The following is a 288,358-nucleotide window of genomic DNA, read 5'->3' as shown; positions in this document are numbered from 1 at the left end:
CAGAGGTTAGAGAGCGGCGTGTTGGGAACGAACTTAAACATCAAAGAAGCTGGAGTAAATTTGTGTGATTCATGAACCGCCGAATTCAAAGCAAAAGCTAACCAATGCAGGGACGTGTCCCACCTAGAATGATCTTCATGATGATAGGCAATAAGTGCGGACCTGAGATTACGGTTAACCCGTTCAGCCAGAGATGGTTGAGGGTAATAAGCAGATGTAGTTACATGAGAGATGGACAAGTCAAAACAGAATTTACGAAACAGATTTGATGTAAAAGCTTTAGCATTATCAGATACAATGTATTGGCACGGACCAAAAGAAGCAAAAATAGAATTTAGGCAAGTAATGGTGGACTGAGCGGTAGCCAGCTTAGTCGGAAATAACCAAGAAAATCTAGTAAAGCCATCTACGCACACAAAGATGAACTTGTTAGCATTACCCTTTGACTGGGGGAAGGGTCCTACATAATCGATATACAGGCGTTCCATGGGGCGCGACGCTTGATGCGAAGACAAAAGGCCTACCTTGGTGGACATGGTGGGTTTACTAAGCAAACAAGATTTACAAGCTTTTACAAGTTCACGGATTTCACCGTCCATACCTTTCCAAATGAACATTTCACGAATTTTTTCACGGGTTTTAAAGATTCCAAGATGCCCTCCTAATGGGGTCTCATGATAATACTTGAAGATCATAGGCACAAGAACCGCTGGCACGACAACCTTCATCATCTTATCATGCCTCGATGGGCAACATAAAACACCATTCCTCAGAACATAAGGGACGACATGTTCCCCAGAAGAAAGGGTTTCCATTATCGGACCCAGCGTCGGATCTTCACGTTGGTATTTCTCGATATCCCTAAAGAGCATGGGAGCATCTGTTAGGATGGCATTAACCTCAGATAGTATGGACTCGGAAGGTGATGAACTGTCGACAGGTTCATGGGTCTCGACGTCGTTAGAAAACATACGGCTGAGTCCATCAGCAACAACATTTTCAGTACCTCTGATATGTCGTACATCGAATTGGAAGGCAGAAATACGGATGGCCCAACGGGCTATACGACCAGTACGACGCGGCCTACCTAAGACCCAGCTTAAGGCTTGATTATCTGTCTCCAAGTCGAATTTGACATGTTCCAGATAGAGACGGAACTTTTCTAAGGCAAATAAAACTGCCAAACCTTCAAGCTCATATATGGAGTACTTTGCTTCTTGAGCCGAGAGAGTCCTAGATGCATAGGCGATGGGGCGCCTCCCTAGTTCAGTCTCTTGAAGAAGGACTGCAGCTACCGCCGACGACGACGCGTCGGTTTGGACGATGAATTTCTTCGAGAAATCAGGCATAGCAAGTACAGGGGCATTACAGAGAGCTAATTTAAGGTCTTCAAAAGCGGCTTGTTGAGACGGTCCCCACTCGAATTTGATGCCTTTCCTACGGAGAAAGTTTAAGGGCGCCGCTCTATTAGCAAAATTAGGAATGAACTTCCTGAAGAAATTCACCATGCCAATGAACCTGGCGATACCTTTAATGTCCTTGGGAGGTTTAAAATCACGGATGGCCTGTGTTCTAGAATGATCGACTGCTACACCATCAGGTGACACAATATGCCCTAGGAATGACATAGAGGGCTTAGCAAAGGCAACCTTGGACAACTTAACAGTTAACCCAGCCTTACGAAGGCGATTGAGAACTTCTCGCAAATGATCTAGATGTTCTTCAAAGGTTTCGGAAAATACGACGACATCATCCAAGTAGTGATATAAGTACTCAAATTTGATGTCGGAAAAGACCCTATCTAGTAGCCTAGTGAGCACAGCTGCCCCCGTGGGGAGCCCGAAAGGCACGCGGTTGTATTCATATAAATTCCAGTCCGTGGCAAACGCTGTAAGATGTTTAGACTCTTCGGCAAGGGGAATTTGGTTGTAGGCCTGATTCAAATCCAAGATCGTGAAGAACTTGGCCTTACGAAACCATGAAAAACAAGAATGAAGGTCGGGAAGGGGCACAGATTGCAACACCACCTTCCGATTGAGAGCCCTGTAATCAATGACAGGCCTGAAGCCTCCTTGGGGTTTCGGGACTAGAAAAATAGGCGAAGAATACGCTGACTTAGAGGGCCTAATAATACCATCCTTCAACATCTGATCGATGATTTCTTTCAGAGCCTTCATTTTAGGTGGAGATAGCCTATACGGTGGAAAACGGACAGGAATCGAATCCGTGACCTCAATTTTGTATTCAATAAGGTCAGTAACACCAAGAGTATCAGAGAACACCTCGGGAAACGACTGACACAGTTTCCGAATACTATCAGCCTGCTCCTCAGGTAGATGTCTAAGGTCTAACAACATCTCATCCTGGGTAGGCGAAATAGATGAACATGATACAGAATTACACTTTAACAAGGGAATTCTACAATTGGACGCAAATTTGAATGTGCACGACCTACTCTGGAGATCGAGCACAAGACCAGTGTGAGAAATGAAGTCCATCCCAATATGATGGGGCAAGACAAACGCTTGGCCACAAACAATTTGATCTTCCATGTAAATTTAAAAACCCGAATTTTGACATGTAAGGAACCTAGAATTTCTAATGGAGATGAATTAGCCGAAACGTATTTAACAGGAGATGAGTCATAGTCAGGGAGTTTACAAACAGATTTCAATTTAGAATACCAATCAGCCGAAATAATGGAACAAACACTGCCTGAATCTAAGAGAGCTGTTATAGGCTCGTTATTTAACTCAATCTTAAGAAAAGGAACAGGTGCGGGGGTATCCGCCGCAATCCTAAGACACTCTTTAGGGCATTCAAAAGATGAATTTGAAGGCTGGTCGTTCTCTGCATTTACAACCTGTTTACTAGGGGCTAAGTCTCGGGAAGATGGATTAGTCGGCTCAGCCGACGCCACTAGTCACTTTTTATTATTGACATAGCTGGAATTTGCACCAGAAGTTGAGCAGGAGGGGGTGCTATTTGAGTTTGGGCAATTCTTGGCGATATGTGAGAAGGCCCCACACTTAAAACAGCCTTGTGATGACCCTGCTCCATTCCTTGTCCCACTTGACTTGATCAGAGGACACTTATTCCGCAGATGGTCAGGCGACCCGCAAGCATAACATTTACGGGGATTGACTGGTCGGCGAGGTGGAGGCCGAGTGTTACTAAAGGAAGGCGGGGGTTCTTTCGCGACACGCAAAGAATCGGCGTATCTAACTCCTTCCGCTGAGACGGCCAATGCTTCAAGTTCAGAGAAGGTTTGCGGACACGCCGCGAAACACAAATATGACCTGTAGGATGGCGAAATACCTTCTACAATAGCCTGCACAATCTGATCTTCAGGAAAGTGCAGAGCAAACACCCTAGTGTAGAATTTGATATCTTGAATGAAATCAGCCAAGTTTTCATCCAAGCGCTGTACACGGTAATAGTACTTCTGAATCAGGGAGGACCTGGCCCTAGCCGGGATGAAGTTAGCTAGCAAATGGGCATGGAAATCCTCAATAGATGATTGCTCGGCAATGGCTCTTACGATTTTATCAGAGAGAATACCAATAGCATACGGATAGATAATTTGCAAAATTTGACATGGCGAAAGAGAAAAAACAAGAGCATGATCCTGAAATTCCACTAGAAATCTTAAAAATGAAATTACATCACTGGTGGTGTTGACGGAAAACTTAGAGATACCTCTAAGCAACATTGCCAATGGATGAGGCAAGCTACTGAACCCAGGTGACATAGTCGTTAAAGGTTTCAATGGCAAAGAAGTTAATTCAGAGCGGATGTTACCCAATGACGCACGGCGTTCAGATTCGTTGTTCGATGGGGCAGAGATAGTTTGAGCAGCAACGGTTATCCTATTGACTTCTCCCTGAGGAGGCTCTTCCTCGTTACCTACATTCACCGTGGCGGGTTGATCAGTTTTGGGAGGAACTTCGCCGGTTAGCAATTGAGTGACCTTATTAGACAATTCAGAAATAGTTTCAAGGAGCGTATTAGCGTCCTTCCTCTGAACGTCATTCACCTTTAGAGACAACAGATCATTAACTCTATTTGCAAAGTGATACAGCCTGCCTTGCACACGCTTAATTTGATTAGGAGACGGATCGTTTTCATCAAAAAAGCTGACTACAGATGCTAGCCCAGTAATATTCTCGACGATCGTGGAAAGAGAGTCATCAATTTCTTTCTCTCCCAAATTGGGGATGGAAATGGGCAAATCAAGGGACTCTCTAAGCTTGTTGGTGTCGATTGCAACCGTGCCTCCAGATTGCACATTTCTGATAGTTAACTCGTATATCAACTCCTCTTTGCGCAAGTAGTTAAGGAGGAGAACATCGCGAGGGCCGGGCATGATGACAGAACAATTTTGAAAAACTCAAAAAATTCCAGCAACTGAGAAAATTGTTAGAGTTCGAATCAAAGCAATGTTTAGCCGTCAAAAGGGGCTAAATTGAGACCCATTCAACCACGCTCTGCTACCACTTGTTACGGAGATATCCGTGGTAGGTAGAGGTGAAAGAAGGTGCGGGTGTGAATGGGTTTCAAGCTACGAAATTAACGTGCAATGTAAAATTAATTTAAAATTTAACTAGGTTATATTTTCTTTTCAAAAACAAGAGATAACAATCATAACAGGTACAGAGTAGCAAAAAAGTAGGTACAATATTACTGGATTCGGGCTCAGTGCCCTTACTTCATAACTCTTGGGCAATCAGCCCCGCCTTACTCCAAAAAAAAATTAGCCAAGGGGCAAGAAACCCCATTCATGCCCAGGAGCACTGGCTCCAAACATTACACATAAAGCCTGCACGAGGCATACAGAAACAAATTTCAAAGAGCGATCCGCTCTCAAAATTGTAAGCCTATCACAAGGCCACACCAAACTCTACCTTCAAGCTGTCCTCTAAGGACGTATTCACAGGGGTAAAATACCCAACCTACGGAGGTCTATTACATGAAAATAACAATTTGAGAGGAGGCGATCTTGCACTCCTAATACACTTTGTTTTTAAAACCTAATCTGGCTCTGGGCCGCTAACGCAAGGGCTAATCCCATACTACAGAGGTGACTTAGAGAAGAACACTTTACATTACATAAACGAAGAATAGTTTCAGAAAATAAGTTCACCTCAAAACAAATGTGAGTGGGAGCTCGAGAGGGTTAGCACTCTCTATCCCAATATGTAGCTTTACAAGAAAAAGATGAAAAGAGTAATTACATTTTAGGAAAAGGTTACATGATGGAAATGCTTCGAACCCGCCGCGAGTGTTAAACTGCCGACCTAGCAAGAAAAGAAGTTATTAATAGGCCATTACCTGGTGTTGAACGGCTGAAGAAGAAAGAGGCGCTTCCCGCCTCCTGCTATGTACTTAATACACTGAAAGATGGAACAGAAGTGGCCCGGAGACCCCAAAATCAGCAGTTTATATACTCTCGCGGAAGTTTCTAGGCGTTAGGGGAATGAAAACACCCGCCCACAATGTTTTTATTGGATAGGACCCCGCAACAGATACAAGTTGGGGGAAGATACACCAGATTGGTCAGAAATTACTAAAAGAAATTCGGGATTGGATAAATCTAAAACAAGGGGAAAAAGAGGGGTATACAGCCAACTTAAACAATAACAGAAAGAAATTTAACAAGAAACAAACTTTTGAAATAAAAATTTCTCCAACAAAATAGTTCTTTGACTCCGCACTAGGGTGCGCTATTGTTGATCTTCAGTAGTGTCCTCTAGAAGAGAAAGTTCACACTTCTTACTTCAAGCGAAACAAAAACACATCAAAAGTGACACAGTTCAAAAACTCAAAATTTTCCACGTGGTGACATCTTCTGAGAAAGTAGAGAATTAATAGAATAGATAAAGTTCAACCTTCCTCCAGAAGAGGAGTTTCAACTGGCGCAACTTTTAAATAAACGGTGTAGAGGTGTACCGCCCGGTACAATTATTATCAGTATTTCATTTGTATATTTTGTCATTAATCTTTGTAAGATGGAAGGTAACCATATATGTAGTATGAGTAATTTTTTTGCATGAGTGGGAAAACATTGCTATCTTGGACTCTGGTAATTCGTATGACTTATGCGGGCATCCCAGTGTCTGATGAGATGTGTTTGTTGATGTTGTTGTACTAGGAAAGTTATATGAGTCATATAAATATCCCAGTCTGATGAGAGGAGCTTATTATTGTACTAGGAAAGTTCTATGTCTCATGTGATATACCCCATGTGTTTATGTCTTGGGAGCATGAAGAAGTTCAGGGCATGGTCTTCGCTAATGTATCACTCATGATTGGCTGGCAAGGACCAATCCAGACGTATTATGTGAGGGGAAGGGGGATACTGATGCCTATAAATGTTGATCAAACGGCGGGAACCAGACTCGGTACGGACAAGAAGGAGAACTGACACACTGCATTAGAAGGAAGTAGTGCGGACAGACTGTACGGGAAGGAAGTAGTGCTGATATACAGTACGGTAGTGACACGGTTGCAATATACTGGACTGGACTTCAAACTTTCGTGGAACGTAGTCTTGTTATGTTCGTGGAAAGTGGATGATCAACAAATTGCGGAGGGCGTACGCATTAAGTGTTGTAGTACTTGCAGAGGTCTGGTATTATATGTTGGTGAAAGGTATCTGAGACTTTCCATAATTTATGTTGAGGATCGACAGGCGTGTGTTGCTCAAATGTATATATCTTTACAAGTGTTAAAATATGTGAACACAGTATTACAAGGTGTAATGTGATAACTGCCGATTATGAGATTGGGTAAGTAGTATTGATACAGAGACAGCGAAGGGTATTTATCTACATATATGTACATTGTTTATCGGACTATCTAGAAATGGTACTTTAGTTCTCGCTTTCGTTTCCCCACTGTTTTCATTGTTGTTGTTGTAAATATGGAGTGTCCCAGCAATAATTTATGAATGTATTATATGTATAATATTGTGTGTTGATGAGGTGCTCATGCACGGATTTTGTTAAGAATATAGTTAGCTATTTTAGAATCAGTGGAGTTATTGATGAACCTGGGTGCAGTTCCTACCTAATTAGTCGTTTTCAGGAGGTTAGGTAAGGCCTGCAGCAGATGTATCAGTACGCACCATTATGTACACGCCCTGGGATTTAAAGTTTATCATGCTCTATCAAAATTCGAGGGATCCATTCTGGTGAACTCTGGCGCCCATACTACGGACATTTGATTAAATATTTTTATTAATTTAATTCATTTCGAGTATTTTATGAAGTTGTGCCCATTTACATCTCGTAGACAGCTTTCAAAATGGCGCCGAGTGAAGGTATGGCCCGTCTGACCTATAAGATGCAAGGAATAGATATCTATTGCGATATTGTATGAAGGCCATACAGGTCACGGAACGATCATATATTGAAGGCACTACGGACAGTGGACTGTCAAATGAATTTGTTTACGAAAAAAATAGAAGACAACGGATTGTTAAAAAAAACTCCATCTTAAAAATTTTCATCGGAGGGTGAAGACGCAATTGGCGAACGCACTAAGTAATTTGAAGTAGACGGAAAAATTTAGTAGAAGTACTTGAGAAAAAGGGATCGTCGTAGTAAAGAATCGACGTAATTCACCAGCCGACGAAAGAAAGCCGATAAAAAAATATAAAATAGGCAAGATACGACGAAATACGCGTGGGGGGATCTCGACAGCAACTGAGCTACATTCCACAAGGAAGAAGCAAGTGAAACCTAGGAGAAAGATTCTCATACGGGAAGAAGACTATCTGAATTTGGTTTCAAGGGAAGAAGAACAATGTTTTCGACATTTTCGGGAAGCAACCGATGTAGATATATATATATATACGCAGAACTTAAACTCGACGAAATTAAATTCACCTCTGAGAGCAGCAAAGGAAATAATAATTGAGGAATCATTATCGTCGAATGGAACATACCATGGCTATTTACTGCTCTGAAATATGCATTTTCGTTGCTAACAGAAGTAGCATGATGATAGCTTGCTAAATACGCATGATGGACCGAGCTGGGGGAGCAGTACATCCTTACCGGAAGACCAACCCACGATGAGGAAGGCAATGAGAAACCAAACCACCAGCCCATGATGAGGAAGGCAATGGGAAACCAGACCACCAACCCATGATGAGGAAGGCAATGGGAAACCAGTTACCAACCCATGATGAGGAGGCCGAGGACCTACCAGGTGACCAACCCATGACCTGACCGCAGAGCCAACTACATCCGAGTGGAGGCGGAACAGCTGGAGCAGATGTAACGATAAGCGAGCTAAGTCATTTACATTATTTAATTACATAGTTTTTGGTTCGCGTACACAGGTGCTTTTGACATGTGCAGATAAGTTGGTTATAGAAACCGTGGAATTTAAAGTGCAAGTGAATAATGAAAGTGATGTGTGAGATATTTAAGTCCATAGTAATACGATTAAGCAGTGTAAAATAAGATTCTTGTGTGTTATATATATCCATCACCGCATTTTGGTCAGAATAACTCGTGAGTAACTACAAGTGGAAAGAAGTGTCTTTAATAACAGCTGATAGTAATGACACATTGTGGAATTGCATTGAATTCATATTAGTTATGCTATATGTCTACGTCACGTTGGTATGCGCGGTGGCAATGAATGCATAGAATCACGTACTCTTTGCTTCGCAATAAGTGCATTGAACTCAGCTTTAGGGTTATGATAAATAGCGATATTGAAACGCGTTTATGAGAAAGGAATTGTGGCATTTTGACATGGTAAAGTGAAGATAATCGCGACATGTTGTTATGGAGGCTATGATAGTTAAGATGTAAGTGGATATGGAAATATGTTTACAATAGTGGTAACTCGACCAGGTATGTTGTTGTATATGAAATGCTAAGATTTATTAATGTATTACGTAGAGGCCAAGAAGTGCCTGCAGCTTAGGATATGCCATGCCACACTTATTATAGGGAAGGAATTATGTGAAAGGATACAGGTACGTGAAATTGACCACACCGCGGAGATGAGCTAAACTAAGGTATGGATGGAATTCATTGAAGTAGAATTGAATTTATGACGGGATTATATGTCAATTGTAGATGCTTTGTTCCAATTACGAGAATATTATCATATGTTTTATGACGATGATCTTGACCAAATGCATTCAGGATACCCATAAATGCGGTGATATATTCCCATGTACAAATACGTATTATTTACATTACGACTGCGCATAAGAATTCAGTAACTTGCCTAAACGAGAAGTGTTATGGAATATAACAGAGAATGGGCATATTGAGCCTCAAATACGTGTGTATGTCGACCAAAAACTTATGTTGAAGTTAGATAGATAGCTTATTTATCCTGAAACGGAGTTTGTTGGAATTTACATTCTTTCAATGAGTAATGGCTAGAGAAATGATAGGCTAGGAGCCAGATTTAACAGGCACTAGGGGGAAATGCCTTAGTCCGTAAATCGTTAGCCGAGCGCAACATTGAAGAAAGAACAAATAAATGAGTTCAGATTTATGATTTGCAACGTATAATTTAAATATTATTCATAATTCAAATATAATTGAGATATATAGTTCGAAGTTATAATTCAGAATTATTTTCAAGCTTTGATCTATTTGTTGATCTTACATTCACTTCAGATCAACTGTACGTCTACTCAGATCTATTTAGCTTAGGTTTATAATGAAACTGAGCAATCCTAACAACATAATGATATTGGTGTCGTCTCAAGGACTTGATTTCAAGGAGGACCGTAGGAATCCAGTGATTAATTGTAAATATTTGTATCCGATTTTGAATTCATGATGGAACTGATGTACATAACTTAACGTTATATTTATTTTCTTTTTCTATGAGCCAGCGCTGACTCTGAACTTTACTTGTAAATGATACCAGACAAAATACTATCCCAAATCAGATTACATTTTCATAGGGCATCTGTTTATTCAATAAATACTATTATTGTGCTTTTCTATAATTTGGTGTGTTATGAATTCTTTCATCTTGACATAGTTGATAAGTTAGTTGATAAGATATGCGAACTAACGAATGGGTATTTACCCAATTTGAATATATTGAGTTCTCGCGTCGTTGGTACCTTAGTTAGGAGAAACAATTAATTGATATTATGTCTATATCAAACGACCACAGATAAGTTTACCGTGGATCGCCATTCTCTTCGACCTCACGTAAAGCGAAACCTAGTGTAAAATCTCCAGATTTTACTTGACAATCGGATACCCTGAGAAGAAATTGAGCTGTTGGGAAAAATGTCCAGTCAACGACTGTGTCACAAAGTTTTATTTTATTATTTATATTTTTTCATGATTATATTTATTGGTAGTATTCATCAAATTGTTACAAAGTATTAAGTATTAGTATACAATGCCATATCTGAAGGATTTATTTGATTTCTGCTTATATGAAGCTATTTATAACAATGAATAATGTGTTGCTTTAGCGTTCCTAGTGTGCAAGGAATGGGTGACGAACATAAAGTCGATAATTACAGGCCAGTCAGCACGGTAAGGATTGAATGTAAGCTGCAGGAAAGCATTTTTTCTGATTATGTGAGACACATTTGCGAAATTACTGAATGGCTTGATGAGGACAGTTCAATTTTAGGATAGGCTATTTCAGTAAAGTTCAATCTGCAGAATTCCAGGTTGATACAGAAAATAATTCTGGATAGAGAAAGATCAAATTGACTGTATCGCCATTGACCTATCGCTTTTGATAAGTTGAATCCTTAGTCCTGGCGTATATAAGGGCTGTATGACTAGACATAACGGTGGTTCAATGGGTGCTAAATATCTAGAAAATGTAACTCAGAGTAAATGAGGCATATCTGATTTTGTAGTGATTTTGACAGACCAAGCATGCATTATCTCATGCCTTTACTTTTGTTGTATATGAATGTGTAAAGAACTAGAAGATAAGGCTCTTGCAGAACATGTTGTATTGTACATAGTAATGGATATGTTCAAAAACAGCTCTACAATGTTGTGAGATGTACAGCAGACGACAGTACGATGGTAAACCATTTGAAATTCCAGGTTATAAATTTCACTAAAAGAAAAAAATCCCTTATTTTTAATTACTGTGTTGAAGGGGATTATAGCACCCCGTACTGTCAGTACCTGGGTGTCGGTTTGTGGGAAAATATTCATTTGGATAATCACATTAACGAGGCTGTGAATAAAGGTTTGATATTTTCATAAGGTTATGAGTTTATTTAGGGAATGTAGTAAGGCTATAACGGGGACGGCAGGTAAATCGCTGGTAAGATTCCAATTAAATGGTTCCAGTTAATGGGACCCTTACTAAAATTGCTTTATTCAAGACCTGGAAAATATTCTAAGGAAATCAGCACTATCTGTTCTGTGTTTTCTGATAAAATTTTAGTGTTACGAAACTATTGCAAACATTGGGCTGGGAAAATTTGGGAGTATGGAGGCTCACTGCTCGACTAAGTGGTATGTTTCCAGCCGTCAGTGAAGAGAGGGCGTGGAATGATATTAGTAGACGAATAAGATTGAACTGAATTTTTAACTCAGAAAGAATGATATGATGATTAAGTTGATATTTAAGGGGAAAAATTGGGGAAAATATTCCTTTGTAGGAACAAGGATGAGGGATTGGAATAACTTACCTAAGGAGATATTCGATAAATGACCATCTTCCTTGAAATAATTTAATAGAAGGATAGGTAAACTATTGATACTACCTGGGTGACTGCCTTGAATGCAGATGAATTGCAATTAATTGATTGATTGATTGATTGATTGATTGATTGATTGATTGATTGATTGATTGATTGATTGATTGATTGATTGATTGATTGATTGGCTTTGCATTCTGAAAGTGCCTTTGACATTTGTAAAAATAGATTCGTTTCACTTCCGAAGTTCATATAAACTATAATTAAAGGTAATGGCCTGATTTAATTGATAGAAGCAGCGGTTACAATAGTTGGAAGTAATTTCAAAAAGGCCTCATTTTCATGCATATTCGATCTATTTAAGAAGGACAATATTTGTTTCCCCGTAGGATGTCATTATCTGGAATTTATATTCTCTTATCCAGTCACATTGCGAACAGTTTCTTCTTATCAAATAATTGAGGAAACGTTTTCTCCACTTAATGTGGCAGATGTGAATATAATTATGCGCTCAACTCTCGAAATCACTTATGCATGCATTTAGCAGGTGTCAAATGATCTTCTACATCCGTTGTTAACTTAGTTACCCTGTTTGTGAAAGTTGTCGACTTGTATGCTGGATATACTAGCCAATGTAAACAGTAGCAAGAACTTTGTGTAACTGTAAACTTCAATGGGACGAGAAGGTAATGACAGTTCTTTCTGAACATTCCTAGGCCAAGATGTGGAAAGTTTCTTAATTTGTATATTTAATTTTTGGTAGGCGTTACATGGTGCACGTGTTTCACTAAAGCCCATGACAAGTACGGATAAAGCGCAGGGAAAGCCACCGATAGATTTCAGACAGTAAGTAATATATCTTGTTCTTGCCCAATCCCACACTCGACCGTAAATAAATCCGCTGTCACACCACGACTCACGGCGGCCGCCCGCTTTTATTTAATTCGCTGACATACGTCGTCCGCCTAAAGTTCCTTTTCATGGCATCTTTGGAGATATCTTCGGAAATTGAGCCGAGTTTGTACATATGCACAAAGACCAGTAGTCGGGTCGTCTTGATTGTTCAGGATCTTTAATTTGAATTGATCGTTGTTGGATTGTGAACAGATATTCATATTACTAAATGCTTAACCATAACTAAATGTTCTTCCCAGCCCTAAACAATGGAAGAGTTTCTTTTCTAACGAAAAATACTGAACTAATAATATGTATTATAATATACTGTAAGTAACATAAATTTTTGTATATGAACTTGCCCCAACGAAAAGAATCACTCCTCTGTGGATAACTAGTCATGACATAAATCCCACTACTAATGGTGCTACAACTCTGATTAGCCATTTTCTGCCGAGCGACTGCTGCCCAGTCCGATGGCCTGAAAATTATGATGTGAAACGTGGCCAGCGTGATGAATCTCGGTCGTTATTCTTTGCTTACTTGACCGGGGTCACTATTTCACCGTCAGACACATCCTCAGATGTTCTCACGTACGCTGAGTAGACTTGGAACTAGCCCTCTGCCCTCAAAGCCGGTAATCGAAACTAGGGCCTCTGGGTAACAGGGGGCTTGCTACACTTTGACATTGGGTCTGACCATCAAGAAAGTATCAATGATTACTTACTTTCATTTGCGAGCACAAATATATTGAAACCTCGTTATCACGGTCCAGTAAACGTCAGAGCCTGATATTCCAACAAATAGGTCTACTATTCAAGGAAGTTAGAAAATAAAACAATATTAACCTACCGCAGGAAAAGTACCAAGAAGCGCACACAACACGAAACGCAAAAGCCCTTTATAATTCATAATTCATGTGCCATTTCCGATACATTTTAACGTAATTTCTACAAATGTTACTACTTTCCATGTGAAAACTCATAATCAGGCTATTTTAACCTGCACTCTCGTAACAATGAGATAGAACTCCCTCATTCCGAATGTGATGAAATAAAAGACCTGTTCATAGGACACAATATTTTACCGGTAGCATTGACAAGCTTTACCATTACTTTAGTCGTACAATTCAATGTATTTAAAGAGCTAGGCCAATCCTTTGGGTGGTTCTCACGAGAGTTATACTGGTCCGATTTCTATGAATGTAAATTAACTATCAGCCTTTTTCTTTCCCATTTTCTATTAATCTGATTTTAACTCAGTGTATACATTTCAACAGGTTTCTCTGCGATAGGAACGCCCGTTTAAGGAGCAATCTGGCAGCAGATGTGGGAATTAATTTCCCCTTTGTTTCCCACTATCCTGGCAGAACGAGTTCTATTTCTTGCCGTTTCCTATTGTTTATATGATACCGAAGTTCATCTTCGTACAACCCACTTATGGGCAGCCAAGAACGTTACAGTTGAGTGGACACATTGTGACAGTTCATACAGAGTGCATATTAGTAATGTGTTTGATAACGTAAGTTTAATATCAAGGGTTGGGGAGTGCGCAGGTCACGTTCAACTGTGCTAAATTGGTGACTGATATCTTGACTATTCATTCAAAGTTCGCTACAGAAGTACTGAATTTGGGACTGGAACTACCAATTTCAGTTTACTTCTTTCTGGCGATGCTGATGCAGGGCATTACGGTGTTACACAATACCGGGTGGTATCCAGTTTTCCTCAGATTTAAGTTACCTCCATTGTCACAGATATGTTCCAAAAAGGACGCGGAAATAAAACAACTAACAGATGGTACAGAAGGTGCAAATAAAGGTATATGACGAAAACAAAGCGATTAATGTAAGCATTTTGCTATTAGAATAGTACAAACGTAATACCATTTAACTTGGGTTTTTGAAACAAAATACATGTGGTTATTACTCTGCATTATTCCCCTTAGAGGAGAAAATATCTGCAGGTTAATTTGGCCCATGTCATGGAAATAAAATGTTCTTATGGAATAATTATTTACAGGGAACAATGGCAGATAAAATGTTAGAGTACACTTTCGTCAGTATAATAACGCAATGCCCTTTGCATCCTTTAGTAGAAATATGTAATTACCTCCTGAATATCGTTCCTTCTGTTTCAGAATTTTCGGTACAGTACATCATAGATAACTCCTATACAGTATAATGCATCATGCTTCTTGTCTATCTATCTATCTATCTATCTATCTATCTATCTATCTATCTATCTATCCATCTATCTATCTATATAGCTCTATATTTTGGACTTCATTGAATACATTAATATAAATTTGCAAAGGATGCTAACATTTCTTGATGATCTTGAGATAATGTACGGATTTTAAAATCCTTATATTTGGTGAACGAAACATACTCCGAGGTCACCGCTACTTTTCAGTCAGTTGAAGATTCTCCGCCGTCAAATCGTCACATTGACGTCTATGCAAACGGCGTTGGCTTTAAAACCATCTATTTTGATAGTATACGCAGTGATCCTATGACGCATGTGCTCACATGGCCATACGGTGAAACAGGTTGGCATATTTCAGTGTCAACAAGAGCAGAGCGAAAAACTAAAATATGCGATGATATATCTATGTCAGAGTATATTTCATAGAGACTAATAACTGGAGATAAAGGAGGGTTCAAACCTGTTACATAAGTCGGAAAATTGACACAACAGCTGACTGCTGAATGTTATTGTCTTATAGAAGAATGCAGAATAAAATATCCGCAAAGAACAAGTGATATATGGGGGGCTGAACAGGAGAAACTGCGAGTTGGCCATGTTGTCATTTTTCCTTAAATGTGGTGCAGAATTATCAGGACGGTAGTCTGAATCAGATATCAGTATGTATGGTATATGACAAATGTAGAAACCGAAAACATTTCACACCTGAAGATAAATATAATGTATAAGGTATTCCACTTTATGGGAGGAGAAATAATGGTAGTGGTAGAACTATTACTGTTCATATTAAGCGTGAAGACGTACTACATGATAACCGCTACACAGTTCCTTAAATCCCTTTTTATTAATTTATTTTAAGACCCAAATCAATATCAAATTTTGTTCCAGTGTTTCTCCGCTCAGCCTGAACGATATCATCTCCAACTACTGCAGCTGCAGATGGTTGAAGCCACCAGTTTCAAAATTTAAGAGTATGTAATAACGATACCTATTCTACCATTAAAATAGCAGCTATGCAACGTGGGTTGCATCAGTATGACAATGGACGGTTTCAGTGCTTACAAGAATCGTTCGTCTTCGAAATGCCGAGTCACCTGAGTGGGTTATTTGCTCTTATGTAAGAACTGTCCAATGCAATACAGTCTTGGAATATAGACTTCCTCAGCGAAGTTACGTCTACTTTTACGAGCAGAATATCGCTTTCCGGATGATTCTACAGGGCATCGAACAAACACTTAAATGACATGGAATAAGCTTTTCATTTTCCAGCTTGCCAATAACAAACGATTTACCAGCACCTGCAGTAACTTAATATTATAGTAATCTTAATTATGGTTACGATTCAGCTGTAAAATTTGCTAACGGTGAACATATTGCCATCATTAATACAATATCGCCTTTCCTACAGGAAAATAATACAAATAAGTGCAATGCATGGGGGTACCAGAAATACATATATCAATGAATCGTGCTAAAGTGCTTCAACTTCGGAAAGTAATATCAGTGGCACGTAAAGGCATTGCCGCCATGCTGTAAGCAGTACCTGTTGCCTTTATGTTACCCCTGAAGTCGCAGAAACTTCTCTTTCACATCTGGTCATATGAGGTCAGCAAGACTGATAATAAGGGATGAAGCATCGATGCCCACTGTTTTATGCAGGCATGTGATTTAATAGACTTCTCAAACAGTGGAATTATGCACAAGGACTTTCCTTTTGGAGGGTTCTGTTGAGAAATACTCCGCAGGACTTGATGGCAGTTACACATGCAAACAATAATCAAAACTGCATCAAGTTCTCTCTCCTTTGGAGAGAGCTTAAAGTATGCCAACTGATTTGAAACATGAGGGCGCTCACTGTGGGTTAACTCTCAGCTTCAATTACTATTATTTTCATTTTTGCAGGAATATCATCAGATTGACTGGTAATAATGCTGGTTCTAATAAATCATGTTATTTGCCATGCGTCCCACTAACCACTTTTACGGTTTTCGGAGACATCGAGGTACCGAATTTTAGTACCGCGGGAGTTATTTTACGTACCAGTAAATCTACTGACACGGGGCTGGCGTATTTGAGCACCTTCAAATACCAGCGTACTGAGCCAGAATCGAACCTGCCAAGTTGGAGTCAGAAGGCCAGCGCCTCAACTGTCTGAGAACTCAGCCCGGAAAATATTGGTTCTAGTATTAACTGACACCTCTGGGAAGACGGGTAAGGGAATGGAGGAGCGGAAAGGAGCTGGCCACCCTACCGCACGTAAACTCCGGCCCAGACACACCTCTGCGGAGGTTCGGACCTGCCTTCGGGAAGAACACACCCTTACCTTATCTTTCTGGGAAGACGGAATAATCACTCTAATCCCAAGAATAAATGGTCACCCTTTTCCAAATAACTGCTTTACCAGTTAAATTTTCATTTAGTTTTGAAGATGTTTTCCTATAAAGATAAACATATTATATAATGCAATGCATTTATTTAGAATGTTTTGTCAAAATGAATAATTCCAATCGACATTAATTATTATAAATGTGCCCTCTCTAGGAGGAGAAGTAATTAAATAATGATTGGATATCTTTATAATGTTTGTGTCACGGTAACTTTGCAGAATTTCGTCCTATATCCATTTTTCCATAAGTCTGCTTGTAATGTACGTCAACATTCGGAGCCAGACATATACCAACGTATGATACAAAATTGATTTAATTTAGGTTTGAAAATGATACCAGCTGCATGGGCATGTATTGCCACCATGCGGTTGTCAATATAACTTTTGTGGCTTATAATCAAGCCTACAGAAACTGCACAATCTTGAAGTTCCAATCACTTTTCATTACAACTTTTGTGGTTATATGATCAATATTTCCAAATAAAATCCCCTGATTTTCATGTATTTTCTGCAAAATGTCATTGTTTCAGAATTTTAGCCGAAGATTATTTTATACACATCCCACAATTCAACGGCTAAGGAAGTCACATTAATTTTTATTTGTAGTGACTGCAAAGATTAAAAAATGATCGCTTTATATTCTCGTGTTTGACAATCCCGATTTACTGCGGTAGATATTTTTACACTGTGAAGTATTTTGAAACCATAAATGTCACACTTGTAGAAATTCTCTATTTGCCGTGGTACGAATTGATTCTGCTTGTTGGGTTGCACTTCTGAGAACTGCCGTGTAATATCGAAGTTTTCGGTTACGATAACAGTTTACTTCTTGCTGTGTACTGAAACAATCACAATTAAGGACCATTGTGAGGACATTTCAGTCATGGAACGGCTTATTGTTGCCATTTTTGGTCAGCTAATGTTTTTATGTCAAGCTGTTTTCCATTCTTTATTCAATATCGACAGACATCATCGTGAAATTTGTTTGCAAACAGCCTAAAATTTACAAATGAATGCGAAAGATATGCGCATTTTATTGCTGTGACCGTTCTTATAGACTTCTTATTCATAACTCTATGGAATATTCAAACATTTCCTTTGTTCGTTCAGTATGGTAGTCAGGTTGAATCAGCTCCTAACCGTTTACTCCGAGTATACAGGAAGGGTAACGCAAGTTTGACTATGATACGGGAAATAAAATTTACAGTCCCTTTTCTGTGAGAATATTGATTTACGTCACAGAAACTTTAAAGAACTTCGTCCTAAATCCATTTTTCCATAAGTCTGCTTGTAATGTACGTCAGTATTCAGAGAAATGTATGAAACAAAATTGGTTTAATTTAGATTTGAAAATGAAACCAGTGGCATGGAGATGTATTGCCACCATGCAGTTGTCAAATGGTCACAGAGTGCATAGTAAATTAAAGTTTCCTTCAAAACTGCATGGAAATTCCGTGTCATTTTCCAATGTCAATGGCAAGAATTCATCTATCATCAAAGAGGCCACGGTCGCTACATTTCCGGTACTAAAAACTAAACCAAACCCCATAATGCAAGAGCCCCGGAGGGCCATGGCCTAACAAGCGACCGCTACCCAGCCTGAAGGCCTGGAGATTATGAGGGATCGTGTGGTCAGCACGAAGAAACCTCTCGGTTTTCTTGGCCGGGGCCTCCATTTCACCGTCAGATAGCTCATCAGTTTGATCACGTAGGCTCAGTGTACTAGCCCTCATATACAGGTATAAATACCTGACCTGGCCGTTAGTCGAATCCGGGACCTCCGGGAAAGAGTCAGGCACGCTACCCCTATCCCGTGGGACCAGCTCCTGGTACTAGGTTGTCACCGAAATCCTAATTGAGTTATAGTGATCATAAACACATAGCTATAATTAAGCAGATGCCCTACCTCACACGATAAATTGTCTGCTCTCCCATCGGACCGAAGGATAATTGGGTCCCGAAATAACACCACGAATGTTTATAGGGTTATAGAGAAACCGCAAAAAGAGAAGAAGCATACTAGGCAGGATGAGGAGTGAGGCAGTTTGCACTGCATTCCTCACTGGGCTAGATAGCATTATTGCAGCACGGCTGGCCGTATGAGTAGCCTCTTTCGTAACATCCAGACGCACTAATCGCACTTAATCATGCTCCGAATGTCCTACTCGGCACCACCATTCGTCAGTTGCTTCCATACTGTCTCAGCTAAACGAGACTGGAACTTTGGTGGGATCTTTATGGTTTGGTCCGTGTAAAGAGAAAGATTAAAAATACTACATCTATCAATAAATAAGACCGTGCTAGGCAATACACTATCCAGTAAATATAGTAATCCAGAATTCGAGCTTGGAGGCGTGGTCTATACGACTTCCTCTCTAACGTCTAATTTTTTGTTTCTAATCTTGTTCTCCAACACACTGCCCGTGTTTAAAATCCCACTCTCACCTCTTAAGTGTTCTCATGAGGAGCACTCCGCTATTCGAGTTGAGTACTCTTCGCGATGAGAGCACTGGTGTTACGTGTACACAAGCACAGAGGTCAGTGCGGTGAAGCTGAGCAGTCTAGCTCACCTCGTTGTTATTAAAGGAGATTATGTAATTACTCTCCTCAAATCACAGCTTAAAATGAGGAAGAGGAATCTAAAACAGGCTCCAGTAAAAGGAATATAAATGAACAGTGCATTAATGAAAGATGCGTGAAATTAAGAAAAAGGATTATTAAGCGGCAAGTCTACAAACTATCCCAATATTGAAATCTATCCGGAACTTGCTTTGTTCTTACAGTTTGTCAATAGTCTTACTTCAAATTGTATTATATACAATTCGCTTTGCGTCGCACCGACACACATAGGTCTCATGGCGACGACGGGATAGGAAAGGGCCAGGAGTGGGGAGGAAGGGAGCTTGGCCTTAATTAATGTACAGCCCCAGCATTTTTCTAGTGTGGAAATAGGAAACCACGAAAACACATCTTCAGCGCTGCCGACAGTAGGGTTCGAACCTACTATCTCCTGAATGCAAGCTCACAGCCACGTGATCCTAAACACACGGCCAAGTCGCTTGGTAATAATAATAGCACCGACGTGATCAGGTAGCTGAAATCATTCGCCTTAAACTTTCTGTAAAATGCGGATTTCTTCAGTCATCAACTGCATATTGGAAATACACACCTCCACCCGTTCTCGAAAACTCTTCATACAAAATACTATGGGACCGAGAATTCATAACCGATGTCACGCTCAGCAACAACAGGCCAAATATGATTGTAATCGATAAATCAAAAAAGATCCACATCCGTTACAGAAATTGCATGTCCAAACAACAAAAAAAATAAACAAACAAACCCCATAGCACTACAGTCCTTGAAGGGCCTTGGCCTACTAAGGGACAGCTGCTCCGCCCGAAGGCCTGGAGATTACGAGGTATCATGTGGTCAGCACGACGAATCCTCTCGGCCATTATTCTTGGCTTTCTAGACCGGGGCCGCTATATCACCGTCAGATAGCTCCTCAATTCTAATCACGTAGGCTGAGTGGACCTCTAACCTGCCCTCAGGTCCAGGTAAAAGTCCCTAACCTGACCGGGAATCGAACCCGGGGCCTCCGGGTAAGAGACAAGCACGCTACCCCTACACCACGAGGCCGGCCTAAACATCACTAGCCATAAAGATATCAAAGTACACAGAACTGACAATAAAAATACAACGCCTGTGGAAACTAGAATCAGTCACCACAGTTCCAATAGTAATATCATGTACCGGTGTTATTCAAAAAGCTTGCACAGCTCTCAGGCCACATTAAACCTGCATCACCACACATACGTTGAACTACAGAAAGCCACCCTCTTGAGCACTTGCCACATTGTGAGAAAGTTTCTAGGAACGACTTTTCCTCTGACTTACGCCAAGCAGCATGAAGTTCTAGACCACAGTTCCAGTAATACTGAAGAACAGATTCCCGAAACGGGGAGATAAGAAGGTTTTTAGCGACATAATCTGTGCATATTTATTGTATAAATGTATATGTTGTAATTATTTGTTGTAAATATTTGTAGATATAGGTATCTATAATTTCATAATCAAGAGGGTGACTCGTTGCTTAGGCCGAGTCAGCCCTTTGTGTTACTGGCACAAGCCGAGCCTTCCTAAATTAATGAAATAACTATAATAATAATAATAATAATAATAATAATAATAATAATAATAATAATAATAATAATAATAATAATAATAATAATATAGCCTCAGCTACCGTATGTATCGCTCCGTATCACTCTAAACCTACTAGGGCTAAACGACGGAGTAAACAGAATCTCCCTTGGGCGTCTGAAACTAAAACGATGCCTTATAGTTATTGTGTGATTAAAAGTTGTTGAAAATATGCCTACAATCTCACCATATATTTATATCTACATGCTATTGTTAATATTGAGTGTCTTACCTTGTCCCGTTTCTCGACAGGGTCGGGTGTGAAGGGATAAGAATTTTTATATCTTCCTTCTTATTTATTAATTTACTTAAAATCACAGTGACCACAAAGATTTAGATACTACAAGAAAGCTAAATTTAAAGCGTACAGTACTTTCCAACAAAGGAAGTGAAAAAAAATACGGTACCAAGATATAATTTGTGGCTCGAGTGTGTTACCATCAAGTTGAATGTAAATAGTATAACAATATCCAGATAAATCTCTTCAGTGCCGTTAAGACATGGACATACATGACATCTTTGCTGATTACAGGTATGTTTCTAAAATCAGCAAACGTCGACAAACATCTTCCACGCTTTCAAGGACCTTAAGGTAATATTGATTAACATAGTAAGGGATGCGAATGTCCTGTTACTCTAAAGACTTTCACAGATTATATCGTATCAATCTAAAGCCTAATATTAATTAAAGTAAATCGAAGTGCGGAGATCTAAGAAGGCAGGTATGAAACAGAAAATATGCATGAATAATGAGGAATTTACAAGTACCCTAGAAACTTAAAAAAACGACACTACATAAACTAATGCCCCACGATCCCTAGAAAGATATAAAAGTCCAAAAATTACCGAGAGCTTTGGGGGTTCGACATTTTGGGCTCAGAATCGAAAAATAAATGTAGGCTGTGCTCAGGACAGTCTCTTACTAGGAACTTAATTACAAATAATAATCAAGCTTAAATATTTACGTAGTTTTATTGATAATTTCAAAGTTTCATTTCCAAAATTTTTAACATTTGTCAAAATTTGATTGATTTCCATTGCCGTTTGTTTAATGGGAGGCCAGCTCAGCAGGTCAAGTCTGCAACACTCCAGTAGCCGCCTCATTTGCTGTGCAGATGTACTTTCGGTCTTCTTCGATCCATTATTGAGTCTAGTTACCTAACTCATACCTTTTCTATAGGCTTTTAGCCGCTTATTATTGATGTACCCCATTTGTACATTTTTGTAAGTATGCCGAAATTGGTCAATTGTCAGTAATAAAACTTCATTTTCATTATAGGCATGTTTTAGTTATTCTGGTGTTTTATGATAGAACCCGTTAAGAGCAAATACACCTTACTTGTTTCTGTGAAACATGCACACGACATGCTACGCCGCATGGTAACTGACTTGACACCGCCAAAATACACACTCGTAAATCAACTGGCTGGCCATGTTGTGATCGACGTCATGTGTATTACGAATATATAATACTATTTGAGCTACAATCACATTTCACGTTTAATGCAAAGCGCCGCATCAATTTTACGGAGGAGACTCCAACCCCAATTTGAAAGATGTTTCACCTCAAAAGAAGCAAAAGTGCGCTAGCGCAGCAATTTCTTCACCCGGTTAGAATTTTCTCCCATAGCAATAGGAGAAGATTCCTGGATGTCTAAAAACCATTTACCATCAAACTCCGAAAATATGTTGGGAGGTTATTTTTGATATTTTCAGGAAGTAAGGATAATGTAATTGATCAACAAAGGAACCTGTGTTGAAGTGATACATTTGCGGGTTACAGATGACGGCGCCTGTTAAAAATGCAGTATAACTTAGTGCAAAATGCTATAGATCTGAATTAACCCGCAATCGATGCTGTCCGGAATTTAAAATGTCAAGGTACATGGTATAAGATAAATTGAAATTACGTGCCTAGTGGGGAGACACATGTATTGACACTTGAAATAAATCTATTGGAAAGAAACAACGTGTATTCGTGTCTTACTGACGGTAATTAATTTGAAAAGTGCCATGGGCTTGGTTTATCAGTTTATTACAAGTAATGAAAATCATTTTTTCCGTGTTGAAAGAATCTTAATTTATAATAATAAACGAAATTTATTTTAACTCAACCTATTCAACACAGTACAAGATGTTAACGTATTAGTTAAACATCATTAAAAATCGTTGAGACATGTTTCGTCCCTTCTGTGGGGCATCATCAGTCATAGCAAATACCTCAAAATTCTACCAGACGTCTGGTTGGAAATTATAAAAATATGTTACCTGAGTGAATACATTAAAAACATTTACAAGATCTTATCATTAACAAAATATCATAATTAATCAAAGAAATGTTACACTAGTGAACATGTTGGTGAATTTTCACTCAAAACAAGGCCGTCCTATGTACAGTATTGACAATAATTGTAGTTAAAGTCTTATTTGGTGCTAAGTTCGAAGACAGTTTAAAATGTATGTACATATATTGAGAATGAATGCAGAATACATATAATTGCAATTTACTGTACGTGTATTTTACATTGTAAAATAAATTGGAAAAAACATTCAAAATTTGTATTAATTTTCATGGACATTTTTTCTACTCCGGACCTCAATATTACAGTCCTGGTGCAGTCTAATCAGGAATGGCTTCAAGATGTGAGATTTTGTATGTGATTTATGATCAGCTCATGTAAAAATGTAGCATTACGTCGTAATTCAACTTGGATGTTTATGTTGACTAATTATATTTTAGACTCAAACAAAATAGTTCGTCGAAGTATTCATGGGCTAATCACCTTAGTTGGACACTCTCTATGAAGACGGAGTGCCTAGTGCATGTAAACAACAGTTGATATTTTATTCAAAACGAACCACGTTGAAAACAGTAAAAATAATGGCTTGAATGTGGGCGGTTTAAATGTCGTTAAATCTTCCCAAATAACTAGTGTTTTTAAGTTTCTCCGTGTGTTTATGATGTTGAAGTATGGGGTTTAAGTTTTGTTGGTTGAATGGGCGACAGTCAAAACGATGTCCGATGTAATTAATGTTGAGCTCTCTTACGTATTTTAAAATCTTAAGTGTTGTTGGGCGGTTACCTTATTGCTAAGAGGTTTTTGAAGCACTGGCTGTCACTAATGTCTTGCGCAAATGGCAAATCGTAACACTGATGAATATAAAACCATTAATAAAGAGATCAGGAACAAAATAAGAGAAGCTAAAGAAAACGAAATGCAGGTAAAATGTGCTGAAATAGAAGCGTTACAACTAAACATGAGGGTTTCAACATTCATCGTAAAGTTAGGGAGCTAACAGGAAAACTCAAAACGAGGACAGAAAACAAGCTGGTAGACAGTGTAGGAAAAGTCATAGTCGACTTAGAAGAAATAGGAACATACATGGGAGAGATATAGAGAACAACTCCTTCTGGACAACCGAAGAGAACCTCCACAGCTAAACTGTGAAGCAGGACCAAGTATTCTAGTAGAGGAAATACGAGCAGCAATAAAAGTAATTAAAGGTTGCAAATCCTCAGGCCCAGAGAGGATCAATGCAGAATTTTCAAATTTTATAATGAGGACAATGTGAAGTAGATGACTGTAATGTTCAATGACATCTACGATTCTGGCAACATTCCTTATAGGCCTTCATGGCTAAAATCAGAATTTACAGCATTACCCAAAACAACCGGAGCTAAGTTATGTGGCGATTTCAGAATATAAGCCTAGTGAGAAATTCGTTTAAACTTTTTCTGAAGGTCATTCACAGACGAATACAAACTCTGCGACTATACAGTTTGATTTCCAAAGTGCAGTTGGCACACGGGAAGTTCTATTTAGCATTCAGATACTATTTTAGCTATGCAAAGACATAATTCATATATCAGTTTTATGCCTGTTTTATTGACTATCAGAAGGCATTCGATAGAGTGCAACATCACAAGATGATTGAAATATTAAGAAGTATTGGTCTAGATTATAAAAGTCTAAGAATCATTGTTAACTTGAACTGTTATCAGACTGCTTCTGTCAGACCGAGAGAGGAAAATACGCAAGACGTACATATCCAACGGAGTGTACGACAAGTTTTATATTGTATCCATTGATATTTAACATCTATTAAGAATAATTTGTCTTCAGGAAAGCACTGGATGATATACAAATGGGAGTGCTTTTAAATGGACAATGGACATTCGATATGCGGATGACACTATAATTAGAAATTTTACAATATCTCATTGAAAGAGTAGCATTCACTAGCCATGAATACGGTCTTGACATTAATATAAAGAAAACCAAAGTTATGGTCTAAGTAAAAACTTTATCCCTGTATGTCATCTAGTAATTGACCATAAACCTGTCGAACGAGTCCGGAAATACACTTACCTCGGCACTATCGTTAATGATCAATGGGATCATTCGGTTGAAGTGAAGTCCCGCATTGGAAAAGCCAGGAGTATGTTCAATAAAATGGAAAAACTGTTCAAAAGTCGTGACTTAACACTAGTTACAAAAATTAGTGTTGACCGTTGGCCGTTTGTTTTCAATTCCTATATGGTTTTGTTTGCTTAGGCTATTATGGATTTGAACTTTGTATTGGGCGAAGGCCTGTAAGGTTCAATAAATCTTCTGTACTCTGGTTTCAAAATAAAAGACTCCTTCGCTGCTATGTATTTTCTGTTCTCTATTACGGTGTTGAAACATGGACTTTAACGATGTCACTCAGTAAAATATTAGAGGCCTTGGAAATGTCGCTATACCGAAGGATGCTAAGAGTGTCATGGACAGATCATGTCACAAATGCAGAGATCCTTCGAATAATGAGAAAAGATGAGGAAATACTGACCACTGTATAAACGAGATAGTTACAATACCTTGATCACATAAAGAGAAACAGAAGCAGGTACCATTTACTGCAAGAAATTATGCAAGAGAGGTGTTGGGACGAGACGAAACTTCTGGCTAAAAAGCTCAGAGACTGGACTCTGAAGAAATTGGCAAAGTTACTCCCAGCAGCTCACGACATCGAGAACAGATATGGACTAGAAGAATAAGAAGAATACCACTCGCAACCTCATAACTAGATTAGGATTGCGGTTGCTGAGGCGATTCTTCATTCTGCTGAAGGTATCAAGGTGTTTCGCGCATGCTCAATCCTTGCCTTGAACTCTTGGCGGTGTTCCATTGCTGATTCGGATTACAACCATGGTACGTGTAGTGTCAAACACGCTCGATGTCCTCGTTTGCTAAACACAAGTTTCTCCTGGGTGGACCTCCACTTGCTCACCATCAAGAACTTGGTCTTTTCCGCGCTGATCTTAAAATCCTAATTGTTTGAAGTATTATTTGCTCTCTCCCGCAAGGCTTCGAGATTTTTGCGCTGTCTGCAAGCAGCACGGTAGCATCCCCGTAGCGGACGTTGTTGATGTGTACTCCTTCTGTTTTGGCTATCCCCAGTGCTTCGTCCAATATTGCCTGTGAGTAGATGTTAAAAAGCAAGGGAGATAAGACGCAACCCTGACGTATTCCTTTCTGGATTTCGATTTATTCAGACAGACTGTCATCCACACGGTGACTTTCTGGTTTCATTACAGATTTGTGATGATCCGGGTGTCTCTGCTCTCTAGACTTATTATCCTTAGAAATTTCAGCGGTCTACCGCGTTGTACTTTATCGGATGCCTTTTCGTAATTGAATATGCATCCATACACAACCTCATTCATGTAGTGGAAACGCAGTTCCATGCTGCATGATAGCACATCTCACTTTTCAAATGCATTCATGAACCAAAATTAAGTTTCTGAGAGTGTCTCATTACATCTAGAATAGATTTTGATTTTCGAAACATCTTCAGAATATATCTCGCCGAGCTGATCGTAAGATATTCCTCGCGTAGTTTTTCATTGGTCTTCTGTGGTTGCGTGACGAAGGTGGACTTAGTGAATCGCTTGGAATTATATTGGTACTGTACACCGGGTTGAGGATGTCTGTGAGGACGTCAGTCCCATCGTTATCCACCAGCTTGAGGATATCGGCGTACAACTGCTCCAGCCCTGCGCCCTCTTCAATTGTAGAAAAAGTCGCCGCATTTCGTCCTGCAAAATTTCTGGATCAGTGTCTACTTCAAACACGCCATGCTGCTCTGATCTGGCCTCCTAAAATAGTTGTTCAAAATACAACTTTCAGCTGTGCCCGTTGCCAGTCTGCGGTTATTGTACACCAGCCTTTTATTCATTTCCGTCGCAAAACAATCACGGCGACTCCTTGCCGATTATCCGGCTCGTTGTTCCTCACGTAATAAACCGTGTCGTCGTTGGACATGCGTTGTTCACATTCAGGCATTATCATTTCACTTACACCAAGAATCGCAATCCCAAGTCTCTTCATGTCTCGTGTGGCATTCCATGTTGCAGTCCTGGTGGCTAAACTGGTGATATTTATATCCCCCTGACCATCAAAGATCTACCAGAAACTGAGCGTCATATGTTTAGAGTTCTCAGCCCCGATTATTTTATAAGGAAATTATTACGCCGTTTCTTTCCCCAAATCCACTTTTATAGCACGATAGTGAGATGGTGGGTGTAATATGTCATATAATTGGTTGAGTTTTCCGATCAGATACAGTTCCTGATTCCAAACGGATGTATTACGTTCTGCCGTACTGCTTGGCATCGTGGAATAATGTGTGCAAATGAAGAGCGTTCTTTAAAAAAATGAACACCCACCTATCAAGCCGGAGGAATTATCTAAACCGGCCAAGACCGACAATTGATCCCAGCGCCTTCTGAGCTAAACGTCCAATACGTTCACCATTTATTCAAGGACCACTACTTATCACAAATTTACATGTGAACAATGATTGCATGAGCTTGAATGATTAACATTCTTTGCCGGTCGGTTGGTTCTAGTTAAAATCCTGAATTTGTCGCTAAAATAGTGGTACGAGGGACTGGAACGTGTTACCCTCAACCTCAGGTAACAGAAATGAGAAGAGGATGGGTTAATATCACATTCTCGGCGAACTTCTGATTGTCGCGCGAGGTGACTAAAATGAATGTCTGACCAGGAATAAACTCTCAGAAAACCTCAGTTTAAATAACTGAAGGGGCTTTAAAGATATTTTCGAATTTACACGTACAGTAGAATTTTACTCCATCAATTTCACAATATTTTTTGGTGTTAACAGAATTCATTTTTATGTAAACATTGTACCTGAGATGAATGATATATTTACCAAAATATCTTATAATATATACAGGAGAATCAATGGACCTGTTTTAATTCATAGTTCTTGTGAACTAGGTACCCTCACGTTATTCAAATTGAGTTCCAATAATCTGACGCATTAATTTGTCGTCATTTGTGACAACATACCGTACTTATAAATATTATCAGCAATGTTGATATAATTCAAAGTAAAAACTAAAAATGTTATTTAATAAATATACAAAGTTATTTAAATACTGAACTGAACCAGAACACACTTCATCTGTCGTGTCGTATTCTGTATGAGAGAAGTTCAATCTCATTGAAACACATAAATGTATAGATTTGAGTACAACTGCGGTGCAAAATGAAGTTTATAAAAATCACTATAGTGTTATAATCGACGCGGAAAGTAATTTTCACAAACATAGGACTATAAAGTAAATAAAAGTTTAATATTGTAGTGCAGAGCAATGGATTTAATGTGACCATGAAAAATTAAATATTCATATGATTAAATTTTAAATACTGTTACCATTTAATGAATCTGTAAATCGCCACATTAGATCGCAAATCTAACGAAATATTCGCTAAATATATTTAATCCCTCTCTCTTATCTCATTGACGTTCATTACTTAATCACGAAGTCATTACATGTGATAGCGCGTTTGAAAATTGTATCACAAAGTGGGATATTTCACAAGGGAAGCGTTTTAAAAATCACACTCCTATCAATGTTAATGCTTAAATGTACCTTACTCATTTTCAGCTGGGACAAACCATAGGATAATTGGTTTATTAAACATTCCTTTCTACACCAATGGTCTGTCATATGAAAGGGAAATTAACTAGGTGTGTGCTCACCTTCACATTTCATCCAGTGCAGTCTCTTAAGTGCAGCCAGTATCCAGTAATCGGGAGATAGTGGGTTCGAGCCCCACTGTCGGCAGCCCTGAAGATGGTTGTCCGTGGTTTCCCATTGTCACACCAGGCAAATGCCAGGGCGGTACCTTAATTAAGGCCATGGCCGCTTCCTTCCACTTCCTAGGCCTTTCTTATCCTATCGTCGCCTTAAGACCTATCTGTGTCGGTGCGACGTAAAACAAATAGCAGTTGTTATTTTATCCAGATATGACTAGATTTCACGTGATGCCATTTATTGTCCGATGTGTAACTTTACCATCTGTGTTCTTGGCACAGGCCAGGGAAAGTGCAGCTTCCACCGTTGTCCCAGTCTCATTCATGGATGTGACAATATAGAAGCTGCTAGGGTATGGGTCGTGCTGAATAATGATATGCGGAGCACGACCATTGCGTCTGAGTGTTGTGAAATATGTTGCCCAAAGTGTCGATCGTGCTACAATACCACTTTATGGTCCAGTGAGGAAAGCAATGGCAAACAATTTCACGCCTCATTCCAGCACTGCCATTGATTTTGCGGCCTTCCCTTTAACCAAATGGCACTTAGTGGTGCTATTTGAGGATCTAACCACCCTCCGGGCTGATAATCTAACAGGCAGAACTAGTGTCTCCCTGTTGAAATTTGACGGATAGATTTTTTCGAAGTTTGGTAAAAAACACAGCAAAATGTTAATGATGAAAATAATATACAGTAGTTTTCTCTAAAGAAAAAATAGCGAATCTCAAATTATTTATATTCAACTATCATTTTAAAGCACTTAAAGCACATTGAGAGCAATAGAGTTTCAGGTACTCTTTGCACTTCCAAATCATTGCAAGAACGCTACTCGAGACGTTGCAATGCACAACTGGCCGTGAGTTAATACTGGATGGGGTCGATACAGTACATACCAATACGATCTAACGTTCGCTCTTATACTTCCTTCATCGTCATACAAAAGTCAAGGCGAATAGTTGTATCTGATGGTGTTCGATAATTTCTTAGAATCAAAGTTCATTGACCTATCCTTCCACCAAGATAGATTCCAGTTCTAGATAGATGCCATACTCATATTCTGTGCACGTGATCATGTACTGCTCAACAGCCTAGAGGAAATATTTTCTAAGTAAAACCATATTAACATCGGGTCTTAATGTTTAAAAATCTACTTGAAATTAAAGTAGTCATTGTTCCGTTATTGCACTGTGTAAGCTTGTCCGACTCGTTGGCTGAACGGTCAGCGTACTGGCCTTCGTTTCAGAGGGTCCCGGGTTCGATTTCAGGCCGGGTCGTGGATTTTAACCTTAATTGGTTAATTCCAATGGCACGGGGGCAGGGTGTATGTGTTGTCTTCATCATCACTTCATCCTCATCACGACACTCAGGTCGCCTATGGACATCGAATCAAAAGACCTGCACCTGGCGAGCCGAACCCGTCCTGGGATATCCCGGCACTAAAAGCCATACGACATTTCATTTTACTGTTTACGCTGACGCATTTCCTTACGGATTATAACTTCAGTGTTTAATACATCATAGTATTAACTTTTTAGTGGGGGAGGAGGGGGACACGAATAACAAATATATTACAAATCAGTACATCATCTGAAGACTTAAATTCTTCTGATATAATTTCTGAAACAATGTCGTATTCAGCAATTACCATGGTAAGTAATGAATATTTCTGAATAATCATGCTTTAAGTCAGAGTAATTTCCTTTGTTAATATAGATTTTGTCCGTATGTTCTCAAACATCTGAAATACTATTAATTCTGATGAAAGTGGAGGAATTTCGTTTAAATTACTGTTTATTTTGAGGCATGTGGATATAGTAACATAATCGGACTGAAATCTCTTTCAAGTACAACTACCTTTTCTCCAAAAGGATTACTAGTAGTATACGTTTGAATGGTTTTGCCGCATCCGGAATCCGGTGGCTTCTGGACGAGACCTGATCCGGTGGGGGACGTCACAGCACAGTGCGAGTTGCTAGTTATGAGCGTGCTCTTAAACTCTCATAACTAGAGCCCGGAAGTTAGGCATTTATTTTTGGTTAAAATAGGCAGGCAAAAAGGCACTTGAAATACTGAAAATAGGCAGTACTGTAATTAAAATAGGCATTAATTAGGAGTGAAAGCAAAGAGGAATCTCACTCATTATTAATAAAAATATGTATTTTAAATACGCTTTCAATTCTTTGTTATCAATTTATCACATAATTAGCGTACTTACTCTTACTTTCCTTGGTTACAAGCAACAACAATGTGCTTTTTCAAAGTATCGACTGTTATAGACAGACGCTTATCAGAAGGAATGTTTTTCATCATGGAAAAGGAACGTTCTACTTCCACTGAAGTGGTTAGCGCAAATTTAAAACAAGCTATTTCGGAAGGACACATGCCAGTTAAGACAGAATTTTCACCTTTCAGAACATCACGAATGTTCTTCATTTTTTAATGTCCACATTACCACTCAGAACACGTTTTTTTCACTAACACTGCTTCCTTTTTTCTCCTGGTGATTGTAGCAGTTGATTTACTGCATCTTCGAAGATCGCCATAGATGATACCAGCGAATCATCTCTTTTCTCCAACTTCAAAATCGCTTCCGGTATCACAGTATAATGTGCTGTTATAAATGCCAGATCATTGCTGAGCTCTTCATGCTCCAACAACTATTTTTACCTCGCGAACTGAAGCAACTTCGTCTACTGATACGGCATGAAGTACCTCACGTAACTTGTCCAAATTGTTGCTGTAATATATGACTGCTAAGATCCAGGTTCCCCATATGATGAGAACTGGCCGTGGAGGTAAAGGGAGCTCTGGTGCCACGTCCTTGAAAACCCGGATTCGGGAGGGTGATTTTAGGAAGATTTTCTTGGTATTCGAAACTAACTTATCCACGTGAGGATACAAACTTCTTATCTCTTCAGCAATTCTGTGCAGTCATGCTAGACATGTGAGGTGGAGCATTTTAGGAAAGAGAACTTTGAAGGCTGTATCTGCTTTTTTCATGTAAGGTGCCGCATCTGTGACAAAAAGTAGGACATCATCATGCCGTATTACATCCTGCCAGAGTAACATTAATGAATTTGTGAACAAATGTGCCACTGTGGAACCATTTGCTCTCTCCATCTCTTCTGTCGTCAAAAGAAATACTGATGATAGGTCAGTTTGCTTTGCTTCCATAGTTCCAATGATGAGTTGGCCATGTAACGTCCTATTGCATCCGTAGTTTAATCAACGGAGATCCAGATCTTCTTTTCTGCAACTCTTCTTCGAATCCTCTGCAGGGTCTCTTCAAAGGAGATATTTAAATACGTTTTTCTTTATGTGGATTCTGGCGGAACTTCTTCTTTAGTGTACTTCTGCAAAAACGTCCAGAGGGATTGATTTTTCATTTTCCAAAACGGAATTCCGGAGTCCAAGAAAGCTTAGCATAGATCCAGGGAAAACTGAGATTGCCTGCTGGATGTTGTAACTGCTGTTGATATTAAATTGATCTTAGGACCAAGAATATTTAACCTAGACTTACGTTTCGTTGTTGCGAAATGTTGAGTTATGAATTACCTTTTTTCGTGATTAATAGATTTTTCCACAGATTTTGCAAAAGAGTATAGCTCCATCAGTAGAAAGTGTATCCGTACCGAATTCGCGAACATAGCCATGTAATTTACAACGCAACGATGAAAATTTCGGCATGATAAATAAGTCAGCGCGAACACCCGAGTTACCTTTAACAAGTTCAACAGTATACTAACAGCATTTATGTTTGACCTGTTAGACAGAAGTGATTTCCTCCCTTCCTCTGCATTATCTTATCATTTTGAAATCGGGAATACCAGGTAATTACGCATTGTCACAGCAAAAGGGGTGTGCGGAAGGAGAAGAGACGTATTCATTATGCTTGTGCATTAATTTCACTAATGAAAATTCTGCTATTTACTGAGGTTAAATGAATGGGTTGAGAAAATAAGCTTTCGAATGCCTGAAAACAAATAAACGATTTACAGGGAATATGTAATTTAATCTGTGCAACCTTTTTGTCTTCGATGTACGGAAATTTATTATGTGCTTTTTAAAATGTGTAAATCGTAGAAAAATGCATAACGATCAAAAAAGGCACAAAAAGGCTTTAAATATTAAAATAAGCAACGGAAGACAAAATAGGCAAAAAAAGGCAAAAAAAATTGTCTCTACACTTCCTAAATGCACGAAAACATATTTATCTCTATCTGATTCTTCAATATATCCAGTCAGATAAAAAAGGCATTTTGCCTAACTTCCGGGCTCTACTCATAACCTTACGCTGACTACGTGTTCAGACATAACCTCGCAGATCTCGGGCTCGACCCCAGGCCTAAGGGCGTTAAACGTACATAAACAAGTTCAATGCCCAAGAGTACAAGCTTAACCTAGAGACTCAAAGTTCAGCACCCGGGGTAACCGCATAAGAGTGGAAGCTTACAATAACAGACTTCAAGTTCAATACACGGACTAACTGCATAAAAATTTAGGTATAACGTTACGCTGACCACGTTTTAACCTAACCTAACCTCCCAGGCTAACAGAATACGAGTGTAAGTTTTATCTAACATACTTCAAGTTCGTTACCCAAGCTATCTGCATAAAACTGCAGGTCTAACGTTATGCTGACCACGCGTTAACCAAACCGACCATAACCTCCTAGGCTAGCAGCATAAAAGTGTAAGCTTCACTTAACAGACTTTACGTTCCATACTCGGACTAACTGCAGAAAGGTGCAGGTCTAACGTTACGCTGACCACGCTGTAATATTTACACTTGAGGAGACGAAAGTTAATAGCTGGAGACACATGACTGTAAATATAACTATATGTGGCTTGCCCGCAAATTGCCACGCGAATATAATATTAAATATCACTCCATGGTTTCCCATTTCTCTATGTATTGAATTGGCGCCAGCTTTACACTTTTAAACAAAACTGCACAGCAAAATAGCATAGAGACTTATACTTAAATCACAGGGGCAGGATTTTAAGTAATTAACCATTAAGTATCGCTTTGAGAAAGACAATTGACGCAATATCTGGTCAAATTAATTTATTAAACAAAAAATGAGATGAGTCGGAAAAGTACCTTTTAGCTTGGAGGGAATTGAGAATTTAACGTTACTGTAATTTACTGTTGCTTGCATTGTCTAATTGTGGCTCACAAATTGTAGCTTCCGTTGAGGTCATCTGTATTCCGTGGTTACTCGTTCCCCTTTTCTCGTTGCAGACTCGCTCCATGGACACCCTTCCTTCTGCGATATGGTTTGGACTATCTGGACTAGCACTCCCTAATTGCCTAGTCTTTAAATTAGACATTGGCCCCCTATGCTTGTGAAAACTGATCACCGTTGATCGTATGAGGAGAAAATTCAGTGTTGTGAATTTTTCCATATTATCGGAAATCTCAATCCAACTTTACTATTCTACTGATATAATGTACCCTACAGGGCACAACACACTGCAGGATCATACTTACCTGCTCACCTGTTCTTACATACGGGCACCAGCTCAGCTGCAGTCGGCAGAAATGGTCGGCAACTGGGTTCTTATGACGAGAGGATCATGGGGAACTCATACAATTACATTAAACTACGAAATGAGGAACACTTGCGCTGCGATCAGAATTTTTGAGCGTAAGTTTGTATTCACAACTCAAATTATTTACAATGATTGCACATGGAGTGCCCAAATAAATGCCCCAAAGGCTCACATCTACAGTTTAAAAAGAAAACAAAGAAAATGCAATCTGGATGATAACGTTATGCTGAAGTTTGTCGATCTGTGAACCAAGAAAGAACGGATGTCTCCCCCACATGGAAACAGCATCACTATGCCTACGGCATAAAATGACATGATGGTAGAATTAAGGATATCCGCAGAAATTAGCGCTATTATGAAAGTTTCCTCCCATATCGGGATATTTATATACACAAAAATAGCAGCACAATAAGTATAAGACTAATCTCAGGTAACCTACTCTACCGCCCTATATTACATATTTACATGGGCGTGAACCCACGTCCACCAAGCAGAACTTTGTGTGAAGAGATGGGCTCTCGTAACAACTACATCGTGCAGGATACCTTAAGTGTAATACGCAACCACAAGAAAGCAGAAACAACAAAAAAGAAAGGAAAGGAGGTAAACGTTCAAATGAATGAAGCAATAGTGTCTCCAAAAAGCTTTTCTGCCAAAGGAAAAGACGACCTTCCCCCGGGCGATACAAAGATGGCTGTGCCAACCCCCTCGCAGTGAGCAGACCGGACGTTAACCTCTACTGTCTCGGCAAGAGCCTTGCCCATACCACAAAAAAATGTAAACAAACTACTGCCAGACTTCGTACCTTACATCTTGCGCTCTCACAGCTCCCTTTACAAAGGGCTATTATGCTTCTTCGCATAGCGCAGCAAATGGCCACAAAATGAATTGAAAATAAATCTCCCTCTACGTATCAGGCTTTGTTAACAGGCCACACGAGCCGCAATTATATCATATGAAGTGTTCTACCATACTATCCCATAAAATCATTACCGTCAATACATACGACGGGTTCGCAGTAACCTTGGGGGTCAGAGGTTCAAGCCCATGTTTGGCAGAGTCGCACAGAGTCAAATAACATTAATGTCTCCACCTGCGTTACGGATCACGTTCATCTAAGTTACATAAATAGAGCCAAGCACCTGATCAAAATACAATCAGCATGCACACCTAACATCACGCAGATAAGTCTGCCCTTCCCCATAAGATGAAAGGAGGATTATTCAAGTACCCTAATCACACAAGAGAAAAGAAAACGTATCCAACGACCGACACATAGACATATCCCGTCTACCACTCTCAAGCAACTTATATCCGCATGGCACAATACATCTTGCCGTGTTATCAAGATTACATCATTGTCGGCTTTACATAAAGAGGAAAAACAAATCTATCTACCCTTACCCTTTAGATATATCGAAACAATCTTAATATGCAGCCTGATGGGCCACAATCAAATCCTATATTAATATTTACAAGTTTAATTCTACTATCTCTGCGTGACTCCCTAACTCTATTACATGTCTAGAAAATCATGGTCCACTTATCTCGTTATGATGACCTCCTCTTCTCCCCCTCCGGGTAGGCTATAGTGATTTAGCTCATCATGGTAGAGGTCTCGTCCAGGGTCGATTCTTGGAGTCCGGTCTCCCCGTCCCGCTGGTCCATGGTGCTGTCTTCTTCTTGAGGGATGCCTCGTTCAAGGTAGCGTCTTCGAAGCCACGTTCTGAAGTTCTTGCACCTCACTTCCCTCGGAATATGTCTCCACCTCTTACTACAATGAAATGTTCACTTTAAACAAAACGCATCATTCTGGACTTTCATTCAGTTAGCATACAGCTCTAACACTTTGCAATATCACAACTCCTTGTCCTCAATTTTGTATAACCGAATACTCACTAACTTGTGCACTATGCCATAAACTATTTTCAGCCCTAGGAAACTATCTACTCAGTTATTGTGTTTTCATGCCCGCTTAATTAGGATTCACAAGTCTATCCGAGGATGGATATAGACCTCCTTAGCCTATTGTCCACACTTCCTCGGCACCTCGGGAGCTTCGCCCCTACCGCTATTTATCGGAGTCTATAAGTACGGCGTTCCTTTGTTGCCGATACAATTAGCCACATGCGACCTCACTGATAGGTATCTGAACATTGTCACATCTATGAATCTACCACCTGTAACTCTGTAGATCACCGATTCACTGGATCAAAGTTACCGCACTGCCATAACTACTGACTGTCTTTGTTCTGAACAAAAGGTTTCTGGTGCAATCTAGGCAGACGCGCGACGCGTACTGGCAGCAATATGATCGTCGACTGGATGCCCCTTTCCATAACTCTCAGCTCTTATAGGAGGCAACATACCAAAGGACGCCCGGGAATCCACCGAGAAACATCTTCAGTCTGGAATGCGGTCACTCCAGATCTTCCCACGGTGGTTCTGCTTGCTGCGTGTTTATTGATCTAATTATATATTAATAAACCTTGAGGTATCTATAGCTTTGTAAAATTCTGGCAATCATTTCCTTCTTTTTTATTTTCCTGAGAAACCTTCAATTATACAAATTAGGGCTCGATTCCCGTAGTGTGGTGACCCAGTCTGCTCTCGCTTAAAATTCTGTTAGGTTGGCGCTGGGACTTCCCATAACAAAATCATATCTCTCTTTCTCTCTTCCACATATATTCCTTGTCACTCGTACACAACCACACTCTGCCTGGGGAATTACCTTCTCGATTCCCGCGCTCTGTATAGCATCACGCCCTCACAAGCGGCGTCCTACTTCGCAATATTTTTACTGCGTTAAATATCCATTCTCGCGATTAAATAGAAGGGTACATTAATATAGACTTGTACCAAGTTCCGTGTACTTGAACTAACGTAGTTCTTCGTCCACAATAAGTATAGAATATATCACATGCCGTATGCTTGTTTCGTCTCACCCTGATCCGACAACATCAGAGCAGCTAAGTACTGTGTCTTGAAGCGACAACTCACTGACCCGAAAAATGATTGTTTCTCTAAGCGAACACTTACTGTCTCAAAAATAAATTGTAGTTGTGTCTTGAGGATTGCTCCGCGCAACATTATATACCCGAGCTCTCCCCACTCTTGGTAACTGCTCCATACCCAGTCTCTTTACACCGTAGCATGGGATTCGTTGATCTCGTTTCATATCTTCCCTCTCTTCATTCTTCACAAGTGACCAGTAGGCGTGGCGACGAAGTAGTCGGTAGCTTGCGCTAGCCTTGCACGCGGTTCGCTGTATAATACAGTACTCATGAGTAAAACCCAATGACTCATTCCAAATTTCCAGCGTCAAGAATAACTCTTACGTATACACAAATATGAGATGAAATGACACAAACTATGTTTCAACGTATTAACCAAATCCAATACATAATAAATTCCTATCCTTCATAATATAATAATAAATGATGTTCTAACTATATACAATATGATTCCAAAAGCCTTATTTACAATTGATTGAAGTTAAATTAATATGTCTTTATAAATAACTGCCGATGGCGCATAATCTAGATATCGAGTGATATTACGTAATAGGACAGTACAATAAATTACTATGGCTAGAGAAGCCTGGACGGATACACGCTTAACCTAACCTAACTCACACCCTGGCAAACAGTGCAGGCTTACACTACGCTGACCAGGAGTTAACCTAACCGGTTTCCCTTCTCTACACCCTGGCTAAAAGTACAGGCTTAATTCACCACTGACCACGCTTTAATCTAAACTTAACCTCCACGGACTTGGACCTGAAATTGGAAGAAAATGGCGGCTTAACGGCTTAATTCGTATGCTTCATTCATGGGCGCGTAATATTGGAAAGCGACTAAAGGGAGCTGGAAGCAGAACTTGGAACAAGATGGCGGCTAAAAGGCTTAATACGTATGCTTCATTCATAGGCGCGTAATATTGGAAAGCGACTTAAGGGAACTTGAAGCAGAACTTGAAACCAATGGCTGCTAAAAGGCTTAATACGTATGCTTCATTCATAATCGCGTAACATTGGAAAGCGACTTAAGGGATTTTGAAGCAGAACTTGGAATAAGATTGTGGCTATAACGCTTAATACGTATCCTTTATACATAGGGGCGTGATGTCGGTAGGTGACTTCGGGGGTCATAGCTGAAGTGGGAACAACATGGTGACTGCATATTGTACTAATGGGACTAGGGAGATGGTGTAAAGCTTAATACATGTAATATTTGACCCAAAAAAGGATCGATTGTGGTACTCCCTTGAACAAGAGAAGAACTACTGCGGGACTAAATTCCGGCACTTCAGTGAATCTAAAAAGCATTTAGTAGGACATAAGGTCAATAATATTATTGAGACTCAAAACAGAGATCGAGTCGGGACGCCCTTGAACGAAAGAAACATTTAGTCAAAATATATAACCTACGTAGAGATCGAATCAAGAACTCCCTTGAACAAAAGAAGAACGGACATCGAACTTGGAATTCTCTTAGACTAAAGCTCAACATAAATAAGAAATCTAACACTAGATTCTTCTTGGACTGAAGACTAGTGTAACCTAACAGCTCAATACGCTACAGAAGAAAGGAATGGTTTTAAAGTATTATGAAGCGAACAATGTCACGTCTCAGCAGAATTGTTTCTGCAAGCAGCAAGGGTAACTAATCTAGCAAAAATTTGCGAATGTAGCTTTCTATGCATTTAGCCTTGTGCTGGTACATTACATCGCCCCTGTCTGCATGTGAAAAGATATGCACACGTTTGAACTTTGGCCAATTGTCCTTCCCTACACCACCTTGGACATAACGTTACTCCCAAGCTATTTGTGCAGGCTTTACTGCACGCTGACCATGTAAATTTAACCAGCTGCTCCTCTCTACACGAACTTAGCGGCTACACGTTCTAATAATAGGTCTAGGGAGATGGTATAAGACCTAATGGATATGCATTATTCATAGGGGCGAACTGTTGAAATGCAGCCTCCGGGGGGGGGGGGGGTGTTGCGCTTGGATGTGAACTTGGAATCTTGAACAAGATAGCGGCTACACACAAGATAGCGGCCGCACATATTGTACTGGGAGATGTACTAGATGTGCTGTGGAGATGGCGTAATGCATAATATATGTGCATTATTCATAGGGGCGTAACGTTGCAAGGCACCCTCAGGCGGACTGGTGCTGAACTTGGAATGAGGTGGAGGCTACACATATGGCTAGGGAATTTGTGTACGACTTAATACATGTGCATCATTCATAGGGGCATAACGTTGGCAGCAGAACTCGGAACAAGATGTCGGTTACACATGGTACTTGGGAGATGGTGTAAGGCTTAATATATGTGCTTTATTCGTAGCGGCATAATGTTGGAAGCTGAACTCGGAACGCATGTCATTCGAGAAATGGCGTAAGGTTTAATACATACTCGGAACAAGATTGTGGCTACACATAGGACTAGGGAGATGGTGAAATACTTAATACATATGCTTTACTCATGGGGGCACAACGCTGGAAGGCAACCTTACGTCTTGGAGCTGAGCGACCGCATTAATGGCAAAGGGGCAAAAAGAGCTAAATGTATAAAGGGCAAAAGGGCTAAATGGCTAATGTAAAAAGGGGGCAAAAGGGCTAACTGAAATAGGGCTAAAGTGTTAAGGGGAAAATTGGAAACACGGCAAAAGGGAAATAGGAAAAAAGGGAGAAATGTATACAGGACTAAAAGGCAAAAGGGCTAAGTAGCTAAATGGCATAGGGCTAAATGTCTAGAGAGATATAGGGCGTTTCAAAAGGACTAAATGGCTAAATGGCAAGATAACAAAAGGCCAAACGGCTATGGGGCAAAAGAGCTAATGTCTAAAGGGTTAAGTGGAAAAAGGGCAAAATGCTTAAATTGCCATAGGTCTAAAGGGCAGAAGAGCAAAAGGGAAAATGACTATATGGCAAAATGGAAAAGGGGCTAAATGGCTAAAGGTCAAAAGGACAGAACGGCCAAAGGGCAAGGGAAGAAGGGTAGAAGGGCAAAATGGCAAAATTGCTAAAGAGAATGAACTATTGTCTATGGCTTGGAGCTGAACTTGGAACAAGATGGTGGCACGGGACTAGGAACATGGTGTAAGGTTTAATACAGGTGTTTTATTCATAGAGAGATATTTTAGAAAGCAAAGATACATCAGTGTACTGAAGCTGAGCGGCTGCAGATTCAAAGACGCTAGCAACTGAGCTGATGCGTATCACGCTTTTGGTTTGTAGGGCTTGAAACACGGAATTTTTTATTTTAATATTTCGAGCGTATAGACTTGAACTGTAGAGACTTATAGTAGCTTACAATATTGTTTACATCACTTAGAGATTAAAGCTTTGTGTTCAGAAACGAAAAATGTATTCGCGCTATATATGAGAGGGAATGGAACCCAGAGTTCTTCCTTTTGGACTGCTGAGTATCATGCTAAGTAAATGACTGCGCATTGATTACTTAACATTATCCGCACGACGTGATTCTGCTCTATTTCAGAATTGTCTGCTCTATATACAGCATGTAACCAGCATCGTGATAGACTCATGGCAGTTGCAGATATTTTACGAGCAGGTTGTAGTCTTTACAGTTATCTTACATCTATATACGGGAAGACTTGTTTCTAAAATTACGTTTACATACAGACAGTCGATGTGTAGGAAACGGTAGAACTAGTTTTGATGTAGTACGTGTTCCTGCGATGGCGTTTGTTAGTAATAACTGAACATGGTTCGAAGGCAAAGATGCGTTGAAATATCCTTCTTTATTATTATCGTTATTATGATATCGCTTCTCCTCTTCTTCTGCTTCTAGATCATCATCCTTTTGTTAGTTTTGATACGTTTTCACGGCGAAAGAATGTGTAGCAGTCTTAGGGAATGAAGTAAAATTAAAAAAACTTTGATGGTATGGTACAGAAGAGTTGAGATCTTCTTGACCATCATCGTCATCATCATCACGGTAATCATCATTATCATCCTGATTATCTCGTAAATTAAATCGTAAAATTTGGCTATCACATGGCCACTGGTCATGTTAATGTGCGAGCCGAATGTTGTGATAGTACATATATCACACCCCCGAATTATATGTAGAAGTTAAAGATATTATTGTCAGTATTCGATTTATCATTATTATTATTATTATTATTATTATTATTATTAGTATTAGTATTTCATTTATATATTTTGCCATTTATATTGGTAAGCTGGAAGATATCCACATATGTAGGTATGAGTAATTTGTTTTGCATGAGTGGGAAAACATTGCTTTAATAACTCTGGTAATTTGAATGAGTCATATGGCTGCCGCAGTGTTTGTTGTGATGTACTTGTATCGGGAAATTCATGAGTCATGTATATATCCCAGCCTGATGAGATGAGCTTGTTGTTGTATTAGGAAAGTTTGGTGATTCATGGAATATACCCCAGAGTTTGTTATTGTCTTGGGAGGAAGACGTAGTTCAGGGCTTGGGCTTGAGAAGAGGACCACGCATGATTGGCTGGCAAGCACCAATCCAGACGTATCATCTGAGAGGAGGGGGATGTTGATGTCTATAAAGGTTGATCATACGGCGGCAACCAGGAACATTGAAAGGAACATTGTAAGGGGGATTGTAAAGGTGAAGGTAAAGGAACGAGAAGGAAGATAACTACAACTACAACTACAGCTGACGCACTGTACGGGAAGGAAGTGGTGCTGATACACGGTACTGGAGTGACACGGCTGCAATGGACTGGACTTCAAACGTTCGTGGAGCGTAGTCTTGTTATGTTCGTGGAAAGTGGATGATTGTGGTGAGTGCTTGCGCATTAAGTATGGTAGCACTTGTGGCGGCCTAGCATTATATGTTGGTGAAAGCTATCTCAGACTTTCCATAAATTTATGTTGAGGATCGACAGACGTGTGTATATATCTTTACAACAAGTGTTAAAATATGTGAACACAGTAGTACAAGGTACAGTATCTGTGTGATGTGATAACTGCCGATTATGAGAATCGGTAAGTCGAATTAATATAGTGTGTGTAGTGTATAGTGTGTATTTATTAGTGAACAAAACAGGCGTTCAGCCCCGAATACATGTTCACAATAATAATAATAAATAACTAATAAGATTAATAAGCATAGTCCAACCTGAGCCACCCCTCTCCACTATATACTAAATATCATAAAATGAAATGAACAATACCGTCCCGGTTTTATACCAGAACCAACTCCATCTACATCAATTCACAACAGCCTGGTCAATGTTTACATTCTACTGCTGGTGTTACAACTTCCTGCTTGTTATCACTCTCACGTACGCAACCTTCTTACTTCAGCATTTTCATCACCTCTATTGTTCCCTGACATACTCCAGCATAAGCTACAACAGCAGCATTACCAGGTTGCATTCCAAACCAGCCATATTCCGTCATTGCATTCCAATCCATCATACCACAGCTTTTACCAATCCGCATTAACATTGCTTCCTTTCAATTTATTCCGCCATAACCCTCCATAATAAAATTTACCTCTCCATCTCCCAACAGTTTCGGCAATGAATAACAAATACAATCATAAATCATATATTAATCATAAATTAATCATAAATTAATCATAAATTAATCATAAATACTAAGCCTTCAATACTTCCAACACCACACTTCAGCATACCAGCTCTACTCCTTCCACAAATACACTCACCTTCTGCCATCCACCATCTTATACCACCACTTCTCCAACACCACATTTCAACCCTATAACATATCATAACTTACTCAATTTACCATACACTCATACTCATCCTATTACCCGTCATAATTACCTACTGAAAACTCCATCTTCTACCAAACCAAAATTTACAAATAGCCAAGTTACATTATTACGTCTCCATACCTTTCCAACACCACATTTCAACATATACCACCTCTACTTCCAACACCACATTTCAGCCCTAACACATACTCGTCTGCCATCACTCAGCATTTATACCAGACACCAATACAATACAAAATGATAATAAACTCACCTCTTTCCAGCTCCAAAAATTAAATAGCCATACCAGACACCAATACAATAATACCACCTCCCAACTCCCACGAAATCAGCCGTAAATAAACCATCTCAATACCAAACCGTACATAATACCAAACCATACATCACCTAATCATAAATACTAGGCCTTCAATACCTCCAACACCACATCTCAGCAGTACAACACCAACTCCACATTATATACCACCTCTACTTACATCACCACTTCTCCCACACCACATTCCAACGATATAACACTTATCCAACACCACATTTACCACCACTCCTCCAGCTCCAAATATCAACAAACTGCCATCCACCATCTTATACCATCACTTCTCCAACACCACATTTCAACCCTATAACATATCCTAACTTATATACCACTTCTCCATCACAACATTTCAGCCTCCACGCCCTTAATTACTTACTTACTCGCTATATTATTGTTTTTTACTTCTTGTAACAAAACCCTCATTACTTTTCATAGCTCTCAACATGTCCGTATAGCTTCTATCTCTCCCTGCGCTCCTACTCAGATTCCGCACGAGGTACTCACGGGTTAACTCTGACCTTACTTTTATACCCTGATCTTGCCTAACTACACCACTACACTCAGCTCTCTCAGCTTCTTGTCGCTCACTCTCCTTTCCCCCATCACCCCTTTGTTCTTCAGCCTCTCTCCTGCACTGTCCGTCCACTGCTCTTTCCTTGTCGTTGTTCATACTTCCAATTAGCACCTCGCTCTGTCTCTCTTGACACTTTTCAGTAATACTTCCTATAATTACACTTCTACCCTCGTTATCTTTCACTTGCCTATTATCTTCCACTCGTTTGTCATCCCCGTTATTCACTACACTTCTCTTAGCCTCCTCATCTTGTTTCATCCTCCGTTCTAGGTCCATCAGTCTATTCACCGACCATATTCTCCTCCATCTGTTGCCTGTCACCACTAATTCCTGTCCTCTGATGACTGCATTCAACCCTTGCTGCCTAGCTCGTATCATGTGTTTTTTAAGGGTTCTTTCATTCCTCCACGCTTCAGCTCCCATGTCCCTCCTTATCCATATTTTTTCCCTTTGCACGTTACCTGCATTACGCACCACTGTATCAGCCATCAATGTAGAAAATAATTGCACTTTGATAGGCCTATTACCTCTAAATCTTCCCACTCTTGTCACATCATCAATGTCCACTTCACTGAAATTTATTTTCATTTTACCCTGAATTATGTCCACTACTTTATAAATTATACTCGTCTTATCTTCCTTCTTACCCTCTTGCACTCCATATATAAATAAGCATTTATTTCTGCGACTTCGGGTGTTAACAACTACGTCGGCTTTCAGTTTCGATATCTCCTCTTCCAATCTCCCTATCTCCTCTCTTAATGCTGAAACTTCTTCACCATTTCTTCTCACCTGTGAAGCTGTGTCTTCTACCTTTTCCTGAAACCACCCCTTCATTTTTTCAAACTCCCTCGTTTGTTCCTTGATCATGTTCTTGATTTGTTCGAAGGGACATATCTCTGCTACCACCTCTTTTACGATTTTTCTGATTGTTTCCATGTCCTCCCAGCTCATATTTCCTCTGGAAGTCGGACCTGGGTTCAGTTCTACTCCCCCGATCCAAAGCAATATCAAAATCACCGCTGCAGAAAGTATAAAGTATCCTATTTTATCCAGTTCTATTCTACATCTTCTTGTCTTCACTTCTTCTTTCTTCTTCCTTCCCTCCCAACCACCTATGCTCGCCCTGTACTGCTCTGTACCAATCATTGCCTGTAAGCACCTCGCTGACTTCCAACACTCCGCACTTACACTACATTCTCCCACTCCAGGGACCCTCCACTCCGTACGTCTGCACTCGCCGGTGGCTCTAGGTGAACTGTGTCGAATTAATATAGAGACAGTGAAGGGTATTTATCTTCATACATGTACATTGTTCATCGGACTATCTACAAATGGTAGCTTAGTTCTCACTTTCGTTTTCCCACGGTCTTCATTATTGTTGTTGTTGTAAATATGGAGTCTTCCAGCAATATTTTATGTGTGTATTATATGTATAATGTTGTATGTTGATGAGGTGCTCATGCACGGAATTTGTTCAGAATATAGTTAGCTATTTTAGAATCAGTGTTATTGATGAACCTAGGTGCAGTTCCTACCTAATTAGTCGTTTTCAGGAGGTTAGGTAAGGCCTGCAGCAGATGTACCAGTACGCAGCATTATGTACACGCCCTGGGATATAAAGTTTATCATGCTCTTATCTAAATTCGAGGGATCCATTCTGGTGAACTCTGGCGCCCATACTACGGACATTTCGGTTAATTATGCTTATTAATTTTATTAAGTTTTTGAGTAATTTTATTTATATATTTTTATTCATGATTTTATTTATTATTATCAAAAAAAATTACAATGTCATGATTCTATATTTCCTATAAATGTGCCTAATGATAACATATACGTGTAAAAGTACAAAATTAACTTGAAATCGAGAGATACAGCTCAATTTAACGTATAAGGGATATAAATACGACAAAAAGTCATAGGACCAAAGTTGTAGATCTCTCCAAAATGAAACGCGATTGTGCTTTCTGATTTGTGATATGACTTACCTATTAGCTACCAATTATCCCGAAACGCAGGTCTGCACCGTCGTTAAAATCGCAGGGATTCTTAGGTAAACAGATAAGGAGATGAGTAATGGTGTTACTACTTGAGCTATTCGAGGACGATTATAACTACCAACGATATTCCGCCAATATCCCGCAGAATGGCAGATTGATGCCTGTCTTGCCTTCAAACTAAGGAACAACCACGAATTTAAAGGCATGATGAGGAAGACGCCAATAAGTAACATCCCTGCTGGCATGCAGTCAGAGATGTTGCCATGGTAACCTGTAGGTTCGTTGTCGGTCGATCGGTCACTCAATACAGAACATGATACCCGCAGAAAATAGTAAATTTTTCCTTCATTTGAAGAGCAAGGTACTGTAAATTATGAACATAACGAAAGTTGTTTATAGTGAAGATGCGTTTCACACTCGGTCCACGGAGTTTACAGAAAATCGATAGTAGGAGAGAAAATGGAGGAAAACCGTTTTGGTTTTCCTATAAACCCCCGTCTATTCAAAGATGTTAAAATGATATGCATGTCGAAACCTTCCACGGGATGAGTATAATCTAAATATGAAATTTGGTTGAGATCTATCCAGCCGCTTCGCCGTGACGGTGGAACAAACACACAAACAGACACGAAAAATAAAAACCACGGATTCGGTCTTGAGTTGACCTAAAACGGATAAATATGCGAAAAATTGGCAAAACAAACGAAATTACAGACGGCGGACCCCCTACAACTTTATTTATATAGATAAGCAAGGACACGTCTAGCAGTGCAGACTTTTATTTCGAGAGTTACTCCCTTGAAACTGAACGACGTATCTACAAACGGACTTCTCCATCAGATGCCTCGTTCAGTGTTTTACATGGCTGGTCCCGTGACGTCTTCTCGTATCTCATATATTTATGGTTTGATTGAGTTAGAATCATTGAATGGGGTGAAATTTTGTACACTTTTCACAAACTACTTTATATTTTTGATTCTTATGTGACAGACAGAATCATAAAATTTGGCTATCACATGGCCACTGGTCATGTTAATGTGCGAGCCGAATGTCATGATTCTACCTTTCCTATAAGTGTGCCGAATGATAACATATACTTGTAAAAGTACAAAATTAACTTGAAATAGAGAAATACAGCTCTATGCAACTTATAAGGGATAGAAATACGACAAAAAGACATAGGACCAAAGTTGTAGATCTCTAGAAAATGAAACGCGATTGTGCTTTATGATTTGTGATATGACTTACCGATTAGCCACCAATTATCCCGAAACGAAGGTCTGCACCGTCGTTAAAATCGCAGGTTTCTTAGGTAAACAGATAAGTAGATGAGTAATGGTGTTATTACTTGAGCTATTCGAGGATGGTTATAACCTCCAACGATATTCCGCCAATATCCCGCAGAATGGCCGGTGGACGCCTGTCTTGCCTTCTAACCAAGGAACAACTACAAATTTAAAGGCATGATGAGGAAAACGGCAATAGCTTACTTCCCTGCTGGCATGCAGTCAGAGACGTTGCCATGGTAACCGGTAGGTTCGTTGTCGTTCTGTCGGTCACTCAATCCAGAGCATGATACCCGCAGAAACTAATAAATTTCTCCGTCATTTGAAGAGTAAGGTAGATTATGAACATAACGAAAGTTGTTTATAATGAAGGTGCGTTTCACATACGGTCCACGGAGTTTACAGAAAATTAATAGTAGACGAGGAAATGGAGGAAAACCGTTCTGCTTTTCCTATAAAAGTCCCGTCTGTTCAAGGATTTTTACATGATATGCATATCGAAACCTTCTACGGAATGAGTATAATCTATGTATGAAGTTTGGATGAGATCTATCCAGCAGTTTCGCCGTGATGGTGGAACAAACAGACAGACAAACAGACACGAAAGATAGAAACCACCGATTCGGGCTTGGGTTGATCTAAAACGGATAGATATATGAAAAATTGGCAAAACAAACGAAATTACAGGCAGCGGACCCCCTACAACTTTATTTATATAGATATCTCAAGTGTGGCGGTAATCTGTTTATGTGACACAATCGTCCGTTCTAAAAGACTTTTGCTTCAGCAGAAGCCGGACTTGAGCTTAACGTGCAAGTGGCACATATTTCGCAATAAGGTATCATTGCAATTCTCTTTTAATACAATTTCTTTCGTGTGTGGGAAATAACTGCCTTAATACACACCACTGACGTCAACCTCATTAGAGGAGTTATTGAAATGATACGAATGATGTGATAAATGATAATAGGAAGGGAGAGGGTGAAACCCAGTATCAGCACATAGCCTACTCCTGTCAAATAACACCAAGGGATTTCAAGGCTTAATGTCTCCATGCGGCGGACGAATCACCATCAACACCGTCATATGCACACTCTATATGCGCACTGCGGAAAAGTTTAGAGTTTAAGCCTTCTGGCCAATATTTTGACAGTGAAATTTTGTTTGACCAACGGGACTCGAACCGGCTATTCACGGTGTCATACCGTTTAGACTACAAATCCTTAACGATCCCCGGCCATCATGCGGCAAAGAACCTATTTACCTGTTGACATTTCAATTTCACAGGCTTGTGTTTTCGTTGAAAATTCTCTCATGCTTACATTAAATCTAATACCTGTTTACATGATATTGCTCACCTTTACGATCAAGCTCACTTTCGGAACGTACGAGGCCAATAAAAGGAAGAAAATTGTGGAGAACTGAATTGTAAATATCCACTTCAACCAACCAAATAGCAGTGAATGCTCACAAACTCCTCTGATTGACAGGCCGTGAGACTTGAGCGCGTATACAAAACCGCCGTTCAATACGTGATTGAAGCGCAAAGGCAAGAATGACAGCAGAGGAAAAGTTATAGGAGGGAAATCACAAGAACTAAACTTCGTTAAAGCACAAAAATATTGAAGGAAAAATAGCAGAGAAACACTGCAACAAACAGAGGAATAATGCTGCTTTATTTATATTAAATTGGTATAGCAATGTGTGTAACAAAAACATTTCAATTTTACACCTATTAAATTCCTTTCGTCTTAAATACTACAAGGTTGTTGGACAGGAAATTTGTCTTCGAGAATAGTTTATTCGAGTTTAGATCATTTAAAATGTTGTTGACCTAAATTAATAATATTTTTCTATTACTTCGAAATTTCCTTCGAAACCTAAGGTGCAGAAATCACAGAGTGAATATTTGAGTTTAAATAAATTTCATTTCGCAACATTTAAAGAGAGCGAATCTTCAGTCTATTTTCAGATAAGCTGAAGAAAGTAACTAAGAGGGAAATAATTTACATTTAAGAAAATGTTGCTAGTTTGTAATCTCGGTGGTTCAAACACGCTGATACAATATAACTCTGTTTTCATACGTCTGTGACTAGAAATTGAAGTATACACTTGTCATTCCTAGTGTAGATTTTGAGGCACTGTTATTGCCTGCTACCTTTCTAAACAACTGTCCAATGTTTCAACCCAAAAAGTAGTAAATTTTAGGCAATAAATGCAGCTCTAAGATAATAAAGATATAGAGCATGCACAACGATATACTGTACCGGGAACAGCGGTACGAAACTAAGTCCCCGTAATTAAAATTTAAAACTTCGCGCTACGCGCCGCCCCAGCAGTAGAAGACAGACAGGAACAGCGAGCAACCTGTGTGTGTGACGTAGAGCGGGTTGACGTCACAGCCTGACACAGAGAGAGCCTAGATCAGTATGGAATGTTCCTTGAGTTTCTTTGGCTAACTTTCCCCACAGTAATAGCTGGATAAAATGAACCACATCATCATGTAGTCCCATATTTTATCTCCATTCCTTCAAGGGTTAGTAAAAATCCGGCAAGAGACTACGAAGTTTTTGAACGAGATGTAAAGGTATATTTTGGCTTGGATCGGGTGTAAATAGAAAGCTGCTTCCCTTAGCAGAACAGTGTGTGTATCGCAGTGGAAAATGTGCGGCTAACAGCGGGCGGTCGGCTTGTGGGGACCGCGATGCTACGTGACAGTCTCACTTCGCTGAGCTAAAGACTTAAACTCCACAGTACTGAGTTTGGACTTTAAATAATTTCAACGATACGTAGTCTCATTTTGCCAAGTTCAGGACTTAAACTCCACATTTGGACTTTAAATAATACTTCAGCGAGTTCCAAGTGATAATTTTATTTCGCCGAATTTCCGTGATTCACGAACGATAGAATCCAACCTCATTTAAACTTTGATGGTGATTTATTTGGACAGATGTTTCAAACTTACACGTCTTACGAGTGTTTTTGATGAAACAATCCGAACAGTGATAAATTGTGAACGATACTCACCTTGCCAACTAATAGAAATACTTTGCTAATTTTTGTGTGTCGGATTCTAATCTCTTCAAACTGTGACAAGTGATTAATTATTGAATTAATTTCAATCTATGACTGTGTCTTCGGACTTATTGAAATCGTGAGGTTTTCCAAATATCTCGTGTAAACATTGGACTGTGATTAGTTCCAATCCGTGTTTAATCTGTGCAGACCTTGAACTATGAGCTTACGATACACTGTGAATTACATATTCGAACTTTGCTCAAGGTAGATATTTAACTGTGTTGAGAAGTGAACTACATTCATGGTAGACACTGGACTGTGTTTAGGGTGTACATTTACCACAAATTAAACTGTTTATTCAAGACTAGTAATGAACTGTGCATTTAAACTGTAAATTTTCAGTAACTATTTTTTAGTGTGATCAAACCACGGACTGTGGAGGAGTGAAACATATTTTCATTTCATTTCAAGTTGATGAACCAGATCGGTTCATATGTGGAACATTTTTCTTTTTCCGAGTGACTGAGTGAAGATTGCTCGTAACTCTAAACGAATATTTTGTGTGTGATAATTTCAACCTGTTTCAAGTGTCACATTTTTCTTTAATCACACTACGAGTGACTCTTTCGTTCAAATCTGTCATTCAAGAAGCTCTTTCCGTGTCCCAGGTGCTAATGTGTACAATCATAAGCCATTCTCCGTGCAACCAAATCTCACTGTTCACACTACTACGTTATTCCGATCTTTTGGACGTCGTATGGATATTCCAGAACTTCTATAATTTCCATCGCGGGAGAAATCGTGGTTCCATGGTGCTGAGATAGGACTGATAGCAGTACAAGGAGAGCAGCCGGATCTCGAGTACATTACCAGCCTGGATAAGGAAAGGATCATTTCCTGCATGTTTGCTGTATGAAGGTGATATAATTTTGAACTTTGTTGATAAATTCAGAATTTTGTTTCAAAAAACCCTTTCCATCTGTAAGCACTTCAATCAGAACGGTACGCGCCCTGCGTCTAACTCATGCTCATCAAAGTACCATATTTACTGTCACAATACAGAAATTACTATAAAAATAAGCAGCAATAATTGGTGTCATGCAGACTAGTATCTCCTTGACTTAACTGACTTAGGCCTATTTCACATTTAGCCAGGTGAAGAAACGCGACGGAAATTTAAGTATCACCGATTTAAGTAGTGTGTGAGTATGATACTTGTATATTACATGTAATTTCACACTCGGCAACTGTGAGGCTACATGGATCCCTTTGATGTCTCTTCACTCTACATTTACTGTAGCTCTGAAGGGAGGAAGGGTGGAAAGTTTTGCTGGTATTAAGATACCAAGTGAATATTTATCGAGCGATGAGGATGTAGTTGTTGTTCTAACTTACTACGATTGCTATCGAAAAAGCAGGAAAATAAGATTACGGCGTCGTAAGTACATAAAACAAAACGTTCAGTGCAGATTACATGTTGCTGATAATGAAGTGTCTGATAATGCAAAATTCTTTGCTTTCTACCGTATGACAAAATAATCATGCCTTGACTTCTCCTTCTTCCTTTATTCATGGAGTCTCTTTAGAAGTTCCTTCTTTCCCCGTTGATCCCTCGTCCTGCTCCCTTCTCAGTCATTGAATGTCCACCACACAATTTATTCCCTATCAGTTTTCCATCTGTTAATTTCCCAGTCTTCCTTTTTGGTTATCTGGGTCTCCAATGGTTTCTCAAAGATATACTTTGTTTGGAATCATACAATCAGCTAGCATACGTAACACTTCCCCTGTTATTACTCTGTTAATTTTACAGTGACCAAGATTGGGCCTTTGAACCTTCCAGCATCCATTTTGCTCCAATCGATATGAGCTCATTCTAGCATGTTCCTCTGTAAAATTACTTAATGGAGGGAGATTTAGTAGAGAGTTCAAGGCTTCTGTCGGCGTAGTTTTCATCGCCATAATTATAGCTATGCATGCCATTCTCTGAAGGCTATTTACTGTAGTTTGCTACTGGATTTTCCTTGACATGCTTTCATCCACCCAATGATTGCTGCATAGATCATCATTGGTCTATGTTCGTTATGTATATCCACATTACCATTGCCGGCTTTAGACCCCATGTTGTCGCGACTGCCCTCGTGCATGAATACAATTGGTTCCTAGTTCGGATTTTCTTTCTATGTGTGGATTCCAGGGTAAATTTTGCCTAATATTACACCTAAGTGTAACACCTGTTCTTCCGTATAGATTTCTTGCCAAAAGTGCTTCAGTATTCTCGTCCCCTCTAATTTCTTCCTTCTTGTGAAAGAGACAAATGTTATCTTGCTTGGATTGACTGTGAGTTGTTCTTTCCGACACCAGTTTTCCATAATGTAAAATAATCTTTGCATGAGGTCCTGGATGACACTCATCACCTTATCTCTTACCAAAGTATATAGATCATCTACATTTCCTTGCGTGTAAAAATCCCTATTCGTTGAGCATGGCTATGATTTTATTCACCACAAGGTTCCATAGGAAAGAAAAAAAAACCCTCCCTGTGCACAACCTCGAGTGTATCTAACAGATAACGCCTCTTCGAACAGAGTTGCCTTAATTTTTCTACCGCCTAACATGGATCTAATCTATTTTACAACATTCTAACTCACCCGACTCTCTTCAAAGCTTTAATCATTCAGTTGTAAGTTGTATTACTGAACGGCCCTTCTATGCCTAGAAATCCCGCCAGAGCAATTTCTTTGTATTCTAGGCATTCTCTAGGTCGCAACCCAATTGATGGAGTGTTTTCTCAGTGGATCTGCCAGGTCTTCCAGGCTTCAGTAGAAATATCGCTTTAGCTTTAGAGCATGAATTCGGCACGTACTCCAGAGCTATGCTTGCTCTAAAAAGGTCTGTCAGGGCAATAATGATTATCTTCCGTCCTTCCTGCAGGAGTATTGGGGTATCTCATCCGGCCCCTGAGTTTTAATGGGCTGAAACGTGTTGATTGCCCACCTCACATGGTTAGGCGTAATTAATCGGTTGGCACAGGTCCAATCCGTTCTTCGTGGTGTGGCCTCTGTTTCAAACATTTCTTCCCCTTCTACATCCTCAGATTCAGAAAAATTACAAGCTAGCAACACCTACAGCATGTCATTTCCCGATTGAGTGTATGTTCCATCGGGTTTTTACAGTGTTCCCACTTGATTTATATGAATTTTAAGAACCTTCTGGAACCTTGCTGCTTCAGTGTTTGATTCCATTTTCTCGCAGAACAGTCTCCAAGAGTTTATTTTCGCTCTCCGTATCCCTAGGTTATACTCGGTGAGTTTCGAACGATATACGTCACAAATACCATTTCTTGATGATACTTTGTACAACGCTCTATTTCTTTCATTTTGGCTAGATTGTTATTCCACCACCTAATATTTTTACGGTTTTCTTTTCTCTAAGGGGTCAGTTCTCATGGTATACGGCTATTATGGCCTCTTCTAATTGTTCGACTGCCTCATCCAATTCTCTCCGTTCACTTACATTCGTTTGGATCCTTTGTACAGTCTGCCCTAGAAAGTCTCTGTATCATCCCAGTTCGTTCTTTTAGGGTCTCTGTATATTTCAATACCATATTGCCTTGCATCTATCGCAAATTTGATATGCTGGTGGTCTGCCAAAGATGGCTCCTCCAGCACTTTCCAATATACCTCTCTGCAATATTTATATATGAATATAGGTTTATTTGTTAGGTTTAATATTATCAGTTCTGATCTAAGAATACACTCTAGTAAGGACTCACCATTTGCATTGCAGTTCGTACTGCCCCACGCTGTGCGATGTGCATTTTCATCTGCTCCGAATACTAGGTATTCACCTTTCCTCTTTGCTTTGCAAATTAGTTTTTCCACGTTTACCGATGGAGGCGGATCCATTGAGTCGTACGGAAGGTACGCAGAGCCTATTGTAATTTCTCTGTGACCTTCCCAATTTCAAAGTTTTACCTCGGCCGCTACTAGATCACTTGAACAATGTTCCTGTAGCAGAAGACAATTCACTGCCCTGATCACAAGTAAACATGTTCTGGGTATATCCGGTGTAATATCGTAAATTAGCTTACTTTCAGGTTCCTCCAGTCCTGCTACTGTGCCCTTAACTACCCATGCCTCTTGTATAAGAGCCACGCCAGTAGCCTCGTACTTGAACTTCCTGACGAATTGGCCACAGCTGTTTTTTTATGTTGATGATTGGCCTTAAGAATTTTTAGCACCATCCTTGACAACGCTAGGTTTTATTCTTCCCTTAATTACTTGAAATTCGATCTGCCTAAGTCCAAGATTGGCCTTAAGGCCTCTCTTCTTGAGCTCTTAAAAATCTCTTTCAATAAGGGCCTTCTTGTCCTTCTTTTATCTGGAAAGGGTTTAGTTATTATGGCTACCTTGATTGAAGTGAGTCTTTCCGAAAAGGACATGCCCATTTCTTCTTCCTGTTTCTTGGCGCGTGGTTTTGAAACCGATCTTGATGGCTTACTATTCCCCGACCTTAGCCTTTTGGGCGTTGTCGGACGGATAGCCTTTCGCCGATCCCTGTTCCTTGGCTTCTTCTCTGTCCAAGTTCCAGCCGCTGTTTTGGCTTTCTTCCTCGCTCTCTTCATTTCCTTATAGTATGCACTGTTGCAAGGTGGTCTGTCAATATGTAATCTGTAGATGTTTGAAGCAGAAATTTTCAGTTCTGTCTCTCCGGACATTCCAGATTTGCTTGTGGTAGCAGTCTGCTTTGCTGAAGCTTCTGTTGCCATTTCTTGTTTTATGTTTGCGACAGCCTGTCCTACTGGGACTTTTGTCTCCATTTTTTCATCTTGGGCTTGTTCCCGGATCTGCTCTGCTGGAGCTTCCAAGGATTCCCTTGATATCGGAGTTTTTGAAAATGGATCTTCTCGGGCTTCCATGTTTCAATCATCATTGGGATATTTCCCCTTCTAGGGTCCTGAGCGTCGTTCTCACCATCCGTGGTGAGGCATACAGCCAGACATTGTCCTCCCGCAATTCAGGCTCTCCGCAGCAGAAACCACGTCCCTCAGCCTTCCAACCAGAAGTCCGCCCCTGGCCCGAACCTAGCCAGGATTGTTCCCCCTTCAGTAGGCCTACTCACATGATTTCCACTTGGCGTTCCCATGACTGAGTTCACAGCCATGACTTTCCCCCTAGGTTGGGTTCGCCCCTTTTCCAACCCGTGGTTTGTCCAGGATACGTAGAGCAAAGTGATGTATTGGTTCCAGTACCCCGCAGTGAGTCTTCATCTAAATCACCAGTACCACTTCACCTGAACCACCATATCACCCATGTGGAGGAACCATGTTGCCTCTCTAGCATGTGTGGGCTAGGCTTCCACTTCCAAGCCTTGGCTTGGGCTAGTAGCAATCAAAATGCCTCAAGATGTTTTCTGGTAATACCCATTTTTGTTCCGCAAGAGGTATTTTATTTCCCTCAGACCCTCCAGACAATTCCGGCGAGTCCCCTAAGACGCGGCCGATAGGGGAACAGGTAAAGAAAATCCCCACGGTATATCTTGACTTAGTTCAAATAATTTATCCAACCATACGACAAAGGAACGCAGGAATAAGGGAATATTTGTGCGCGGAAAAAAGAATTATGATCAAGCTGAGGTAAGTAACCGTTCTATGTATTCAGTTAAAAAGGTTTTTTTTTCTATAACACAAATATTTTATTTTATTGTATTGTTGAGGCAGGTGAATCGTTTGTAGAATATTTCAGAGCAAAGAAACCAAAACACTTTACACCGAAAGATGGAAAATCTAAAGCACTCAGATCTTTTTTTCTCGGCCTATTGCCAGAAGCATTATCTGAAGATCAAGTAAACGAGTTCCGGAGAAATTATTTTCTGCTGTATTTACAATATAATGTGGGAACTACTTTTTATGTGGGTATTTCAATAGATTTTATTTTTAAATAGGAAGAACAAAATTATCAATACCAGAAACAGTTTACAGTATTATAAAGAAGTGTTGACATACATCGAACTGTGTTATTTACTATAAATATGGTAAGTTTATTAGAATTATATCAATCTCATCCTAATGTATTATGTTAATTCCGCAAACAAGTTTAAATAGTGACAATATGCAATCTGAAATTTACAAAACTGCCAGTTATATATTAGCGCATGTGAGTCCTCTGAAACTGCATCCGTAACTAGATGAAAATAGAAGCTGATGCAGCGGATATAGCAACGCTCTCCACTTTACAAGATACATTTAAGAGGATCTATTTAATTTTTTCCTTTGTAAAGTGAAAACTCTTTCCCCGGCATCGTAGTGTATCGGAGCTGCATCAGATGTCTGCAGTTGGTATAAATGTTGTGGATAACCCACTGAACCGCTGTGGCTTCTAGGGCTCTCGTAGGATAATTTGAAAGTTTTGGGGACGGTCATTTCCTCAATTAGTACAAAAATACATTTTCCGGGACTGCTCTACTTGATCTTCAAATACTGCTTCTAATTCTGGCAATAGGCTGAGAAGAAAAGATCTGAGTGCTTTAGACCTCTCATATTTCGGTGTAGAGTGTTTTGCTTTCTTTGATCTGAAATATTCGACATCTGCGTCAACATTACTACTCTCACGTTTATGTATGTGACACGAATTACGTCGCTGTGGACACACGCTGCTCAGTTTGGAATTGAGAATGCTGTGATGTCGATGGGGGTTGTGAAAGTGAAGGTTCATTCACGTAGAAAACAGGTTCTGTCGTGTCAGAGGTAATGGGGGTTATGGTTTTTGCGACATTGGTGGAGAAGGCGGTGTTATCTCATACGGGGTGACCTATCGCGATTGTTCTGGGCTTTCTTCTGCGTCATTGACCTCTTCTTCGGGATGTAAATTTGGTAACTGTCTTGGAATCGTGGGCACATTTCCATAGGCAACAGGTGTAGCTGTCTTCACAAACGGTAGGGCAGACTGCATGTTCTCCGTTAATTAGTAAGGTTTCGTTCCGTTCGTACCTGAAAAATAATGAGAGTTCTGTTTGTTGGATACATCGTGTATGAGACCACGAAGATATAGGAAGAATTCGAGAAATGTACATGCCAACACCAACTAGATAACAGCGGAAATATATTGCTGGAAGTTTGTATTCTTTGTGGAATCACCCCAAGAGAATTAGTACACTAAGTGAGAAATATTTCCACATTGAAAAATTCCCGAAATGTGGCTCAAGCCATTTTAATTACAAAGGTTATCATTCAGTAGTGTCAAGGACATGTTATGACGTGATGGTTTATTCACCATGATCAAATGTGGTTACGCAGGAAGCAACAGTGAAAGAGGAATAATCAAAGCCTCAGCAATAAAATAATGATTAACGCATAGTGAGATTGATATGCCGTCACCTTCTAGGCTTCCAAATGATGAGAATAACTGTTTTTTTAGGTACTACTTCTTATTGGATGAAGCGTTGCATTATGTTCCAATTTAATGAAACAATATTAAAAAGAAAACCTTGAAAATTTGAAAGGAGTGTTCGTTTATTTGTTAAGTCGGGGCCGATAATATCGAATGCACTTTCGGAATATTGAATGAACAATTCCAATATTAAACAGCCCAAATACGTTGCCAAAATTCGGACAAGGTTTAGGACGTATACAAGCTGTATATGTCATCGATAGTTGGGCCTACATCACAAAAAAGGTATACAGTATATTTCTGGATTGAACATCATGAAAATACTGCCAAGAGTGCCGTAACATTACCTGAAGAAATCGCTAGAATAAATGCCCATTCTTCTATCACCGTTAAAAATAATTATTTAGCGAATAAATATTTCACTCCTTGGGTATCCCTACGCTGGTAATTCAGCTACTGCCTTCTCAGAAAGCTCACACTTTGTATAAAGTTATGCAATATGCGACAAACGTTATAAACTTGGTGTACATCCCTACCCATCTGCTCGTGTATCTTTTTCAGTACAGTATATAGCCTACTAAATGTTAGCTACCAGCCCCGGATTCGTACGGGAGCAGTTAGACCTTTAGGCGATAGGCTACTTTTAACCGAGCACTTTCAAGATTTCCTTTTATAGGACGTTCATCGCTTTTCCTCTAGTTATGAACACGAAAAGATTTAGTTTTTATGTAACATGTAAAAGAAACGCGTAAAGTTGTCCGTGAGAAAATCATTTTCTACTGAGATCAACTTCAACCACGCTAAGTGTCTGACTCTTTGGTTTGTTTATTGTCAAGCCAAAGCGGGCTCTTACCGGGAATTGTACTCGATTGAAATAAAAAAGCATATCTGACGTAATAATAGGAATTGTCAGTATTAAGGCCGTTTTTTCTCCTGGTGCAACTAGTTAAATTATGGTATCAATCAATTACAACCGACCTGCATTTAAGGTAATCGCCCAGGTGGCAGATTTTCTGTCTATTGTTTACCTAGTCTTTATTTAAATAATTGCAAAGAATTTGTAAATTAATTGAACATCTCCCTTGATAAATTATACCAATCTCTAACTTATCTTCCTGCAAACGAATATTTGCCCCAATTGGTCCCCTTAAATTACAACTTTATCTTCATATTGTGGTCTTTCCCACCTCCAAAATCATCACTCAAACTTATTCGTCTACTAATGCCATTCCATGCCATCTCTCCACTGAGAGCTCGGAACATACCACATACAGTCAAGCAGATAGTCTCATTTCTCCCAAGTCCTCCCAGCACTAATTATAACATTTACGTAACGCTACTCTTTATTCGGAATGGAATGGTGTATGGCTCTTAGTGCTAGGAGTGTCCTAGATCTTTTGATTTAACGCTCGTAGGCAATCTGTGCGTCGTGATGAGGATGAAATGATGATAAAGAGATCACATACACCTTGTCCCTATATCAGAGGAATGAACCAATTATGGTTTTTTTTTTTTGCTAGGAGCTTTACGTCGCACCGACACAGATAGGTCTTATGGCGACGATGGGATAGGAAAGGCCTAGGAGTTGGAAGGAAGCGGCCGTGGCCTTAATTAAGGTACAGCCCCAGCATTTGCCTGGTGTGAAAATGGGAAACCACGGAAAACCATCTTCAGGGCTGCCGATAGTGGGATTCGAACCTACTATCTCCCGGATGCAAGCTCCAATTATGGTTTAACTTCCCGACATTGCGTGGAATCGAACCCGGCACCCCTGAGACCAAAGGACAGCACGCTGATCATTTAGCCACGGAGCCGGTCTCTTTAGCAGAAAATCACCCGGAACAAATCGAGGTGATTTTCTTTGAATTTTTCCGGTTCTCGAATCAAGTAATCCTGGTGAGGGTCTCATACTATGAACCATACTCTAGTTGGTTTTTTTCCAGGGTCATGTATGCCCTCTCGTTTACATCCTTCCTACAACCCCTAAATGCCCTCATAATCATGTGTAGAGAACTGTACTCTTTATTTACAATACCGATGTTCATACCCCAATGAAGTTCCTTATATTAACACCTAGGTATATACAGTGATCCCCATAATGAACTTTAAACCCATCAATGCAATAATTCAAACAGAGAGGACTTTTCCTATTAGTAAAACTCACAACCTGACTTTTAACCCCGTTTATAATCAGACCATTGCCTGCTGTCTATCTCACAATATTGTGGATGTATTTTTGCAGTTGCTCACAATCTTTTAACTTATTTATTACACTATAGAGTATAACATCATCCGCAAAAAGACTAGTGTCTGATTCCACTCCTTTACCGATTTCCTTTATATAAAGAAAACATAAAGTTCCAATAATACTGCCTTGAGTATTACCCCTCTTAATGCTTCACCTACTCCAATTCTCAGGATTTCTATTATCTAGAAACATAACCACCCATTCAGTCATTTTTGTCTAATCCTATTGCACTAATTTTTGTCAGTTGTCTCCCATGATTTACTCTGTCAAATGCCTTGGATAGGTCAATGGCGACACATTCTATTTGACCCCCCTAATCTAGGATATCTGCTATAACTTGCTGGAATTCTACAAGTTGAGTTTCAGGGGAATAACCTTTCCTAAACCCGAACTGCCTTCTATCGAACCAGTTATTAATATTGCAAACATATCCAATCTAATTACAAATAATGCTTTCCCAAAGCTTACAGATAGCGCATGTCAAACTGACTGGCCTGTAATTTTTCGCTTTATGTTTATCACCGTTTACTTTATACCCGGGGGCTACTATAGCAACTCCCCATTCATGTGGTATAGTTCCTTCATACAAACAGTAATCAAATAAGTACTTCAGATATGGTACTATTCTCAAATCCATTGTCTTTAGTATATCCCCAGAACTATTATCAATTTCAGCTGCTTTTCTAGCTTTCAAATTTTGTATCCTATTGTAAATGTTTTTGTATCGTAGTTTAATCTTAATATTTCGTTAATATTAGCCACCTCTTCTTGAACAGATTTTCCAAAATTGTCACTACCAATCCCATCCCATTGCGTAACTTTGGCGGGCGTAGATTACGTAAGAGTATAATCAGCATGTGTGGTGGCAAGCCTGAAGGATGTGAAGGATTTAGAAATTCTATAGGCTAATGAAAAGCTTATTCAAGGTCGACTGCTGTGTTACTGAGTAATATACTGTACTGTACTTGAGCCTGGGCAGTGAATTGTATTTGCGAAGTCATTCTTTTCCTATTCTGTCACATTCGAGAATTTCCTTGTTGGCCAATTTCATTGTTACGTGATAAAAGCACTTTCTTTGATGCAATATACTACGACCTATATTCGCTTTCCATCTTGGTATGATTGGTTATCATAGATTTTATACAAATAATGAAAAATCAGTGGAAAAACATTAGTTATTGTATCGTAGGTTGTTCAACGAATGCTGGCCGAAGTCGTTGATAGTCCACGCGCTAGCTCGCAGTCTACTCCGTCGCTCTCAAGGTGGTCAATAACATTTCCTCATTTCAGAAAGGAGATTGCGCGAAAAAAATGAAATCAACGGTTTCTCCGAAAGTATAAATGATAATATTCTTATCTTTTTAGCCAGCGCAAGCTAAAAAGCCGCACTAACGGCCCTTGAATCTTCGTCTTGATTCATTGAATTCATTATCGTTCGGCTTCCTTTGGTTATAGATGAATGTTCATATATATAAACCTTTCTAGAAAAATTTCTTAATAGAAAAGTGTAAACCTCATCAAAATATGTCCTGCGGTTCTTGAGATTAGCCTTCACAGACAGACAGACAGACAGACAGACAGACAGACAGACAGACAGACAGACAGACAGACAGACAGACAGACAGACAGACAGACAGACAGACAGACAGACAGACAGACAGACAGACAGACAGACAGACAGACAGACAGACAGACAGACAGGATCGAGGACTTTATTTTATATTAAGCAGAGTTGCATTACATATTATTTTAGACACACATTACCAAAATTATCAATTTGTTAAAATTCTTAAGTTGCTTTACATAAAATAATAACATGGTTACTGATCCAGTGTAAATAATATCATTGAAAACTCTCCAAGGCTCTGCGCACATAACTGGCATACTCATGGTCCTTCCAATTTCCGTCCATGTTTTCTCCACCAGGTATTTTCCGATGTATTTTGGTAGATTAAAATAATGGAGTTCGGGGTTGTTTTTCGCTCACCGCACGATTCTACTAGAGACGCGTGATTTGATATGCGATACGATCTTCTTGGCAGGTCACTTGAGACAGGTAGAATACGCATCGAATACGCATCACTTTAGAGTGGCGCAATTCGTGCCTTCCCACTCTCAAACATTGGAAGTGACTCGGAAGAGATTATGAATATACTTAAGTCCCCGTCGCGTCGCTTCTCAGTGGCTTGTCTACCACATTGATTGAAACGTCCACGTACTTAGACTTCAGTATGACTCACTGGCCGTTTACGGTACAATTATTACACAGTCTAAGTGTTACCTAATATTGTACTCTACATGATAAATATTGAGGGTGTGAAAACCCTGTCCGTAACGTCATCGAAATATTGAAATATTCGTTTGATTTCCAATGTATATACGTGGGACCTAGCCCAGGAATACTTGATACGAGAATTGGATAAAATCCAAAGGAAAGAAGAACGATTTGTTCTTGGTGATTTTTGAAAAAGTAGATGTAGTTTTACGAAAATGTTGCAAACTGTTTGTTGGGAAGACTTGCTAGTAAGGAGACGAGCTGTTCGTTTAAGTGGTATGTTTAAAGCTGTCAGTGGAGAGATGACGTGCAATGACATTAGTAAACGAATAAACGTAAGTGAAGTTTTTAAATGTAGGAAAGATCATAGTATCAAAACATGAAGATAAAATTGCAATTCATGAGGATAAAATGGGCAAATATTCATTTATAGGATGCTGAGCTGAGTAGCTCAGACGGTTAAGGCGTTGGTTTCCTGAGCTCTACTTGGCAGGTTCGATCCTGGCTGAGTACGGTGGTATTATAAGGTTTTCAATTACGTCAGCCTCATGTTGGTAGATTTACTGACACGTAAAAGAACTAGAGCGGGGAAAAATTCCTGCAACTTGGCGTCCCCGAAAAATGTAAAATAGTTAGTGAAACGTGAAACCAATAATATGATCATTTATGAGACGAGGAGTAAGGGATTGGAATAATTTATGAAGGGAAATGTTCGATAAATTTTCAAGTTCTCTGAAATCATTTAGGGAAAGGCTTGATAAGCGACTGCCGGCTCCGCGGTGTAGGTGTAGCGTGAATGCCTCTTATTCGGAGGACCACGTTTCGATTCCCGGCCAGGTCAGGGATTTTTACCTGCATCAGGTGGCTGGTTCGAGGTCCCCTCATCCTACGTGATTACAATTGAGGAGCTATCTGACGGTGAAAAAGCGACTCTGGTCTAGAAAGCCAAGAATAACGGTCGAGAGGATCCGTCGTGCTGACCACACGACACCTCGTAATCTGCAAGCCTTCAGTCTGAGCAGCGGTCGCTTGGTAGGCTATGGTCCTTCGGTGCTGTTGCGAAATGTGGATTTTGGTTTTCGTTTTAGGAAAGCGATTGATAGCGAATCTGATACCTGGACGACAGTCCTCAATCCAGAACATTGATGATTGATTGAAAATGATTGTAACTCATCAAGGAAAAAACTTACTCACTGTAGAGCAGTATGTTCGATGTTTTATCGAGTCAGTTAGTATTTGAATCTCCCAAAATGTTTATTGTTAAAAACAATGCATATTAAAGCATATTAGAAAGAAATGACAGTGACATAGATTCTTGATTGAAGACGTTCGAATGCATATGCCGTTTGATATATTTATCTTTGAAAGTGGCATCTTCATACGTTAGTGTTAACGTCATACGTTAGTGGTTTTAACACAAATTTAAGGGATTCAACTAACAATTGAGTAGTGCAGTTGATATCGCACTCTTCTAATATGACGAAGGCCACAGGATTGATTCCCGGTGGTGCAGTTGATTGGATATTTTAAGAGATCCATAATAATAGCTTCTTCAGCATGTTAAAGTATTCCGCGTAATTCAACCTCTGTATGGAACTGAAGGAACGTTATACATATAGCTTTAATAAGAAGATACCCACTGCAAGGGTATATCTGTATCACATAGTGTAATTGTCGACATCATCATCAACATCATCATCATCATCATCATCATCATAGGCACTCACTCTTGCTGACGAGTATAATGATATCCTCTGAGTGCAACAAAGTCAATTATTATGTCTACTTTGATGGAATGGTTCATTCCACCAACTCTTTACTCAAAAATTCGCTCCTCTGTCAAGCATTTTCCCCAAATACGTCTTAACCTGCATTGTTCTTAACAACACATGATACGGTAAACTTCCGCTAACGTTAGACCTAATCTCGGCCGTACTGCTGGCACATCAGAATTGACAAGGCTCGTTTTGTTTTGTTCTGTGTTAGAAACTGGTAATCATTACTTCTCTGCACTTCTTGCACTTTAGTAGATGTATTATCTGAGTAAGAACACTGCATCGTGATGTATCACCTAAACATAGCAACAATTGACGTTGTGCGTCCTTTGATAGAAGGTTTCGTGCATTTGACTGGGAAGTTCCAAACACAACGTTTCATCAAGTATCACTTGAAGTAATCTGGGACACTGTCAGAGAACCAACGTAAGAACTATAAGCCGGTTTCCTAAAATGAGAAGTATATTGAGATTTGAAATAGACTTACACTTCCCAGGTCTTGTTTAGTACGTACAGTACAGCCAAAGATATGTTAAGTACAGAACAAACGTGGCCCACCGGACACCAGTGCGATATGATACTCCACCGATTGAGCTATGTGGCCTAGGACAGTCTTGTACTGTACTGTTGAAAAGGACATCATGTTAGAGTGTACGCTTATATCGCGCTGTGAGCCTATTGAAGTATTTAATTTCAATCAATCAATCAATCAATCAATCAATCAATCAATCAATCAATCAATCAATCAATCAATCAATCAATCAATCAATCAATCAATCAATCAATTAATCAGTCCATCCATCCATCCATCCATCCATCCATCCATCCATCCATCCATCCATCCATCCATCCATCCATCCATCCATCCATCCATCCATCCATCCATCCATCCATCCATCAATCAATCAATCAATCAATCAATCAATCAATCAATCAATCAATCAATCAATCAATCAATCAATCAATCAATCAATCAATCAATCAATCAATCAATCCGCCCATCAATCAATCAATCAATCAATCCGCCCATCAATCAATCAATCAATCAATCAATCAATCAATCATTGATTTGCACTTTGAGCTTTCATCCAGGTAGCAAATTCCCTATCAATAGTTTACCCAGTCACTTGTTAAATGATGTAAAAGATCTTGAAAATGTATCCAACATTTCCCTTAACAAATTATTCCGAACCATAATTCATCTTCCTATAATTGAAATTTGACCCAAATCGCCCTCCTGAATTCCAAATTGATCTTCATCTCTCGAAGGTAAAGTTGTATTTCAAAAGGATAGTTTGGGGCAATCACAATGTGAGGAGAGCAAATCAGAACTAATAATAATGTTACAGTATTTGCTTTGCGTCCCACTAACTACTTTCACGGTTTACGAAGGCGCGAGGCGCAGGAATTTAGTCCCCTAGGAGTTCTTTTACGTGCCAGTAAATCTACCGACTTGAGGCTGACGTAATTGAGAACCTTCAAATACCACCGGACTGAGCCAGGATCGAATCTGCCAAGTTGGGTCAGAAGGCCAGTGCCTCAACCGTCTGACCCACTGAGCCCGGCGAAATCAAAATTCTGAGATTTTCCGAAGATAATGTTATCGTACCTGAATCTCTGAAATACGTGGAGATATTGCTGGATGGTATGTACACAGTCTTGGAGAAAGAGTACAAGATCTAAAAAATAAATAAATAAATAAATAAATAAATAAATAAATAAATAAATAAATAAATAAATAAATAAATAAATCCCGTGACTTTGATAACGGTATAACCATTTACGTAAGATTCGATGTCCAGCTGGTTTATTTTCCGGTATGAACTAAACTACTTTGATACATTCATGAGTATGCTTTAGTCTAGTCATTGATTTTGGCAATATGAAAGGGACTGAAGTATGAGTTATGCTGGTAATACAATACTTATGCAACCAGTCCCTATCGTAGGGTAAATTGGAGTATTCATTTCGGTGGGCTTAACAGAATAATATGTACTAGGATCTTGAGATTCTATGAAGCTATTTCATTCCTCTCCAGTAACGCCTCGACTAGCTATGACAACTGATGGTGAAAGTGTTGGTGACCAAATTAGCCTACGGGCTGTGGACTTGTAAAATGCTAACACTTTCCCTCTGGCTGATCAAGCGTTTGTATTTTCCTGCCATAGACAAAAAAACAGCATCCAAGGAGTGATATACGAAGCTGACTAAGGCGTTAATAGTTTTGTTTTCTTTCTTTCCTAAATTCCTTGACGTCGATTTGGAATTTAAAACAATGACACTCACTAAGTTAGTAATTTAATATATTTGTATTTATCTACGTTCTATTCACCATAGCCAATGTTGATATTCACTCATCTCCGTAATCAAGAATAAAATCACAAAAATATCTGTCAATATTTAACTTTCATTCGTGATGAAAGCAATGGAGAGATAAATTCTTTTAAAAATACATCACTGTTTTTATTTGCAGATCATGTTTACCGTACGAAATATCGTACACAGAGATATGATGGGTCAATGTTAAAGACCGAGCTAACATGTCATTCTCTTTGGAACGGATTACAAGGTTTATATTCTGTGGTCATATTTATAAAAAGTCTGTGGACGTGTACATTCGTAATTCTCTCACTGCTTCCGTTTATGAAAGCGCAGTATTGAAAGGAAGCATTTTTGAAAGAATTATATTTCATGTTTCAGTATTAATTAATGCGTGGTCTTTCCCGGTTTGTTTTTGCTACAATACTTAGAACTATCTGTAAGGAAGATCTATTTTTATTAACATGTTCATGAAAGATATATCGGGACGATGGAGTTGAGTGGCATCAGCTCCAGACCACAAACTTGTGAATCATAGTCAATATTCATGGGTCTTGTATGATAATTCACGTCCGTTTAATTCGAAACCAAGATAAAGAAGGAGGACCCAAGACTATGATCACGGTACGACCAGCTGCATGGAATAATCTTCCTAAAATTTGTTTTTGCATACCCTGCGAGCATTTTTTCTTGTGGGTGGTGACGGTGAAATATATCCAAGTTATGAAATCACGTTCGCAGTACAATATCTAGTCAAAATATTGGTAACTAATATATCTATACGTTTGGTGGTAGTGATTATTGTTTTAGGGGAAAGTACCTACAACAAGGTCAGTGCTTCTCAGATCTAATACAGTCGGTGTCGGGACAGAATAAGAATTGACCAGAAGAAGTCGGATATTAAAGATTAAAGCAAGAAAGTGGGCATACTTAAGTAGAAAAATGTCAGGCAAACCTAGCGGCGCCGTGATCATTAAACATAATACCATCGCCATCTAGAGAGTGAGGATCGAACAAAGAAGATCACGTAGAAAATATGAAATTCCGGGGTGTCTCACGAGTAAATGCAGTTCATGCCTAAATCAACTGGATTGCTATGAGCGGCACTCCATGCTCACAAGGTGTGAAAGGAGGGGATGTTTCTGGTCAACTGACTAAACGTCAAAATACTACAATGTGATTGATAATTATGAATTCCAAGAAATGAAGACTCCTAAAGTCAGTGTAAGAAGGAAGAACGGGTGATGCAGTCGATCGACCAACTTGTTTTCGCAAGGGTTAACGAGCAAATATTTGTGCTGCCCAGTTTGTGCGGAACCAAGTATCATGGGGAACTTGGCCCTCAATACCTGATGGAGTTCCAGCAATCTTTATCGATATTGGCATTATAATATAACTGGAAGGTGGTATCCTAGACAGACTTCATCTTCGTGCTAATTACGTTTGGCTGTTGTAAATTACCACCGATATGTAACAACATACTGTAGACTTATGAAAGTAACGCCTCGTATAAAAGATACACTATTTAAGAGAGATCATTCCTAGCTACAAAACACGGACTTTTGACATGGTCACTGCCATCCATGAACAAGTGCCTGTATGTGTAAATCAGGAAATTCCAAAGTCAGACTATGAAGTGCGTGAGGTAGGGCATCTCAACCAAGACTGGCAGTGTACTTCACGGTATTTAAACTCATGTCGGGTCTGGCGTTAAAACTGTCTTTCCTGATCTGATTCTAAAAAATTCAAACTTGAACTTATATCTGTGTCAGGACGTACCTCTCATAGTTTCTGAGTTCTGAAAAATTCAGAAGGATGTACCCATCCCTAAAAGGCAATTCAGTTTTCATTACTCACTAAGCACTGTGATTCCCTCTCTCCATCACGTTAATCCTCATACTGGTTCAATATGTCCTGTCAAACCTCCATACGACATTCTCTCTGTTCCTCGCAAGTTTTCAGAAGACCCATCTGGCACTCTTTGTGGTATTCTAATGTTGTCGACATCGTTTATAATGCAATTAAACTGACATTCTGCTCCTTACGCAGTTGTCAGGGTATAGTCCCGGTATTCCACAATGTCGCCTCATCAAGATTCTCTTCACTTTGTGGTGTGAGAACGGTGTACAGTAGTTTGAAGTACAGATTTGATTTCAGGTAGCTGTCAGCCATATTGACCGTGTCTACTCCCTCAGTGTTATAACACACTTTGCAGCAAGCACACAAATGTAAATGAGTTTGAAATTTTACACATGAAATAAATCGATTAAACGATTCTCTTTCAAACATGCCTCCCTGTGAACGGAAATCGCTCTCAACTGGCTCAGGTCGGTTTCTAGAGTATTTTATGTAAACCGGACAGCTGATCCACGTATGCTGATTTCGTCTAAGAACAGTTTCAAGTGGGCTGATGACCTAGATGTTAGGCCCCTTTAAACAACAAGCATCATCATCATCAAGTAGAGGACTGTATTTCGATGAAAAGTATTTGAAGATCTAATTTTATGGAATTTCTCATTAAAAGGACTTCTTCTTCTTAATCTGTTCACCCCTCCCCCAGGGTTGGGTTTTCCCTCGGAATCAGCGAGGGATCCCACCTCTACCGCCTCAAGGACAGTGTCATGGAGCGTGAGACATTGGGTTGGGGTATACAACTTGGGGAGAATGACCAGTGCCTCGCCCAGGATGCCCCAAATGCTACGCTGAACAGGGGCCTTGCGGGGGATGGGAAGATTGGAAGGGACAGACAAGGAAAAGGGAAGAAAGCGGCCGTGGCCTTAAGTGAGGTACCATCCCGGCATTTTCCTGGAGAAGAAGTGGAAAACCACGGAAAACCATTTCCAGGATGGCTGAGGTGGGAATCGAACCCACCTCTACTCATTTGACCTCCCGAGGCTGAGTGGACCCCGTTACAGCCCTCGTACCACTTTTAAAATTTCATGGCAGAGCCGGGAATCGAACTCGGGCCACCGGGGGTGGCAGCTAATCATACTAACCACTACACCACAGAGGCGATCGTACAATGGAAAAATATAGTACCACCTATTCTCACTGTCTTAAGATAAATAGAGTTAGTTTTATCAAACGGTAAATCTATCAATGGTACTGTTAAGTGATAACGTGACCATCCGCTTTCTGGAAGCCCCCTTCGGTACTTCCTGCAAGGGACGACTGAGTCAGACTGAGGAGTTCCTGACCGGCCTGGCAGGCATGCGACAGCCCCTGCTTCTGTTGTCCGTTTTGGCTCGTGTCTCCATGAATTTTCTGGAAGGCGAAAGTAGATCACTTGTACTCTGGCCGCACCCTGAAGATTCTAGAACTTCATTGCCAGTTACATAAAAGCAGGCTCGCCTCGACGAGGAATAGCTGGTTTTGTATTGTCCTTGAGTGCTGTGTGTTGAGTAGACAGTTACTTGTCGTGAACTGAGAGTTCATAGTGTGGAGCGGTCACGTGAGTTGATTGTGCGAGTTATCGGTCTCGTCTGGAGTCGAGCAAAGTGCACACCAGCCTTACGTTGTGTTAGCCAATGGACATACATTCGAGCCGTGGAGCTGCTGTGCGTAGTGACGTTAGTGTGTGCACAGCGAAGTGAATGTTGAAACCTGTCAATCAAGATTACGGTGGACATAATATCACTGAACCTGAATAAAATTATTATTATACATAAGAGCCATGGAAAGTGGTGATTTACCTTACGTTCGAGCCGCGGGAATTTCGAATGAATGAGGTGAATTTATCACTTCAGTAGCTGTTGCTTAAATAACTATTATTACACACTCTAGAGAATTTACTTATTTCAAAACCTATGATTTTTCTATAAATAATTTTGATTCGTCGACACCAAAATCATGCATGATCGAAGCATCATTGACTAACACAATCTATTTAAACTACTGATATTGATCGGCCAAATAATAAATAGGGAGGGAATTTCTGAAAATCAATACTCAAGAGGATATTTGAACCATCAGAAAAGTTGTTGGTAAGCGAACCTGATTTCAACCAATTACGGGCGCATTTTAAATAAAAGAGTACAGCAAGCAGGAGCTGAAGGGTAAAGTGTGATTTTAAGTGCACTTTTGAGCGAGGAAGGAATTCATATCCGTCATAGCATGGAATAACAAGCTATTAACTCCTACGTCTCAGGCTCCTAAATCTTACCTAAAATTTTACATCTAAAGGCAATTGTGGTTAGTTGAGGTATGCTTTCACTCTTGAGCTGTTCCTCATCTCCTCTAGATGCAGCAAGTACATGAACTAACCCGTCAAAGACGGTATACAACACTCAGTTCCAATACGCATTTACTATCTCATTCCTCTGATGAAATACGATTATTACTGAGAAGGATACCGCATGCTACAACACTAACATCAAATCATGTATCACGGTGCCTCTTCATAATGATGTTTTACCTTCAACAATATTGAAAATCAAATCATTCAAACGATATCTGGTTAAAATTTAAAGTGTTAACAACTACACAACGCAAAAATCTCTGCCAATTTTTATACAGCACAGCATATTTTGATTAAGTATTTTCTAGCGTATATAAGCTCTTTTTATATTCATTCCTGTCAGGCAAGATGAAAGACAGCTAGGCGGGCGTTCGGTTAGAAAAGAGTAAGCCAAACTGTCGACGTTCCGACGTTAAAGGCTGCATCTCCTTAAGTTTGAATATGGAATACGCCTGAATATCGTGGGAGTACAGGGATTTGCATTTATCGGAGCTCAGAAGGACCTTCTCCTTTAAAGCGACTAAATGAAATGCATTATTCAGCGCAGCCCTGTCTGTAGGACCACCAAGAATCCTCAGACGCTAGTTCGGTGACATGTCCTCCTGTCGCGAGATGACAGTAGCAACAGTGTGATCATCAGGCTCTGAACAAACACCGGCCAATTCTCGCTACGTGTCCTTTTGAAATGCAGCCTATGTCTTGTTTCAAAAATACGTAGAGGCCGTTGTGGGGAGGATTATCTCGTGGATCGGAACGAAATTGTAATAATTTGGATTACATGTATTTTATCTTGCAAAATTAGAATCATTGGACAAGTCATTCCCTCTAACTAGATAAACAGATATTATATGACTGTATCAAAAACTACACCAAAAGGAGTACCAGGTTAATTCCTGAGGAAAAACATGGCCGGGCGTAGAGAAAACCACTCTACCCCACCGAGTACCGAGGTTATGGATAGTGGAAGCCTTTACCTTCCACCCCTCCAAGGGCCTTCATAGCCTGTGTGGAAATAATATTTGTTTCAAGAGCACTTATCATTCCTACAACCGTCAATACAACATAATAATAATAATAATAATAATAATAATAATAATAATAATAATACCAAAGAAGTCAGCTACGCGGAACGGATCGTGTTTTGCTGTACCAAGTTTGTATTCCGGAGATAGTGGATTGTACCATCACCGTCGACGGTCCTAAAGACAATTTTTCATGATAAGCTTTTTTAAACTGAGGCATGTAAGGAATTTTTTCCTGAAAATTAAGGCCTTGGCTGGTACCTTCCCAGTCCCAGCCCTTTCCCATTCTATTGACTCTGAAAATTTATCAGTTTGTGTGACTTCATGCAAATAAGAAATACTACTCCTACTCCTCCTCCTTGTACTACTAATAACAATAATAATGGGATAGAAAATACCAAAACTATACACTGTATAGAAACTCGCCTTATCATTTACAATCTTAACTTGAATGTTTAAGTAGAACTAAGTTTTTTTACAATTACGTGTCTTTCTTTCCAACCATAGTTCAACACGATCGGTATCTGGTAATAAAGAGATTGAACAGCTACTATCCTCCTAAATCTATAACTAACTACCTACCACATCTACTCTGTAGAATCCCACACATGCGGGGGTAGCCAGCACCACATGCAAAATGCTACCACCACAACTGTCTACATTAACTACTTAACCACCTTATTCTAACTATAAGTAGAACTAAGCTTCAACCCATGCATTCACATTTTTTCCTTTACGTATTTTTTATATAAATAGGTTCAACTTAGCTCAAACAAAGACTGGAATTGGTGGTTAGCTAAGTTCTACTTAATGATTTCTCCATTAATCAATCAGTAGGAACGAATAAGTTGATGTATGCATATCAAATAGCAAAATATTGACAAATTGCTACACACCCGTGTTACTTGAAATTTGCATAGTGACAAAAAAGTTGCCACGGTTATGAAATAACACAAAGTAGTACACAATAGCATCGTTAACTGATATTTATTACAAATCAACTAATAAGTTTTACTAGTCAACAGTAGCCGCAAACCTGAGATGTCTGTACTTTGCATGGAAACCCTAGAACATTTCACATTCAGAGGGCACACATAAATTCAGACCCCGTTCACATTACACTGGGAAAACCTACATTGTCATTCTTTGAGTTGAACTTTGCAGGATACTTCGCCTTGTCTCACTAAATCCGATATTTTTAAGGGAATAATAATGAACCGATCATTGGCCTAAGTGAATTACGAAACGAAACCTGGGTAAATTAGCGGGATGGAGTGGGTTGACATCGGTTTCTTGTCCAACATATGAAGTGAATTATGAACTGCTACAAAGATTTCCACCAGTGATTAAACAAGTATTTTTTGCTGTGTTTACAGTGCTCCTAAATCGATGGGATCACCGAGGGAAACTTGATATAAAGAAAGTAGACTGAATCGTGAGATCATCTGCAGAGTTATCCGTAAATGAATACGCTCATTTTATACAAATTACCCCTAGAAGTGTGTGGAACGAGAAGGGAAAGAACACTTGTTTATGTTGTATACTGTACACAGTAAGCTATCAATGGTGAACAGAGCGTTCTTCCATGAAATACCACATAACAAACATGAAAAAATGTCGCTCAGCTGTTTACACTACCGACACTGTATTTAAAAAATAATATCCTCTTGCTATAAAACTGCCATGGAATACAAAAGTGACATTTAATCGTCAAAATAAATTAACCTGCATTTAAAGGCTAATTCTCGTTGATAAAGTGAATAAAGTAACTTTAAAGAAGCATTAATCAGGAAAAAAATGAGAGATGTACTGCATTCTTCTTTGCTAGATCCACTCTTTATTACTATACTATGCAATTAGATACTGAATTCACAGTATGAGTTTCTTCCACAGTTTACAGTGAAATCGGGTTTATTCACGCTATCACTGAGAAGAAGACCATGCAGCAGGCTGCGCGGTTTGGGTAACGTAGCTATTAACTTGCATTCAGGAGATAGTGGATTCGAACCCCACTGTCGATAGCCCTGAAGATTGTTTCCCATTTTTGCTCCAGGCAAATGCTGGGGATAAAACTTAATGAAGGGCATGGTTGCTTCCTTCCTACTCCTAGCCCTTACCTATCCTATCGTCATCAATATGTCTATCTGTGTCGGTGCGACGTAAAGCAAACTGTAAAAATATAAAAACACTGAGAAGAAGGGAAAGAACATTGCTCCACGAATCTTTTGTTTTCAGAATTCTCACCTCGCCCAAACCATGCATGTGGGTAGAAGAAGGGAGAGCCTTGCTATTGCAATCATTATCTTCGTATTCTTTTTCTTATCCTTTGTAGAACCCTTGTGAGAGACTAATAATTATCCTTAATTTTTACGTGGAAGGTATCTGAGCTTCAAGCCGCAAGGAAGGTGAAACTGTATGTTTCACTGCCTTGTGCCTGTGCATACAGCCAGCGCTACCTGGAGTATATCAACAAGGAAGATATGATGAACTTACGGTGTGAACTGTGAGGTACTGTTTATGCGCGGGATTTGTGCATTCCCACTGCATATTACCATAGTAATTCAAAGCTCTATAACGCGTAGCCCTCTCCAGTCATGCTCTGAATGGGCAAAACAACTTGAAATTCCTCCACACTGTAATTTCTGTGCTGGGAAGGTAGAAGCTAATAATGCATTCGGTTACACTTCTAGAAACTTAAGTCGACAGGGCATCGAAATTACAATTTTAACTTATTTCCACTTATGAAAATAAGTTATGACTTTATATTCTTAGCGCTCTGTAATAATGAAATCAAATTTGTAAACCAAATAATGTATCACATTGCATTTCGAATTTTAAGATAAACAATACCTTTGTTTCTAGAATTCAGTACAAGTGTTATCAATAATATTTATGATAGCGGTGACGCTGATATTATGCTCATGTCACTCTCAGGAGATGTGAGGAAGAGGCGACATATGAAAGATGGATGGGTAAGCTTGGAATAAGCTAAGGATAGCATTACAAGAACCAAAACTTGGAAGTCACATCAAAATTGAGGAAACATGAGGAGGCCACAAGTGACATATGCTAGTCAATCATTCCTAAATATATTTCTACACACTTCCCTCTGTAAGGATACATTTAAGCTATATTGGCAGATTAGATCAGTAAGGAATAGGTTGATCTGGCTTTCTATAACCATGAACTTGATTGTAGATCTGTGTTTAGTGAAAAAGGACTCCATTTTCGTAAACTGGAGAATATTGTCTCATTGTATTCGAGATTTGTGCCAGAATGAAGAACTCCCAGTCTATCACTTATACGTTACATTACGTTTCTTGGGGTAATATATCAGAGGAGAGAGCTATGTCATAAATCGTGCTTGGCCGTCCAGAGAGGTTAGATTCCCGCCGGACCTCTGCCACAAGCAATCTCCTGCCCACACCTCCCTCTGCATGAGAAAGAGATGACTGGCATCAGAAACAGGGCTCTTCATCTCTTTGGTCAGCCAAGAGTAAAGCAGAGCATTTCACCAGCTCCGCTGTGATCCAGGACGTTAGCAAGTTCATGAGGAAAGAGATGAAGCAGGATATATTTCTTCCTATTTGATAATATTTTATAAAGCATAAACTTTGCAGAAAATCGCATGGAAGCTAATAGGAGGAGGAAAAGTTTACTGTGCTATTAGCAGTCATAATGTTCTTTTCCTTATCTTAATATTTATTAAAGTGGAATAGCTTTTTCGAATTGCACTTGGTGAAAAGCGACACATGGACAAAGTTATCAACAGCCAAAAACCGAATGGATGATTTTAAATTGTGTAGAGTATTGACTAAGTTGCAGGATTGTCACCGACTGCAAAAAGATCTCGATGATGCTATGATATGGACTGCAGACAATGGTATGATGGTACACGAGGTGAAAAGTCAGTCAATTAATGTTATTAATTAATTCAGTTGGAATTCAAGAGAAAACGTTGGGGCAAATAATCGTTAATAGTAAAATAAATTAGGAATCGGAATAATTTCCTAGGAAGATATGCGATAAATTTGGAAATTTCCTTAAGATCATTTAAGGAAAGACTAAGAAAACAACAGCTGATGTGAACTCTGCCACCTAGGTGACAGCAATACATGCATACTTGCTTGACTGCTTTCTTGCTTCCTTGCTTGTTTGCTTGCTTGACTGATTGATTGATTGATTCATTGATTGATTGATTGATTGATTGATTGATTGATTGTGTGATTGATTGATTGATTGATTCTACCGTGGTTGTAGTTACCATTAAACATTGCTATGCATAACTTCAGAGTGTGGAAAGTAAGCCTACTTATACATTACATTTTTCCTTTATCTATTCCTGTACATTGAACACTGTTAGGGAAAATAAGAATTGCCTATTTGAATAAAATAGTAACAGCAGTAATACTGTAATTATTAAATCACTGTGAATAATTATGAAATATTAACAAAAATTTCCTGCTTAATCCCTTGGTAAATGACTGATTTAAGTAGCGTACTAAAATCTCTGTAGGCTGTGAAAAAGAAAACCCATCGACACACGGTCTGATCACTGTATTACCGGAATCCTTCATGTAGGAAGTCGGAATCTTGCAGAAATGTTATCCTCAGTCCCTAGGTGCCCGCTAAGAAATATCTTAGCCAAACGAGGTAAACTAATACGCTACAACCAAGGATAGGGTTTAACTGGCAAACTTCATCGCGAGTCTCGCTCAACAAGGAAAATAACGTGATAACTACCATGCCTATCACCAAGGGCATAGAACAAATTACTGACTGAAAAAAATTGGTGGAAAAAGGGTCTTTTTAAAACTTTATACCAACTATCTAGTAATAAATATTAATCAGCTGCAATGATTGCTTTTAGTATATGTACATAACTGTTTTCCATTATTCTATGCGTCCATAATGATGAAAATACAGTTTTTAAAACAGTTGCAATAAGCTTTTTGAGAGATAAAGCATCAACTTTTACAAAAGGAAGAGGGAGTACTTTTCCTAGAAATAATGCATAAAAATTTTAAGCAATATCTTAAACACACTATTTAAAAACGTAACAATTAATTACCTTTTACCAATCGATACTTGGGATCGATTTTTAAAATGAGAGTTTTATCTAATTTGATGAAAGCTAATCAATTTAGAAGGGCATATAGAATTCTTTTGTCTCTTAAGCAAGGTTATTACACTCAAAGTGAATGTGTTTGAATGTGGGGGAAATAATACAAATAGATCTTTCCCTATAGCTTCGCCTTCAAGAGTAATAACTGCTCGTTACAGTCACACCCCTTTTGGTATAGAAGTCTGCTGCCAAGAACTGTGACGTTAGGCCTACATGTGTAGTGTTAAGTTTATGTCGTTGCGTGAAATTCCTATACTACTGATGAGATAATTTTTATCATAATTTGACAAAGGAATGTAATAATACGCCTACGATCACATAAAATGAGGAAACGCTATCAAGAGTAATTACATACGAATACACAAATGCACCCATGGTATATTACATATTGTAAAATGTTTGGATGAAGACTACTCACCTGTAATGTACGATAGTTTACTCTCAAAACAATATCATTATTTTGCATTTGTTTGTGTACGTTCTCGTTTTGTTCATTATTTGAAGAGTACTATGATAGACGCTAAGCGAACTTTTGTCTCTCAAATGTCAGTATTTTATACTTAGTTGAGCACATGTTGTTGTTCTTGTTGTTAATTATTTTTTAATGACTCTTATTAAAGGTATTTCTCAAAATCTGACAGATTTTGGTCACAATACTTATTAAATCTATAAAACATACACAAATGAGGAAGGGGTTATCTCAATAATGCAGCACGCTTCTATAAACTGACAATGATTCGGAATGTTCTCTACAAGGCTTAATGAAGAGTCATATGAGGCCAAGCACAAGCACTTGGGAGATACACCCAAATTTGAAACTTACAGTACCCAACGGTCTCACTGCTAAGAGTAGTAGGTCTATGTATGTTCTAGATCACTGGCGTCAGCACCCCGAGGTCATTGACCACTGGCAAGGTCATTGACCCCTAATACCAAGTGTTCTTGTTTACAAACAAGACGTCGTGCTCTTTTTTACTAACTTAAGCACGTATGAGGCGCGCATTTTGAATAAAAGAGCAAGCCTAACCTCGACGCCATCTTGGAGGGGCGTAACCTCACTCCTCGTGCTCTTGTTCACAAACAAGACCACGTGCTTTTTTTTAATTAAACACGTGTGAGGCGTGGCTTTTGAATAAGAGAGCAAGCCTAACCTCACAGTCGCCATCTTTGAGGGTCTGGGTTATGTTAGGGAACCGAGGTTTTTGCTTTGTTTTTGGGGGGGAGTGTGGAGAGATGGTCCTCTCATCCCAGCCCCCTACCAAAATAGGGGATGGGTGAATGAGAGATTTGCTCTCTCTCTCTCTCTCCCTAGAGGTCCACCGCCTTTCCGATGAGTCCTCTGCCAAAAATATTGCCCGGCTAAGAGGGAGGCATGGTCACCTCTCTCTTGCGAGAGAGCGACAAAGTTTTTTCGCCTTATGCATCGCCTTGTATTGCATCGTTGAGCGGGTAGAGGAGCGCCGTGGAGTGCGAGATCCACGAGCAGAGGAGAGGTTGGTGCGCGCGCATCTTCGTCTGCAGATATCAGCGCAGCCATGCGGGTGAGATGTGAAACCATCCCGAAATTTGCGATTGTCATGTTGAAATGCAAAATATCGATCAAGGGATGTGTGCGCGCATCCATGCCAGCGGATAACAGCGCAGCTATGCGGGAGAGATGTGAAGTCATTTCGAATTGCGATAGTCATGTTGAATGCAAAAATATCGATCAGGGGTGGTGCGCGCGTATCCGTGCTTGCGAATAACAGCGCAGCCATGTGGGCGAGTTGTGAAGTTATCTCGAACTGCCAATGACATGTTGAATTGCAAAGTATCGATCAAGAAAGGTAGGCGCGCATCCATGCCAGTGGATAACAGCGCAGCTATGCGGAGGAGTTATGAAGACATCTCGAATTGTAATAGTCATGTTGAATGCTAAAATATCGAACAGGGATGGTGCGCGCGAAGTATGTGAAGTTACCCACACGGTTACTAGCGCAATCTTTTGGGAAACAAGCGAAGCCATATTGAAATTTGCAAAACTCACAAAATGCCTGATCAGTTCACCTAACTGCGCTGCCACGCGCATGTGCAAACCGTACGTGGTGATAACAGCGCTGTTATGTGAGAAGATTAGGAAGTAACTATTCACCGCCGTGCACGCACTGAGTGAGGTGCGTGCATTAACGATAACGTACTAGCCGCCATCTTAACATTTTCTTCTGCCTACATGTAACTATCTAACCTGATTTCTTTCTCCCCTTAGAGGAGGTTAGCTAGTGAGGTGTGGTTTTACCATATTGCGTTGGTGTAAGAAAGGACATCCACCCGTAAAACAGAGATAAATCTGCATGTCCCCTTAGATGTGCGAATAATAATAATAATAATAATAATATGGGTGTTCGTCAAGGTGACGGCATCTTAACTCCATCCCTCTACACAGACGTCATTTTGGAGGGGCCTAACCTTACACGACGCAACAACTATTTTTGCAGGTTGATCACACCTCATACACAACACTGTGATCGAAACGAAGGAACCTCCCGCTTGTTAAATAATATGGTAATAATTCAGTTGAAGAGCTATGTGATGTCGATCCCGGTCTAGATTGCAAAGAATAATCGCTGAGAGGATCTGACATGCTGACCATACGTCACCACGTAATCTGCAAGCCTTCAGGCTGAATAATTTAATAATTAACATTACATGATATTCATACTTCTATGACACCTATGACCCATAATTCAGCAGAATTAGGTGATGAGTATAAGAAAGAAACATTTAAACACACGGAAGGAAAGGAATTGCAATTTTTTTCATGACTGATATACGTTATTGTTATGTCATCAAACATGTGTAAAAGCAATATATTTATTGCAGCTAATTGCCATATACACAGAATAAACAAAATCGTTCAGTGCAGAACTTAATTAGAGGAATTTTCCTTCCTTCACACCTTAGCACGTGATAGCGATCACACTGCTTCCCGCACAAAGCACACATGCATCCCTCATTTGGCGAGTGATACTTCGTCGTGAAGCATAGTTTGAAGTGTAAACCATGCACAGCAAGCCTTGTTGATACATGCCGTAACTTGTAGTTGGCTTCCTTCCATCATCGCTTCCGTACTGTAGAAGTCCAACCATATTTCCGATTTCTTTCTCTGATGTTCGCGAACAAAACTTTGGTACGCTGGAGTTGATGGGAGAGAGAATTTATCCCGTTTTTCTTCCAAAAACATTATTTCCGTAGTTAGCTCATACACCAGCCTCGAAGAGGTGAATTTCGATAAAAGGGCTCTCCTTAAAAATGTTGCTTTTATCTTCTCCACATCCTTTAAGTTCCTTACCGACAGATGCTGCCAGATACTGAAGGTGCCGTAGGTTATTACAGGTGCTATTTTCACTCTGAATAACTTCAACGCTGTGTGAAGGGATATTTTATACAAATATTTGATGTCATTAATATCTACCACTGCTGCTGTTAATCCTTGTTTGATATGCGCTGTGATATTGGTTCCTTGTATATGCAATGTTATTCGAGGTATTTAAATTTTTTCACACTGGTTAATGGTTCTCCATCCAAATATATCACATCACTTGTTGCATGTCTGCCTCCTTTCCTAAAGGTCATAGTCATGGTTTTACTTCTGTTAACATGAAGGTCATTTGTTTTAGCCCACTCTACGAGTCGATCAAATGCCAACTGCAGAGCAGGTATTGATCTGGTCACTAAAACCATGTCATCTGCGTACATATGAATGTTCATGCCTTCTGCCTTCGTTGCCTGAATGACATCATGTGTTGCGACGTTACAAGGGAGAGGGCTTAAAGGATCACCCTGTAGTACACCTGTAGTCCGATCTATTGGATCGAATATTGTGATCGAATCGTCTATTTGCACGTCATTCTTTGCCAGTATGTTTTTTACTAATTGCAATAATGGATCATTTTTTCCTATGAGATCCTCAGTCTTTGATATGACATGTGTTCGACTAATTGCATCAAAGGCTTTCGAATAATCCACGAATATAACATGTAGCTTTCCCTTCTTTAATCTAAAGGCTTCATGAATATCATTCTGAAGGTATTCTATAGCCTGTATTGTGGACCGGTTTTTCCTAAATCCAAATTGCTCTTCTGAGAGATACTGATCTATTAAAGCATTTAGCTTTTGCGTTAACAGTTTAGTCAATATCTTCAGTAATGTGCATTCTAGTGCTACTCCTCGATATGAATTAGGGTCGCTTAAGTCTCCCTTCCCGTTATAAAGGGTCTTTATCGTTGAAGTCCGCCATCGATCTGGTATTCTTCCCTGTTTAACACATTCATTGAATAGGCTAGTAAGGGGTTCAAATAGAACAAGAGCCAAACTCTTCAAATGTTCATTATAGATCATGTTTGGCCCGTGAGCTTTATTATTTTTCAAATTTAAGAGTACCTACTCTATCTCCTGTGGTCCGTCAATTTCGGTGCTATCGTTGATTATGCGTGGTCTCGTGTCCTTAAATGTCAAAACCGGTGTGTAATGAGCAGTCACCGTGCTCATTGGAATATTACGAGGGAATGTTGGTCGTTTCGGCTTGATAACCATGTAAAGGGTTGTTTTCTGCCTCTTCTATCCGTTTTAGTGCTGTCTCTTCATAGTATTTCGCTTTAGTTTCCCTTATTAGCTTTTTGTATTCCTTTCTTTTCCAGACGTACATTGTTAGTGCTTCTTCTTCTAGCGTGTCTGCAGCAGTATGGAGGAGATTAATTGTTTCATATCTAGCCTGGTAACAGGACCCGTTGAACCATGGTTTTGCTCTCTTCTCGGTTTGACTATATTTTATAGCCGAATTTAGGATAATGTTTTGTAGTTTCGATACTGCACTATCAATATCACCATCTTGGACATGTAGGGACACCATATAATTTAGTACATTAGACTCTGATATTACCCGCATGTTGATTTTCCTTGATACTTCCGTAGTTTTAGTGACGGTTCTGGTTCTCTCTCACAGCATCAGTGTTGTTGCCACTGCGTAGAACTGTCAGGGAAATCATTTCGACGTCCTTCATATTGGAAAATAACAAATCTATAGTGCAACTTCCATTATGGCGTATACATGTCTTTTCACTTACTTCGTTAATAAGGCTTAACCCTTCTGTCTTGAGGTACTCCAGAAGTACCTTTTCTAGAGTTGCGAATATCTATCCTCCAATTCAGGTCTCCCGTGAGTATTACTAGATCCTGTGGTTGTAGTCTATGAAGCCCAGCACTAATAATATTCACAATGTCTTCTGCCTTGTATCGTGGTAGAAAGTATACGCCTATCACTGTGCATAGTTTTGTTTTGACTATTAACATCTCCGGTACTTCGTACAGCAATTTAAAGGGAGCCATTTTTGGTTTGAGGAGGCATGACATTCCTTCAACTGGTCTACCCGTTTGTCCTTGAATGGCAAAAACATGCATCGTATAAAAAGTAGGAATATTCCACTCTCTAGTTAGAAAAGTTTCTGTTAAAATGATCAAATCAAAGTCCGCTAAATCATCGTTTGGTGACATATCGAATGCATTTACTGCACCTTCAGCATTCCATGTCATCACTTTCAATGTGTTAATTTATTTCCTTTCTATAACTGTATGCTTTCTCTTTGGTGTCCTCGAAAAAGAAATCGCCTTACTAAGACACCTTTCTGCCAGAAGTGTGGTTGTTCTACTAACTCTCTCAGTTCGAACGGTATTCCTACTCTGAATGACTTGTTGTTACCGACTGCATTTAGCTGAGCACATTCAATCTTCCCGGCAATACCATTATCTTTTAAGTACGCTACAAGATCTGCATCTTTGACCTTTCGTGTATTCGGCCGACATTATAACCAAGTTGATTCATCTCGTGCTCTTAGTTGATTGTTTTCAGGTGTCGTGTTTCCAATGATAAATTGTGATTTCTTGTATTTCTTTTTATCTACTATTCTCCACTGAATGTGCTCTTCATCGCTGCCTGTACCCTGTCGTCCAACAGTATGTATATCGGGTAATATTTCGTGATCCTTCCGTTTTGGATCTGTTCTGTCTCTATGATCGGGTATGTTCTCCCGTGTGGACGATTCCTTTCCCCATTGGGGTATACCTTTGCTTCGAGTTGTGGTGCTGCCAGTGATGTTTTCCTTGACTAGCCACCTCTCTGAAGCTCTTCGTGGAATTGGTTGCGCCGGTCGGGCCTGTTGGTTCCTCGCTATGTTGTAGAGATGCCCTCGTGTCCTTTTCACCTTCTGATAAGATGTGTGCCATAAGTTCAACAGTGCCAACACACACACCAAATTTCGGAGCCCCTGGACTCCTTTTAGTTGCCCCTTGCGACAGGTTTTTGGTGTTTAGAACACTGAATTTTTTAATTGTATCGTTTCGAAATTATAGATTTCAACACTAGAGACTTTTAGTTGTCTACTGTGATGCTTTCATCACTTAGAGATTAAAAACTATGTGTTCAGAACCGGAAAACCTCAACGCCATAATCGTTTAGTCTTTCATTGGTAGAAAACAATCCTACAGAATGTATGTCAAAGATAAAAGGAGATAGTAGGTTCAAGGTGGTTACAGAGGTGCCGGGTCATTCTCATCATGACACGCAGGTCGCCTGCGGGAGGCAAATCAAAAGACCTGCACCAGGCCTCTCCGGAGGCTACATGCTATTGTTATTATAATCATTATTTAGAAATTGCTTTACTTCGCACCGTCACAGAGAGGTCTTATAGCGACGATGGGATAGGAAAGGCCCAGAAGTAGAAAGGAAGCGGCTGTGGTATTAATTAAGGTACAGCCTCAAAATATGTCGGATGTGAAAATGAGAAAACACGTAAAACTATATTCAGCGCTGCCGACAGTGGGGGTTCAAACCCACGATCTACCGGATGCAACCTTATAGCTGCGCGCCCCCTAAACACACGGCTAACTCACCTGGCCATGAGCCTAACCACACAATCACAATCTTGGGCCCAGTTTTATGGTTATATGGCCCTCCTGTCACCATTTTGGAGGGCCTAACTACACAGGCCCTAATGCAGAGAAGTTCATAGGACACACCATATCTCCTCGTCACTAGATTGGGGGGATTATGCATTCCATCCCTGACACAGTCGAATAACTGGAAACAGACTGTGTAATTTTCATTATAATAATAATAATAATAATAATAATAATAATAATAATAATAATAATAATAATAATAATAATAATAATACCTTCACATTCAGAGTACGATCCTAACACTGTTCCCAGTTGTTTGTACCAGTGATCATACTCACTACTTTTTCCTGCCTGTTACTTCTAACTTATCAATATGATATCCCGAGTCCACCCTACTTTCACACCCGTAAGGTAAAGTCGGTCTGAAAACTGACCCGTGTAAATATAATTTCGTCAGAGGGCTGATTTCTTTCTGAAAGAATACCGTTGATCATCACTGCGAGCTCACTGCATTAGCTTTGCTGAATATTAATTCAATTTGACTTGCTATATTAATATCCTGGGAATATACACACATTAAATAATTTCCAGTGCCGAGAAAATGGCCGTGCGGTTTAGGTCATGTAATTATGAGCTAGCATTCGGGAGATAGTGGGTTTAAACCCAACCGTCAGAAGATTACAAATGGTTTTCCGTGGTTTCCCATTTCCACACCAAGCAAATGCTTAGTCTGTACTTTGAAGAAGGCCACGGTAGCCTCCTTCCCACTCCAAACCCTTTCCCAACCCATCATCACCATACGACGTATGTGTGCCGGTAAGACGTAATGCAAATTTTAAACAGACAAAGAAATTTGTTCCAGTTTTATGTTTATGGCCTGATTTACAATCTTTTAGGTTTCTTCCCTACTGACATCACTTTAATCTTGAAAATGCTCATTTTCATAATAATAATAATAATAATAATAATAATAATAATAATAATAATAATGTGAGTGTGTGCGCCATTTTAATGCAAGACCTCGGGACACATAGGAACCTTTGTTCTGACTAGGGGAGGGGGTGCTTACCGTTCAAATGTGAATCGCTCTACTCACAACAGTTATAAACTCAGCTAGAAGAGGGAACAGTCACCTCCCTTCCATCGCTGTATGAGATTTTCTCTCACATTATTTTTTATCATGATATTCCTTCACATTTCCCCCGTGGTTGAGATAGTATGTTTGTACTCTAATATCAATTTGTGTTTGCCAAATAGAAACCGAACATCACGTAAGTTAATTTAAAACAATTGACATGTAGGCTCGCATAAATACCATTGAACTTAAGCTTTTGAACTTTGTTAATGTTAAAAAAATTCCTGGAGAAAATGAAATACTACGCTTCCCATACTAATGGTTGGGGAAGTGGTGGATTGGAATCCCACCGTCGGCAGCCCTGAATATGATTTTCCGAGGTTTCCCATTTTCACACCAGACAAATGCTAGGGATGTGCCTTAATTAAGGCCATGGCCGCTACATTCCCATTCCTAGCACTTTCCCATCCTTGCTTCCATTCGTTTATGTGATGTTAAACCACCAGCAAAAAAGTAAATTGTTCGGCGTTTTTGCGGCCGAGAATAATATAATAATTGTAGTAACACTCTGATCTTCTAACTTTTTATCGAGCTAGTAAGTTCGTCGCCATTCAATGAAACTTCTGGGTATAGTCCCTCGTGCACACAGAAGCAGTTCTATTACTCTGATGTTGGTGACATTCTAGGCTCCCTGGAAGTAGGGTATTGCTGGCAGGTATATATCCGGTTTTTATCTTTTTCCACGTAGTCAGGCCGGGAAAAATTAATCTTTATGGGAGGGACAATTATATTTGCTTCGTTTTTCTTACGATTTATTGCAACCGTATCGGTACGACAGTCACTTCCGTCTTGAGCTATACAGTGGATTTCTTCATGCACCTTAAGTATTATTCCTTTGAGGCTGCTCTCTTGTAAAGTGTTACGACGTTGAATGCGAAGTAACTCTCCACACGTAGATGGGTTTCATACTTACATCAATCCCTGATGAGGTCTGTGCTCGTGGAACATCTACGAACAATTGCTCTTCTTCTTCCTCGCCTTCTTCCCACAATCTTGGGGTCGGCACTTTGTATGGATTTAGCCCAGTATTACGGCTGTATGCCTATCCACATGCCAACATATCCACAATTGCGTGTTTCTCCGATGGTTTTGTAGTGCAGTGTGATGTATGTAAATTAATGTATTAAGATGAAGACGAACACGCAGCCCTGGACTGTCTTGGAATAACTGAATGCTGTGGCATTTTAGCTCTAGTATATTTTATGAATTTGCGACTTTTCAACAACCACTTACAATTATTTGTATATAGATTTTGATCAGGATTTTTAACTGTGTTATTTAAGTAACTGACAATGTTCAGGACCCTCTGTTTTGGGTTTCTTTGATGTGAATATAACAGCACAGTGTAATACGTTTTTCCTTTTGTTTATTTGTTTGGTTACATATTACGTTGCTCTTTTAGTCTTCATATTATTTTTCCATTTAGTAAAACGAATTATTAGTGAATGCTGATGTCAGTGGCAACATTTGAATATGTTCTGAATTATGCTTTTCGGTTGGGAAAGGAAGTTGATCATTCATTTGCATAACTTAGAGGTTATTAATGGGTATTTACTAATAATATATAACCTACTTACATAATTACACGTCTTATTTTGTTTCATTTTATATTTTCTTTCTTTGTGCGGTGTTGTTAATATATGCCATTTTACTTGTTAGTCATTTAGCACGCATAAGTCTACTGATGACGTGTCACATTATCCTGCATCACAAAAGGAGACAGATGTTCAGTTACGCATTATCAATGGTAAGTGATTCAAAGGAAAACGAGATCATAAGATTCGTGTCAGTCAATCACATTTAAGTAGATGCACCGACACTGTCAGTAGCCATAATTCATCAGCTGCTCACCAAGATATAGACAATAAGTACTCACAGACTGATCCAATTCCCTCAATATCAGCTGAGAAATCTGCCTATAGGCTACACCAAGCAATCGTGACCCTAGGTTTGCAAGGCCAGTGGAATATAATCCCAATGATAGTCATGATAGTGACAACATGACTATCCTTATCATAATATTGATAGTCAGATATTGCCAGTTATGCCAAAAAGCTCTATAGATCAGTTACATAATAGTGAAACAGAAATCATAGTCTCGAAAGACATCCACTCAACCAGTAAAGCTGGACAGCAATTTCAATTCTGTAGTAAGTACTTCACTGGTGTGGGCATTGAAATTAATAATGATCACCCAGACGAATTCAGAAATCAAATTGTATCCTCCTACTTACAGAGTAACTTATTGCTTCATTGATAGTCCTGAACGTATGCCTTTTAAAAGTCAGTTCGTACAAATACCCTATCACCTATTCAGCTGTGGGAAGACATGATTCAAGGTATTGTTAATGAAGCACCAGAACACCTTGATAATCTTTTGTTAGATATTTTAAAATGTATTCGTGTATCTAATCAGCAGCTCCCAGGACCTCAGCACCCTGCAGCCAAATACTACAACTAGAGCAGGAAAAAGAAGATTGCCTCTGAATAGGCATTTCCAAATTCCACCAAATCTCGGAGAAGGTCGAACAAGAGATAAGCAGAAAAAAAATACACATAAGGCCAGTGCAGCAGAATTACTACAATCAGAGGAGAATGGTAGTCAGGTACATCATGAGTGAATGGACACAAATTTCCTATCCTGTCCCTATCATTGATGTTGAGGAATATTTCAGGAACATATATGATCGAAACTGTAGCAGTAATTCAGAGACTCCGATCGTAAATGATCTTGAACTAATGTCATCACAGGAGACAATCCAATTTGACAATTCTCGAAAACAAGATTTACCATAACGAAGGATGGAGTAAATTCGGTAGGTCAAGAATGGAAACTGATACGACTCCTGGCCCTGATGGTGTTATTTCTCTTTTGGGTACAGCAATGCTCCCTTTTAAGATTTTTCCATCTGAATTTAAAAGAGCCAGAACCGTATTCATTTTCAAAAGAGGTAATGCAGATGACTTGATAAACTGGAGGTCCATTACCTTTTTATCTATTGTGCGAAGAATAATCGAACGAGTTATTGAATTTCATCTTCGGGATGTAATATCATTCTGCTGTCATCAAAGAGGTTTTGTATTAGTATCTGGTACGCACGTAAATACCTCCATTGTCAATGTTTGGCCGAAGGAGCTATACCTGATGAATGGAGAGTTGCTATAGTAGCCCCTGTGTATAAAGGAAAGGGTGATAGACATAAAGCTGAAAATTACAGGCCAGTAAGTTTGACATGCATTGTATGTAAGCTTTGGGAAGGCATTCTTTCTGATTATATTAGACATGTTTGTGAAATTAATAACTGGTTCGACAGAAGGCAATTCGGTTTTAGGAAAGGTTATTCCACTGAAGCTCAACTTGTAGGATTCCAGCAAGATATAGCAGATATCTTGGATTCTGGAGGTCAAATGGACTGTATCGCGATTGACATGTCTAAAGCATTTGATAGGGTGGATCATGGGAGACTACTGGCAAAAATGAGTGCAATTGGACTAGACAAAAGAGTGACTGAATGGGTTGCTATATTTCTAGAAAATAGATCTCAGAGAGTTAGAGTAGGTGAAGCTTTGTCTGAACCTGTAATAGTTGAGAGGGGAGTTCCTCAGGGCAGTGTTATCGGACCTTTATGTTTTCTTATATATATAAATGATATGAGTAAAGGAGTGGAATCGGAGGTAAGGCTTTTTGCGGATGATGTTATTCTCTATAGAGTGATAAATAAGTTACAAGACTGTGAGCAACTGCAACGTGACCTCGAAAACATTGTGAGATGGACAGCAGGCAATGGTATGTTGATAAACGGGGCTAAAAGTCAGGTTTTACAAATAGGAAAAGTCCTCTCAGTTTTAATTACTGCGTTGATGGGGTGAAAGTTCCTTTTGGGGATCATTGTAAGTATCTAGGTGTTAATATAAGGAAAGATCTTCACTGGGGTAATCACATAAATGGGATTGTAAATAAAGGGTACCGATCTCTGCACATGGTTATGAGGGTGTTTAGGGGTTGTAGTAAGGATGTAAAGGAGAGTGCATATAAGTCTCTGGTAAGACCCCAACTAGAGTATGGTTCCAGTGTATGGGACCCTCACCAGGATTACCTGATTCAAGAAGTGGAAAAAATCCAAAGAAAAGCAGCTCGATTTGTTCTGGGTGATTTCCGACAAAAGAGTAGCGTTACAAAAATATTGCAATGTTTGGGTTGGGAAGAATTGAGAGAAAGAAGAAGAGCTGCTCGACTAAGTGGTATGTTCCGAGCTGTCAGCGGAGAGATGGCGTGGAATGACATTAGTAGACGACTAGGTTTGAATGGCGTCTATAAAAGTAGGAAAGATCACAATATGAAGATAAAGTTGGAATTCAAGAGGACAAACTGGGGCAAATATTCATTTATAGGAAGGGGAGTTAGGGATTGGAATAACTTACCAAGGGAGATGTTCAATAAATTTCCAATTTCTTTGAAATCATTTCGGAAAAGGCTAGGAAAGCAACAGATAGGGAATCTGCCACCTGGGCGGCTGCCCTAAATGCAGATCAGTATTGATTGATTGATTGGCTGCCTTCAAAGAGAAAACCATATAAAAAGTGATCTCTGCATTGCTTTTCTGGATGTAAGTAAGGCTCCATCTGCCATAATCATATCAAGAGAGCACTATCTGAGTGTGATGTGCCTTAATTTATCAGCTAATTTCAGACTATGAAATCCAAATTTAAGTCCATCCTAATAAAACTAAGAAAATCACTGTGGCTAAAGGAGTCCACTTTCTTTAATTCAACAATCGATGTGGTATTGAAAGAAGTGGCCGATTCTGAAGAGGCAAGTAATTAAAGCTTCTCCTTGTACAGTGACTTGAATAACCTGTCTTCAGTTGCATTTGCCAATGATTTAGCCTTAATTGCAAGAGATGGAATTGGTATTAGAACTCTTATTGATTTAGTAGAAAATCAACTTACCTCGATAGGACTTAAGGTAAATTCATCTAAGTGTACAGTCCTTTTTGTGAAGAAATGGAGTCTTGCTTCTCTGGTTGTATCATATGCAAACAATTTGGTATATCATTCTCTCAGAGATCATTCAGCACCCATAAAATGGTGTAAGTTTCTGTGATGAAATTGTTCTCGACGAAACGTCAATCACTTTGGATATTCATTTATGCAATTTTACATTACTGAAACATGATCAGAAACTCCTATTAATTAATGAATACTTATGGCCTAGTTTATCCCCTGCAATGTGCTCCCCTGTCTAAAATCAGACAATGTTGATAAGATACTACGAGGAGCAGTCAAGGAAATTATTGGTTTAGCAGATGACTGCCCCAGTAGCATGTTGTACGCTCCCAAGAAATTTCGTGGACTTGGACTAATGAAAGCAAGGTGGGAAGCTTACATTCAACACTATAACATCTGTAGGATATTAGACCACATTGAAGACCAACACCTGTATGAAGTTTCTGATATTGAAGCAAAGAGAACCCGAGAGTTTGAGAATTGGTCTTCGCACAATCTTCGAGATAAATGTGTCGAAGTTTTCACTGAACATCCAAAACTGAATAGCTGGGTGAGCACAAGGAAAGGTCTGTCCTTTCAGAACGATCAAACTCTATAAAGATATCATGCAACATACCAGCCGTCTGAGCAGTTGTAGGTAGAAGCCTCAGTAAAAACCGCTGCCCCCATGAAGGTCGTAGTGAGAATGAAACCCTTGGTCTTGTACTGGGGTTCTGCTCCAATGGTGCACTTCTGAGGACTAGCAAACATCAGTCCTAGCATCCACACTGCACTCCAAAAGTGTGCGTGTCATCTTGTAGTTCCAACAGAAGAGACAATAAATCCAAAGTTGCGTATGGCCCATATATTAGAGGCAACTGCCTTGTTCGAGAACTCCACCCAATAGGCAAAGGAGTTTGGTAAAGAGAAATGAGGTATATGTGAGCCGTGTCTCCCGCGCCTAAGTGATCCTTAATTGAATATACATGAATTAATCTTCGGTGCCAGAGGCGGCTTAAAATATTTATATATGGCAGCCTGTCTAAACTGGCTTTCTCTGCACGCTTCCTGCGTGATGTCGTCATGTCTGTGGTAAGGGACACCCTACACATTTTGCTTTACCATTTTTACGTTTTACTTCCTTAGAATTAATTGGGCGGTGTTATATCACGTTTTTTTATTAAAATTTGTAATGAATTTGTAGCTATTATCGATCTTTGTTGTCAAATGTATTTACAGTCAGATGAATTCAATTATTTTACCTCTCTTTATAATAATAAAAACTATTAACAACGGCAACCTTTTATCAAGGAGGTCAAGGTTCTCAGAGGATCGTAGCGCAATGAAGTTTGTAAGTAAGTAAGTAAGTAAGTAAGTAAGTAAGTAAGTAAGTAAGTAAGTAAGTAAGTAATTAAGTAAGTAAGCTTCCGCATACATATATGCATTTTTGGCCATTCAGGCTGCCTGCGTATCAATGTTCTGCTTTATTCTTCCCGATGACAGAAAGATCGGAACTATTAATTACCGAGCGAGAGGCTACACGGTTTTTTAGTCACGCAGCTGTCGGTTTGCATTCGGGAGATAGCGGGTGCGAACTCCACTGATGACTGTTGTCCGTTGTTTCCAATTTTCACACCTTAATTAAGGTTATGGTCTCTTCCTTCCTCATCCTAGACGTATATCATCCCATAGTCGTCATAGGTCCTGTCCGAGCCAGTGCGACAAAATCCAATAGCAAAGAAGAAAAGCTTCTTCTTCTTCTTGTTGAGACTTGGTTACTGATAACGGACAGTGCGCAGCAGTAATTCGCTCTCTGTGTTCCAATTAAAGGCTCATACTGCCTACTGACCGCCACTCGCACGAGGAAGGTACGAGAGGGGACAGCAATCCATTAGTCCAGCTCCAAATTAACACATTCCTGTCGGTGGGTCGGCGCCAAGTAGACTCTGATTTGTGAAACGTGGCAGCCTGCGTTCCTGTTAAAGTGATCCCTCCATCGCATTGCTGGGGTCGGCTTAAGAAGGCAATTCCGTAATTAATTATTAGCTTCGTTGAGTTGAGTGTGTTAAATAATAATCCAGCTTTGGTTTGCTAATTGCCTGTTATTAGCAAATAGTAGAAACAATGGATGGTCCGCGATGAGTCAGGACCCCTTAGTAAAAACAAGAACCCACCCGTCGGTGATTACTGTTTTATTTCAAACCCACTCAATGCATGTGGTACTTTGAAATGTGAAGCCACGTGTCCGTGGTTTGAATCTCATGTAAAGCTGGAGGCCATGAGCACGATGTTAGACCGTATAACTATGATTGCTTTTCGTTGTAATAAGATGATGAAAACCTTTACACTTTAATTTGTGGAGAAAGAGTTTAAAGTCCTAGATAATGGAAGAACGTGTAAGTTAGCTATGTGATTCGCGCCATGCAGCTGAAAGCTAACAATGGGGAGATGTTAGGTTCGAACCCCTCCGTCAGCAGCCCTGAAGATGGTTTACCACATGTTTACATCAGGAAAATGCTGAGAGTGTACTTTAATATTAAGGCCATGACAACTACTATTTCAGCTTAAATCCTTTTCCTATCTTACCGTTGATAAAAATCACAACAAATTGAAGAATACTCAGGAGAAGATGGCAGGGATGTTGGACGAACATCGGTATCCTGGAAGAGGCCAAAGCAGTGCTGTAGTTGGAAAATGTTTTTAGGGTGTATTGTTAAAATCACTTAGTATTGTGTCAAAGGATGCTCCAGATGGACTCACACTGCGACTATTTTGTGGCGTTTATTACACGTATTGGACTCATGCCAACTAACAAACATTCTCAGACTAAAAGTCAAGAAATTTTAAATGGCTGAAGTTTATTTTATTAATGAGAATGAAATCTATTATTTTGTTAAAACACCTACTATACAGGAATAAAATGCATTTAATTGATGAATTTAGGAATCTACCAGGAGACGAGAGTTAAAAAAACAAACATTTTAGAATCTGTCTCTTGTCCCGCTCTGCCTGTGCAGTTTCACTTTAGTTTCAAAACTAACTTAATACACATATTTTTCTGTAGCAATAAAAGTATAATTTTATTTAAATAACTCAGACATACGAAACAAGGTTCCATATGTTCAAACATAGAAACTTTCATCCAGTGGAGTGATATTTGGAAACGAGCCCATACCTCTGCATTTTACACTTAGATAGCAATTAAATTCGCTACCTCAGGAATTTCGTTGTACAAGACTCTCTAGTAAGTCTAATTTTTTTTACCAACATCTGAAACGAGACGTTTTACCTATTTACACCATATCCCAACTTCTTTATGAATCCGGGGATACCGGCTTAAAATTATAGGTCATTGTATTCCAGTGATAGTTTGCGTCAGTCTTATGACATCTCTGAGAGAGTATAATGAGTGTGTTTCATCTCGTTGATAATTTCATGAGTGCACAGTGCGAGGGAAACTACTTAAACCGACTGAAATCGCGAGTTGTATTTGGTAAGACTATTTACTGAATGAAATATATGTGTATGTCTGTTCAGTCCTCAGCCCGTAGGCTGATTGGATCCTCAACAGCTCCACCATCAGCTGTCATAGGTGGCCTAGGCATCACTGAAGAGGCGTACGAGCGAAATGAGGAGTGAGGTAGTTTCCCGTTGCTTTCCTCACTGGGTCAGAAATTACCATTACATATCAGTCTGCCAAGCTCACTCAAATGCATGCACCAGTGGACCTTATGAGCAACATTTTCACATCGTCCATAGCATGCACTGGCAGCATAAGGAATGGCATTACTAGCATCGCTCATACTTCAAAGCCAATAACAAAAAATATTAATAAACTTAAATAACACAGGTAATTTTGTATAATATTACTTAATTAAATTTATTGTTTATCGATGTGATAAAGACGCTTCTACAAATCTCCTTGTAATTGCCACCATATTTGATGAATGCACTGTCTTGTAAATAGTACGCACTGGGATACCTTCGATAATTTTCAAACAGTTACCTGTAAGGTGCGATAATCTCATTTTGATAATATTTTAGTGATAGTCGACCATTATTGGTTAAAAATGGCATGATCCGTAAATCGGATTGGTCAATATTCAGTGCGTGGCGGATGAAGTAAAAAGTCACCGTAATCAGAGAGCAGTGATATGCTTAATTCGGATATTCCAAAGGGTCCCCTACCAGTACCACATCGGTAAAGCCCCAAGCTGCTGAGCGGATCCCAGGCGTCCTCAATCCGCGGCTAATAAAATTATTCCTAACTTAAATGACACCTCGTATATAAGTGATGGGGAGAATATATTGTTAACAGAATGGACAAGATAAGGACAATAATGTTATAAATGATGACAGGCAGACCCCAACATAGGATTGATTAAATATTAACTATGGCATGAAATGAAATGAAACAGAACAACAAAATTTACATAAATTAAATAGCCTACAAATCATCTCTTGATTAATATCCATTTTGAAACAAGCACTTTATATACAGACACACCCATGTAACATTTAATGTACTTGGCTTGAATTATCATCTTTACAACGGGCAAGTGTTTACATTAATTAGGCATTCAACTAACTACTCGTATTCCATATCTGCGCACAACAACGCAGTGGACACGCTAACTATCAAACTTACCTAATCGCTTCGGTAAAAAGCCTGAATGTAACAATACACAACAGCCTAAATGGAGTGTCGCGTACAAATATACATAAATCCCACTGGCGAAATCAAACAAATTATAAATCACTTGCGGATTAAACCACATACGAGAAATAACATATTGTAATGGTTATAGTGTCCGCCATGCCAACTTGCTACGGGCCCGCCTCGTCACCGTATTCGACCCACCCCCTTACTTCAGCAGCGCCAATCACGTGCAGCACTTTGGTGCTAGGCCAGCCACTCTCGCCTCCGCCCACGGTCCCACGGTAGAGGACTACGGAAACGACTGGAAGATTAATCTAGAGTCTTCTATCTCGCAAGGTTTTTGGATACATCTAGCATCCGGAATATTCTGGAAGGCCCAGAGCAGGTATATAAGGAGAGGGGTAACTTGGGGTCGGTCAGTCAGTCAGTGGGAGTTAGACGAAGTTAGTGAGTAGAAGTGAGTGAGAGCGAGATTGAGTTCGCTGGAGCACAGTCAGTGATGGCCTGGGAGAGTGCACCCTGATGGATTATCTGCCTGTTGGAGCCGAGGACTCGTTCCTGTTCCCCTGACGTCGTGTGTGTGTGTGCGTGTCCCTTGCGGCTGGCTGCTGGAGAAGAACCTTGGGTGTTCTGGAGCGGCGAAGAAAGGAACACTGGGTGACGACGTGTGTAGACTGCGAACGGGGTTCGACGGGTTAAGTGAACAGCGGATACTACCCCGACCTGCGAAACTGACGTGTAGGCTGTGGACCCTGACAGCGCTAACGAGTGTGACTGAGTGGCTGAGTGAGTGTAGTGTAAATAATCGGGGACTCTGTATGTGTGTATCATTGTAGATGGGACATAAGAAACTAAGAGAGAAAGCGCGAATGGTGTAAGCGTGTAACCGTGTACTTGTGTAACTTGTAATCTCGGCTATCGCCTGTGTGTGGGTAAATCTGTAATTGTAGTGCTAAGTCAATAAATCTTAGAAATAGGTTGCTACCAGGTTCTGTACTCATTTATTCATTTATTTACCCAGCCAACACGTTGCAACTGGTGTCAGAAGTGGGATGGACAAGTGTGATAAACTAGTGGATAAACTCTTACTAAAAACTGGTGTCCTAATCGAGTACATGGTAGCTTATTTTGTAGTAGACAGAAATTTTTACTAGTGAAATGAATTCCGAACAGCTCCACATTTTTCTAGGCAAGTTTAATGAACTTGAAAACAAAATTTTATCTGGTTATGGCGAACTCATTAGTGAAATGAGATCTGGGCGGAGATCAAACCCGGACCAATTGAAAACAGACTCATGTAAACGGAAGAGCGAGCAGCTAAAGTCACAAAAAGAAGTGCACTCTCTCGAAACCGAGGTCGACAATGACGATGTGCGGGACGACAACGAACTCGAAGAGAAGCTGTCCGAAGAGGTGCCCGCTGTTGTGGAGTCCGGAGTTCGAGGCCCAGACGTGGAAGTGTGTGACCTGCGTGCGGAAACGATGGCTGTGGAGAATGAATCCTGCGACGGCGGATCCACCATCGTGAAGTTGGAAACCCTACGGGACGACGGGATTATTTCCAAGAGAATATGCCGGACCCAGTTCGAGACCGGATTGACGTCCAAGAAGGGTGCCGAATATCTGATCGCCGGACTACGTGTACAGAAGATGTCAGTACAACGCAGCCCCAGCCAAGTTCGACCTACGATGAGGTTGTGGGAGTGCTCGACGTGCGCTGCGGTGTCCAGCAACCGAGAGCCACCTACCGAGTCCAGCTGCAGGAGAGGACTCAGCGCGCCGATATAACGGCGCGGGAATTCGACCCCGAGGTTGAGCGACCAGGAGACGTGATTGTGGAAGAGTTATCCCGAGGTGACTTCAAGTTCGAGGCGGCTGACGGCTGTGATAAACCACGTGGCGCTGAGACCCGTCCAGGGAGGACGACTGGCAGGAAACAGACCTACGAAGAGGCTCTGACTATGGCCCATGAGACAGAGGCACCGATTGCAACGGCACGGCTGGAGGGACCCCTAATAGGAGACGGAGCACTAATGGAAGACGAACCGATGACCAACGAACGAGGATGCCACCTGACTAGGACTCTTGTTCCGACACGAACATCAAATTCCGCATCCCGGAAGGAAAGGAAATTCAGCAGGGCTAAATCTGGGACGAGCAAACCAGTCCCCGGCATCGCACTGGAGGACTACGAAGGCGCTCAAGCCCTGAAAGTAGACGCGGGTTTGGACGAAAGGAAACCCACCGAGATCCGGCTGCCACGCGAGGACTTGCTGATCGTTATCAACGGGAACGAGGACACCGTCGACCCAGCGGATTCCCCATGGGAAGGTGACCTACCGAACAAACTGTATTGCAGCGCATCGTGGAGCCGCTCGGGACGAGCCTTAAAGAGGGGGCAATGTAATGGTTATAGTGCCCGCCATGCCAACTTGCTACGGGACCGCCTCGTCACCGTATTCGTTCCACCCCCTTACTTCAGCCGCGGCAATCACTTGTAGCACTTTAGTGCTAGGCCAGCCACTCTCGCCTTCGCCCGCGGTCCCGCAGCAGAGGACTCGTTCCTGTTCCTGTTCCCCTGACGTCGGGGACTCTGTGTGTGTGTGTGTGTGTCATTGTAGATAGGACATGAGAAACTAAGAGAGAGAGAGCGCGAATCGTGTAAGCGTGTAACCGTGTACTTGTGTAACTTGTAATCTCGGCTATCGTCTGTGTGTGTGTGTAAATCTGTAATTGTAGTGCTAAGTTAATAAATCTTAGAAATAGGTTGCTACCAGATTCTGTACTTATTTATTCATTTATTTACCCCGCCAACACATTACAATATTAATAAAGCATCACAAAAATAATCCCACATATGTCGTCAAATTTTTCTACACAATAAAGCATGCAAATTTTATACCAGCAAAGATCTCAAATATCCGTGGAAGGAAATATAGTTAACAAAAATCCCAGTCAACGTTGTTCCCTGTAATAAAATCACATAAAAGCTTGAAACAAATAAAATACTCTGGACTTCAATTCAACCATAATTTCAACGTTATTACCAGCGGTTGAACGAGGCCGTATAATAGGGCTATGTGCTCTACAATGTGCCAACATGTTGCCCCCGATCTGTCACTAATCGAGCACGTATGAGACATCATTGGACAATAACGCCAGCATCATCCACAACCGGCATTAACAATCCCTTTATCACTGATCAAGTACAAAAGACATTGAACTCCATCCCACAAGCTGGCAGCAGCAATATTCGAGCGGCTTTTATCACCGCAGTGAAGCAACACACTACACTCGAATTCTCACTGAATCGGGACGAAAAGAATACCATGAATCACCAAACACAACAGCTTCTATGAATGCGGGTGAAAGATAAAATCGGCCACATAACCAAACAAAACCCTACTTGGTAGTCAAATAGTATCCTCGCCGAATAAATCTACGGTGGAATAAGAGCTTGGAAATCCACGCTCCTCATGCAGCTATATAAATTTAGTATTCCCATTCCCCAATTATATGTAAGACGTAGTGGCCTTCAACGGGTCCGGGATGACACAAATATGCTGCAAGTTATAACTAACCAAAGCAAGTTTATCACAAATACACGGTTGGAAATAAATACCCAAACACCAAGAAGGGGTGTGCTAGATTAAGGAACGATAGTGAGAGCGTTTATACATCTGAAAGACGACGTTGATTCAAATTTCCCGCAGATCGTTTTACCGTGGCGATAGTAGCGCACCCACGACGTTGCACATCAGGTTTGCTTTAAATACGGGCTGTACGGTGTGGGAGCGTTAGTTATCTGTATGATTGGACGGAGTGACTGTGAGTACATCAAGAATGCATTTACGATGACGAACAGGCCAGTATAAATAAACAGCTCACTGCGGCTAAACGAGGCCATATTAACAGGGCTACGTTAAGGTGGATTTTCCTTCCGCGCTATTATGGCAGGAATGTCTCCACTGTGCATGCGTACTGGCAGCAATGGTCAATAGAAGGTGCGCTCGCAAGAAGACCGGGCTCCGGACGTCCCAGTGGCACCACCGGGAGGGAGGACCGCCGTATTCGGTGTATGGTTGTGGCGCAGCGGACTGCCTCAGCAGCAGCAATTGGAAATCGGTTACTTGAAGGACAGCTCCGAGCCAGACGTCCTGCGTCGTGCATTCCATTTTCCGCAAACCACCGCCGTCTGCGACTTCAGTGTTGTTAAGCGAGAGCTCATTGGGGGATGGAGTGGAGGTGCGTTGTGTTTTCTGATGAACGCCAGTTCTACCTTGGTGCCAGTGTGTTGGTTAGGAGAAGGCCAGGTGAGCGTCTGCATTCCACCTGCCTGCGGCGTCGACGCACTGGACCTACACCGGGAGTTCTGATCTGGGGAGCAATTTCTTATGACAGCAGGAGCACTCTCGTGGTTATCCCACGCGCCCTTACTACAGATGTGTACGTCCGTTTGGTGATTCGACCAGTTGTGCTGCCATTCATGAGCAGCATTCCCGGGGGGTGTTTTCCAGCAGGATAATGCACGCCCCCATGCGAACTTGTTCTACAGTGTGTCGACATGTTGCCTTGGCCTGCTCGATCCCCCGATCTGTCCCTAATCGATTATGTATGAGACATCATTGGACAACAACTCCAGCGTCATCCACAACCGGCATTAACCGTCCCTTTATTCACCGACCAAGTGCAAAAGGCATAGAACTCCATCCCACAAGATGAGATCCGGCATCTGTACGGCACAATGCATGCACGTTTGCCTGCCTGCATTCGACAGTCAGGCTATAACACCGCTTTTTAATGGACAAGTTGGCGCATTTGCTATGATTTTTATCGCGCGGATTAAATAAAATATTAAATATGTCACCTCGACAAATGTATTGCAAAATTTTCTTATATTACATTCCTTATTTCATGGAGTCTGTATATATTTTTCCGCCAATGTGTATACGCGCACATTACGCTGCCTTTTAAATGACGAACAGTCTTATCCTGAATAGAGAATCAAACACAAAAATTGAAAATACATACTTACACATAGGAATTCAGGCAAAGGCTCTATTAATTTGAGGATATGAACCTCCAAGAAATAAACTTGCACACTCATATAACATATTTATAGAAACCTCGATGGCCCTGGCCTGGCGTCGGACATAAGATCTCATGGATCTAGTACACTCATGCGCATGCATGGTAAAATCTGGCTGCATGTTTGCCTTTATTCCCTTCAGTAAATTGCAGAATTTTATATAAAATATATTTTTCAGATGATTTCCCACTTAACTTACCTTGCACCCGAGGTGTACAGTATCTATCCATAACAAACAGGATAAAATAGAAAGATAAGTAAAGATAATTAATCAAATGGAAATCGAGCTGACCCATTCGGCTTAAAATGAATTTACTACCAAATGACTCCATGGAATAGTAATTATTTATAATGAATTAGAAAATGACTCTACATTTTAATAAACATCTATGACATCGTACTATTAAATTAGTGTATTCCTTCAGTGATGAAGTAGGTGCACAAATCATAAAAATATATGAAATCGTGCATCATAAAAATGCATTAAATCGAGAACTCACCGTTGTTGCCTTTGCCGCATTACCTCCGGCCAGACTATGTCCTGGCTTTAGTTACTAGCCATCACAGTGGTGATATCTGTACGCAAGATGGATAAACCCTGCCCGACTTCCTGGCTTCCAGTTGAATCTCTAGTACTCGTTCATATTGCTTCCTTCTAATGACTCGTGCGCACTCTTAAGCACACACAGTTATTTCCGGAGCTGTTTAGACTACGTAGTAGTGATTGAAAATTGCCTGCGTTCCACAACCTGTATGACAAAATAACTTAATTCAATGGCTGCTACTCCTTATCTCTTTGCCTACTGACCAAGTTCCTTCTTTTCTCCCAAACAAGTTTGCTCAGTTACATAACATGAAATTCTGTTTCTTAGTTAACTCTATGAAAGGAATTTGACTACTTTCCATTGCGGGATTTACAACTGACCTTGTCACGGACTCTCACTGATTACAAAGATCAATTCTTGCAAAAATATCGATCTCCTTAATATATTTCCTCCGCAACAATGCATAAGCAAATTCGAAACTGTCCTTCCATAGCGGACTAACCGATCTGCCACTGATAAAGACTTTACAAGTGCTGTACTCCTCTGAACAAAACCATTAACTTTCCTCTGTCATTAAACTCTCCCACGTTCAATGTTCTAAAACTCCCATGATAATAAATATCTCTTAAAATGGAAGTTCCTACATCTGACTTAAGCTTACTAATTCAAAGACCAGTCTTTCTAACTCCACGTAAGGACTTACATACACACGTACACTGAAGATACAACGGGCTTTCAAACACATAAGACTTCTGGACACGTAAGACACAAAAGGACACTCATTTACCTTGCGTTCGAATTTTTATTAACTCACATTTTCTCACCATTTCATCCTTAATCGGGGCACCACGTCCCACCTGGTCTAATCATTTTTAAACATTAGCAAATGACGCTATCATTTTATTGGGCTGATTTAGCGCGTCGATGCTGTTTACTTCAAAATTAGACATTCACTGTCTGCAACAATCAATTTAGGTTCCTTCCACTACTAGCCTCACTCTAGACGTCAGGTACTTCGTCAAGTAGTGTTTCCGTTCTATTGTCCTGCCAGATATCTTCCTGGCTTCAAATATAACTTTGTTGGGGTCGTACTGGCTTGAAACCACGGCTGCCATTTCTTTCTCTCACAACATAATGACGCTTGCTTAATGCTGCACTGGAAATACTTAAGTTGTGTGCGAAATGTATATGATGATGATGCGGGATTTGGAATGTTAAACTAGTAGTACGGAATGTCTTATTTTATTTCCATGGAATTTCTTGTTGTACTATAGTTGTTGTAGTGGCGTTGTTGGGTTGTTAGTTTTTAACTTTACTTTATTACCACTTTTAATGCTAAGCTGGTAGTAAGCTAAACCTATTGTATTGTAAGCCGTAATGTTAAGTACTGGATATACTTAGGAGTGTTAAACTAGTAATATTTCTTGTAATATTTTCTTTCCATGGAATTGCTTGTTGTACTTTTGTTGTTTTAATTTTGTTTTTGTTGTTGTTCGGCAATTATGTTTTTACGTTATCCTATTATCACAATTCTCTAAGTGACCATTGCCACCGGAATATTTTCGAATTGTGATGTATTTGTTAATAATAATAATAAAAAAATAATGTTCCTTCCAGATGTCCAGAGCCATAGGTATCCAGTCAAGTTTCCAGAAATATCGCAGAATGAAATATAAAATTAAGAGGGATATTACTTCATTGTGTTCGTAATTTATCCATCAATTTTGCCGTATTAATCGGCCGGAGCACTGAATAAGGGTTCGGTAGACAGAAGCAAGAAGTACTGGAAGTACTGGAAGGGAAATATAGGTTGATCTACATTCCAAGGCTTCAAAATGTTTAGGTAAGCATGCCAGAGTGCAGTAAGTTTCCTTAAATGATAGCAAGTATTAAGTGGACACAATGTTTGGATTTTTATGCAAGAAGAAGGCTAACATCAGATTAGGTGACAAGTTGGAGCATGTAAAGTCTCTTGCTGAACTACGTGGACTCTTAACAGCAGATGGAAAAATATGACAGAAATAGAAACAAGAATAGAGCCAGGAAAACGAGTACTTAAGGGAAAGAAAATACTGCTAATATCTATACATATCCATAGCAACACGAAAAAAATTGTAAAATCGTATGTTTGAGGATCGCTACATACATCTTGGAAACGTGGACCAACAGAAAATATTGGAAACGGAAGACTATGACATTTTTTCAGAGATGTGGTACTGGAGACGTATACTGCGATTATATTGACAGGGTGGAAAAGTAATTATGAACTGTTCCATATAAACGTAGTGCATTCTCACTGATGCTACTGAGAAGGGAAAATCTCAACTTATCAGTACTTCATAAAACATACCAATTGGTGCACTACCCTACTAGAGGGACGAGTCAGAATACCCAAAGGAAGACAGAGCATCGTTCTTCGATATTGTCAGAAATGGGCACCTTACCAAGAAATCAAACAACTGACTAAAAGAAGCAGCTAAAATTCCATCATGCCAAACAGCCTTGGGGTTGAGGATTTGATGTTGTTTATGATTTTGATACAAGAAGAAAATAGATTTATTATGTGAAATGAATTATGTACTTTCTTGCACGAGCAGTTCAAGTATCAAGACAAAACAAGCAAAAATAACCATTGCGTTAAAGTTTCAGCATACCAAGCAACCGCTGTTTAGCTCAAAGTCCTGCAGACTATGGGATGACGCGTGGTCAAAGCGACGGATCCTCTCGGTCATTTCACTTAGTTTTATCGACCGGTTACAGTACCTCTTTATCAATAGCCCCTCAATGTTTCTGACAAAGGCAGATTGGGCATCGAATGAACCCTCAGAACGTGGTAAAATTCACTGACCTGGTCGGGAACAGAACCCGAGACCTCCGAATAAGTGGCAGACTCGCTACCTCTAGACCGCAGAGCTAGTTCAGGAGTTTATTTGCTTATGAGTCACCTCCTCAGGTACAAACTGAGAGTTGGTTACACTATAATTTAAGAATAACCCTTGCTACGTCGAGAACTTGTGTGCCATTTCAAGTTTTTCTTGCCATTTTACCAGAATAACGGCAGACGATTACGGCTCTAGTGGGAATTGTGAACGTGCGTTGCATCTTACTCACAGACGGAAGAAGGGAGCCCAGCTGACACATTGTTAACAGCAACAATGGGAAGACATGCAACACTGAGCACGCTAATCCGTGGGACAATGTTTGTGGCAATGAAATAGTGCTCTGTCACGGTCGCATTATCACACGGCACGCAAACTCACAATGGCCAGCTACAAAAGGTTTCTCTCACCTTGTTCATGATCTCCGTGAGTACCTGGTTTCATTTCAAGCTTCATGTAGAAGCAATTATCTTTCAAAGAATGAGTTATACAACTTATTGATATTTCATCAGATTAGTTTCCTTTACATTTGAAAAAGAGCCCGGGATGGTTAGCAAGCATCTTCATAATCACGTATTAAGAATATAATTTTTGAAGTATGAAGCATTCAAATTCACAAATTAATCCAATCACTAGGTATCGCATATACATATTGTTATTTATCCGAGAAATGTCGGCGAGTGTATTACATAATAAAAGGTGACCTTGGAGGTCCAGAATACAAAGGAAAATATTACGTATCACTTACGAAGTAATGTAAAAGACTTATCTGTTGTTACATAAATTATCGTTCAAGTTATGAATCTTTCAAGATTCCTCCTAAAATGTTCTTATTTTGCTGGTGAAGTTAAATCCATGGGGTTGGGTTTCCACCTAATATTCCTGGTACCGAGGTTAATTGTCACAGAACAAACAAACAAACATATAAACAAACAAACAAGCAAAACCATAACCTTGCTTTCCCCTCCTTCCCATTGAAAACAGTGATCCACATATTATCTTCAATGAAATGTCTTATTTTTGCAGGGATCTTTTGAAAAATTCTACACATATTCACTTTAAAATGCTTGAAAACTGAAACTAAATTAAATTTTCGGAGGTGGCACTAAATATAAAATCTGCTTTCCGAAAAATCAGCCGAACTCTTAGGTCATTTAAACCTAACGGTGAGTTATCTGAAACTATAAACATGTTAATTATTTGTGGAAAATGGGAATGGAATACAGATTATTTCTAGAAATTCTAGAAATTTTTACAAGGTGCTTTACATTGCAAGGACACAGATAGGTCTTATGGAGACGATGGGGCAGAATGGGGCTAGGAATGGGAAGGAAGCTGCCACGGCCTTAACGAAGGTACTGCTCCAGCATTTGGCTGGTGTGAAAATGGGAAGCCACGGATAACCAACTTCAGGGCTGCCAAGATTGGGGTTCGAATCCACTATCCCCCGAATACTGGACACTGGCCACACTTACGCGACTGCAGCTATCGAGCTCGGCAGAAGAAGAAGAAGAAGAAGAAGAAGAAGAAGAAGAAGAAGAATGGGGCTTCTCCTGCGCAGCTGATGTAATGAATTATTAATGGATAGTCATAGTGGGAGGACCGGATCAACATCGTTCCGAGTACAGAAATGTGAGAAATAAAAATGCGTGTGGTCTTTGAATTTCGCTTTCAAAGCACCTCGCATAATTGAAGAATTGCTCATGGACAATCACCATATCAATATTTCAATTTTATCAGTGCTAAAACTGAAGACAATATACGAGATTCGGGTTATGTAGGTAAGGTGCATTACAAGGTGTAAGCTTGCATTTGGAAAATGAGTTCGGATCTCAGAATAGTGTCGGTAGCGCAGGAACATGGTTTCTCAATTACGCTCTTACTGTTGCTTCAGGTCCGTACCGGTAGTTTTATAACTTAAGGCGCTCTACGGTTAATCCCCAGACAGTGATAAATAAGCTACGATACAATGAGACCAAACTCTCTGAAAAGTCGAAGAATGATGGGACCCTCAAATTCGTCAAATCGTACCATCTCTCCGTATCTGTCAGCTCAATATTGAAGACATAAGCTGGACGAGATTTTACTATCTATCTATCTATCTATCTATCTATCTATCTATCTATCTATCTACAATTCCAACAAAACATGCATTTGATGTCACTGTGCTACAAGAAACATGTACTACAGATGAATAGCTGATACAAAGTAGAGGATGAATACTAAAATTTGAAAAAAGTCACCCAAAGTATGGCTTTGTTAACAATCATCTAGAGAAATGAATCCACTTTTCCCTTTGCGAAAATCAAATGATCATAACTATGTCTCTCGGTCATGGCCATCCATCAAAGGCTGCTAATTTCAGATGACCATCAGCAATAAGACATAGCCTACACGGTTGCTAGGTAACATTATCTGGACATACATCACAGCCTGTACAGTTCCTAGGGTTCCACTTCCATCAAGCATTTTGTGATGCTAGCCTCCGTAATGCAAATTTTCAGATGATACCCAGCCATAAGCCATATTTGTGTTAACATTTCCATTAGTTATCAGTAAACTCTGAAAACAACATTTTTACTGTTGCATTCAAAATTGAAGAACTGACAATAGTTAACGTACACAAGCCCCAAAATCCAAGTGGATAAACTAATCTATAGCATCTATTCAACACATAAGCATAATCCTTGGTGACATAATAGCCATAATAATAATGGCGTACGGTCTGCTGTGAGGCCTGGTGCGGGTCTTTTTCACATAAACGACCTACTGGGCAACCTGCATATCTGTGAAGATCAGGGCCCTACATAGGATGGTTTCTAATACCGAATACTCCACACACATCCAGCCACCGAGCCATTGGAATTAACCAATTAAGATCCCATATCCGGCCGGCAATCGAACCAAGGACCCTCTCGATCAAAGGCCAGCACGCTAACCATTTAGCCACGGAGCGGGACAATTGCCATCATAATCTCAGACGATACAGGGACAACGAGTATAATGGTGCAGCATTCTACGACTTTATCTCTGAGGGTACAGTGAGAACGATCGTAATGGCGACGCTCTCTACGACTGGATGGAGACTAAAAACATATTAATTTACGATGCTAAAGTCCTAGGTACGTACCAGTTCGCTGATTTCGGAGGTAGACTCTAGACATGTGCTTTGTGACCTAACTTCCAAATTCTCACAGCGAGATTCGTCGTTCAGTACTGAACAGCTTCGCTCATTGTCAACACAGACCTGTTATCTCCGAGGAATGAATATGCATACCTTTAATTCAATCACATCCTAAATCAAGATGGAAATTTAAAAAAGCTAACTGGGCTGAATATGCAAAGCAAACAGGTGCCAACTTATGGAAACTATACTAGATTAATTGGGGTGAATAACGGTGAAGCGTCGGGCCCCGTGATGTAGGGATAGCATGCCTACCTCTTACGTGAAGGCGCCGGGTTCGAATCCTGGCCAGGTTAGGGATTTTTACTTGGATATGAGGGTAGTTCGAGCTTCACTTAGCCTACGTGATTGCCGTTGAGGAGATACCTGTCGGTGAGATGGCAGCCCCGGTGTAGAAAGCCGAGAATAACGACCGTGAGGATTTGTTGTGCTGACTACACGACACCTCGTAACCTGCAGGCCTTCGGGCTGAGCAGCGGTCGCTTGGTAGGTCATGGTCAATCGGGGCTTTTGAGCCATGGGGATTTGTGCTTTTCTTAAAAAGGTGAAGTAAGACGATATATTCCCAGATCCTATCGAAAATAATACCTTTCTGTATGCAGCGAAGAGGAAAAGTAATAAAATCCCACTTCTGAAAAAGCCGTATGTATCCTCCAATCACTAGACGATAAAAGAAGAAAGATTTAACGTGAAAAAATTTAAGTACTTAATCATACACACTCCGGCTGGAAAGCTTGGTCCATCTTTCCGAAGATAGACCCACCAAATCCTGCAACGTGTATATATATATATATAAAACTGTCATGGATTTGAACGACCTAATCTCTGTCACCAAGGTCACAAAACATACGGAAATAAATCCCAAATGAAAATCAGTAAGATAGCAGCTCTGCATTCTTCTGAGCTTCCCATTCCATTCACTGAAGAGACAGCCAGAAACGCTGTAAGAAATGTGGATCTTGGCAAGGCAGCTTGACTAAATGAAATTTATCTTGATTTTCCCACTCGCTGTGGACGAGCTACGATAAAATGGCTGACCGATTTTTTCGAACATCTTGTAAACTCTTAAACCTCCCACCATTGTTCAATAAAGCGAACCGAATAAAGATCCACCAAAGCTAGAAGGTACCGCCCTATAAATATGCTAAGCTTCACATTAATAACAAAATTTCGCATACGCAATTGACACTCGAATCATTCAGAGGTAAAACCTTACAGTACTTCAGTACACCTGAATAGCTGGGAATAAATCTCGACCGATTCTTCACTTTCTAACACCTCAAAAATACGGCTGCTAAGATTAAAGGCAAAGAAAGGTTATCTCAGCACAGTCGATGGTGGACCTTGGAGTAGAGGAAGATAAAGGCTTCTATTAACAGTAACGTCGTCACTAAGTGGCACAGGATGGTTTTGCAATATGCCTGGCAGCCTTTTCTCCCAGAAATAAACCCCATACTCACTTGTGTAGTAGGATAAACATACCTCCGGGCCTTGTGCCGCTCCAGAAGTGGAAATATCACTTTATAAATTCTTCGATTTCCTGACTGGGAATGAACCGACGTCCTTCCGAAAGAACCAAGCACGGGTTACGGTACACAAGTCCGCTATCTCCAGTTCACTTGTAGGCGCCATGATATGCTATTAAGCATGTTAAATAGGGTACAAGGAAGGAGTAGAGGTGCGAAAATACTAGGCATTTGTACTGTTACCTGACATATATTTATATAACACCGAAAAGGACACTATATAGGACTTGTGGAGCACATGGCGACCATGTATACTAGGTGACGGAGGGGTGATGACGTCATACCTGATGTCATAGGGTGTTAGAGAGAGAGACAGGGAATTAATATCTGAAAACTATGTCCAAATTTTTGCTACTGCGCATGCGCCACTGATTCAATTTATTTAAAATTTCACCACGGACAAGAAAAATTACCCTTGTACCTCTATAGACAGCACATGTGGTACACCTGCGAGAACGTGACTTAAGAAAGTGCCGCCATCCATTCCTCGTGGAAAAACGGGGGCGTAACACCCACTGTCCTTATGAGCTTGGGTTCATCTAAATATACACATATGCGTGGCTCGTAATGGATTATTGAAAAAATGCATAACCATGGCGAATAAATATTGCGCAATTTTAAGTACAAATGTAATCATATGATTTACGTTGGCGTTAGGGGTTGAAGGCAGTCGCCAAGTGGTTACGTTCGTTAGGTTGGTACTTCTCATGCGCATGTTTAGATCGACGACGACGGCGGCGGCGGAGAGGTTACCTGCAACAATGACCACGTGGTCGTGATAGTTGTGCCATTACTGTCAATTCAGTTATATTTATTTAATTAATAGCTCGTGTATGCATATTGTGCGGTATCATGTAGTTAACTAATTACGGAATGATTTCTACATTCAAAGTGTTTTACGTGCTTTTTAGGTGTTTAATTGCATATGAAAGTGAGATGAAACTAACCTCGAGTGCTTTAAAATTAATGCTGGCCGGCTTCGTGGACGAAGCCGACAATACGTGCAATGGATACCTTAATAACCGTCTGTGAGTACAATTTGAACACACTATTTCCTATTCTTGCTACTGTGTGAACTTATAATGTAATGTAGCCCCCGTTTTCTGTGTGGGTAATAACACTCTTTTGGGTGGGTCGGTTCGTCCCTGGCAAGCAGAGAGGAAGGATTTCTCCTCATCTCTGCGTCACGTACAGTTTCACATCGTTCGTAAATGCGTTTCTGATTCCTAAACATGCACGCTCGTTCGTAAACTGGGACCGTAAATTGCTGCATACTGATCGGGCGCTCAAGAGGTATCGAAGTGATGTTTGATGTTTTCTTCCGTTGTTATTAAATTCCAGTATTTTAATGGTTCATTGTGAAGTATATGGTGACTTTATATCATCAGTATGTATTATGAGAAGTGCTCATTTTCTGCTGTAACCCATGGGATGCTTAGTTTGTGTTTTATGTACATTTAAATGTCAGATGTTGGCTCGTGACGTCATAATTTCATCGTAGCTGACCTTCGACAGGTTGAAGGGATGAACTATGACGTCATTAACATGACTACCCTGGCAAGAGAATCGTAGCGCTTGGAACATATTGACATTTAATAATTACTTACACGTTGCAAAAAAAAATCACAAATTTCGCATCTAAGTTCCTTTTTTTGGACATGGTAGAATTCACCATTTAGGTTAAACAATTTATGAGACCAGAACTGGAGATAGCGGGCTTGTGTACCGGTCCTCCAAGTACGCTTTTATCTCCTTAAAGAGATTCTAGTATTATTAGGCCTAAAACACATAACAATATACACACTCGCTGTATCTTCTTGGGGACCTATAGCACATATTCGAAGAGCGACAACTTTCGCCCTGTCATACTTTTAGTTTATATTCATAATTTGGTATCCGTGCCGGGCTTGTATCGAATATGTTCTGATAATGACATAATAATTCCCACATTTTTTTGTATTTCCTCTTGAGAACATATCGTATTCTCTACTTTCTTCTTCTTTATATCATTGGAGGTATTTTCATTCATATTTTTAACTCTCGTTTCCTTTTCTATACAATGTAGAATCTCTCTATATTCCATGGGTTCCTCATCCAATTCACGTAATAAATATCTCGACGATTCATTGAATTCATTATTTTAACTACATATCTCTAAATATTTCTTATCATTCAATGGCGCATCCAACAGCTTCCCTTTTATCTCCACATTCTCATACCCACGGCGAAATTTGACTTCTCCTTTTTTCATATCAATGATACCTCCATATGTTCTCATAAAAATCTGCTCACCGAGCTCGATAGCTGCAGTCACTTAAGTGCGGCCAGTATCCAGTAATCGGGAGATAGTGGGTTCGAGTCCCACTGTCGGCAGCCCTAAAGATGGTTTTCCGTGGTTTCCCATTTTCACACCAGGCAAATGCTGGGGCTGTACCTTAAATAAGGCCACGGCCGCTTCCTTCCCATTCCTACAACTTTCCTATCCCATCGTCGCCATAAGACCTATCTGCTCCCAAAATTATATTATGTTGTACATTATTCATGGCCAAGAATACATGTGAGTACGTACCGTCTTTTATCATTATGTCAAAATATGTTTGAATGTTACATATCATCCTCCAATGTGGAATAATACCTTTAACCTTTACATTCGACACGGGAATGGCCGGTACATCGATTTTTCTCCGTATCTCTTGAAGCAAAGCTTTGGATACTACTGATATAGTGGCTCCAGTACCCAAAATACAACGAATCCACACATTGGCAATTCTCGCTAAAATTATCTGTAGCTTGTGCGTGACATCAACTTTTGACTTGACGGTTTCTTCCATCAATTTGTCTGGACATATATCCCAAGATTCGATGTTAGCGATAACCACAACAGACTTGACATCATCGTACCGTTTATCACCCTTTTCTATTATTGTTGAGACGATGTTTTTGTTCTGCCTCTCGTTCCTCCCATAGGGTTCATAACTTGAGGCCTTTGGATCTAGTATTTTTTTCTTCACGATGTCACGTTTGATACTCTAGACTCTCAGCTCCTGTACATTTGGGATCTTTTTCTTGGTCTTGGAAAGCACGTTCCCATTTATTTATTTCTTCTGTACTTCGATTTAACTCTTCCACGTACCTTCGCCTATCTGTCTCTCTGCTGGGCAAGTTTCTCTTATCCTGATATGAGAATTGTTTTCTTGAAAGTTGGTAATGTCTGGGTTCTCGTCGGTAATATGGCTCACCTCTTCCTCTTGAAAAATACGTCTGGTTATCATTGTTAACCCGGCGTTCCTGGAATTGCACTCTCCTTCCCCTACGATAATCGTGAACTCTCCTATCCTTCCAAGGTTGAAATCCCTTTTGCCACCTTTATCGTGCATGCTAGTAATTTATCTCTTCTCCTGAATTATGGATCGGAATAAATGTATTTATAGCTCTCTCCATTGCTCTTGGATTGCAAATGCTACCGTGAACTGTCGTGCTATCCAGTTTCAACAATAGGTTATCTCTTCCGTATGCACAGCAGTCTGAACATCCGCCGCAGTGAGTAAGCGGAAATTACTTCTCTATAGCGCGCATCAGCTCTGATTCGGGAGGTGGAGTATCCAATTTTCTTAGTTTGTGGAACTGGTAGGTAAAATACTCTGCGTACTTACTTGGACCTGTACCTGCGTACCTCTTTGAATACATTTCTACGCGTAGGTTTTGTTGAGTGTCCAAGCTCCAAACTTTCGGTAAGAAAGCCCTACGGAATTATTCATAGTCGGTAAAATTATACCTAAACGTCTTGAACCATATACGAGGGTGACCTTAAGAATATTTTTCTACTATTCTAAGTTGACGCTCGGGTATAATTTTCATCTCTTTAAAATAGTCCTCTATTTCTCGTAGGAAAGATTTAGGCGTTAAGCCATTCCCCAAATTAAACCTTTTTGGTCTATGCTCATGTGTCCTTACAATGTGTACAATAGGTTGGTTACTACGTGTAATAGTGGTGTAATCTCCTATGAACTCCGTATTTTCAGGGAATGAACCTAATAAATTCGTGTTATTTCTAGATGTAGGCAGTTCTAGACCTTGAATCCTATTTGCTTCAATTGGAATATTAGATTTTGTGTTATCTTCTACCAATTTTTAATTTTTAATTTCGTCCTCCAGATGTCTGATATTTTCAGTCAAATCTCCGACTCTTTTGTCCACATGATCTTTATATTTCTGCTGTTCATGAGTTAATATTAGAATATCAACTTGTTGATTAGTTGTCCTTTAGTATTAGCCAATTCCAGTTTCGTGACCAAATCCATCGACGTTAATACATCGGTTAGAATTTTTAACTGGATGAGAATTTATGTGAAGACATCAGTAGTCGCGACAAAACACCATCAGGAATAACGGAACCCTTTAGAATAACTACGGGGCTAAGACAAGCTGGAGTTCTGTCACCTCTTCTCTTCATTAGTGTGATGAATGAGCTTCAACAACAAGTATGCCAAAACGTTGGTGACAACAAAATTAAATTCATGCTATTTGCTGATGACATCTGTATATGGGGAGATTCCAAGGAGGAACTTCAGAATTAGATCAAAGCATGGACAGTAACATGTAAAGTGTACGGTCTAAGATTCAGTCCGGAAAAAAGTGAAGTGTTGGTTATGCAGAGAAATGGTCAACCTGAAATTTACATTGAAATAGAGGGTAACCAACTCAAGATGTCCAACAAATTCAAATTAATTTTAATTTCGTGTGGCTATTTCTAGCTGGGTGCAGCCCTTGTAAGGCAGACCCTTCGATGAGGGTGGGGGGGCATCTGCCATTTTGTAGGTAACTGTGTGTTTTTGTGGTAGAGGGTAGTGTTATGTGTGGTGTGATTTGCAGAGATGTTGGGGACAGCAGAAACATCCATCCCGCGAGCCATTGGAACACATTATTTGAAGGTTAAAATCCCTAACCCGGCCGGGAATCGAACCCGGGACCCTCTGTACCGAAGGATAGTACGCTGACCATTCAGCCAACCAGTCGGACACAAATTCAAATATCTAGGAAGCATGGTATCAGCAACAGGCTCCATTGAAGGGGAACTTACCAGCAGGATTCAAGCTGGAGGAACATTCCATAGAGTTGTCCGAGACCTAATATGGAACCCAAAAAGTACCATTGAAATGCAAGCGAGCAATTTATCTGACGTATTATATGCCAGATTTGACATATGGGAGTGAGACCTGGACCATGAGGAAAAAGGATGAAGCAAGGATTCAGGCAGCTGAAATGAGATTCGTTCGGTCGATGGTTGGCAAAACAAGACGGGATAAATTCGTAATGAGAACATCAGGGACATGGCTCAGGTTGGCAGAATGCAGGATAACATAACTGTGCGTAGACTCAAATGGTATGGTCACATGCGAAGGATGGATCCTGATCGCATACGCAGAAAAATGTATGATCTGCAGTTAAAATATTCAAGACCCAGTTGGCGTCAAAGTATGCGATATACAGACAAGGTGAAAAACTACATTCGGCCACGAGAAGGCGACTGGGACAACACTGAAGAAGGAGAAAAGTACAAAGACAGAAGATGGTGAAGGGGCTTCATTCGCCGACCCATCGTATAGATGGAACGACATGGGATATGTATGTATTTTTCGTTGAACATAAAGTTAAAAGAATCTTTTTAATTCGTTACTGCATTGTCAATCATTTCAATATGCTTGCCATCCAATTACTTTCTGCTACCTGTATAAACAGGTAGACTATAACGACCGCTCGCTCTCTCGCAGCCGAACAGTCTCACATCTCCTTCTGTACTTCCCTCCTCTCCCACACCGACTGATTCATGGTGGCAAGTTACCGATGAAGCCATTTAGGCCAACGACCTGAACTCAGCCTAGACACAGAGAAGGGATGCAATTGACGGGTATAACTAGAAATGTAATAATTTCAGAAAACATTTTCAAATCTGCTATGGTATCAATTCATTCATTCATATCTATACAGCTTATCACGCTTGTTCAAATCATCGATTCATGAACATTGACAATTTTACGCGAAGTAAACAATATCGTGCATATGTACGGAAGTTTAAAAGTGATCGATTTTATATAACCTGATGATGTTCTTGTAGAACGAAACATGTCATTCCTTTATTTATAGACATGTTACAGTGCTATAAATTTTATATTAATGCCTCAACAGACGGAACAAATTAAAAAGTCTATTCGTTTGCCGTTTTCTAAACAATATGTCAGAAAATCCGCGTTGAGAACACCTCAAACCACACTCCAAATTTCTGATCGCGTAGGTCTTGCCGATGGATATTATGGGGACAGTTAACTGGAATTATGAATATTCACATGTCCTGACAAATGACGCAACGCTCCATTCTTCATGATATAAAGTAACTGATCCAACAGTGCGTACACAATTGTTTCCAGGAACCACTTGTAACACTGCACGCGTTTTTCTTTTTCTCCGTCCAGCAGTTCTTGGACACATGCCGTTTTACAGGCCTTTGTGTGTCGAGAGTGAAGCGCAAAATCATACTCTATAACCTTTATTGCATTGCTTTCGAAAATCATTCTATTTTGTAGTTCTTACATTTCAGGTGGTTCACTTTTTAATATTTAAAATATTTTTAATGTAAAAGAAAAGGAAGTCTGGTATAAAGTTCATATAAATATTTTCCGTTTATTCATTAATGTGTATGAAATTTTAGGTGGATGCAAGGATTCAGCGTACTACAAACAAATTTATATAATAGCGCACAGCAGCTATGATAAAGGAAATTAAATATAAATATGAAAAGAATGATTTGTTTTCACTTTCCATTACGACACAATTATATGATTATCATATCCCTTCAATGATTCGTTGGCTTAACATTGTAAATACAACTCCTTCACATACCAATTCATACTAACCGTAAAAATTTCCAACACTTTCACACTACGACTTACTATAGATTGAGGGGACAATGACTTACAACTAGCTTAGCTTTGTAAATACAGTACTTATGACATACAAACCCACAGGTAACTTAAATAATACTGAAGATTACAGTAGATTGAGCTTAATATTCAAGTGGGACTCTATCACAAAGAAATGTACACAACATTGACAGGATACTGGAGTCTATTCTATTGTCAATTCCCCGAATTACAAAGAAGTATTTACCATAGTTCGAGTCTGGGGCAACATTTCACGCAGATATCTTCAACAGTTCGAATTTTGATGAAAAATATATGCATAAGTGGAAGTTTACGAAATTGACAAACAATCATTTGACACAATGGAACATAGAAAATTATACAACTTGGACTTTTACAAGCATATTACCATTTGAAATAGTGGAGATAATTGAGTAGATTTTCACTGTAGGACTCGCGACGTTAATACCAATACAGCGAAAAGCAGAAGTTGATATTACCTCGTATGGCTTATAGAGAAGGGGTATTCTGATGAATGTCAGGGAACACCAACACGCCCTTACAAATACTTCACATTTACTTATACCCAAATACCACAAATCGTGTGTCATTTTCCGTACCGCTAACGTCAGTAGTCACAGCCTTTGGCCGAAATTTATACAGAATGGCGTCAGTTCCAGATGCAACACGCGTAGATGACCTTGCCAACGACAGCGCAATGATAAAACCCAAACGAATGGTGGTAAATTAATATACATACACAACTACAAGGAATACAACCCAAAATGGCTCGCTTCGATCGCCATGTATGCTGACGAAAAATTAAGGGTGATACATTTTGTAACCCCTTATTTTGAAGATAATCCAATAGTGATAAATTTCATATAAAATGTTCGTTTAGTACGAACTAAATAAGTTTCTAATAAAAAAACGAGCGCCATAAAGTGATACATGCGAGTGAGTCATGCCATGCGAAATGCGTGCGCTGTACGTTGAGCATCTAACAATCAGTCTTCAGGTCCTTCAGTGAACTTGTACTCATAATTAATTGCTTACCCTGTTGAGGAGAATAGTATAATATATAAAAAGATAATTGAAAAATGCGATATTTCGCCCCAAAAAGATCTACTTTTCCCCTGAAGGTGAATCTGCAGTCTAAATGGATGCTCGCATATTGTGCCTAATCGTTTGTTTTTATGCATCCCAATCACGATAATCAGTGTCTTAGCACTGGGTTATAATTAATTTCACTCCCTTCACATAATATAATTATTTTAGAGTCCCAATTAAAACATTTCAGAGGACATTATTTAAATTAATGTTGAAAGACAAGTGCGTCATAAAGGTTTGGAGAAAGTTCATTAAACCGAGCAAGAGGAGATATGGTTTATGAAATGAGATCACAAAGAGAAGATATTTACTACCGATAAGTAACCAATAAATACTGTGCGGTCTGCTAACATTTCAAGTGAATATTAGGGGCCTATACATATTTAAATAAATAGCAACAGTAACGCTGTTGTTTAATGAGGCAAACGACGGGCGTACTGTATTCCTCTCCGTTGCGGGAGCTGGGTTGGACGTTACAGGTGAAAAGTGAGTGGTGTGTGACAGAATCCAAGTTGCCAGGGGGTTAGGTGGAGGAAGCTAATTATAACAAGAAGCTGGTATGTTACTGATGTATGATATCAATTCACTACCAACCGTGTAGCTCAGTTACGAGGTAACCCCGAGGCTTCCCTCATAACAGACCTTCAAAGTTTCTCTTGTACACAAAAGCTTTGAACAGCCTTTAAGAACGCTAAACACACTGACAGAAAAATTTGATACTATGTTAATAGTACAACCTGATACTGTAATTTTAAATACAATTATATGTAGCTTGTTCCGAGAGATAACGGAAAAATTTATACAATACTGATAGTGGATATACAACACTGCTAATTACTATTCACAATATTCTATGCAGCATATTTTATTTAATTTCTATCACACCACAGGGAATGATTTGTTTCAAATTCAAACAATTACAAAATGTATAGTTTTATTCTGTGTATGGCCTGAATTTCTTTTAGGGTTGCCTAGGTTTGCATAGTCATATTCAGTTAATTTATTTTAGACGTACATTTGAATACGTTTTCCTTAGCTAGTTAGTAGATATATTCTTTAGGTATTAAGTTGATATCTCTTTTTATTATCCACTCTCCATTTATCCTATAATTTTTCATCAATAGTGACCTTAATTAATAGTATTATTGTTATTCCTTATCTGACTTACTTATCTTATCTCAATAACTGTAATTGATTACAATAGTATTTTAAATTATTACTATAAAAATAAAAAAATGCATGTGGTTAAGTGTAAGAGAGGGCCAAGAGCCCTAACGTCGCCACTTAATAAAGACACAAATAAATAAATAAATAAATAAATAAATAAATAAATAAATAAATAAATAAATAAATAAATAAATAAATAAATAAATAAATAAATAAATAAATAAATAAATACATATAAATAAATAAATAAATAAATAAATAAATAAATAAATAAATAAATAATACACTGTGGAAAGACCAGGTGTACCTAATCCCATCACCGACATCAATGTTCGAGTTCGCTGTCCAGTTTACTTGAAGATTCTCAAATATACTTCATCTTCATCTTACTACAATCTCATATTCTTGGCCTCCTCCGGGACCTTTTTCCACTCATTTCTCCTCGATGCCCCCTCTTCCATTCTTTTACTCCGAGAATCTTTTAATCAGCTTCTACATCATCTATGAAGTACAAAAAATGTATTTATTCTGCATCCAATGGGTTTCTGGAAGATTAGTTTTTTTCTTATTCCACTCTAATACCGTGCGCTGTTCATCCTAGCCTTTGAATCGTTATAAAAGAGACCACGTCAAGCTCCTTAAATAATTGTTCCAATTCTGAATTATATAATGGTCTCCAAATTCCATTTTTACACGCAGGTCCAAAGATTTCCTTAATATTTCTCTCTCAGATACCTGTAAGGTTACTTCATCACTTCTTGTTAAAGACTCTGTCTCAGATCCACAAATGAGAACTGATCTAAACATATGTTTTGACTAACAACTAGTTCTTAAATTTACGAATATAGTTTACGTAGTTATATACCTATATCTCCCAGTCAACCAACTCCGCCTCGAGCATCTCCATCCGTACTCACAGTGTACATGCAGTGAAGTGTAAAATGATTTCAATATCGATTACTTTATTTAATGTGTGACGGCTTATACAAATAATAACTCATGTTTAATTAAAAGAAATAAAATAAACCTTATCTGTATGTGATCCTTTAATTCACTGATGATTGCTTGACACACTTGTAGTACAAATTTACTGATGACCTGTTTGGATGCTCTGAAGATATACTGCAAGCTGGTGAAGCTGTCACCGGTAGCTGAAAATCTCAAAGTAAGTGCCAATTTATCTGGATCAGATATAGCTTTCCTAAATTTTGTGTCCCTTGTTATTATATTCGACCTAAACAAATTTAATAAATACTGGAATTCCCTCGGTGATATACGAGTGAAATTCTTCGTTATGCCCGTCTAAGCGGAAATGAACTTATTTAGCTGATGTCGTTGCTTATTCCCTCTCCCAAAAGCTCTTCTCACTGTAGCTTTTCTTGTGATTATATGACCAGGTCTTGTTGGTGGTAGTGTGGTAGTGCTTGGATGGTGTGTAAATCGGTGATTGTCGACTAATTTTCTGAACAACTGTCTGTGTAATACAATGCCATCTGTGATGAATATTTCCTGAAGATCTTTTCCAACTTTGAGGAACATTGTTTCAACTTTAGTTGATAGGGCAGGATTCAGAATTATTTTGGTCAATCTCTGACTACTCATTCTGAGAATATGCCTGTAAAATTTCAAACGCCTGTTTCTAAATATGTCTGAGATTTTCTCTGGGTATTTTTACAGATCATGGGATTACCTTGTCATCAAGACTCCCCCTGTGCATACGGGTCAAAAAAGTTATTTCTTGCTTTCCTGCATCATTAATCAATGATTTGCTGCCGATGACCTGTATTTCATATAGTGTTTGAGGCTTGATTACAGAGTTGGAATGCCTTAATTTTGCATTTCGCGATATGGATTTTTTATAATATATCTGTTCCGAATGAATCTATTCACTCTGTGTAGTTTAGAGATCTTCCCTTTGTTTGCTTCAGTCCTGAAGGTTGGATGACTTCTCCCAAGTATTTGATTGAGACTCTTGGCATATTTTGCCATAGTGGGTTTTCGTTAGTTGTCCATCTAGGTACCAAAGAGATCCTTCCATATAATGGGTTGTCTGGTAAGAGAGCTGGAATTCTGTTCTGGATGCATTTTCATGGATTTTTTTCAATGGATGCAAATGCTTCCTGTCTGATATTGAACAACACTGCTAAGTATTCAGCGAAAGCCAAACATTGCAGATTAATTTTTTTCTCCTAGTCTGCCAAGGGTTAGTCCTTTAACTTTCTTTCCCCAAGTCCTAATCACTTTTCCAAAACACGATTAAACAATAGAGGGGACAACCAGTCCCCTCGTTGGGCTCCTGTTTCAGCATCAAATTGTCCAGGGAACTCTCCTAAGAATTTAACTTTTGAAGAGGAACCTGTTAGTGCTTGCATGCCTAATTCTCTTGTTCCCTGTCTACGGTAAATTATTCCAGTACGCGGAAAAATATCGGTCTAACTATCGAGCCATATACCTTTTTTTAGTCCACAAATGTAATCACCGTTTGCCTGATTTTACGAATTTGTAGGATAGTCTTGAGGTTAATAATCTGTTCTGCGCACGATCTGCCTTTGCTGAACCCTGCCTGATATTCTCCAATCAAATTATCAATTTGCACTTCCTCTTGAGTAGGAGTTTTGAAATAATGTTGTAGGCAACTGCTAGTAGGGAAATACCTCTGTATTTATTTATGTCAGATTTATCCGCTTTCTAGCGTAATGGGTGAATTATTGCACATCCCATTCTTCGGGAATTGTTTCACTGGTCCAAATATCTGTAGGAATTTTACAGATCTTCTGATTGAGGCTTCTGCACCTAGTTTCAACATTTTGGAAATTATACCATCTTCCCTTGGAGATTTGTTGTGTTTAACTCGCGTATTATTTGTTCAATTTCTTCTATTACTGGAGGTTCAGAATCTGGATTTGGTTCTGATATTTGAAAAGTGAGTTGGTCAGTAGGAGGTTCGAAATAAAGACCTTCGAAACTACGAATCACCTACTGTCAAACATTTTCAATTTTATTCATTACTTGTTTTCAAAGTCACATCCGGTCGTTTAAAATAGAAAGTTGGTGTCCTATAACTCGTCAGTTCTTTTGTAAAGGTTCTGTAAACGTGCCTGGTATTCTTTTTCTTGAACTCTTGCTCGATTTCTGCCAGTCTGATGTGACCAAAGCGACGTTTTGGAATCTCATAAACTTTGATGTCTCCTTCTGGAATATAATGAAGGCTTACCACTTTCCTGTGGTGTTCCGCGAAATCCAATCTTGCCATGCTTTCATGAAGATATCTAATGCCTTGTCACTAATATCGTATCACCGCTCATGCTTACATTTCCTTGGCGGCATGTTAGTGAACTTAGCTGCTTTTAGATGTTCGTTTGTAAGTTCTGACCAACTAGCCGCATTTTGCTCGGAGGTATCGTCCAAGAAAGAGCTTGAGGTTTGCTTTGGAATCGATTCGTGGGTTTCACCATGATCTACAAGGTTGAAACTTCATTTTTATTAGAGGTAGGTGGAGATCAGAGTCTATGATCATCTTAAATTTTACATTCATGACCTCCTTTCAGTATCTCTTTGGAATAGCCACATGGGTTATCTGAAATTCTCCAAAATTGATGTTTGGGGGCCTCCAGGCTGTCATTCGGCAGGCGTGCTAGAAAGCGAACTGATATTAGTTTAATACTGAACGTTTTACATAAGTTTTTACATTTTTACTGGTTCTTTTATGGGCAGGGTAGATTCCTACGGTGACTTTTCGCATCTTTCCTTTTCTATTTGTGCACTGAAATCACTCATCAAAATTTTGACATGATGTTTAGGAATTTGGGTTGCTATTTCTTCTAGTAGGTCGAAGAATGCTTCCACCTTTTCTGGGTCTTTTGGTTGTTATTATTTGTAAGTGCATAAGGGTTAGTTAGTGAATAGACTTTTTTTCCTTATTTGATTGCTACCACTGACATTTCTTCAGTGGCAGATGTGAAGCACATAACAGAATTGATGATATTCTTCCTTACTGTAAACCCGGTTCCATATTCCAATGGTGTATTATGACTGGAATTGCTGGTTTACTTTTGTATATTCTGAATTTTCCAGACTCAGTGATTTTCATCCCTATATCTGGATATTTAGTCTGTCTGACATGTCCGTGAATTGCTTTATTTTGCCAGTTTTGATAAGTGTGTTGATGGTGCCAAGAAAATTCTTGCGTTTGGGACGAAGAGATATGAGAAGTTCCGATACATTCCCGTATGATGTTTTCGGTCCCCCAAAATCCCACGACCGCGAAAACCTAGTGCAATCACTATGGACTGGGGTAGTTCCTTTGTCAACAATATTTCCAAGATGCTGAAAGTTTGAGACACCAATTAACGATATCAATGTTAAAACTAAGGTAATGAGCTTAGAGTTTGCTTCAAGATGGGTTCTGGCTGTTGTAATGGTTCTGCTTGTCAGTCACCTCTAATATGTGTTTGGTCTACGGGAGCTATTTTAATTCGCTCAAGTCGACCGGCTAGCCTATTAGGACCCTCCTATCCGCCACGTGGGAGTATCACCTTCTGCTACGACAGCCTAGTAGGTTCGTGATATTATTATTAAAAATAATTAATTACTATTAATAACAAATATTATTACGAATGATCCCATGGCGTCCCTCATTTTCAACAACTAGTTCCTCATAATCTCATAAATCAGCGCTTATAATAAGTATATCCAAATTAGTATAGGACACACAAGAAAACAGGATGGAGGGGTTGAAAGGTCGGTCTTAGAATGGAATCCAAGAGAAAAGGGAAAACATGGAAGACCCAGAAACGCTTGAAGGGGAACAGTTATGGTAGAAGTGATCAGAATTAGGAAAACCTTGGACAAGGTAAAAGACCTGGCTCCAAAACATACCGAATGTTGAGATTTCCGGGATGCCCTTTGCTCCACAAGGAGATATACGAATTAGATTGGATTATATTATCATTCATGTATTTTTTATTTATTTATTAGATACAGCCGATGGAGGGCCATTTTACACTAATAAGATAACAATCGGTATAAACAAATATATTAAGTATCGACAGTAAGTTAACAACAATAACAATGTAACATGTGTTGTTACGTCTTTACTCTCCAAAGTGGCTCTCCTCTGCGGCTCCTAAGTTCGTCCCGTCCGGCCCAACGGTGTAGGGGGTAACGCGTCCGCCTGTCACCCGGCGGCCCCGGGTTCGATTCCCGGCTGGGTCAGGGGTTTTTAGTTGCAATTATTAATATCCCTGGCCTGAGGACTGGGTGTTTGTGATGTCCTTAATCTTCCTTTCCTCACACACAACATTCCGTACTACCGCCATTCCAATTACACGCAGGTTCATATAATGCGATGCCAGCAGGGGCAAAAGATCCACATAGGTCGACGCCCAGAAGAAATAGCATTAAAAAAGTTCGCCCGTGTAACTGTAAGCAAGATTTCGGAAGATGGTGGGTTCGAAGCTCACAGTGGGAAGCCCTCAAGATGCAGGAACGTTTTTCTAATTAGAGCACTGCCTGCTCGATCTGCATCCGATGGCTGCTTAAACTGCCTGCTCATTCCATACTCAAACGTGTAACACGCATTACAAACAATCTGCCGCTAGATGGCAGCACAAAACGTACCCATTTACCGCGTGAATACAACTAGATACGCATACCAGCAAAATTTAAAATCTTAAAGTAAGAGAAATATTAAAGAATTTTACGTATAAAGTGGTGCTCTAGAGAGTTATAGCTTCAGCACTTTTCAAGAAAGAAGTTTCGACGAACAAGAAAACCTGGAAACTTTGTCTGTATGGTACTTCCCTACATTACTAAGTAGAGGTTTTACGACTTTGGCCAGCACAGTTTCTGACACAAGTTCCTGGTGCTTATTGTTACTAAAACACTTCAAAAAATTACATTGGCACAAAGAAGGTAGAACATAGTTTTTTTATGATCTGGAGCAGACTTGCAGATTTCTTGCAGTACGGTAGAGCCGCCTCAACAAATTTCTGAAGCCTCATAATTAGGCCAATAAATCGTTGCTATGGCTAGCGCAGCTATCAATGGGGATGAATTAAATGAGGTAGAAACGTTATTCAAGCACGTGCTGCATTCTGTTTTTTCTTCGATTACACGCACTAAATAACCACACACCAATCCCTGGTAAGCAGTTTCCGAAGTGACACACACTGACTCAGGGGGCTCACGAAAATCTTCCAGTAAACCAAGTACATACTCAGGGAATAATAATAATAATAGACGGCCTATTAGGCGACTTGGATATCTGTGAAGATGAAAGCCCTACCTAGGATGATTTCTAATGCTGAAGATGCCATACACACCCCAGCTCCCGAACCACTGGAATTAACCAATTAACTAAATAGGCCCTACTTGCGTAAATAATAATAGTAATAAAAAGAGCAGTATATTGACACGATATTATACTGCTAGCAAAAGACTCGTAATAAAATCTTAATCTGCTTACCCTCCAGGGTTGGCTTTTCCCTCGGATTCAGCGAAGGATCCCACCTCTACCGCCTCAAGGGCAGTGTCCTGGAGCTTCAGACTCTGGGTCGGACGGATGAAACTGGGGAGGATGACCAGTACCTCGCCCAGGCGGCCTCACCTGCTATGCTGAACAGGGGCCTTGGAAGGGATGGACAAGGAAGGGTGAAGGAAGCTCCCGGCATTTGCCTGGAGGAGAAATGGGAAACCACGGAAAACCACTTCCAGAATGGCTGAGGTGGGAATCGAACCCACCTCTACTGACCTCCCGAGGCTGAGTGGACCCCGTTCCAGCCCTCGTACCACTTTTCAAATTTCGTAGCAGAGTCGGGAATCGAACCCGTTAGCAGCTAATCACACTAACCACTACACCACAGAGGCGGACAATGGAATCTATGACAGCATATTATTCTGTTTTGTACCTTCACATTAACAGTACAGTGTCCCCAGATATTATATTACTGCAATGGTGTTTGAAGAGCTCTTGTTAGACGTCTCTGTGCTTGAATCCCTTCTCTTAATCATCTCTGAAATTAGCGGTTGTTTATAAGCTGGATAATCAGGGAAAGGGCTGGGTACAGATCCTGTTTTTAATTTTCGCGTTTTGCTGGTCACTTTGAAATCGTCATTTACAAAATGTAGACTGCAAACCACGGAATAATCAGGAATCCATTTACTTCCCTTGCTGTTTCCTTCCCTGGATATAATACTTAACCACTTTCGACGCAATTGTGTACTTGAAGGTATATCATGGAATGAAATATCACGGCATTCTGGTTTCCCATTCTTTGTTTTGCAGAAAGGCACGCAGCAGTACACCATTTTCACTGAAAACAAGTACAGCCTATCCTATTTCCCGCTATTTCATTCCGACAGGTCTGGAGCCGGTTAGTGCTGCCACCTGCTGTGGGTATTTGTAAACGGAGTGTTTCATTTAGTGCCATGTTAAAATGTTGTAATGAGCAGGCAGTATAAGCGGCCATCGGATGCAGATCGAGCAGGCTGTGAATTAGAGCCACTGTCGCTTCCTTATCAGCTCTAGTCCTGCCTCCCCCCATCGATACCACGTGATTTGTCTCTGTCAGTGTGACCTCAAGCCAATATTGTTACGTGGTAATGTGACTGTCACCTGCCTTAAAGCCGCATTCCGTGGTTACTGGGAGAGATGAGTGAGTCAGGGTATGGAGCTATCGGCCAGGCTGTTGGCACGTGATTACCTCTGCTGCTGTTGTCCCTTTCGTCTGGTGTCCCCATGAATTTTTTGCGAGGCGAAACTAGAACATTCGTATTCTGGCCGTATCCCGGAGATACTGGAACTTCATCAGCAGGAAATGAAAGGTAGACTCGCCTCGGAAAGGTTATTGGGTTGTCATGTTGTTGAATGTTGTGTGTTGAGTGGTCAGATAGTATCATGAGCAGAGAGTTCATTGTGTGGAGTGGTCACGTGAGTTGATAATGTGTGTTATTGATCTTGTGTCAATTTGAACCAAGGGACGTGTTTTCGAACCTTATTACATGAAATTTCTGTGTTAAGCGAGTGTGTGTGGTGCGTATATACCAAAGTGAAAGTGAAAGGCGAGACCTGACAGTCAAGTTTATAAAGGATAGCCCGTTCCAGTTAAAGACTACTGTACGAAGACCCTCTGTGAGGACAAGAGCCTTTTGCAAATACAGCAGCAAGTAATAATAATAATAATAATAATAATAATAATAATAATAATGTTATTTGTTTTACGTCCCACTAACTACTCTTTTACGGTTTTCGGAGACGCCGAGGTGCCGGAATTTAGTCCCGCAGGAGTAATTTTACGTGCCAGTAAATCTACCGACACGAGGCTGACGTATTTGAGCACCTTCAAATACCACCGGACTGAGCCAGGATCGAACCTGCTAAGTTGGAGTCAGAAGGCCAGCGCCTCAACCGTCTGAGCCACTCAGCCCGGCACAGCAGCAATTAACAAAGTGTTGTCATTCATTCTCGTATATAATTGTGTGTGTGTGTATCAACTGGGTCTTTCTAAATTAAATTACTTCATTAATATTGAAATTTCACGACTGCATTGTAATCGAAATCGACTTTCAACCTATTAGGGCGTGTTATGTGCGTGTTGAAGAGATGTTAAGTACACAACAGAAATGGCCAACTTGTGTCCAGTTTGGTGTCGCCCTGTCAACGTCCTCAGTAGCATGATCATAATTGTGATGAAGGACTGTCTAAATATTGTTCATCACGATCCCTACTTCTAGCTTTCCCTCAGTTTATCAACTAAGTTTATACTCAGAAATAATTACAGGAAACTGAAGATTATCTGATAGGTAATAGCAACAATTTCACGTTTTATCAACCTAATGTAGCACATAATTCAGTATTCTGGTGTTATGAACACCACGATTTTAACCCAGATCAGATATTGTCTCCGAGGTTCGAACCTGAATGAAGGAACGTAGGAGGAATGGTTCAACTGAGTTCTTTGTTTTTTCAAGTTGCTTAACGTCGCACCGACACAATAGATTTTATGGCGACGATGGGGAAGGAAAGGGCTAGGAGTGGGAAGGAAGCGTCCGTGGCCTCAATTAAGGTAGAGCCCAGCGTTTGCCTGGTATGTAAACAGGAAAGCACGGGAAGCCATTTTCAGGCCTGTCGACAGTGGAGTTCGAACCCGCTATCTCCCGAATAATGAACCACTGATTTCCAAAGATGTGCATAAAGGGCGAATAAGGTAACTGAATACTTATCGTAAATATCCAAATTATGAATAGAGGAATAATATTTCAACATTGAAGCAGTGAATTATTTTTCAATCGTCAAGGAAGTCTCTCGACGCTAAGGTTGTTAGAATCACCATGAAGGAATGCGACAAGTATGGACGTAGTCCAGTACTGCCTAGCTAACCGTAATGTATAGGAAGAGTACAGGTTCCTAGGCCGATGACTGACGCTCCTGAAAGATCGGGAAGCCTTAGAAAAACATGAAAACTAGGAAGTTTTCTAGAAAGAGGACTTTAAACAAGACCTAAGTTGAAAAGGGGTCTTCTGTCGTTAGCTAAGCCAGGAGTGATTTGAGGAGTCCCTGTCAGTCAGAGAAGGTATTACGTAACAATAGTAATAATAACAACAACAATAATAATAATAATAATAATAATAATAATAATAATAATAATAATAATAATAATAATAAAAAATACGGACTTAGAGAACCAGAGGCTTGAGTGTTAAGATAGCCAACGTTCTTCCTGTCTACTTACAGTACTCAACTTAGGCAACAAGTTACTTGTACGTACTTTAAATAGTCCAGTATTAACAAATATGTAGGAAACTAAAGAGACTTCATATTTCATACGTAGTGGGACCTCTCAGACCAAGAATACTTCCTAAACCTCTCGGGGGAAAACAATCTGACAAGTAAACAGCTGTAAGTCGTTAGTTCCTGTCCAGGCCACGACATTGTATCCCTGTGTCAGCTACAATTCCAGCCAGAAAGAAAAGAACTGTGCATAGAACACCACATAGAAGATATGAATGAATAAATATTTGTGCTAAAGAAGTATTCACGTCATCAAAATTGACTTGTGGGATTGAATAATGTGCGAGAAATTAGTATAAATGTAATGAAAACATAACAAACCCTAAGTTAAATCTAAAAAATGGAAGAGACTGGGCTCTTCTGAAGGAAAACGCTATTTTCGCTCGCAGCGAATGCATATGAACATCAGCCGGCACTTTCTGTGCTTAACCCTCGGTTGACCATAGTTTTAAACTCATTTACTCTTTGTTGGCGAGTGCAAGCATTTACAAGCCTGGCCACAAATGCACCTCAAGCTAGCCTCAGATTACATTCCCTGCAATTTGAGATTACAGCTTGAATACCAGTATATTCTTTATTTAAGGCTGGAACTCCCACACTTGAGGTTTTCTGTTCCTCTCCTGCTTTGCATTAAACAAGGAATTAACTGGAAACATTTCTACCGTAGTTCTGATTTACTCCTTATGTGAAGTTCTTTTAATTTTATATTTGTCAGTTTTATAGAGGCTGTCTGCGAGAGGTGATAAAGTTCGGTTCTGCTCACCCAGAAGGACTTAGTTTTAAGTCAAGGCGTTTAAAATCGAGACTTCAAATCCTGAGAGGCACGTAGTCCTGGGGTTCACTCAGCCTGCAACTGAAATGAGTAATCAGGTTATTTCATGGTTGCACAGGTGGACGGGCGTAGAGCTGACGCAGGTATTCTTTAACCTCTTTCAACCAAGACCCTGTGTCAACCAGGAGATCAACTTGCTCGACTCTTGGGTATATTTTGAAGTTAAATGGTATGCCGAATACGATGAAATTTGAATAAGAATACATTCGGAGAGAAGAAAATGAACCTAGTGATTAAGCTGGAAATAATTTGTTCTAGTGCTTAATTGTTGCGACAAGATATAGGCATCGCCCAGCCAGCTAGATTGTTGCAGGTTTCTCTGTTATTGTCTGTCAGACGATAATGCTTGTCGATTAAAGGGGCCTAACATCTAGGAAATCGGCCCACTCTCTCAATGAGATAGCGGTTGCGGTATAGAAAGCCAATGATAATAGCCGAGAGGAATAGTCGTGCCGACCACACGACACCTCGTATTCTATAGGCCTTCGGGCTGAGAAACGCACATTTGTTAGACCATGGCCTTTCGGAGCTGTTGCACCATGGGATTTGTTTTCTTGTTTTTTTTATTATTCTTATAATATAAATTAAGGGTTAATTGATGGGTAAATTTTAGTAGGCTCAGCTGATTGTTATTTAACAGAACTTTCTGACTCGGTGAGGAAAGCAACGGGATACGTCCTCACTCTTCATTTTCTTACTCTGCCTCTTTAACAATGCCCAGGCTTTCTGTGATAGCTCATGGTGGAGCTGTTGTGGATTCAACCAGTCTTCGGGCTAATGAATCGACGTATACAGTGCAGAGTAGGAGTACACAATTTTTAAGTACCATAAGTAATTATAATATCCGGTGACATCAGTAGAAAGGCGTAACAACATTATGAAAGATAAATGAGTATGTAATTATAATTTACTCGTAAAATAAAAATAACTATTTCAATAAGAATAAAGTTTTTTGTTCTTTGTCCCTAAATTATTAGTCTTTCCTTTCATCTCAAATAAACTATTTTCTTTAATTTTAGCTGTTAAATGCACGACACAGATTCAGTGGTTGACTGCTTGTCAGGACGCCACTGTTATTACTTGAATAATTCCTTCCTTCCACTCTTGAACATACACTCTCTATGGACAGGCCCGTGCAGGCGAGTAACTCCAGCCTGCATGATAGTTGCACCATAGCCTGCACGCTGTGATGTTGGCTTGTTGGCAAAAATGAAGTGTAGCTTTCTGTTCTTTGGATCATCTTGGGGAAAGTCTGTTACAAAAGCTATTTACTGTATGGACGTGATAGGCCTATTGTTAAACGTTGATAAATGCTTAACATTTAAATAGCTGACAAGTAAACATACCATATTTAAGTTTACCTCTTCCGTAAACACGGAGTACTACTAGGGTCTACTTGTGTACGCCAACGGCCGTAGCCTTGTTGAAACACCGGATCCCGTGAGATCTCCGAAGTGAAGCGACATTGGGCGTGATCAAGATTTCGATGGGTTGCCACGCGCTGTTGGTGGGGGTAAGGGAATGGGGGAGCGGAAAGGAACTGGTCACCCTACCATACGTAAACTCCGGCTCAGGCACACCTCTGCGGAGGTTCGGACCTGCCTTCGGGCAGAATACACCTTTACCTATACTTGTATAATGTACACTTTTACTTCACTATCGAGTTACGGTCATTCTTAGATGTAAGAGAAGTAATATTCTTTATGGCATACCAATGGTATATTGTGAGCATACTGAAAATTCTCAGGTGGATTTTTTTTGTTCCCTGAGTATATCTTGTACTGAAGAAGAATACTTTCTACAGGACTCAGCGACTGGCTACGCGGTTTGTGTTCCGTAGGTGACAGCTTGCGTTCGGGAGATACAAGATGCCTCCAGGATCTAACTCACACAGTCATATGCATACATGGTGAAATATGACTGCACGTCTTCCCCTTCTGATTCCCCAAGCTTATTTACTGAATTTAAAATTAATCATACTACGTGTTCATATACTCTTAACATTTACTTTAAGCCGAGATGACCAAAGCATCTCCATCAGCAAAATAAAAATCGATAGCAAAGGAAGAAATTGAAATAGCAGATAAAATAACCCACTCGGTTTCTGAAACACGATGACCTTACACACTGGTCATGATTACGTTATTATTATTTACAGATAAAAAGTAATTTACATATTGATGAAATTAACCTACCACCCTCATGATGAATTTAATAAATTTGATTTGATTAACCATCCATTCAACTTGGACCACACTACCCCTTTTCCTTAACCCTAGAACTACCAATGTAAGATATATCATATGCACATCTAAGGGGGGGGGGGGGGGGGGAATTACCAGCTATTATTTTCAACACCTTAATGAAGTCTTATAACAAAGTACCTGTGATCCTGCATTACTGTAATAAGTTAATAATGACCGCACTCGCGAACAACAATAAAAATAATGAAATGCATACTGTATGATGCTAACAGTTATCACACATCGTAGGATCATTACAAAAAGCTCATTCACTTTCACTTTCGCTCTCACGGTTGGTACAGATAATAGTTTTCGTGGAGTGAGTCTTGTGTACATATCTGGATCATCTGCAGCAAAGCGTTGTAACTTTGGTCTTCGTATCTTTTCCCTTCTTAGTCTGAACGTACTTCGTACACTGATGACATCTTCCTGTTGTGTATGTTATAGAAGTAGAAGTTGGAGCAGCACTGGATAAAGACCTTTCAAGGATATTTCCCATTGCACAAATGATATTTTTTTCAAACCAAACATGTTCTCTTCCCTGTCTTCTATAATTGGTTTTATGAGTTGTTTCCCAGCTCCAATGTATACAGCTTCCTGAGATTCGGTTTCTTATTCTAATCAGGGTTATTCTTGGTGAATATGGTGCAGGCATTTATAAAATTAGTATCTATTATTTTAGACAAATAAGTTTGAGTTGCGTCTTTAAAAGTAGGAAAGATCACAATATGAAGGTAAAGTTGGAATTCAAGAGGACGAATTGGGGCACATATTCATTTATAGGAAGGGGAGTTAGGGATTGGAATAACTTACCAAGGAAGATGTTCAAGAAATTTCCAATCTCATTGAAATCATTTAAGAAAAGGCTAGGAAAACAACAGATAGGGAATCTGCCACCTGGGTGACTGCCCTAAATGCAGATTAGGATTGATTGATTGATTGATTGATTGATTGATTGATTGATTGATTGATTGATTGATTGATTGATTGATTGATTGATTGATTGATTGATTGATTGATTGATTGATTGATTGATTGATTGATTGATTGATTGATTGATTGAACAACACAGAAAGTCGTCATTTTATCGCACCTCGTTGTACAGAGTGTTGTCTTGCAATTTCGTCAAAACTATCTGCACCTTCTTTACTATCGTTATAATACAAGTTGATGTCTGTTTTCTTCTTTTCACTTGAATTGTCAACTACAGTATGTCATTACCAGGGAACGGATTTAATTATATTTTCCATTATCTTCACGAATCATGACGTATGGAGTTGGAGAGTGGAGTATTCATTTTCAATATTTTTCCATACTTTGGAGTTTAGCACGTATGTTCCACATTCTTCGTCATTAAAATCAATATAGTCCACATTTCGGCTAAAAAGTATTAAATTATATTAAATTAGCAGTCCTCTCAATAATGGAGAAATAAATTAAAAATATATATTCGAAAAATTAATATTTTAACTGGCGTGCAGGTCATTATCACGCCTGTCCACGTCTGGGCTGATAAAATAAGCTGATAAGTGGTGCGAAGAAAGAGAGAGGTTGAGCCCGGAAGTGGTGACTATCTGAATCACACGTACAGCACTGATAAGCTGCATTTCACAACACCGACTGTGTCTGTGCCATAATTTCATAACTATAGAAATCTCATTCAAGGACGATGTGCTAGTGGTTTCCGGATTAGTTCGTAATTCGGGCATTCCCTTTCATTGAGTCATAACTCCATCTAGTTCACTACCAGACATTCACAGTTTGAATTAACAGTGACACGGATCGTAGTGTTCTTGTACGTTCAGTGTGTGCAGTTGTATATTGATATTCATTGAGGACATTCACTTTGTTACAATATGCCTAACGTAGTTCAGTCAACCACTTTAAAATTGAAAAGTTATGTATCAGAATTTAAAGAAGATGGTTTATCAACTGAGAAAAATATTTTATAATTTGTATCATTGTACAGTGACATCTACTCAAAGGTTCCTTGTGCAACAGCACGTTTCAACCAGTAAACACCAGGCTAACAATCAACGAGATTCCAAGCAGAGACAGTTGTTTCTGACACAACCAGCAACTTCCAGTGTAACGTCCGAGTTCAACACCGATCTCTGCCGTGCTTTCATCACTGCTGACATACCTCTCTTCAAACTGAATTAAGGGAATTCCTCGAGAAATATACTAAACGATCCATCCCGGATGAGTCAACGTTCAGAATAACGTACTGTTCAGCCATATACGATGAAACTGTTCGGAAGATAAGGTAAAATATTAAAGACGGTCCAATTGGGTTTCTATTGATGAGACAACAGACAAAGAAGGCAGGCTAATTGGCAAGTAATCATTGGTTTGTTAAGTGAAGATTATTGTAAACGGATTCTCTTACACTGTAATGTTCTCGAAAAGTGCAATAACAAAACTATAACAAAACTGTTCAGTGAGGCTATGGGTATCCTCTGGCTACAGGGTGTTAAGTATAATAAAGTGTTACGTTTCATTAGCGATGCCGCACCTTATTTGATAAAAGCCGGAGAAGCATTATGTGTTGTAGATCCTAAGATGACTCATTCAACATGTGTAGCAAATGTCTTTCATCGTGGTCCAGAAGTGGCAAGAGGCAGTTACCCCAAAGTAGGTTTATTGATTTCCTCAGTGAAAAGCGTTTTTCCTAAAGCCCACAGAAGAGTTCATCTTTTGAAAGAAATGTACCTAGAGATTATATTGCCGCCTAAGGCGATTCTAACTAGGTGGGGTACGTGGCTGCAAGCGGTTGAATATTATGTTGAATAAATAGACTGTATTAAGAACGTTCTGCATTCCATGGACTCTGAGCATGCAGTCTCCATTGATGCCGCGAAAACAGTTATCTGCGACACAAGTGTGAGAAATGACTTATGTTACATTCAGCAATATTTTCCATGAATCACAAAAACACTGAAAAGGCTCTAAAACTCGTATCTCTCACTTTCTGAAAGTTGTGAAATTGTGAATAAAACTGTGGAACAACTAAATCGTGGTACAGGTAAAGTTGCAGATGTAGCAAACACGAAGATGGCCACTGTACATTGAAAGAACCCTGGATATGAAGAAATGACAAAGGTTGCTGCAATGCTGTGTGGAGATTTAAGTGTAAAATTAACACTGGATTTAACCCCAGCAGATATTGTGAAGTTGAATTATGCCCCCATTACCTCTTCCGAAGTTGAACGCAGTTTCACTCAATATAAATCTGTCCTTAGAGATAATAGGAGACGATTCACTCTCCAGCACTTAAAAGAACATTTTGTAATCCATTGTTTTGGTAACAGAGAATAAAAGATTGTGTGTTCTTCAAATATATTACAATGAGAAGTGCAACATTATGTTGCATGTAGATCTACTTAGTTTAGATTCTTTGAACTTTGATATTTAACAACAATTAATGTTATATGTGTAATTTTAAGTCCATATATAATTCCATATTTCAATAAAAGTAACTAAATATATATGTACATATTTCAATAATTATTAGTACATATATATCCGTTCCCTGGTCATTACTATGCTGGGTGGAGAGTAGGAGGAGATTTCTCGTGAGCTTTAGGCGGGTGATATATGAAACCAGGGTTACGGGTGCTTTTTGCGTTCTTGGATCCATGAATAAGAATATAGAGGAAAACAACTCAAGTTCTTGGTTTTTCTTCAGCTCCTCTGGTATGTGTTGTCGATTGCTCTTCAATGTCCCCACTAAGGTGAGCTTTGCTTTTTCAAATAGTTATTCTGTAATAACGGTCTGTTGTGAAGTTTCTTCCAGTCCCCACCGCCGGTTTTACCAAACTTTTCAAAGCTGCTTTTGCAGACCGTTCTTCCGTAGACCTCTCATCCAAACCAGCATAAACCTCCATTTGTAGTACCTATCGAGCATGGGCGTCTGCTAATAACCTGATCAGAATTCCATACTTTCCTAATTTACCTATTAGAAAAACCTTGAAATGACATCTCCCTCTAAAATGTGATAGCATCTCATCAATGATGAGATGAAAACCATGCACATAGCACTTGTCAAACGTGTCATTAATTTTCTGAAACCCTTCAGGAAGCGGGGCAAACTTATCGTATTGTCGTCTTCCAGCCCTTGTTAGTCGGTCATCAAATCTTACCAGAGATATCAATTCAGCAATTCTAAGATGACTCATAGAGGCAATGCATATATTCATGCCCAGTACCGTCCCCTATAATTCTTCAAGTGGTAAGGCTGTCTCATTATTTACACACATTTGTAACAGTGTGCCCAGGAATACATACATTTCTCTTGTGTTTGTTGCTTTCTTATTCTTCAGAATTGCCTTCAGATTGGTAAGCTGGACAATGGTCTCCATTATTTCGAGAGTTATAAACTTCTTTGAATGACTCAGTAATATCAGGTGTAAAACCTTCATTTGTCAAACCTTCACGGAATTTCACTATACTTTGCAATGATATTTGGACATGTCTTGGAACAACACTGCTAATTCCCGACAACTTCTTACTACTACAACACTACTACGGTACCAGCATTAGAAAAGTTCTGCTCTCTATGGGATGAGCTTCTCGATTCTGACTCCGACTCTAGATGTATTGTCTTACCGTTCTCCGTTTCACTGTCGTAACAAACGGAAACATAATCTTATTTTGGTTCACTTATATCGTTTACATCACTTTCATCACTCAACGTAGCTATTCGATCATCTTGCGAGAGATATATCCGTTACATTATTATAAAATCACTTTTAATTTGACAAAGGGTACAGTTGAACTTTTGCTACACTCCGAGTCCCAGTTGCGTGTGGTTGAGTGAGGAAGCCTGTGATGGCCGGAGGCGAGCGGGAGGGGGAACTGTTAACATTCCTTACAGACCCAGAGTTGCAAAGCAGTCAGTAACAACTTCAAACGGCGACAACATTCTTCATAAGTGCCAGAAATCGAAGTGCAGGAATGGGAGTCTGATTATTTGAATTCGTCGAGACATTCCGTCAGAGAGAAAATCTGTTACATGCAAGTCTTTGGGGTGAAGGGGTGTAGGGGGAATAGCCCGCTGTACAAAGTGCAATATAGGAACTCAATAATAACATACATTGATATAATGACTATTTGACAACTTAGTAGGCATATTAAATGACAACGACTTAAAATATTGCTTTTCCACACTGCAAATTATGAATTTTACACAAAAAATGTGACAACGCGGTCAAGTTTTGCCCCCAGGGTATAAGTTTAATGATCAAGCAACACCGTTGAAGTAGTCTCAAGTTCCATGAATCCTGGGTTCACTGGAAGCGTTAAATCCGCTTGTCCGGCCACCAATTCACGTCCCGCGTTGTCTTCTGTCTCTTCTTTTAAGTTTCTTCCTTCTGCTTGAGAGAAGAATTGGGCTCTGTTAACGTTTTATTCCGACGAGGATGTTTTGCTACCAAGGAGGGTCTTTGTTTAGCGCACCCAATGTTTACATTTCACCCTCGTTCGTAGAGGTTGTTTGGTACGATAATTCATTTTATTTTGTTCATTTGGGAGTATTATGTCTGAATATTATAAAACACCGTCCTCACTACTGCTGACATGGATTTGCGTGCTCACCTACGTAACCATTTATCCGATCTACAAACTGTTACACATGATCTGGGTTAGCTCAGCTGGTTATTCCACCCTCACCTCTTAGCCTAGAAATGCATACATCCTAGCATACAGGTACAGAACAAAGTACCTGTATCTCTCCAATGATCAAGAGTGTAAAGACACTATTACGATCCGAAGTATTAAAAATATCCACGAATAAAGACTTCGACGATTCACAAACTAAAGACTTCCACAAACCACAAAATAATGATTCCTGCGATTCGCAATGTAAATACGATCTCTTGCCTCTCTCATTACTTTGCGATTTTCCATTTGCCGTACATTCAAATCGTGTGGGACCCATTACACGAGTCTGGCATATAAGTTTCTGTTACAAAAGTAGGCCTATTCGACTATACCAGGTGCATGCAAAAGTTTGTGCCGGTTTTTGTCTTAAAGAAAACACGTAATTTTCGAGGGAAATTAGTGTTTTGTTCATTCCAAATATATTGGCCATCGGCTTCTACACACTTCACCCATGCTTCAGGTAAGTTATGAATACCATGCCAGAAAACATGTTCGTCTTTTGCGGCAAAACATTCGTCGAGCCATTTTCCAACTTCCTCGAAATTGTTGAAGTGCTGCTCTGCGAGCGCGTGCCCCACTGACGCGAAGAGCTGATAGTCAGATGGCGGCAGGTCGGGTCAGTACGGCGGGTGCGGAAGGATGTCACATCCAAGCGATTTCAAGGTGTCTTTCACTGGCTTTGCTGTGTGAGACGGCGCATTGTCGTGTAACAAAATCACTTTGCTATGCAATCTGGCACATTCCGGTCGTCTTTCGATCAATGCGTGATTTAAATTAATAATTTGTTGGCGATAACGTTGTGCGTTAACAGCTTCGCCGGGCTTCAAGAGTTCATAATACACAATACTGCTCTGATCCCACCAGACACAAAGCGTGGAATTCTTGCGGAAGAGATTTGGCCTTGATTTTGAAGGACCGCCTTCACCAGGTGACAGCCACGATTTTCTCCGCTTCGGATTTTCAAAGTAAATCCATTTTACGTCACCCGTCACAATTCGGTACAGAAATGATTTTCTTTCGTTGCGTTGAAGCGACATTTCACAAGTGACTTCGCGATTTTCCATTTGCCGTTCATTCAAATCCCCATTGCTCGTAAACGTCTGCTGATTGTTTCTTGTGACACATTAAGTGCTTGTGCCAATTGCTGTTGAGTTTTAGTTGGGTCATCATTCAGAGCGCGCCCTGCCTTTCACATTGAAATCACCACGTTTAAATCGTAGAAACCATGTCTCACATGTTATAATCGCTGGAGCGTGTTCAACGTATGTTTCTACCAGCAAACGATGACTTTCCACAGCCTTTTCCTTTTGATTAAGAAAAGCATTGCGAGCCGCAAATGTTCTTTCTTTCAGGCACAAACGTCGACAGGATTACTGAACGATACAGCACAGACGGTAGTGTTTGGTGGACTCAACTTGTGCTTTTTGGTAGGTTAATATCAGACGAACAAACTGACGTGTGTGTCAAATTCATATGCTGCTTAATGTTCGCTGGTGTCATTTCATAGTGAAACTGGAAAAAAACTTATGCATACACATATTGGTGCGATTTTAGTTAAACGGATCAGAGAATCTGTGTGATCGCAAATTAGGTCAAATTTCAGTCTCTCTATTCTCCACGAAATTTGACGAATAAAGTTCAAAATATAAATTCATCAGTCAGTATCTGGTCTATAAAAAAGAGGACATTCAGTGTTCTCATATCTTCGGATATCATAACTCTCTCTCTCACGAATAAACTCACGAACTCAGTGTTCACAATGATCTTAAACTCATATCGTAATGCAAATTATCCCCGAACAAAGTACCTGTATCTCTCCAATGATCAAGAGTGTAAAGACACTCTTACGATCCGCAGTATTAAAAATATCCACGAATAAAGACTTCGACGATTCACAAACTAAAGACTTCCACAAACCACAAAATAATGATTCCTGCGATTCGCAATGTAAATACGATCTCTTGCCTCATGCCAGCTGTTTTATTAACTTCCTTCTCCTCATCATGCTCTATCAAGGCACTCATTATCTTCTGGTCCATTCATATTTAATTTTTTGCATGATGCTTTCACCTCGTTGGTAGTAGTGGTGTGATTATTGTTTTAAGAGGAAGTACAACTAGGCAACCATCCTCTATATAACACTAATCAGAGAGAAAAAATTGAAGTGGTCCACCACTTCGAAAAATGAAGGTATCGGCAAAGGAAGACAAGGGCCACGAAGGGCATGAAAATGAGAGACTCCCTAGGCCTCCATACGTAATACCGTCGGGTTCTGAAAAGAACAGGAGTTGACCAAGTGCGGTCGGATAGGATAGATGAAAGTGAGGAGTCTGGCACAAGTAAGTGGAAGCAATGAAAGAACTCATCTGAGAGCCCCGTGGTCGCCAACTCGCGCTCCAAAGTTCAGAGCCGCTGAGGCCCCTTTTAGTCCCCTCTTACGACAGGCAGGGGATGCCGTGGGTGTTATTCTACCGCCCCCACCCACAGGGGGTTTTCACCTCGTTGGCCTTAATTTTGTGCGGCGTTCTGGCTTCATCAAAATTATTGTTGTTCTGTTTTACACCAACCATAATGCGTTCGTCTGCTGTCTAGTCTCAAACATGGTGACGATACATGCAACCGTTAGCGACTGACGCTAATATACCCTTGTCTGCTCAGGTTTTCCTCTTGCTTCAAAATAGCCCCCTCGAGGTCACGTTTTGCTCGAAAAATAACTACAAGCGTCCTTTCTTTGTTAAAAGTAGACATTGGCCTAATCCTCTCCGTAGACAGTTGGTGCCTGTCATACCCTGTATACTTACAATATTTTTCCACGAAGTGAAATATAAAATTACGAGGGCTGACATTATTGGTTATTGGAAATATATTATAGAATTTTTCATATTAATCAGCACGGGGACGTCAAACGGGCTCAGTACTTTTCCAAATAAATTGAGAATACAAAGCTATTAGTAAATGTATTATTCATTGTTTGGTGTTGTATCCGTCACTGGAGGATCAGTGTTTATTCGGTTGCTGCAGTACTGTCATCTGGTGAAGGTGAGTGGCAGTAGAAGAGAACGAACGTACCTAAAATAACGATAATCAGTCAGTGCAGTGTTACTGTTAACTGTAAACCATACAATTTAGTTGTTACTTTTTCGGCTCGGCGTTATTACAGTATCGGAGACCTTGAGAGTCCTTACGCCCACGCATTTTATGATACCTTTTCATTTCGACTGTTGAGTTGCTTAGTTCTGTTAAGCAAGTCGCTGTAGGTGAAACAGAAGCAGCATCTGCCAGAGGCACCCCTTAATGAAAGTGGAGAGGGGACAGGTGCACTGCTAAGGGTGACCTAGGTTGATCACGTCATTGTTTCGTTGGTAATCTGAGCGCATTGTCGCACCGTATTTTGTTGTTAGTTATTTTAGTGTAATAATATGTTATTGCTAGCCCGCCTAGTGGCCATGATCGTGAAGGCATTGAAGTCTAAATGGTCCGACACAATGGTTAGCCGGTTCGAGTCCCATTCGTCGAAAAAAAATTGCACGTTCAGAATGTTGGCCGGCAGTGTAGGGGAGATGGTGGTATACAATTTCTAATTACTAGATTGCGTGCCAAACGCATGGATACCGGGCAAGTTGGTCGAGCGTTTAGGGGCGCGCAGCTGTGAGCTTGCATCGGGGAGATAGTGGGTTCGAGCCCCACTGTCGGCAGCCCTGAAGATGGTTTTCCGTGGTTTCCCATTTTCACACCAGGTAAATACTGGGGGTATACCTTACATAAGGCCACGGCCGCTTCCTTCCCACTTCTAGGCCTTTCCTATCTCATCGTCGCCATAAGACCTTTCTGTGTCGGTGTGACGTAAAAAAAATTATTAAAAAAAGCCTGGATTCAGTTCCAAACCTATCCGCAGTGCTCATATGGAGTGAGGGCTTATGACGTTATTGATGGTGATTCGCCTGTCGGATGGGGTCTTTAAGCCTCGAGAAGACCCGTTGGTATTATTCGACAGGATTAGGCTACTTTCCGGCACCGGGTTTCAACCTCTCTCTTCCTACTATCATATGCCACGTCATTAATTTCATCTTATGAAGGTTCGTATCCCACTGTCGGCAGCCCTGAAGATGGTTTTCCGTGGTTTTCCATTTTCACACCAGGCAAATGCTGGGGCTGTACCTGAATTAAGGCCACGGCCGCTTCCTTCCCATTCATAGGCCTTTCCTGTCTCATCGTCACCATAAGACCTATCTGTGTCGGTGCAACGTTAAGCAAATAGCAAATATATATATATATATAGCATTTTATGTACTCTGATGAGGTTGACGTCAGGAAGGGCATCTGGTCATAAAAATCCGCCACGACAGATTCATCTTACCTCATACCAGACCCCGACTCCATGCCTAAATGGTTAGCTCGCTAGCCTTTGGTCACAGGGGTCCTGGGTTCGATTCCCTGCAGGGTCGGGAATTTTAACCATCATTGGTTAATTTCGCTTGCACGGAGGCTGGGTGTATGTGTTCTCTTCATCATCATTTCATCCTCATCACGACGCGCAGGTCGCCTACGAACATATCCTCGGACACTCCCGGCAATAAAAGTCATACGCCATTCCATTTTCTTTAATTTCCCGACCCCGTAGACAAACAGATAAGGGTTGAGCAAGCAATACGTTATTGTTTTTTAAATCGTTGTTTTATTTTATTTCCTTTCATTTCGTGAGATGCCGGAGAGATGTTAGATCAGATACAACATCGACGTTGGAAATACTGTATGTTCAAAACAACAAGCCACGTGGTCTAGGAGCCTGTCTCTTACCCGGAGTCTTTGGGATCGATTTCAGGCCAGGTCAGGGATCTTTACCTGGATCTCAAGGCTGGTTCGAAGTCCAATCAGTTTAACTGAGAACTATGAAGCGAATCTACTTCTCCGGCAAAATGAGTTAGGGAGAGCAGTTGCACTGTCTACAGAAATACTACAGCATGCAGCACGACAGTCAAGAAAAGGAGAGCTCAAATCTGGTCCGACAAGGAATGCTACGACAGACGGAATGAAACTCTCATATCTTTACATCGAGCCCGAATCACAAACCGGGAGGTATTACATTGTGCGAAAGAAAGATTTTTTAAGAAAACAAGAACCGAGTGACATTGAATAAGAAACAAGGAAGCAAGCTGAGGATGCCAAACCACACCGTTTCTTAGCTCTATGTAAATCAAGACTGGCGACAAGAAAGGAAATTTCCATGGAAATAAGAGAACACCGCTTCCAAGATATCCTCAACTTGAAACAAAAAGAGCGGGCTTAAGAATTACATAAAATAGCATCTAGAGAACCTGATCCACCCATAACGAATAAGGAAATATTTAAATCAATATCACAAGCAAAGAACATAAAGCCGCCAATATGTGATGGCATACAGGGTGTATACATACATGTGTCCTATATTGCAACAGGGGTTGGGATTGCTCAAAAAGAGAAGAAATGTTCCTATAAACGTATATTCACAAACAGATACCCGTTGAAATATGAGCCATTTTATTTGTGTAGCGCATTTATACTAAACTTCAGACAATGGAGGTCATCCTACCAGCTACTTCTAATGAACACATGACTGTCACAATAAACGTCATCTTACCAGCTACTTCTCATGAACACATGACTGTCACACAATAGACGGCATCCTACCGCCTACTTCAAATGAACACAGACTGAAACACACGTTGCACAGAATACGCGTAGTGCAAGCAGTCATCAACACCACCAACCAGGAGCTGCGATGTTCTTTTTTTTACAAATTGTTTTACGTTGCACCGAGACAGATAAGTCTTATGGCGACGAGAGGACAAGATATGGCTAGGAGTGGGAAGGTAGCGGCCGTGGCCTTGATAAGGTACAACCCAAGCATTTGCCTGGTGTAAAAATGGGAAACCACGGAAAACCATCTTCAGGGCTGCTGACAGTGGGGTTCGAACCCTCTATCTTCCGAATACTGGACTCTGGGGAACTACGATGTTGTCAGCCGGTTTGTCCACGGATACCATCTGCACGTTACAGGATATGCTCCACATGGTTACCACGCATTTATACACATGCTTCGGCTCTTCTTCTCAAGGAATCCTGAAAGCATCCAATCACGCCTGAATGTTCGCGGATGTGCGCGCATGTATTGGTCACACGCTCCTGTAACATCTGAACATTGTCGATGGTTGTATCACACACCAATGTCTTTAAAAGTCATATAGCCAGAAATCCAACGGAATGAGGTCCAGCGAATGGGGAGCTATGCTACTGAACCTCCTAGACCAATCCATCGTCCAGGAAACGTTTGATTTATGTATTGTCGCACGATGGGTAGAAAGTGGGGTGGTTCCCCGTCAAGCATAAACCACGTGTGTTGGCGTTCTAGAAGCCCAACGTCCTCCAACAATCCGGATAACCCATCGCGCAGGAATCGTTGATACACAGCACCTGTTAATCTTTCCAATAAAATGCATGGCCCTGTTACTTTGTCACCCACAATTCCTACTCACACATTGAGACTAAAACAGTCCTGATGCCTGACAGTTCGAGAGAATTAGCATCCGCCCATACGTGCATGTTATGATAATTTAAGACGCCATTTCTCGTGAATCCTGCCTCACCCGTAAATAAAATGCAGGCTGTAAATTGTGAATCTTCCGCCCTCTGGCGTAGAAGCTATTGGCAGCATTGTGCTCTGGCAGGGTGGTCAGGAGGCCGAAGAGTGTGCACACGTTGGACATGGTACGGATACAGTAACTGCTCATGTAAAATAAACCACGCAGGAGCATAGTTGATATCTTCAATAGCTGCATTTCTTCGTACACTTGTTTGAGGATCACGTTTCACGTGTTGCAAAACCCATCCCTCCATTTCCGGCGTGCGAATCGTACATGGTATACAGCGATTCGTTGTCCTGGCAGAAAATGAACCCGTTTCTTGCAAGTCGCTGAAATAGCCGTGCAAAAACCTTTTCCGATGGAATGTTGCGGTGTGGATATCATTGAGCGTACATAATACGGGCCTGTCGTCCAATACTGTTGGGTCATCCATTGCAAAAGGCCATGTCTGCCATTTCCCTCAAGGAACACCTCATCGCACTATTTACGTCATCCACACAGCACGGGAGCACTAGTCTGGTTTGGGTACAGCACTGAACTGCCAGCACAACCGCATACGATGACAAAACATCAGACTCGTGCAAAGACCTTCAACAGAAAGACGCACTGCCGGCACTACCGCATACGGTGACTGAACATCCGACGCGTGCAAGAACCTTCAATGGGAGGACACCTGCACCACCTAACACATCGCTCCTCCGCGCGGGTACAATGGCGTATGCCTCAACAGGCATTTGTTTCAGGAAATATGTTTATAGGAATATTTCTTCTCATTTTCACCAATCCCAACCCCTGTTGCAATATCGGACATCTTTATTTAAACATCCTGTATATGTCAAACACTTCAAATAGTTCTTGTATATTACGAGAGACTTAAGGTTACATTTGTGTAACCAACCTTAAGCACGGAAACAATTTCTGAAATCTGTAGAACGGCAACTATGAAAATCCTCTTCAATATGAAAGGTGATATAAACCGTCCAGAATCTTATCGCAGCATCGCATTTGAAAACAGCCATTTCAAAATCTTTACGAAAATTCTTACCAACAGACTTGTAGAAAAAGTGGACAGCCATTTAGTAGAATGTCAGTTTTGGTTCAGAATTTTTTTTACTGAAGTACTGTTACAGCGTACATATCCTAATAGATTTGATAGAAGAATCATTGGGACATGCTGGTGATAAATATCATGTAGTTTTCATTGATTACAGCAAAGCTTTCGACTTCGTAAACAGGGAAATTATGATAAAAAATCCTGCATGCATGATTGGAAAATCACATTCTCTAACAACTACATCAACAGACATCATGAAATACAGCTAAATGTCGGATAAAGTGACTACAAGGAGATCCCATCAGTTTGGCATTATTCAACTTCATGACGGCCGATATCACAAAGATTACGGAAAACAGCTTAGCAACCTTGATTATGTATGCTGATGGTATGACAATTTCATCAACCGACATAATGGAACTCAAAAAGTTCGTAAAACTTGAGACGTGGGCATAAGGAAACCAGAAAACGATACAAATTACTTTTAGGAACGGATGAAAGCGATCGATGGAAGACACGCTAACAATATGGGATTAACCATCAGAAACTCTGTCAAAATTCAAATACGTAGAAATCACCCTCCAAACAACACTCAGATTTTTACATTCACACACAAGATAGAACACCCGCAGTAATAAAAGCAGTCTCCAGTTTTAAGAACCTTTGAATACTAAGAACAGAAACAGCAATGTCCTTATTGAGATGTGTTATATTTACTATACCAGCATAAGGAATTGATTTAACCTGGGACAAACTGACAGTCGATGACTTAACCAAGCCAGAAGAAGTAATAGTGCGTTTCATCGAGACTGGCCTACGAGAAATCAACTGCAGCATTGAAATACGTACGCCTACGATCACAACCTCAAAATCTTACAAGGAAAGAATTAATACATCTGGAACGACGTTTATTCAACTGACGCAATGTTGACAGCAGAGTGGAAGAAATGAAAACTAATTAAAACATTTAATGGCGGGTTTTGCGACGAAATGTATCGATAGGATTAAGCTAAAGCCGGTGTATTTAGAGCAGTTGGCTGCAAAGTTTAAGCATAGGAGCTACTGCAAAGACAAAGATCTTCGTCCATTGCCCATATCCAGGAAACAGTCCATTAAGTTTGCCGCAGTAGCCGAGAGACGAATAAGGACACGAAATTAATCCACTGGTTCTAACTTTTCTACTGCTTTTGCCATACCTGTGGGGTCGCAGGTGCGAACTGTGTCACACATATGTGGATTTGGCCCTGTTTTACGGCCGGATACCCTTCCTGACTCAAACCCTATACGGATGGATGTAATCACTATTGCGTGTTTCTGTGGTGGTTGGTAATGTAGTGTGTTGTGTGAATATGAAGAGAAAAGTGTTGGGACAAACACAAACACCCTGTCCTCGGGTCAGAAGAACTAATCAGAAGCGATTTAAATCCCCGACCCAGCCGGGAATCTAACCCGGGGCCCTCTGAACCGAAGCCCTCAACGCTGGCCATTCAGCCAATGAGTCGGCAACCACTGAAAAAAAAAAAAAAAAAGCATTTCAATGCTGTCGTCGCATACTTGATACAAGAATAACAAGTTAACTTAACCACTGTTACTCATCGAATGTTGATTCACTACATTTTAAGGGGAAACATGATATGTCATTACAAATCACCATCACTTCATGTTATGGGTAGCAAGAAGGTTTTAGGCTTCAATGATAAAATTTCTCTCAAACTTTGTGAGAGTCTCCTACTTTGTAGTGGGGGAAGAGGGGGGGGGGGTGGTGCATGGCAGAAAGGAAGTGATAAATTCGCATTAAAAATAAAGTCACAGGAACTTGGATTTTGAAAAGCCTCAGAGAAATATTCATGCAAAGTGCCGCCTAAAGTTATATTCCGCTGAATTTAAAACATAGTATGTGTTACAGGACACATCCTGAATATGGACTTGCTGGAAATAACATCTTATGCCATTCATATAACCTCTCTTAAACACATTGAATGCAATAACGGACGTCCGGAATACTTCCATTTTCAATTTACCTGAGTGCTAAATGAAAGTATGCACGCACGGTTGAATTTTATACTGGAGTAAAACATAAGCCTCGGGAGAGAGAGGTAAAGAACATATGGGAAATGACGATTTATCCATCTAAGGTCTAGAATACTTTACTGGTTCATAGTCATTTTCATTAGGTTCTGTTACACCTTAAAGCGTTCAATCTGCACGCCTCTGTGAATTATCTATACCCATCCAAAATTCTCTATCTGCAAGTAGTTCTGTGGCCTCGTTATACACGTCTTAGCTTTAAACCAGTTAATAGTACACTAAAGTTCTTAGTCATTAATGACCGGACCCTTAATGAAAGGAAAGCAGACTGATCCCGTTCGTCACTCAACCGTGTCGTGGGGCTATATAAGACCGGAAGAGCTCGGTAGAAATGTTTGCTAGCTACAGCATTCCAAACAGGTGCACGACGAGAGCTCAGTTTGGCTGAAACAGGGATGATCGTCGATTCAGTCACGCCATCCTTGGGATTTTAGGGAAGTTTCAGATACCACATTCGAAGGATGATGTTGAAGGTAGTATGAAATGGAAAATTCAGGGAAATGTAAAACATCATCTCGACCAGGGAAGCAAAAGCAATTAATAGATAAGGATCGTCATGCCTTCGATGTGTGGCGAAACCAAATGGGCAAGCTTGGTTAGAAACATTTGGTACAGGTTTTCAATTGGCATCTGAAAGTGACGCCAATACTCGTAACAATTCGTTGAGAGGTTCTTGGTCTTATATCTCATGGCTGAGCTGGGTCACATAAACCTTTTCTTTTTGCTATTTGTTTTACGTCGCATCGGCACAGGTAGGTCTTATGGCGACGATTGGACAGGAGAGGCCTAGGAATGGCAAGGAAGTGGCCATGGCCTTAATTAAGGTACAGCTCCAGCATTTGCCTGGTTTGAAAATAGGAAACCACCTTCAGGGCTGCCGACAGTGGGGTTCGAACCCACTATCTCCCGGATGCGAGCGCACAGCTGCACGCTCCTAACCGCACGACGAACTCGCCCGGTGGTCACATAAACCAAGTAGTGCATATTACCCTGGAGAGGTGAAGAATGACGTTACATGATGCGACGTTCCAATGGACGTGTATGGACTTAGGTGAATGCTAGATGAGGGTTAGGCCTACTTACCGGAGTACACTGTTCCCGCAGTGAAATTTGGCAGAAGAGGCGTTATGGTGTGAGCCTGTGTTTCGTGATTAAGTCTTTGCCTACAAGGTAATTCCACAAACCATGAAAGCCGAAACCTGTCATACAATACAGGGTCACTTACCCTGTGGGAAGAATTTGGAATGGGCGTTTTCAACATGGAAATCCATTAAGTGAAGGCTGTAACCGAATGGTTTGTCGAAACAGAAGTAAATGAAATCGAACGTCCCGCCCAAATCCCTTGTCTAGCATGATATATAGCACCGGTTGATGGCCAGAACGTAACGTTCAAAACGGCTACCGAACTGTTCGCCTTATTGCAGGAAGACTGGAAGAAAGTATTTTCAGACATCTATGGAAACTTAGTTGAAAGTCTTCCTAGACGGATATAGGCTGTGTTAGTAGGGCGGACCGATGACATACTGACACAATTTATATATATATATAGCAGCTGCAGTTAAGCCAGTGCTTGTGGGTGTCCGATGATAAACAGCAATGCAGTGTAGTCTAACCATTGTCACATTTTTCTCTACTCCTCTCACCATTAATTAACATATCCCCCTTCATATGCCACACATTACCACACTACACACGACTTATTCCATCTAGAACCCCAACTTAGACCTTATCTTATCATTACGAGTATCCTCCTGCCATATCCTCATCAGTTTACGCCAGTAATCTTCCTCACTACTATTATGTCTATAATTTCCATAATATGGGCAAAATACCTTGATTTCGTCTAGTTTCCATACCCGAACAGCAAAATCGATCTGAATGCGGACTAGTATAATGTTTCTTCTGACAATCATCCTTACAAAATATTGTTGGTCGTGTCCGCCTTCGTAGCGTAACGGTTAGTGTTGTTAGCTGCCGTTCTCGGAGGCCCGGGTTCGATTCCCGGTACTGCCAGAAATGTAAGAATGGCAGAAGGGCTGGTATGTGGTTGAAATGGTAAACGCAGCTCATCCCCAATGGGGGTGTGCCTGAAAAGAGCTGCACCGCCTCGGAGTGAGGACACGAGTTTACTTTAGTCCGACTCGTTGGCTGAATGATCAGCGTACTGGCCTTCGGTTCAGATGGTCCCGGCTTCGATTCCCGGCCGGGTCGGGGATTTTAACCTTCATTGGTTAATTCCAATGGCCCGGAGGATGGGTGTTTGTGCTGTCCCCCACATCCCTGCAACTCACACACCACACATAACACTATCCTCCACCACAATAACACGCAGTTACCTACACATGGCAGATGCCGCCCACCCTTGTCGGAGTGTCTGCCTTACAAGGGCTGCACTCGGCTAGAAATAGCCACACGAAATTATTATTACTGTTGGTCGTAGCTGTGAGCCCACGGCATTAGCTTTGTTTAGCTTAGATTCAATTTCACTATACTATCAGCCTTGGGGAATATATACCGTATCGTAAGTGCTTCAAATGATGCACATTTTCTAGTTTCGTATTCTTCACCAGGCATTCAATGTTCTTAGGTTTCTTCTCGAAACAATATTTTAAATTCGAAAATGCTTACAGTCAACTCCATCTATTATTCAGTGAACATAATTCTAATTATATGTGGCCCAGTAAGTAAAAAATCAACACTAAGAAAATGTTGTGGTAATTAATATCAGAGTTTTCATTTGTTTGTATAAATATTCTTTCTTTCTTAATCTGTTTATCGTCCAGGGTTGGCTTTTCCCTCGGACTGAGCGAGGGATCCCACCTCTACCATCTCAAGGGCAGTGTCCTGGTGCTTCAGATATCGGGTCGGGGGATACAACTGGGGAGAATGACCAGTACCTCGCCCAGGTGACCTCACCTGCTATACTAAGCAGGGGCCTTAGTGGGGATGGGAAGATTGGAAGGGACAGACAAGGAAGAGGGAAGGAAGCGGCCTTGGCCTTAAGTTAGGTACACCGGGCGAGTTGGCCGTGCGTGTAGAGGCGCGCGGCTGTGAGCTTGCATCCGGGAGATAGTAGGTTCGAATCCCACTATCAGCAGCCCTGAAAATGGTTTTCCGTGGTTTCCAATTTTCACACCATGCAAATGCTGGGGCTGTACCTTAATTAAGGCCACGGCCGCTTCCTTCCACTCCAAGGCCTTTCATATCCCATCGTCGCCATACGACCTATCTGTGTCGGTGCGACGTAAAGCCCCTAGAAAAAAATTATGTTTGGTACCATCCCGGCATTTGCCTGGAGGAGAAGTGGGAAACCACGGAAAACCACTTCCTGGATAGTTGATGTGGGAATCGAACCCACCTCTACTCAGTTGACCTCCCAAGGCTGAGTGGATCCCGTTCCAGCCTTTGTACCACTTTTCAAATTTATTGGCAGAGCCGGAAATCGAACCCGGGCCTCCAGGGGTGGCAGCTAATCACACTAACCAGTACACCACAGAGGCGGACTGTTTGTATAAATATACTGTACTATAATTAAAAATCGTATGGTGTGACGTGGGTGATGATCACAAAATACGGAGTGGCCTATAAGGAAGTGCTGGGCAAGAGAGGCAGGCCGTGGATAGTACATGAATGAAGAATAGTATAAATATGAATGAGAGACAAGGGAGTAAAACGAGAATTCCAAGATCGGTTTTCAAAGCACGAACATGAGGAGTTACCAACCTCATGACCAAACAAATTGAATATCACAGCTCTTATCTTGATGAGCTAAAGAACTAATAGAAAGTAATGGTTACAGAAATGTGATGCAGTATTAGGTGACAGGGATATCATCCCACTTTCTGAAATACACACACATGAAACAAGACAAATGTTTCACAACCAACGTACATAAGAAAATAGTTGGAAAATACAGGTGAGGGTCGCGAACAGGAATTAAAGATGAAAAGCATTGAAAAAAACGTGCAATATATACAGAATTAAGCTGTACCGTAGGACAAAACAAAACTGAAAATACTGGGCTGTAAAACTTTTGAAGTAAGTTCCAGAAAGTAGTGTAAATTGCACAGACACGTGACAGCCACATAGGGCGCCAGGTTAACAGTCAAAGGAGATCTTTATAATAATATATACTAGCAGTTTCCCGCTGGCTCCGCCCGCAATGTACAAAGTATTGTGTTGTTCGTTACTATCCTCAAGGATGAATTAGCAAAGTTTCGAGTTAATGAAATAAAGCACATGATCTGCTGTGGTAATAGAATGTAATATTATGTCAACAAAACACTTGAAAATACATCACACAAAGAAAAACGTCCTTGGAACAACACTACGCGTCGAACTGTTAAAATGTCCTTCAAAGATCTTCGTCATGGAGACAAATGTACTCATAACTTTTCTCAGAATCTACCAATTTAATTAGTGATTACCTCAAAAGAAAGCGCTTGATCCACTGAGTGTTTTAGACCAAAACGAACGGCGTACCTCAATTAAAACGAATGATATGATTGCTTCAATGAGAAAAAATCTTGAAGAGATGAGACGTCAAATTGAATGTGCACTCATAACTTTCCTCAGAATCAACCAATTTGAATAGTTAAGAGCTGAAATGAGTGTTCTTAGGCCAAAACGAACTCCATACCTTAATTAGAACCAAAGATATGATTGCCTCAAAGAGACAAAATTTGAAAAATCAAATAATTTGAGGAAGGCGGAAGTTAAGTGATTTATAGTACCTGATGACCAATCTGTGCATGAATACCTTCCAGTTAAAAGAAAAGGAAATCGACCGGATAGAATGGTCGGACTGACTGACTTTAGTTTTCATTAAAAAAATTAATATATAGACAAGCAGCGTTGAAGCACAAAGTTTTCAGAACTACTGACGAAAGGAAGTTCATATACAAATGTTCAAGTAGCGTTACAAAGGCAATGCATTTGAAATCCACTAGCTCTCGTATCGTTATCTGAATGAGTACATAATACATAATACACACCTACAACTTACTGTACCTCATGGTGCAATCATAAAGTTCCATGGTGGTATGAAAAAGTTCAGAATGAGTAGAAATTGACACCAGTGTGACAAACACGGCCCTTTCTCTCCTATAGTCGAAGAACGTCTCTCGAATAGTAGGCCGATAAAACCAGCTTATATAGGCACATGGAGAGAGGAGAGGCAGAGACGAACTTTAACAAGCACACGGCAAAGAACATGCTGGAACTTACGAGTAGAGTCCAGCGCCAATGGCGTAGTCCGGCGCGCTGGCAGAGACGAAAGCTGGCAGTCCTTCGACACAGAAGGTGGAGTGCGGAGGCAAAAGCTGGATGAGGCGGAGGTAAGCCGAATCCGTCACTCCCACAACGAGTCCTAATAGTTATCAGATGTCTAGTGCCCAATATTTGTATTATTATTTCAAGGGCACACAATACATTACTTATGAAATTCCATAATAAGCTCGTAGAAAACTTTGGACCTGTAATCTTTGGAAGTTTGTTGTAGAAAACTCTCCTGAGCATTCAATGAGTGCATGGTCGTGCAACAAACGGCAGCACAAGGAGAAATGGCACGATCGTCATTGAGGGAAAAACAGGCTATATTGTAGATCACACCCCACCAGCACCAACACCACCACAACCATCACCATCACTACTGAGTTAGTTGGCAGTACTGTTAGGAACACCCAGCTGTGAGCTTGCATTCGGGAGATAGTCAGTTTGAACCACACTGTCGGCAGCCCAGAGTATGGTTTTCCGTGGTTTCCCATATTCACACCACGCAAATGCTGGGGCTGTACCTTAATAAAAGCCACGGCCGTTTCCTTCCCACTCCTAGCCCTTTCCTTTTCCATCGTCGCCATAAGACCTATCTGTGTCGGTGCGACGTAAAGCAACTTGTAAAGAAAAACAAAACTAGATACCACGATAAGATACGAGTCGCATGTAACTCAACCATCCGAAGTTGACGACGAAAGAAAGTACATATCGATGGCCATGTATCTGACAAAGCTCTTCCTATCCAATCATCATTCTTAGGACTGGTCACCTCTCCCAGCCGCATATGGATAGGCAGACCTTCAGAACAAGTTTCGTTGTGTTCATTTTCCTATGCCTATTTGTAAAGAAAAATGAGCCTTATAACATTATACTGCAGGAATGTGTAAATACGTCATGATAATACATGGTAAGGTTTCCTTTTCATATCAGCGTAGGAAACTTGTTTCTTGGGACTGCATATCCATTATGTAGCTGGAGGCGTGACCAGTTTTAAGGATAATGGATAGAAAGAGCATTGTCAGATACGTATTATTATAACTAGGCCTCGATATATTTGCCTACATTGCCATAATATACAGAAAAGTACCTCTTAGAGGATGTTCAGGTGATGGATCTTATGATTGATGCCAGGGGGACGATTCACTGCTGTACGAATCTACTATGTTCAACAGATTGTTTCAGGTTTTATTTCTTGTTGTATTTTGTAACATATTTTCTATCTATTGATTTTATTAATTATAAAATTACCATTAACTTTTCATTGCATGTGTGTCTATCCCGTAGTCCCGTTTCCATATATGGGTCGGGAATTATTATTACTATTATTAGTTGTGCTAAATGCATTTTGATTTATTTGTCATATAAATCTTTATGTAGACTCCTCAGCTGAATGGTCAGCTTTCAGGCCTTCGGTTCAAAGGTCCCCGGGTTCGATTCCCGACTGGGTCGGGGATTTTAATCACATGTGATTAATTCTTCTGGCTCTGGGACTGTATGTTCGTGCTTGTCCCAACACCCTCCCCTTCTCATTCAGACAATACACCACACTATTCATCCGATCGCGAAACAGGGCCAAATACACATGTGTGAAACATTTTGCAGCCACGACCCCACAGGCATGAGAAATGCAAGAGAAGAAGAAGAAGAAGAAGAAGAAATGTGTATTTATCTGCATCTGATCATTTTTAGGAATAAATAAAGATTTTTAATTTATGGACAGTAGGCAGAACAATAATTATAAACGTAAGCATCTGGATAACTCAACTTGTTTTATATTAGGATTCAAATCTACTTGTTGAAAGGCAATGGCTCACCTCGTCATAAAAACTGAAAATATAGTTTAGTTACTGTTTTGATCGATGAAATGGATGATTTTAATAATAGTTGCTAAATCAAATTCTGAGCCATGGTAAGATTTTAGGTCGATTAAGGAGAAGATTAGCATCAACATTCATTGTTGGTATTGGGAAGTATTATATCTTCAATGCAGTAACACATTTCAAGGAAAATTTCGTACGGAATTGGATAATAGGAATCTTATATCCTAGTATGTAAGGAGAATCGAGTCACTATGACTACTGGGAAATGAAAATGTTGAAATTACAGTTTGTTCCAAACTGTGCCGGAGCTGAGAGCAATAAGCCGGGAGCAATAAGCTCCGTCTGGCTTTCCAGGGATGTGATGAGGGAAGTAGGGTGTTCTAGGCCAGCTTATGGTTTATATACAGCCAACAGGAAATACGAGAGAAAAGTAGCTAAACTCGCCGCAATATACAGGGCGTGTTGTACATTTCATGAAATAACCAATTACATCATTCTGGCTTAAGACGTTACTCGCCGTTTCGCTAGCGTAGGATATATATGAAATGAGTCAATACTCGTGATAAAATAATAATAATAATAATAATATGAAAATTATTCAGAAGAAGGGACTGTTGCCTACTCGATGTGGTGTAGGCGTGATTGATTCACCTATAAAGACGTGGATTGATTCTTCGTCATGATTTCGACAGTTTTATAAACAAGCGAGAAAAGACATATTTTCCTGGGGTTCACTAAGCCTTAAACAGAATTGATCAATAGGTTAAAACCAGAATTCAGATACCTTACTAACACTGGGATTTGATGAAAACAAAGCGGTGACCAAAGTAATGATGACAGGGACTGCGGAAAATGACAAAAAAGTGGAAGATTTTCATTGCTTGCTCGGAAGACCACATCCACCAAGCTCAACTTAACAGCTTAAACCGTCGAATTATGATGTATAAAATGCTATCACATTAACAACCTCAATTTATGAAGTAATTTCGAGAGCTTATACATTCCCGCGGTAAATTCAACGTGCCAGGATGAGTAGCTTTGACGTTACAACGTTGAATTTCTGGGCCACAGTTGACAGGTTCGAACCACTCTCTGTCTGCGGTTATTGGTGTTCAGATACGTCTGCCTTCTGTTAGGAGATTTACTGGCGTATGAATAACTCCTGCACGAAAATATTCGGCACCAATTTCAGTAACTCTGAGAGCCGAAGCGTCGCTTGCATAAAAACATGAAGCAACAATTAGTACAGCGTCATAGGTATTGAAGTCACGTATAATATCGTTTTAGTTAGGGCTCAAGAGGTAGGGACAATAGGGGTTCATTTAAATATCAATGGAGCTTTGACGAATAATTTCTTGACATTTGAAATTAAACTGTCAGCATCCTGAAAATTCTGTCTTATTGAATCAGCTAGCCTCTGCAAGTCTTGTGTAAGCCAAGTTAAGTGGACTATTTTTGGATAGAGAATACCTTAATCCATTTTCCGACTTTTACTATGTACGGCGCAGCGTCCTTGACTAACAACAGGACTTGTTCCCGCTTAACTCTACCATTCGACAACAATTTCATGGCACTGTCAAAACGATTATATTGCAGAATAGGTGAATGAATCCATAACTTCACAATGTAATAAAAGTATATCACCAATACAATTAGGAAATGTGACAGGTTTTAATGTGATAGGATTTCCCATATCTCAAACTTACGTGGAAATTAACCAGTCGGAGATGCATTTCGATTCTGATCTTCGGTTTGAAGGAGATTTAGCTGGTTTTGCAACCCACTAAGATCATGCAGATTGCAAATGTCTCAAAATAGTACCCCAATGTTAATTCATTTTTTACAAACAAGGGGATTTGCTAATTTTTCTTTACATCTCTCGGTTAAAAGTATGCATAATAGGAAACAGATAGATTCGGGGGCATTACCGGTCGAATAACTTCGGTAGTATGCCAGTGATAATGTAATTCTCACGAACGTTAACATTTAACATACCGTTTAAATAATCTATCTTAAAGCACCTTTTTATCAAAAAGAAACCTATCTTGACGTGCAACTGACTTCCTTAGGAGGACTGTGTGAGATGGTGCACTTCAGTATTATAAACTGAATTAATTAAAATCATTCACACTAAAATTCAACGCGCTTTTTTAGCTATTACAGAGATCACACGGTTTAATACTCCAGGTGGTGTCTGTCGCAGGTGTCATACGTGTGTCGGTGAGTTGATTATCTCCAACACTAATATGCAAATAGAGCTTTTCTGCAATGATGAGATAGAAAAATTGAAAGACTGAAAAGGAAGCGGCAGTGAAGATTTGTCACACTTTATGACGTAATAATAATAATAATAATAATAATAATAATAATAATAATAATAATAATAATAATAATAATAATAATAATAATGTAATCTTGTGGCCTCAGATATTTAGATTTGATGCCACCTAGGTGGCCTGTGTATCACTTTCGATGTTCCGGTTTACTTTACCACATGGCATAAGGGATGGATCAATCAATCAATCAATCAATCAATCAATCAATCAATCAATCAATCAATCATACTGATCTGCATTTAGGGCAGTCACCGAGGGGGCAGATTCCCTCCTAGTGGATGATCTCTGGCTGAGAATTTTGCGTATCTTTGGAGGACCTATAAGTGGCGATCAAAAAGTTTCCGTTCGACGGCCGTACAGTCTTGAATCGGGATGCCAATCAGGAAAAGTTGCCGTGAGCACCGAGGCACTCTTCCCACTGATGCACCAGGTTGAAGTTCCCCGTGTCTTGCCGTGTGAAGAAGGCCATAACCGCCTGCTGCACGTCCTCGTCCGACAGGTTACGCCGACTCTTCAAGACCAATTTGAGGGGATCACAGGTGTGATGATCGCATGTAGAGAGATCGGGAATATAGGGCGGGTACACGAGTGTCTCCCACTTGAATTGCTGTTATCCGTAATGCATTATTCTGGCCTCCCGGATCGACCGGCTTCTTATGTCAAAACTCGACCCGCACGGAACTTGGTGGATCATTCCACAACGGTGGTTTTCGACAGAAATGCTGCCCCATACACAGTCTTCATTCTCCGATGGATGTCCTGCAGCGTTTGTCTTTCGGCAGCCAAGAACAGAATAAGAGCACGTTGGTCCTGTTTGGACGCATTTGGTAATAACGTCGCCATAGTTCACGAGGCCGCATTTAACGCACTCACCTCGGCACGACACTACTGCCACACTAATCCCTTTGCCTACATGTCTGTGCTTATATGGTATATACCAGCAGGGAGTAGCACTACGTTGCATGTCCGCTGCAGCAATACCCTCAAACGGAAACGTTTTCATCACGCATTATACTTGGTCAAAAACAACAGCAACAGCGTTATCTGCAGCCATGTTTCGCATGCATATACTCTGCTGTTGCTAGATATAATCTCAGAGTGTGAAAAATAAGCAGGATGGTATTGTTTGTCTGCCTCTAAATAATTTATTGATATTCCATCTCAGTCGCCTGTTATTTAAGAGTGCTTATACGCTAGAGAACATGGCATGTTAAGTAATTCTTTCTCAGACTGGTAGTAGTTGAAGGGAATTAAGCACGTAACAGAGTAGCTTGTAACTGTAAAGTGAGAAGTCAAAAATCGGAAGATTTCCACCTAATATCCTATTTTCGGGAATATTTTAAAAGAAGTCGTAAAGGTCCAAACCAGTTAATTTTGACATTTTCATTTTTTTACACATTGATAATATATGATTCATTCTGATTAATCTGGTATGTGTTTTATCATAATAGTCCAATATTTATTACTTTTAATTTCTTTTTATGTATATTACTGTATCCCAATTTTTTTTAAATCTTGCAGGGTTTTATAAACAGCATATCCCACGAACTATTTGGCGTAGAAGTCAGTGGTTTGGCTTATATTTCTAAGAAAATTCTGATACATCAATTGACTATTCTGTCAATTAAATATGACGTCGGTTTTGAGCAGTTAGCACGTGTTTGAATGTACACAAGTGGTAATATCCTTGATTTATATTTATACATTGTGCTCCTCATTTTGTGTTGTTTTCACAATGACAAAGCCTAAAGGTGCGTTTAAAAAGAGAAAGGACAAAGGCAATCATCATTATAGAACATATCCACGGGTACGGAATAATGTAGCTGTAGAACAAGGTGAAAATGTTATGTTGAACAATCCTAGTGAAAATGTTCAAACTCCACCGAGTGGTTCTAAACGGAATCTGCATAACATAGGAGAGAAATATATTGACATCAACGAAAATGAAACAAATATTAACATATTAATGAATTTAAATATATTGAATTCAGTTTTTCGTGGCACTGTAAGTTGTAATATTTGTGGGGGTAAAATAAAATAATACAAATTGATGTATTTATAAACATCTTTCGAAATTTTGAGTAATTCTTCAGAAATTTTCGAGCACTATCTTCCGAAATATTCTTTAGATATGGCAACGCTGTGTGAGGGGCGAAGAGAATTTGGCTCGCTCATGATCAATCATCTGCAGGCCTTTGGGTTCAGAAATGGTCGCCTTTGGGGCTGATGAGTCATGATGGGGGAAGGGAAGGGAGGATCAACCATCAATCTACATAGATCTGCATTTAAGGCAGTCGCCCAAGTGGTAGATATCCTATCAGATCTTTACTTAGTCCTTTCTTAAATTATTTCAAACAAGTTAGCAATTTCTGCATTCCCGACTTGCATAAGCGCCACTGCCGGTAAGGTATATCAGGATTTACCGTACCATTTATAAACAATTAACGATCCTTGCAATGTTTCAGTTGCAACAGTTTGCAATTTGACAAACTGTGTGGTTCACTAGACACGTCACTCATCAGTGGTTGTTTATTCTATCTAGTGGGATATTTCGTAAGAAGGGGTGTCACGCACTCATACTGTGCGTCGCGGCTGCCAGTATCTAGGTACGCTACGTTCTCCTAACCAAGGTTCATCAAGACAATCAAGTTATCTGATGTCACCAACAAGCAAAGAGAACTTGAGATACTTGGGGCGAAAATATGATCCTACGCCTCGCATTTATTTATTCCACTCCCTTCCTTCCTTCCTTACACACTCACTTACTTACTTATCTTATGGTTTTTAGTGCCGGAAGTGTCAAGTGTCCAGGATATGCTCGGCTCACCCGGTACAGGTCTTTCTATTTGACTCCCTTGGGTGACCTACGAGTCTGCGTATGGGATGATAATGATGTAGGGAGAGGGTAAAATCCGGTGTCGGCCCGTAACTTTCTCCTATCGAGTAACACCAAGGGGTCTGCTCAAAGCTTTAGGTTCCCATCCGACGGATGAATCACCACATGAACACTTTGGAAAGATTTGGAACGGAATCCGGGCTTTCGCCATGCAACACCTCTCCTATTACCCCATTCCCCGGCCAACATTCTGATGGTGAATTATTTCGACTACCGGGACTCTTATCGGCTAACCAGGGTATCAGGCCGTGACGCCCTAATGAGAATTCCACTCGCTAATAAATGCATACGTGTTTGGCATCAATTGCAAGAATGTACTAGCACTCCATGCATAATTAAATTGGTACAGTTCTTTAGGACGTAAGTTTCCTGAAGGAGTTCTACCTCCTTCAACAACAATGTTCCAAAACCAAAGGGCTGAGCCATGTCTGAATGGCTGTTTCATAAAGTCAGCTTTCTATTATTGCTAAAGGCCTCTTGCGGTTTATCATTGATTGACTTAACTTTCTTCTTCAGCATCAAACTTCTCCTTAAACGTGTCTATCTCTTTCTGCATACTATTTGGATCCACTATCCTACTATTCTGTAACTATTGGGGATTCTTCAGTAGATAAAATTAAGGGTATATTTGTTTCCCATTTCAGAGCAGATTGAAGTCTTTTAGGTGTTTTGAATAAAACATAGGCAACGTTATATCCCTTAATAGACAGATTCCTTGAAAAGATAGATGAATATTCCATTGGAGATAAACTTGCAGAAGGTTGTTCCCTATTCGCAAAATAAAATCGAGCAGCGCCGTCCGCATTTTAACTCGGCATATTTTTGGAGTTTGTGGCCCCCAAAAGTCTTAGTCTCGGACAACGCGTCTACCTTCAGCTGCCGTAAATTTCGTCACCTGTGTTTTGGGTGGGGAGTGAAGCATGTTTTTCTGAGCCCCCAGTACCTCAAACCTTCTCACGTTGAAAGATTTCACCGTAATCTAAAATCCTGTCTGAATGCCTTCCATAGCGCTGATCAGCACAGCTGGGATGATAATTTGGCATGTTTTATTTTAGCCTTCAACAGTGCTGTACACGAATCTAACCGCCGCACTCCAGCTGATTTCTTTCTAGGGGGAAGCCTTGCTGACCCGCTGCAGATGAAATGGGACATTGGGTACATGCCCGAGGCATCGAGAAACGTAGAGGGAAAATGGAAGGAAGCCGTAGCACACTTGGTCAGAGCCCGTGACCGGGTGGCAAAAAGATTCAACCAAGGGAGGAAAAGGGTCACCCTGGAAGTTGGAGACCTGATCGTGGTGAAAATGTTTCCTAGAAGCTCGAGAGGGAACCAAATCGCCGCCAAACTACGCCATAAATGGCCTAGTCCCAAGAGAATTGTAAGGTTCCTTGGACCTGTAACTGTAGAATTGGAGGATCTCACAAGTAAGAAGTTATCTAAGGCTCATGTGTCTCTGTTGAAACCATATCATCAAAGGAGCCAGTAAACCTTTATCTGTTTTCCGTTATATTTGTAGTAGTAACACATGTTTGTATTGCTTGTTGTATAATTACCAGTGTTCTAAAGTCCTTTTTCTTTCAGGGAAAATAATGTTGAGGAAAACAAATGGAAAGGAATATCGGTGTCATTGGTTGAAGATGAGACGAATAAGTTGCGAATCAGTTGGAGACGTGAGGATGTTGTACTTGATCTCAATTTTCTCTTGGCTACCTGATTCCTACTCGTGAATACATTGAATGAATTGCTTGCAAATAGACTGATTGATTAAGCGTGATATTGTTTAAGAAAGTACAGGGCCTCAGATTGAGGTGGACTGCGTTTTACAGTGCATTTGTATAACCAATTTTTGTAATTATGTACATAATATGCATACTCCTAGTTTTAGTTGGATTTTAAGTCCCTTAGTATTTAGCAGTGCGCGCACTTTAGGTTTAAGGGTTTTTTGAACCTCACTTTAAAATGTGTCTACTTGTCTGATGAACAAGAAAAGACACATTTTAAAAGCGGGTAGTGCGATGATGAGTCATGTTTGAATGGCTGTTTCATAAAGTCACCTTTCTATTATTGCTAAAGGCCTCTTGCGGCTTATCATTGATTGACTTAACTGTTTCCAAGGTTGTACTAGAGAGGGCAGCACCCTCAGTTGTGAACACGGAAGGTCATTCTTTCCGACGAGACTGTAACTTTATCTCTTTGACTCGAATGTTTGTTGTGGTTATGAGAGAGGAATATAAAATGGACTCCACACATATCGGAGTGGCTTTTCTGAGCTATCGATGGGTATTTATTAGATTTAAACTCAGCCTATACTGCAATCCTTATTTTTATTTTGACGGCTAATATTGCAGGTATGGTGATCCTTGTTTAATATATTTTTCCACGGTTCTGTATTGATATTCTCCGCTTGTAGTTACAGCTGAATGATATGCAACTTTCTGCTCTGCGGCGTGAACGTGCCGCGTGTTTGTTGCTGTCATTGTGGTTGTGTGATGTTGGTAACTGGGTCGCTGTTCAATTCTATTTATGGGTGCTGCATTCTAATGTATTCTGCCATCAAATGAATGTATTCCCTGCGTGTCGACGCTGAAATCCTTTCGTGTCGTACGGAGTGCGTAAGCTGATGGGTTTATGCGTGGCTACTGGGTCCCTATTATTCTATTGCTAATCGTCTGTGCCGTGCACGCTTTGACATATGTGAGACCTTTGTTTGTGCCCTTGAGTGTCACACAATATGAGTTTGTGTTCAACTTATTGACGGGAGCTACTGCTCGCATTGTTTGCCGTTACCGGCAATGTCTGAATGTTTGGAGTGTGTGTTGATGAGTGAGGAGAGTAAAAAGATGCCGTATCGGTCAGCTTAATTTTCCCTTTGTTCTTGTTTCCGTACCTTGTGTTGTTTTCGGTACGGTGTTAATTATTTTGCCTTGGTCTCTGTTTTAGCCGTTAGCTTTTCCACGAGGTCGCCATGTTTTCTTTCTGATATTCAGGCTATGTGCATGCCTGTGATTCTCCTTGGGTTTTAATTTTGTCTCCTTTATCCAGAGATGTTTTCTCTCTGTGCCATGGTGATACCTGCATTCCATTTTCTATCTGCTCTGAGTTTCTTCTCCCGGATGCTTGGGGAACTTATCTTTCTATAGCTATTGTTGTTGAGACGATGATGGAGTTTGAAAGACGCGTATGTATGTAAACAACGTAATTAACCTCGTGGAAAGAAAGACCAAACTTATCCGTGTGAATTGTATTCAGATTAGCTAAATATGTAGTGAGATTACAATTGAGACGGCGAGCACGTCGTAAATTTAATATTAAGTTTGGTGTTTTGAGAAATGCTGTGCTCACGCATTTACGTTAGTACATAGACTGAATCAAATGAACTCATGTACGTATCTTTTTAATACTTTAAATTGCTGGCTTCATTTTCTTTTTCTTTGAATTTTATTACATTAATAAACCCTCATTTACATTTTATTTGAATTTATTGCTAGTAGTATTAGTCTCATCCCTGTTGTGCTTTGTTGATTAGGGTCATTTCCAGTTCAGGGCTGTGTCTTAGGTCTTTCCTAGTCGCGGCCCACGCCTCGAATCTCCCGATGTGCGTACTATATTATGTCATATATTATCGGTAAGGGAGGAGTGCGGTTCAGAGCGCGTGGATTTTTTCGGTATTAGGCCTATTGCTATGACTTGTAGGATATTGATTACGGTATAATTTAACTTGCTATCAACTTCTTACCTATCTGGAGACAACACTACATACAGCCTCAATGTACATCAGTACTATACTACAATGGATACCTTGTTTAATTAACACCAATTCCTATACATGGCATTCGGTGATTCTATAATACAAAAGACACGTCCTTTAATTAGCACAACTTTGTGGACTGGTGTTCGGAGAATGGAAGATGTCGTACACAAGAGGTCTTAATTACGATTATTCAAACTGCATCGCCGAAAGGATTACTAATTAATGTATTTTATGAATATATTATAATATTTATTGTTAACATTTATGAACGAATCAGTTATGTGTTAATTTTAATTAAATATTTGTGAATTACGATGTTATTCCTTTTGTATATGAGGGCATGAATTTTGTCAGGGAATGAAATGAATTATCTTTCCACAAACGACGGGTAAATAAGTAGTGTGAAAATGCGAGAGCATTATCCTTTCTTCACACGTGTTCTTTAACACGGCGCACTTTTCGGATGTACACCACGAGCTATAACAAAGCTCCTGAACTTGTCAGCTTTAATGGATAGATAATATGGAGTGCGTACTCTTAAGTTAGGTGTAAACCCATGTCTTCAGTAAACAACGACTAAAGACTCATCAGAGGTTTTGTTTTCCATGTACTGCACTCGGCGCCAAGTTCGAAGACGTTGTGAAGATTCACGACCACATTAAGCCGGGATTAGCCCCTGCTCAAGTACAGTCACGACGCATAAAACATGATGGCGAAAAGAAAACTCCCTTTAGAATAAAATTGCAAGTGGTAAGTGGTATGGTGTACATTGTCGAGTGCAGGCTGGTACTCAAATTACGTTTATTTATATTAACAGACAACATTCGGTTCACCTTCGTTCTACTCAAATATTTGTTGTCTCACGTTATTGTAAATGAAATTAACAAAAATTTGTTAATGCTTTAAAGGAAACTGGAAAAACATATAAATCCACTAATAAACACCCCTGGACAATACGACATATAAGGAGCCGGGATGAAACGAACGTACTATTTACTTGCTATGAAATAAGTACTACAAAACTCACTTCTAACCCCAGATTCAAATCCACCCAACCTTACCAATGTTACAAACAATTCAAGCTTTCACATCCTTTGCACTTCACCCTTCCCGCTCACGCCCCCTACCCCTTCCCCCTCCCCCGCTACATCAGATAGAATTATTCGATCATATCATATAACAACACAAACTTCAATTCAGCGCAGGCCCGTGGATGTCTCCAAACCGCAAACTGAGCTATGTAAGTACCTCAGCATTAAACATACACCAGTCAAATTAAGAAATATTCACTGTGGACACCTCTTGGATGAGTGCCCTTAAAAATCTTAAACTTCTACTACTATTACTACTACTACTACTACTACTACTACTAATAATAATAATATTAATAATAATAATAATAATAATAATAATAATAATAATAATAATCATACTGGCTTATGGCCTCAGGAAAGGCCTCGTGCGGGTCTTTTTCTCCTAGACGGCCTATTAGGCGACCTGCATGTCTGTGAAAATGAGGGCCCTACCTAGGATGATTTCTAATGGTGAATACGCTACACACACCCAGCCCCCGAGCCACTGGAATTAACCAATTAAGGTTAAAATCCCCGACCCGCCGGGAATAGAACCCGAGACTCTCTGGACCAAAGGCCAGCACGCTAACCATTTAGCCATGGAGCCGGACAATCTTAAACTGATATTAACGAATACCACATACGCATACAAAACGCATGTTCATTAAATCCGACTTCAAACTTACTCTACAAACCTTACTGTAAAAAAAATTACTAAATCACAGATAAACAACATATACCGTGGTGGCCTGCTGGATGAGTGACCTTCACTCACACTACATGATGACTACCTAGAATAGAATCAAGACCTCCCTCAACCAGAAATGCTACTTCCTAAAACTTAGGTCCTGGGTACACACTCTAAAATGTCGAGCACAAGAAACGAAATGCACTGATTGAGTTGATTATACAACACAGGTGACGTAGTCGTAAGCATGCATCTGGGATTTGTTGGGTTAGAACTCCACTGCCGGGAACCATGAAGATAGTTTTCCATGTTTTCAATTTTGCCCATCAAGCAAATGCTGGATTTATACATTAATTAAGACCACTGTCACTTTCTTCTCAAACCTAGCCATTCCCCATCCTTATGTCGGGTAAGATCTTCGATGAGTTATTGTGACGTCAAACTTCTGGCTAATAAAAGAAATGAAATGAAATTCCAGTTTACTCAATTGCCTTAACTGGAGCAAATTGCGCACCTCGTACGGCAATCAAACTCCTCGTTCCTATCCTACCTGCAGGGAGGTATATAAGGGTATAAACCGCTATAAGGAGAGATAATGTTGATGCGTACGCAGTAAACTGCTCTAGTATTACATAAGTGTACAAACCTCAGTAGGAATCAGTTGAGTTCTGAACTTAGTATAACAAGAGAGGCAAGTGTCTCTGAAATTGATTTCTTTCTGAACTTACAGGTATGTCACTTTCAGGGATGTTGAGAAGGGTACAGTGAAAAGTTAGCATTAAGCCCAGGAACACTTGGAAATATGAATGGTAGTAGGAGGGTAGTATGATTCTTCAAATTAAAATAACCCTCATGATGAATGACTTGCTGGCAGAGTTTCAGAACAGTTCTGCTGAAGACATTTGGTACCGGTCTCTTACGTAAGTTTCCCAACCAAGAGATGCTCTCTCTCTCCGCGAAGGTATTCCTTTAATCAATCAATCAATCAATCAATCAATCAATCAATCAATCAATCAATCAATCAATCAATCAATCAATCAATCAATCAATCAATCAATCAATCAATCAATCAATCAATCAATCAATCAATCAATCAATCAATCAATCAATCAATCAATCAATCAATCAATCAATCAATCAATCAATCAATCAATCAATCAATCAATCAATCAATCAATCCATCAATCACCTGGTTTAATTGAAGGCTGTCACCCAGGTAGCAGATTTTCTAAACATTTGTCTACCTACTCTATTCTTAAATGATGGTGGGGTTCAAACCCAGTCGTCCTCCGAATGCAGAGCTTGGCTCCATAGTCATAGCACGTTAACACGCGTCGCCACTCCACTCTGTTTTACACTGGCTGTTTAAGAGTAGAAAATGTCAGCGATAAGAACACAAGGGACATGTTGTAGTAGAAAGACATTTATTAATAACGAGTTCTTTAGCTATAAAATAACGAAAAAAAAAAGCCGAGAAAGACATCTATAATCACGGTCATATCATTAGTAACTTTGGAACCGCATTGTCAACAGAGAAGCTTTATTAGTACATAAGTTTCAGTTTGATTTTGAAGAGATTATAGGGAATAAAATACTAATTTCATGTAAGGCATTTGCTGTTGTAGTAAATCTGCTGAAAGTTGAACGTTGCTGAATTGTTAGGCGTAGCACGCATGGAACGTGGGGTATTGGTCTATTTCGGATTCGATGTGGTGGAGTGTAATGGAGAGATTTACTCAGGTCCTAGAAAATATGACAGAATTTCTTTAGTACTAAACTGTAAAATGACAGCAATAGCTTTAACAATGTACGCAAAGAAAGAAATGTGGTTAATGTTAATGACGTCTTTGGGGGACATGATGATTCAACAGGCTAGCAAAAATAAGTGATGTGATGAACATTAGAAAACAAGTATAACTTAAGGGCACTTAAGTCAAGAAATTTCACTGAATGTGAACTCTCAGCACAGGATTTTACTTGGCCGATGTGAAGAGATAAATAATGTTTACTATCATGAATTATTTCAAGAACTTTGAGGTAAGTAACTATCTTAAAACGAGAGTCATTAATTTCACACCTGTGGGGAAGCTTGAGTTAATTTTGGCAAATTAACATTTAACCTTTTTTTCTGTATTCATTTTGAGTTTCCATGTGGTGACCCTGTCGTAGCACAAGCCCAAAACATTTTGAGTAGGTTACACTCATTATCACTGGAGTTTATTACATTTTGAATATGTTTAAAGTCATTTGAGTGTAGTAAAGTGCTGCAGGGTATACTCTGTACTTCATTTACGAGGTCGTCCACGAACAGAGAAAACAGTAGAAATGACATAATTGAGCCTTGTGGGACGCAAGAAGAGACATTCAGCCAAGAGAATGTGGAGCCTGGAAATACCAGCCTCTGCTGATGATCGAGAAGGTAGTTTGTTATATGGGTTAAAAAATTGCCGTGATTATTATTTCTCTAGGAATCTACTAATACACTCTCCAGGTATCCCGATCGAGGTGCCATTATAAATTAACCCGAAATCGAAAGAACCTACCGTGCAGCGACGACCAAAAGTAAAGGACCAAAATTTCCTGTCTCCATGATTAATTTACGCCAATCAAGTGTGGGCCCTTTCGCAGCTACGTACAATATGATCCAAGAATTTTGAAATTGAAGTATATTGAGGAACTCACAGACCGACCTCGTTACAAATGAGGAGGTTCTTCATAGAATGAACTGTCAAATTCAATTAATGATGCATGTTATAAGACTATTTCGAGCACTTGATAGCAAATGGTTATCGGCTTCTACAATTCACAACCTGCGGGAAAAAAGGAAAGAAGAAAAGAACCCGGCCGAACTGGTTAGTAAAACTTGAAAGAATGGTACAACTTGAGCTCTGCTTAACTATTTAAGACTGCGCTCGACAAACAGAAGGTACTGCAGCTACAAAGACATAAGGACAGCCAGTATCTAGAACATATATGGATAACAAATAATACATAAAGCGAGGATTTAGACTAGAGATTCTTCATTAATGGGCACTACATTTACTGTGTTTAGAATATCTATAATTGAAAGCATGGTTAATATTTCGAAGACTTAGTACTTACAATCAGTACTGCGCAAACCAAATCTTATCTTGTAAACATTTCCCAATATGAACGAAGAAGAAACAACCGCATATACAGAATGCTGCGTACGATGACTTAAAGAGAATTGCAAAGCGCACATGACGTCTGCTTCTGTGATCCTGGTCAATTGCCCTGTTCCGTAAGATTTCGTTCAGTTGATGAAACGCTCAGAAACGTATATACAGTATTTGCATACACAAGTTTTGAAGAAAAATACCTAAACTAGAAAAGGCATTTTCCCTTCCATTTAAGAACTGGAAGCCAATGCATATTAAGATATTTGTGGGAAGGAAAAGGCCCTGTACAGTCATGTTGCACATCAAAAGATTATCCTCCAGTCACCATAATAAGGCATTAAAATACAAAGTGTTTGCTTGCTTTATGTCATGAACGCTAGATATATTCATTTATATTCGAACTAATAATTATCTAGAGTATTATATATATTTTGGCGACTAGCACGTCTGTCTGACAGAAATGACTTTCAAGCTTCTATCATGCTGTAGACTGCCTTGCTGATGCAGTAAATGCACGCTAGTTTAACCCGGTATGGAGTGGGGCTCGATTCTCCGTCAGGGTATAGATACTGATAATCTTTACCTTACACTGTTCTAGGACCCTAAATGACCTGTACAGGAAAATATATTCTTTATTTCTACCATGATCCTCTATGTCTATGGAAATTTTCACCCATGATCCTGCCGATGTTAGGATTGTAAGGCCTGTCATTTGCAGCTCTTCACTTTTTGTAGAGAGAAATTTCAACCTTTATTGATTGAAATACTTTTCCTTCAATTAAGATAACAATGGCAGTTAAAATGGACGTTGATCCCTTTTAGACTTATGGTTACAAATCCTTGTTTACAGCGGACGTTTGTATTCCAGGGAAGTAGCTCAGTAACTGAAAAGACACAGCTGCCAACAGGGTCCAGAGGTTAGAATATTAGCTTTCTGTCCAGACGACCAGAATTTGATTTTCAACTCTGCCATTACGCATTAGCTTCCTTAGCTGAATAATGGTTAAATTACCAAATTTCTAATAAATTATGCAGTCTGTTTAAAAACATTGTGTATTCACAATGCAGGTCCACTTTCAGTAGGAACGACTCACTCACAAATTCATGAGAACCATCAATGAATGGAATGGGATGAATTTCCTCCAGCGGCCATCCTACGAGTGATATTTTTCTAGGTATTTTAAAGGAAGCACATTCAGGATATTCCCAATTAATTTCATATACTAATGTCAATAAAATAATAATAATAATAATGCCTTCCTTCAGCTGCTATGCATTTAGCCAGACGATGCTACATCACAATTTTCTATAAAATGTGTTCATTAACATGCGAGTAAATATACTGGTTCTTATCTCTCTCACTTATCAACTCTCAAATACCTTCCAACGTTGCCAGGATTTGATGCTGACGGGAGTTTATCAACTTCGTTACTCCGCTTACATAACTGGACTCGTAATAGTTTCTAAGATAGCCTGACGAGAATGAGTGGAAACCCTACGAACACTACGATTAGGATTTTAATCCTTGGACGAGCCGAGGTTAATATACAGGTCTTCCAAATAAAACAGAGGATTACTACTAGGCAAATTCATTGGGAATTCGCATGGGAAATGAATTCCAATTAAATGCCTAAACGAAACGTCAAAACTATGGCAGGGCAGATGAAATGATGTGGTTTATTACTTTCCTAAGACACCAAGTAGAGTAGCACAGGATATTTAAACGCTAATGGGGAATGGTCACTGCTGTGGGGCTATGGTTAAGGTGACTTCAGAAGTAGAACAAGATACGCCAAAATGCTGGGAGACGAAGCAAGACAACAAGGGAGCAGGATAAAGCCATCCAGCATCAGAAGCTTGCCGGAATGGGCGGAGCTCTAAAACCGAACACTTACAATCACTCGTGGCCTTCTGCAACACTACCTTCCTCTGAACGAACCTGAAAAATGGTTAAATTACTAATTTTCTAATGAATTATGCAGTATGTTAAAAAACATTGTGTATTCACAATGCAGGTCCACTTTCAGTAGGACTACAATCTACTATGGTGGAAACATGATTACCGTAACTATTGTTTATACATGCGTATCTACGTGGAGAATCTTATATTTATTGTACACGGCACAATAAAATTAATGGTGTGGGTGTATTTTTATCATTATAAATTCTTCCTCCACCAGTAGGTTGCCCAAAGACAGATAATACACAATAGAGTGAATATTGACTAAGAATGAAATAGTTTGTAAAGAACTCGAAAAATTGGAAACGATTGCGAAGTTAGATCTACACATTTAAGCGATCATGAAATGCAATTAGTGAAATTAGAAGCTACAAAATATTTAAAACATTTAAAACGTTCTAGGAACAACTTGGGGAATAATTCCTGCCATAATAATAATAATAATAATAATAATAATAATAATAATAATAATAATAATAATAATAATAATAATAATAATAATAATAATAAAAATGAAAATGAAAAATATGAAGTTGCGTATGGCTTTTAATGCCGGGATATGTCCTAGGACTTCGGCTCACCAGGTGCAGGTCTTTTGATTTTACTCCCGTAGGCGACCTGCGCGTCATGATGAGGATGGAACGATGAAGAAGATGACTCATACACCCAGCCTCCGTGCCAGCGGAATTAACCAATGATGGTTAAAATTCCCAACCCTGCCAGGAATCGAACCCGGGACCCCTATGACCAAAGGGCAGCACTATAACCATTTAGCCATGGAGCCGGACCTAATATAATAATAATAATAATAATAATAATAATAATAATAATAATAATAATAATAATAATAATAGTAATATAATAATAATTTGCTGACGAGACCTGTGTTTTCTGGTATGGGCAAGAAAAAATGTTATTTTCATTGTCCTGCCTCATCCTTGACTTTGACGATGTGAAAGTGACTGAGGTGTAAGCGATGCTAGTAATGTCATTCTTCATGCAGCCAATCCCTGTTATGAAATGTATGAAAATGTCATTCATAGGGTCTGTTGTGGCCTGTATTTCAGTGGGATTGGCAGACTGATATGCAATATCAACTTCTGGCTCGGTGAGAAAAGCAGCGGCAAACTACCTCACTCCTAGTTTCCTTAGAATACCCCATCAGCGACGCCTAGGCCGTCTAGGACAGCGATGGCGGAGATGATGAGGATCGAACCAGCCGTTGGTGTGAGCACCCAACGTGCAATAATAATAATAATTGTACCGGGCGGTACACCTCCACTCCGCTAATTTAAAATGTGCGCCAGTTGAAACTCCTCTGCTGGAGGAAGTCTGAACTTTATCTACGCTATTAATTCTCTACTTTCTCAGAAGATGTCACCACGAGGAAAATTTTGAGTTTTTGAACTGTGTCATTTTTGATGTGGTTTTGTTTCACTTGAAGTAAGAAGTGTGAATTTTCTCTTCTAGAGGACACTACTGAAGATCAACAATAGTGCAACCTAGTGCGGAGTCAAAGAACTATTTTGTTGGAGAAATTTTTATTTCAAATGTTTGTCTTTGCTAAATTTTTTTTCAGTTATTGTTTAAGTTGGCTGTATACCCCTCTCTTTCCCCTTGTTTTGCATTTAACCAATCCTGAATTTCTTTGAGTTATTTCCGACCAATCCGATGTATCTTCCCCCAACTTGGATATGTTTCTGTACCCGAGCCAATAAAAAGTTTGTGGGAGGGTGTTTTCATTCCCCTAACGCCTAGAACCTTCCGCGAGAGGATATAAACTGCTGATTTTAGGGTCTCCGGGCCACTTCTGTTCCATCTTTCAGTGTATAAAGTACATAGCAGGAGGCGGGAAGCGCCTCTTTCTTCGGCAGCGGTCATCAATAAGGTAATGGCCGATTAATAAATTCTTTCTTTGCTAGCTCAGCAGTTTAACTCTCGGGGCGGGTGCGAGGCGTTCCTCCATGTAACCTTTTCCTAAAATGTAACGATCTTTTCTTCTATTCTCTTTTAAGCTGCATATTGGGATAGAGAGTGCTAACCCTCTCGAGCTCCCACTCACATTGTCTTGAGGTGAACTTATTTTCTCAACCTATTCTTCGTTAATGTAAAACAAATTGCTCTTTTCTAGTCACCTCGGTAGTATGGGATTAGCCCTGGCATTAGTGGCCTAGAGCCAGATTAGGTTTTTTAAACAAGTGTATTAGGAGTGCATGTTCGCCTCCTCTCAAATTGTTATTTTAGAGGTCATGTAATTGCCCATTTTTATTTAATAGACCTCAGTAGGTTGGGTATTTTACCCCTGTGTCTATGTCCAGTGAGGACAACTTGAAGGTGGAGTTTGGTTTAAATTTTGAGAGCGAGTGGCTCTTTTGAAAATTGAATGTTGTATGCCTCGTGGAGGCTTTTTCTGTGTAATTTGGAGCAAGGGCTCCTAGGTATGAATGGGGTTTTCTGCCCCTCTGTTAAAACTCGTGTTTGGGGTAAAACTGAGCTGATTACCCAAGCAGTGTAAAATCTGGGCGCGAAGCCCAATCCCTGTAAATATTGTAACTACCCTTTTTGATTTGCTACTTTGTACCTGCCATGCTTGTTATTTCTTTGTTTTTGAAAAGAAAATATAACCTTGTTAAATTTTAAATTAATTTTGCTTTCGTAGCTGGAGACCTATTCACAACCCGCACCTTCTTTCACCTCTACCTACCACGGAAAACTCCGTAACAAGTGGTAGCAGAGCGTGGTTGAAAGGGTCTCAATTTAGCCCCTTTTGACGGCTAAATATTGTTTGTTCCGAACTCTAACTATTTTCCCAGTTGCTGGAATTTTTTCAAAATTGTTCTGTCACCATGCCCGGCCCTCGCGATGTTCTCCATCTTAACTATTTGCGCAAGGAGGAGTTGATCTATGAATTGACTATTAGAAATGTACAATCTGGAGGCACGGTTGCAGTAGACACAAACAAGCTTAGAGAGTCCCTAGATTTGCCCATTTCCATCCCCAATTTGGGAGAGAAAGAAATTGACGACTCTCTTTCAACGATCACGGAGAATATTACTGGGCTAGCTTCTGTAGTTAGTTTTTTTGATGAAAATGATCCTTCTCCTAATCAAATTAAGCTTGTGCAAGCTAGGCTATATCATTTTTCGAATAGGGTTAACGATCTGTTGTCTCTAAAGTTGAATGACGTTCAGAAGAAGGAAGCTAGTACGCTGCTTGAAAATATGTCTGAATTATCTAGCAAGGTCACTCAATTGTTAACAGGGGAGGTTCCTCCCAAAAGCGATCTACCCACCACAGTGAATGTAGGTAGCGAGGAAGAGCCTCATAAGGGAGAAGTTAATAGGAAAACCATCGCCGCTCAAACTATCTCTGCCCCATTGGACAACGAATCTGAACGCCGTGCATCGTTGAGTAACATCCGTTCTGAATTAACTTCCTTGCCATTGAAACCTTTACCTACTATGTCCCCCGGGTTTAGAAGCTTGCCTCATCCATTGGCAATGTTGCTCAGAGGTATCTCTAAGTTTTCGGTTAATACCACCAGTGATGTAATTTCTTTTTTAAGATTTCTAGTTGAATTTCAGGATCATGCCCTTGTGTTTTCTCTTTCTCCATGTCAAATTTTGCAAATTATCTATCCGTATGCTATTGGTATTCTCTCAGATAAAATCGTAAGAGCCATTGCCGAGCAATCATCTATTGAGGATTTCCATGCCCATTTGCTAGCTAACTTCATCCCGGCTAGGGCCAGGTCCTCCCTTATTCAGAAGTACTATTACCGTGTACAACGCTTGGATGAAAACTTGGCTGATTTCATTCAGGACATTAAGTTTTATACTAGGGTGTTTGCTCTTCATTTCCCTGAGGATCAGATTGTACAAGCTATTGTGGAAGGGATTTCACCACCCTACAGGTCATATTTGTGTTTCGCGGCGTGCCCGCAAACTTTCTCTGAACTTGAAGCATTGGCCGTCTCAGCGGAAGGAGTTAGATACGCCGATTCTTTGCGTGTCGCGAAAGAACCCCCGCCTTCCTTTAGTAATACTCGGCCTCCACCTCGCCGACCAGTCAATCCCCGTAAATGTTATGCTTGCGGGTCGCCTGACCATCTGCGCAACAAGTGTCCACTGATCAAGTCAAGTGGGACAAGGAATGGAGCCGGGTCATCACAAGGCTGTTTTAAATGTGGGGCTTTCTCACATATCGCCAAGAATTGTCCCAATTCGAATAGCACCCCCTCCTGCTCAACTTCTGGTGCAAATTCCACCTATGCCAATAACAAAAAGTGACTAGTGGCTTCGGCTGAGTCGACTAATCCATCTTCCCGAGACTCAGCCCCGGGTAAACAGGTTGTAAATTCAGGGAACGAGCAATTTTCAAATTCATCTTTTGAAGGTCCCAAAGAGTGTCTTAGGATTGCGGCGGATTCCCCCGCACCGGTCCCCTTTCTCAAAATTGAGTTAAATAACGAGCCTATAACAGCTCTCTTAGATTCAGGTAGTGTTTGTTCTATTATTTCGGCTGATTGGTATTCAAAATTGAAATCTGTTTGCAAGCTTCCTAACTATTGTTTGTCGGTGATCCAATACGTTGCGGCTAATTCCTTTCCATTAGAAATTCTCGGTTCCTTATATGTCAAAATTCGTATTTTTCAATTCACATGGAAAGTTAAATTGTTTGTGGCCAAGCATTTGTCCTGCCCCATTATATTGGGAGCGGATTTTATTTCTCACACTGGTCTTGTGCTCGATCTTCAGAGTAGGTCTTGCACTTTCAAATTTGCCTCTAATTGTAATATCCCTCTATTAAAGTGTAATTCTGCATCATGTTCTTCTATTTCGCTTACCCAGGATGAGATGTTGTTAGACCTTAGACATCTACTTTAGGAGCAGGCTGATAGTATTCGCAAATTGTGTCAGTCGTTTCCCGAGGTGTTCTCTGATACTCTTGGTGTTACTGACCTTATTGAATACAAAATTGAGGTCACGGATTCGATTCCTGTCCGTTTTCCACCTTATAGGCTATCTCCACCTAAAATGAAGGCTCTAAAAGAAATCATCGATCAGATGTTGAAGGACGGTATTATTAGGCCCTCTAAGTCAGCGTATTCTTCGCCTATTTTTTTAGTCCCGAAACCCCAAGGAGGCTTCAGGCCTGTCATTGATTACAGGGCTCTCAATCGGAAGGTGGTGTTACAATCTGTGCCCCTTCCCGACCTTCATTCTTGTTTTTCATGGTTTCGTAAGGCCAAGTTCTTTACTATCTTGGACTTGAATCAGGCCTATAATCAAATTCCCCTTGCCGAAGAGTCTAAACATCTTACAGCGTTTGCCACGGACTGGAATTTATACGAATACAACCGCGTGCCTTTCGGGCTCCCCACCGGAGCAGCTGTACTCACTAGGCTACTAGATAGGGTCTTCTCCGACATCAAATTTGAGTACTTATATCACTACTTGGATGATGTCGTCGTATTTTCAGAGACTTTTGAAGAACATCTAGATCATCTGCGAGAGGTTCTCGATCGCCTTCGTAAGGCTGGGTTAACTGTTAAGTTGTCCAAGGTTGCCTTTGCTAAGCCCTCTATGTCTTTCCTAGGGCATATTGTGTCACCTGATGGTGTAGCAGTCGATCATTCTAGAACACAGGCCATCCGTGATTTCAAACCTCCCAAGGGCATTAACGGTATCGCCAGGTTCATTGGTATGGTGAATTTCTTCAGGAAGTTTATTCCTAACTTCGCTAATAGAGCGGCGCCCTTAAACCTTCTTCGTAGGAAAGGCATCAAATTCGAGTGGGGACCTTCTCAACAAACCGCTTTTGAAGACCTTAAATTAGCTCTTTGTAATGCCCCTGTACTTGCTATGCCTGATTTCTCGAAGAAATTCATCGTCCAAACCGACGCGTCGTCGTCAGCGGTAGCTGCAGTCCTTCTTCAAGAGACTGAACTAGGGAGGCGCCCCATCGCCTATGCGTCTAGGACATTGTCGGCTCAAGAAGCCAAGTATTCCATCTATGAGCTCGAAGGTTTGGCAGTCTTATTCGCCTTAGAGAAGTTCCGTCTCTATCTGGAACATGTTAAATTCGACCTGGAGACAGATAATCAAGCCCTAAGCTGGGTCTTAGGTAGGCCGCATCGTACTGGTCGTATAGCCCGTTGGGCCATCCGTATTTCTGCCTTCCAGTTTGATGTTAGACATATCAGAGGTACCGAAAATGTTGTTGCTGATGGACTCAGCCGTATGTTTTCTAACGACGTCGAGACCCACGAACCGGTCGACAGTTCATCACCTTCCGAGTCCATACTATCTAAGGTTAATGCCATCCTAACAGATGCCCCCATGCTCTTTAGGGATATCGAGAAATACCAACGTGAAGATCCGACGCTGGCTCCGATAATGGAAACCCTTTCTTCTGGGGAACATGTTGTCCCTTATGTTCTGAGGAATGGTGTTCTATGTTGCCCTTCGAGGCATGATAAGATGATGAAGGTTGTTGTTCCAGCGGTTCTTGTACCTATGATCTTCAAGTATTATCATGAGACCCCATTAGGAGGGCATCTTGGTATCTTTAAAACTCGTGAAAAGATTCGTGAAATGTTCATCTGGAAAGGTATGGACGGTGAAATCCGTGAACTAGTAAAGGCTTGTAAATCTTGTTTGCTCAGTAAACCCACCATGTCCACCAAGGTAGGCCTTTTGTCTTCGCATCAAGCGTCGCGCCCCATGGAACGCCTGTATATTGATTATGTAGGACCATTCCCCCAGTCAAAGGGTAATGCCAACAAGTTCATCCTTGTGTGTGTAGATGGTTTTACCAGATTTTCTTGGTTATTTCCGACTAAGCTGGCTACCGCTCAGTCTACCATTACTTGCTTAAATTCTATTTTTGCTTCTTTTGGTCCGTGCCAATATATTGTATCTGATAATGCTAAGGCTTTTACATCTTATTTCGTAAATTCTGTTTTGACTTATCCATCTCTCATGTAACTACTTCTGCTTATTACCCTCAACCATCTCTGGCTGAACGGGTTAATCGTAATCTCAGGTCCGCACTTATTGCCTATCATCATGAAGATCATTCCAGGTGGGACACGTCCCTGCATTGGTTAGCTTTTGCTTTGAATTCGGCGGTTCATGAATCTCATAAGTTCACTCCAGCTTCCTCGATGTTCAAGTTTGTTCCCAACACGCCGCTCTCTAACCTTTGGTCTCTGAGTGACGTTCTACCCGAGACAATAGATCCGGATAATATTAAAGATCTTTGGAAGAAGGCTAAAGCCAATCTTAAGGTATCTCATGAAAAGGTTAGAGGAAAGTATGATCGTGGACGGAGACCCACCACTTTGAAGGTAGGTGACCAGGTGATGGTCAAGAATTTTGTTCCCGCGGGCAAACTTGCCCCCAGATTTCATGGGCCATGCATCATTCTCGATTTTCTTACTCCGGTTACATTGTTAGTAAGCAATCCAGCCACCGAGAGGATATTTAGGGTTCACCTGTCCCAGGTGAAACCGGTGTAAATTTTGTTTCAACTTGCTTCATATAATTTGATAGGAATATGAAGGTTATATTTTTTGTGAGTTCCACTCTTAAGGCTTTCTGCTCCTTCTATTATATTTCTCTATATTTAAGCATTTCTTGTAAACCTCCCCCGATTTGTTAAACTGCCATCCTGTCCTTGCCACGGCCATTACCACGCTCCCGTCTCCTGCTCCACTACACACAGTGGCTGGCTTAGATGAAATGCCATGGATATCTGCACGCCGCTGGCCCCTCAATCTCTCTACATGCCTGTGCCCTCAAAAGAAACATGATGGTCCAACACAATTCTGCCGCCTAGCTTTAATGTTTCAGTGCCCCCGCAGCCGCGCGGCGCTGTGCCGCGGCTGGGTTCGAGGACGTGCCCCCTCGGCCCCAGCGAGGACGACATGTGCACGGCGAGCCGGAGCTCTTCTCCCGGCCTAGGCTGATGTGCGGCGCACGACCTGCTACTTGCCCGCAGCCTGTATATGTTCACCGCGGGCGCGGCGTGTTTCAACACCTCTGCTCCCCTCATAGTGCGGGCGAGCGGTATCTCAGGGTACTTGAGGGGTCCTAGCGGCCTCCTTTGGACGCAAGCTGCAACGGCCGGTCGGGCCATCCAACTTCATCAACATCAACTACATGGACAGTTACGATAAGCAATGACTACACTTGGGAATTCAACAGCAATATTTGGTGGACATTGCAAAATTTTTCATCACTTTTAAGTATTAAAAGTCCATCTTCGGAATTCTACTTCGACAAACTTAAAAACCTTACTTCACCTGCAACAACAAAATTTTGAAACTGAATCAAACCAAATTAAGAAAATCTTATAAATATTTTTTTGGCAATTAATCTCCATATCTACATCAAAACTTGGACCTTGTTTTCAAACAATTTCATGTGTCACCCCGGGAGGAACTTTTGGGGGGGGGGGTCTGTACCGGGCGGTACACCTCCACTCCGCTAATTTAAAATGTGCGCCAGTTGAAACTCCTCTGCTGGAGGAAGTCTGAACTTTATCTACGCTATTAATTCTCTACTTTCTCAGAAGATGTCACCACGAGGAAAATTTTGAGTTTTTGAACTGTGTCATTTTTGATGTGGTTTTGTTTCACTTGAAGTAAGAAGTGTGAACTTTCTCTTCTAGAGGACACTACTGAAGATCAACAATAGTGCAACCTAGTGCGGAGTCAAAGAACTATTTTGTTGGAGAAATTTTTATTTCAAATGTTTGTCTTTGCTAATTTTTTTTTCAGTTATTGTTTAAGTTGGCTGTATACCCCTCTCTTTCCCCTTGTTTTGCATTTAACCAATCCTGAATTTCTTTGAGTTATTTCCGACCAATCCGATGTATCTTCCCCCAACTTGGATATGTTTCTGTACCCGAGCCAATAAAAAGTTTGTGGGAGGGTGTTTTCATTCCCCTAACGCCTAGAACCTTCCGCGAGAGGATATAAACTGCTGATTTTAGGGTCTCCGGGCCACTTCTGTTCCATCTTTCAGTGTATAAAGTACATAGCAGGAGGCGGGAAGCGCCTCTTTCTTCGGCAGCGGTCATCAATAAGGTAATGGCCGATTAATAAATTCTTTCTTTGCTAGCTCAGCAGTTTAACTCTCGGGGCGGGTGCGAGGCGTTCCTCCATGTAACCTTTTCCTAAAATGTAACGATCTTTTCTTCTATTCTCTTTTAAGCTGCATATTGGGATAGAGAGTGCTAACCCTCTCGAGCTCCCACTCACATTGTCTTGAGGTGAACTTATTTTCTCAACCTATTCTTCGTTAATGTAAAACAAATTGCTCTTTTCTAGTCACCTCGGTAGTATGGGATTAGCCCTGGCATTAGTGGCCTAGAGCCAGATTAGGTTTTTTAAACAAGTGTATTAGGAGTGCATGTTCGCCTCCTCTCAAATTGTTATTTTAGAGGTCATGTAATTGCCCATTTTTATTTAATAGACCTCAGTAGGTTGGGTATTTTACCCCTGTGTCTATGTCCAGTGAGGACAACTTGAAGGTGGAGTTTGGTTTAAATTTTGAGAGCGAGTGGCTCTTTTGAAAATTGAATGTTGTATGCCTCGTGGAGGCTTTTTCTGTGTAATTTGGAGCAAGGGCTCCTAGGTATGAATGGGGTTTTCTGCCCCTCTGTTAAAACTCGTGTTTGGGGTAAAACTGAGCTGATTGCCCAAGCAGTGTAAAATCTGGGCGCGAAGCCCAATCCCTGTAAATATTGTAACTACCCTTTTTGATTTGCTACTTTGTACCTGCAATGCTTGTTATTTCTTTGTTTTTGAAAAGAAAATATAACCTTGTTAAATTTTAAATTAATTTTGCTTTCGTAGCTGGAGACCTATTCACACCCGCACCTTCTTTCACTTCTACCTACCACGGAAAACTCCGTAACAACAATAATAATAATAATAATAATAATAATAATATGAAAATAGGGGCTGCCTGGCCGGGGCCGTAAAGGCGTGCTCGTTTCACCCAGAAGGACGTAGGTTCGATTCCCCGTCAGGAAGTCGAAAAATTTAAGAAACGAGATTTCAACTTCCGGAGGTCCACATGGCCCTGAGGTTCACTCAATCTACACCAAAAATGAGGACCAGTTAATTCCTGGGGGCAAAGGCGGCCGGGCGTAGAGCTAACCACTCTACTCCACCTAGTGCTGAGGTTACGGATAGTGGAAGCCTTTACCTTCCAAACCTCCAAGGGCCTTCATGGCCTGTAACGGAGATTACTTTACCTTTAATATGAAAATTAGCAGAAGTACCCGTTCTTCGTACGGGTTATCAGAAACTGGCTTTAGTTACTCATATTATCGGTGTGACTGACTTCATTAGATATTTATATCACTGGTGTATTTACTTAAGTACTTAGCAATTATTTGACATGTTTGGAATTATAGAGTATCTTCTTCTTTTCCTCATGGGAGCCTCTAAATATTAGTTCCTAATTAGCGTCGACCTCTAAGATCTTTTGCTACCATGTTTTTCCTTCATTCCCACCTAGATATACCTGCTCCCTTCACAAAGCTGCAGGTTTAGTGTAAGTATACTTCCGCTAGATAGTACCACAAATATAAATATTATTGAAAGTATTTGTTTGATCCGACATTTCGTAACTATTACAAATGATCAATGATACACGAGATGCACAAAAACTATTATAATTATCGAGAATTATAATTCGCAAGGCTTGTCACCCATGTCGCCCGTCATATAATGATTCTGAGTATAAACGTTGAGACATTTTTTCAAGTCCAAGGGCGCACCATTATGACAATCGTGTACAGTATATAGGTTGTTTTCATGGTTAAAATGATCGTAAAAGTAGACCAAAATACCGGCACTAATAACATAAGTGATACTACTACTCCATAATTTGATAGAAAATAGTTTAAACTATAGGTAACAGACTCCGCAAAATACTGAAACCTAAGCCAGTACGTAAAAGTGGAGGCCCGTCCGCAACCGCTGGTCGCTGTGGTACGCAGATCATCCGGGCTATTATTTTTATACTTCACTCCCTTTCCATTCCCGCCCAAGGGAGTGCTATGAGCGTCTTACACAACAGTTTACTTTTCCAGATAGAAAGTCATATGTGTATCAATTTTGGTTGGCAGCTATGCCCAAACTTACATGCATAATCTAGCTGCTGTAGAATCCTGGAGCTGACGTTGCCATGGTTACGGCTTTTCGTTTCTTTATCCGATTCCTAGAGCAGGGGTAGTGTGGTTCCAATATCTCCCTAACGGTTGGTTTTAAGGCCTTAAAAATGGTTTTCGGGCCCGTACGGTTTACCGAGTTTTGTTATTTGCGTCAAGGGACTTACAATAAGCTTTGTCTCGTCCTCGTACGACAAATTCGATTTCGCCTATATTAGCCTATTATTTTAATATTTTTATATCTCCCCCATCGCCCCCCCTCGAATTTTTTGAAAATAAAATACAGCCCATGTTTCTCACTGGCAATGTAGCTTTCTATAGGTGAAGTAATTTTTAAAATCGGTTCAGTAGTTTTTGAGTCTATTCGTTACAAACAAATATACAAATTTTCCTCTTTATAATGTTAGTATAGAAGTATAGATTACATCCCTATACATACGGTTGCCGTCAGGAAGGTCATCCAGCAGTAAAACAGGGTCCAATCTACATGTGCGACACATTTCACACCCGCAACCTCAAGGGTGTGGATAAAGCTATAGAAGAAGAAGATACTCATTTTAAAAATTCACCCATTTTTTAAAAATTTCAATCCCTTAAGTGGATTTTTTAATAAAAGTGTGTTCATTTTTAAAGAAGATTCTAAGTACCAATTTTAACAACTTTAACATCTTCATTTTTTGAGATACACTGACTGACAGAGCAAATGCAACACCAAGAAGGAGTGGTCAGAACTTTATGCCAATTGCAGGGTAGACTGACGTCACTGAGGTATGCTCATGATGTGAAATGCGCCGCTGTGCTGCGCACGTAGCGAACGATAAATGGGACACGGCGTTGGCGAATGGCCCACTTCGTACCGTGATTTCTCAGCCGACAGTCATTGTAGAACGTGTTGTCGTGTGCCACAGGACACGTGTATAGCTAAGGATGCCAGGCCGCCGTCAACGGAGGCATTTCCAGCAGACAGACGACTTTACGAGGGGTATGGTGATCGGGCTGAGAAGGGCAGGTTGGTCGCTTCGTCAAATCGCAGCCGATACCCATAGGGATGTGTCCACGGTGCAGCGCCTGTGGCGAAGATGGTTGGCGCAGGGACATGTGGCACGTGCGAGGGGTCCAGGGGTCCAGGCGCAGCCCGAGTGACGTCAGCACGCGAGGATCGGCGCATCCGCCGCCAAGCGGTGGCAGCCCCGCACGCCACGTCAACCGCCATTCTTCAGCATGTGCAAGACACCCTGGCTGTTCCAGTATCGACCAGAACAATTTCCCGTCGATTGGTTGAAGGAGGCCTGCACTCCCGGCGTCTGCTCAGAAGACTACCATTGACTCCACAGCATAGACGTGCACGCCTGGCATGGTGCCGGGCTAGAGCGACTTGGATGAGGGAATGGCGGAACGTCGTGTTCTCCGATGAGTCACGCTTCTGTTCTGTCAGTGATAGTCACCGCAGACGAGTGTGGCGTCGACGTGGAGAAAGGTCAAATCCGGCAGTAACTGTGGAGCGCCCTACCGCTAGACAACGCGGCATCATGGTTTGGGGCGCTATTGCGTATGATTCCACGTCACCTCTAGTGCGTATTCAAGGCACGTTAAATGCCCACCGCTACGTGCAGCATGTGCTGCAGCCGGTGGCACTCCCGTACCTTCAGGGGCTGCCCAATGCTCTGTTTCAGCAGGATAATGCCCGCCCACACACTGCTCGCATCTCCCAACAGGCTCTACGAGGTGTACAGATGCTTCCGTGGCCAGCGTACTCTCCGGATCTCTCACCAATCGAACACGTGTGGGATCTCATTGGACGCCGTTTGCAAACTCTGCCCCAGCCTCGTACGGACGACCAACTGTGGCAAATGATTGACAGAGAATGGAGAACCATCCCTCAGGACACCATCCGCACTCTTATTGACTCTGTACCTCGACGTGTTTCTGCGTGCATCGCCGCTCGCGGTGGTCCTATATCCTACTGAGTCGATGCCGTGCGCATTGTGTAACCTGCATATCGGTTTAAAATAAACATCAATTATTCGTCCGTGCCGTCTCTGTTTTTTCCCCAACTTTCATCCCTTTCGAACCACTCCTTCTTGGTGTTGCATTTGCTCTGTCAGTCAGTGTATATGTATCCTTATATAAATAATTCAACTCCTTCCTCACTTCTTTTCACACACAACCCACTCTTAAGTGGATTTTCTGAAAACGAATATTTGTGTTCCTTTATTTTTAAAGTGGATTCCAAATATCAATTTTCATGTCTGTAACATGTTAGGCTTTTGTGATTTATTGTAGATAATTTCGCTGCTTTAGAATCCTGGAGCTGACGTTGCCATGGTTACGATAGTTGATTATTTCCTCTGATTCCTAGAGCAGGGGTAGTGTGGTGCCAATTCTGCGTAACGGTTGGTTTTAGGGCCCTAAAACATGGTTTGTGGGCCCGTAGGCCTTACCGAGTTTTGTTCTTTGCGTCACGAGGATTAAATTGAGCTTTGTCTCGTCCTTATACGACAAATTCGATATTTTGCCTATATTACCCCACCACGAATTGTTTTGAAAATTAAACACAGCCTATGTTACTCAGTCACAATGTAGCTTTCTATAGGTGAAGTAATTTTTAAAATCGGTTCAGTAATTTTTGAGTCTATTCGTTACAAACAAACAAATCTTTCCTCTTTATAAATTAGTATAGATAAGAGTCTCCCAGTGCTTCGTGAACTGTACACCGTCGGGGTTAGAAGAGATCAAGAACTGACTAAGGAACAACAGATAAAAATGACGAAAGTGAGGATCCAGGCTGAAGTAAGTCATGATGATGATGCTTGTTGTTTAAAGGGGCCTACATGGTCATCGGCCCCAAATAAGTCAAAACATTGCCACCCTCAGTTAGGAGCTCCTGGTTGCAGACCTACTGTATACTCTCAAGGTGACTCCCCTTTAGTCGCTTCCTACTACAAGCAGGAAATACCGAGGCCGAGGGTGTATTCATCCACCCCCCCCCCCGCCCCGCAACACTCATAGAGGTATAGAATAATGTAACGCGTATATTTCAGAGTGCTCCATCGACATCGGAAGTGGCTGTACCGCTGGTGAATTTGCGTAAAAACATAGTCTCGTCGGTTTGGTTCATAGAGCTCGAAGAAATGGCGATATGTAGATGAGAGGAGAGCTGCATTTTATAGTACACTCTAATGAACACATTAAGACGACAGAGCAGATGTTCGCCATGATTTAGAAGCGCCGCGTGACGGTTCGGTTAACACGGCGAGGTGGCCCTCTTCTTCACAAGAAATCTTTATGCTTACTTTAATTACCGTCAAGAGTAATAATAGTAACTTAATTCTAAAGTTCTACCCTTCTTGTTAGAAACACACGTGGTTCATCAGCAGAACAGAGGAGCTAAGGCGTTTAAACCATCAATAAGTTTTGTTAGGAGCTTGGGGTACCTTCGAAAGTCAGTCCTGTATATATATAAGATCAGAGAATCTGATTTATTGAATTCGGCTTATGAAGAGCGTAACTTCAGTTATTTACTATTATGGTAGCAATAAGGCTCAAGGAATTTATATTAAGGTACACTTTTCTGAAATAAGTATCAAAGAAACATTAAAAATTTCTCAGAATACCCACTGCCAGATCTGAATGATACAGCTTCTTAATTTAAAATGACGTAACATACGAACACGTAAGATGCAATAACCAGGAAGAGTCCATACAGTTTCCTGAAGTCATAATGTAGTTTTAAGGAGTGAAAATGAAGATTAGTCAGAAATACGCATCCGACACCTCTCAGTGTTATAATTGAATGTAGAAACCACTTCCAAGTTGTTCTTGTTATTATAATTGATTTATCCATGTTCTGGTCAAAATTCCTAAACAGTACTTATACCTCTCGTTTTCATCAAATGTAACCATCTTAGGATGGTTAAGATGTTACCAGATAGTTCTTCTGTAATTACATTTACAGATAAACATTCCAGGATCATATGTTTATTTTTAAAGGTACAATCAAAGATTCCACCTTTACAATACTAATTTCTTCTTTGTTTAATTAGCAATTAACAAATATCGGGACATGTTTCGTCCTTCTTGGTGGACCTCATCAGCCGAAATACTTGTAAGATAAGTAAAATAGACAAAGACAAATACACATTAAAATACGATTCGGGTTACCGAATACGTCAATGTAAAATGCATGATGAAATTTGAAGAATATTCTTAAAATGCTGGAGCACAATTGCTTTTTAGTTCTGTTAAAATGAAGATAAACTTGTTTAACACACGTAATATTCCCATTAGAATTCGTTGATCGAGCTCTCCTTGTTTGCGTGATAATGTGTTGTTGATAATTCTTACTAGCTGGTCTTTCGTACACTGTGCTTTAGGGAGAAAGATCGAGATTCATAAATAATATCAGCCTTTATATCGGTTGCAACTAACATCCAATAGATTTGAAATATTATCTCTTCCTTACGAAAATTTAAATCCATTCACGTGTTAGTCTTAACTAGTTAGCATCGTGATTTTGTCATAATGGAATTATTTAACATACCAGATACCAGTGGCACGACAGCTAGAAATACGAGTATTACTGGCTTTACGCAGCATCAAATCCGCTATTTTGAAAACAGAGAGCCTCAAATATTTTGCCCTAAAATGGTTATAAGAACCAAGAAGTCAAATATCCGACAAAACGTAATTTCCTCCATTTCCAAATTTTAATTTAACCCTTTAATTGATAGCTAGAAAATGTTTCTTAGAATGACAGAAAGCTCCCTCAATTGATAAAGTTCTGAAAATTTAAAATTCTGTATGCACTACTTAGAGAAGAGTAGTTTCCTCTCTCATTTGGTAGGAAAGTTTTCTTCTACAAGACATAACAGTGCAAGAAACAGTTATTTTCGGATTCATCGGAAATCGAGTAAAAGGACACACTTTTCATCCTGGGGCTCGTATCTACTTGTCCGTAACAAATAAAACCTGTCCGATTACGCCACTAAATTCGCTCTGAAATTATGTATGTTAATGCGTATTTGATAATCTCCCTCTCTACTTATGTATGTATGTATCTATGTATGTATGCATGCGTATGTGTTTGTGTGTGTGTGTGTGTGTGTGTGTGTGTGTGTGTGCATCAATTTGAAACAAAAATCATATGGTTAGAGCACCTAACTCTAAGTAGTTTGGCAACAAATTTTGGGGAGCTGCCTACAAACGTACACTAAGGTCATTCGGGTGGCTCTCTCTGTGGATCAACGGTAGAGTGACGCCCTCCGGTTTCCAAGCGGGCTCAAACTCGGGAAAGCTAGACAATTCAGCACTTAATTCCGTACGATATTGGCAGGTAAAAGATATCTGGTAACACATTTGTATGTTCCCGAAGACGTAAATTAAAATCTCAGCCATAGTTCGCCCAACAGAGTTCTGGTTTTTCGCTAGGTAAAACGGAATGTGAAAATTTACAACCAAGCGTCGAAAGCAAATCAAAATAACGGAAGCACGATAGCAGAGGCCATACGATTATTACTGTTAGTAATAGTTTCATCCATATAGAGTATATCACTGGATGGATGAATAAAATGGCACCAAATCTGAGTACTGTACCTTGTTACACGTACGATTGTGTAGGTTGTTCTAACTTATATTATTATTGTGCAACAGCATATTATTTAAGTAAAGCAGCAGTTTCGTAGAAATGTAAAGTTTAGTACGGGATAGGATGGCATGGAGAGGTACACCAAACCAGTCTATGGCTGATGACTCAATCATGGAGGAAATCATTTTATTATTATGCCAATATTAATTTCTAATATTATATTGTACATAAGTTACCTGGGTTATAATAATTAAGTTAGGCTGTTCGAGATTTTATATGTTAAAAGTGTATTTATATATGGTAAGAATAAGACAACCTTATCTGGAACATTTCAACTTGTGTAATCTTGGGCGGAACCATGAACATGGATATCTAGGTAAAAACATTCACGTGCATGTAATGTAGGCTCTACACAACGGAAAGTTTGGCAAGCTGGGTTATCCAAGTACCAGATTATAAAATGTTGAAGCGATCGAACGGAACGGATTTTATTTTGCGTGAGGTAGGAACGGTGAATAGCGAGGTCTTGAATACGTAGGAAGTGTTAGTCAGGGGGTTATTGCTTATTCGGATTCAAAGGATTTAAGGACTGTTGGTTATGATTCAGACGACGCTTAACGTTACTCATTTTGTTTGGTGGAAACTAATTATACACGTACTCATTGATTGTGGACCGTGACTGTTGTCAATGAATCGTGCCATCAGTTCGACATTTATGAAGTTTGAGTGAGTAAATTCATTGTACCAGTGTTGTAAAGCGAGGGATAGGCTGTGGACTGCCTCAGTTCGCTCGCAACACGAACGATTGTCAGTCTACTGGGCGATGTGGGAACAGCTCAATAAATATTACGAAGTGCATTAAGTAGGATAGTACTTTATGAAATCGGTGACTAGGTGTACCATGCACGAGAGAGGATAATATTGTAACGTGGCGACAACTAATAAATTAATTGATCTACCGTGGACGTCAAACATGAATACGCTGTAAATCAAAGTGATGTGGAAGGAGCTACCCATAACTTACCCAAAATCCGTAAGATCGTTGCGTGATTGCCAACTTACTGGTCAAACTGCATAATGATAACTCAGAAATAAATAATAAGAAGGCTTTATTAAAGGAAAAAATATAAATACAAGAACTATAGAGATACGTAGAATCAATTTTACGAACCCCGACTTGATATACACCAATGGCCATTGGCTGCTTTTATTCGTTATCTTATATATAAAAGTAATGAATGATTGTTGGTTCGTATTCTATAGACTCAAAAACTACTGAACCGATTTGCCTGAAAATTTCATACTTTGTTCTTATTGCTCCCAAGAGTGTTATGGAAGTGGTTTGACATGTTAAGTCCTCACCGTTGCCAGTATTTAGGCCCCTTTGGCTCATCACAATAGGCTAATATAGGCGAAATATGAATCTGTAGTACAAGGACGAGACAGAGCTCAGTTGACGCCTCGCGATGCCAGGAACAACTCTCGGTCTACGGGATCCGAAAACTACATTTTAACGCACCTCAGTACCCCGGCTCTAGGAATCGGCTGAAGAAGTGACCAGCCGTAACCAGTGCAACGTTAAATCAAGGATTTCAGATTATCGAATAAGACCAATACTAGTGTCGATCCATAGTTTTCAGGGTCGCTGAGATGAACTGTGATAAAATTATAGGTGTAATAATAATCTTAAATTATATGTAAAATAACGTGTCCTGACTGACTGACTGACTGACTGACTGACTGACTGATACATCATCGGCGAGCCAAAACTATTGCACAGAACGAAATGGAGTCTTGGGGATAGATTTATATTACAGTAGAGTGTAGGTTCTCACTAAGAGAGGATATTCCGTCGCTAAGGAGGGCGAAAAGGGGGGAGGGATGAATTGTATCAGTCTCAAAAACTCAAAAGTTTACAGATGTAAAAATTGGTATTTAGAATCTCCTTTAAAAATAAAGAAACACGTAATTTTTTGTTTTACGAAAATTCAATTAAGGGGGGAGAGGGTGAACTGGAGTAACAAAGGGGGCGAATGTTAAAAAAAGGTTATATCTACAGTATAATGATCTCAGAAACGTAAATTGTTACAGGCGTGAAAACTGGTATTTGGAATCTCATCTAAAAGTAAAGAAATATAGATCATTTATTTTCGGGAAATCCACTTAAGGGGAACTAAAAAAAGGGGGTAAATTTTTATAATGACAATATCTGAAGAATATCTCATAAACTTAACATGTTACTGACGTGAAAATTGTCATTCTAATATATTTAAAATTAAGGAAACATGCTTCAAAATCTTTGGGGAAGGGGGTTAAATGGACTGAAAATTGGATTGAATTCTTTTCATTAGGATATTGATATCCCAAAACCTAAAGGTGTTACACAGGTGAAAATTGATATTTGGAGTCTCCTTTAAACATAAAGACACACGTATTTCTTTGTTTTCAGAAAATCCACTTAATGGGGAGGTGAAGGAATTGAGAATGTAGTTGCATTATTTGTATGGGGGAGGTGAAGGAATTGAAAATTTAGTTGAATTATTTATAAGAGGATAGGGAGAATATCAACCTGGGTGAGGTGGAACGTGAAAAAGGAGACGAATTATTCCTATGAGGATACATATATCTCAAAAACCGAAGATGTTGCAGACATGAACATTTGTATTTTGGAAACTTCTTTTAAAGTAAATAAACACGTATTCTTTGTTTTCAGAAAATCCACTAAGGGGGTGAATGAATTTAAAAATTAGTTGTTTTCATTGTATGCGGGTTCTTATATCTCCAAAACTGAAGATGTTACAGACATGAAAATTGTTATTTTGAAATCTCCTTTTTGGAAAAAAGAACATGTATTCTTTTGTATTCGGAAAATCACTTAAGAGGGTGAAAGAATTGAAAAATTAATTGAATTATTTGTATGAGGATACTTACATCTAAAAAATAAACTCGTATTTATTGTTTTCGGAAAGTCCACTTAGGGGGGAGAGGGGTGGAAAGAAGCGAAGAAGAAGTTTAATTCCTTTTATGAGGCTACCTATATCTCAAAAACTGAAGATGTTACAGTCGTGAAAAATGTTTCTTGGTATCTCCTTTAAAAATAAAGAAACAAGTACTGTTTTGTTTACGAACGGGTGAGTTTTGAAAATGAGTACCGGTATATCTACAATATATCGTCCCTTAAGAAACAATACCGCGTATGTGACAATGCTGTTCCTGTCCAATATTTTCCTTAAGTCTGGTCACGCCCCCGGGCCACATATTGATATGCAGTCCATCAGAACAATTTTCGTTGAGTTCATTTTCCTATGAGCTTGTGCAAAGAAAAATGAGCCTTAAATACATCATATTCTACTAGGGGGTTATAGCATGCAAACATACGAGGGGCGTACAGTATTGTTTTACACTTCACTTTTTCGTACGTCCGAATATAGTTCACATTTCACTTTTGAAGGTGGTGACCCACAGGGCGCACATGTCTCATCACCAGTCAAAAGTCTACTCATGAAGTCGGCTGGATCTTGATCATGGCGTCGCACAAGTTCCTTGCACACGTCCACACGCCTGTGATTTTCGTCTGCAGACAAGAGTCTATGCTCCCACGTGAATGACACCTTCCCCAACTGTAAGTGGCCGTGCACGATCCGCTGCAGAGTGTTTCGGCCAATTCCCGTGGGTGCCTCGATTTCCGTAAATGTGATGCATTTGTGTCCTTGGATGGCCTGTTCGACGCGGGCAATTTTGGCTGGTGTTGAGACTGTCACATTCCTTCCAGAACTGGTTCCCTTGTCCAACGATGTGCGTCCTGTTTCCAACCTTCCACCCGGTTGTAAACTGTTTTCCGTGACGGCGCATGTTCTCCACAAACTGCCACCAAGTGCCGATGAATTTCTGCAGTGGTAACGCCTTTTTTCCATAGGAACCATGTCGTATAGCGCTGTCCCTGACGGTTGCTTTCCACGTTGTCTGGTCCTACGCTGATAGTGTTGTAATGAAATGGCTATGACGAGTGCATTCGTTGGCTCCTGTGCGTGTGCTGCTACCAAACGTTGGAACAAGACACTAGTTACATGTCACCTACCGCCGTTTCGATCCTCCTATGCTGCCTGCTCTATGCGAAGCTTTTTGCGAATAGGCTGCGACAAAAATTCTGCACTAGATGGCAGGCATAGACGCACAAAATTCTTTACGCATTATTATGACGATAGCCTACAAAACACTATGCAGTATGGTCATATGTTACCGAAGCTCGTAAATTACATCAGTAGTATTCAATAACGGTAAAATTACCTGTATAAAGTCGTAGATGGCTTCTCCATGTCACAATTTAAAGATTTTCCTAGACGAAGACTTGGGGTGATACACCGGGCGGCTAACATTCTGTGCTCTTGCAAACGCAATATCAGTTAATAGATGTGTTACGTACTCGGTTAGGATAATACCACTAACAGTTTGCCGATATTCTTTGACCTCACACTGTAACAGAAAGCATTCTGAAAGGGAAGAAGTAACAGTACTCGTATTAGGCTCGTAAGTTCGAAGGTCTTCCGAAAGTACGGCACAGCAGCTTCAACAAACTCCTGCAGATGCTTCATCGGAGCAACAAAACAAGGTTTTGGGTATCGAAGTCCCCTTTTCTGATGCATAATCAGTTCCATTTATTGGTGTCGAAGCTCTGCGCAGGGAGATGTTTCTGACGCAAATGTTACACTCCATCCCCTCTTCAACAACACGAACCAAGTACCCGCAAATTACGATTTGACTTTCCATTTCTAGATTGATTGGGACATTATTGTTTGGACATTTGAGGTTGTCCAACATGTCTAAGCATGAAGACATTTGTTTTGTGATTGTCCGTCACAATTCTTATGACAAGGAATCCTCCACGGCTTTAATCACCTTCTGAAATTAGGTGTAAAGGTGTAAAGGCCCCAGATGCGAGAGTAATCTGAGGATATACAAATACTTCCTTTATTAGGACCTTGCCTAGATATAGCTGAGAACCACTTTTAACTTAATTCCCTTTTAGGCGGTATTTCATGGAGTCATATCTCTTCTGGCTGCAAATCAACTTGCCGAGGTTTGCAAAATGGTACACAACATTTGAATATTTCGAGTGAGGGCGGGGGAGGGGGGTGGGAGGGGAACCGAAGTTTCATTTCTACAAATATATATATAACTTGCACAAACGGAAGAAAACAAGTACATATTAAAGGAAATTTTAAAATATCTATAAGCATAACATGATAATTCATGTCACATTTCGATAAAAATTATCACTTGTACAAACGGAAGTAAACAGACAAGTTTACTCATTGTACGAAATAACTCAGATTTTCACACACATACATGCATAAATAATAAAATGCTACACCCACGCTGAGTGCGAAGATTGTGCGTTTACCACTGCACTCTTACGGCGACCTCAAGAAATATTGGTATTCACGCCTTCCTGTGTTAAACTAGTGGCATAGAGCAGGCAGTATAAGAGGATCGAGACGGAGGTGATGTCACCACCTTCCAAAGTGAAATGCGGACCATATCCCGACGTACAAAAAATGAAGTGTAAAATAGTATAGTACGCCCTTCGTACATTTCAACAGTACCGGTACAGTAAGGTTCATTTTCCTTTACACACGTCCATAAGAAAATGAACTCAACGAAAAATGTTCTGATGGACTGCATACCCATGTGGCTGCGAGGCGTGACCTGTTTTAAGGAGCATAATGGATAGGAAGAGCTTTGTCAGGTACGCGGTGTTATTTCTTAACGGACGATACCCTACGTCAAAAATGTAACATGTTACAGACGTGAAAACTGGTATTTCTAATCCTCATTAAAAGTAACAGAACATGTATTTTTTTTTCCGAAATCCACTTAGTTGTGTGAGGATGGGGGAAGGACAGATAAAGGGGTTGAATTATTTTTATGGGGATACTTATATCTCAAAAACTGAAGATGTTAAAGACGTGGAAATAGGTATTTGGAATCACTTTTAAAAGTAAAGAAACATTTTTTGTTTGTTTGTTATCGACTGAGAGAAGACTGTTTCTCACATGTACGTTTCTATGTCGCATGGTCATCTTAGCCCCAAAAAGCAATAGCACAAACGTGATTTACGAATAGTTTCTGGGGTAAATGAAACTCAGTTTTTCGGTGAGCGTTTCTTCTTTAGGGATTTTCAAATAATGTCTTAGTACAGTACCGAGGAACGATTACTTTTAACAAATTACCAAATCCACGCGAGCGAAGCCGTGGGTAACTGCTAGTAATTTATATAAACGCAGGAGAAAACACGTATTAAGGTTATTTTTAAACAATACCAAGGATGGGAGTTAGGGTAAAATCTAAATTAAGTTAGGACATAATAATATAATACTTCATTAATTGAATTCATTTACGTTAGGCATTTAAATGAGACCAGTGTGCACTTGCTTTAAAACCAAAACCTGGAATGTAATAAGTTTGTATCAATTGATTGAATATAGTAATCAAATTTAAATTATACAGAACTAGCATGTACCCGCGGCTTTGTCCGCGTTTATAAATCCAACGGTTTTATATAAAAAATATATTTTTTCCTTATAGAACTTCTGGTTGAACTATGTTAGTGTCCTTCCAAATGGAGCTGAGATATACACTGACTGACAGAGCAAATGCAACACCAAGAAGGAGTGGTTCGAAAGGGATGAAAGTTGGGGAAAAAACAGAGACGGCACGGACGAATAATTGATGTTTATTTCAAACCGATATGCAGGTTACACAATGCGCACGGCATCGACTCAGTAGGATGTAGGACCACCGCGAGCGGCGATGCACGCAGAAACACGTCGAGGTACAGAGTCAATAAGAGTGGGGATGATGTCCTGAGGGATGGTTCTCCATTCTCTGTCAACCATTTGCCACAGTTGGTCGTCCGTACGAGGCTGGGGCAGAGTTTGCAAACGGCGTCCAATGAGATCCCACACGTGTTCGATTGGTGAGAGATCCGGAGAGTACGCTGGCCACGGAAGCATCTGTACACCTCGTAGAGCCTGTTGGGAGATGCGAGCAGTGTGTGGGCGGGCATTATCCTGCTGAAACAGAGCATTGGGCAGCCCCTGAAGGTACGGGAATGCCACCGGCCGCAGCACATGCTGCACGTAGCGGTGAGCATTTAACGTGCCTTGAATACGCACTAGAGGTGACGTGGAATCATACGCAATAGCGCCCTAAACCATGATGCCGCGTTGTCTAGCGGTAGGGCGCTCCACAGTTACTGCCGGATTTGACCTTTCTCCACGCCGACGCCACACTCGTCTGCGGTGACTGTCACTGACAGAACAGAAGCGTGACTCATCGGAGAACACGACGTTCCGCCATTCCCTCATCCAAGTCGCTCTAGCCCGGCACCATGCCAGGCGTGCACGTCTATGCTGTGGAGTCAATGGTAGTCTTCTGAGCGGACGCCGGGAGTGCAGGCCTCCTTCAACCAATCGACGGGAAATTGTTCTGGTCTATATTGGAACAGCCAGGGTGTCTTGCACATGCTGAAGAATGGCGGTTGACGTGGCGTGCGGGGCTGCCACCGCTTGGCGGCGGATGCGCCTATCCTCGCGTGCTGACGTCACTCGGGCTGCGCCTGGACCCCTCGCACGTGCCACATGTCCCTGCGCCAACCATCTTCGCCACAGGTGCTGCACCGTGGACACATCCCTATGGGTATCGGCTGCGATTTGACGAAGCGACCAACCTGCCCTTCTCAGCCCGATCACCATACCCCTCGTAAAGTCGTCTGTCTGCTGGAAATGCCTCCGTTGACGGCGGCCTGGCATTCTTAGCTATACACGTGTCCTGTGGCACACGACAACACGTTCTACAATGACTGTCGGCTGAGAAATCACGGTACGAAGTGGGCCATTCGCCAACGCCGTGTCCCATTTATCGTTCGCTACGTGCACAGCACAGTGGCGCATTACACATCATGAGCATACCTCAGTGACGTCAGTCTACCCTGCAATTGGCATGAAGTTCTGACCACTCCTTCTTGGTGTTGCATTTGCTCTTTCAGTCAGTGTATAATGCGTTTACCTTTCCAACGCTTGAACAAACCACTTACAGTTCACAATGGGAGAAGCAGCTTTTCCGAAAATGGAGTCCTACAACTTTAAAATATTGTTCTTGTGCCTTGTTGATGTTCATAGCGAAACTGAAACAAACGGGGAACTGCAGACATCTAAACTTAAACTGAATATCCGAAGGAATTATTCAAATCCGAGGAATTAATATTACTTCGCTCGCGGCATGCCCAATCATGAGCATGGCTTCAATAATATTCGTCATCAGTTTCAGAGTCGTGTGCATTGCAGAGGTCTTGGATTCTTATTCTTAACAAGGATGATCGGTGCCACAATCGTCCTCTCTAAGATGTTGGAGGGAACTCCAGGTGACTCCAAGTCTTTCGAAAGGTCTGCCGTGTAGTCGATAGACTTGTAACTTTGTAGAACTTCGGGTAATTCTTGTAAAAGTTGCTCATTGATGACGTTGACAGCTTCACTTCTTGGACCAAGAACGGCTCTTTGATATAGCCATGCGTAATTGGTGAAAGGCTGTGCCCACGAATGTTAAAAATTTCAGATCTGTGCGTGTTTAGTACAATCCAATCTTCTTTACTATAGCCTATGTTTTCTCTAAACAATAAAACATATGATTGAGTTAGTTGAAAGAAAACATGGTAACCGGATAATTCTTGTGAGTGTTGCTTATTGATGACGTTTACAGCTTCATGTCTTGGTGCAAGAATTGCTATTAGACACAGCCGTGCATCTTAGGCGAAAACCTGTGCCCACCTGTGATAAACATTTCAGATCTTTGTTTGCCTTAGATTTGGCTGGGCATCGCACACATGAACACAGACAGACAGACAGACAGACAGACAGACAGACAGACAGACAGACAGACAGACAGACAGACAGACAGACAGACAGACAGACAGACAGACAGACAGACAGACAGACAGACAGACAGACAGACATCATGGACCGAAGGAAAATAGCTTCCTATTCCACGGACTTAAAATAGCATCATGACTAATATATGTATTATTCCTTGTTTATTCTTATCGTCTATCTTGTGTCCTATATATTTCCTCTAAATGAATACATATCCAACCCTTGTCCCATTTCTCTATGCGGTTTGGGTATGAAGTGAGATGAATCTTCGTAGCGCGTTTTTACGACCGGATATCTTTCATTACGTCAACCTAATCAGATGACTTAATGAGATGATATGAAAGTAAAAATGAAGAGGATGAAACCCGGCGCCGGCACATAGCCCACTCCTCTCGAATAGCTCAAGACTTTACGTTCCCATCCGTCAGGGTCATATGCTCTCACACCATATAAGACCAAAACGGCTTCCTACGCCATGAACGTAAAATGCCTCCTTGAATTGTGTTCGGCCGCAGGTCAGGAAATATCCTGCTACCGTATGTGACAGTAGACGGTACAACCTGCGACTGTCTGGCCGAGGGTCAGGCGGCCAGTACCAAACCTGGCAACCAGAAGGGGGGCCAACGGCTACGGACGGAGGAATTCCCCTTTTGGAGGCCAGATGATGCCTGTGTGCAGGAAATGGCACATAAATTCATCAGAAGTTGGCAGTCAATGGCTACGAAGGCGGAAGAAGGAACTTTGTAAACACCTCAACAGCGGAGTAGACAGAGGAACTGCGAACCACAAACTGCTGCCTTGCAGATAGGGAGTGGACCCCAAAGGCTAAGGGAAGATACCCTGACAGAAAACGGGCTGGCATGACAGCTAAGAGGGCAGCCCCCTCATCATGCTAGCTTCCGTAGGGCTAATAACCCACGTGGAGCGAAATTAAGTATTCAGAGAAACATGAGAGAAGCCGGACGGATAACAAGGGAACAACCTGGCGCGAAAAGGCATATGAGAATTGGTACTTGGAATGTGACCTCTCTGTCAGGGAAGGAGGTAGAAATAGTCGAAGAAATGGAAAATTACAAGGTTGCCATACTTGGAGTCAGTGAAACCAAGAGAAAAGGTAATGGCCAAATAAATTTGGATAAGGGATATGTAATGAGATACTCAGGAGTCAGCAGGAATGAACGGGCAAAAGAAGGTGTGGCCATCATTATGTCCGAAGCAGTGGAAAACAAAGTGACAGAATGGGAACCTATTAACTCCAGACTTATCAGAGTGGATCTGGAACTAGAAGAATGTATTACGCTATTGCAGATCTATGCCCCCACTGAAGATATGCAAGAAGTAGATAAGGAGCAATTCTATGTTCAAATGGAAAGAGCTATAGACAAAGCTAGGGAAAGAAGTAGACATGTTATTGTGATGGGGGACTGAAATGCTAGGATCGGAAATAGGTTACGTCGAGGACATGGTTGTATGGGTCAACATGGAGCAGAACGAACCATCAATACCAATGGTGAAAGAATGCTGGAATTCTGTATTGATAATGAGCTAAGGATTGGCAACACCTTCTTCCCCCATAAAAGTATCCATAAAATAACTTTTGAGGCAGTAAGCCGGGGAGCAAAGAGTTGTATTGACTACTTTTGTTACACTAAGAACATGACTTATGCAGCACTAGATGTAAGGGTCTTCCGCAGTGCAGAACTGAGTGCAGAACATCGGCTTCTGGTTATGAAAACAAGGTTCAAGGCTACACCCACACCCTCTTATCTTCGATTTGAGAAAATAAGAATTTCTGCATTTAGAGAGGAAGAGGTAAGGCAGAATTATGCTCAGAAGTTGAGGGAAATACTTCAGCAAAGAGAAAGAGAAGAACCTGAGAGAGGTTGGAACTTAGAAGAGAGATGGAGTGAATTTAAGACGAATATTATTAAAGTAGCAGAAGAGGTCTGTGGGAAAACTACAGTAAACACACGAAGGAAACGAACAAAGTGGTGGACTGACGAAGTCAAGAAAGTTGTAAGGAGGAAAAAGGTAGCTTGGAAGGAGTACATGAGAACAAGAAGGGTAGAGGACTGGAGGAACTATGTTGAAGCACGTAATGAACCAAAGCGGCAAGTACAAGAGGCAAAAGAAAGGAACTGGCAGGAATTTTGTGAGGAAATGGAATCAGAATACAGAAATAATCAGAAGAAGTTTTGGAAGATACTGAGATCCCTCCAAGGCAAAACTGGAAAGAGAATCAGGAACATTAAAGATAGGAACGAGAAGATCCAAACGAGGCCACGGGACATCCTTGATACATGGAGCACGTAGTATGAGGATGTGTTCCGCGCAGACCAGAATTTACAAGACGACGCCGGTAACGGGACAGAAGAAGAACTAGAAGAAGGGGAGACAATTATGCAGGGTGAAGTAAGAGAGGCTATCACTGAAATTTAGGTGGGCAAGGCAGCTGGTTGGGATACAATTTCACCGGAATTGAAGTATGGAGGAGAGGCAGTGGTGAAATGGATGACAAGGATATGCCAACAAGCATGGAGCATTCAGAAGATTCCAAAGGATTGGGAGAGGAACATTATTGTCCCTATCCATAAGAAGGGCAGCACTCTGGACTGTGCAAACTATCGAGCAATTTGTCTTTCCAGTGTGGCCGGAAAGATATACTCTCGCATATTGGAGAGGAGGTTGAGACAAGAAGTAGAGGAAAAATTGGAAGAAGAACAGTGTGCTTTCAGGCCAAGTCGACAAACACACGACCATATATATACACTAAGAACTGTTATACAGAAACAAATTAGTCTAGGGAAGGATGTTCTAGCTGCATTTGTCGACCTAAAGGCTGCATTTGACTCGGTCCCCAGGGAACAGCTTTGGACAGTACTTGAAGACGAAAAGGTAACAAAGACTCTCTTATGCCGTATTAGGAGCATGTACAATAGAGTCCAAGGAGTGGTGAGAATAGCTGGTGAATGCTCTAGGGAATTCGAAATGGTGAAGGGAGTAAAGCAGGGTGACAGCTTGAATCCTCTTCTCTTTGTGATCTTCATGAACCAAGTCATTAAGCAGTGTAAAAGAACTAAAAGAATTAAGGTTGGCAACTGGAACATGAGACCAATATATGTCCAATCTCTAGTCTATGCAGACGACATTATGATTTTGGCTGGGAATGAGGAGGATCTCCAACAAGCTCTTACTGAATGGGCTTATGCCTTCCAGGACCGTGGGATGGAAGTGAAAGCGAGCAAAACCAAGATCACGCAGTTCACCAAAGGAGAAAAAGTACAGCTTCAAATCAAGTGGAACAATGAGGATATTGAACAAGTAGAACAAATTGAGTATCTGGGCACCATTTTCAGAGAGTACGGAAAATTAGAGGCAGAAATAAACAACAGAATTAGAAAAGCTAATCAAGTTTACTATGGTATAAACAACGCAATCATAGGGAAGAAAGAAATTATTAGAAATACAAAAATGCGGGTATATCATGCCATGTACCTGCCAACCCTCCTGTATGGTGCAGAGAGTTGGACAGTGTATAAAAAACTGGAGAGTCGTCTGGTTGCCGCTGAGATGAGATATTTACGAAAAGTTGCCGGGAAAACTCGAAGAGACCATATTAGAAACACCACAGTAAGAGATGAGCTTCAGCAGGAGCCAATAATGGATGTCATTGAGAGGAGAGGATTGGGCTGAATTGGTCACCTAGAAAGAATGGAAGATGAAAGGAAAGCGAAGCAGGTGTGGCGAGCCAGACCAACAGGAAGAAAAACACGAGGGAGGCCACGGATTGAATGGGCGGAGTACATCTTGGGACTGATCAGGAAGCGAGGGAAGACTCTGGTTGAGGTTCAGAGAATGGCGCACGATAGAAGAAAGTTTAGTAAATGGCTGAAATGTCCCGAAACCTAACGGCACAAAGGGAAAGAAGTAGAAGAAGAAGAATTGTGTTCTCTACCTACCTTATGTACGTTGCCTAGCGACAGTGACTCTATGCATATAGTCTTGGTGACAGCACGTTGGATGGTCATATCCCAATACACGTTTATCGATGGTTTTTCGTTCATAACTCATCAACGAAAGCGAAAATGAAAATTCCTCCTTCGATGTGCATATTCAAAATTCAAAATTGCACATCTCTGTGTGCTGTAGATTTTGCTGGGCATCGCGCACAGACAGACAGACCGACAGACACTTCCTTTTATTATTATAGACTAGCTGATGTACCCGTGCTTCGCTACGGAATTCTACATTGTATACAGAATTCTAGGGGCTGCCTAGCCGAGGTGGTAAAGGCGTGCTCGGTTCGCCCGGAAGGACGTGAGTTCGAATCCCCGTCAGGAAGTCGTAAAATTCCTGGGGGAAATGGCAGCCGGACGTAGAGCTAACCACTCTACCCCATCAAGTGCCGAGGTTACGGATAGTGGAAATCTTTACCTTCCACCCCTCCCAGGGCCTTCATGGCCTGTACCGAGAAGACTGCTTTAAACATAATTCTAGGTTAGGTAGTGTACACGCTGTGAGCAAGAATGTATTAAATTGCAAAGCTCTTAACGTTACCCTAGAAACGCGACGACGATATCACCAAACATATTTTCTCATATGAAGACTGAGTTAGGGAATTTTCACTGTAATGCATTTCGCTTGCATACCATCAGTCACAATCAGGTTGGGAAGCTTTCATTTTAATGGTAGACACTCACTCTCCACCTTCCTTTTTACATCCTCAGAAAGAGTGTCTTACGGGTTTTCCCAACTGAAATTAACAAACATTACAATGACGTCAGTAGGAATGGTGCATTTAAAAGCAATGCTTTCATATGAAATACGCGATCAAATCACAAACCACACATTTTCTCACTTTTAACGAACAGGCCTAAGCTACCGATATTACAGTCCAAAGTTCCAGAGCTAGGATGACCAAGCCGCAGACAGCCGTGATCCGTGAACACACTTCGTCTTCTTTTCGGCGGGGAAGAGGTCGAATAGTGGAGACTCCCAGGGCAAAAACCATGCGCTTTTACTAATCTGTTTCCTAGACTACACGATGAGTCGGTAAATATCAATTTAATACACTGGCGGCGGAAAAATCTATCTGACTTAGAGGCAAATTTCTCCTCCAAGCCAGAGGAGAAACCCACTCTTCACTGCTAATTTGGAATAAAATGAATGTAGAATTTAATTAAAGTCAAGAGGAAGAAGCTTAAGAAATGGCTCTTTTCAGGGTTGAATTTTGAGTCATTTAGTGAATTGTGGTGCTATAATTTGAAATAGGCCTAAATTGTTATTCTAGACCAGGCCATACTACTACTACTACTACTACTACTAAAGTGAACCTCTGCCGTAAGTATGCACACTGCTCATTCAAAACAGCGTGTCAGAGTGGGGATAGAACAGCTGGAATACTATGATGAACCGGTGTGTTACGTACCAGCTGTATCAGAAAATGTATGAACCAGAGGAATGGCATGCTAAAAACGAAAGTTTTCCAACTCTCCGGCTATTTTCCGCCAGTAATCAGACAGGCTGTTATACTCGGTACACAGCAGTAATCCCATCTATCGGAGTTGAGAGGCAGCATAAGAGACAAAGAACACCGCCACAAACAATGGCCAATGTAATGTTATTGTTCACCAATGTTATGCGCTTTCGATATTGTAGGCCTTCATATTTAGTTTTCTTCGTACTTTGAAATACCACTCCTATCATAGTTGGTACGGTAAAACTGAATAAAATATACATGATCGGAAACTGTATTCTCTGTAACTTTTGTTATGTAGCACTTTTCGATAGGACCAATAACATTTGTATTTAATAAATTAAATTTTAGGCACCTTCCCCTAAACTACATTTTAATCCAGTTTGAATAAAGTTGTTTATAGCTTAGACTGTAGTTTCTTATTCCCCGTCTCTATATACCGATTTTCATTAAATTCTGTTAACCCATTTTCTCGTGGCTCGGAGTTGGTATGGACTTAGCAACAAAAATACTAATTCATGAATATCTGTTATCATAGCCGGTACGGTAAAAATGTATAAGACATATTTAGTCGGAAATTTAATTCTATATAACTTTCGTTATGTAGTATCGATAAATACGACCACTAATAATATAAATATTTGAGAATTAAATTCTAGGCCTTCCCCCAAACTACCATTTCACTGAGCGTGAATAAAATTATGTATAGCCTAGATTTTAGTGGCTCATTTTCCGACTTTGCATACAAATTTTCAATGAGATTTGACCACTAATAACGTGAATATTTAAGAATTAAATTTTTGGCCTTCCCCTAAACTACCATTTCACTCAGCGTGAACAAAATTATTTATAGCCTAGATTGTAGAGACTTATTTTCCAACTTTGTATACTAATTTTCATTAAGATAAAACCATTAATAACATAAATATTTGAAAATTAAATTTTACGCCTTCCCTAAACTACCATTTCAATCAACGTGAATAAAGTTATTTATGGCCTAGATTGTAGCGACTTATTCTCCGACTTTGCATACCGATTTTTATTAAATTCTCTTCAGCCGTTTTCTAATGATGCGTGTACATACATACATACATACATACATACATACAGACAGACAGACAGAAATTATGGAAAAGTAAACATTGCATTTCCTTGTTATTGTGGACATGGCCGATACAGAAATACCATTCTTTTCAAATTCTGAGCAATGTGCAGACAAAACTCTTATTTTATATATATAGATTATAGATAGATTACTAGGAAGCCTTGAACTGAAACCAAAGGAAGGTTACACTTGATTAAATATTTAAAACACCATGTCGAAAAAAATTAGTACCTAATATAAAAGAAGGTATCAGATACATACATTGCATAGACCAAAAATGGTCATTCTGGCGCAAAAGCCCCAGTATATTAAAAATATCCTACACAGTACTTTCGTAAAGGGGACCGTCTCAAGCCATACTATCGGTGGCTACAACACTCGGCACGGCCCCACACAGGTGTGGACAGCTAGTCACACACTCGCCTCAAGGCTGCGCATCAGAAAAGAGGAAAGAAAACCGGGCCAGGGACACACTAGAACGGAAATCAAGGCAGGAAAAAAAATATAATAAAATCATAATGATCCATACCAAATAGATAGGTTACAAAATAATAATAATAATAATAATAATAATAATAATAATAATAATAATAATAATAATAATAATAATAATTTTGGAAGAACATTACGTATAAAATACTGTTACAAATACGATCCGAGTTTGGGGACATACCGTTGCAGGGAGATCGAATTGAGGACAGCTTTGGAGTTCCAGAACATGAGGCTTCAAGTCCAAGCATGGAAGCAGGAAGCTATGGGAGTGAATAACCTTCTATTCTAAAGGAGGTAAGAAAATGGATAATATGTTGGATTACGGTTATTTTGATTTTTTACAGGAACTTGAAAATGTTAATTTGTAAAATTGTATATGATCTTGCTTCTTTTTGATAATTTATAGCTGTATTAGAGTCAAACAGTTCGTTAAATGTATTTATGGTAGCCTTGTAAGCATGCGCATATCGTTTTATAACATTTGCAGCAGGTAGAAGGTAAGGCCCAGTCAGCAGAGTACCTCTCTGAACAAGACCTGAGTAGAATGTTTAATGATCTATCATTTATTATTATTATTATTATTATTATTATTATTATTATTATTATTATTATTATCATTTATTTAATCTCTTATTTTGAATTGTATGTCATTGGAAGTCGCCAAGTGACAGCTGCATTCACATATGGTACGAGAATTAATATTATTATCAACATATATTTTTTAAAATTGATGCTTAATGATGGAGGGAGTACATTTTTTGAGGTAAGTATTTAAGTAGGTTACAATTGCCATCCAGCATTGGAGCAATGGCTCATGGTATATTACAATTGTCACCCAGCAGCGGGGAAATGGTTCTTGTTTTATTACATGGGAATTAAGGTACCATGTTTATCCATATAAGTTGTTGAAGTGTCCAATGAATATTGTAAACCGAACTGCAAATTCTCTTCTGACTGTAGAGAGCAGAAACCATTACGTTTGTTAATCCCCATCCCTCAGTGGTCACATTATTGAAACTTTAACAACGGTTTTATTACATGACAGGTTCACAACACAGAATGACGACAAAAATTGATATTTCCGACACCTGTTCTTATACTCTATTATAAGCAACAAACAAACCGCTAAGTTTCACACGAACGGCTTAAAAGCTCAGTATTCTTTTGTGTACACTCTGCATTTAATCACCCGAACCCATCTGGCTAGAGGAGTTACATCTAAAGCAATATCTAGAATTACCTTCTGTGTTCTGGTGGAAAAAGGGAGACTGATTTGCTCTAGTGATCTGGAAACACTCGTTCCGTTTATTGGGCATGGATTTTAATCACTGTTGTTGAGAGCGTGAGCTTGTTGTATTACCTTCAATCTGTTGGAATTGGATTTCATTATGACTGCAGCCCGAGCAATAATAATGGCTCAGAAACACATTAAACTCGAGCCAAACTGTGAAACTTTCTACAGTAGTCTCTTGAGTGATGGAGAAAATCGAAAGCAAAAACAGATAACGGTAGGATTAGGGGGCAAGGTAGCCAAAGTTGTTTTTTTGTTTTTTTGTTTTTTTTGCTAGTTGCTTTACGTCGCACCGACGCAGATAGATCTTATGGCGACGGTGGGATAGGAAAGGTCTAGGAGTGGAAGTAAGTACCTTAATTAAGGTACAGCCCCAGCATTTGCCTTGTGTGAAAATAGGAAAACACGGAAAACCATTTTCAGGACTTTCGACCCGTAGGCGACCTGCGCGTCGTGATGAGGATGAAATGATGATGAAGACAACACATACACCCAGCCCTCGTGCCAGGGAAATTAACCAATGATGGTTAAAATTCCCGACCCTGCCGGGAATCGAACCTGGGACCCCTGTGACCAAAGGCCAGCACGCTAACCATTTAGCTATGGAGCCGGACAGTTCATCCACATATTGATATGTAGTCAACGACATGTGCATGACATATTTACCCACTCCTAGAGTATGATGTATTTGAGGTTAATTTTCCTTCACACACGCACAAACGAAAATTAACACAACGAAAATTGTTCTGACGGACTGAATAAAATACGTGGCTGGGAGGCGTGACCATTCTTAATGGAAATAATGGATAGGAAGAGCATTCAACAAGAGAGAAGGTCTTAATAATTGAGCTGACTGCATCTTTACAATTCTGTACAATGTTATTCCTTTCTATTAAAAACAATGACTTATTAGTGTTATTAAGAATGGCATATGTTTATTATAATAATAATAATTTTAGGCTGAATATGTCTCATAAGAAAGAGACGAAACATGTCCCTTTTAAAAATAAAACTAGGAAGGAATAACCTTGTACAGTATGGTAAAGATGGAGTCACTCAATTTTCTTGTTCATGCTGACAATACGGATTAATCATGAAGTTGATTTCTTGTGGTAGGAAGAGCATTATTACATTCGCGGTTTTGGCACAACAGCGACGATATGATCGAATGAAGTAGATGATACAGGAAATACCAGCTTACTGTAGAAGGTGAATTCATGAAATGAATTGTTGTATTTTGTTGTTTGTGTGGTGGAATAATCAATGATGGTTTAAGCAAAAGGGATGTAAAATTTAGGCTAGCTAAACCCTTGATGGCGTTTTTTAAGAAAGTTATTCTTGCTGCAAAGATGATCCTGAAAATACTTGCGTGGGATATTTGCGCAGAAGCGAAATAAGCAAAATAAGTGGAAGAGAAAGATCGAAAATAGAAGCCTTTTAAAATGTATTGTCATCGGAGAATACTGAGGGTAAGATGGATAGATCGGTTACAAATGGTCGGGGGAGAATGATTTGGTGAAATATGACCAGAAGAACACCGTGATGCTTAAGACACTAGGAGTTCTTCGAGGAAAGGGGCTATGAATGCTAGGAGGAGGCCAAGACGTGAATATAATAAGAACACATATGTACGTACTGGTATTCGGCTCAGATGGCGCTCGATTTGATCCCGGGTGAGTCATTTATTTTAACAGCGTATGATAAATCCCCGTTGGATGGGGACTGGGTATTTAAGTTCTACTCAATGTACATCTCTTCACCTACACACGTCACACCACACTACAAACCACCACAGAAACACGCAATCGTCATTAGGAGAAGGTTGCCATCAATGAAACACATCAATTTATTTCTTCTTCTTCTTCATATCCTTCTTTTCCTGCCCCTTTTTCCCACACCTGTGGGGTCGCGGGTAAGAACTGCGTCACACATATATGTGGATTTGGCCCGGTTTTACGGCCGGATGCCCTTCCGGACGCCAACCTTCTATGGAGGGATGTAATCAGTATTGCGTGTTTCTGTGGTAGTTGGTAGTGTGGCATGTTGTCTGAATATGACATATATACCCTGTCCCCGAGCCAGAATAATTAATCAGAAGTGAATAAAATCCACGACCCGGTCGGGAATCGAACCCGCGACCCTCTGAACCGAAGGCCAGTACGCTGACCATTCAGACAACGAGTCGGATACATCAATTTCTTTGATTACGTCTATCATTATTTTTTTTTTTGCTAGGGGCTTTACGTCGCACCGACACAGATAGGTCTTATGGCGACGATGGGATAGGAAAGGCTTAGGAGTTGGAAGGAAGCGGCCGTGGCCTTAACTAAGGTACAGCCCCAGCATTTGCCTGGTGTGAAAATAGGAAACCACGGAAAACCATTTTCAGGGCTGCCGATAGTGGGATTCGAACCTACTATCTCCCGGATGCAAGCTCACAGCCGCGCGCCTCTACGCGCACGGCCAACTCGCCCGGTATCATTATTTTTAGTTGAAATTCTATAATATTTTGGGGTGTTTAATTTTTAATGTGCTACCGTATATACAACTATACTGGTCATCAATCAATTCTGTATTTTACTGCGGAATAAAAATGGAAAAATGTGTTTTGTTGTCAGCGGTCCATTGGTTGAGACGTTGCACATTACCCCAAAGATTCCACCAATGGGGCAGTTCCCAGGCAAATGCTCGCAGAATATCGGTATGTTTCGTTGCTATTAATTAATGAATGAAACATTTAAAAGTAGTTCGCCTCTGTGGTGTTGTGGTTAGTGTGATTAGCTGCCACCCCCATAGGCCCGGGTTCGATTCCGGCTCTGCCACGAAATTTGTAAAGTGATACGAGGGCTTGAACTGGGTACCCTCAGCCTCGGGAGGTCAAATGAATAGAGGTGGGTTCGATTCTAAACTCAGCTATCCTGGAAGTGGTTTCCCGTGATTTCCCACTACTCCTCCAGGCAAATGCCGGGATGGTACCTAACATAAGGTCACGGCCACCTCCTTGCCTCTTCCCTCTTCCCTGTCTTTCCCTTCCAATTTTCCCACCCCTCCAGACGTCCCCTGTTCAGCATAGCAGGTGAGGCCGCCTGGACGTGGTACTGGTCATTCTCCCCAGTTGCACCCCCGACCAAACGTCTCACCCTCCAGGACACTGCCTTTGAGGCGGTAGAGATGGGATCCCTCGCTGAATCGGAGGGAAAAAACAACCCTGGAGAGTAAAATGATTAAGAAAGAAAGAAGAACATTTAAAAGCAAAGTATTAGGTAAGGAATGGATAAAAGTGAACTTTTAGGTCACAAAACACAGAGGATGGAATGCATTACTCTAACAAATTTAAATCATTATTAATGTAAATAACATTTCAATACACATTGAAATTACGAAAAATAAATTGATAGAAGATATAAAGCATGAAATTTGGAGTACTTGATACTTCAAAATACTTCCTTTTATTCACATGTATGTTAGAGTCGAATGGAACGTTTTTAACGCTATTTATACGGGGTGTCGACCTAGAAAGATCCTTTGCCCCTACTTTGCACCATATGCCATGAACATGCGTGTATATGGCAATTGCGGGAGTGTAAAGTGTTGAATGTGAGGAAAGGGACATTAAGGACGACACAAACACCCAGGCCAGGGATATTAATAATTTACAATAAAAAAGCCCTCACCCGGCCGGGAATCGAACCCGGGGCCGCTGGGTGACAGGCGGACGAGTTGCCTCCTACGCCGCGGGGCCGGACCCGACTTTGTTTACATTTTTGATTGGATCTTTGCAGTTATCCTTTGTTTTGGAGGCAAGGAATTCAAAATCAGGACCGTTTTGTCGAACATAGCTCCTTCTTGGGCTGCAGCACGTGGCTAAGGAAAAATCTATGCTATCAGTACAAAATATGTTGAGCTCCATGTTTTCTTGCATTCTTTCACCTTCTTCGAGTACAGTTTTATCACTTTATCTTTCAGCACGTCCGCCTCTGTGGTGTAGTGGTTAGCGTGATTAGCTGCCACCCCCGGAGGCCCGGGTTCGATTCCCGGCTCTGCCACGAAATTTGAAAAGTGGTACGAGGGCTGGAACGGGGTCCACTCAGCCTCGGAAGGTCAACTGAGTACATGTGGGTACGATTCCCACCTCAGCCATCCTGGAAGGGGTTTTCCGTGGTTTCCCACTTCTCCTCCAGGCGAGTGCCGGGATGATACCTAACTTAAGGCCACGGCCGCTTCCTTTCCTCTTCCTTGCCTATCCCTTCCAATCTTCCCATCCCTCCACAAGCCCCCTGTCCAGCATAGCAGGTGAGGTCGCCTGGGCGAGGTACTGCTCATTCTCCCCAGTTGTATCCCCCGACCAAGCTCCAGGACACTGCCCTTGAGGCGGTAGAGGTGGGATCCCTCGCTGAGTCCGAGGGAAAAACCGAACCTGGAGGGTAAACATATGATGATAATGATCTTTCAGCACAAGGTTGTGGCTCAAAGTGATCAATTTTCTGTTGCAGAAATATATAGGCCTCTTTCAGCAACTTCTTCTCTTTTCCCTGCTTCAGGATATAGTTCTATTATAAGGGGTGGTGCAAAAAAACTTCGCAGTTAATCTGCCATACCCTACGCACTTGAAATGCACTAACGGCAAAACCGGTACCTACAGATTAAGTCCTGACATATACTTTCCGCATAAGTCGCCGACTCTCCGAACTGGAACACAAACTTTGACAGGATTGGCCGAAGGAGGGGTAGGGGGAACTGTGAGCTTGCATTCGGGCGATAGTGAGTCGATCAGGTTAAAAGGGGCACAGTTTCTTACTTTTCACTAATAGTACTACCTTGTATTTATAACAGTGTCTATTTCCAGGGCTGCAATGGTGAACATTTCTCATCCGTTTTCCACTCAGTTAGCACACACTTCTTTCGTATCAGCACGTCAGAGCCGGAATCAAATAGCTGGTATACTATGATGAGCCAGTGTGTCACGTACCAGTAGTTGTCAGAACATGTATAAACCAGAGGAACGGCATGCTAGAAAGGAAAGTTATCTAACTCTCCAGCTACTTCCTGCCAACATATATATTGCGGAGATGAGTGGCAGCAGAAGAGACAAGGCAGTCCAACAAACAGCAGTCAATGTAGTGTTATTGTTGATCAATTTTTTGAGCCTTCGATGTTGTAGGCCTTCACATTTGGCTTTCCTCCCACTCTTGACAATAGAGCGTCTAATGTAAAGGAATCTTTCCATGACCCCCTCTTGTTTTTATTCTTCAAGCGATCGCTCCTTTACTACTTTTTTCTCATTTTGACAATCATCTTCACAATATTCCTAGTCGATAGGGGCTGATGACCTTAATACAATCACGGCAAAAATATAACCACCATGGCCAGGTAATACGATTGAACAATATTCTCATGTTAGCTTAGGTTAGCGTTGATATGGACCAAGCAACGTAAGTCTGAATTCATACATTCTGTTGTCATAATCGGTACGGTATAACTATGCAGTACATAAATAAATAAATTTTGTTATGCAGTATTTATCGATGGGACCAATGATAACACAGATATTTGAGAGTTACATTTTAGAACTTCTTCTAAACTATCATTTCACCGAGCGTGAATAAAATTATTTATAGTCTAGACCAGGGCCTTTCAAACACCCAAAATTTCACGCATGCAAATTGAGGCACAGAGTTCCTTTGCACAGTGCATCGGTCCCACTCGGCTCAGCTCGGCTTGGACTAGCGCTTCGTCTCTGGGCCACTCGGCTTAGCTCGGCTCGAATTTGGAGTGCTACAGAGCAAGTGAAGAAGAGGGAGACAGGCGGAGCGAGCAAGACAGGCGTGGGGAAAGACAGAGACAGCGTTAGGGCTCGAAATCGAGGAGTGGGGGTCTGCACTCTGGTCAACAAAGCGAAGTCGTCGTTTGCACCGTGCACAGCGCAATGTACTGGTGCATGCACCCTTAGAGGCCCTGGTCTAGACTGTAGTGCCTTATTCCCCGACGTTACATACAGATTTTCAATTAATTTTCTCGTGGCTCGGCGTTGACCTGAACTAAGCAACAAATTTCTAAATTTTTAAGTACCCATGTTATCGTAGCCGACACGCTAAAACTCTATGAGACCTAAATGATCGAAAATCATGTTCTGTATAACACTTGTTCTGCAGTATTTATAAATAGGATCACTAATAACACAGTTATTTTAGACTCATTTTAGGCCTTCCCCTAAACTACAGTTCTTGCCATAAGACAGATCTGTGTCGGTGCGACGTAAAGCAAATAGCAAAAAAAAAAAAAATAATAAATAAATAAATAAGCTACACTTTCACTCAGTGTGAATAAAATTATTTACATCCTAAAGTGTAATGCCTTATTTCCCGACTTAACATACCGATTTTCATTAAATTTTGTTCTGTCATTTTCTCGTGATGCACGTACTTACATACGCACACAGACAGAAAAACAGAGTTGAAGGAAGGTAATAAACTGCATTTTCTTCTTACTGTGGACATGGCCGATACAATGTACAGACAAACCTCTTAATTTATACCGGGTGATTCTCTTACGCCTACTAATGTTGATTTATGCAGCCCAACACACGTGTGGAAACGTCGCAAGGTCGATATTTCTATAATGGCAGCCGTTGTAATACTAAGCTCAGAATGCAAGCGATTATGACCACACGTGGCAGTTGCTGTAGTCCGTTCGACAAACATTACGTCATTTAAATCATTTATCTAAGTCACTCTACCATATTAGTATATGAATATGTCTTGCCTAGTAACCGGAAATCAACACTCAAATTTAATGCTGAAAACGAGGTTACCGTGATGTGAAGAGCGTATTAAATAATGTAGTGACGGAGTAATTTACGCTAATATATATATGTATAAAATAACTTGTCCTGACTGACTGACAGATTCATCATCGCCGAGCCAAAACTACTAGACACATAGAAACGAAATTTTGAGGATATATTAATATTATGATGTAGGTGCTCGCTAAGAGAGAATTTTTGAATATTCCGTCGCTAAGGGGGTGAAAAGGGGGGTGAAATTTTAAAATGAGTGTATCTATATCTCAAAACTTTAAAAGTTTACAGATGTAAAAATTGGTATTTAGATTCTTCTTTAAAAATAAGGAAACACGTATTTCTTTTCAGAAAATCCCAATGGGAGGGGCGAAAAAGGGTGAAAAAGGGGTTGAAAGCTTTTAATCAGGATACCGGTACTTATATCTCAGAAACTGAAGATATTACAGACCTGAAAATTAGCACTTTTTATCTCTTTTAAGAATAAAGATACACGTATTTTTTGTTTTTGGAAAATCCAATTAATGGGAGGGTGAAAAGGGGGATGAGTTTTTAAACTGAGTCCATCTATATCTCAAAACTTTTGAAGTTTACAGATGTAAAAATTGGTATTTATAATCTTCACTAAAAATAAAGAAACACGTATTTCTTTGTTTTCGGAATATCCCAATAGAAGGGGCGAAAAGGGGTGAAAAATGGGTTGAATGCCTTTAATGAGGATACTTATATCTCAGAAACTGAAGATATTACAGACCTGAAAATTGGTGTTTGTGATCTCCATTAAAAATGAAGAAACACGTATTTTTTGTTTTAGGAAAATCCAATTAATGTTGGGGTAAAGAGGGGGTGAAATTTTAAAATGAGTGTATCTATATCTCAAAACTTTTAAAGTTTATAGATGTAAAAATTGGTATTTAAAATCTCCTTTAAAAATAAAGAAACATGTAATTTTTTGTTTTTGGAAACTCCCAATAGGAAGGGTGGAAAAGGGTGAAAAATGGGATGAATGCCTTTAATGAGGTTACTTATATTTCAGAACCTGAAGATATTACAGACCTGAAAATTGGTATTTGGGATCTACTTTAAAAATAAAGAAACAGTTTTTTCGTTTTTAGAAAATGCAAATAATGGGGGGGGGGGGTGAAAAGGGGGGCGAATTTTTAAAATGTGTGTGTCTACATTTAAAACTTTAAAGGATTACAGATGTATAAATTGGTATTTAGAATCTCCTTTAAAAGTAAAGGAACACGTATTTTTTGTTTTCTGTAAATCCCAATAGGAGGGGTGTAAAAGGGTGAATAATGGGTTGAATGCCTTTAATGAGGATACATATATATCAGAACTGAAAATTTGTATATGGGATCTCCTTAAAAAATAAAGAAACACGTATTGTTTTGTTTTTGGAAAATCCAATTAATGGCGGTTAAACAGGAGTGACCAATTCGGTTGAATTTTTTGAAAGACTATACCTACAGAATATCTGAGAAACGTAAAGTGGATATTTGGAATCTCCTGTAAATGTAAAGAAACATAGGTGATTTATTTTTGGAAACTCCACACAACGGAAACTAAAAAGGTGGTGAAATTTAAAAAAAAGATAATTTCTACAGTATATCTCAAAAAACTTAACATGTTACAGAAGTGAAAAATAGCATTTTTTTTGTCTCTATTAAAAACAAAGAAACATGTACTTTTAGTTTTCGGAAATACCACTTGGGTAGAGGGAGGTAGAGGTGACTGAAAATGGTGTTGAATTCTTTTTATTAGGCTGCTGATATCTCAAAAATGAAGATGTTACAGACGTGAAATTTGATACTTGGAATCTGCTTTAAAAGTAAAGAAACACGTATTCTCGGAAAATCCAATGAAGTGGGGGGGGGGGGGTGGTGAATGAATTGAAAAATTAATTGAGTTAATTGTATGTGAATACATACATCTAATTAAAACTAAAGTTGTTACAGACGTGGAAATTGGTATTTGAATCTCCTTTTAAAACAAAAAGAACGCGTTTTGGGGGAGGGGGAACCATCTTTGGGGGCGGGAGTGAAAAGGAGTTGAATGCCTTTCATGAGGACACATAAATCAAAAACTGAAGAAGTTAGAGTCGTGATAATTGGTATTTAGAAGATCCTTTACTATTAAAGAAACAAGTATTTTTTGCCGGAGAGTTCATTTAGGGTGGAGGGGGTGTGAAACGAAGTGAAAAAAGTGAATTAGTTTCATGGGGATACTTATAACTCAAAACTGAAGGTAATAGAAGTGAACATTGGTGTTTGGAATCTCCTTTAAACATTAAGAAACACGCATTCTTTTAATGTTTTGGTGGGGTTGGGGTGTGAAAGGAGGTGAGACCAATTGATTTTACTGTTCATAATACACTTATAAGGAGCCTCCGTTGCTCAGGCGGCAGCGCGCGGGCCTCTCACAGCTGGGTTCCGTGGTATAAATCCCGGTCACTCCATGTGAGATTCGTGCTGGACAAAACGGAGGCGGGACAGGTTTTTCTCCGGATACTCCGGTTTTCCCTGTCATCATTCATTCCAGCAACACTGTCCAATATTTCATTTCATTTGCCATTCATCGATCATTGCCCCAGAGGAGTGCTTCGGCAGCCGGCAAAATTCCTATTGTCGCTGCTAGATGGGGCTTTATTCATTCCATTCCTGACCCTGTCGAATGACTGGAAACAGGCTGTATATTTTGGTTGTGCTTATTCTGATCATAAACTGATCATTTTTAATCTTTCCTGGTTTCGTTTTCAAAAGCCATCTTTTCCTTCGGAGAACGTTCTTTGATTACAGTAGATTCTCCTGGCATATATATAAAAATTTAAACACATTTGAAATAAACGATAGGAATGAGATTGCCCGTCCAATTGTTCACCTCTATAATAAGGTCAATAATGCACGAAAGTACAGTATGTCATTCGTATCGCCAGAAATCCCGCACACTTGCCTACGCGCGACAATGGTGCTGGTCACATTTTCAACAATGACAATGCCAGCAGATGTAATTTACCGCCAAGTAGCGGTCTTGCATGTTGCTATGGGATCCATAACATCTAAAATAATAATAATAATAATAATAATAATAATAATAATAATAATAATAATAATAATAATAATAATAATAATGTGTTCTGGACCGTCGTCAAATGCGCGGACCGCGCTGGAAACGGGTCCTGGACGGGTAATGAGTAAGAATATAGTCCGGCCGCTTGTTCAGTACCGCCAAGGCCGGATCTCCTGAAGGATTTGATCCATATTAAAAATGTTTATAGGAAAATATGGCAAAGATTTAGGGACCCAACTGACCGAGTGGAAAACTTGGACCTAGCTCGGGAAGTACGAAATCGATTGCTGGAAAGAAAGATTGAAGGATGGTAGGAAACTTGCCGTAATCTACTAGAAACGAGTCATATCGCGCATTTTGGTGGATTCTCGCAGAATACAAGTCAGATCGAGCATTTCGGGGATTACATATAAAACAATACGCATTAAATTATAAATTTCAGTATAATACCGTAGCGAAGCATGGGTATCTTGCTAGTCTATCTATATCATTATAAAAGCAAGTCGGTTTGGAGCGATCTACGAAGGTTGGAACTTAAATAGTTGCAACTATTTATTTACAACAGATACAAAAGTGGTACATGTTAGCAACCTTTACTATCCTACAATGTAGTCACCAACGTTGTGTATAACCGGTTGGCAGAGATGTGGAAGTCGTAGTATTTAGCAGAGCTTGTTCTGATAATGGTGCGCGAATGGATCGGTTGAATCCCTGCAACAGTTCTGAAGCGAATGCCACGAAGTGGTTCCTTCATCTTCGGAATCAAATCGAAGCCACAAGGACTTAAGTCCGGGGAGAATGCACTTCTTCTTCACTGACGCTCGTAGGACGACCTGGAATGTCCGCCACAGTTTGCCTACCATCGTTGAAGGCTTTTACCCAAAGTGCCACTGTTCTGCAAGGCAATGCAGATTCCCCGCAAGCCTCTTGAAGACTTCGATGACACTGTCGTGCTGTACGACCTCTGGCACATTCAATCTTGATCCAACTCCGTTGTTCCTGTTTGGAAAACGTAGTGACAACGTTAGGTTAGACAACTACCTCACAAGTGACCGTGTTTCTCTTGCTTGTGCGCACGCAGGTGATGTAGGAAGGGTGAGTCCATTTTCTCTGTGGTAAGGTAGGTATGTAACCAACGTGTGCTATTAGCGACAATATTAGATTCCGTTCCGTTCCCCACAGCAGTGTTACCACTATTTAAGTTCCAATCCTCGTATATATAAAGGTATAAAAATTAAAAGAAAGATGATTTAATGCAGCACTTCCAGGCTTCTCAGCAAATTATAAATTGGTACCAGAGAAGATGATGAGCTCAGGCCCTCTAGAGAAATCGAAAATTCTCAAATTCCCTGAGAGGGGCACGCTGGGGCTTCACATCTTTGGCTCAGGATAAGAACACAGTCGTATATATTTATCCAAATAATAACTTATAGGTTTAGTGGGCTTAAAAACTTTCAGGAAATTCCTAATTTTTCCTCCCTGCCCCCAAATCAAGATGGCGGCACAATCTGTCAGAGGTGGTAAAAAATTGAAATTTGGTGAAATTATAGCTTTTAACCTGTAACCGACGAAAAATCCCAAGATGTTTAAATTTTTCACCTTTTACCCCCGGAAAATAGTGAAATATGGAGTTAATTTTAATGACGGTATAGAACTTCCTTTAGAGGTATTTGGTGACTAAACGGTAAGTCGTATAACAAAAATAATGGCACAATCAAACGCAGCATGATGTGGTCTACAACATTGCTGCTATGACTTTTTGTCGTATCTTTCTCCCTGTATTTCTCGATTGTAAGTAAAATCTGGGCTTTTCACACGTACACTGACTGACAGAGCAAATGCAACACCAAGAAGGAGTGGTCAGAACTTTATGCCAATTGCAGGATAGACTGACGTCACTGAGGTATGCTCATGATGTGAAATGCGCCGCTGTGCTGCGCACGTAGCGAACGATAAATGGGACACGGCGTTGGCGAATGGCCTACTTCGTACCGTGATTTCTCAGCCGACAGTCATTGTAGAACGTGTTGTCGTGTGCCACAGGACACGTGTATAGCTAAGAATGCCAGGCCGCCGTCAACGGAGGCATTTCCAGCAGACAGACGACTTTACGAGGGGTATGGTGATCGGGCTGAGAAGGGCAGGTTGGTCGCTTCGTCAAATCGCAGCCGATACCCATAGGGATGTGTCCACGGTGCAGCGCCTGTGGCGAAGATGGTTGGCGCAGGGACATGTGGCACGTGCGAGGGGTCCACGCGCAGCCCGAGTGACGTCAGCACGCGAGGACCGGCGCCTCCGCCGCCAAGCGGTGGCAGCCCCGCACGCCACGTCAACCGCCATTCTTCAGCATGTGCAAGACACCCTGGCTGTTCCAATATCGACCAGAACAATCTCCCGTCGATTGGTTGAAGGAGGCCTGCACTCCTGGCGTCCGCTCAGAAGACTACCATTGACTCCACAGCATAGACGTGCACGCCTGGCATGGTGCCGGGCTAGAGCGACTTGGATGAGGGAATGGCGGAACGTCGTGTTCTCCGATGAGTCACGCTTCTGTTCTGTCAGTGATAGTCACCGCAGACGAGTGTGGCGTCGGCGTGGAGAAAGGTCAAGTCCGGCAGTAACTGTGGAGCGCCCTACCGCTAGACAACGCGGCATCATGGTTTGGGGAGCTATTGCGTATGATTCCACGTCACCTCTAGTGCGTATTCAAGGCACGTAAAATGCCCACCGCTACGTGCAGCATGTGCTGCGGCCGGTGGCACTCCCGTACCTTCAGGGGCTGCCCAATGCTCTGTTTCAGCAGGATAATGCCCGCCCACACACTGCTCGCATCTCCCAACAGACTCTACGAGGTGTACAGATGCTTCCGTGGCCAGCGTACTCTCCGGATCTCTCACCAATCGAACACGTGTGGGATCTCATTGGACGCCGTTTGCAAACTCTGCCCCAGCCTCGTACGGACGACCAACTGTGGCAAATGGTTGACAGAGAACGGAGAACCATTCCTCAGGACACCATCCGCACTCTTATTGACTCTGTACCTCGACGTGTTTCTGCTTGCATCGCCGCTCGCGGTGGTCCTACATCCTACTGAGTCGATGCCGTGCGCATTGTGTAACCTGCATATCGGTTTGAAATAAACATCAATTATTCGTCCGTGCCGTCTCTGTTTTTTCCCCAACTTTCATCCCTTTCGAACCACTCCTCCTTGGTGTTGTATTGTCACTGTCAGTCAGTGTATATTTCACAGTATGAAACACATTGGAAAGATAGAATCATCACATTTGGCGCGCACATTTTACACGACTGATGGCCATATGCGAGCGAAATTTAATGGTTCTAGCTTCCGTATAAATATGCGAAATGTAATGTAAAGTGTTAAAATTGTACTGAAATTCCACCCTATTCTAACTTTCTAACTCAATCCAGCCAGTAAATAGAGGATATAGTAGAAAATGTCATAGGATCTAACATGTACATAGCTAAAACATACGTCTTAATTTTCTGTCCGTTTGTCGATTTGACGGATCATTAAGCAGCAGTTAATCTATAAGTGAATGTGTGCATTTTTGTAAAACTACATATACTTCCGTATATCGATCAATATTCATTGAGGTCGATTTAATACGATCTAGAAAGGTTGTGTTTGTCATGATTTTTAATTCAAATTGACAGTGACTGTCAGCAGGAGGGTGTCTCCCGTTTCAATCAATTCTCCCCACATCTATTTTGACAGGCAGTAGTAATGGGGCCCGTCTCCAACTCATGTGTAACTGCCATTAGTAAGGAGGGCGTAGCATTTTAATGAATAATTCCCGTCTCAGTTTGACTAGCAGAAGGCATGGGAACAAGCAGTTTTGTCAAATCTCTCCTACTCGATTGGATTTAAAAGTAGGCAAGAATACCTGCCATTTAAAATATGACTGGCATTAGGCAAAGTGGCCTGGTATTATAATCGAAACTCACGAACTCGAGTTTAACTGGCAGTAAGCTAATTGTCATTACGAAAAGGGGCCCGTAATTATAATGATAACAGCATAAACAATTTGAGGGGCAGTAGGAAAGGTACCTGCCGTTATAATGAAAGCTCCTCAACTGGAATGTGTCCGGAAGTGGGAAATGGGGCCTACCATTGTAAAGGAAACTCCCCAAATCGATTGTGACCCTCAGCAGGCAAGGGGGCTTCCCATTATAATGAAACTTCCCAAATCGATTATTAATGGCAGTCAGCAAGTGAGCCTGTCGTTTATTACAACTCCGCAACTCGCACCTTACACGTGAAAGAATGCATGGGGACCTCCCCATAGTATTTCTTCGTTAATGCTACGAGACATGCAATTTATTAAAATCTCAATCACCGCGTGTACAGCAATTTACGTATCCGTATACAATGTAGAATACTGTAGCGATGCACGGGCACATTTGCCAGTTCTTAATAAAAGGACACACTCACCGATCCAACGTAGCGCATGTGGCTAGATCCTAGCCTACAATTAACGAAACATATCCTTGATGATTCGAATCCAACCGCCTTCAATTTTGTTTGAATTGATATTTGGCCGCAGGCCAGTGTGTGCCACATGTAAACAGTAGAATGCCTCTGTTGTTGATATTGTGCGCTTCACTGCTGTACGGCTTGATTGAGTCACTTTAGTCATTTCTCATGCTTTCCACGGATGAACACTTGGACATGCTCTTAATCCATGGGGACGCAAGGGGAAAAGCGTGTCAGGGACTACGTCTGTACCAGGAAATGTTCCCAGACTGGCGACATCCTACTGCAAAAACTTTCAGCAGTGTTGAAAGATGTGTGCGGACAACAAGCGTGATTGAGAGAGTACCGGCAATTTAACGACAGTTGAACATCAGCCATCTGTTCCTGTGGCGAATACTGCATGCACATAAATATCACCCCTAACATCTACAGCTACAACAAGAGCTCCACGGGCGAGATTTCAAAGCTCGCATAAATTTCTATCAGTGGCTATTATGAAATGTGGAAAATGATGCAGCATTTCTGTCGAAAATCTTGTTCTCGGACGAATCGTGTTTCCACAATAATGGAATCGTCAACCGCAGCAACATGCGCTACTGGAGTGCTGACAATCCTCAAACGTCACTGGGTAAGACAGATACAAGTATAATGGGGAGTAAAAGGACGGTGTGGAGTCTTGGGTGATCGCCTTATCGAACCGTATTCCTTCGAGGGTCATATAACAGGCACACCCTATCTGCACTTTTTCTGCCATAAACTCCCACGTCTGATGAAGGACGTACCACTTGGAGATGCTTTAGCGGTGGTGATTTAGCAGTATGGAGCTCCACCCAATTCGATGTTAACTGGCCGTCGCCATCTGAATGAGATATCCAGGGACATGGATGGGAAGATGAGGACCTGTTCCTTGGCCCACCAGTTCATCGCATTTAATGCCATTGGAGTTCTTACTGTGCGGGCATTTGGAACAATAGTTCACATTCAAGTGTCAGAAAATCCCAAGCACCTCCGGCAACTCATTACTAAAACTTGCAGATCAATGATACCGGCCATGCATAGGCATGCTAGAAGATCTATTCTGCAGCGGGCCCACATGTGCATACACCGTGCAAGTCACAACTTTTTTTGTTTTTGCTAGTTGCTTTACGTCGCACCGACACAGATAGGTCCTATGGCGACGATAGTCATCACTTCGAGCATTTCCTAATGTAGCTAAACATTGTCAGTATAGTTTGGTTCCACCTACTTCCTATTCCGTACTTATCCGGCCCTGATGTCAAATCGGTGCTTCGTAGAAACACATACACTCTTTTTCATTGAAAATATGCATAAAAAAGGATATTTCACGTACTTTGGAGTAAAATTTCCAAAATCAGACATGCATAAAACATTTTCTCGGCCCGGATACGAACCTTCTAACAGGGCAGCTGTCAGTGGAGAGATGGCGTGGTATGATGTGAGTAGACGAGTAAGTTTTCTTTTGCTAGTGGCTATACGTCGCACCGACACAGGCAGGTATTATGGCGACGATGGGATAGGAAAGGCCTAGGAGTTGGAAGGAAGCCGCCGTGGCCTTAATTATGGTACAGCACCAGCATTTGTTTGGTGTGAAAATGGGAAACCACGAAAAATCATCTTCAGGGCTGCCGACAGTGGATTCGAAACCCACTATCTTCCTGGGCGCACGGCCAATTCGCCCGGTAGAGAAAGAGTCAACAATTTTGGAAGTGTGGACCGTACTTAAATGTCATACTACTATCAATTTAGTATGCAAAGAAGTGCTTTAAAACGAAAATTGAATGAAATGAGTAACAGATCCAATACTAATTGAACCCTTGAACTTACCATTCCATCGTTGGTCGGCCACGGCTGCTACAGTAGAACAATCTAGAACTCTTAAATCATGGGTCGTTGCGGGAATAAATTCGGTCACGATCTTAACCAAACGATGGGGTTCAGAAGAGAGCCTAACTACTTGAAATGAGGAGCAATGATTTTTGAATGTTTCAAACACAGTCACATTACACAACGTTGATTTGTTTCTTACAATATCGAAGAGTTGCTTCGGAGAAGTTAATATATTAGTGGACAGCGAAACTGAAAAACTGAAAAAGGGAAGGCCTGAAAACCGGGCACCTATTATTCCAAACGAGAACTGAGAGTTAATCCACACGATCCGTGGAAAATCTGACTTTCAACAAGTAGAACGCCTGATTTTCTCTCAATTAAGGTTATCCACCAGTCGAATACCCTTTACGGATACGGAACACCCGCCGAATGGACCCTTAATCGAACCAAACTGACTATCAGTTGCTTTGGATAGGTTGCGAAATATTACGGGAAAGCATGGTGTTCACTACGAGTTAACAGCATCATTCATAATTGAAATAAAATTCCACCATGTATTTGTCATTCATGACACCCTTAAGTGAAAAGGTAATCCCGATGCTAAATGTGCATCACCCAAACAGCTGTTCGGAAGGAACCAACAACAACATGATCCATGAGGATCTTACGTTATGTCGTTCTAAAGGAACAAAACTGCGAAATGCAGGAAACACTTATTCATCATGCATTTAGAAGAAATGCCAAACATTGAAGTTAATTAAAAAGTGGAAAGTCACTTGAAAAGTATTATTATCGAACCGATTTTCAGGTTAGAAATGGTTTTGTTACGCTAAATAAAATTACCAGTACACGTTAAAAATTACTACAACTTTAAGGAATTCTTTCCCTTGAAAAACAATGCTACCAGTACAGATCTATCTATTTACTGTCTGTCCCAAAACACTACTATACAGTGATTACTTAATTACTTCAACTATGAATAAAATGAAAGTACGACAAGATTGAAAATGAAATATTGTCACTGGCTGACGAATCGAAACCGCATTCGCAACTCAAGTCTCACACTAATACACTGAGTGTCAATATGCACACTATCGAACGAAACGGACGTCAAAACGATAAAACAATTAAGTCCGTAAAATAAATTAACATATCGAAGTCATTAAAGCTCAACACGCGCGGAGAATTAAAGTAAAATATAATTAATCTAGATCCGGTTGATATCCAACATTTGGGCAACCCTCAACCGCCGATAGCTGTCCCGTTATCTCAAGGAGAGCTACGCATTGACCCTCTTCATAAATCATATCATACTGTAGATGCTACCTTCGTCCAGGCCACTTCAACAAAAAAACAAAAGGAACATCTAATCTGAGACTTGGGTGTGTACAGCTGCCATCCCAGACCTATCGTCGGGCTCACTTGAAATCTGTACATCCTAACACTAATCACTATGTACATGATACCTTCCAAATTCTATCGTCGGGCGTGAACCAGGACGTCTCATCATCAGTGACTCCAAGGATAACATGTGACGTCCTAATCCTATCATCGGGCGTCAAAGTGGGTCGTACTACGCCTCCCTTAACATATCAGGCGAACTAGCAATTTCAAACAACTCCGACATTCAATACTAAACCTGGTCAGACAAATACCACACGACGGAACCACGTCTCTTACTATCAAACGAATGCAAGTCAAAAATACAGTAAGTCTCTACCTCGTTACAATACGTGAACTCAAAAATAAATATGCGTGACGAACAAATCTCCACCTCAAACACAATCTCAGCCTGTGCACTGAAGTTTTGAGGGAAGCAATGATAATTCCCAACACACGTTTACCCTAGTGGATGCCTTCAAAATAATAATCATCACTACCGCATTCGAAATTCTCAAATCGCCTATCGTCAATTCCAACTATTTATATCAATGACATATCCAGTGAACAAATTCAATACACCCCAACCATGGGTCCGAAATGCTCTTTTTTCCTTGAGGTCGCATTATCTTACTATTCATACGGGCTTTAAGTAACAGATTTTTAACCCTTTACTAGAGTCGTTTCACTTGGGATTTTACGAGAAATCTACGGTGCTTCACACAGTAGTCGTCTCAAATTTCGGATTGGTAGCGGAAAACAATACAGCCTGCCTCAACACAGCCTGTTTCCTATATACTTCCTCTTCAAAAATATAGCCTGTCTCAAACTCATTCTCCTCGCTTTATTCCAGCGGTATCACTTAAAATCCAGGCTTCATTTCATCCACCTCTCTCATCTCCACATACATATAAATTCGTCACTCTCAATCCCCTTTTCTTATATTTCCAAGACCCCTTTTCATAATTCAATCCCCTGGTGAAAACAACAACCACTGTAAAACACATATCTTACTTTAATGTTATTACGACTTTCAGACCTCGAGAATCCAAGAACACACCGCGACTTTTCGTATCATTGATATACACGATGTCCCCAAATTTTACTTCCCATGAATAACCGTAACGCCATCAAATTTCACTGAAATTATCTAAATGTGCCTGCGATCCTTGTAAAAATATACTGGTTAAATGCACTTTTAACATAGAAAATTTTCTTTATCCCGCGGTAGACATTATTATTATTATTCTTGTTTTCGAATAGGTCTACTATGGACCACGTTAAGCATCATTCATTTACGGTTCTTCCTCTTTCGATCGGCCCAGTACTTCTTCATCCTTTCGGAGTGGGCTTCTTTACGTTCTCGTGACCAGTTTTTGCCGGTCCGTTTTTTGCTACTTTGATCTTTGAATCCCTTAATTTTGTTGATGATTTTTCTGTATTCCTGTCTGTTGTATACTGCCTGCTGTGATATATTATTTTCCTCCATATCCTCCTTGACCCCTTTAAGCCAGCTAGTTCGTGTCTTCCTGTTCTCCATGTATTCCAGAATTCGCATGGCTGTTCTCTCTGGTGGCATTCTTTTAATGTGTCCGTAGAAGCAGAGTCTTCTCTTCTTGAAGGATGTTGTGATTTTTTCGGTCCTTTTGTATAGTTCCTCATTTGGTCGCAGTCTAAATTCTTGACCCACTTTCCTGGGCCCTAGTATCTTCCTCAAGATCTTCCTTTCTGTCTTTTCAATGTTTTCTAGTAAGCCCTTCCTGTTCAGTGGAATACATTCGATCGCATATAGAATTTCTGGTTTGATGACAGTGTTGTAATGTCTGATTTTTGCAGTGAATGAAACTGATTTTTTATTGTAGACATTTCGACATAACTGGTATGCTGCTTCCATCTTTCTTGCCCTTTCCTGTAATGCTATTCCTGGTAGTCCTGTTGGGGTTATCCATTCCCCTAGATATTTAAACTTCTGTACTCTTTTAATTGTTCCATATTTGGTGACAATATTTTGTGTCGGATCCTTTTTGTCCTGAATCATTAGTTCCGTCTTTTCGAAGGATATCTGAAGTCCCGTCTTTACAGCAGTCTCTTGAAGTGTTTCAATTTGTACCTTGGCTGTTTCAGTGTCTTCTGCCAGTATTGCCATATCATCTGCGAATGCTAGACAGTCAATTTTGACTCCAGATCTTCCCAGTGATATTCCATTTTTCACCCCTAATTCCATCAGTCTCTTCCTCCACTCTCTGACCACTTTTTCAAGTATAACATTAAACAGAAGTGGTGACATTCCGTCCCCTTGTCGGACACCTGTTTCGATCTTGAATGGTTTTGACAACATACCCATAAACTTAACCTGTGATGTAGTGTCAGTGATGGTTTCTTTGATTAAATTTCTAGTTTTTTATCTATCCCAAACTCTTCTAACGTGCTTATCAAGGTTGCTCTGTCGACTGAATCATAGGCTTTCTTAAAATCCACAAATATAATCACTAGATTTTTGGCTGTGAGTGCACGTAGTTGTATTATGGAGATTAGGTTGAAAATTTGCTCGCTGCATGATCTGCCTTTCCGGAATCCTGCCTGGTATTCACCATGTTCTTTTTCTATTATCCCTTCAGTCCTGTTTTGTAGTGCCTTGGATAGCATTTTAGAGGCAACTGGTGGCAATGATATTCCTCTGTAATTGTTAACGTTTGTTCTGTCTCCTTTTTTGTGCAGCGGGTGTATTAATGATGTCTTCCATTTCTTTGGGATGCTCTCCGTTTGCCAAATCTCCTCAAACAGTGCTTCTAGCTGAGTCACTAAGTGTTCTCCGGCATATTTCAATAACTCTGCAACTATTGAATCTTCACCTGACGTCTTATTGTTCTTCAGTCCTGTTATTATTCCCCTGATTTCTTCTTTATTAGGTGGTTCTGAGTCCGGTGTCTGGTTCTTGGGTTTCTCAAACATTAGAGTTTCCTCAGGTTTTTTACAGTTCAGTAGTTTCTGGAAATAATTTGCAAGGTGTTGGCAATTCTGTTCATTTCCAGTGTTTAGATTTCCTTCGTCATCTTTGAAGCATAGGCTTGGCGGTTTGTATCTTGTTAAGTTCCTCCTGAATGTCTGGTAGAAATTACGTGTATTGTTTTTCACGAAATCTTCTTCTAGTTTCTTTAGTTGCTGTGTGTCATAATGTTTTCGTTCACCTCTTATGGTTTTAGCTGTTGTTTTCCTTTGTGCTTTGAATGACTCCCAGTCTTCTGGTTTCTTAGTTGAGTTCCATTTCTTCCATGTCTGAGCCCTTCTTTGTAGTGCTTCTTCGCAAACTTCATTCCACCACGGATGTTTCTTCTTTTTACTTCGTAGGATTGTTTGTTCCGCTGCTTGTTGTATTAATGTTGCCATCTCAGTCCAACTGTGACTTTGAATCTTATTTATCCTGTTCTGGTATTCATTCACAGTCTGCTGATTGAACTTCAGATCTTCTATTCTGTATCTTGTAATTTTTGTACCACTACTTTTTCTCCTTTCTGGTGTTAATTTCATCTTAATTTTTGTCAGATAGTGGTCAGAGTCGAAGTTTGCTCCTCTAGCTACATGTACATCTTGAATTTCTCTGGAGTTTTCATAACTGATTGCAACATGGTCAATCTGAAATTCGCCCAATAACTTGTTAGGTGATATCCATGTTGTTTGTTTCTTTGGCTTCTTCTGGAACTTGGTGGTCATGATGTTCAAATTGAATTTTTCACACAACTCTATCAACCTCTTACCATTCATGTTTGTCTTGCTGTGAGCCGTGAATTTTCCTGTGGTTCTTGATGGTTCATTCCTTCCAATTTGTGCATTGAAGTCTCCTAGCAGAATTACAACATTTTTCTCTGGAGTATTTCCTAGAATTTCTTCCAGACCTTCCCAAAATTTTTCTACTTTCTGTGGATTTTGTTGGTTGTCCTTATTTATGGGTGCATATGCATTTATTATTGTGTATTTCTTGTTCTTGTTTTTGAAAGTTAGTGTTGACATCCTTGGTGAGGTGGATTTGAATTCCGTTATCTTGTCTGCCATTGAATTGTGTACTACAAATGCTGTTCCAAACATCCAGAGACCTTTAGTGTTTTGTATTTTCTCTGCTGGTTTACCTTTATAAATCCTGTAGTTGTGTGTTTGTACCGTATTTTCGTCTTGGTATCTTGTTTCTTGTATAGCTAATATTTTCATCTCTTGTTCATCCATCATTTTAGTCAGTTCCATTTGTTTCCCTATTTTCAACATCGAGTTTACATTCAGTGTCCCTATGAACGTTCTGTGTGTACATTTGTGATTTGTCTTTGGGATTTTAAGACCCTCCGACCGGTCTTGACTTGCGCAATGCTGCTGGACCCCCGGATCCGAATGCCCAGCTTCGGTAGCTTCGCCACCACGAGGATATGAGTTACTCATTGCACCTTTCATGACTGATACTTGTTTAGAGCTTGTGCTTCTAGAAATTTGCATTTCCATCTGCTACGACTTGGTTCGCTGCACCAAGAAGTTTTCCAGGCCGCCCCTAACATGGGGAACAGACGCTACGGGAATGGCAGAGTGCTTTTTAGGCGGCACTCACTCGCCTTGTCACATTGCCGTCACTGGATATATTATTATTATTATTATTATTATTATTATTATTATTATTATTATTATTATTATTATTATTATTATTATTATTATTATTATTATTATTATTATCGACAAACATTTCTGAATTCAACTGATATTTGAAATTTAGGTATTCGCCACGACTAATTTATAACTTATAACTTCCCAAAATTCCACGCTTTGGACAATATCTCATCGAACATTAACACCAAATTTTAAGCGTCGCATTTTACCGTTTCTTGACATGAAATTTACACACTGAAAGTTTCACACGCTGACCAAAAATTACAACACCTTTCGCCTGATAATTATAAATATCAACTCGACAATCATCTGGAAAAATTTGTTGGGACAGAACAGTAGAACTAACTACAACATAATATAAAAATAGACAGACCTGCACAATGGTGACATTCCCAGCATTCTGGTTACATCGTCACCAGCTGACCTCGCTCCTTAGCCGTCCATTTTCACAAAGAACATTATCATTTCCAACATCTCACTCTTACAAACACTACCCTTCTCACACACGATATTAAAATTATCACATAAACCACGCACTTTTCTCTGTAATTGGCACCACGAACTTCCCTCGTTCTGCAGTCCTCTACGACTGTCTGGATCGTTCCCAGAGTTGTCTCTCTCCGTTACTCCAATAAAACAGGTGTTCAACAGATAAAGGGAGCAGAACTACTCTGAATAGCTTCCCCAACCCTCTTCACTTTCAAACGTACATGAGATGATATAAATAAAATCTGCTGTGTATATTTTAACCAACGCCTACACTTTCCTAGTCCGTCGGCAAACGTTCAGAACATTCAAATCACCTTCTCTTCTTAACCGAGTATGTGGACCTTAGCCACGGACATGTATTTAATTATTTGTCGATTAATCTGGCGCGAATTTCCAATGACGACGGGCACTAGCTCCCGCGGCTTCAAGTTCCAGATCGACACTGAAAAATATACGGTGGGGGGTTTCTTTTATAATCTCAGAAGGGACGCTATCCCCACTATTAAGCTTGATTGTGTAATATGCCAATTTTGCGTCCAATAGACCGATTTTGATGAGACTTGTCCCAGACTTCCGGACAGGCTTGCACTTATTTTAGATGTTAATCTTATAATTTTACCACACTCACAACAGGGGAAATAAATTATTTCTGCCCGTGCGTTTCGCGCGTTTTCTTCATCCCCTGACCTTGGCACGTGTAGCTGGTTCACTGATCTGACGCTAACATGTACTTAGGCTTAACTCCATTAATGTTTTTCCCTGGGGGCTCTGTCTTCATGTAGGGTGTACGAATAATTTAACTTATTTATTTCTTTATTTGCTGTATTGCCAAAATCCCTCGTTATGTAGAATTCCATGAATTTAAAGAATTGTCGGGCACTCGAGTTCCGCCGAGGTGTCCCGGTATTTCACGAGCTTGCCGTGAGTGAGATCCTCCCCACGCAACATCGGGGCTCTTAGGAGCGCAACATGGCTGCCCTCAAACATAAAAGTAGCTTCTTGATACCAAATAAATATTGAGAAAAAATAATAATTTCTCTCCGTAGAATTATGGGTTCATAATAATAATTTACAGAAAATTAGCTATTATAAATTTTTCCCATCGTCACAAATATAATGTTTATATCTAGAAATAATTTTATAAACACCGAACTCCGACGGCGTTGATGAGGTGAACGTTCCTCATGGCGATTACTGTAAGTACCTAGGTGTTAATATCAGGAAAGGTCTGAACTTGGGTAATCACGTAAATGGGATTGAAATAAAGGTTAAAAATCTCTTCACATGGTTATGAGGGTATTTAGAGGTTGCAGTAAGGATGTAACATAGAGGGCATACAAGTCTCCGGTAATACCAGAATTAGAGTGTATGAGACCGTCACCAGAATTACTTGATTCGAGAAAAAATAATCCAAAGAAAAGAAGCTCGATTTGTTTTGGGTGATTTCCAACAAAAAAAAGTAACGTTACGAAAATTCTGCAAAATTTGGACTGAGGTGACAGGAGAAATAAATGAGACGAGCTGCTCGACTAAGGGGTATGCTCCGAGCTGTCAGTGGAGAGATGGAGTAAAAAGAGTATACGAATAAGTTCGAATAGTGCTTTTAAAAGTAGGAAAACTCACTATATGAAGATAAAGTTGGCATTCAAGACGACAATTTGGGGCAAACCTTGGCTTTTAGGAAGAGGAGCTAGGGACTGGAATAACTTACCAAGGGAAATATTTGGCAAATTTCCAGATTCTTTGAAATCTCTTATGTAAAGACCATTTAAACAACCCGGATAGGGAATCTGCCACCTGGACGACTGCTCTAAATGAAGATGATTGATTGATTGATTGATTGATTGATTGATTGATTGATTGATTGATTGATTGATTGATTGATTGATTGATTGATTGATTGATTGATTGATTGATTGATTGATTGATTGATTGATTGATTGATTGATTGATTGATTGATTGATTGATTGATTGATTGATAAACTCCTTCGCTTGGAAAGCCTTATTTCCAACTGACGGACCTATGTGCCTAAAATAAAAATAATAACATTCTTCAGACACATTTCCTAGTTGTATTCCTTCACAATACAGAGGAATATTGGTAACAATTTTCCATTTTTGTGATTTTAACGTATGTTGAGACTAAGCTAATTCTGATGTCATCAAGGATAGCCGATGTCCAAACAGTTAATAGCACACTAATACGAAATATAGAGGATTGGTAATAGAAATGAACTCTGTATCTAGAAATATTTATTTTTGCCCAGTTTGAAATGGTTTGGGAATTGACTCATTAAAATAAACACGAATAATAAATATTTTTGTTTAAATATTCATTGATGCGTGCCATATGTGAATGTTACCTATATTGCCGAAAACAAACATTAACTTGATATTCCATTATGAACACGTATCAAAGTTATTGGAACGATCTCGGAATGATTTATAGCCGAGTCGTGGTTCGTATATCATAAGGGAAATAAACTACCCGTGTTCAGATGGCGACACATTATTAACTACGAATCTGTTTATCTCTAATGCCAGGCAATAATTGTAAAATGGAATAGCGACGTGTATAGTGTAGATAGACGTTAGAAAATGGCTTCTATGTTAATTTAGAAGCCATCGTATCTAGGTGAACTGCCAAACAATTTCAGTTGCAATGGTGCTGTTGTCTAGCAGTGTTGGGTGACACTGACAGGAACACCACAGATATTTAACAGGCCAAGGCTTTTGACTGCCAGTGAAAAATTGAACATTTCATCCGAGATCGAAATCGTTAACTTGGATTCATGAGTAGGATACTCTACCGCTGATCCACCAAGGCATCTAACTGTGGCCTGAGACCCAGACAGTACTGAAATTTTCAGTAAGTTTTGTTAAAAAATTGTCCGTTTTTAAATTATAAATTTCACTCACCCAATGATTGTTCGCCTCCGTAGCGTAACGGTTAGTGTTATTAGCTGCCGTCCTCGGGGGCCCGGGTTCGATTCCCGGTACTGCCAGGAATTTAAGAATGGCAGGAGGGCTGGTATGTGGTAAAAATGGTGCATGCAGCTCACCTCCAACGGGGGTGTGCCTGAAAAGAACTGCACAACCTCAGGATGAGGACACGAGTTTTTGTCCGACTTGTTGGCTGAATGGTCAGCGTACTGGCCTTCGGTTCAGAGGTTCCCGGGTTCGATTCCCGGCCGGGTCGGGGATTTTAACCATCATTGGTTAATTCCAATGGCCCGGGGGCTGGGCGTTTGTGCTGTCCTCAACATCCCTGCAACTCACACACCACACATAACACTATCCTCCACCACAATAACACGCAGTTACCTACACATGGCAGATGCCGCCCACCCTCATCGGAGGGTCTGCCTTACAAGGGCTGCACTCGGCTAGTAATAGCCACACGAAATTATTACCCAATGATTTACATTTCATATTTTCACTTAAACCGAAAATAGCAAAAGTATGGCGAAATGTTATACGAACATGTGATGGTGAAGGTGAAGATGATCGTAGTTTCAGGGATGAATGGTTTGGAATATACGCAGGCTGATCAATAAAGACTGAGACTGATTTTTTTCACAGATGTTTATTACTCCATTTCAATGTTTACATAGTATTTTTCAAAGTAGTCCCCTCCTACTTCAATGCATATTTTATAGCGCCTCTGTCAGTCCTTGAACACATGCTGCAGATTATTCTTTGTCAGGTACTTCAGAATGGCCTCACTTTTCTTGAGCACTGCATCATGCAGTTCCCCCTCACACTACTGTTACAGCAGCGTACTACACGTCAGTATTTGCAACACTGAGGAATCACACTGCAAAGAAACGACCAGAGCTTTCTCGGACTGCGTGGCGACTTCATCATGACAATGCACGGCCTCACGTCGCAAATCAAGTCATGCAGTTTCTGGCTCGATTCAACATTACCTGTGTACCGCGTCCACCTTATAGCCCTGATCTTGCACCCTGTGATTTTATATTCCCATCACAAAAGGCAAAGCATAGGGGCATTCGATTTGAAAATTCTGAAGCAGTGCTCAAGAAAACATTGAAATGGAATAATAAACGTCCTTTAAAAAATCACTCTCACCCTTTGTTGATCAGCCCACGTACATGCATCTTGTTCTTCATATTCTTCCTCCTCCTCGTAGTATTTGACTCAGTGTGTGTGTGTCCAACACATGTCCCACTTCTCTGCGGTGTCGAGCATCAATAGTGAGATGAATCTTCGTAGCGAAGTAGCCCTTCCTGATGTTAACCTCATCAGAGGAGTTAATGAGTTGAAATGAAATCATGATATATGATAGTAAGAAAGGAGGGTGAAACCCAGTGCCGGCACATAGCCTACTGCTGTCGAAGAGCACCAAGGGGTCTGCTGAAGGCTTAACGTGTCCATTTGACGGACGAATCACGATCAGTAGCATCATATGCCCTTACTCCATAAGAATACTGCGGAGTGGTTTAGAAATGAATCAAGGCTTTCGGCACGCAATCTAGTGAAAATAAATTGTACACCGTGGCTATGAGCAGTCTGATATTGTCTTGCTGAAGTATGGTATGGATTTTTCCTGAAAGAACAGAAGCCCGAGGACTCTCAGAATGTTGTTGACATAGTGGTGGTGATAATCGTCTTTAGAGGAAGTACGACGGGGCAACCACCCTTTCTTAATACAAATCAGAAGAGAATGGTCGAATCCTTCGAAGGATGAAGGTGTAGGCAAGAAAAAGAATTAAAGAAGACGGCCTGGAAGAGCATAAAAATGAAAGAATAGCTACGACTGACAAACATAATGCCGTGGGCGTTGGAAAAGAACAACTGCTGACCAAGGTAGTTCAGGTGAAAAAGAAGAACATTGAGAAATCTGACATAATTCTGAGCAATGTCAGACACAGCTAGGAGCCCCATGATCACGAACCACGCTCACACTTTCAGAGCCCCTGGCGGTACCGATCTTAATCACATTTTACGACACGAAGGTGATACCGTAGAAACTTTTCTACATACCCCACACCTGGAAGGAGTCGTTAACATAGTAGGTACTATTAATAGCGGCACAGAATCACCAGCATGACCAGGAGCACATCAGAACAGTCCTTCTGATGTCGATCTCTAGGCCAGCGTGTGGACCAACTATCATTGATTGGAGAGAGACGTCATCCAAAGAGGACAGGGAAGGGCTAAGAATGGGAAGGAAGCGGCCGTGACCTTAATTAAGGTACAGCCCCAGCATTTGCCTGGTGTGAAAATGGGAAACCACGGAAAACCATCTTCAGGGCTGCCGACAGTGGGGTTCGAAACTACTATCTCCCAAATATCGGTTACTGGCCGCACTTAAGCGACTGCAGCTATCGAGCTCGGTGTAACGACATTCTGCAAAAAAAAGAAAACTGCTAGTTGCTTTACGTCGTACCGACACAGATACGTCTTATGGCGACGATGGGACAGGGAAGGGCTAGGAGTGGGAGGGAAACGGCCGTGGCCTTAATTAAGGTACAGCCCCAGAATTTGCCCGGTGTGAAAATGGGAAACCACGGAAAACCATTTTCAGGGCTACCGACAGTGGGGTTCGAACCTAGTATCTCCCGAATACTGGATACTGGCCGCACTTAAGCGACTGCAGCTATCGAGCTCGGTGTAACGACATTCAGATCACGACTGATTGTTATGCATATGTTGCTGATTGGGTCAATCGTGGTGCAATAACACCTTCTGGCCCAGTGAGGAAATCAATGGCAAACTACCTCACTCCTCATCTTGCCTAGTATGCGTCATATTTGCGCCAATATCCGTTGTTGCCGTTTACTCGTAACCGCACAAACCATGGTGGTGTTATTAGAGTAACCAATCAGCCTCTGAGCTGATGACCTAGCAGGCAGGAGAATTTTGTAGGCGCTTATATGTTAAGTGATATCGTCTCCCTGCTCTTGAACGCGATAGCGAGTCGAGTTCTGGTCCATAGCTCCAGATATTCGGAAGGCCACTGGCTCGGATTCCGCACATAAATGTAGATTATTATATATACTGTTATAAAAAACAGTTTCAAAAGTTAAAGTAAAACATTTTCATCATTTTGAAGCAATAAAGTAGTCTCAATAAATCTTCACTAATAAAAAAAGTAAATGGCGTATGGCTTTTAGTGCCGGGAATGCCCAAGGACAAGTTCGGCTCGCCAGATGCAGGTCTTTTGATTTGACGCCCGTAGGCGACCCGCGCGTCGTGATAAGGATTAAATGATGATGAAGACAACAAATACACCTAGCCCCAGTGCCAGCGGAATTAACCAATCATGGTTAAAATTCCCGACCCTGCCGGGAATCGAACCCGGGACCCCTGTGGCCAAAGGCCAGCACGCTAACCATTTATCCATGGAGCCGGACATCTTCGCTAATGATTTCGTTTTAAACCAACAATCTAATACTTCCGCTTATTGTAAAAAAAAAATTGTTATATTGACTTTGCATGTTATTTTCTTTGGAAATCTCAGTAACAAATTAACCTAGTCTAATCAGTTATAGACCTTGTGATCCAGTCACTAGCTCGACTTTCCCAGTACCCAGTTTCTAAACTCACTTTAATATCAACAACTGAATCGTATTTCATGTTCAAATATAAATATCAGATGTAATTGTATTCTGAATAAGAAAGTCAGTTCTGCCGATTGCATTGTAGGCCCTTTAGAATATTCTGACTTTCTCGTCAGTCTGATAGAACAACGACTGATAATTGTTCGGTATGGTAGTGATGTCAGTGAAAGTAACAACTAACCTGATATACTTACAGTCTCTAATATGTAAATATAAATTCATTGATTTAGTCTACACTAATCTGCAAACTATGTGCTTCTAAAGCCTTCATATTTTACACAATTTCTGAACTAGAGGTAAAGTAAAATGATTTAAAATGCTAGGTGTTTAACGGTACTTAGATATTCAGTCAAGTAGGAATCATGGACACTACCTCACGGAGGTAACTTTTGTGATTTTCTGCGATATGTTTCTCTTGTGGTTGGACTAGGCGTTGTCGTTTTAGTGTAGATTAATGTTGACAAGTTAAGTTTGCGGGTAAAATTATTACATTTACCTTTTAATATTGTAACTGACAGTCTTGATTGAGCAAGCAGAATACGGATGTGTTGAGTGAGTGCTGATGAATGGGGAACACGTTGCAACAACATGGGGCTGCGATAGGAAGTTGGCAAAGCCTACGAAAGAGTAAAGAGGTAAAGAGGAAGGAGTTAAAGGATGTGAAAGTGGGAAATGGCAGCGCTGCTTGTGACAGTGATGGTGGCAGTATTGCTAACAATAGGGAATGTGGAGATGAATCCATGTCCGGGACTAGTGGGCTCTTTTGGATGGGAAGAAATTTAGGCGATGATGGATTTGGTGAAGGAGGCATCTCAAACGAAAGAGGTAAGGGAGTTAATAAATGAGCAGTCAAAGGATATGCAGCAGTTCATCAAAGAAGAGATGAAAGAGCAGGAGGAGCTGGTTAAGGTGAATAGGGAAGGCGCTAATGGTGATGAAGAACGGAGAAGGAAGAATATTTTTATTTATACAGTACAAGAAGGTGCAAGGGAAAAGAAAGTGGACCTAGTATATAAGGTGAAGGATGTGGTGAAAAAAAAGAAAATGATTATATTGAGTTGGACATAGACGATGTGTATAGAATAGAGAGAAGAAAGTACAATAAGCCCATTAAAGTTTCGTTATTATTAACCTTGATGGCGGGCATTGTGCTAAGAAACCAAGGAGACTCAAAAGGGGAAGAAGTGTGGTTGAAGAGTGAGATGGATAGTGAAGCAAGTAAGGAATTTAGAATTTTAAGGAAATATTTATGGGCGGCTAGGCGGCAAGGCCTGAGAGCGTACATTAGGTCAGCAGCTGGTCGTTCGGAACGGAAAATGATCACCTGTGTGGTCGGTGAACAAGCTACAGGAAACGGATGACAAACATTAGCAGGTTGGGGACTAGTCGGCTGGTGAAAGAGAAAGGAAGGTCGAGAAAAGTTCAGATTGTGATGACGGAGCAGTAAATAGCAGTGCGGAAGTGAGCGAAGTCCAGTGCACACATGAGGAAGGGGTAACGCAGAGAACAACGAGGGAGAATGGTTTGAAGCCGACGAACACAAGCGGAGCAGTGGAAGGAGAAGAAAGAAGATAAAAAGAACTGGGAAGGGGAAGAAGCTCAAGTTAAAAGACTTTTGGGGTAATAAAAATAAAGGGTAGGAGGAGAAGGGGTAATGAGAGTGGAAAATAGTCAGAAAGGATGAAATGGGAGCCGAAAGAGAAGCAGCGGGGTAACAAGAAGTAAATCGACCAAAGTAACAGAAGGAAACAAGTACAAGTGCCGCAGGGGAAATGGCGGAAAGGGGAAAATATCTAAGTTGGAAAATAGGTTTTGTAAATATCGAAGGGATTCTAAGTAAGTTGGGTAACGGGGAGGTGGTAAAACTAGTTAAGAGTTTTGGTAATGTGTGCCCCTTTGGATACGTTGCCAGAAGTAGGGAAGAGTCTATCGTGGAAGGGATTTTTGGTAGCTACATAGCGAAAAGGATACAGGGGAGAGGTGAATAAATCCAGGGAGAATAACATTATTAATAAAGGAAGAAATATGATCGAAGAAATAGAAAATGATAAGTAGGAGGTGATTTGGACTAGGTTTAAGATGGGAGGTGGGGATGCAAAAGAGGTGTGCTTGGCTTTTCTATATGACCACCCGTTGGGATAGCACTTGCTAATGAAAGTTTTTTCGAAGAGCTGATAGAGGGAATTAGTGGAATCAGTGAGAAGTATGAGGAGGAAGGGGTGATATTGATGGGAGACTTGAATTCAAGAATAAGTGTTTTAAGTCCAGTATATAACAATGAGGGAAACGAAATTATGAGGGGAGAGAGACGGAGTGAAGTTATATGGAGATATTGTTGTGGGCAGAAACAACTGAAACTATGCCTGGCAGGTAATCTGCACATTCTGAATGGATGGTGTACTGGGGATAGGAATGGGAAGCTGACTACATTACGAGCCAAGGAGGTAGCTAATGTTATTGATTTGGTAATCAGCTCAGAGAACATGTTGGCAAGAATAAGTAAGATCGAGTTTGTTGACTGGACTAAATTTCACCATGTCCCGGTATTTATAAACCAGAGGAGAATGGAGTATGGAGAAGGGGTGGGACTAGGAAGGAGGGATAAAGAAAAGGGTATGAGACTACAAAATATAAATAGACAGAGGAGGTAAAATTGAAACTAGGTAATTATTTAGAAAATGATTTCCTAATTATTAAGGTAGGGTGCGAAGTAGCCTTGAGATGTAAAAATGAGGATAGAGCTGTAGAGCTACTAGAATGTCCCATTAAGAGGGTAACAGCGATAAAGAGAAACAAAGGTAAAAAGAAAGAGGAGGCAGAGGGTTGGCATGGTAAAAAGTGCAAGGAATTGAGAAAAATAGTACTGAGTGCGCTAAGAGAGTTCAGGAGGCGTGGTGGAGAGGGAGGAGATTTGTACGTTGAGAAGAGAGTAGGAGAGAGTATAAGGGAAAAATAATAGAAAGGAAAAGTTATGGAAGAAAGAAAAACAGGCGATTAACAGGGATTGTAACAACAAGGAAGAAGGAAAGGTATGGGAGAGAATTAACAAAATTAACAGGGGGAGAAGAGTTATGTAAAACCTAAAATTGACTATGAAACATGGGTGGAATATTTTCGTAAACTGTTTCGAGGGAAGGACGGGTATAAGGAAGATAAAGGGGCTAAGGAGATTGGGAGTGAGATAGTAATACGGAGTTACGAGTTGGATAAAGATTTTTTTGCTAGTTGCTTTACGTCGCACCGACACAGATAGGTCTTATGGCGATGATGGGACAGGGAAGGGCTCGGAGTGGGAAGGAATTGGCCGTGGCCTTAATTAAGGCACAGCCCCAGCATTTGCCTGGTGTGAAAATAGGAAACCACGGAAAACCATTTTCAGGGCTCCCGACAGTGGGGTTCGAACCTACTATCTCTCGAATACTGGATACTGGCCGCACTTAAGCGACTGCAGCTATCGAGCTCGGTAGTTGGATAAAGAAATAACAGGGGAAGAGGTATTGGAGGTGCTAGGAAAAGCAGGGTGAAAATGGAATAACAAATGTTCATTTGAAAGAATCTGTAAGAAATAGTCTGATGAGGGTGAGAATAGTCAAGTTATTTAACATATTTGAAGGTGCTAAATTTCCAAAGGAGTGGCAGAAATGTACCCTATGACCCACTTATAAAAATAAAGTAATAATTCTAGTAATTATAGTGGCATAACATTATTAGATGCACTGCGTAAGGCATATACGGGCATATTAGAGAACAGGCTAAGAAACTGGGCGGAAGAGTTTTCAATCCTATCGATTTACCAGTATGGTTTTAGGAGGGGACGGAGGACGATGGATAATGTACATATCTGGATGGATGCAGTGGGAGGTCGTTTACTTGGACCAATCATCTTTTTCTTAGTGTTATTTTGCTTTACGTAACACTAACTATTTTTTCGGTATTCTGAGACGCCGAGGTGGCGAAATTTTGTCCCACAGGAGTTCTTTTACGTGCCAGTAAATCTACAACACGAGGCTGATGTTTTCGAGCACCTTCAAATACAATCCAACTGAGCCAAGATCTAACTTGCCAACTTGGGGTCAGAAGGTCAGCGTCTTAACTGTCCGAGACACTCAGACCGGTATCAGTCATCTTACCTGCACATTTGATCGGTGTAGCTTACCTTATGGCGATGGGACAAGAAAGGGCTAGGATCGGGAAGGAAGGGACCGTGACGTTAATTGAGGTACAGACCCAGCATTTGCCTGGTGTAAAAGTAGGAAACCACGCAAAACGATCTTCAGGACTGCTGACAGAGGATTTCGAACCGGCTATATCCCACTCATGGTTTGTGGAACATCCTCATTGAGTACGACTTCCAGCGCCGGTTCTCAATTAATATCCGGATGGGTGTAGGCGGGGTCGGTACTTGGACCAAAAATCTTTTTTATTAATATTATTTTGTTCATAGGTACATTACTGGAGCTTTCAGAGGACGCGTCGCTTCGACTACGCAGAGCCACCTGCTTTTTACACGGTGGTGCAGACATTTCCTCAACGGTGAACAGGCTGGCGTGGACCCATCAATTGACTAGCCAGATCTCCAGACTTTAATTCAGTCTTGGGTGACATGATAAACAAAGTACATCGAACTGAAGTAACCACTTTGTAAGACCTCCAATAAGTTATTTTTAAACAGCAGAGGATATTTGGAACAAACCTGGTATCATTGGAATGTATCGCAACTCGATTCGGAGAAGTGAAGCCTGCATAGAAGCCAAGGTTGACAGTCAGAGACAGTGGACTCGTGAAATTAATTTACGAGGGGAAGAACTCGGCAATTTTAATAACTTGTATAAAGAATTACGCAAGTATATTGAACGATTTTTAATACTAATGTCTGTGGTAACATTTGATAAATGATTAGATAAACTGAAACCCAGATTGCAGAAAATGCAACTAAATTACAAAAAGGCATCATGGTCTTGTTGTTACCTTGGGGTAAGTAAAATACCAACACTAGTCCTACTGTATTTGAAAAATATTTTATTGATTAACTGAAAGAAGCAGAGTTTCGTATAAAGTAAGCAAATACAGGTATTAGATCATTAAGGAAGCATCGTTTCGTGTAAGGGTGAAAATGGATGTATTAAATCCTTTATGGATGGAACTTCGTAGAAAGTTAGGAAAGAAAATATTAAACCATTAATAGAGGAAACTAAATCCTTAAGAAAATAGCATTACGTCACTACATAAATTACTGCATTATTTGATTAACTGAAAGAAGCGTATTTTTACGTAAAGGTAACAAATACATAATGATATTCAGAACAATGGACAATAGTAAATAACCTCAGTCAGGTAATGTTCCTCTCTTTTTTCTACATCCCACGGCACCGGTCGTTTAAAGACTGATAAATTCAATTCATCTGTTGCAAAAGACATGGTGAGCTCGGGACAACACACTTACACCTGAGCAGCAGGAAACTAACTGATCTGATCTGAGACTGTGTTGGGCAGTAAGCGTGTGAGCAATAGAGGCGGCTCTGCTCTTTGTCTGACCATGGCCATGTTCAGCTGCCGGCTTGATTCTACACGCTTAACTGCTCAGCATTGCTTGTTACTGCTTGTTGCTGTGTGGCCTTACCCTTAGAGCAAGGCAATCTGTATGTTTCTGTTTTCTAAGCTGCTTTGCTGTAATGTTTAACATATATACATTTTTCGTATACACGGACTTTTCCGTGTAATTTCGTAAATACGTGTTCTTCTATTGCAGATTTTCTCATTAATGTCCACCTGGAATTACTGAGCCCGTACGTATGTTAGTGAATTATTGTCTGCAACAGTGTGTTACTATTACGACTGTAGCCGAGAAATGTCGATGAGTCGGAAAAGTCTCTGGTTCTACACTGGCGGGGAAAAACGATCTGGCTGAGTGGTGGTATTCACATTTTGTCAGGGAAGAAAGTCTCTTCTTCGCTGAGGAATGACTTATAATTTGGAGTCGGAGAGCTATTTTCAAGGTGGTACGGCCATGCCCCTCTTATGTGTGTTACTAATGTGAGCCTTGTTCGTACATGTACAACCATATCCTACATTTTCTATGATTGTGCTAACAACAAATCGCAGCAGATTACGTTACCGCATGTTAAGACGATTCCGGTAGAGTACACCGGAGACAAGACATAAGGCTACAGTAGAACTGTAGACACAGTCAATCATGGCATGTACGAACAAGGCTCACATTAGTAACACACATAAGAGGGGCATTGCCGTACCACCTTGTGGCGGAATCATCTTAGATACGATCGACATCCGTGAATTGTGTAAAATTTGATAACTCATCGGGTACTCATGAAAGCGACAGTCAGCCAAGCTTCAGGTTGATAGCCGCATGTCTGTCACGTATAACCTTGTTTATGTTTCTCAGATTTGTTGGTGTGTATGTTTGATGTTTGTACTCAAAACCTGTTTGTCACACTTCGTCCTCTCATGCTAACTTCATTACGAGGGTACTGCTGACTCATCCCCAAGAGGTCTATCTGGTTCTGGTCTTAGGTATAGTATTCCGTAGTGCTATTTGTTTTTACGTCGCGCCGACATAGATATGTCTTATGGCGACGATGGGATAGCAAAGGAATAGGAAGTGGAAGGAAGCGGCCGTGGCCTTAATTAAGGTACAGCCCCGGCATTTGCCTGGTGTGAAAATGGGAAACCACGGAAAACCACCTTTAGGGCTGCCGACAGTGGGGCTCGAACCCACGATCTCCCGATTACTGGATACTGGACGCACTTAAGCGACTGCAGCTATCGAGCTCGGTGGCAGATATTGTTACGTGTACGTACATTTCATTTTCTTTCCTCCTAAACTACGCATATCTTTTTCTGTCCAGCTCTTAATGGGCTGGGGTATCATGTGTTCGCGACTATTTTCTTTAACGTATTCTGACAGACTAAGAATTACAAATCTTGAGTATGGCGGTTTAACTTTTAAAAATTGTAGTAATAGACTAATAATAATAAGAATAATATTATTGTTGTTTACGTTGCACTGCTGACGCGATGTGTCGAAATTTTGCCCGCAGGTATTCTTTAATGTGCCAGTAAATCTACCGATAGGAAGAAAACATGTCTGAGCACGTTTAAATACCACCGGTCTGAGCTAGAATCGAGCCTGCTAAGTTGGGACCAGGAATCCAGCGATTTAACCGTCTAAACCACTCAGACTGGCAACTTTTATTTTGATACGTTCAATAAGCACTGTGAAAGTAACAGTAAATTTTAATGCTTGTTTTGTCATTACACATGTGCTTTTCGTTTGAAAGTATGAAATAATAATATTATTGTCTTTCTGTCTCACTATGTTAACGGTTGTCAGAGTCGCTGAGGTGCCAGAATTTTCTCTCGCGAAAGTTCATTTACTTGCTAGTAAATATACCGACACTAGGCTGAGATATTTGAGTCTGACTCGTTGGCTGTGTGGTCAGCATACTTGTTTCGGTTTAGAGGGTCCCGGGTTCGTTTTCCGGCCGATTTGTGGATTTTAATCGTTTCTGATTAAATCTTCTGGCTCGGAAAGACGGTGCATGTGTCCGTCCCAACACTCTCCTCATCATATTCAGACAACATACCACACTACCAACTACCACAGAAACCCACAATAGTGATTACATCACTCCATAGGTGGTTGGCGTCAGGAAGGGCATCTAGCCGTAAAACAGGGACAAATCAACATCGACGCAGATCGCACCCGCGACCCCACAGGTGTGGGAAAAAGCGGTAGCAAAAGAAGAAAAAGGCTGACATACTTGAAACCCTTCAAATACGATCGGACTGAGTCAGGTCGGAATCTGTGAAGTTGGTGTCAAAAGGCCAGCACCTCAACCATCTGAGCCACTCAGCCCGGCAGGAAGCACAAATTTTAGGTACGTTTAATTTATTTAGTTTTATAAAATGCCCATTATCGTTTGAAACAAAACGTTTGAATTGCTTCTAAGATTCAATTTCCAAACTGCTCATTTGGACATCCTGTCCTATGCATTCTTTCGTTGACGTAAGGAAATTTGTTTACGTACACTTCTCCTTTTACGTTTACGCAATGTGAAACGGGGATTGTACCATATGTCACGTCACCAATACAGGTTTTCAAGTCATTTCTACACTTACTAGAGTATGGGGCTGATGACCGCACACGCCCAATCCCTCAAAGGGAGTAACAGCAAAAGTACCGGCATTAACACCGACCATTAGATATATTTCCAGTGCCCGAAACCGATGACCAAGTTCCTAAGACGGAAACAAAATACTAACAACCACAAAACCAACATTGTGAGAATGTTACGTAACATGGCATACCCTAGCTGCAGTAGCTTTCAGCTGTTAACGTAGTTCAGTGGTTGCTCTTAAACATAAAACCAGTTTGGCAAGAATGTTACGTAACATCTCGTGGTACTGTAGCAGTAGCCTTCAGCTGTTATCTTAGTTCATTTGCTCTGAAACAGAAACCAGTTTGGCAAAAGTAGAGCGTAACTTGTATGTTCTTGAAGGAAAGCCATTTATTTACAAGAACATGGTATAATACCTATTGTAAAAACATCATATCCCTTTGCTGACGAAAGTGACTTCCAAAGATTACTAAAATTTTGATACATAGTGGTTCGTCACATCGTTCTCTATTGCTACAAGAAATACCTGCACGTATAGCCATAACACCCAGTACAGTCGATATATTAGATTCAGTTCAAGTGGACTGTATCGGTATTGACCTATCTAAGGCGTTTGACCGAATATATCATGGTAGACTACTGACAAAAATGACGGCAAGTGATCCAGTCAAAAGAGTGACTAAATAGATGACCATATTTTTAGAAACTAGAAGTCAGATAAATACAGTAGGTAGAACATTCTCTGATAATCATTTAGAGGGGAGGTTTTCAAGTCAGTATTAATGGACCTTTAAGTCTTTTGTTTTATACTGTAGACCTATAACTTATACAGGATGTTTCAAAAATAAGGGGCATAATTTCAGGTATGTATTTGTTATATGTAGACAATCAAAATAGTTCATTACAACATGTGTCCGGAAATGCTTCATTTCCGAGTTATGGCCTTCGCAACACTGAACTTCACCGGATAGTTTTTCTTCCGCAGGTCATTGTCATTACAGAAGATGTTCAAAATATGCACCTCCTGCTTGAATACAGACCTCACATCAATGTCTCATTGACCTGCCAGCAGGATCCCAAACTCCAGGAGTATTACGTATGTCCTCACAAGATGCCACAATTCGATTCCGAAGGATTCCAGCGTCAGGCAAAAGCAAAGCAAAGTCACCTCCGTACAGGCCATGAAGGCCCTTGGAGGAGTGGAAGGTAAAGGCTTCCACCATTGTTAACCTCAGCACGTGATGGGGTACAGTGGTTAGCTCTACGTCCGGCCGCCTTTTCCCCCAGGAATTAACCTAGTACTCATTTTTGGTATAGGCTGAGTGAACCTCAGGGCCATATGCACTTCCGGAAATGGAAATCTCGTTTCTTAAATCTTACGACTTCCTGACGGCGATTCGAACCCACGTCCTTCCGGGCGAACCGAGCACTCCTTTACCGCCTCGGCCAGGCAGCCCCTCTTCAACATTAGTCACCGGAGACAAATACACCATTGATTTTAAATGGCCCCACAAGTAGAAATCGAGAGAGTTCAGATCAGGTGAGCGTGGGGGCCAAGCAGTCGCTCCACCTCTACCTATCCATCGATCAGGAAACATTCGATCCAAGTACCGGCGAGCCGTATGACTACTTGGTCCAGTTATTGTACGATGCAAGCTCTTCATCCAAACACTTTGGCAACAACAGGTAGACTGGGATGAAACCCTCCCCCAAAAAATTGAAATGTCATGAATGAACACCCATAAACACCTATCTGCACTGAGCAACATCGTCATACCAAGGAGAGCCACGTGTAACGGAGCAATGGTTCGCCTGGAGCTACATGGTTTCTCGGACGCATCGGAGAAAGCGTATGCGCTTGTATTTTTCTGCAGTGCATTAAAATTAATGGTGATGTTACCGTCTCCCTGTCGACTTCTAGTCGAGAGTGGCACCTCTAAAGCAAATCTCGTAACCTCGGTTGGAACTATGTGGTGCTGTACTATTGAGCCGATTGATGAATACGGTGTTTGTAGCTATCAACATTAGGATTGACGCTCGATATTACTGGACGGACTCTACGATAGTTCTAGCTTGGATAGCAGGTTCACCAAATTCTTGGAAGACTTTTGTGGCTAAAAGTATGTCAGAAATACAGGACTTTTCTTTTTTTGCTAGTTGCTTTACGTCGCAAGACACGGATAGGTCTTATGGCGACGATGGGACAGGAAAAGGCTAGGAGTGGAAAGGAAGCGGCCGTGGCCTTAATTAAGGCACAGCCCCAGCATTTGCCTGGTGTGAAAATGGGAAACCACGGAAAACCATTTTCAGGCCTGCCGACAGTGGGATTCGAACCTACTATCTCCCGAATACTGGATACTGGCCGCAATTAGCGACTGCAGCTATCGAGCTCGGTGAAATACAGGACGTGTCGAGTAGAGGACTCGAAACACGTTCCCTCACAAGACAATACCGCGGACTGTATTTCAAGAGGACTTGAACCACAGGGACTTGAGACAATGCTGCTATGGTGGGCGGGATCTCGTTGGCTTCAGAATCATCCATCAACTTGGTCAGTCTTAAAGGAAACAATCACTAGCATATCAGAAGAGCTAGCGCCAGTTATGAGCCTCGTGACAGTTAACCATTACCTGGACAACTACCTTAGACGCTTTTCCAGTTGGCCTAGACTGCAAGAGTGACAGCCTATCTGCTTAGATTTTTCAAAATCTTCCAAGTAATGTTACTGAGAGGCGTAATGGACCATTGACCACGGCTGAGTTACGTGATTCCTTGAAGATTGTCGTTGGCATGTCGCAACGTTCCACCTTTGCTCAAGAAATACACAGCCTGCAACAGGGAAAGACGATCCCATCCGAAAGCAAACTTGTGGCACTCCGTCCTTATCTTTACAGCGACAATTTGATGAGGGTGGGCTTGAAAACTCTTCAGCCCCCTATGATCAGCAAGGGTCATGGGAAGAAGAAAAGGGAGGAGGAAGTAGCTTCTGCAGCTACCAGGAAAGATAGGGCTGACTAGGAGGGGAGGGGATCAAATGAGGTGGGTAGGGTTGAGGCTCTGGTCATGGGGGATTCCATCGTTAGACACGTGGGGAAGTGTGTGAGGAAAGGGTACCAGGGTAGAGTGTTATCCAGGAATTAGGTTGAGGCAGATGTTGAGGAAAGTAGAAGAGGGGGAGGAGGGGAAGGAGAAGGTGGTAGTGTTTCACGTTGGTACCAACAACGTAAGGCAAGCTGATATAAGTACCAACATAGTTGGAGATGTGTGGGATCTGGTAAATGCAGCACGGGTGAAGTTTAAGAAAGTGGAGATTGTTATTAGTGGAATACTGTGTAGAAGGGATTCTGACTGGAGGGTGATTGGGGATATAAATGAGACTATGGAGTGGGTATGTGGTAAAACTGGGAGTGAAATTACTAGATCCTAATGGGTGGGTAGGAGATAGGGATCTACGCTCAGATGGCCTTCATTTAAACCGCAGTGGTGCGTATAAGTTAGGAAATTTGTTTGGAAGGGTAATAGGGAGGTACATTCAGGGAAACGGGATGGCCTAGGGAGCGGTGATAAGGGAACAGGGAACTGGAAATCAAGTAGGGATGACATAAAATTGTTCGTGTTGAACTGTAGAAATATTGTAAGGAAAGGAATAGAATTAAGTAATTTAATAGATATATATTTACCAGATATTGCAATAGGAGTTGAATCATGGCTGAGAAATGATATAATGGATGCAGAAATTTTCTCACGGCACTGGTGTGTGTATCGTAGAGATAGGATAGGAAGGGTGGGAGGGGGAGTGTTCATTCTGGTGAAAGAAGAATTTGTAAGCTACGAAAAAGTTAAAGATGAGACACATGAAATTCTAGGTGTAAGGCTCATTTCTAAAGATAATAGGCAACTTGTATATATGGAGTGTACAGATCGGGAAAGGGTAGCACTGACGCGGATTCGGAATTATTTGATAGGATAGTCAGCTATGTGGGAAACGACATGGAAAGAAATGTGATTGTAGCGGGAGATCTGAATTTGCCAGATGTAATTGGGAAGGAAATGCGAACGACAGGAAGCATGACCAACAAATGGCAAATATGTTAATATGGGAAGGACAGCTGATTCAGAAAGTGATGGAACCAACCAGAGGGAAAAATATCCTGGATGTCGTGCTGATAAAACCAGATGAGCTCTATGGAAAACTGAAGTAATATATGGTATTACTGATCATGAAGCTGTTTTTGTGGTAGTTCAAAATAAATGTGATAGAAAGGAAGTTCTTAAAAGTAGGAATGTTAGGCAGTACCATATGGCTGATAAAGCAGGCATGAGGCAGTTTCTAAAAAGTAACTATGATCGGTGGAAAACGGTAAATAAACATGTAAACAGACTCTGGGATGGGTTTAAACAAATTGTTGAGGAATGCGAAAACAGGTTTGTACCATTAAGGGTGGTAAGGAATGGTAAAGACCCACCTTATTATAATAGAGAAATAAAGAGACTAAGAAGGAGGTGCAGACTGGAAAGAAATAGAGTTAGAAATGGATGTGGAAGTAAGGAGAAATTGAAGGAACTTACTAGAAAATTGAATCTAGCAAAGAAGGCAGCTAAGGATAACATGATGGCAAGCATAATTGGCAGTCATACGAATTTTAGTGAAAAATGGAAGGGTATGTATAGGTATTTTAAGGCAGAAACAGGTTCCAAGAAGGACATTCCAGGAATAATTAATGAACAAGGGGAGTGTGTATGTGAGGATCTTCAAAAGGCAGAAGTATTCAGTCAGCAGTATGTAAAGATTGTTGGTTACAAGGATAATGTCGAGATAGAGGAGGAGACCAAGGCCAAAGAAGTAATAAAATTTACATATGATAACAATGACATTTACAATAAGATACAAAAGTTGAAAACTAGAAAAGCGGCTGGAATTGATTAGATTTCTGGGGATATACTAAAGGCAATGGGTTGGGATATAGTACCATATCTGAAGTACTTATTTGATTATTGTTTGGTCGGAGGAGCTATACCAGATGAATGGAGAGTTGCTATAGTAGCCCCTGTGTATAAAGGAAAGGGTGATAGACATAAAGCTGAAAATTACAGGCCAGTCAGTTTGACATGCATTGTATGTAAGCTTTGGGAAGGCATTCTTTCTGATTATATTAGACATGTTTGTGAAATTAATAACTAGTTCGATAGTAGGCAATTCGGTTTTAGGAAAGGTTATTCCACTGAAGCTCAACTTGTAGGATTCCAGCAAGATATAGCAGATATCTTGGATTCTGGAGGTCAAATGGACTGTATCGTGATTGACCTGTCTAAAGCATTTGATAGGGTGGATCATGGGAGACTACTGGCAAAAATGAGTGCAATTGGACTAGACAAAAGAGTGACTGAAGGGGTTGCTATGTTTCTAGAAAATAGATCTCAGAGAATTAGAATAGGTGAAGCTTTATCTGACCCTGTAAAAATTAAGAGGGGAATTCCTCAAGGCACTATTATCGGACCTTTATGTTTTCTTATATATATAAATGATATGAGTAAAGGAGTGGAATCGGAGGTAAGGCTTTTTGCGGATGATGTTATTCTCTATAGAGTGATAAATAAGTTACAAGATTGTGAGCAACTGCAACGTGACCTCGAAAATGTTGTGAGATGGACAGCAGGCAATGGTATGTTGATAAACGGGGTTAAAAGTCAGGTTGTGAGTTTCACAAATAGGAAAAGTCTTCTCAATTTTAATTACTGCGTTGATGGGGTGAAAGTTCCTTTTGGGTGTTAATATACGGAAAGATCTTCATTGGGGCAATCACATAAATGGGATTGTAAATAAAGGGTACAGATCTCTGCACATGGTTATGAGGGTGTTTAGGGGTTGTAGTAGGGATGTAAAGGAGAGTGCATATAAGTCTCTGGTAAGACCCCAACTAGAGTATGGTTCCAGTGTATGGGACCCTCACCAGGATTACCTGATTCAAGAACTGGAAAAAAATCCAAAGAAAAGCAGCTCGATTTGTTCTGGGTGATTTCCGGTAAAAGAGTAGCGTTAGAAAAATGTTGCAATGTTTGGGTTGGGAAGAATTGAGAGAAGGAAGAAGAGCTGCTCGACTAAGTGGTATGTTCCGAGCTGTCAGCGGAGAGATGGCGTGGAATGACATTAGTAGACGAATAAGTTTGAATGGCGTTTATAAAAGTAGGAAAGATCACAATATGAAGATAAAGTTGGAATTCAAGAGGACAAACTGGGGCAAGTATTCATTTATAGGAGTTAGGGATTGGAATAACTTACCAAGGGAGATGTTCAATAAATTTTTCAATTTCTTTGAAATCATTTAGGAAAAGGCTAGGAAAGCAAAAGATAGGGAATCTGCCACCTAGGCCACTGCCCTGAATGCAGATCAGTATTGATTGATTGATTGATTGATTGATTGATTGATTGATTGATTGATTGATTGATTGATTGATTGATTGATTGATTGATTGATTGATTGATTGATTGATCCCCTCGTATTGCATCCCAAACACCATATCACCAAACTCATCATCTTGCACGAACATCGTAGGCTTTTACATGCGGGAAGTCAGTTGGTGTTAGCTTCTCTACGTCAGAGATTCTGATTCACTAATGGAAAATCTATCGTTATACAGGTCATTCGCAACTGTCTCACTTGCAGGTTATATTATATTATATTATATTATATTATATTATATTATATTATATTATATTATATTATATTATATTATATTATATTATATTATATTATTGAATAGGTGGTATTTAACAAAATTATAAGAATTTTTTTCACAAACTCTCTCACTTGTTTCAAGTTAAGGGCAACCACGGCAAACCAACTCATAGGTCAGCTACCCCAGCAAGGGTTAACTCCAGTAGACCATTTTCCAGCTGCGGAGTTAACTATGGAGGTCTCTTGTATGTCAAGCATGGCACCCCTAGGAGGAGGACGCGAACCAAATGTTACATTGCCCTCTTCGTGTGTATGGCCACGAAAGCAGTTCATCTCGAGCTTATTAGCAGTCTGTCTACTGAGGCATTCATTGCAGCTCTTCGGAGGTTCATCTCACGACGTGGGCGATGTAGCAAGATCTTTAGTGATAACGGAACCTGCTTCGTTGGAGCAATGAGAAAGCTGAAGGAGTTGCAGCACCTGATGAGGTCCCGCAGTCATCAGTCTCCTGTTAAGGAGTTTGCTTCCAACGAAGTTATTGACTGGAACTTCATTCCACCTCATGCTCCCCATTTTGGAGGCCTTTGGGTAGCAGGAATCAAGTCAGTGAAGAATCACCTCAAGAGAGTCGCCGGAGACACACTTCTCACCTTTGAAGTAATGTACACCCTTTTAACTTAGATTGAACCCTGCTTAAATTCCCGACCAATAACCTCCTTACCCAACCATCCCGATTAATTTTCCTTCCTCACTCCTGGACACTTTTTGATTGGAGAATTATTTTTATCCTTCCCCGAACCAGACTGTCTTACTACTTCAATTTCATATGTATCCAGATGGCAGCTAGATCAGCGGCGTCGACAGCAAATATGGAAGCGATGATAATGTGACTGCCTCCCTCAAGTACAGCAGCGAACCACAAATTACACAACCCCAATGCCAACATCCAGACGGGATCTCTTGTCCTTATCAAGGAGGACAATCTTCCACCCCTTAGGTGGCAGACTGGCATCATAGAGGAGGTCCATCCTGGAGCTAACGGTCATGTTCGTGTGGTGCCTGTGTGCACTGCCAAGGGAACCTATCAACGACCAGTGACCAAGATAGGCTTGTTTCCTACCTACTGACCTACGAGACACCTATTATCTGTGGACATGTAGTTGTGTGTTTTTTCTTTCTTTCGTTATACCACAGCATCAGATGACTGAACCGTGCAATGTTTGCAGTGTTATTATTTTTCTTTTTTTTTTAATGCTTTGGTGACTTGCAATGTACATACTCCGTTCTGTGTCAATTTGTTCATTCATTTGTAATTTGTAGTCCAAATTAGGTGGGCGGCATGTTTAGTTGCTTAGCTCCGTTTAGTTCACCTGACGACATGTGGAACAGTGGCAGCACTTGTCAAGGACGCTGAGTGAGAGGAGAGTGGCATGATGGGGGTACTGTGAGAGGAGAAGCTCGACTACGCACGCGTGTTTTTCGCTTGATGTATTTGTTAGTTTTGAGTGGTCAGTAGTGTAACATAAACATGTGTTTTCGTCCAGTGAGATTAAATTTATTTAGTGAGCTACCAGAGAGGTGTTCCTTAGATCAAATGCAACACCCTACATGATTTATGCATCAATAAAAGTCCTAAGTTTTACTGTATGAAAATAGTACCTCAATCAATTTTCTGTCCCTGAAATATGGTCCTCGTAATTATGAGAAATATTATACAATAAATTTAACGACGTTTTCTGTGAGTGTGCTTCTTCTTCTCCTTCTTCTACGTCTTCTTCTAACGCTCTTTCTATACCCAGTGTAGTTATCTATCTGTGTCGCATAAGTAGACTTGGACCTGTTTTCCGGCCAGATGCCCTTCCGGACACGAACCCTATATGGACGGATGTATTCATTATTGCATGTTTCCGAGGTACTTGGTATTGCTGTGTGTGTATAAAGAGGAGTCTATTGGGTTAATCACAAATAACTACTCCCGAGTCAAAGAAAATAACCAGATGCGATTTAAATGCCCGTCCTTGCAGGGAACTGTTCTCGGGACTCTCTGAAACGAAGGCTTTGAGGCTGACCATTCAGGAAAGGAGCTGGACTTAACGGCACGTAAATAATTTTCGTAACCTTAATTTTGAAGCTATCCGGGAGATAGTAGGTTCGAATCCCACTATCGGCAGCCCTGAAGATGGTTTTCCGTGGTTTCCCATTTTCACACCAGGCAAATGCTGGGGCTGTACCTTAATTAAGGCCACGGCCGCTTCCTTCCAACTCCTAGGCCTTTCCTATCCCATCGTCACCATAAGACCTATCTATGTCGGTGCGACGTAAAGCCCCTAGCAAAAAAAAAAATTGAAGCTTTTCTACAATTATTTTCAAATTGTTATTTCAAGAACTCAAGTTCATTTCTATAAGTTTTTTGTTTAATTTGATGATCAGTATGTCGTGTAATGGCATCAATGCTATTAACGACATGTGCTTTCCCGACCTCTACATGAGATGTGTTTCTGGAGACAGAAAATTTGATTTGAAATGATTATATGTAGAGAAATCATAAAGTAGTTCAGCACCCATGTAATTACTTTCGTAATGAACAGAGACATTGTTGCATTATTTTATCCACCAGCCTTCAACATAATTTATTTCTCCTACTAAAGCCATAAAATTACTCTTACTATATATTCTCTGTTTGTTTTTCTCCTGTAATACTGTCTTGCGGCATGTTATTCCATTGATGTCACGCAAGAGTTCACGCTAAGCTTGGAATGCTAGCCGCAGTGGAAATTCCTGGGAGACAGATGTCGGCATTATTGGGGGTGATGTGTCGCAAACTCAGACGCTGCGGGAGTGAATATGTGTATGTGTGTAACACGCGGGGGACAATACCAGCGCTAGCTTAGTCCTTGCAAACTATACATTATTGTTCGTCCTGCCACAGTGGCAGTTCCCTCCTGTTATTGAATGTAATGTTGAAATTACAGCACAGCGTAAAGCACAGAATTTGTAATTATTTCATTTTCTTGAGGAGAGTTTCCACCAAGTCAAAGCCAATGTACAAACAGCTAGCTATATACTAAATTGTTCTAAATTCTACAACAATCCATTAGCCTATAATCGTTTATTCATATATATTTTGACAGGAGAATAACTCAGTTGTAAGTTGACTCTAGTTGTTCATCAGTTATTCTCAGGTCGAATTCTTATTTGACTGGATTGAAAGGGCCACAATCTCAATTCGATATCGATCGCTAAGTGTGCTGATTCTATTTTTACTAAAACGAATATTTCATTGCAAACGAGTGTAAAACTAAAAATGTGTGTTCATAAATTTATTTTCTCTGTTTACTTAGTTTGGCTCCTTGGTCTCCCCGCGGTGGTAGGGGACGGATTACAATAGCATCCATCGTATGCCAAGCCTGGTCTTATGGGGCGACCCAAATGGGCTCCAGGACTTAGTAAATTGGGGGCGTGGGTTTGCGACCACGCGGCCATTAACCGAGTCTTAGCATTCTTTCCACACGCTTATGCCAGTATCCTCACCTTCATTTATCCTTTCCGACCCCAACGATTTTAGGTTCACAGAGTTGAGGGATTCTCATTTTCACGCCCTTCGTGACCCTTCTTTTTCTTTGGAGGATATCTTCATTTTCGAAGTGTCGGACTCTTCCATTCTTTCCCTCTAATCAATGTAATACAGTGTGGTTGCCCAATTGCACTGCCTCATAAAACAACAACACTGCAACCACCACACCATCGGCTCGTTGGCTGAAAGGTCAGCGTACAAGCCTTCGGTTCAGAGGACTCATGGTTCGATTTCAGCTTGGGCTGAGCATTTTAACCGTACTTCTTTACTTACTTATTGTCTTCCCCGTCGTTGAGAGGTTAGTCTGTATACAAGCGCAGAAAACATACAGTAGCTTAATCATTCCTTCAGCAGTTGTGCCACCTAGGGGAAGCGAGTAGTAGCAGAACAGATACAGACTACAACTAGAAAGTTTTATTTTTCCACTCTGATAGGGTACGGCGGACGTCCTAGAGGATGATGCCCTTTCTCAGGCCAGGAGATGTGTTGCGGTGATTTTAGTTGCGGAGAAGGGGAGTCTATAATGGTAAATGCCCCGGCATTCGCCTTAGTGAAGATAATGGAAAACCATGGAAAACCATTTTCAGGGTACCGCCTCCCGAGTGCAGATGTTGTAAAGCCACGGTAAAGCCGTGGCCACTGTTAGCCGAAACCGATTTTCACGGTGCAGAGAGAATACATCTCTCCAGCTATCAATAGCCTCTGAGTTTAATGTTACTACTGGTCATGATCGCCTGATTGTGAAAAATATACCAAACACGAATATCTCTGTTATTCCTCGGATGGTCAAAGTGTACGAAGCGTAAATTATTGGACGTGCGTATTTTGCCCTATTTTTATTATGAACGGCTAATATTGACAAATTCGTCAGTATTGCTAGGTCACTGTATATTAATCAAATGATATGCAGCTTACTGCACAACCGAGTTTTCCCTACACTTAATTACTGAGTTCCAAGAAAGGATCTTATAAAATTACACAGTAGTTTCGTCTGAACACTTTTTTTTTTTTTTTTGCAACACTTTGTTTTCTCGAGTTAAGTATCAAAATCAAAAATAAATTAAATTATTGTCTGTCTATCTATCAGTTAGTTTGTTTGCTTGTTTATCACGGGAACACGGCTTGTACAAATATAGTTCATCATGCAGTGAGCTCGCAATTGCAAAGGAAAGAATAGAAAGAAACAAATGAGCTCTCGATTGAAATTATCTTCACATTGGTCTATTTTCGGACCGACCGCCCTGAACGGGAGGGAGAGCTGTGGAAACTCAGGACATCGCATTCATAACGTAGAAGTAACAGGCATGAACGTAGACAGAATTATTACGGGTATAAACATGTGACAACAATGGCAGGAGGTTACGCTGATTTAGGAGATAAATGGAAATATATGAATTCAATGGATCAAATTTTGCGCATCAACCGGCTTCTGTGGTTAGCACATATGAGGCGAGTGAAGGAGGAAAATTCACGTAGGATAATAATGGACTTGACCGTGAAAGGTTAATGCAACAGATGAAGACAAAGGTACCGATGGCTAGACTCAGGTTTTAATCATTTAAGAGTATTTAAGCAATGTTGACTTAATCGAAGACACGGAGCTAGTTCTAAATAGAGGATTGTGGAGGCATATGATTAAATTACAGAAGCTTACAGATTGAACGCTGAATCGCATGGCGGTCTATAAAGGGAATGCACGTTGTATGCACATTTATTAATTAATTTACTTAATTACTTTATGAATTTATTTATTTTATTCATGGTGTAAATTTTTCTATTTATATTATCGTCCGTAATGTAGGCCGATGCATAGCGGTGTATCAGCTTTACTGGAATTAGAGTGGGAAACGCTCACGTAATTTGGGGAGTAGCCATTCGTGTATTCAGGTGGCGAGGACTATCCAATCTATCGGAGATTCCTAATTCATTAGAGTGAAAATCTCTCATGTGAACTACACATAAGGCCATTACTCCGTTTCAAAGGCACTAACCAAGCATACTCGCGAAGTTCTTTGCATGGGACCATCGTCGTGGGTCGAGAAAGCTGAGCAGGTCGTCGCATCAACCACGTGACACTTCAGTATCTGGAGGGTTTATTTTGCCCATGGAAGTGGCGGACGATTTCGTGGGAACAACTCGGCGATGTGTATCATCAGACCACTTGGTTGGGCAGCAGTCGTTTGTTAGACCAAGGTCTTTCAAGGGCTGTATGTTCCTCAGCATTTATTTTGCATATGGGAGTGACGGAGTCTTATTTCTGCTTGCAGGGATTCCATCGAAATAACTCGCTGAATGGCAGGGAGCTATACATATCATTGAGGCTGATGGATGAAATGAAGTATATTTGGCCGAAGAAGCACACAGGGCATGGAAGACGGGAAAGGAAATTCTTCTCAAAAACAATGATAAATGAGAAAATGCAAATGCAAGCGTGCGCCACATAACCACTGATATAGTGACGATAGCCACGGGACGTGCAGATTTACGTGAAATACAAACACTGCGACGCGGATGTCATAAGATGCCCACGAGAAAGGGAAGGGCAAAGTGTAGAGTAGACAGAAGTCAAGTGCATGGCTCATCACTTGGTACTAAATTATATTTTGTTAACAAGTTGGTATGTCTATGCCAACGGATATAAGGAGACCGGAAATTAGAGGCTATTTAGTAAAGAATTGACCGCTTTATTTCGATCTCATTACACTTATTCTCATAAACTACTTCGGCACAATTTCACAATATCATACATCTTTCCCGGTATATTCATTCACAGAATAACGGCCATTATTCTATAATAATAATAATAATAATAATAATAATAATAATAATAATAATAATAATAATAATAATAATAATAATAATACCCGTATGGGGATTTACCGGTTACCTGCATCGGGCGCGTCCCATTGGAATTGGGAAAGCTCGCTGGCTCTGCCGCCAGCAGAGTCAGAGGGTAGTAGGGAAATAAAATACCACCGTAAAAAAACTGGTCCCTTGCCAGGGTTACGGCGAAGACTGGTAAATGACCAGAAGCCAGAAAACATCTTGAGGCAACCTCTAGGGCTAACAACCCTAGTTGAACAAGGATGGGTACCCGTCCAAAGCAAAGTCAAGTCAAAAAGCATGATGGCACAACATTTCAAGAAACATACCCCAGGGGGTAAATCTTCGGATAAATCCGTCGTCGTGAACGCCACGGCGCACGAGTCTCGTTCGGATTCTGGGGGAGACTCGACATCATGCAAGAGACGAGTCGGAGCGTCTCGGTGTAACCCGAAGAGTCAAAAACTTAGGCCAAAATCTAAAACCTTTCTAGCAACTTTCAACATAAATTTACTTACACAAACTGGCAAGCCGAAAACCCTCACCAAAGCTCTTCACGAAAATCAGATATCCATAATGGCCCTACATGAAACAAGGCACCCAGATGAAGAGATTTTTTAATCCGAAAGGCTGCCGATTTTTCAAGATCAAAGCGCAAAGAAGAATCCTCAATTAAGCTGTGATGCTTGGAACCGCGTTTGCTGTTAGAACCAAGATACTTAAATCGGTTGCATATTTCGAACCTGTGAATGACAGATTGTCTATACTCACAATTAAATGCGCGAACAAAACCTACGCCCTAGTTAACGCACATGCTCCTACAAACGATAAGAACAAGTCTGATCCAGACGAAGTTGATAATTTCTGGGACCTACTGGATGAAAAATTAAACAAAATCTCCAAACACCATGCCAAGCTTCTTTTGGGTGACTTCAATGCCCAACTAGGTCGTGAACAGAAGTACAAGAAAATTATAGGAAATTACCCTGCTCGCTAAAGAACCAATCCCAACGGCAAAAGACTGGTATCCATTTGCGAAAATCACAACCTGAAGGTCATGTCGACCCACTTTCGCCATCTACCCAGAAAGCAAATGACGTGGCGTTCTCCCGTCCAAGCTCTCGGAGAGTTCCAAATTGATCTTGTTGCAATCTCCAGAAGAAACAGCCATGAGATTATGAATGTCAAGGTAAAGAAAGACATCAATGTGGCCTCAGATCATTATATGTCTCTTATCAAATTCAAATCAATTCCCGCAAACACAAGGAAGACAACCGAACAGATCACACGCTTCGACAATGATCAACTTCGGCAAAGGGTCGAGGAGTTCCAGGAGAAGGCTAGACCAAATTACTGTGACTTTAACAACGCCAAAAGTCTCCTTGTTGAGGCCGCCGAAGACATTGCAGAAATCAAGAGGAGCAAGAAGCATACCTGGTGGAATGGTACCTGCGAATCAGTCCTCCAAGAAAGACTCAATGCGTGGAAACAGTACTACTCTACGAAATCAGAAAATGATAGGGAAACCTACAAAACCCAACGTGCCCAAGCAGCTAGGGTGTTCAGAACTGAGAAACGTAAATACGAAAAATCTCTCATTGAAAAGATAGAACAAAACTTTAGGAAGAAAGAAAGCAGAGAGTATTACAGAGCTTTCAAACGCAAACTCACTGGCTATAAAACACCATCTCTATGCTTTGAGCGAAAGGACGGCACACTGGCGAAGTCAAATGAAGAAAATTGCAGCATTCTGGCATATTACTTCAAGAATTTACTTATTTGCTCTAAACCGCAAAGCGCCATTGAGACCAAGAAACCCTTACTCAGATACCCAGATTCCAGACCGCCCGACAGAGATGAAATCAAGCGCCACATTGCCCGTCTCAGAAATAACAAATCGCTGGGGGAAGACTCAGTAGTAGCAGAACTATGGAAATATGCCCCAGAGGAATCACTTGATATCTTGCAAAAGCAAATAGAAGAAATTTGGAACAAGGAGACCCTACCCGAAGATTGGAAAATAGCTTTGATCCAACCATTACACAAAAAAGTCAGCATGAAGAACATCAACAACTACAGAGGAATATCTTTGCTACCCGTAACTCACAAAATTCTATCACTTGCCATCCTGAAGCGTTTGGAAGCACAAGTCGAACATCAAATAGGTGAATACCAAGGAGGGTTCAGAAAAGGTCGCTCAACAGCTGAACAGATCCAAAATCTCAAAACGATCATCAGATATTGTACACTAAGGTCCAAGCAGTATGTGTCTGTCTTTGTGGACTTTAAGAAAGCGTACGACTCCATTGACCGGGAAGTCCTGCTAAACATCTTAAATGAATTTGGAGTTGGTTTGAAACTGCTGGCATTAATTAGAGCCACCCTGACCGATACAAAATCCAAGGTGAAGTTCCACGGATGTCTCTCGCATTCCTTTGACATCAAAACAGGAGTCCGACAAGGTGATGGGCTATCCCCGATACTCTTCAACTGTGTTCTTTAAAAGATCATCAGAACCTGGCGGGTGAGATTTCAGGAAACCAAATACAGTCCATTGAGAATAGGAACCAAATCCAAGGGGATCGCAACAGACTGCTTAGCATTTGCCGATGATATTGCTGTTCTCTCAAACGACATAGAAACCGCTAGAGCTCAAGTTGAAATTTTAAAGGAAATTGCCGAACAAACTGGTTTGCAGATATCGTTTGAGAAAACAGAAGTAATGACTAACATCAAAGAGGCTCCACCAAATCTCCATACAAAATACGGGGACATCACCTGAGTAGACAAATTCAAATATCTGGGTGAGATCATCATGAAAAATGGACTGGACAAAGAAGCACTTCAGGAGCGAGTACGCAAAATGGAAATAGCCTACCAAACATCCCGCACAATCTACAACAAAAAATGCCTTTCCCAAAACACCAAGATACGTCACTGTGAAACAGTTCTGAAGCCAGTAGTTCTATATGCAGCCGAAACCCTCTCTCTAAATGCCAACAAAGGACTCCTTGAAGAACTGGAGAAAAGAGAACGCAAAATTGTGAGAGGAATCTTGGGATCAAAGTACAGAAATGGAATTCATCAAAAGAGATCCAACAAGGAAGTCTACAGCAAAATAGAGAAAATTACCGACACAATCAGGAAAAGACTGGCACGATTTTACGGTCATCTGAAAAGAATGGACGGATAAAAGTTAACTAAAGAAATCTTTCACTTTTTTGATTCAAACCCCAAAACCACAATTCCCTGGTTTAGAAATATCAAAGAAGACCGGCAAATGCTACATATCTCAGCTGAAGACGTCCTTAACAGAGATCTCTTCCGCAAGAAAATATTGACGAACGGGCTAAACCGAGACGAGCAACCGAAGAGAAGACACGGTGCCCCTTGGACAGAGGAGCGTAAGCAGGCCCACTCACAAAGAATGAGGGAAATTTGGGCTCTAAAGAAGGCCAAGTTCAGTGTCAAATGCAACAAGACTTAACGTGGTCCTTGATGGCCCCAGCGAATTATATAATAATAATCATAATGATAATAATAATAATACTAATAATAATGATAATAATAATAATAATTGTTACCGGGGTTATCCGTGGAGCAGAAAGAGGTGAAAGAAGGTGCTGGGTAGAATGGGTCTATCTAAGATATCCAAAAATTAATTAAAACTTTAAAAGAAGGTTATATTTCTTTTAGAATCTCAAACTTAACAAACTTTCCACTTGGTGAAATTATAAAGTGACAGGTACAATTAGCAGTCTGGAAACAAGAATTGGAAAATCCAAGATTAGGAAATTTAACAGGTTTGGGTTTAAGCCCCAGATTTACAAGTTCTGAGCTACAAGATCCAGTTTTAAAAATTTTCAAACCTGAATGTTCAGACAAGGACAGGAATATCCCAATTTAAGAGCACTTTGCTCCAAGGATTACAAGTACGGTCTTCCAAACGCACCCCTCAATATTACAGTAAACTTAGGAAAGAGCTTACATGCTCTCCAACATTAATACATTTCTTACAGCCTACTCAAGGCAGCATTATATCAAAAATCATACAATTTCTGGCCTCCCTAGGCACAATTTACAATTTAAATTACTTTTACACAGGGGTAACTAGTGGGCCTTCGTGGATACAAGAACAGGTTAGATTGCTGGCCCGAACACAAAATGAATGGAGGCGTATACTTTCACTCCTAAAACTTTTACAACCCTAACTGGGATCTCGGCCCGATGATGCAGAGGCTAATCCTAAGCTACTGAGATGAGTAGAATGGAGATTAATCTAACACTTTACAGAAAAGAGAAACGGTTACAAAATCATAGTCACCTCAAAATTAAGTTGAAGGGAAACTCAAGAGGGTAACGGTGTATGTCTGCGTAGGTAGGTACAGAAAAGTAAGCCTGGTAGACATTACCTTGGCTGCTGGACTGCCTCCCGCCTCCTGTCTTAGCACACACTCAGAAATTCGGCGATCAATAGACAAGGTAACCAGAAAAACAGCGGTTTATATACGCGAGGGGATGGTTCTAGAGGGTTCTGGATGAATCCGGACACACCCTCTCAATTTTATTGGCAGAATCAAAAGTTACACCCAAAGAACTAACAGGAAGCCTGTGATAGTTTGAAAAATAATTACATAAAATTCCTATTAGCCAGATTCAAAACTGGCGGAATGAGAAAGAAGTGTTGCAAACTTTGAAATATATAAAACAAATGAAAGGTGAATTTACGTGAGAAAACCCATAAACAAGAAATTTATTTCAATAAGAAATTCTTTTACCTTGAACAACAGAGTGCATCATTTCAGTAATTACATCTATGGAGAAAGTTTCAAACCTCTTGAACTAAACCAACACAAAGCAATTAAATCCAGTCAGTTTAGGCAACTTCACAATAACAAAATCTATATGAATAAAATCGTAACGACCGAGTGTCTGTACATTGACTGTTTTGGTGAAATTTCCGTACAGTTATCCGTTTCAGGTGTAATAATGACCATCTGCATAATTTTTAGCTTTGTTGTCTATTTGTCTGTTTGTTTGTCTGTTTGTCTGTCCTTCTATAACTTGAAAACTAATGGATATATTTCCACCAAACTTCATATTTAGAATCCACCTGTCCTTGGGTAGGTTTTAGGGCAAATATTGTTTTTAAATCCCTGAACTGTCTGGTGGTTTATACGAAACCGAAACCGTGATCTTCCACTCCCTCAAAATATAAACAACCAAACTTAATGGAAATCTACATGCCTTAATGGAAATTAATTCCTAAACTTTTTTCTGGTGTGCATCATTTCGATACCAGGATTAATATGGGAGATATCACAAACGGACCGTTTTTCGGTACAAGTACCACCGGACTTAACGCAGGAGCGGGTGTGTGTAAAGCGTATTCCTTAAAACTTGAAAACTACTGAAGGTATATGAATCAAACTTTATATATAGCATCCACCTGTCCAAGGGTAGGTTTTAAGGTCAATAACATTTCAAATTCCCGGGACTGCCTGGGGTTTTATACGGAACCGAAATGTGATTTTACTCTCCCACACCATATACTAAAGTTTAAGACCAAGTTACTGGAAATCGACCAAACATGATGGAAATCCAATTCTTATTTTTTCTCATGTGCATTTTTTCAACAGGAGCATTCATTAACAAGGGAGATATCATGAAAGGTAGGTTTCTCAGACTAAGTCCAGTGGATTACTTGTCTATCTATATAAATCAAATCGTAACGACCATGTATCTATGCATTGACTATTTTGGCGAAATTTTCATACAGCTTTCCGTTCAAAGGATAATAATGTCCATCTGCATATTTTTAGCTATAGTTTCCTGAAAGTCCTAAATTTTACCCCCTCGTCCAAAATAAAGATTGCCCCACAATCTGCCACACGAGCTGAAAAACTTAAATTAAACAAAATTCAACGTTTTAGCCGGTAACCTAAGGAAAACTTCCAAGATCTTTGTATTTTTCACTTTTTATGCCGAAGAATATCGAAAAATGGAGGCAATTTAATGACGGTGCAGACCGTCGTTTGGAGTTATTGCGCGGCTAAACGGTAAGTCCAATCACAAAACGAATGGCACAACCTCCGTTCAATTTGGAGTGATCTACGACTTTGGTCCTGTGACATTTTGTTGTCTCTCTCTCTCTCTCTCTCTCTCTCCCTTATAGGGTAGATTTGGCTGTATATTTCGATTGTTCGTAAATTTGTGCTTTTTACACGTATGTTAGCTTGAAACACTTATAGGAAAGATAAAGTCATCGAATTTGCGAACCCAAATTTCATGATTCTAGCTTCCAGATAAATATGTGAAAAATAATGTAAAATGTTAAAAATGTACCCAAATTTCACCCCATTTAAATATCGTAACTCAATCGAACCCATAAATATGGGAGATACGATAAAATGTTTTAAGACCAAACATGTAGAGCGATAAAAGTGAAACCTTGAGGGTGCAAACCGTTTGTTGGTATGATCTGCCGTTTACGAGCAGTAAATCTCGAAATGAAGGTTTTCACTTACAAACGTGCCCATGCTTATCTGTCATCTATATACATATAATCGTAACGACCGCGTGCCTGTACATTGACTATTTTGGCGGAATTTCCGTACAGTTATCCGTTTCAGGTGTAATAATGACCATCTGCATATTTCTTAGCTTTGGTGACAGTTTGTCTGTTTGTCTGTTTGATTGTATGAGTTCTTATAACTTGAAAACTCCTGAATATATTTCTACTAATTTGATACTTAGAATTCACCTGTCATTGATTAGGTTTTAGGGCCAATATTATTTCTGAATACCTAAATTTACTGGGGGTTTATCCGAAACCGAAACCATGATTTTGCACTAAATCAAAATGTGCACATACGAAAATAATGGATATTAATCCTTAATGGAAATCCATTTATGAAACTTTTTTCTCATGTGCATTTTTCGGCAGGAGGATTAATAAATGAGATATCATGAGCGATCAGTTTTGCAGGTTAATCCAGCGGACATAGCCCAAAGTGTTTTGAATGTGGAGCAGATTCCTTATCTATCTATATACTCGTAAATAAAATCGTAACGGCTGTGCGTGCCTGTACGTTGATTATTTTGGCGAAAGTTTCGTACACCTACCCGTTTGAGGGGTAATAATAACCATCTGCATATTTTGGTGTAGTATCCTGAATGTCCTAATGTTTACCCCCTCCCCTCACTCAAAATCCAGATTGCGGCATAATCTGCCAGGCGAGCAAGAAAATTGAAATTTGGCAAAATTATACGTTTCAGCCAGTAACGGACGTAAAAATACTAAGAACTTTAAATTTTTCACATTTTATCCCCGAAGAATATCGAAGTATGGAGGCAAAATTAATGACGGTGCAGACCTTTGTTTCGAGGTATTTCGTGGGATAAAGGGAAGTCCCATCACGTAACGGATGGCACAATCTCCGTTCAATTTTTGAGTGATCTTCAACCTTGGTCTTGTGAATTTTCGTCGTATCTGTATCCCTTATTCGTTTGATTCGTTTCTATTTCTCTATTTAAGTAAATCTGGACGTTTTACATGCATAATTCGTAATTTCAATCACTTACAGGAAAGACAGTATCATCAAACTCTACACGAACATCGGCCCACCCAATACCCATACGCGAGCCAAATGCAATGTCACATAATTATCCGAAAAGTAATGCAATGTAACATAATCTTACACAAATGTCACCTTATTCAACGTTTCTAACTCAATCTGATCCATGAATAGATGAGATGCGAGAAAATATCATAGGACCAGCCATTTAAGCCGCTATATACTGCGTCTTATGGTGCAATCCTTTGTCGATATGACGTACCGTTTATCAGCAGTTAATCTGTAAATGAAGGTCTTCAATATTGTAAACATGCATATATTTTCGTATGTCGATCTATATACATGCATAGATATCGATTTGTAGCGATCGAGAGAGGGTGTGTCTGCTATTGCAATCAGTACTCCAATCACAGACTTTTACTGACAGTAGCAATGGGTTCCTTCTCCTAGTCCTTTGTAACTGGCATTAGTAACGAAGGCCTACCATTTTAATGAATAATTTTCTCGATTTGACTTGCAGAAGGCAAGGGAGCATGCAATTTTGTTCAAGACTCCCCTACCTAATTGTGTTTGGCTGTAGGTCAGGGCGCCCGCCATTATGAACAAATGTACCCATCTAAAATATGACTGGCATTAGGCACAGCGGCCTGCTATTTTAATGGAAACTCACCAACTGTGTGTGACTGGCAGTAAGCTGGCTGGCAGCAGGAAAAGGGCCTGTCATTATAATGATAACTGCACAACTCAATTTTGACTTGTGGTAGGAAAGTTGACTGCTATTATAATAAAAACTCCTCAACTGTAATCCGTCTGGAAGTAGGAAAGTGTTCGTGCCATTTTAACAAAAACTCTCAAATAGATTGTGAGCGCGCAGTAGGCAATGGGGCCTGCAATTATAATGTAAACTTCCCAACTCGATTGTGAATGTCAGTGGAGGCAAGTGAGTCTGTCGTTATCATCACAACTCCGCAACCCACACCTTACATTGGAAACAACGTTTGGGGACTTCCCCATGCTATTTCTGGGATAACGCCAAGAGACAAGCAATTATAAAACAATCTTATTTACTGCACGTACAGTATTTACTTCGATATCCGTATACAATGTAGAATACCGTAGAGAAGCACGGGTACATTTGCTAGTTATTCAATGCTTCAGCAGTGACATCTTCTGATTAATGTCCCAATTTCATGTAGTAACAATTTCACGTTTCGTTCGGTAGAGAGAGAGCTTTATTGGCGCTTCTTTTGAATGAGCGGAGTTGAGGTGTACCTCGCAGTACAATAATAATAATAATAATAATAATAATAATAATAATAATAATAATAATAATAATAATAATAATAATAATAATAATAATAAGAGAAAAAGGCAAAGGGGGCATGGTTCAGTGAGGTACAGAAAGATCTGCAGGAGATTGGAATCTCATTTGAAGATATCCAGGAGCGTGTCCCACTTAAGAAAAAACTCCAAGAACATCAGAGTTTCCTACCAAAGCCGAAGATGAAAATGGAAAGGCACGGACGGAAGAACGAAAGGAGCAACACCGTATATGAATGAAGGAGTACTGGACCAATATTAAAACTTAAGGGAAACAGTTGAAATGACGTGGTCCTTAGTTGGCCGAAGCGAAACAAGAGAGAAATAATAATAATAATAATAATAATAATAATAATAATAATAATAATAATAATAATAATAATAATAATAAGAGAAAAAGGCAAAGGGGGCATGGTTCAGTGAGGTACAGAAAGATCTGCAGGAGATTGGAATCTCATTTGAAGATATCCAGGAGCGTGTCCCACTTAAGAAAAAACTCCAAGAACATCAGAGTTTCCTACCAAAGCCGAAGATGAAAATGGAAAGGCACGGACGGAAGAACGAAAGGAGCAACACCGTATATGAATGAAGGAGTACTGGACCAATATTAAAACTTAAGGGAAACAGTTGAAATGACGTGGTCCTTAGTTGGCCGAAACGAAACAACAGAGAAATAATAATAATAATAATAATAATAATAATAATAATAATAATAATAATAATAATAATAATGAACGGTCTGAGTAGCTAAGATGGTAGAATGCTGACCTACCGAGATCTGGATGGTGGGTTTGACCCGACGTTTTCCAGTGGCATTTAAAGGGACTCAAATAAGTCAGTCCCGTGTCGATAGATTAACCTGCACGTAAAGCTTCCATTTCCGGATGCTTGGTGGGAAATTCAAATGAAAGTGAAAATTAAAAACCGTGGTCTGTTTTAAGTCATTCGAGTGGGTCAGGGATGGAATGAATAACGCCCGCATGTAGCGGCGAGGGTAGGAATTGTACCGGCTGCCGAAGCCAGTAGGGCAATGATTAATGACTGACAGATGAAATGAAATGATATTGGAGAGTGTTGCTGGAATGAAAGATGACAGGGAAAACAGGAATACTCCGAGAAAAACCTGACCCGCCTCCTCTTTGTCCTCTTTGTCCACCGGGGTTTGAACTACGGAACCCAGTGGTGACAGACCGGCGCCCTGCCGTCTGAGCCACGGAAGCTACGGAAAATTTCAATAATTAACGTTATCGAACAAACACAATATCTCAGTACGAACATAATTCCGGCACCTCGGCGTCTCCGAAAACCGTATCAGTAGTCAGTGGGACGTAAAATTAAAAAAGTTTTTATTATAGCTCTTACTAATAATAATTTAACCGAGTGAGTTGCCCGTGTAACTAGGGTCGCGTAGCTGTGAACTTTTAACCGGGAGATGGTAGGTTTGAATCCCCACCATTGGCAGCCTTGAAGATGGTTTCCGTGGTTCCCCATTTTACACCGGAAAATTCTATCCCTATCCCTTTCCCATCCTTGCGTCATCGAAAACTTCGATGTCTTGGTGCGATGTTAATGTAGGCTACTAAAAAATGAATAATTTTTCATAAAATATTATGTTTTTAATTTCATCCAGTATACCAACCCAGAATATGTTTCTCTTGTGTTTAGGATAGACTAATACCTCTCTGACCTAGCGTCTGATAAATATGTTGCTCACTTCTTTTCGATTAATGCCGAATTTCGTGCTTATCTCGAAGGCTGAAAGATACCTTCCAGGAATTTTCACATATTCTCGTACGTAATGACAACTTCGGTTCACAATGTATACCATACTTCAAATTTTGGGTCGTATGGAGGTGTCTTTTTTGACCTTGTTATCCAAGCCACGTGTGACCAAGCCCGTTGAGGACGTTGAGTTTGCAGTCATTAAATCTAACTATTATGTACAACACACAGGTACTGCTAGATCAAATAAACAAACAGGTATGAATTAAACATATTTAAATAACTGATTGTGCGTTCTAGTATATATTTTATTGCGGGTAGGAAATTTGACTTTGATGCGAGATAATGATCCTTGTCGCAGAAACATCATTCCATAATTTAAGTACTAGATCTGGCTCTTCCCTTGCTATTCCCGTTAATCGCTCTTCTAAATACAATAAATCCTTCCTTGTGACTGGGTCGTGACTGGTTCGTGTCTTTGAAATACACTTCCAGCTGATGTTAGGAACTGGAAGACGTATACAAAATTTAAAACTGCTTGCAGAGATTTCCTTCTGAACACTGCTGGCTGTTTCGTGTGGTGATGTATGATAGACTGCGTTGTTAGGCTATTGTGGTATGTGACTGTGATTTCGAAATCCAAATACACAGTTGTTTCCTAGAATTATTATTGTTATTTTACCGGGTGGTACACCTAAACTCTGCACATTTAAAAGAAGCGCCTTAAGGAACGCTATTCCTCATACAAAACGTGAAACAAGTAATGCATAAAGTTGGGACATTGACCAGAAGATGTCACCATTGAATTATTGAGCAATGTTTTATTTTGAAGTTGCCTAAACTAACTGGATTTATTTGTTTTGTGTTTGTTTACTTGAGAAGTTTAAACTTTTCTCCATAGAGGTCATTACAAAAAGACTGAGGTAATGCACTATGGTGCAAGGTAAAGGAATTAGTGATTTAAAGAAGTTTTGTGTCCTTATGTTTTCTCAACTAAATTAATGTTCATTTATTTTGTTTGAATTCGGCCAATAAAATGAGTGGGTGTGTCCAGATTTAGTCCAGAACACTCTCTAACCGTTCCCTCTGGTATATAAGCTGCGGGTTTTTCTGGCTACCTTGTTTTTTGATCGCTGAATTTCTGAGAGTGTGTGCGTTAGGACAGGAAGCGAGGCGCCTCATTCTTCGCCAGGCAGTTCATCAGCCCAGGTAATGGCCACCAATCATATCTCTCTGTAGCTACCTCCGCAGGCTTACACGAGGGGAATGTTCGAATTTCTAACTATGTAACCACTTGTTTTCTAAAATGTAAACCGTATTTCGGCTAATGTACAATTTCACCAGACTTGAATTGTAAATCGGGAATAGAGAATGCGTTACCCTCCTGAGTTCCCCTTCAATTTAGTTTGAGGTGACTACGATTTTGTTATGTTTCTCCTTTCTGTAAAGCGTTAAATTAACCTTCATTCTAGTCACCTCAGTAGCTTGGGATTACATCGGGCCGAGAGCCCAATTAGGGTTTTACACTAAATTTTCTAGGAGCGCAAGTGTACGCCACCATTCATTTTGTGTTCGGGCCAGTAATTTAACCTGTTCTTCTTTTCACGAGGGCCCAGTAATTATTATTATTATTATTATTATTATTATTATTATTATTATTATTATTATTATTATTATTATTATTATTATTATTATTATTATTATTATTATTATTATAGTGTGTATGTGTGTAAAATTGAATATTTCAATTCATGTACATAGAAGTTCAGTAGTCACTGCTTACCGCCATACCTGTGTAAGAATTGTAACTTGTAGGTTGGGCCTAGTGAGGCCGGAAATTGTAAAATTTTTGCGTAAAGTCTCCTTTGTGGTATTCGGAGATAATGTAAACTCTTGCTGGTTTTGTGTAAAATTGAGTGGGGCCTTGGAGGGCCGTATTTGTAACCTTTGGAGCAAAGTGCTCTTGAATTGGGAGATATCTCTCCATGACTAACTAAACGCAACATTTGCGATGTAGTAAACTTGTAAATTTGGAGCTGGAAGCTCAGCACTTGGTTATTTCCAAACTGCTATTTGTACCTGTATCCTTTTTATTTCACTCAGTGAAAATTTTGTTAAGTTTGTGATTTGAAAAGAAATATAACCTTTATTTTAAAGTTTTAAATTAATCTTCTTTCACCTCTTTCTGCTCCACGAAAACACGGTAACAATTATTATTATTATTATTATTATTATTATTATTATTATTATTATTATTATTATTATTATTATTATTATTATTATTATTATTATAGTGTGTATGTGTGTAATATTTAATATTTCAATTCATGTACATAGAAGTTCAGCAGTCACTGCTTACCGCCATACTTGTTTTATGGCATATAATATAGAGGTCTAGTATGTATCCTTTATGATGTATTGTATCTCATAACTGCTTTACGTTGTTCATTGATTGATGCGCATTGCTAGCTTATGTATTCTTCTAAATTAATATCTTGTTTAGCCTACGTATTTATTTCAATGAAAGTATTTCTTTATTATGCTGTAGTTACGTAATTAAGTGTAAGAGAGGGCCACTAGCCCAAACTTCGCCACTGATAAAAACTAAATAAATAAATAAATAAATAAATAAATAAATAAATAAATAAATAAATAAATAAATAAATAAATAAATAAATAAATATTTCTTCCACAAATTAAATAATGAGAAACTCTCTGGGAAAATCGTGCGGTCTATTTCTAATATTCCATAAGGATGTTTGGTGGGAGTATTGGTGTTTTATTCGGATATATGTGGAATAATTGGCCTGCGTACAGACATCGCGTAAAGCGGTTCCTAAAAGAACAGTATGTTCCCAAGGCATATCGCTAAAATATGTCATAACAACTTGGAGAATGTTAAGAATCAGGAAGGTGGCGACTGAGCCAGAGGTAAAACGATCTTTGTTATACTGTTATATAATATTAGTGCAGTGTCTTGCAGTGAACCTCCATGCCGTGATTGCTAACCAAGTGTGTTTCTGTTTTGTCATTTCATTAACCTATTCAGTTTACTTGTCAATCAAATATATTTAAAACGAGATGGACTCACACGCAACGCTACTGTACGGTCCTCAAACCGAGGAGTCATTTCCATATGGTTTGTGCTTGGTTAGCGCGAACGGTAAAGAAAAGGCGATATCGTGAATGAACGCTGTGAATCACACACGAATATGTATAATTGTTCTCGAATCAAATGGTGCAGCTTCCGCTATTTTATGGCTTATTTTACAAGTTGCTTTACACAGATAGGTATTTTAGCGACGATGGGATAGGAGTGGGGACAAAGCGGCCGTGGCCTTAATTAAGGTACTTCCCCAGCACTTGCGTGGTGTAAAGTGGGAAACCGCGGAAAACCATCTTCATGGCTGCCGACAGTGAAGTTCGAACCCACTATCTCCCGAATGCAAGTTCTTATTTTATTCATTCAAAGTAATAACATCGCACACCAATACTCAAAAGTATACACCAAAACACAGGAAAGCATTCTTTTATCGGTTATTATTAGGCTTACGAAGAAAATTGATTCTTTTCTGTCAAATCGAATTTTAAATATCGTACACTTGCTCTGCTCTATTGTTTAATATGAGTAACCGTTCAGGGAGCTTATTCACTTTTAAGGGTCTAAGGCATACGTTTTCCTCTATCTTCCTTCACATTTTATGTCGCTACATGGCCCACTTAAGCGATAGTGTGATAGTAAAACACACAAAAAGAAACATTTTTTTCTCGGAATACTGTTATAATTACGAAGGGAATACTTACAACTGATTTTCTCTAGGAAATCGAATTTTATGTAAACAAGCTGGCTCCATTATTGAATAGGACTAACCGTTTAGGCAGGGTATTACATTTTTCGGGTCCCAGGCGTCGCTCCCTTAAGATACACTATAGCATTAAGCAGCCTATATATTAACCATACGCTCCAGTTTATGCTGCCAAATTTGAGTACGGTCCTTCAAGTAGGTTTACGTGAAAGAAACCATGGGACCAAGGATAACGCAAAACTATTGGAGATGCAAAGAAAATTCATAGAAACAATTTTTGGGAAGGAGAGTTTCAAATGCAAGTGGTGTGCTCCAATGTTTAATAGGACTAACCGTTTAGGCAGAATATTAACTATTAAGGGTCCCGAGCGTACTTTTCCCTCTGACTTGCTTTACATTTTCTTACGCTATATAGCCCAGTTAAAATATGTCGTGACGTGTCGCGATAACCAAAAGTATCAGCTATAAGCTTGCCAAATTTACCTCCATTAGTTAATTACGTTTTACGTGAATAATTCAAGACAGGTACACTTATAAACTTTCAGATTTATTATTGTTGCCATTTTCCCTTCAATTACTGATCCGGAGGAACCATTTCAATATGAAAGTTGATACATAACCTATATCATTCGGAACGGTGTTATCTTTAAAATGATGAAATAACTTTGAAAATCGATCCTGTAGTTTCTGAGATTACCCATTACATACAAACAAACTCTCTTTCATGAGTACTATGGTGACAACACACGCTAGTTTAAAAAAACGAAAACAAATACCAAAGTATAAGAGTGTTCAATGAAATACGTTACTGCGTTAAGTTATAATGAATCTAAGCATAAGGTCAAATTTTAATGCTATTATTCAGTTGACTTTTAAGGTATATCAATCGAAAAGTAGACAACTTGCAACGATTTATACGTTGTGGCAACTTCAGTCCACATAGACAAATTTTTTACCCCGAGAGTACTTTTTATACTGAGAAATGGGTAGTGAACACAAAACTATGCAATAATTGGCTTATTTTTTGTGGGAATTCCGCCAATTATCAGTGATTCCTTTGACCTAAATTATTGATCAAAGCCTGCTACGTGTGGGAGAGCCATGAAAAGCTCCATGATGAGCCACATGTGTAATGCTAGCGTGCATCACCCTACCACAGAGGTTTGCAATGCGTCAGAGGAGTGTTTGCTACATATTTTTCGGATTTTTTTAACATGTACAAAGTATTGGCAGACAGAAAACGTACAGATAAACCTTTTATTTTTAGCTACACCTGGGACATTATATATCTGTGAATATTGATGGCGCAAACTAAACATTGGCGAAAAAATCGTAATCGTAGATGAAGTACAACATTTGTCATACTCTAATCCTATGTCGCAGCTACCGGAAGATGTCACTTCTACCGGCTGGGATAGGATTCCTACCCCATATATCACATTTTACTTTTTATTTTACGCTTAATTCTTCTTGGGTGTTTCAAAGACAGGGGCTTAACTTTGCATTGGATGTCATCGGGATACCGATAGGTGCAGAAGAGGAAATGAACTGTAAGTAATGTGAATGAATACATATTCTCTATTGCACTTCATTGTACTTACATTGCAAGGTTCCCGTTAAAGCCTTAATATTATTGTAAAATGCCGTAACATTCAGTATCTCTTTGGCATTTACTATCTAAGTATTATCGCACAAAGGCCGAGCAGACAATAAAACAACCTGTTGCTCCAACAGATTTCCTCGATATGCCTAAACGACTGCTGCCCTGTAATATAGCACAGAAATACTAGAGTTGCACGTGATCAGCTTCACGACATCCTCAGCCGTATTGCTTAGCCTTCTTGACCGATCCGTTGCATCTCCTATCAGGCAGCTCCTCTGTGTATCTCACGAGGCTCGAGTGAGGCTTGTTACAGCCATCAGTTAAGAATTAAAATCCTTGGACTGATAAAGAAACAAATCTCGGGCCTCCGTGCAAAAGGCAGACACGCTTTCCATACACCACAAGGCGAGTTCCAAGAAGATCGAGACAATGTTATTTTCTTTGAAAGTTCTCGGATGTGGTGATTGTTTTTAACGGAAAATGTAAGGAAGTTATCATTCCGAATTTTCTAAAAATGTAAATATCAACATATTAAAGAGACATTTTGCAAATAATTCACTATGTAGTCCTCACAAACACATCACGGCTCGGTTAAAAACAGAACAAGTGGAACGTCCAAAGAGAAAGATGAAAGTGATGAGCCTGACAAATAGCGAAGGCAATACCAGATTTAGTTAAGCAAATAAAAGTCACAACTCCATATCCTGAAGTTAACAGCCCCTGGGTGTTGCTTATATTCCCGACTGAACAGTAGATCAGCTGTTGTTGACCATTGTTCTGAATGAATTATTTCTCGTCCTCACACTTTTCGTAGTAGTTCCATTTCTGAATCGAAAGTGGAAAGAGTGATTTCTAACAAGCGGGTCTGGATCTTTCTTAGTTCAGTGCACTTCCGACTTGGACATAAACTGTCTACCTGAAGCATCGTGTGATTCGTAGAAGATAGCAATGTATAAGTTGAACTAATATTTTAATTATTAAAATAAAATGAATTAAAATGTTACAATTGATGCTTTCACGGCCCGTAGTTGTAGATATGGAGCTTACGCCGTTCAAGAAACAAGGTGAAATTCTTTACGTTTTTCAGAAAAGCTCCACGTCTTCAGTAGGGAATCTCGACAGTTCACGAGGAAGACTTCTCTAGTAATGAAGGTTTGAATTTAGCCGTTAATAATATGAAGTGATAATTTCTCACCGGATGGCTCGCCATACGCTGGCACAACGCTAGCATTCCAAGTGGCAGCTGATGGTACGCCCCCTCTCCTTTCACTATTGTGATTTTGTTTCGGTGTTTTCCAAATGCGTACGTTCCTCGCCACCAGACGTTCCATTCCAGGCTTGTGTTAGTGTCATACTTTCATAGGAATTTACACCTGTTAATTGCCTCCCCACCGCTCCCAGACCGACTCTGATGGTCGGTCGTTGAAGTTGAGCCGTAACATTCTGACTATTCTAATTCAGTTTTCTCCTGCACGACGAGAGAGTACATTCTAACGTATATTTGTGCTTTCTTTCCTTTTTCAGTTGGTATACCCTAGTATGGTGCTCTTCGACGTTTTAATTTTGTACTAATTTACTCTGTGAGTAACTGAAACAACTAAAACACTTCAAAAGCAAGGGTGGTGCCTGGTATTATTGCAGTATTGCACAAATCCTAATAATTGTAAACCTCATCTGCCGTCTTTTCCTCTAATTTTTTAGTTTAACGAACCTAACATATACTCGAAAATATGTTAAAATCAAGCATCTCTGGTCGTTCGATGTATTGATGCTTCGTATTGAATTAATAAACGCTCTGGCTTTGAATTAAACTTAGCGAGTTTTCTTTCCTACGGTAACTCCCAAGCGGACTGCATATAGCAATGCGGTTTCAGGAGGGACGAGCCGAAGTCTGTATAGCATCAGCTACACGCTCGCCAGTATTGGTCCTTGGGTATTGCACGAGACCAACAAGCCCTGTATCGAGAAACAATTCCAATGCCCCCGTTAGATTACATCAATCTGCGGAGATGAATTCATTCCTGATTTCTCTCCTCTCATTTCTCACGCCACTAGGGTCCCTCACTACACACAATAGTACCAACATTGATATTTCGTCGGAAATCATACTTTGAAAATAATTAAAACATTCTGAAAAAGCTCTATGACCCGGGAAAGATTGTCGGTCTTAGCGTTACTTTTTATTGATCGATCTGGTGATGGAGATCGCAAACTTCAATCAATGGGTGACTGACAAGTTTTCATGAATTAAAACCAGGAGAGCAAATCTTTAATTCAAGTGCGGTAAGAATAACTGTAGTTATATGCCTACTGTATATTTAGCCTCTTATTTCCTGTGTTTGAATTGCTGGATATATTTCAGTTTTAATAGGAATACAGTTCATTACTTAAAGATAATACGGTTCTTGTTATTTATGTATGCTTCTCATATAAAAATTGGAAGTTGAAAATATTGGTGCAACACCCAGTTTCAGATATCATCAGTCGCCACAGTTCAAAGGTAATTTACTCTCGCACGGAAGTCACTGAGGGTTGACTGTAATAGTACTTTACTATGGATGAAGTGCTTACTCTTCACTGGCACACGCCATCTCTAATTATACACTTTGGGAGTAAAATTCAATCTATATACATAAAATAAGAGTTTTGTCTGTACATTGCTCAAATTTTAAAACAAGAATGGTATTTATGCATCGGTCGTGTGCACAGTGACAAGGACATACTCTTTTTAATTTTCTGGCATGTCTGTCTGTCTGTCTGTCTGTCTGTCTGTCTGTCTGTCTGTCTGTCTGTCTGTCTGTCTGTCTGTCTGTCTGTCTGTCTGTCTGTCTGTCTGTCTGTCTGTCTGTCTGTCTGTCTGTCTGTCTGTACGGACATAACGATAAAATGGCGGAAGAGAATTTAATGAAAATAATGTATGTAAAGTCGGGGAATGAGGAACTACAGTCTAGACTATAAGTAATATTATTCACCCTGAGTGAAATGCCATTTTAAGGGAAGGCCTAAAATTTAATTCTCAAATATTTATGTTATTAATGGTCCTATTGATGAATGCTACATACATTAAGTTATATAGAATTAAATTTCCGATAATTTATGTCTTATACATTTTTACCGTACCGGGTATGATAGGAGAGATATTTATGATTTTCGATTTTTGTTACCAGGCCCTTATCAACGCCGAACCACGAAAAAAATGAGTGAAAATAGGTATGTTAAGTCTGGGTATAAGGTTCTACAGCGTAGGTTATGAATATTTTTTATTCACGCCGGATGAAATAGGAATTTATGGGAAGGTGCCTAAAAGTTAATTATTTAAATACCTATGTTATTGGTCCTATTGGAATGTATTACATACCGCAAAAAAGTTATAGAGAATACAAGTTCCAGTCATTTATGCCTTAGACAGTTTTACCGTACCGACTATGATAATACATTCATGAATTAGACTCCAAGCATTGCTAGGATAGAAATATCGTTTAATCATGTTAACTAGCGATGGTTTTGTCACGATTGTCTTAAGGTTTAAAACCGCATAGTTGTCGGTCTGTTTCGGCAAGGAAAAATGATTATGAAAATTGAGAAAAATCGTGGAGGAACGATCGCATGATAAATAAGACTAGAGGAAGTCATGAAAGAATATCTCACAGTCAGAAGGAAACTAAATATGAAGGCCTACGATATCGAAATCCCATAAAACTTATCAACAATAACATCACATTGACAATTGTCGTGATGTGGTTTGTCTCTTCTGCTGCCACTCATCTATGTAGTTGTAGGGGTCCGCTGTCTGTAATTTCGTTTTGTTTGTCAATTTTTCAGATATTTATCCGCTTTAGGTCAACTCAAGACCGAATCTGAGGCTTTTATTTTTCTTGTCTGTTTTTCTGTTTGTCTGTTCCACCATCACGGTGAAACGGCAGAATAGATCTCGACCAAACGTCACATTTGGAGTACACTCATCCCGGGAAATTTTTTGATATGCATATGATTTACAATTATTTGAATATACTGGGGGTGTATAGGAAACCCAGAACAGTTTTTCTGCTTGTCAGCAGGGAAATAACATATTGCCATTTTCGTCGCCATTCCTGTAAACTCTTGGTTGTTCCTTGGGTAGAAAACAAGAGAGACGTTAATCGTACATTTTGCTGGATATTGGCGGAATACCGTTGGAGGTTACAAATGTCCTCGGATAGCACTAAGTGGCGTTGTTAATATTTGAACAGTACTGCGGAGTGTAGCCCATTATTTTCTGGTATTTGCTATCACTTTTACTGAATTTCTATTCTACTTCTGTTTTCCACTTTAATTTATTGCCTCTGCCTTGCCTCTTTAGGCTTAAGTCACCCCCTTATCTGTTCATCTAATAATCAATGCGCTTAAATTTCTCCTCTGTTGCCACATTCTTATATCCGTAAATCATATCATTACAATTTATTGAGGGATATTTTATTTACCAATACATCCACTTGGTATTTACGCATTTGTCATATCCGACTCTCCTCGGTTATAATCCCATTTCTATTAATTTCAACTGTCTTAACTTTCAACTTTCTTCCTTAATTTGTCCGTATGTACGTATGCAACTGCTAATCCCAAAACCTGGACACTCTGTTCTTTCAGGAAAAATTCCAAGCTTTGCAAGTGTATAACTTTCGTCCCCCTAAAATATCATAGTACTGAACACTAGGCGATCCATAAAGGATACCTACCTTCCATACCTATCGGCAATTAGCATGAGATCTGTCTCTTGGGTCGTTACGGATACTTCGTCACTTGCTGAGGTAGGGTGTGGTTTCATTATTTAATCTAGCTACTCGAATGAAAGGTCTATTCAAGAAATATTTTGTGTTTATCGAAGAAATAACGAGGAACTTATTTAAAATCAATTATAATTTGGACCCATCCTGTCCAATTCACACCACAATAATTACAACACAGAGGAGCAGAATACTGGTTTGAGCCTTCGACTTAACTGGCTGATGGGCATCCTTACTAGAAACCATTGCCATAAATTATGAATGAAGAAAAGAAAGTCTGGAAATTCTTAAAATTGGCTTCCATACTACATGTACCATCATAATGATTCGTGATGGTCCAGCCCTCGTAACACGAACTCTGGACTCTGGGTATAATTAAGGCAGTCCAATCGATGTGTACCACACAGTGGTTATACGGCATGGACACTTAATTGAACTGATGTGACCTGCGACTATGTCATGGACCGACATCTAAACTTCTAGTTTACTTTAAAGTCATTGTGGATGATGACCGCAAGGAAAATGACTCTCTAGTGGCATATGGTCTTAATCTAAGTCACTGAGGTTGATGACTCCATGACCATCCAAGTTTATAAGCTGAAGGATAAACATAATTCAGTTACATCGGTTGATGACCAAAGTTTCCACTTTACTAATCCCAACACATTTAATGCTCAGTCAATCAAAGTCAAATATTCGCAGACTGAACTTGAATGATTGGTTTGTTGCCCGCCCACGAAATACTATTCTTTGCAACACAATATTATTATAATTCACAAATACTACTTCGGTACCTTGACCGTCTTTACAACAGATTAATTCTGTGATAAAAAGAACTACCTGCACTCGGAGTCAAGACCCCGGCCATATCGGCCAAAATCTCTATTTGCTGGACTTAGTCTATTTCTCGACGATCGATTGACTCAACAGTATAACCCTCTCTCGCGAGCTGCAACGATACAGTGTAGGGTGATTTCTAGATGGCGTCCCTTCTAATTTCTAGATTCTGTCTCCCCCCCTCAGGCAATTTTTTCTTGCCGCCAAGAAAATTCGCGTACTTCTCCGACTTTGTGGAAATGTATTTAAAACCGTTTTTGCTGTAACCAAGTACTTGCTAATTTGCTAGTGACATTGTTTATGAACATTTAAAATCATCTCGGACCAAATTAACTAGTTAGTTCACCTCATTTGATAGGCACTATATTCTGACGACTCCTCGTGGGTAAAACAGACACGAGCGTCCTATGTGAAATATCCACAGAAATGGTTTATCAATCTCAAATCTGTCTTACAAAAGGCCAATTGTCTTACAAATAACTGACACTCATTATACTCCGTTCAGTGCTAATTCCTTTATTTAAATATACTTATTTAACTAAAACTTTCTTCTGTATCCATCCACCTTCGAAACGTGCGGATGACGTCACATCTCGTAGCGTAGGAAAGAAAGCAGCCATCTTCCTGCCTCGTGTCGCCACTGTGATATAAGTATACATTGAAGCTTCTCATTACGATTGACATGGGGCCTCATGTGGTGACTTTAAGACTCAAAATTCTTGGGATACTAAGGTCATGGGTTCAGTATGGATGCATTTTAATTACGGTGCAGACCTTCGTTTCGGGGAATTTGTTTTTCAAACGGAAAGTCGTATTATAAAACTGATAACACAATTGCAGTTCAATTTGGAGAGATCTACAGCTAGGGTCCTATGATTTATTGTCGTGTTTCGATTATTGATACGTCAGATAGCGCTCCATTTCCCGATTATAATCAAATATATCCAACTATATTGTGATTGGCATTAGGAAAAGGGGCCTGCCTTTATAATGTAAACTCTATCTCTACTGTGGCGTTTGCGAAGTGAGCCTGCCGTTAGAGTAGAAACTCCCGAACTCGACTGTGATGGCAGTAGGGTATGTGACCTGCAATTATTGTGAAAACTTCCCCAGTGTCTACCTTACATAGTGCAACCTTTCCACCCCACGCCATTTGCCGCATAGAACCAAATGACTGCATGATAATCCCTAAAAAGTCAGGATACCGCCATATAGCACCATACGCCAAAGCGCCTGATGGAAAGGGACCTTTTTAGTCTAGAGTCAAATGCCACCTCATCAGGAAGGAACAAAACAATTTCAGAATGATGGGTGAGCAAATGCTCTTCCGACCGTGCAAGGGTCTACTGCACCCTTCCGTTCCAAAGAATCAAACCACCGACCTCCCAAGGCCATGGTGCGTTCGCGGCAGAAGATCAAAGAAAATAACACATAACTAGCTTAAAGACATAAATGAACGGAAGGAAACCTGGGATACAATGTTATTCGGCAAAATGACAGGCAGACAAAAGTTTAAATACCTATTTATTGAGCCTTGATAAATCAAATTAATTAAAGGTTGATCCTGAATATTTATAGTATATCAATGTTGAATGTGCAATGTCCAATGGACTAAATACAAATTGTAAAGTGTCAAAAAAATGTATTTCTCCTTTACCTCTTTCTTCTTCCCGACATGATGATAAATATTACATTATAATTTGTATAACATACTTTTTTTTAAAAAAAATCAGAAATATCCTTATAAATGCGACGGTTATCATTACGAACTTTCTTCACTATCAGAAGAAGCAATCATTTATACAACAAAATAAATTGAAGATAACTTGAAGTGGTCACCTAGCTAAATTAATTATATTACAAAAATAAACAAAGAATAAATGAATGCTAGTCGATATAATCCTAATCAAAATAAAATGACTGATGCCGGGTCCAGAAATCGAACCCACATCCCAATGAATCCAATGACAAAAATTACGAAAATAAAACTCGATTTGTCATCCACATAAAGAGTGAAACACGACTAAAAGAATGTATAAAAAAGGAACATATGTACACAATATGAAAATAAACAATAACAATATACACATGCAATTGGCTGTATATAAAAAAATATGACAACAAAAATCCATGGTTGCCTCAGAACTCGAACCAATGATATCCAAGATGGCATCGACAAACGGGACTAATAAAACTGCCTTTCTTAATTAATCATATGGTCAACAAATAAATGATAATACTGGCGTTCCAGTTAGTTAAATATTATTATAAGATCATACATGAAAAAGTCAAAGAACCCTTTAAACAATAATCGGTGTCGCACAGCTTTCATTCTAAGTGGAATAGCTCGAACAATACAGCATACGGTAACCCTCTACAAGAGCCAAGCCCTTTTTTACTCTCCCCTCATCGTAAATCTCTGGACGTCAAAGCCCGGCTAATAATGGCTCGGTGTGGCAGAAATATCCTTTCAACATCTCAAGGTGAAAGCAAATCGTTTCCCTTGGAACACATATTTGTTAAATAATCTTATTTCATTATATATTCTCATATCATATTTCCAAAGCTCCACTGGCTTATAAATTCACTGTCCTGCCACAATTATATAATACAATATCAATCCACTGTTCATTGTCTCATATTCACATCCATCAACTCAGAATGACCAGCTTCGATTCCATCCGATTACAGAATACAGCCTAGGTTTTTCCTACATTTTAAAATCAAATCAATAAAATCAAATATGGATTTTAAACATATCCATAAGGATATTCTCATATTTAGAAAGGGAAATTATTCGACATTAAAGGAAAACGCTAATCTCAATAGGAAGGCGTCTGTTCGATGTCTAGGCATGTCACAAGTTACGCATATAATTAATACAGCCATCTACAAATATATCATCATGCGAATTACATGAAAATAAGAGTGCCTTGCTATCCTAATGTTAACAGTCGATAATCCATTTTTACAAGCATAATCACCATGCATTATGATAATAAGCTTGGATATCACGTAAATAAATTATACAAAATTACGGCTCGGCTCAGTGCCAAAAACAAATCCACTATCTATTACATTTACCTAATCTAAGCACTCTGACTTACTAATATTTTATCATCACGTCAAATACATGCATTACGTTAATTAAATCTATATTTAAGCCCATGGAGTAGACTATTAATTCCATGAAATGAACATAAATGAATATGAAGACCACTCGCAAGTTCTCTTTCTAATTAAAAAGAAATACATGCAATTTACATGTCTAACCTAATTTACGTGATCTGCATAATGAATAACCGCGCATTTATTAAAAAAATATTTCATTTTAGTACTTATCATCATGTCGTAACAATCCAAGGTTCGGGTCCCGGGTAAGACCCTCATTCTTTCCTTTTAAGCTTCCATGGTGTTGACGTTGGTCACGGGTTCATGTCCGTTGCTACTCCCGCTGAGCTCGTTCATATTCCAATGGTTATCTTCTACACTTATAACAGTTTTTATGAGATTAAGACTTGTTGCGTCACTTTAACACAAAAAATACAATTAATAGCAGTATAATGAAATTAATACTTGTTGCATCACTTAAAAAGTTACAATTATACCGTTCTTGCGATCACATAACTTCAACCTGTTTTTAAATACTATTTTTTGTAGACAATTACAATATTCTCGAAGATATAAACTGTACATTTACAGTCTGAAACACTAAATAGATCAGAACACCATCAAACCGTGGTTCTGCTTTGGATTCTTCGCGTGAAAGTGGATGGGTTGTCATCATCGCGGTTCCTTTTATAAACTTTCCCCCTTCCATGCAAGAGACAATGGATAGTCCCCACTACTTTTTTAAATTAATAGTTCCACGTGTCGTATGACATCGGTAATACACTCAAACGTGTGACTCAGATTCTTAAGTAGTCTGGTTATGTGCGGAACCTGAAATGTTCGGCCATTTATTCAAAACTAATTATCAAAATAATGCCCCAACAATGTCTTCCATGAAGGTGCTGCGTACAAGGGACGCTTAGCTTGTTATATAATGCAACGATTGCGTATTCTTCCACACGTTAATATATTATAAAGAATTAGAATTTTGGCATATGTCTATAATTAAATCATATAACATCCCGAGGTTTCCCATATTAAATATTATGCATGTCTCGAAATCTCATCATAATAATGCGATTCGCGAGCTGGCAACATCGTGTTCGGCCATTTTTTCAACGGGTGACGGTATCATTATCGATTTTTATGGCTTGAGATTTTCTTCCCTCTCTCTCTATCTGTGTATCCTTTTAGTTAAGACGGAGTGGTGTTTAGCAGGTTACAAAGGTTGTGTAAGCATGTGCAACCTAATGCAACTTTTTGTAACAAGTACGAGGGAGCTTTACAAAGGTTTTTCATAGCCAAATAATTAATAAATAAATATGTACATGACCGATAAGGTCACAATAGGAAACAATGTATGGCGTCTTCGCTGTTTTGTTTTTCCGGATACCGCTGAGAAACATGTAATTTAATATAATCTTACTCACTGTCTTTACAGTAATTTACGGAGAAATCCGTATACAATGTAGAATACCGTAGCGAAGCACGGGTACATTTGCTGGTTTGGTATTATCGCTGCGTCCCGAGTGAAACAGCGGATAGCAGCTGGAGAGTTAGATAACTTTCCACATTCTAGATGATTGCCCCGTCAACGAAGGGTACTGCAGCTTGTTTACTATACATATTCTAGAGACCTGCCTAACAAACTTGGTTCATTCGGAATGACATTGATTATATTTCCCGTCAGAATATCAAGAACAGACACGAGGGTTTCTTTCCTGGGGAGGCAAAACATGGCAAGGTACTGACTGCTGAGATCGTGATCATCCGCAGGTTTACGTAAATTATGTCCTATTGGGGCGTGACCCTTTTATTTGTAAAATTCCACTTATCGCCGAAAATCGAACCGTGGTCACCATGGTGAGAACCCAGTGACTATGCAACACGACTTCCACGCCCCTTGATAGAAGAAGTATATGTCCATGGGTTCCACCCTTACTAGAAATGATTACCAGGGTTAATTCATGGGGGCAAGCCGAGTTGAGTGGCTCAGACAGTAGAGTCCAAGCTGGTGGCTTCCATCACGTCTCACTTCCGTGGTGTTTTAAACATCTTAGTGCCACCTCCCTTACTGCCGTGTTTTCTAAAATTACCAGAGAGAAAATATGTATTACGCAGCACTGAAGGAAATAGCAAACCATATCCTCACTTTTGAACATATCTCACTGTAGTTTACACTTTCTTGTATCTAAGTGATCTCTCTCTTCACTCATTATATTTACATCACGAAAAGAAATAAAATTTGTTCATGGAATTTTTGAAAAATTCAAATTTGTATCTCTGTACATCCTAGTATTTTGAATGTACTCCCCTAAATTTGGTATTTCTGTGTTCAGTGATGAATTTTTTACTAGTTCTAAAAATATAACTGTTTTAACATGGAGCACGATGGTGCTCCTAGCACTCTAAGTTGTCAAGTATGGCAGTCTCTTGTCGGTAGATTTACCGGCAAATAAGGATAATCATTTGGGACAAAATCCAGCAACTTGGCATCTCGATAAACCGTAGAAATAGTTAGGGGGAACGTACAATAATAATAATAATAATAATAATAATAATAATAATAATAATAATAATAATAATATCCAGGAAATTCAGATGTTAGACAAGAGAATATTTCGGACTATGATTCAAAATTTGGAAGGGTTTCAAGTGGAAAAACTTGCAAAGACGGGAAGAGCCAGCACGGACCAACAGAAGAAACAGCATAGCGCCCATATGAAAGAGTACTCGAGGAAGAGGAAGTTACAGACAAAGAAAACATTAAATTATAGCGTGATGATCAGTGGTCAATTTGCAAATTAAATAATAATGATAATGCATCTTAAGGGTAAATGAATTCGGGAATAAAGCTCACCAGTCTATCACACTTTGTGTCGAAGTAACGTTTTGTAAAGCCGATACCTTCCTCATCTGTTATGGTGCCCATGGTTTGTAGAGAGCATTTCTTTCGCTCCACATTTTATAATGATCCATGGACGTTTACCAAAGTGATTATCTCTTATATATTGCCTCTGCGCTTAATCTTCAATATTCATTAAATTTGAAATTACATTTCATTATTTTATACGTTTCATTCAGAGTTATGTTATATCATTATCTCTGCAATGCTGCTACTCAGTGGGCATCTCACGACTTCACCACATTCCTGATACTGCCATCAGAACGAAACATTGGCATCACCCTACCAACTAATGAGAAAATGCGAGAGAGACGTCTCCCGTGGTATGGCCATGGCCGGTGTGCTGCACCGATTACCATAGCTGATGGTGCATGCCGCTTAGGAGTTGAGGGTCATCGGGCTAGAGGCAGACCCAAACAGCTCCAATGACGTTGATATGGAGATCCTGCGGTTAAAATCAAACGACACATTTGATTAAGCAAAATGACGTTCCAGGATCCAGCGGGACGAACGCTTAGGTGATAAATAAGAAGTCTATGCAATTATTTTACTCATCTTGTTGTCTTTTGGTAGCTGTTCCAACGTCATACTAACAGAGGCAGCTTTACGGATGTGCAAAGGATAGGATTGGGAAGGTTGTATCCTCGATATTAATAATGGTATTAATTGCATTACATGAAAATAAGAAGACCAGGGCCGTTGATAATGGCATTCTAACCCACAATCTCCCAACTGCAATAAGGTTTAATCTTCCTGCTTTACATTGTTCCCACGGTTATTTCGTTTGAATATTTCTCTGATATTAGTAATTATTTATGCGTTACTGCGCGAATGTCATGTTGCGAAATAGGCATAAATAAGTGCTGCAACAACCTTTAACGTTCAATTCATCATATCAAACGATTAATGGTATAATTTCTATCGGTTTCCTCACGTTACTTAAATCGGGCACCATTTTCCTATTATTTTTCTTTGTTTCAAAAATGCTATTTGTTCGGGGCGTCGCCCTAGAAAGATCTTTTGCCCCCTACTTGCCCCACATGTGCGGAACCTGAGTGTATTTTGTAAATGGCGGAAGTGTAAAGTGCTGAATTTGAGGAAAAGAACGTTAAGGACGACACAAACACTCAGTCCCAAGGCCAGGGATATTAATCATTTACAATTAAAACCCCTGACCCGGCTGGGAATCAAACCCGGGGCCACCGAGTGACAGGCAGACGCGTTGCCCCCTACACCCGGGGGTCGGGCTTTTCCTAATTAACTTTATCTACAATATTTTTTATAATATATTCACCAAAGTGTTTCGCTATTTTTATCACTTGCACGGAGAACTAGCAGTATTATGAACCTCCGATGTCCACCTGTGCTAGCGAATACGTGGCTCCCAGGCTGGCTGTACAGTATGAGCGATCGATTGCCACCGTCTGCAACTCGCTGTAATTAGCTTCCAAGGGAGTGTGGAACAAAGCGCAGAGTTATGTGATGTCCGATCGGATACGAATCAGTGAATAACATCACCCACGCTGTTAGCAAGGTAATCGGCCGTCCCCCAATGCACGTGACTGACGGATACAGTCTATGTCACGCAGATCGAACATTCCAACACACATTCCTGGACAGTTTGACTATTTCATACATCACGTATCAATGACGTCTCCTGATCAGCATTCATTTTAATAAATGAGAAATTAAACTGTTAATAGACCTGCCAAGAAATTATTTGACGTGATTATCTTCACCAGTGGTGGCTGTTACTTTGGGTCTTGGTGATTCACACCACATTTCCGTATATTTTAAAATTAATAACACTGGTATTTACATTCTCCATGAGGCACATAAAAACATACGAATATAGAAAAGTTATATATATACAAAATTCATTACAAGTATCGTATCGTATCGTAGTCCGTTTACCCTCCAGGTTCGGCTTTTCCCTCGGACTCAGCGAGGGATTCCACCTCTACCGCCTCAAGGGCAGTGTCCTGGAGCTTGAGACTTTCGGTCGGGGGATACAACTGGGGAGGTGGACCAGTACCTAGCCCAGGCGGCCTCACCTGCTATGCTGAACAGGGGCCTTGAAAGGAGATGGGAAGACTGCAAGGGATAGACAAGGAAGAGGGAAGGAAGCGGCCGTGGCCTTAAGTTTGGTACCATCCCGGCATTTGCCTGGAGGAGAAGTGGGAAACCACGGAAAACCACTTCCAGGATGGCTGAGGAAAGAATCAAACCCCCCTCTACTCAGTTGACCTCCCGAGGCTGAGCGGACCCCGTTCCAGCCGTCGTACCACTTTTCAAATTTCGTGGCGTAGCCGGGAATCTAACCCGGACCTCCGGGGGTGGCAGCTAATCACGCTCACCACTACACCACAGAGGCGGATGATAAATTTTATACACGACACGTAATAGAAGGGCACTTCTGAATTTTAAAACATGTTTTCGAAAAGCTCCTTGAAGACACTTCTGCTTGAATATCTTCCAGCTTTCTTTCCTGAGGTGATTCAGAAACCAAGTTATGTCGCACTTGTACGTTTGGTGTACGCCTTTATATTGTAGGGAAAGGCTCCAGATATTAATAAGCAAGCCTTTCCGATATCGTTCTCAGTGATTGAGTTCCAGATTCAGTATATCACTCCCTCACTGACGTGCTGGGTGGCTCAGACGGTCGAGGTGCTGGTCTTGTGACCCCAACTTAGCAGGTTCGATCCTGGCTCATTTCGGTGATATTTGAAGGAGATTAAGTACCTTAGCCTCCTGTTGGTAGATTTACCGACACATAAAATACTCCTGCGGGACTAAATTCCGGCATCATGGCTCCCCTGAAGACCAAAATGTTAATTAGTGGGACGTAACTAAATCTGCCACTGATTGTTGTTTTAGTCCCTGATACCTCGTGGAGAGCGTTCAGTGTCCATCCCTAAAGTAAAGCCGCATTTCCATACGTCGTAACTCAGTGCACGAGATTGTCCGTCTGATGACATACCAGGCATTTGTCATAAGATACTTGTCCGTGCCTTTTCATTTTTCCTACCCGTAGTGATGATTTCGTTTGTGTAAATCATCCCTTTGATTCGAGAGATCGGAGTCCCACTAAATCTCCTTTTTCTTATAGAGTAACGCCGTTTTCTTCGAGAGTCCGAATTTCCAGGTCTCCGTTTATGCAGTACAGTACAGTCATTTCCTTCGAGAGGTCATGACTCTGTCAGGTCCTTCTTTATCCAATATAATACCATCATTTCCTTGGAGAAGTAGAGCCTCAGCCTTATGCCACATTTTTCATTGCAGTACCACCATTTTTTTGAGAGATCGGATTTCAACCTAATCCCACTATACTCATCACGGTGCCATTATTACTTTATAAAGGTCATTTAACATTCCTACTTGGTCCGACTCGTTGGCTGAATGGTCAGTGTTGAGGCCTTCGGTTCAGAGGGTTCCGAGTTCGATTCCCAACCGGAACAGAGATTTTATCGCGTGAGATTAATTCTCCTAGCTCGGGGGCTGGTTGTTTGTGTTTGTCCCAAAACTTTCTTCGTTATTTTCAGACAACACACTGCAGTACCAACCACAACAGAAACGGGTAATAGTGGTTGCACCCCTCCAGATAGGCTTGACGTCACGACGGGCATCCAGCCGTAAAACAGGTCCGAATCCACATGTACGGTGCAGGTCGCAATCTCGACTCCACAAGGTGTGGTAGAATAATAATAATATGATTTAATATTCCTAATTGCCCATGTGTTAATAATAATATGCCGGGCTCAGCTGCTCAGATGGTAAAAGCGCAGACGTTCTGAGCATAAGGTGACGGGTTCAATCGCGGTTCAATCCTGCAGTATTTAAAGACACTCAAATACGCCTGCCTCCCGTCCGTAAATTTACCAGCACGTAAGGCAAATCCTGATGGGAAACAATTCTTAGCTTCTCAAAAAAAGTAGTAGTTAGTGGTATGTCAAAATAATAACATTATTATTAATAATTACTATAGATTTCTTTTAAAAGAGTTAATGTTTCAGAATTTTAACCCGCTGAATTTCTTCCATGTAGTAAAATTCTACGAGATCTGTTAGTCGAATTTAATCACCCTCAAACGCCATCGATCCTAGCCGGGATCGAACCACTGTATTAAGACCAGAAGGACAAATACCGACCGACTGAACAACGATGATTTTATTATCATCACATTATCTTACATCATATAAAATTTTATTTAACTTTGACCAGATCATTTCTTGCAATAGTTGTTATTTTGATTTAAAAATTTCCAAAATACATGGGAATTAGCGTTTCAAAATTTCACATAGTTTAACAGGTAATTTCTTACTTGAAATATAATATTACTTTTAAGAATTTAAGCTCTCTACACATCGAATATTCACGACGTTTTCCTAAATGCGATTCCTACCAATGCAGTTTGCATTTAGTCTGCAGCCCCCAGATAAACTTCCTCTTTCTCTCTCTCTCTTTATATACCAGGCGGTTCGCGAGCACCGTACCATCTACTTATAAATGTCCCGGATGCACAGTTGATGAATGGGATGCCTACCAACTGATTTTCACAGGGCACTATTGCCAGCGAGCAGGTTACGTCAGAATACGAAGAGATAACAATCGGACGCTCGCAGCATGTTACTCAGCGCTACCGCTCTAATGCACCCCTTGCATTAGTAAACCTCGTTTTCCACCGCATAGTTCTAGGCTGGTGTATGGTAGAGCAGCACTATATTTGCAGTCTGCATATCGGCAATGGCTAGTGTGTTCAGCAGCGACGAATACACAGATATCATTTTAATCTGGAAAACCTGGTCGGAATGCAGCCGAAGCTCCAAAGAGACTTCTGCCTTCTACACACGTATTTCTCCGAACAGTATTAGTTTTTGTTTCATACAAACAACTGTTTTATAGAGTGGAATTTCTGCACGTGTACAAATTAATAAGTTATTAAATTTTCTTTTCTGCATCTTTGGCGTGTTTACAAACAGTAGCGATGATTAGGGGGTGGAGCGAGGAGGGAGTAAACATTACATTTTTATTCCACTTTAGCCAGCTGGAACTGGTTCTGAAGTTGGAAGATTGGAGAGACAATCTATGTTGCAAAAGAAAACCTTGAACTTATTGATCAGTAACTGACTGTTTAGCATAGTTGACTAAGGTATCAGCCTTCCTTATTTAAGGCTCAGGGATTCAACCCTAGCATAAAAGGTTAACATTTAAGCATTTCAACTTTGGTGACCTTTGTATGTAGAATTATTGGAACGTACCGAGTGAATTGGCTACGCGATGTAAGCGCAAGCTTATATTAGTCAGATGATGATATTCTAATTCTGTCGTTGTCTGTCCTAAAGATGGTTGTCTGTGGTCCCTCATGTTTAAACCAGGGTATTGCCCCGGCTACTGCATTTCCAGACCTAGTCCTCTCCTATCCTGGCATCGCCGAATAACTCTTTGAGTTAGCGTGACACTGAATGCCTAGAAAATAATCGGATATTTAAAAGAACCCTATTTTAAGAGCTAATTTGTGGTGCTCGGATATTTGCTGAAATCTATAAAAGCATTCATGTGACGTGAATGAATAAATACAATAATACACTGAACGAGATGCTACCGCTCCTGGGGTCCAAAGAGCTAATGGAATGCAAAGGTCATAGTCACTTCCTCCTAGTTTGGGTTTATGTCGGTGTACGACTGTACCCTTCACTGGGAACATGGAGGTTTCTTTCTGGTGGAATTCCTGATAAATTGACAGATAAGCACGGAAAATACTCGAGTTCGCAGCCCAATTAATAATCTTTGATTAGTTGATTACGATTATTGTAATCCCGAATGGAAGGACTTCCGTTATATAGGAACATAGGAGTATCAATATCTGCTGGTATATTTATGCCAGGTTCTTTACAGTCCTATTAGGCCATGTTTCATTGCCCTAAACTGGATAAAATTATTGTGTACATTAAATTTGCTAGAAAGAACAATACTATTTTGAACAGTTATTTGAAGTGCGCGTCGATAGCGATTTGTTCTAGTTTAGTGGCTAACCTTCTAAATCTAGTGATGGGTTGCGACTGAAATCACGAAGAGTCGATTTTATATGCCTGGAGAATCGGGTACCCGATTTCGGAATCGATTCCGAGGAACTAGTAGCACCATCTATGATGCAGATCCGTAAACCCATGCGGTACGAATATGTTCTGTAATGTGAGTTCGATTCCAGGCGTCACTCGCGCAAATCACTGCCTAAAGCTTTCCTCTTAGGCATTCGGGAACGGGTGAACACTTGTTGAAAATAACACGTCGAGGTAGAAAGAGTGTTTGAATTCCGAACAAAATACAAATGAGCTAATGAAGCCCCTACTATTCCAGGTGTGATAGGAATCATCTATAATACACATTTTATTGCTCAAATTAATATCAATCATCGCTGTTAGGTTTTAATGGAGATATTCAGGGAGTTTACTCTTAGGGAAGATGGAGAAACAGCCATGATGGGCCATGGTCTACCACGTGACCCCTGCTCAGCCCGAAGGCCTGCAGATTATGAGGTGTCGTGTGGTCAGCACGACGAATCCTCTCGGCCGTTATTCTTGGCTTCCTAGGCCAGGGCCGCCATCTCACCGTCAGATAGCTCCGCAATTTTAATCGCATAGACTGAGTGGCCCTCCAACTAGCCCTCAGTTACAAGTAAAAAACCCTGGCCTGGCCGTGAATGGAACCCGGGGTCTCCGGGTAAGGGTCAGGCATGCTACCCCTACACCGAAGGGGCCGGCAATTTATAAATAGAAGGTTCAATTATTTGGTTACTCCAAACTTCTTCTTTCTCTTTTTCTGACGCTTTTTCCCTGTGCGGTTGCGGGTGCGAACTGCGTAGCACATGTGAATTTGGCCCTGTTATACGGCCGGATGCCCTTCCTGACCCAACCCTCTATGGAGGGATGTAATCACTATTGCGTGTTTCTGTGGTGTTTGGTAGTATGGTATGTTGTCTAAATATGATGAGGAGAGTGTTGGGACGGACATATATACCCAGTCCCCGAGCCAGAAGAATTAATCAGAAGCGATTAAAATCCCCGACCCCGCCGGGAATCGACCCCGGGACCCTCAGCCAACGAGTCGGACATTTGGTTACTCCAAACATTTACAAGATATGAACCTGTATGGCTACAAAAAATTTTGTACGTAAACCAATAGCAGGATCATTACGCCCTTTCGATATAGAATGCAAGACGATTAATTTAAATTTTATGAATATATACTAATGTCCTGAAATATTATAACGATTACAGAACTGAGAGGAGTAAGAATTTCCCTGCAAGTTCCGCTTGAAATTCAGTGCTGCAGAGAGTCACAGCTCGTTGTCCAGTGAGCCGAACCCATTGGAGCGTGGGGGCA

Source organism: Anabrus simplex, chromosome 1, assembly GCF_040414725.1.
Source record: "Anabrus simplex isolate iqAnaSimp1 chromosome 1, ASM4041472v1, whole genome shotgun sequence".
Taxonomy (NCBI): domain Eukaryota; kingdom Metazoa; phylum Arthropoda; class Insecta; order Orthoptera; family Tettigoniidae; genus Anabrus; species Anabrus simplex.
Note: the sequence above shows the minus strand (reverse complement) of the source record.